The sequence below is a fragment of the Tamandua tetradactyla genome, chromosome 6 (assembly GCF_023851605.1).
Source record: "Tamandua tetradactyla isolate mTamTet1 chromosome 6, mTamTet1.pri, whole genome shotgun sequence".
Taxonomy (NCBI): domain Eukaryota; kingdom Metazoa; phylum Chordata; class Mammalia; order Pilosa; family Myrmecophagidae; genus Tamandua; species Tamandua tetradactyla.
The window spans coordinates 129,769,666-130,010,740 of NC_135332.1; the positions used below are offsets into that span (position 1 = coordinate 129,769,666).

The window sequence follows — 241,075 nt, forward strand, 5'->3', positions numbered from 1 at the left end:
GCTGCTGTGAGGATTAGACATGCTCCATGTAAAACCATGAGCAGAGCGCCTGACCTACTGTAATAGCTTCATACATGTTAGCTGCTATCATAATCAGCAGCAGCAGCGTCACCTTAGGTACTTGGCACAACTTAGATGTAGAACATCTTTTCATAAATAGCTTTTATAAATCAATAAGTTTTTGACCAACAATAGCAGTGTTGTTATACCCCACCCCCACCCCCACTGCCTCTTTCTTCCTGTCAAAATCTTCCTTATCCTTCAAGACTTTGCACACCAAATAGTTTTTCATACCCAAAGGAATAAGGTTAAGACGTCAACGTAACCTGGATGGTGAGCTGACATTTTGGTTAAGAGATCTCAGAGTATTGCTTATGAAGTTGCCTCCTCTGTTGGCCATCTAATTAAGAAGAAATGTTAGTTTGTGAAAGATCCACTAGTGTTTTTCAAATCTGTGTGTACAATTAGAAGCATGACTGTTAACTGACTTTCTTGCCAAGAAGACACCAGTAATGCTCCTTATCCAACTACTGTGAGAACTCTCAGCTGCTTCCCAAATGAGGAACCATTTTGCCATAATCAGACTTGAGAATTCATATTAAGTAGGACCTAGATAAGATGCAACACAACAAACTGGAAAATTAAAACTGAGACAACAATATTTTTGAATGATTTCATAGTCAACTGAGTAGGCAAAGAATTTTGCATCTGTAAAATCATTAACAGTAGCATCTTCTTTTAGGGAGAGGAAAAGTTATAAAAAGGCAATCCTCTCTTATAAAATATAGGTTGCTTAAGGTCCAGAAATCTTAATTTAGTTTCCTTTTCAGTAATAAGGAAATTCAAATCTGCACAGGAGAATTAGTTTATTGAAATGATTACTTGATTTGATGATCAAAATGAATAGACGATGTTATCTTTGTATCTATAACTGGAGAGATGGGAACATTATGGATTGAGAATAACAAGAGTTTCTGGCCCTCCTAGCATGCAATGTGATTCAGCTACAGTAGGATAAAAACCACATTGGTCAAAACTGCACTAAAAACTGAGACAGAGACATCACAAAAAAGGTTATTGAAGAGATATTCAAACCTTGTTAAAGCAATCCAGTAATACAGAAGACCCATTTGGAAAGACTTGCTAGAAATGGAACCTTTTATTGACTCAGAATGGATGCAGCTCTACTGTGAATACCTAAGGATACTGGATTCCACTTTCCATTGAACTTTAATGTAATAGATGGCCCTCTTCTATACACCATAAATCTTTGACTATATCCATTATTGCACTCATCTCTTTGGTAGTCTTTTCTCTCCCCCATCATATTTTGAACATTTTTTGGTTCTATTGTTTTCATGTCTGTAAACTTAGTTCCTGCCTTTGTTTTGACATAGTGGGTAATAAAAAGCATTAATTAAGTAAATGAATACATGATTTTTTCTAAACTTTATTGACCAAGTGGTGGTAATTATGATCATAGGGAAAAAGCACAAAGTGAACTGCTAACTGCAGAGGAAGAAAGACAGAGGGGAGGGAGAAGGAGAGCACGACAGAAAGGAGCATGGTCAGCTGTAAATTAAGCCAGGTACATGAAGACAGCTGATTTAGACAGCACGAATGTGTATGGCGGTTTGTAAGCATGTCAAAATTCAAGATCGAACATATGGATTAGTATATTCTTGTTTTTTATTTACAGGTAAAAAGACATCAGTCTTTGTAATTGCCAACTTTAGAGATCTCTGCAGAAAACTTGCATCAACGATGACAATCATTTTATATTATGTAGTTAGATGCACAGATAGGCTCTAAAGAGTACACATCCTAGTAGTAGAAAACAAGAAGTTATAATTTTTTTTTATCTACAGTAGAGTTAGGGCTTAGCATGCGGTGCTCTGTACTGTGTTCTGAACAACTCCAGCTCCAGCTTTGTTTTGATGGCATCAGCATATTGACCTCTCATGAAATAATAAGAATTTTCAACATGCTGAAATTAAAATGACATCATGTGGTTCAAGTACTTTAATAGCTTCACTGAGTTCATTTTTTAAAAGCCCATGAGTTATTTTTATTCTCTCTTTAATGTCAATGTACAAATGGTCTCATTGTTATCTGAAGTTTCCTTCTGTCTTATTTTATTATTCACGTCCAACAATGATACAGATGCCTGCTGTTCCTGGATGTCCTTACTTCTCCCCGCTGACCGCTGCTAACCACTTTTCTGCAAGGTCATTATCGATAAAGAATTTTGAAACCAAACAAAGAAAACTTTTCTCAAAAGCTATTTTTTTTGCAATGTTTACATAATTGAAAGAAAAAAGAATACTAAACAAAACAATGAAACAGGTGACATCTATTATCATATTCTTAACAAAAGGAAGAGAAAAACAGAAGATTCTGAAGCATTGTTCAGTAACACAGTGTGGTAAGCCTCCTAATCCACCCCTCTATACTGTTAACTCAACAAATTCCTGAGAATTCTCTCCAGTAATCTATTGTATTAGTCTTCTAGGGCTGCTATAACAAGGTAACACCAACTGGATGCCTTAAAACAACAGAAATGTATTGTCTCTCATTTCTAGAGGTTACATATTTGAAATCAAGGGCCATGCTCTGAAAATTATAGGGAAGAATCCTTCCATGCCTCTTCAGGCTTCTGGGGTTGCAGGAAATCATTGCAATTGTTTTATAAGCACCAAAACACAGGGAGTGAACATGTGTCCCCCTTGCCCCCCTAAAAAGATATGTGTTTACTAAACTCATCTAATTTTATTCCTGAGCACATCCTTTCTCTTCATATCCGAACTATAATGGGACCACAAAACTTGAGGTTCAGCCAAAGGAAAGTGGACAGGAGTTTAAAATGCCACTTCCAGACTTAAATGAGATTTCCCATTTTTTCTTCCCTTTCCACAGTAAGCTTGGATGGTGGCACCACACTATAGAAGGCTGTGGTCCTCTTTCCCACGATATTCTCATTGAACTATGACATAAGTGAACTATGATAAACTTTTGCTGTGTTAAATCTCCAAGGTTTGAGAATCTACTAGTTCTGTACCTAATAGATAACCCCAACACAGAACATTAAGAAAACTTCAGATAGGAGTGATAAGCCTAGATACTGTAACAATTACTATATACCACTCTGCCTATCAGGCCCTCATGCTATAGAAAACATCTCTAAATTGCACCACAAATAGGAGAAAATTCCTCTTAGGCATGGTGGGAAGAGAGTCAAGAGCAAAGAAAAGTTCTGCACAATACTTCCCAAGCAAAAGTAACATGAAAGGAAACCGGAAGACAATGTACTATGTGAACAAAACAAGAGCTAAAACAAGACGGTAAGAAAAGGACAGAAGGAGAGGAAATGGGAGATTATAAGACTTCAATTGAGAGCCAAAAATAGCCTCATTGTAGAGAGAGCAAATTAATTAGAAACAATGGACAGAGATGAGAATTGAGTTACTGAGATAGTCTTGAGATCATCACCAGGCAAAGAGATGGAGAAGGGCATGGGTCTTGAAACTACCAAAAGGAATGAATAGATATGGAGCACAGATATCCACAGCTCCACAGAAAATATCCCTAAGCTAGAGAATTTAGCAAATGCAACAAGAAAAGCACACCAAAGAATATAGAATTTGAGGAAGAAAATAATCCTCAAATAAAGAAAGAATGATTACAGCAGACTGAACATACACACAATATTGAAAGAAAATTTCTTACAGAGCAATCAACACCAAGCCATAGCTTAGTAAAATCATTGTATTTTAGGAATAAAACAAGAGAGATAGAAAAGGAGGGAGGGAGAGGAGAAAGAGCTGGGTGGAAGGGGAGAGAGAGTGAGAGAGAGAAGGAGAAGTAAAGAAGGTGAGAATGAGAGAAAGAGAAGGAAGGTATTCTTCAAGTGTCAGAAAAAAAAATCCACCACAAAGGAGAAAAAAATTTACGCTGTCTTTACTTTCTCCTCGACATGATCCAATCCAAAAGAGAATGGAGAGGGTAGGTCTCGGTGGCTCAGTAGGCAGAGTTCTCGCCTGCCATGCCAGAGACCCGGGTTCAATTCCCAGTGCTTGCCCATGCAGAAGGGGGAAAATAAAAACAGAATGGAGAAATATCTGAAAAAAATTATCAAATGAAAATATATATATATGGTCCAAGAACATTATACTCACTCAAGATGCCAGAGCAGCAACAGAAATTCTCATGTGGGAAAGAATTCTAGGAATATAGGACCCAGGGGTTCTTATGGGGGGAAAACAGCAACAATAAATTACTGAACACAGAAATGGAAAATCCATGGTAAAAGGATTGGGGATGGCATGAAATCCACCTACGTATGGAATAAATACTCAACCAGTGAGTAAAGCAATTTTGACAGTACTAAAAAAAAAGTTGAACTGACAAATGGGGACGAAGCACAAACCTAAAAAGGAAGTAGTGGAAGTTAAATTAGGAGCCCAGGGCCTCTGACCCCAGGTTTGAATTTTAGTTTTGCTACTTCCTCAGTGATGCATTCTAGACTAGAATGTACATTTCTATGGTTTAGTTTTTTCATCTAAAAAATGGGAATGATACCTCTATCTCATGTGGTTGTTTTAAGGAGCACTAGATCTGATCTAATATGCTTGAGGAATTTAATACTGCTTGGCACATCATAAGCAGTCGACTGTGTTAACTTTTGTTAAAATGCCTCATTTTCCATAGCAGGGACTTCAATTGATAGTTTAAAGTGGAAATAAATAATTTTTAAGAATGCTTCCAATTTCTTAATGTTTTTTACTATATTTCTTAAGTTTAGAGAAGTCTTTCAGTACATAATATCCCTTCAAAGTTTTTTCTCTTAAACTCAATTAAATTTAAATTTAATATTTTTTATTTCAAATATAATCACACTAAAAATTAATTCCACTAATTTATATATCTATGCTTCTATCTGTATATATGTATAGAAAGAGATCTGGAGTAATGTTATTTCTATATATTTCTATATAGTATTTTTTTTTTTAACTTTTTGCATTGCTTGGCTCCTTTGAATTGATCCTATATTATTAAAATGTATATAATATTACTTGAGAGCTAAAAACTTGTTTCTCATACTCCTTAGATTGTGTATCTTACTGATGAAATATTGATGGATTTTGTACAACCAAACACCATGTCCTTGACAAGATTAGTTGGTTCATAGTTGGTTTATAGGCAGTACATCTTTTGACTCAGCTTCCTCCCTGGTAGAACCTACATAAGCTTTTAATCATATTTGTTTCTGTCTTTTAATTATCTCTTTGAAAGTTCTTTATTAGAAAAGTAATGTAAACTTTTGGAAAATTTCAAAGACAAAAAGGATCAAAAGAAAAATAAATTTCCTTCACCCACAATCCCCAATTCCCACTTTCACTTACATATCTTTATTTCTATACTATGTTTTATAGCACATGTTCTCACTTACTGTTAAGTTATGGGCATTTTATTGTCATTAAATGTTCTTCATGAACATGACATGCATGACATTCCATCACATAGTGATACCCTAATTTACTCAATAATTCCCACTATTGAACATCAGTGTGCGTAGTTCTTTGTGCACCTCTAGTAATTTGCTTAGTACTTAGTGTCTTCTCACTTCTCACTCTCGCTACTCCAGCCACACTTAGCCTTCTTGATGCTTCTCAAAAAAGCAAGGCCCATTCCTTCCTTAGGGACTTTACATTGACTATTCCCTCTGTCTGGAATGCTCCTCCCAGATGCCTCACAGGACTACCTCTCTTGCCCCCTTAAGTCTTATCTCAGATGTCACCTTCTCATTGAAGCCTATCCTACCACTCCCTTTGAAGCTACAAGCTCTATTGTCCTTTCCCCCAACCCCCTTATCCTTTCTCTGTTTTTTTTCTTTTGCATGACACTTAACATCTTTTAACACACTAAATAATTTACTTATTTATATATTTACTATTTGTTGTCTCTCTCTTCCTGCTAAAAAATGTAAGTTCTATGAAAACAAAGATTCTATTTTTTTCACTTATAGATCCCAGTGCCTGGAAAAGAGTCTCGTATATAATAGGCAATCAGTAAATATTAGAAAATGATGACCATCTATAAGTAGAATCAAAGAGTATATGTTAAACTTTCAAGAATTAAATTATGTCCTTTATTTGTCTAAGAGTAGCATTTTATTTTTAAAAAATTTTTTGCTTTTTTACATTACTTTGTATCTTCTTTTGAAGCCCGCATTTTATTTTATTTTTAAAATTTATTTATGAAACATAACCAGATACAAACACAAACATTCTTACCATATGATCATTCCATTCTTGTTATATAATCAATAACTCCAATATCATCACATAGTTGTATATTCATCATCATGATCATTTCTTAGAACATTTGCATCAATTCAGAAAAAGAAATCAGAAAAAAATTCATACATACCATACCCCTTACCCTTCCCTTTCATTGATCACTAGCATTTCAATCTACTAAATTTATTTCAACATTTGTTCCCCCTATTATTTATTTATTTTTAATCCATGTGTTTTACTCGTCTGTTAATAAGGTAGATAAAAGGAGCAAAAGACACAAGGTTTTCACAATCACACAGTCACATTGCAAAAGCTTTATCATTATGCAGTCATCTTCAAGAAACATGGCTACTGGAACACAGCTCTTCATTTTCAGGCAGTTCCCTCCAGCCTCTCCATTACACCTTACCTAAAAAGGTGATATAAGAGTAGCATTTTAAATCAAAGTAAACCAGGTCACAATTTTATCCAGTATACTTTATAGTGTTTCAACATCTGAATAAAACTTATGTACTATGATAATGTTAAAATTATTTAATATTCACAACACACTCATACTTCACCTTGAAAGGTAATTGAGCCTTCTTTGTTCATACAAAAACGTCTTCAAAGATTGTTACCAGAAAAAACATCCTTCTTTTGTAAAGTTAACATGACCCTAGAATAGCTAGATCTTTAAAATCCAACATCTTCTTCCTTTGCATAATTTAAGAACTGAAGTAAAAGCAAAAGTCATTATTAAAGTCTGTGGAATACTGAATTACATACCCTCCCCCCCCACACACACATACACACATAGACATGTTCTTACTTCATATTCCTGTGGGTGTGAAACCATTGGAAATAGGACCTCTTGAAGATGTTATTTTTAGCTAAGGTGTAGCCCAACTGAATGAGTGTGGAACTTATATCACTGGAGGTCTTATAAAGAGAAAAACATGGAAGCCAAGAGTTGGAGAAGGCCACAGGGAAAAGCTAGAAGTCAGTGGGAAAACCAGAAGAGCAGACCCAAGGAGAGAGAGAATGCCATGTGATGGGAGGCAGAGATGCAAACAAGGGACCCCAAGGACTGCAGTAAGCTAGCACCAGAACACTAGTCCTTGCGGGAGAAAGTGTGGTCTTGCCAACACCTTGATTTTGGACTTCTAGCCTCAAAAAACCCTGAGCCAATAAGTGCTTGTTGTTTAAGCTAAACCAATTTGTGGTATTTATGATAGCAGCTCTGGAAAACTGAGATAGAGCCTCACTTCAAACTTTCTCAGACCTCTTAAAATATTCATTAAATAGGTAGTAGCCATGTATTCAAAAGGAATTTGTTTTCAGTGTTCGTTGAAGGCAAGTGAATGAGATTTAGTGTTTTACTTAGGAAATTACTAAATTCCTACTTCTCTTGTTGTTGATCTTTTTCAAATTTCCTCAACTTCCTTTGCAATTTTACTCCTGCCTAACACATATTTTTCTCTTCATAACTTTTGTGTTCCATCTTCATATTTGTCACCTATTTCTGTACTTCCACAAGAACTCTAAAATACTGCTCTAACTGATCATGATTTTCAGGGTTCGTTTTTAAAAATGACTATACAAATAAGTACCCAGAGTAATTTTATGTATTGTTATTTTGTTGATATTTTCAATTAATCTCCAGTATACTTTAAACTTTTAGTCCTTTACTCTTTTAAGAGCAAATACCCTTTATTTCCAATAAAGAACTATGAATTACAAATCCTGTCAAAGTTTTGATAGAAGGTAGCACTATCATATGGTGCTTAGGGAAAGTCTTATGAAAATAGATTAAGAAAAAGGAAATCAGAAGCTTAGTCAAATCTTTTCTATACAGCTTCAATTTTAGTATTTGAAAGGAATTTCCATATCATCAAAGATGTATAATCATATTTAAGGAAAGCTCTGTCCTGCACTGAAAAAGCTTTGGTTCCTCCTTTATGATAGGTAACTATAACTGTATAACCTGTATAAATACAAGGTCCTCTGTATATAGACAATGAGCAACCTTCATTAGTAATTTCAATGGCATTTTATGAATGACAGATAAATTAATTTTCTTTTTAGCTATTTGTAATCAAATATGAACAGAGACCTTCCATTGGCTCAGTAAACGTTAGGTAGAAAATCATAACCAGAAAAAAATTGCCTTCATCAGGGGAACTGTCATTAATTATATACTTTGGAATCATCTTACTGGGATTCCTCAGTTTTTCTTAATAGTAAAAGAAAAAAGAAAAACAATGAGCAAAATAAACATTGCTTATTAGTTATCATTTCAAAAAAAGGAAATGTAAAGGAAATAGACAGTGATGCTATAGACACATTATCACAGATTTTTCATGATACCAAAATTTCATGATATAGAAAAAAGTTTTAAATATTATGTCCTGTTGTCAGGCTCTAGGTTCCAATTTTTGTTTTAAAAATCTTGTCAACATAGACAATGAGAACAGAAAATTCTGGTCTTTACAATTTATTAGCAGGGTAAGCTGGGGGAATTTCATTCTTTTAGCCTCAATTTCTTTAAAGTGAAATGGAAGTGATAATATCTATGATGCAGAATTTGAGTAAAGATTATATATAACATAATAAATGTCCTTGGAAAATAGATGTTTCATTAATTGTTATTGCTATTAATATACTAAAGTACAAGAACCTGGAAGCAAAAAAATAAAAGGGAGTGGCATCCGTTTGGATTACTGCTATTGCTCCTGATAAGTTTATTTTTTACTCATAGGGAAGTGAATTTAGTAAGAAGAAATGAGACTTAGTATTTATGCTGATAAAGGAAGATAAAAAAACACTATCATATACCCTTGGAGCTTGAACCCAAAGGATGATAGAATTAATGTACCTCAATCCAAATTGCCTTTAAATTATTCCTGAACAAGGAACATCTATTTTGAACCCAAAATGCCACCCAGGCCCACACTGAATACTGATATTTTCTCCAACTACAGCTCTCTTTGTCAGATCCATTCCTACTTAAATTACCAGTAGTAGGAAAAGGTACGGAGGATAACTTGCTTGCTAATAAGTTTTCTAAAACTTTCCTTAAGGGGGATAAGTGTTGACTTGCATTCTGCCCCAGCTAGCAGTGAAAATTGGCTCCAATTGCAGCCAGAAAGATGTTCTGTTATTATGGACATTTTCTTCATTCTGCAATCGTCTCAAATTGTTATCCTATCATGCCATTCTTTCATCACAAATATCACACAAAAAACTCCTCTTTCCCACCATTTGTCACTCTAAATCCATGCAATTTGGCTTCCTTCTCCTTCCCTCTCAGAAAATATGAGCAACCTCAAAACAACCCAAAAATGACCTCACTTTTGAACCTCTTCAACTTGTTTTTGGCAAGGGACTCTCTTAACCAGACCTTCCTCCTTGGAAATAAATTAATTATGTCCTATTTGAACATGATTTTCTAGCTCCCTGACTGAATCCTCTCACATGCGCCCTAAGAGGAGGCATTCCCCAGCCTTGTATCATCTTCCTTTCTGTTTCCCACCTCACACACTTCCTTTGATGATCTCAGCCATTTTCATGGCCTTGCATATGCTTTACACAATAGCCACCTTGAACTAAATGCTGATTTCAATGCACGGCCTGTTCTTTCTGTCTCCATAGTATTATTTATAGTGTTTACAGTGCTTAAAATGATCTCTTCAAGATCATTTTTCAAGATTCAGTTCAAATTGCCACCTTCTCCAGGAAGCCTTCTCCAGATAGAAATGAACATTCCTTTTTATAAATGGCCAATGTAATTTATTTGGGTATCCTTGAAGGTATTTCTTAAACACTGTTTCATCTACCTTTTGTTCTAGAGTCTGAGTCTGTGCCATGGGAAACAGAAGTTATGAGAAGCAGAAAATTCATATATTCGAGGCTAAGGAAGCCAATAGTATGGATAGGAGAATGAAACTGGGATGCAGAAAGAAGATCAAGTTGTGTTTATTGCCAGAACTTTCCAGTTCCTCTTTTCCTGCATGTGCATCTTTACAATGGTCCTCACAAACTCATCTTTTTTATGCAAACTTGAGTGGGCTTTGGTCCTGTGCAACAAATGAATCTGAGTAGAAAAATTATGTAAAATACCTAGAGTACCAAGAGGTGTATACTCTTTGCTGGGTTCAGAAACATTAGACTGTGCAAAGGGAAATGAATGAATAAGCAGATAAAGTACATGCTTCCTTTCAAAATAACTTCCATCCCCTACTCAGTATTCCACCTATTTCCCGATCAAAGGTAGAGACACTAGAAGCAAAGGAATGAAGGGCATGGGGATAGGGTAGTGGTTCTCCTGGGGCAGAATTGACTAAACCATTGCCAAAGGTAAATTTGGCATATGTAGCAGTGAGCTCTGATTCCTTCACAAGAGCACCTTATGAAGCGAAGGTGGGGGAAGGGATGGGGCTGGGGAGGGAGTGGCTAACCGCTGGTTAAAGCTAGGCACTGTTCGAGGTGCTTCATCATAGAAGTTAGTCTGAGGACTGGCTCAAAATCCATACAGTGAATTGAACTACAGAGGCAGGTTGTACATATATTTTGGTATATTTCCTATGCCTGTGCTCTTCTTAAACACCCAGGCAAGAATATCAACTGCCACAACTGCTTTGATTAAGAATCAATATCAATCAAACTTTGACCAAGAGTAAAAGCTGAATGAACCACTAACCTTAAAACATAGGAAATAGAAATGACAAATAGCTAGTAAACCTTGAATCTCTCCATAATCTTTGCAAATAATAAAGTGTTCCTGGCAACTTCAATTAATGGCGCACATCGAGCTGTACACCATTGATAAAAGACAGGAATATCTGAGGATGCTGAAGACTGTTTGGGGCTGTTATTTTAAAATAAAATATAGCATGGGAATAAAGGTTTACTTCTACAAGTGATGATTTAAAATTATTGAAATTAAAGCTTTCAATAGCATTTCCCTGGAACATATGGATTAATTTGTGAATTCAGATTTCCTGACTCACTGAAGAGAGATCTTTTTCCACCCACTTCTAATTCCTGTTTAAGATGGATCTCTTCAAACAGTGATGTAATTAAGTCTACCAAGCATTGAGTTTGGATTATCATTAAACATTTTGCCTGATTCTATTTATCAATGTTTTTAAGTTTTTATTTTGAAAAATTATAGATGTATAAATAGTTGCTAAGATAGTAAATATGAGGTTCCATGTACCCTTTCCCTAGTTTCCTGCCGCTGATAGCTTCAGCCGGGCTGCGCGACGGGTACACTGGGTGGGTTTTGGGGGCGAGCTCGCAGGGAATTAACCTGGGTAAGCTGGAGCCGGCGCTTTCCCCAGCCGGCGGTCGCGAGTAAAGTCTTCACTGAGGCCAGATACGGGTTAAAGCTTTATTGATACACACCGGGATGGGCCACCTGGGAACCCGAGGAGTGAGACGTCTGGGGTCCGAAGACCCCGGGGCTCGGACGACCCAGAGCGGGGTAAGCGTGGGGCTTAAGTACTCTCGGGAAGGGGTGGAGTCTTGGGCGCACACGTCAAGAGGAGGCAGCCACTCACACAAGCTTAGCGGCAGTTGCTAGGCAGAAGGGTATGTTTCGGGGATAGGGAAGTATAGAGAATAACAGGAAGGCCTGTTGTTTTGTGGTGGGAATGGAAATGGGCGGTCTACGACAAGAGGGGGAAGGGGGGAACAGTGAGCTAGGTTACAGATATGGGGGGCAGAGAGTGAACCTAGAGAGGGAGAGAAGGATTAAAAAATGCTAAGTATGGCTAGGCTCCAGTCCCTGAGAAATATGCCACAGTTTCCCTCAATGGTTGCATTTTGCATCACTCTAGAATAATAGCACCAGGAATTTGACATTGGTGCAATGTATGTGTGTACTTTTGTCTCACTTTATCATGTATAAATTTGTGTAACCATCACACTCAAGATACAGAATGATTCCAGCACTGCAAAAATTTTTCTCATGCTACCCCTTATAGCTACATATTCACACACCCAGCATCCCTAACCCATGGAAACCACTAATTTGTTTTCCATCTCTATACTTTTGTCATTTAGAGAATGTTATATAAATATATGAATGGAAATATGCAACTTGCAACCTGTTGAGGCAGGCTTTTTTCTCTTAGCATAATGTCCTTGAAATCCATCTAAGTTGTTGTGGCTACAATAGTTCACTTCCGTTTATTGCTGAGTAGTATTCCATGGAATGGATATACCGCAGTTTTTTAAGTGACGAAGGACATTTTGGTGTTTCCAGTTTTTAGCTACAGTGTTGCTGTGCACAATTGTGTATAAGTTTTTGTGTGGACATAAGTTTTCCGTTTTCTGGGATAAATGTCCAGGAGTACAGTTGCTGGATTGTATGATAAATGCATGTTTAGGTTTTAAAGAAACTACTGGATTATTTTTCTGAGTGACTATACCAATTTACATTCCCATCAGTGACATATGAGAGATTTAGCTTCTCTGAATTCTCACCAGAATTTGTTACTGAGACTACTTTTAAAAATCTGTTGAATAGGTGTGGTATGTATTAGTTTGCATTCCCCTAATGGCTAGTAATGTTGAACTTCAGTGAAATATCTCTTTGTGTCTTATAACTATTTTCAAACTGGATTGTTTGTGATTTTACTGTTGACTTCTGAGAGTTCTTTATATATTTTATAAGCCTTTGTTAGGTATGTGATTTGCAAATATTTTCTCCCACTAAACCTCTATCAAGTCTTCCAATCCATAAACATAATATTTCTCTATTTATTTATATCTTTGAATTATTTAATCAATATTTTGTAGTTTGCAGCATACAAATCCTGTATATCCCTTGTTAGATATATACCTAAGCATTTCTCTTTTTTTGAGTATTTGCATACATTGTTGTGTTTTTAATTTTAGTTTCCATGGTTTCATTGCTAGTATATAAAAATAAAAATGCATTGATTTTTGTATATTTACCTTGTGTGGTTGAGCTCACTTACTAGTTTAAGGAGGCATTGTTTGGTTTTTTTAGTAGATTACTTGGGATAATCTATGCAGGCAATCATGTCATCTGCAAAGAAAGACAATTTTATTTCTTTCCCAACATTATGCTTTTTTTTCTGTTATTGTTGCCTCACTACACTGGCTAGAACATCCAGTACTAAATTGAATAGAAACGCTACAAGCAAACATCCTTGCCTTATTCCCAGTCGTAGGGGGAAACCAACCTTTCACTAAGTATGATGTTAGCATTTGGTATTCTTTATCAAATTGAGAAAATTCCTCTCTATTCCTAGTTTTCTGAGAACGAAAAAAATCCATCATGAATGGGTATTGAATCCTGTCAAATGTTTTTTTCTGTATTAAGTAATATGATAATTTTCTCTATAATAAGTAGTCTGTAAATATGGTGAATTACACTGATTTTCTAATATTCAACCTTTGCATACCTAGAATAAACCCCATTTGTATATAATTGTTTTATATATTGCTAAATTGTATTTGTTAATCATTTTAACATATTATAGATACAGATATTATCTATATAAATATAGGTATTAGTCTGTAGGGTTTTTTGTTTCTGTTTTTCTTTGTTTTTCTTCATTGTATTTGGCTGGTTTAGGTATCAGGGCATTAAGAGCTCCATAGAACGAGTTAGAAAGAGTTCCTTCTCTTCTTTTTTTCTGGGAGAGATGATGTGGAATTGTTATTAATTATTCTTTAAATATTTGGTAGAATTCTCCAGTGACACTATCTGGTTATGGAAATTATTTTTGTGGGAGGTATTTAACTGCAACTTCAGTTTCCATAACCATTATCAGGTATTCAAAATTTCTGTTTCTCATTGGATGAGTTGTAATCATTTGTACTTTTTTGAGGAATTGGTCCATTTCATCTAAGCAGTTGAACATATATACAGAGTTGTTTCTTTTTATCCTTTCGGTGTCTGCAGGGTCTATGGGTGATATCCCTGTTTTATTCCTGATGTTGATAATGTGTCTTCTTTTTTGGTCAGTCTTGCTAAAAGTTTTATAATTTTATTGAACTTTTCTAAAAACCAGTTTCTAGTTTTTATTTTTTTCTGTTCTCAATTTCATTTATTTCTGCTTTTATGTTTGTTTTACCCTTTCTTCTGCTTGTTTTTGTTAATTTTGCTCTACTTTTTTTCAAGGTTGTTGAAGTAGGAGCTGAGATTTTTGATTTGAGACTTTTCTTCATTTCTAATGTAAGCGGTTAGTACTACAAATGTCCCTCTCAGCACTGCTCTAGCTGTATCCCACAAATACTGATACGTTGAATTTTTATTTTATTGAGTTCAATGTTTATTTTGTTTCCCTTGAGACTTCCTCTTTGACCCCTGGATTATTTGGAAATATGTTGTTTATTTTGCAAGTGTTTGGAGATCTTCCTGATATCTTTCTGTTATTGAATTTTAATTTGATGCCATGTGGTCAGAGAACATATTCTGTATAATTTCAATTCTTTTAAATGTGTTGACATTTGTCTTATGGCCCAGGATATGATTTATTATATATATATATATATATATCTCACGGGCATTTGGAAAAAATGTGTATTCTGCTATTGATTGGAGGAATTTTCTGTAAACATTGACTATATCCTGTTGCTTGAAGTTGCTGTTGGGTTCTTCAGTATCCTTACAGATTTTCTCCCCAGTTTTTCCGTTCATTTTTTTTTTCTTTGTATACTGTATGGCGGGGGTCACATTTCATGTAAGTATCCCCTTATTGCAGCACCATTTGTTGAATTTTTGTTTTTGTTTGGCTTTTCATTTGTTTTGCTTGTTTGTTTGTTTGTTTGTTTGGGAAATGCATGGGCCAGGAATTGAACTTGGGTCTCTCACATTCTCTTCAGTGGTGAGAATTCTACCACTGAATACCCTCACACCCCCTCCATTAACTCACCTGAGTTGAAGTCTCCAACTGTAATTGTGGCATTGCTTATTACTCCTTTCTCTTCTAACCATTTTGCTTCACATATTCTGTAGCTTTGTTGTTTTGTGCATATACATTTGGGATTGCAAATGTCCCTTTCTGTCCCTGGTTATTACCTCTTTTTCTTTAGTCTGAAGTCTACTCTATCTGATATTAGCATAATCACTCTTACTTTTTTCAGATTAATTGTTGTATGGTATATCTTTTTCTTCTTTTTTTCTGTATGCTGATGGCAGGGGTCACAATTCATTCTTTTTCCATATGAGTATCCCATTATTGCAGTACTATTTCTTGAATTGTTTGTTTGTTTGCTTGCTTTTTGTTTTGGGGAACTGCATGGGCCAGGAATCAAACCTGAGTCTCCCACATGGCAGGCAAGAATTCTACCACTAAACTACCCTTGCACGCCCTCTTCTTTTTCCTTTTGACCTATCTATATCATTATATTTGAAATGAGTTTCTTACAGACAGCAAAGAGTTGGATCATTTTTAAAAATTCACTCTACCAATCTTTCTGTTTTAACTGGTGTATTTAGATCGTGTACACTTTATGCAATTATTGATAGGTTAAGGCTTGAGTCCACCATTTTATTTCTATTTCTTATTTGTTCTTTCTTTGCTTCTGTTTTCTTTTCCCTGTCTTTCTTTGGGTTACTTGAATATTTTTTTAGAATTCCATTTTGATTTGGCTATTATGTTTTTGAGTATATCTCTTTGTACAGATTTTTTGTTACTTGTTCTAGATACTATATTTTATATTCACAAGTTATCTTAGTCTATGGGTATAATCATTTGACCAATTCAAGTGAGTGTATAAACTTTACCTCCTCTTAAATCCCTCAACCCTCTGCAATTTATAATATAATTGTCTGAAATATTTCCTCTATCTACACTGAAACCACATCAGTTAGTTTTATTTTTTTGCTTCAATCATAAAATGGAATTTAGAAATTTCAAGAGGAAAAGAAAAGTCCATTGTAATTACCCACATTTGTGCTCCTTCTATGTCCTTTCTTCCTTTCTGATATTACAGGATACTTTATTTTATCATTGCCTTTTTATGTTGAGAACTTCCTGTAGGTATTATTTTAGGGGAGGTGTACAGGTGTCAAATTCTCCTGATTTTCCTTTCCTTTATTTAAGAATGTCTTGATTTCCTCTTCATTCCTGAAGGCTATTTTCACTGGATATAGAATCCTGAGTTGACATTTATTTTCTTTCAGCACGTGACAAATGTTGTCCTACTTTCTTTTGGCCTTAATGATTCTAATGAGAAATTCTCTGTCATTTGAATTGTATTTTCTCCTGTAGATAATGCATTGTTTCTCTCTAGCTGTTTTTAAGATTTGTTTACTTTTGTTGTCAAAAGTTTAGCTATAGGGCTAGCCACGGTGGCTCAGTGGCAGAGTTCTCGTTTGCCATGCCAGAGACCTGGTTCGATTCCGCGTGCCTGCCCATGTAAAAAAAAAAAGTTTAGCTATGATATATCCTGGTGTGGAATTTTTGGACTTACCCTGTTTGGAGTTTGCTCAGTTTCAATAGGCTTGTGTCCCCATTCCCCACCCACCCCAGTTTCAAGTTTCCATCCATTATTCATTTGAATACTTTTTCAGCTATACCCTCCTTCTGGAATGCTGATGACATAGGATTTAGGTCTTTTATTATATTCCCACACATCTCTGAGGTTCTGCAATTTTTTTCAGTCTACTTTTTTCCTATTATTTGAATTATGTTAGTCTGTTGTTTTAGCTTCCAGTTCAATAATTCTTTCTTCTATTTTCTCCATTTTGCTGTTGAGCCTATCCATTGAGGGTTTTTTTTTAAATTTCAGTTATCATTTTTAGTATTAAAATTTTCATGTGTTTCTCCTTCTGTTTTTCTACTGTGCTATTTCTTTTCTGATATTTTCTCTCTTTTTTTTTCATTTATTTCAAGTGTCTTCATAATTCCCCATTGAAGCTTTTTTTTTTTTTATGGCTGTCTTAAATCCTTTTCATATAATTTTCTAACACCTTTGCTATCTCTTGGTATGATTTTTTAATTGAACCTGGGCACTTTGCATATTACGTTATGAGACTAGGGAGCTAATTTAAATTTTTGTTTTAACAGGCCTCCTTTGACACTGGAGGGAAGTACCTCTTTGTTATTGACAGTGAGAACTGGAAGTCCAGGTTCTCCACCTGATCTCTGTTGTCACTCAGAGGGGAAGGGGCTCCTCAATACTGATGGTGAGGAATCAGGGTTCAGGTTGTCTATTAGGCCTCGGCTGAAACAGCCCTAACTGGGAGGGGACAGATACCCCATTAATACTCCCTATCTGGCCTTATTGCCACTGAGTGATGATTAAATTCCTGACTATCCACTAGGTCTCCTCTGATACCACCTCGTGGGGAAAGGGGATGCCTCATTGGTGCCAGGTAGCAATGAAGCCCAGGCTCAGCATTGTTCTCCATTGACAAAGAGTGATGAGGGGACCTCTTTACCACTTACAGATGATGGAAGTTTTAGCTTTCAAGTAAGGGGAGTGGTGGTGGTTAGGGCACCTTGTTACAACCTAGTAAGGCTGGAAGTCCCATCTCTTCACTCAGCTATTCCTGGAGGAGTGGGTTGGGGCCGCGATTCTTTCACTGGCATTTGGATGGAGTAGAGCAGATACTGTCTAAAAGTGTTGCCTTACTAGGCTGTTCCTTTCCTGATCCTTTGGCTAGACAGCTCAGGCTTTTTTTTTTTTTTTTTTTTGTATGAGACTATTAACATTTCTAGGTTGTCAACTACTCCACTATCCAGTCTGCAATGTATATGCAAAAGGAAAACCCAAAGAACTCACCACTGTGTTGTTCCCTGGATCTTGAAGTCCCTCTCTAGGCTGCTTTTTCTCTCTCCACCTTCAGAGTCACCCTGCTTGTTTTAAATTGAATGTCCTGGGTTTGGGGTTGTAGTTAGTGAGAGGAATAGGGAAAGGTTATTTGGGTTTTCTATTTGGATTTCCTAGAAATGTAAGTCCCCCGTGTTCAGCAATTTAAAGCCATTATGATATAGCAAATAGCAATATTTAGAACTTTTTATTTTACAGAATCTGAAGATTTCCTAGTTATTTGGTATCAATTATTTAATTGCATTAAAGTACAGGGTATTAAAAAAAACAGGGCATTGATTTTATTTAATTACGGGCAAGATTTTCTACATGATAAAAGTGAGTTATTTCATCTTTTCTTACCCCTTCCTTTCAACTTGGTCTAAAAATTCACAGTTGTAACAGCCAGCATATGCTGGCTCTCCAGGAGAGAGAGTCAAAAAAAATTATTTAAAGTTGAAAGTCTGGAAAGTCTTGTGCTATTGAATCTATTTCATGGCCTGCTGACAAGAATTTCTAAATTCATGAGAAAAATACCTGTCTAATGCAAAGACAGATGGTGCCAGAAAAGAAACAATCTGAAACAAAATGACATATGTGGAAATTAGCTACATTACACCATAAAATGCACCAAGAAAAAAAGAGACAAAGTTAGAGAGACAGAAAGATAAAGGAAAAAAGGAAGAAAGAAAAGGAACAAGGAAGTGTGGGGAAGGAAAAAAGAAGAAATGAAGAGAAGTGGAAGATAAAAGAGGAAAAGAGGGGTTGGGAGCAGTGAGAAAAAAAAAGAATATAAAATGATTTTTACTTATTAAAAGCTATTTATTAAAAGTCATGGAGTTCTTCCAGACTGGAAGTGTTTGCATGGGTTGATAAGAATGTTTTGGAGAAAATAGCCAGTGTGCAAAAAAAAAAAAAAAAATTGCTTTCAATATTTATAAAAGAACACATTTGGTTTACCCAATTTATTTGCAGTGGTTCTCACAACAGCAATGCAGAATAGAAAAAAAATGGTGAATGTAGAGGCAGAGGGAAATTTCAGATATGATGACCTTTGAAGAAATTACAATGCGTAGAAAACCAGAGAGAGGTTTTTCCTCTCAACATTTGGTTTGAACAATATTATACTTTTCTGCATTTGTATATATTGTTACCAGAAATTCTTTCAGTTTTTGGCACCGCCTGATAACAACACATGATTCTCTAGAGAATTGTCCTCAATCAAATGGGGGCCACCTTGCCTGGAAGGATACTTAAATAAAGGAGGGATTAATTGTGGCACAAATTCAGCACTAAAGCACCCTTATGAGAGACTGAAGCTAGTCTGCAGTTGAGATCGCAATTTTGCTTAGCTTTTCCCCCTTCCCTAGTCTGTCTCCCTCCCTCCCCTTATTCTGAGTGCACTCCTCCAATAAATCACTCAATAAGAACTCTGATCTCAGGCTCTGCTTTTAAGGCATCTTAGGAAGTGGTCACAGGAAGGGGACTCTCAGGATGGGATTCTGTAGTTGGACCACTCACTCACAGGCTGGATGGCAGTAAGGACATATGACGTAAGTGAGGTATTCGTAGTCAGTACCTTGCTATAGCTGCGTGATTGCCAGGACTTTCACCTCCGACAAACTATAGAAGTGTACAGGTATGCAAAGGTTGGTGTAATGCTTTGAACCCTTGAGAAGTATTAGGGAAATAGCAAATATCAGTACCATGGAATGAGTTCTTAAATCCCACTGATTCTTTGAAAAAATAGCAGCCAGATTTTTTTTTTCAGCCAGATTTATTAATCAACAATTTAAAGCAAAACAGAGACCTTCTTGGTTTTATTAAAAAAGAACTTCATTTCCTGTAGTGGAACTCAAAAGATCAGGTAATGAATTTGATTGTGAAGTAGCAGAACTCCCCCAAAAAGGCAAAATTCTCCAAACTAGGCATGTCTCCTATATATATAAAATAAATTTCAAATCTCAACATGACTGGATTGGGGAAGGGCTGAACCTGCTAAAGGAAGAAAGAGATTAGATAAGCTTAAATTGCTACAGGACCCGACTAATATGTCCCTTTAGCAACTGAAAAAGTGAGTGTATCCAGAGAGTATTGGATAAAGAGAGACAGAAAATAAAACTGAATAAAGGTGAGTTTGTCAATATGGGAAATTCTTCCATGATGCAAGATTTAACACCTTGGCCAGTGACCTGAGTGAGGGTTCTGGGGTAGCTCCTGGAAGCTTGGAAAAAGTGATGGCTCACATTAAACAAAGTAAAGATGGCAAATCTGCCATGACCAATTAGTGGAGATAGGGATCAAAAGGCTCAGAGAAGTAGGCATGACAGAAAGGGTATACTATATGAGACCAGAAAAAACACCAGCTGACCATGTTCAGTGCCAGATAGCTCTGATTTTAAATGAAGAAAATCCAGACTTTAATCTCAGTGCAATATTCTCAGTTTTCTCCCTGATCTCATCTAATCCCCAGTAGTGATGTAAAGTAAGGTATGTGGCAGGAGGTTGGGATGATTTACGAACTTCCTGGTATGGGATGGGGGTGTCCTATCCCCATATCTTCCTTGGGTCTTCAAACACCTCTACTGGAGTGTAGCTCCACTAGCCTAATCTTCAGGCTTTCAGGTTATTGTGTTTGTTATAGACTTTAACACAAATATAGCCACTGTTATCTGAAAAGACTTTGAAAATATTCCTCTGTTTTCCAACTATGTATCTATGAGACAAAATTTTCTTCATATACTTAAACTATAACAGTATACTACAAAAGATTGAATGCAGAAGTGGAATAGAATTGAACTTTATACTCGTAAGCCATACATTAAAGACATTTACAAAATGTAAAACAACGCTGTCCTAGTTTGCTAGCTGCCAGAATGCAATATACCAGAAGCAGAATGGCTTTTAAAAAGGGGAATTTAATGAGTTGCTAGTTTACAGTTCTAAGGCCAAGAAAATGTCCTAATTAAAGCAAGTCTATAGAAGTGTCCCATCAAAGGCATCCAGGAAAAGATACCTTGGTTCAAGAAGGCCAATGAAGTTCAGGGTCTCTCTCTCAAGTGAGAAGGCACATGGCAAACACAGTCAGTTTCTCTCTATCTGGAAAGGCACAACAGTGAACATGGTCAGGGTTCCTCTCTCATCTGGAAGGGCACATGGCAGACACAGCATTATCTGCTAGCTTCTTCTCCTGGTTTCCCATTTCATGAAGCTCCCCAGGAGGCATTTTCCTGATTTATCTCCAAAGGTCACTGGCTGGTGGACTCTGCTTCTCGTGGCTACATTGTTCTGCTCTGCTCTCTCTGAATCGCTCATTCTCCAAAATGTTTCCTCTTTTATAGGACTTCAGAAACTAATCAAGACCCACCCAAATGGGTGGAGACATGCCTCTACCTAATCCAGTTTAACAACCACTCTTGATTAAATCACATCTCCAGGGAGATGATCTAATTACAGTTTCAAACATACAATGCTGAATAGGGATTAGAAGAAACGGCTGCCTTTACAAAATGGGATTAGGATTAAAGCATGGCTTTTCTAAGGGACATACATCCTTTCAAACCAGCACAATGCCATTTTTGACACTAATTATTTTTTTGTTCAGAAAAATATAGTTATTTTTCATGAACATACAGTACCTATGTTAACATGTGATAAGCTTATTATTGTTGTTAAATAAATTAATAATGTTTTTTTAAATGTCTCAGTTTTAATTTATAATAAAGTAAATAAAGATATAACCCATGTTAACAAAAGCTCTTTATGGTCCTCAATAATTTTTAAGATTATACAGGGTTCTTGAGACCAAAAAGCTTGAGATCCACTGATCTAGAGAATAGTAATCAGGATCCTTATTCCTTCCCCAGACCAGCTGGAAAAAAAAACAAATCTTGAGCAGAAGAATATAGATGCTGAAAATGAATAGAACTGCATCTTACTGAGCAGCAGCAGCCTGACAAGACAGTTCCTGCCACAAGCCCATTGATGTGTGGCCTCTTGAGTTTCATCAGTTCTTGCCCATACTTAAGCCCAGATCTCCAGTTCTGCCCCAATCGTTCCAATAAGTTGACTTTGCCTAATTTAGTTGAGGATAGTTCTATGAATGCAATAAATATGCTAATGGGTATAGTGTCTAATAATACTCCTTTACTGGGTCCAAGTCTGCTATTTTCATTTATAGTTCAAACTCAGTTGTGTCTCTGAGAGTTCCTGACTGTGGAGGCAAGCATCTGTGGCACCAAGGGATTCCACAAAAACAAATGTGGAATTTAATTGGAAAACCCAGTTCTTCTCTTCCTGAGCTACTTTAAACCAGTAGTGAACTTCAAGCTCACAAGGCACTACCTCCTTTTTTGATTGCATGTTTACAAACCAGTTATTAAAGATCTACTTAGCCCTTTACCCCAGAGTCAGAGTGTCTGTTGCATTTTATCTTCAAAGAGAGGTGCATACATCAGTGGAATAATCTACGCAACAAGTATGGGTAATGCTGGAAATGTTATTAGCCCCATTTTACTGAGTACAGCAATTAAACCTCTTCCCTTAGGTCCTCAAGGGAATACATGTTAAAAGATCTGACTTCAAACCTCACCCCACTCAACATAATCAAGGCTCCCAGAATAAACATGGATATTCCCTTGCTGTTCAGAAATCATCTGAAGACAACAGATTTACTGAGAAAATTCTCTCTAAAGCCTTATTTTAAAATACAATAGACAATTTATGTTGCAAAGTTATTTTACTTCCCCCAAAGACAATGTTTGTATTTCCCCTTCTGACACTGTTATCTAATTTATTTTTATCTTTTTTCCCGGAACAGTAGGCTCCCTGGGAAGCTTTATTTACAAGCTTTGGTAAATACACTTCTTAGATTCTAGTTTGGGGAAAAGATTTATGAAACCCGTGAACCAATATGTGATCCAAGAGTCAAAACACTTAACATCTAAGTTAAGGGAACTACAGGCCTGCTGTATGTAGCCCTTCTGAGACTATGTCTAGAGAGATTACATTCATTCTTGGGCATGACCTATTTAGAAAGTGTATAAACTGAGGAAAATTGATCAGGTTAAGAAGTCAGATCAAAAACAGGCATTTTAAAAAGAAATTTGGAATGCTTAGCCTAGTGAAATGTGAACTCGGCACAGTGATGGTTGTCTTTGACTATTAAAAATGAAATGAGAATTCTTAGACTTCTCTAAGATAGCACCAGTGTGTGGAAAGTGCAGGCATGCAGTTTATCTGGGGGAAAATACTGTGAATTTACAAGCCAGGAATGCTGGAGACATGATGACATCCTTCTAATTCTGTAAGTTACTGAATCTATAACTCTAGTTTGTTATTTAAATAGCTTCCACATCTCCTAAATCTGAAACTTTGATTTTGAGTTAATGGACGTAACAATGAAACCAAACCCTACTAATTAATTTTGGGCTACAAGCTTGTATCTTATTTGTAATTATATGAAAACATAGTAATGTTTTCTTCACGCATTTGAGAATCCCAGGACATATACAGAAAAAAATTAATTTGGTTTATTAGGTTTAAGATAGCAGGACAAGAAATTTAAAAACCAACAGAGTAAGTGGAGCTTGTCTTTTAACTTGAAATCAAGGCCCAAATAAGGTTTCAGGAACAAGAAAATTTTTATTTTCTTTAACTTGTTTTGTGAGTGTCTATTTTGATTGAGATTTAATAAAGAAGGGTAAGAGGACAGAAAGAATAAATGAAAGGAAGAGGTATTTTATAATTTATCGAGATGTGAAAACTGAAGCTCTTTACCCTAAAAAGGCAACCCCTCTGTGCAGGTACTGCCTCCACTGCCGGCAACGTGGCAAGTAAAGCCAACTAGTTGTACTGCAGCCCCCACTAACCAGCTCATCCTAAAGCAGCAAGCCTGTGACTAAAGGCATTTGATTTTCTTTTTAACAAAAGAAAGTACTTTATAAGTATAAATTCTGTATACTTTTAAAAATATACCTGCAACCAAAAACTAGACAGTTTATTTCCAGGCATGTAGATATATGTGCTCACTTAAAAAAAAAAGAAAGTGTATAAAAACTTCCTACTCAATGGTTTTACCGAAGATTTACTTTGTGTAAAACTTGGAGAATCACTTCCTAGATTCTCCTTAAGGAAAGAAAGCATTTAATGATAATTTAAAATAATACGAATTATTTGAAACTAAGTATAATAAAATTGACAGCATATTGTAGTCATAATAAAAATTTCTTCTAGAAAAAAGGAGAATAACATAGGTTAAAATATGTCTATGGAGATTTGAACATTTGGATCAAAGCTAAGAAGAAATTAAAGCCATCTGGCTAATAAGATAAAAAAACAATTTTTTAAAATTCTATCTGTGAAAATCCAGATAAATTTTTATTAATCTTCCTATAAAGATATAGAAAATAGCATATGACCTAATCAGGAAAAAAAAATGACCTAATATTAAATGATGAGCTAAGACTGATTTTCAAAGAGACATTATATAGGTTTTTTTTTAAAGGATTTTGTTCAAAAAATAACATTTAAAATTAGACTTATTGAGCAATATCTGTTTTTTGGAATGCTTTTACTAAGGCTAAATGTTCTGCTGACCAAAAAGAATGCATTGTTTATAAGGGTTTCCTTGAAGCCAGCATAAGTATCAATATGTTTCATTGGACAAATCTCAAGGCAGAAAAATGCCAGTGATAAAAACACAAGTTTTATCTTCAAGCCCATTGTTATTCACACTTGGAAAATATCAACTCTAAATGATATAATTTCAAGCCAATGAAAGGGTAGGGCATGGAGGGGGGATTTGGAAACTTGGCCAAAATAATTCCCCCTAAAGTATGCCAAGAGAAACATAAATCTGCACTATTACTCCATGCTTTAATTTCACCCACTTTGGGATTTTGCACAAAACTGAGCAGCTTGGGAAGAAAATAAAGCAGGCAGACACTTCTGATGTATAATTTGAGAGAAATAAGCCCTCTCCTCCATCCCAAAATATCTCCACTGCTAGTCTTAGAGTTTTACACCCCATAATTACATGCGCATTTTTTCTTTGTGTTTGGTTGTCTTATGCACCTGGAAAATACCCCTGGGAAAAGTAAATCTATCAATTAACACTTTAGAGGGAATTATGTACTAAATAAGGAAATGAGAGGTCTGAAGCAATAGAAACGAGAAGAAAAGCACTAAGCATTTTCTCAGTTGTCCTTAAGGCTCTATAAATGTATGTGGATAATACAATTAATTAATATATACTTTTAAATCTCACCAATATGTGTAAACAGATACATAAAAATAAGTACTCAAGAGACTGGTAATGATCTTTGCCAAACTACTCTAGGAATTATCTCCTCTCTCCAATAGGAAATATTTAGAAACTGAACTGAAGAGACCTTCTCAACTGACACAAATACACTGGAAAATTAGATCTAGACCACATTATCATTATGTGTTTTACAATTAATTGTCATAAATATTTCTCAATTTTGAAGTTCTTGTAATACCATAGATCTAAAGTTACCTTTTCAAAGAGAAGAAAAATTATAAAACCCACTACACCCTAGAACTCATTCTTCAGTTTTAGTAGTCCCATCACTAATTATGTACTCCAAAGGAGATTCACATAGTGAATATGGTTTATCACAGCAATTAAGCTGATGCCACAAGTCATTACTGATACTGTCATAGCTGGAGAAGAGGGAACTTAAAGTTTTGAAGATAGAAAAGGCAGCTGGTCCTCTTGGCTAATAATCCATATGAATTTGTAAGGCAAATAGATTGGTCAGAAAGGTACTACATTCTAAGCTAGAATCACCAAAAAGAATGACCAATGATGTATACTTTAATCATTTTTTTTTGTTTGTTTGTTTTTTTTGTTTTTTTGTTTTTTATTAATTAAAAAAAGAGTTAACAAAACAATTAGAAATCATTCCAATCTACATGTACAATCAGTAATTCTTAATAACATCACATAGTTGCATATTCATCATTTCTTAGTACATTTGCATCGATTTAGAAAAAGAAATAAAAAGACAACAGAATAAGAATTAAAACAATAATAGAAAGAAAAAAAAACAAAAAAAACAAAAACAAAAAACCTATACCTCACATGCAGCTTCATTCAGTGTTTTAACATAATTGCATTACAATTGGGTAGTATTGTGCTGTCCATTTCTGAGTTTTTATATACAGTCCCGTTGTACAGTCTGTATCCCTTCATCTCCAATTATCCCTTCTCTTTTTTTTTTTTTTTTTAATTAACGGAAAAAAAGAAATTAACCCAACATTTAGAGATCATACCATTCTACACATGCAATCATTAATTCTTAACATCATCACATAGATGCATGATCATCATTTCTTAGTACATTTGCATTGGTTTAGAAGAACTAGCAACATAACCGAAAAAGATATAGAATGTTAATATAGAGAAAAAAATAAAAGTAATAATAGTAAAATCAAAACAAAACAAAACAAAACAAAACAAAAACCTATAGCTCAGATGCAGCTTCATTCAGTGTTTTAACATGATTACTTTACAGTTAGGTATTATTGTGCTGTCCATTTTTGAGTTTTTGTATCTAGTCCTGTTGCACAGTCTGTATCCCTTCAGCTTTAATTACCCATTGTCTTACCCTGTTTCTAACTCCTGCTGAACTCTGTTACTAATGACATATTTCAAGTTTATTCTCGAATGTCCGTTCACATCAGTGGGACCATACAGTATTTGTCCTTTAGTTTTTGGCTGGATTCACTCAGCATAATATTCTCTAGGTCCATCCATGTTATTACATGGTTCATAAGTTTATCTTGTCTTAAAGCTGCATAATATTCCATCGTATGTATATACCACAGTTTGTTTAGCCACTCTTCTGTTGATGGAGATTTTGGCTGTTTCCATCTCTTTGCAATTGTAAATAATGCTGCTATAAACATTGGTGTGCAAATGTCCGTTTGTGTCTTTGCCCTTAAGTCCTTTGAGTAGATACCTAGCAATGGTATTGCTGGGTCGTATGGCAATTCTATATTCAGCTTTTTGAGGAACCGCCAAACTGCCTTCCACAGTGGTTGCACCCTTTGACATTCCCACCAACAGTGGATAAGTGTGCCTCTTTCTCCGCATCCTCTCCAGCACTTGTCATTTTCTGTTTTGTTGATAATGGCCATTCTGGTGGGTGTGAGATGATATCTCATTGTGGTTTTGATTTGCATTTCTCTAATGGCCAGGGACATTGAGCATCTCTTCATGTGCCTCTTGGCCATCCGTATTTCCTCTTCTGAGAGGTGTCTGTTCAAGTCTTTTTCCCATTTTGTAATTGGGTTGGCTGTCTTTTTGTTGTTGAGATGAACAATCTCTTTATAAATTCTGGATACTAGACCTTTATCTGATATATCATTTCCAAATATTGTCTCCCATTGTGAAGGCTGTCTTTCTACTTTCTTGATGAAGTTCTTTGATGCACAAAAGTGTTTAATTTTGAGGAACTCCCATTTATTTATTTCCTTCTTCAGTGCTCTTGCTTTAGGTTTAAGGTCCATAAAACCGCCTCCAGTTGTAAGATCCATAAGATATCTCCCAACATTTTTCTCTAACTGTTTTATGGTCTTAGACCTAATGTTTAGATCTTTGATCCATTTTGAGTTAACTTTTGTATAGGGTGTGAGAGATGGGTCTTCTTTCATTCTTTTGCATATGGATATCCAGTTCTCTAGGCACCATTTATTGAAGAGACTGCTCTGTCCCAGGTGAGTTGGCTTGACTGCCTTATCAAAGATCAAATGTCCATAGATGAGAGGGTCTATATCTGAGCACTCTATTCGATTCCATTGGTCGATATATCTATCTTTATGCCAATACCATGCTGTTTTGACCACTGTGGCTTCATAATATGCCTTAAAGTCAGGCAGCGCGAGACCTCCAGCTTCGTTTTGTTTTCTCAAGATGTTTTTAGCAATTCGGGGCATCCTGCCCTTCCAGATAAATTTGCTTATTGGTTTTTCTATTTCTGAAAAATAAGTTGTTGGGATTTTGATTGGTATTGCATTGAATCTGTAAATCAATTTAGGTAGGATTGACATCTTAACTATATTTAGTCTTCCAATCCATGAACACGGTATGCCCTTCCATCTATTTAGGTCTTCTGTGATTTCTTTTAGCAGTTTTTTGTAGTTTTCTTTATATAGGTTTTTTGTCTCTTTAGTTAAATTTATTCCTAGGTATTTTATTCTTTTAGTTGCAATTGTAAATGGGATTCGTTTCTTGATTTCCCCCTCCGCTTGTTCATTGCTAGTGTATAGAAATGCTACAGATTTTTGAATGTTGATCTTGTAACCTGCTACTTTGCTGTACTCATTTATTAGCTCTAGTAGTTTTGTTGTGGATTTTTCCGGGTTTTCGACATATAGTATCATATCGTCTGCAAACAGTGATAGTTTTACTTCTTCCTTTCCAATTTTGATGCCTTGTATTTCTTTTTCTTGTCTAATTGCTCTGGCTAGAACCTCCAACACAATGTTGAATAATAGTGGTGATAGTGGACATCCTTGTCTTGTTCCTGATCTTAGGGGGAAAGTTTTCAATTTTTCCCCATTGAGGATGATATTAGCTGTGGGTTTTTCATATATTCCCTCTATCATTTTAAGGAAGTTCCCTTGTATTCCTATCTTTTGAAGTGTTTTCAACAGGAAAGGATGTTGAATCTTGTCAAATGCCTTCTCTGCATCAATTGAGATGATCATGTGATTTTTCTGCTTTGATTTGTTGATATGGTGTATTACATTAATTGATTTTCTTATGTTGAACCATCCTTGCATACCTGGGATGAATCCTACTTGGTCATGATGTATAATTCTTTTAATGTGTTGTTGGATACGATTTGCTAGAATTTTATTGAGGATTTTTGCATCTATATTCATTAGAAGATTGGTCTGTAGTTTTCTTTTTTTGTAATATCCTTGCCTGGTTTTGGTATAAGGGTGATGTTGGCTTCATAGAATGAATTAGGTAGTTTTCCCTCCACTTCGATTTTTTTGAAGAGTTTGAAGAGAATTGGTACTAATTCTTTCTGGAACGTTTGGTAGAATTCACATGTGAAGCCATCTGGTCCTGGACTTTTCTTTTTAGGAAGCTTTTGAATGACTAATTCAATTTCTTTACTTGTGATTGGTTTGTTGAGGTCATCTATGTCTTCTTGAGTCAAAGTTGGTTGTTCATGTCTTTCCAGGAACCCGTCCATTTCCTCTAAATTGTTGTATTTATTAGCGTAAAGTTGTTCATAGTATCCTGTTATTACCTCCTTTATTTCTGTGAGGTCAGTAGTTATGTCTCCTCTTCCATTTCTGATCTTATTTATTTGCATCCTCTCTCTTCTTCTTTTTGTCAATCTTGCTAAGGGCCCCTCAATCTTATTGATTTTCTCATAGAACCAACTTCTGGCCTTATTGATTTTCTCTATTGTTTTCATGTTTTCAATTTCATTTATTTCTGCTCTAATCTTTGTTATTTCTTTCCTTTTGCTTGCTTTGGGGTTAGCTTGCTGTTCTTTCTCCAGTTCTTCCAAATGGATAGTTAATTCCTGAATTTTTGCCTTTTCTTCTTTTCTGATATAGGCATTTAGAGCAATAAATTTCCCTCTTAGCACTGCCTTTGCTGCGTCCCATAAGTTTTGATATGTTGTGTTTTCATTTTCATTCGCCTCGAGGTATTTGCTAATTTCTCTTGCAATTTCTTCTTTGACCCAGTCGTTGTTTAGGAGTGTGTTGTTGAGCCTCCACGTATTTGTGAATTTTCTGGCACTCTGCCTATTATTGATTTCCAACATCATTCCTTTATGGTCCGAGAAAGTGTTGTGTAAGATTTCAATCTTTTTAAATTTGTTAAGACTTGCTTTGTGACCCAGCATATGGTCTATCTTTGAGAATGATCCATGAGCACTTGAGAAAAAGGTGTATCCTGCTGTTGTGGGATGTAATGTCCTATAAATGTCTATTAAGTCTAGTTCATTTATAGTAATATTCAGATTCTCTATTTCTTTGTTGATCCTCTGTCTAGATGTTCTGTCCCTTGATGAGAGTGGTGAGTTGAAGTCTCCAACTATTATGGTATATGAGTCTATTTCCCTTTTCAGTGTTTGCAGTATATTCCTCACGTATTTTGGGGCATTCTGATTCGGTGCGTAAATATTTATGATTGTTATGTCTTCTTGTTTAATTGTTCCTTTTATTAGTATATAGTGTCCTTCTTTGTCTCTTTTAACTGTTTTACATTTGAAGTCTAATTTGTTGGATATTAGTATAGCCACTCCTGCTCTTTTCTGGTTGTTATTTGCATGAAATATCTTTTCCCAACCTTTCACTTTCAACCTATGTTTATCTTTGGGTCTAAGATGTGTTTCCTGTAGACAGCATATAGAAGGATCCTGTTTTTTAATCCATTCTGCCAATCTATGTCTTTTGATTGGGGAATTCAGTCCATTGACATTTAGTGTTATTACTGTTTGGATAATATTTTCCTCTAACATTTTGCCTTTTGTATTATATATATCATATCTGATTTTCCTTCTTTCTACACTCTTTTCCATATCTCTCTCTTCTGTCTTTTTGTATCTGACTCTAGTGCTCCCTTTAGTATTTCTTGCAGAGCTGGTCTCTTGGTCACAAATTCTTTCAGTGACTTTTTGTCTGAGAATGTTTTAATTTCTCCCTCATTTTTGAAGGATAATTTTGCTGGATATAGGAGTCTTGGTTGGCAGTTTTTCTCTTTTAGTATTTTAAATATATCATCCCACTGTCTTCTAGCTTCCATGGTTTCTGCTGAGAAATCTACACAAAGTCTTATTGGGTTTCCCTTGTATGTAATGGATTGTTTTTCTCTTGCTGCTTTCAAGATCTTCTCTTTCTCTTTGACCTCTGACATTCTAACTAGTAAGTGTCTTGGAGAACGCCTATTTGGGTCTAATCTCTTTGGGGTGCGCTGCACTTCTTGGATCTGTAATTTTAGGTCTTTCATAAGAGTTGGGAAATTTTCAGTGATAATTTCTTCCATTAGTTTTTCTCCTCCTTTTCCCTTCTCTTCTCCTTCTGGGACACCCACAACACGTATATTTGTGCGGTTCATATTGTCCTTGAGTTCCCTGATACCCTGTTCAAATTTTTCCATTCTTTTCCCTATAGTTTCTGTTTCTTTTTGGAATTCAGATGTTCCATCCTCCAAATCACTAATTCTATCTTCTGTCTCTTTAAATCTATCATTGTAGCTATCCATTATTTTTTCTATGTTTGCTACTTTATCCTTCACTTCCATAAGTTCTGCGATTTGTTTTTTCAGTTTTTCTATTTCTTCTTTATGTTCAGCCCATGTCCTCTTCATGTCCTCCCTCAATTTATCGATTTCATTTTTGAAGAGGTTTTCCATTTCTGTTCGTATATTCAGCATTAGTTGTCTCAGCTCTTGTGTCTCATTTGAGCTATTGGTTTGTTCCTTTGAGCCATATTCTCAATCTTTTGAGCGTGGACAGTTATCTTCTGCTGCTGGCGTCTGGGCATTTATTCAGATTTCTCTTGGTGTTGGACCCAGCAAGGTTGTAATATTTTTCTGTGAAATCTCTGGGTTCTGTTTTTCTTATCCTGCCCAGTAGGTGGCGCTCGTGGCACAGGTTTGTCTGCGGGTCCCACCAGTAAAAGGTGCTGTGGGACCTTAAACTTTGGAAAACTCTCGCCGTCCTGGGGGTTCGCTAGCCGAAGCGGCTTGAGCCGGCCCGGGGTCCGAATGCAGGGAGGGTTGCTGGTCGCCGCAGCCAGGGAAAGAGCCCGTCCGAACTTCCTAGTCGGCTCTGGGCAACAAGCGTGGCGGGAGGGTGCCAGCGGCAGCGGCCCGCCCGAGAGAGTGCACGTTCCCCGGGAGTCACGGGTTTGGAAGGGGCCTCCCCCACCCGTCACCGTTCTCCGCGGCCTGGGGGTTTCCGATCCAATTCTTTCAGTTGGTCCGGGGGCTGCGCGTGGTGTGGGCGCCAGCCGTCTTTGTTTCAGGGGACCGCCTCTCCAATTCTCCCAGCCGGCCCGGGAAGGGGGAAGGGAGTAACTCCGGCCGCTTGCCACCCCGCCCGGTAAGGCCCGCACGCCTCGGCGATCTCACCCGAGCTGCTTCTCTCAGCCAGCCAGCCGTTCCAGGATGGGGTACGCTGTCCTCTTTATCTCTGTTGTGGCTTTGGGCACTTTCTGTATCGTTTCTACTCCCCCAGTAGGTGTCCTGGAGAAGAAACTAAGATCCGCGCGTCTTACTAAGCCGCCATCTTCCAGGAAGTCCTACTTTAATCATTTTTAAATGATAGCAGGAATCAATGGCCATATCCTGAGTTCCATCCTCTCACCTCTCCTCATACAACATGAGCTTCACTACCCACTCCATCACCTTCTCCACCAACTACAGATCCCTGGGCTCCATCCAGTTGTCCAAGTCAGCAGGTCGGGCTGGCCAGCAGCACAGCCAGCATCTATGCAGGAGCTGGCAGCTCGGGCTCCTGGATCTTTGTGTCCTGCTCCTCTACCTCCTGGGGCAGTTGAGGGACCAGGTGCCTGGCTGGCAGGATGGAGGGCATCCAGGGCAAGAAGGAGACCATGCAGGCCCTGAATGACTGCCTGGCCTCCTACCTGCACAGGGTGAGGAGACTGGAGACTGAGAATCAGGCACTGGAGGGGAAAATTCAGGAACATCTGGAGAAGAAAGGACCCCAAGATACCGAGGGCTCAGATCTTTGAAAATTACATGGACTATTCCTGCATCCTTCTGCAGATTGACAATGCCTAAATGGCTATGATGACTTCAGAATCAAGTATGATACTGAGCTGGCTAGGTATCAGTCTGTGAAGAATGACATCCATGAGTTCTGCAAGGTCATGATGACACCAACATCACTCAATTGAACTGGAGAGTGAGGCTCTCAAAGAGGAGATGCTCTTCGTGAAGAAGAGCCTTGAGGAGGAAGTAAAGGGCCTACAAGCTCAGATTGCCAGCTCTAGGCTGACTGCAGAGGTGGATACCCCCAAGTCTCAGGACCTCAGCAAGATTATGGCAGACATCTGGGCCCAGTATGATAAGTTGGCTCAGGAGAACCAAGAGGAGCTGGACAAGTACTGGTCTCAGCAGATTGAAGAGAGCACCACAGTGGTCACCTCTTAGTCTGCTGAGATAGGAGCTGCTGAGATGACACTCATGGAGCGAAGATGTATTGTCCAATCCTTGGAAACTGACCTAGATTCCATGAGAAATCTGAAGGCCAGCTTGGAGAACAACTCATGGGAGGTGGAGACCTGTTACACACTGCAGATGGAGCAGCTCAACAGGGTCCTGCTGCACTTGGAGTCAGAGTGGTATAGACCCAAGCAGAGGGGCAGTGCCAGGCCCAAGAGCATGAGACACTGATGAACATCAAGGTCAAGCTGGAGACTGAGATCGCCACCTACCACTGCCTACTAGAAGACGGGGAAGACTTCAGTCTCAGTGACACCCTGGACAGTAGCAACCCCATGCAAACCATCCACAAGACCACCACTCACAGAATTGTGGATGGCAAAGTGAAATCTGAGATCAGTGACACCAAAGTTCTGAGGCATTAAGGCAGCAAATGCAGGGTGCCCTTTGGGGAACAGACGGCCAATAAAAACTTCTGCATCTTCAAAAAAAAAAAATGATAGCAGGAAATCTCCTGCAATAAAGAATATTGAATTCTATCCTCTACTGTATTTCATTGCATTAAATGCTCCCCCTTTAAAGTTGTATAGTACCTATTTAAGGCACTTATATTCTATCATAAATGTTTTCATCTGTTTCTTCCAGTGGATTGTGAAGCACTTCTTAAAGTAGTGTGGTGGTTTGGAGTGATGTACCCCAGAAAAACATATTATTAGAAAATATCCATCCTTGTGGGTTTGAACCCTTTGTAAGTACAGCCTCTTGATGAAGTTAGTTAATGTTTGGCCTACCTCAATCAGGAGTCCTTATTAATAAGAGAATGAAATTCAGAGGGAGAGAGAGAAAGCCAGAGGAAGCAGCCAGAAGCAAAATACCGAGGGAACTGGAAGAGTTGGGAGAGACCAGGAAATGAGGCCATGTATCTTGACATGACAAACTAAGGACCAAGGATCACCAACATTCAGCCCCAGAATACCACAGTCTTAGGAGAGAAAGCACCACCTTAATAATGCCTTGATTTTTACTTTTTTCAAATCTCAAAACGGTGAGCAAATAAATTGTTTGAACTGCCAATTGCATGGTATTTGCTAGAGCTGTCAAGGAACTAAAACAATAAGAAACACAAAGAAAGGTCCTAATCGGTGGTCCAATAGGATGTGGGTGGTTTAGTTCTGAACATGTTAAGTCTGGAGTACATATGAAGCAACCAAATAGAAATGTTGGGAAGGAGTTGGGATACATGAGTCAGGATCTTAAAGGAAAAAATTGGATGGAAAAAATGAATTGGGGTAGATGGAAACGGTTAAGAGAACATAGGTAGAGGAAAGATAGTGGCCCAGATTGGACTGTGAAGAAATCTGTCATTTAGAGGTAAAGTAGAAAAGAGCCAGCAAAATAACCCAAAGGAATGGCCAGTGATGTAGCAGTAAGACCAAGAGAGTCTGGTGTGTTTCAAGAGTTACAGGAAGTTAAAAAAATTTCAAAAAGGAAAGGGCAGTCAGGAGAGTCAAATATTGTTGAGAGGTCAAGTAAGATTAGAGCACTAGATTTGAGGAAATAGTGACCTTGATAAGAATCATTTCAGCAGGGAAATATGTTAAAACTAAAATGGAAAATGAAAAAGTAGAGGCAGGGTTTACAGATAATTCTTTTGAAAGGTTTTGTTGTGGAAAATAGACAGATGTGATGGTAGATGAAGGAAGACATACGAGATCAATTTGTGTGTATATATGTAGACGCGAGGTACTTAATCATATTTGTATCATGATGGAAATGATGCAGTAGACAATGAGAAATTGATAAAGCAGAGAAAAACGGATGATAGAAGGAGCAAAAGCTTGAGTAGGACAGAACACATGAACTTTGTTAATAAGGGATGGACTTTGTTCATTGGCCTTTCATAGGAGAAACACTATTTTCCATTGTCACAGGAAGAAAGAAAATGAAGATGGATCATAAAATTCATGGGGCAAAAACAAGGTTGTTTTATATAAATAACTTCCATTTTCTCACTGAAGTGTGAGGAAAGTCATTAGCTAGAACAACAGGATGGGGAAGGGAGGTGGAGGGTATAAGGTGAGCAGAATAGGTATGAAATGGTCTTCCAGAAGAGGAGGAAATTAGCACTAGAGAAGTGTGTGTAATAGGATCGCTGGTCCTGAGTGCTCATTTAACATGTGTAATACTGAATTTGAAGTGAAGCTAGTCAATGCAGTTTTCTGATTTTCTTCTGCAGTATTCTGCTATTCAGCTACTGGCACAGAGAAGACAAACAGTTGAGTTCTGCTTGGGCTGGGGTTTTGCTAGGCAATTATGATAGAGTGCAGCAATTGAGAGGTTTAGCTAGGGAGTGATTTTATTGATGGACCCTGCAATCTAAGACCATTCCTGAAAGAATATAGGGGAGGGACATAGGGATAGTAGCAAAGTGGTAGGGTCAATGGTTTGGAACTTCAGGGCATGGGGAGGATTATAACAGGGGGAACACTGTTGCTGTGGACTTGAGTCAATGGTACGTGAACCTCATCTGTTGCTAATTACATCTGCAGTTGGCTAGGAGGCGTGCCTGCTGCAATGAATGACGTTTGACTTAACTAGCTGGTGCTTAAATGAGAGAGCACAACATAGCACAGCCTAAGCAGCTCGGCCCTCCTCATCTCAGCACTTGCAGCTCAGCCCAGGCCTTTGGAGATGCAGAAAGAAGTCACCCTGGGGAAAGTTGTTGGAACCCAGGGGCCTGGAGAGAAGGCCAGTAGAGACCATCCTGTGCCTTCCCACGTTAGAAAGAACCTCAGTGGAAAGTTAGCTGCCTTTCCTCTGAAGAACTAACAAAATAAATCCCCTTTTATTAAAAGCCAATCTGTCTCTGGTGTGTTGCATTCTGGCAGCTAGCAAACTAGAACACTATGCAACATTTTAAAATGCTAAGAAAAATGGATACCTTTAACTTTTAAAAAAAATTAGTTAAGAAACTTACTAAGTTAGGCAGAATTTCTAAAATGGCCTCCAAAAGATGTTCAGCCCTAATTACCAGATCCTGTGAATATTATGATATGTCACTCCTGTGATTATATCTTGTTATATGACATGGTAGATCTTAAAATAGTGAGGTCACATGGATTATCTAAGTGGGCCATTTGTAATAACACAATCCCTTAAGAATAGAGAGCAATAGGAGGACATTGGAGAGGTTCAAAGCTTGGGAAGGATTCTACATGCTGTTGCTGGCTTTAAATATAAGGGGCTACATGAAAAGGAACATGGGTGGCCTTAAAGGGAGGGAGAGAGGAAGTTGGATGACACCCAGGAAGGAAATAGGGACCTCAATCCTACAACCACAAAGAACTGGATTCTGACAACAACCTGAATAAACTTGGAAGTGGATTCTTTCCCAGATTCTCCAGATAAGACCTCAGTCCAGCCTACACCTTGTTTTCAGCCTTGTGATAACCCATGCATAGAACATGCCTGGACTGTCAAGCTTGTCTGGACTTCCGGCCCACAGATGTGAGTTAATAAGCTACTATATTTAGGGTAATTTGTTATGCAGCAATAGAAAACTAATACACTGTGAAGGAGGATATCAGAAAACCATCATCACTTAATGCAGAACATGAAATAAAGTGTTACCACTTCTTGAGAAAAGAAGGTGTATTCATCAGGGATCTCCAGAGAAACAGAACCAAATATTAAGATATTTCTTGTAAGAATGGATTCATATGACTGTGTACATTGGCAAGTCCAAATTCTGTAGGGAACACCACAAGTTGGGAACAACAATGAAGGTTTCAGTGAATTAGCCAGGAGAAGCTGGCTGGCTGAAGAAGAGACAGAAATTCTTCTCTCCAACTGCTGAAATCATCAGGTCTCCTTTTAAGGCCTTCAACTGATTTGATGAGAATTCTCTCATTGCTGAAGGCAATCTCCTTAGTTAATTGTAGATGTAATCAGCCATAGATTAAATCAACTGACTGCTGATTTAAAGTCATGAAATACCCTCATAGTAACAATCAGGCCCTTGCTTGCTTGACTAGACAACTGGACACCATAACCTAGTGAAGTTGACACATGAACTTAATGACGAGGGTAATTATTAATATGCTGCAAGCCTTTCATTGCTGGGATTCAATGTCAACTGAGGACCTGAATACAAGTTATTAGGGAAAACTATGGGACAAGCTTTTCAGATCCATCTGAATCTGGTCTCTTACTAGTAACTGTGATCATGTAAGGGTCTTTGTGGTACCTGGTAAGAAGTTATTTTTGAAGTTTGGTTGGAGCCTACCTCTGAGATGTTATAAGAATTAGGGAGCATGAACAGCTGGATGTAGTGCTATATAATAATAATATAATATAGACATTATTAGAAACTTTCCTACTTTCCTGAAATCTTTTTTGAAGGGTGTATATAATCCTCAGGTTCTCATCATATAAAATTAGGGGATGATAGCATTTCCTACTATGCACAAAAACAGAACAAAACAAAAACTGTTGCAGCAGATGAAGGTTTCCAAAGAAGTCATGCCTTTGGGAAATATACTCTGTGCCCACATGATTCAGGTAGCTGTGGGTATTTTGTATAATAAATGTTGCTATAAAAGCTTTTATACAAAATGAGGGTGAAGAGGAAATGGACTATGAACCAAGAAATTAGTGAGTGGAACATGCTTATTGGTATCAAAAGAATTACCTTAGAAGTTGTGACCAGGAAATCCAAAAGAACTATGAGAAATATCCAAATTTCAACTGCATATCATTTAACATCTGTAAAAATATGCAGTCCTGGGAAATAAATGAAAGAATGTAGGGTTTCTGTTAAGATCAGTAGTCTTGGTTAAGAAGGCAAGAGACATTTATATATTTATACACACACAAAAAGCATAATCTAATGAAGAGATAAATCTGAGCCGAGCTTGCAGACTTTTCTGAGACTGAATATAGTAATGTTAAGAACTTGAATCCAAGAATTTGGACCATACGACCATCTCCTTTGTAGTGTGGAATGGTTGCCATAGCAACTATAAATAGGGTTTTTTTTTCATCCCAGCAGGGTTGCTAACAAGATTCTAGTCAGTGTCCTGGACAACTTGTTTGGTTTTTCAGCAAACATAGACTAGGAAGTAATTGTTTTCCTTTATGGGGAAACATTTTTCATCCTCCAGGAAGATTTGAAATAAAGTGCAGAAATGGGCCAGGGAGCCATAAAACAAAAATTAGAAAGCACCTGCTTTGGAGCCACATTACTGGGTTTAAATTCTAGCTTGGCTACTTGTTAGCCGTGTGACCTTGATCAAGCTGCTCTTCCTTGTGTACAAAATGAGGTTGATAATAATGGTAGCTTACCTCAGAGGCTACTGAAGATTAATGAATCAGTAAAATAAAGTACTCAGAATAATGCCTTATGTAAGTACTTTAGACACATTTATTAAGACAAATTTCTTTCTGTGTTAAGAAAAATGTATCCTTGTTTTTTTTAATTTGTGAAGTTTAAGAAAACTAGGCATAATAAATTAACAGAAAAGTTTTGAACTCAAACTTAAAATGTATAGTTTAATGGTTGATAGACACATAATTTATGTTGAAAATTTACTAAAGTTGTATACTGTTGAAACATTTAAGAGAACTTAAGTTTCACCGTATTTATGAATTTATGAATTCAATTTGTTAGGTTTACAAGAAATATTTGCTATGGGGAAAATTTTCTTTGTTCTCAGAGATTGATGTATTTAAAAAAGGAAATAGAATATATTAAATATGCAAATGGAATTTGAAATATTTGAAGGTGATCAATTAACCACATTTGTTAGTGGGACCAAACATTATCCTAAAACCTATTAAAAATTATTGCTAATCCATTTGCTAAAATAGGATTTGCAAGTCAAATTTAAAAGTTGAAGGGACACCTTAGTTTCAAATTTGTAATTCTTATAAATCAAAGACAAAATTTTAAAGCTAAAATAATCTTCAAAATGGTATTTTTTTTGTTCAAAAAAAGGATCTTCAAAGATACCAAAATACTCTCCAAGATTAGAACCACAAAATGGCTCAGAAATTGGACCTGGTTGGAGAATCCAGTAGCTTTGAAAACATCACAATAGCAGGCTCTCTATCACAGATTTAAGCCCACAGGATGAACTACCCAGTATCTGTCAGCATTTGTTGAACTTCTTCCCAGAAAGGAGAATTACAGGCAACAATTTAACTTGATATGTTAAGAGTCAGGAGTCTAGAACAGTGGATTAAGAGCTGGTATGACAATTCACAAGGTAGAGCTGAAATAAACAAACAAAGGATTGAAGAGTCAATCAGGACACCTACCAAAGAGTGGGGGGAAGAAGTGGAGACCAAAAAGTCTGAATGTCAAGACACAAGTGGCAGATTATAATTTCAAAAAATAATTAAGACTATATTTTTCATGTCCTTGCTCCTCTTACAATGTGACCTTGACATTACTCATGTTGTGAGTTAGTGTCTGTGCTAGTTTGAAGCTGTTATATACCAGAAAAGCCATGTTCTTTTTTCTAATCCAGTCTTGTGGGAGCAGACCTGTTGTCTTGAGGGGAATCTATTTTTTTAACTTCTTTTATTGTAAAGTATAACATATTTACAAAGCATAGAAATAAAAAAGTAATAATTTTCAAAGCACTCTTCAAAGTGTTTACAGGATAGATCCCAGAGTTTGTCATGGGCTACCATATGATCCTCTCATGTTTTTCCTTCTCGCTGCTCCAGAATATAGGAGGCTAAAGGGCTTAAGTACTTTTTTATCATCACAAATTGACTTTTTTTCCCCTTCTTTTTTGTGTGAACAGTAACATATATAAACAAAAAGCTATAAATTTCAAAGCACGGCACCACAATTAGTTGTAGAACATATTTCAGAGTTTGACATGGGTTACAGTTTCACAATTTTAGGTTTTTACTTCTAGCTGCTCTAAAATTTTGGAGACTAAAGAGATATCAATTTAATTATTCAGCATTCATATTCATTTGTTAAGTCCTATCTTCTATGTATAATTCCACCATCACCTTTGATCTTTCCATACCTCTCCTTAGGGTTGTTTGGGCTGTGGCCATTCTAAATGTTTGATATTGGAAGGGTCTGTTACTAATATGGGGTAGAAAGATGGAACTATTTGATGTTCTGGAGAGGCTGACCAGGTTTCAAAACTTACCTGGACCAGGGGCCCATCTGGAGGTTGTAGGTTTCTGGTAAGTTACTCTAGTGCATGGAACCCTGGTGGAAATTTTTAAATTGCCCTAGGTGTTCTTTAGGATTGGCTGGAATGGTCCTGGCTGGGGGTTGGCAGGTTATAATAGGTAGAAAGGTCTACCTGAAGCTTGCATAAGAGCAACCTCCAGAATAGCCTCTTGACTCTATTTGAACTCTCTCTGACACTGATACTTTATTAATTACACTTCTTTTCCCCCATTTGGTCAAGATAGAATTGTTGATCCCACAGTGCTAGGTCTGGATTCATCCCTGGGAGTCCTCTCCCACATTGCCAGGGAGACTTTCACCCTTGGATGTCATGTCCTACATAGGGGGGATGGCAATGATTTCACTTGCAGAGCTGGTCTTAGAGAGACTGAGGCCACATCTGAGCAGCAAGAGAAGCCCTCCAGGGGCCTACCTATAGGTAGGCTAAGCTTCTATGCTACCTACATAAGCTTCACAAGAGTAAACCTCATGATCGAGGGCATGGCCTATTGATTTTGTGTCCCTAAAGTGGGGTGGAATCTTCTTTTTATTAAGTTCTTTCAATGGAGACAATGACCCACCCACCCAATTGCAAGTGGAATCTTTTGATTAGGTGGTTTCCATGGAGCTGTGTCTCTGCCCATATGGGGTGGGCCTTAATTCACTTACTGGAATCCTTTAAGAGGGAACTATTTTGGAAAAAACTCAGAGCCAACAAAGAGACATTTGGAGATGCAGAAAGAAAATACCTCTGGGGAAGTTGTTTGAAACCAGAAGTCAAAGGACCAGCAGATGCCTGCCACATGCCTTCCCAGCTGACAGAGATGTTCTGGATGCCATCAGCCTTTCTTTTTATTTTATTTTTTTTCAAATTTCCTTCATTGTCTCATTTTTTTTAAAAAACACTTTTATTGAGATATCTTCACGTACCGTACAGTCCATCCAAAGTATACACCATGATCATTTTTAGAACATTAACATCACTCCAGAAAAAGAAATAAAAAGAAAAACAGAAAACCACATACATCCCATACCCCTTACCCTTCTTTCTCCTTGACCACTAGTCTTGGACTCTACCCAGTTTTTGTTTACTCTTTATTCCCTATTATCTATTTATTTTCTGGTCCATATTTTTTACTCATCTATCCATACCCTAGATAAAGGGAACATCAGCCACAAGGTTTTCACAATCATGCAGTTACATTGTAAAAGTTATATAATTATGCAATCGCCTTCAGGAATCAAGGCTCCTGGAATACAGTTCAACAGTTTCAGGTATTTCCTTCAAGCTATTCTAATACACTAAAAACTAAAAAGGGGTATCTATATAATGCATAAGAATAACCTCCAGAACAACCTCTTGACTCTATTTGAAATCTCTCAGCCACTGAAACTTTATTTTCTCTCATTTCTCTCTTCCCCTTTTGGCCAAGAAGTCTTTCTCAATCCCATGATGACAGATCCTGACTCATACCTGGGAGTCATGTCTCACATTGCCAGGGAGATTTACACCCCTAGGAGTCATATTCTGTGTAGGGGGAAGGGCAATGAGTTCACCTGTTGAGTTGGCTTAGAGAGAGAGGCCACATCTGAGAAACAAAAAGAAGTTTCTCTGGGGGTGACTCTTAGACATAATTACAAGTGGGCTTAGCTTCTCCTTTGGAGGAATAAGTTTCATAGGGGCGAAACCCAAGATCAAAGGCTTGGCTTGTCCCCACTGCTTGTGAGAATATCAGGAATTCCCCAGGTGGAGTAGTTTGTTATTGCCTCCTTTCTCCCCAGTACCCCAAGGGGACTTTGCGAACAAAGGAACAACAAGGTTAAACACAGATAGCTCAGCATCTCAGAATTTAGAAATAACAGTTATAACTCTGGAATAGATGTGACTACTATAAGATTTTACAATCTAAGAACCTTTACAATAGGCCTTAATGTGATAACCTATGCTGTTGATTTCAATTCTCAGAGTTTGTATATTATAGTTAGACCATGCGAGTGAGGCATGAAAATATTTTTCTTTTTGTTCTGAAATTTCACTCAACATACTGTCCTCACGTTTTATTCACTTAGTTCCATGCTTCACACCTTCATTCCTTCTTGCAGATGCTCATAGCCCATTTTATGTATACACCACAATTCCTCCATCAATTCCTTAGTTGATGTACCCTTAGGTAACCTCCATCCATTGTGAACACTGCCACCATAAACACCAGTGTGCAAATGTCTATTTGTGACCCCACTCAGTTCCTCTAAGTATGCACCTAGCAATGGGTTTGCAGGATCAAATGCATCAACATTTCTTGAGTCAAGTTGTCTTTCTATGGATGCCTTAGTTTGGACATTTTTATGGCCTTAGAACTGTAGACTTGTAACTTAAAAAATACCTTTTATAAAAGCCAACCCATTTCTGGTATATTGCATTGTGGCAGCTTTAGCAAGCTAAAACAGATTTTGGTACCAGGAGTGGGTGCTGCAGTTTGCAAATATCCAATATGTTTGAATGGCTTTTAAATGGATAAAGGGAAGATTTCTGAAGAATTGTGATATGCTTGATAGAGAAGGCCTAGAATGCTTTGAAGAAACCATTGGTAGAAATTTGGATTCTAAAAGTGCTTCTGATGAAGGCTTAGACAGAAATGATGCATATATTATTGCAACCTGGAAGGAAGGTGATCCTTGTTTTAACATGGCAGAGAATTTGGCAAAATTGACTACTGGTGTTGGATGGAAGGCAGAATTTAAAAGCTATGAGCTGGAATACTTCGCTGAAGAGATTCCCAAACTAAATGTGGAAAATGCAGCCTGGCTTCTCCTTGCAGCTTATAGTAAAATGCGACAGGACAGAGATAAACTGAGAACTGAGTTCTTGGGTATAAAGAAGCCAGAAATTGATGGTCTTGAAAACTCTGGGCTTCCAGAAAGGGAAACCCCAGAGAATAGTCCCTCATGTGAAGATTTACCAAACATGGAGCCAGTAAGCCATTAAAGAAAAAGCCAGAATTAGAAATGGAGTTATCCAGAAAGGATTTATGGAAGATCCTATTATCTGATGTGTATGATCCATGTGTGTGGCATGGAAAACCAACAGGTCTGTTTTGTTTTGTTTTGTTTTTATGAGACCTGTATAAATGTAACCACTGCCAGTATGGACTAAAAGGGACCGAAAAGGGATGAATTGAAGGAAAAATTACTTCAAAGGCAGAAAAATGGAAGCTAAGGTCTGAAACCAAGAAATCTTGGGTCAGGAGGTAGACCACCCACCCACATGGAAAGGGTGAGTGTGCTTTGGAGGCAGAAGGTGAGCTGAAGAGTATTGTTGCCTGGGTCCTAGGAGAGTATGGAGCACCTTGCCTGGGGATTGGGGAGAATTGCTGCCAACCCATTGTTCTGAGGGGGTTAAGTGTGGACCCAGAGATGGCAGAGAGCTCAGGTTCTGCTCTAATGCTTAGAGAGGGTGGGGCCAAGAAAAAGGTGGTTCTCCCATGCCCCCCAGTGTTGCAACCCTCACCCCAGCATTTAGATAGTACAGGACTGCTGCATAAGCCTTTGGAAAGGATGGGGTTGTTGCTTTCTAAAGCTGCAAAGTTTAAGTGACTCTCAAACTTTAAAATCTGATGGAGTTTGCCCTAAAGATTTTGAAAATGTTTGAGTCCAGTGACCTCAGTCTCCCCCTATGGCAATGGGATCATTTAGCATATGACTGTTCCACCTTTGTATCTAGGTAGCAGATAACTTGTTCTGAGTTTTCACAGGCCCACAGCTAGAGGAGAATTTTGTCTTAGGTCAGTTCATACCTGTAACTGACTTTGATTTTTGAGATCTTGTCCTGCTCCTGATTTTGCATTGTATTTGTATTGTTCCTGAAATGGTTTAAGGCTTTTATGATATTGAAGATGGAATGACTATATGTAGTTTAGGGAAAAAAATGTCTTTTGGGGGGTCCAGAGGGTGGAATATGCTGGTTTCAAACTGTTATGTACCCCAGAAAAGTTGTGAGTTTTTTCCTTAGTCATCTTATCAGGGCAGAACTGTTGTTTTGGGTGGGATCTTTTTTTAAGTTATTTCCATGAAGATATGACCTACCCAATTGATTATGGAACCTTTTGACTAGGTAGTTTCCATGGAGATGTGTCTCTGCCCATTCAATGTGGGCCTTAATCTGCTTACTGGAATCCTTTAAGGTGGAACCACTTTGTTAAAAGCTCAGAGCCAACACAGATAGAGACATTTGGAGATGCAGAAAGAAAATGCCCCCTGGGAGCCAGAAGCAAAGGACCAGCAGACACCAGCCACATGCCTTCCCAGATGACAGAGGTGTTCTGGACATCATGGACTTTTCTTGAGCCAAGGTTATCTTCTTCTGAATGCCTTAGTTTGGACATTTTATGGCCTCAGAATTGTAAACATATTTTAATAAATCCCCTTTGTAAAAGCCAACCCATTTCTGGTATATTATATTCTGGCCACTTTATCAAACTAAGCAGTGTCTATATCCTCTTCCCTGGAATCTGGTTGGATTTGTAACACTCTTATAACAAGAGAATGGGACAGAAGTGCTGCTGCTTGGATTTTTTCATAATATAATTTTTATGAGATAAATTGTAGTTTACAGAAAAATCATGCTGAAAATAGAATTCCCATATAGCCCCTGTTATTAACATCTTGCATTAATGTGATATCTTTATTACAACTGATGGAAAACTATTATTATAATTATACTATTAATTATAGACCATAATTTACATTAGGGGTCAGTATTTGGGTTGTACGGTCCTTTTAAATAAATTTTTAACATATATACAATCTAAAATTTCATTTTTAAATCATATTCAAATATATAATTCACTGATGTTAATTGTATTCACAATACAGTGATACCATCACAACTTTCCATTACCAAAATTTTTCCATTATCTGAAATAGGAAATAATTAATTAAGCATAATTCCCCATATACTGGCCCCTAGTAAACTGTATTCTATATCTGACTATGAACTTGCTTATTCTAATTATTTCATAATAGTAAGACCATACAATATTTACCCATTTTTGTCTCTCTTATTTCACTTAATATGATGTCTTCAGGGTTTATCCATGTTGTCACAGGTATCGGAACTTCATTCCCATTTTTTTTCACATGGGCAAGCACCAGGAATCAAACCCGGGTCTACAGCGTGGTAGGTGAGAACTCTGCCATTGAGCCACCATTGCCTGCCCAGAACTTCATTCTGTTTTATGGCTGAATGATATTCCAATTTCTGTATATACCATATTTTGTTTATCCATCAATTGATGGATACTTGGGTTACATCCCTCTTTTGGCAGTAGTGACTAATTCAACTATGAACATCAGTATGCAAAGATCTGTTCAAGTCCCTGCTTTCAAGTCTTCTGGGTATATATCTAGAAATGGGATAATTAGGTCATATGGCAATTCTAACTTAACTTTCTGAGAAATCACCAAAATGTTTTCCATAGTAGCTGTGCCATTTTACAGACACCCCACATGCCACCAACTATGAAAAATGCTCCAATTTTTCCACATCCTCTCAAACACTGTTATTTCCCATTTTTAAAATAGTAGCCATTCTGGTGAGTGTGAAATGGTATCCTGTGGTTTTGATTTGCATTTCTCTAATGGCTAATGATGTCAAGCATCTTTTCATGTGCTTATTGATCATTTGTACGTCTTCTTTGAAAACATCTATCCATGTCTTTTGCCCATTTTTTAATTCAGTTTTTTGTCCTTTTGTTGTTGAGTTGTAGGATTTTTCTATATGTTCTAGATATTGAATCCTTACCAATTACGTGTTTACCAAGTATTTTTTATTATTATTCTGTATATTTTCTTTTTACTTTCATTATGAAGTCCTTAGATGCACAATAGTTTTTAGTTTTAATGAGGCCCCATTTATCTATTTTTTTCTTTTGTGCTTGTGCTTTGGGTGTAAAGTCTAAGAAACCATTGCCTAACAAAAGGTCTAAGGATAATTTCCTATGTTTTCTTCTAGGAGTTTTACAGTTTCAGTTCTTATATGTAAGTTTTTGATCCATATTTTTATATCTGGTGTGAGATGGTTCACCCTTCATTCTTTTGCAAATAGATATCCAGTTTTCCCAGCACCATTTGGTAAAGAGACTATTCTTTCCCAAAAGTAGCCTTGGCACTATTGTCAAAAATCAGTTAGCCACAGGAAAACATCAGCACAACCGCAGCAACACCAGGGGTAAATATTGGAGGGGAGGGACAAAAGTTAAGGGAAGGTTTAGACTTCCTGTTTGGTGAGGGTGTGTTTATTGATTATCTTTCTCTTGGGAACAATGAAATTATTTATAATTGAGAGTGTTGATGGACTATGGACTTTGGGTATTATACATGATGCCTAATGAATGCAGGTGGCTGAAGGATGCCCTGACTGAGAAGTATATTGGCAAATGATGGTGTACACATATGACTGAATATTGTGCTGCTACAAAAAGGAACAAAGGTGTGAGGCATGCAACATCGTGAATGAACCTGTGGGACATTTGGTGAGGCAAAATAAGCCAGAAACAAAAGAGCAATTATTGAATGGTCTCATTTAGAAAATGCTTATAAGAAAACAGGGGCCTAGATTGTAAACTCCTACAGCAGTCACATTTTGTTCACACTAGTAATTATTATTTCTGGATTTTGAGAGACTGTTTTATATATGTATAACCTGGTATTCAGAGATAAGAATAAATCACAATCAGGTTGGGATTAAATTAATTCAGAACACAGGGGAAAGGAAGACATCGTCCATATTTTAGAACCTCATCTACTCTTTGAGACCAAAGAAAGAAAGCTTTATTTTATCCAGAATCTACATTTTCTATAGCACATATTCTAACTCAACCAATCTAGATAGCTCACTTAAACAATTGAAACACAGGGAGTCCAGAGTAAAAATTAGGGCCTTTAATCTTGTATAGCTTAATGTAATACCTGGATACATCTCAGAATATATTAGTCAGATAATCAGAAAATATTGGCGAAGTTCCTTGAGGGATGGGAAAAAAATATGGAACTCTTAAACTTTACCCACACGGAAACCCCTGATGCTGTGCCAAACATTATGGACACCTAAATCAATAGGACAAGCCCTTGATCTTGAGGCTTGCTCTTGCAAAGCTTATATACGTAGCAGAAAAGCTTAGCCTACCTATAGGTGTGTTCAAGAGTCACCTCTGGAGGACCTCTTTTGTTGCTCAGATGTGCCTTCATTCGCTCTATACCCAATTCTGCAAGTGAAATCATTGCCTTCCTCTCTACATGATACATGATATCCAGGGGTGAAAACTCTTCCTGGCGGAGAGGGAGATGACTTACAGGGATGAGACTGGCCCTGGCATCGTGAGATCAACAATGCCATCCTGACTAAAAGGGGGAAAAGAAGCATAACAAATAAGGTATCAGTGGCTGAGAGAGTTCAAGTGGAGTCGAGAGGTCACTCTTATGCAAACTTCAGTCAGACATTGATACCTTGCCAAACCCCAACCAAAACCATTCCAGCCGATCCTAAAGAACACCTAGGGCAATATATAAGTTTCTACAAAGGTTCCATGCGCTAGGGTAACTTTCTAGAAACCTACAACTTCTAGATGGCTCCCTGGAACAGATAAATCCTGAAACCTAGAGGACCCAGCCTCTCCAGAACAACAGCTAGTTCCATCTCCCTATCCCTTATTATTGACAGCCCTTCCTACATGAAAAAGTTAGAATGGGCATAGCCCAAATACCCCTAAAGAGTGGGAGAAAGATCAGAAGTACTGGTGGAGGTATACAGAGAAGGAAGTGTGATGGCAGAATCATTATATTGATATTTCTTTTAAGTCTACAGTATCTTAGAGCAGCTAGAAGTAAAAGTCTAAAATTGTGGAATTGTAACCCATACAAACCCTGAAATCTCTTCTATAACTAATTCTTGCCCTGTGCATTGAAAGTTATTACCTTTTTGTATATATGTTATTTTTCACAAAAAAGAAGAAAAAAGTGATGATAAAAAATATATACATTCCTTCTACCTGCCAATGTTCTGGAGCAGCTAGAAGGAAAAATCTGAAAGGATGGTATGGTAGCCCATGACAAATTCTGGAATCTGTCCTGTAACTGCTTGTTGAAGAGTGATTTGAACACTATAGCTTTTTTCTTTCTTTGCTTTGTATACATGTTATATTATACAATTTTAAAAGTGAAAAAAAAAAATCAATTGGCCAGGGCAGTGTGATGGTGGCTCAGTGGCAGAATTCTCACCTGCCATGCCAGTTCAATTTCCTGGAGCCTGCCCATGCAAAAAAAAGAAAAAAAGAAAAAAAAAAAAAATCAGTTGGTCATAGATGTGAGGATCTATTTCTGAACTCACAATTTGGTTCCATTGGTCTATAAGTCTGAGCTGCTTGACTCTTGAGACTAGGTTAGAAAAGACAGTGCAGCTTCCATCTTGCTTGCTGGCACATTCATCTTTGGAGCTCTAAGCCTCCACAAAAGAAATCTAATTATACCAAGGCTGCAAGGTGTGAGGAAGCCCAGGTAGCATGGGGAGGCCATGCACAGGAGCTCTGGTCAACAACTGCAGTTGGGGTCCAAGACAAAAATCATCATCATCTGCCAGACATGTGAGTGAATTTGTGTCCAGGTGATTCCAGGTCCTAGTCATTGGGTCACCCCCTGCATTCAAGCCTCAGCTGAAGCTTCAGATATGGGGAAGCAGATACAAACCTTTCCACTGAGCCCTATTCCTACCTTCGACAAACAGAACCTGGGACCACAATAAAACATTGTTTTAAACTACTGAATGTTGGGTAATTTGTTACACAGTAACTGAAATACCATTGAAAGAAATGACATCTTCAGATAGAAAAGATGTATCTTTCATGGTATGATGATTTTTAAAGGATCTTAATCTGCAAAATTTCCTTTCCAACTCAAACTAATAGTTCTAGATTTTTCCTCAATGTGTCTCAGAGTTTACTAGACATCCCCCACCGTAATGTCCTGTTATTTAATCCCCAAAACCTATCCTGAATCCTATCTGCTCTCTCCCTCTCTGTCTCAAACCTTCAGTGACTTTTTCTGATAAAAGTAAGCTTTACTTTCTATGAATCCTTTAAGTTTTTTTTAAAATAACATGTAACCTGTTTTACTAAATAGATCATCTAAGTCTGAGGCACATTTATATTGTTTCCTTATATCATATTCAATACCCATCTGTAAGCACTGTATATAAATAGATGCTCAATAACTATCTGTTAATTGACTTAACCATTAATGCAAATATTGTTACTGAATTTTAAAGCTGGTTACTTCTTTCTGCAATTTACTAAAATTCACTCTAACTTCTTGCTTCCAGAGAAAGAATTTGTATGTACACTCGTCATATAGAGTAGATATATTCTCTTAATAAGAGTCTACAAAACTACTTGTTTTAATAAAATGCTATTTTCACTTTATGTCATCTAAAGAAATGTGTATTTCAAGCACAGCATTTCTCATGCTAAGGAAGGTCGTCACTACATCTAGAGAAGTGCTGGGCCAGGTTTGTTTTCATTGAAACAATTTTCTTGAAAGAAAAAACAATTTTTCTAAGAATGGAAAAGGAAATGAGGAGAGGAAGGGCGGATGACTCAATTGGAGGCTGTTTGTTAATTAGTAAACAAAAACATACACAGATTGAGCCCTGCGGTGCTTTTCAAAAAAGCAAAGTACATGGAGAAATTTCAGCTGTTTCCTTAAAATATGCTACCTTACACTTCCCTAATAAAGAGGGAGTTCATTACCTATGGGAGCTGAGGAGTCTGTTGAGAAGAAGGAGACAAAACAGGGGTGGGGGGCAGTGAAGGTGGGGAGTTGATAGGGATTTAAAAAGCAGCCTCAGAAGCAGGCTGAAGAAAGAGAAAACATTTGTGACTAAGGGCTGGCTCAGTAGAAGCAAATAGACAAATTCTTCTGACCAGAAAGGCATACTCACAGAAACCATGTTTTTTTTCTTAGAGATTTTGAAAAATCAGAATTGAGGACAGATTTTGTATGTGAATGGGGTGAGGGTTCAGTGACACTTGCTGACAACCATAAAGTTTTCCAGATACATTTCAAACGCAGACGTTCTAATCAAGGACTGTGGGGGTCACCAGAACGTGGACTGTTGTCCACCTTGGCCCATGACCATGTCAAGAGTTCATGAACTTTTGTTTATTTATTCAATAAATATTTATTGAGAACATACTAAGAGCCAGATGTTCAAAGTGCTAAAGATGCAGCAATGGAAAAAAAAACAACAAACAAAAACAGATCTCTGCCCTAAAGTAATTTACATTTTACTAGGGGAAAGGCAGACAATAAGCAAATAAGTAAATAAATAAGGTTTTCAGATAGTAAAAAGTAACATGAAGAAACTAAACCACAGAGTGATGTGACAAAAAGTGACCTTGACATTCAGTAAAAATAAATCCTCTCCAAAGAACCAGGCTGGCTCCATTGAGGTCAGGCCCTCTGTGAGGATCATGAACCAGTCAAAGCCCAAGTCTGTGCAGAAGACAGAATAGCTATCCCTTTTGTACAGCAGTTCTGAAGGTTCCTGAGTGGTTCTGGAGCTACTTTGGATACAGATGGCACTTTATGATCCAGAAACAGGGATGTTGTTCAGTAGCTCTGAGCTGCTTTGAAATCACAGGCCTTTTTCAGCAGATGCTCCTAGCTGAAGTAACTGCTCCTTCTACGCATGCTCGGATGGATGGCCTGCACAACTATTTTTCTGGATTGCTCTGTTGTCGTAGATATCAGATTCCATTTAACCTTGAGCCTTACTTGCTTTCTCTACTGCCACGCCTGGATTAACCTGCTTGCTTTCTGTGACAAATCAAGCTTGCCTAATCCTATCTCAGGCCTATCCCTCCTCAGTTGTTGTGACTTGGGTGAAACATGATCTGACATGCCCTACAATGATGACATCTGGGCAGAACCTGCTTTTGGCTTTCCCTGTGCCAGTTCCAGGACTTTTGCCAACATGCCCATTCTTATAAATGCTCCAACAATACCTTTTAAATTTATACTATCTAAAACACCTTGACAACTGAGGTTAAGACATTATGTTTTGATTATGTAGTAGTAAAGGGTCCTGAATAAGATATATGAGCCCTACGCCTGTTAGTTGGCAAAGAAAAACTTCATCTATCAGTATCAACAATGTCAGCTGTTTGGGAAGTGTACGTATGAGCACAGGTACAGGAAACGCAGGTAGCTATGGGAATACCTGGTTGAAACTGACTAGGTCAGGGTCTGGTCATTCTACAATGCAGTTGGAGGAACCCTGTAATAGCTGTGCAGATTCTAATTTCAAAATAATTTGCCTGAGGAGCTGAGAATGATTTTGTAACAGATCAAATGAAAGGGAGTTCAATTGAAGGATATGTGGGAATTTTATTATCCAATTGCAGATAGTATTACTACATGAAAAAAATCTTCAGACAAGTGACTTCTCTTTCTTTCAGGTAGCAAAATTTCTCTTCTCTGCTCCTCTTCCTACCTCTATTCATTCTCCTTCATGCAGCCAGGCTTCTTTCAAAAGGCTCTTAGTTTCTGCTCCTACTTCAACTTCACATGGGCCTTTGCCCTGCTATGGAGCTGTTTTGGCTTTGATTTGACATTATAGCTCCAGCCAGTACTTGGCATTGTTTATTAGATCAAGTCTTTATCTTTTAGTTCAAATTCTTGGGACAGAGAATCTGATTGGCCCAATTGGGTTTGGATTGGTTTTCTCTGGACTATATGTCCAGTTGGTGTGGAGAGTACCTGGGGTTGAGGATCTTATGACCCTACACTACAAAAAAAGTGTAGCCAGGGTGGTGTGATGGTTCAGTGGCAGAATTCTCGCTTGCCATGCCAGAGACCCGGGTTTGATTCCTGGTGCCTACCTATGCAAAGAAAAAAATAAAAATACACACACACATATATATATATATATTCACTTTTTTTTTCTGTTTTATACTGTTGGATTTTAAAGTTTTAAAGATTGCTTCTGTTCTTTTCCCCCAATTATATCATATTACTCTAGCAGGTTATCTATCTTTAGAAAGTCCTTTCCATCTCTTCTTTCAGTCCAGTGATTTCCAAACGTTTTTGATTACACATCTCAAACAGTAAAAAAATATTTGAACACACATCTCCACTATGGGACATTTGCTTATAAGCTATTTGCTAATATTTTATGTACACTTAAAACCATAAACAAAAAAATAGCATCTAAAAAGGAAAGGTTAAAGATTAAATAAGTATTTTAAAACTAAAATTTTATTTTATTGTGCTTATTAATAACATACAAATTCTTTTGCTTTATGAGAGCATCTTATTTTAATCTTGTTACAAAATTTTGTGATATTGTATTTTGAGCACTTGCTAATACTAATAATGTACTTTGGAGGTTATAATACATAGAGAAGTATAAGTATGTCAACAATAGCACCAAGGAGAGGAAGGGAGAAATGGAAGTAGACAATTGTAAGATTTTTACATTAAGCAAAGTGGTATATTATTTAAAGTTAGATTGTGTAAGTTAAACAAGAGTAGTATAAACCCCAAAACAATCATTAAAGAGCCACACAAAGTGCTATACGTAGGTCAGTAGCTGAGATAAAATTGAATATGAAAATATACTAAATTACTGTAAAGGAAGGTACGAAAAGAGGAAAAATGAAAGAAGAATAAATGGTAAAAAAAAAAAGGAAATAAATTTTACAAAAGTAATTGTAAAACTAGCCAGATCTATAATCACATTAAATATAAATAATCTAAACACTCCAATTAAAAGTCAGAGATTATCCAGGCTAGATAAAAATCACAAGTCCAACTACACACTGTCTACAAGAAAATTACTTTATATATAAAGACAATGATAAGTTTAAGGTAAAGAATGGGAAAAGGTAACAAACACTAATCATAAGAAAGCTGGAGTAGACATATTAATGTTAAAAAAGTAGACTTTTCAACTTACCATAAAATATGGAATATGCCCTATGTAGTGCAATAAGGCAAGAAAGTGAAACAAGAATATGGAATGGAAAGGAAGAAATAATATTCTATTTGCAAAAGCATCACTATGTACATGGAGACTTCTGAGAAATCTACAAAACCACTAGAAGGAATAAGTGCATTGCATGTTCTCTATATACAAGAGCAGTATTAAAAAATCAATTGTATTTATATATAGTAAATCAATTATATTATATATATTTAATTTCATCCTCTAATGAACCATTAGAGGATGAAATTAAAAATATCATTCACAATAGCATCAAAAAGCATGATGTAATTAGGGATAGATTTTATAAAATATGTGTGTATTGATTTGAAGCTGTTATATACCCCAGAAAAGTCCATGTTCTTTTAATCCATTCCTGCAGGGGCAGACCTATTGTGTGTGGTACCTTTTGATTAAGTTGTTTCAACTGAGATGAGACCCACCCAAGTCAAGGTGGGTCTTAATCCTTTACTGGGGTCTTTTATGTGGATAAAAGACAGAAAAAGCCCAGACAGCTCAGAAAGAAAAACACTCAGAGAGACAGCTCACAGAGAGAGAAAGTCTCCAGACATGCTAAGAAAGGACCCAGAGAAGCTCAGAGAAGAGACTACAGGAACTAGAATCTGAAAGCAATAAGACCCAGGAGAAAAGGACCAGCAGATGCTGGCCATGTGCATGCCCATGTGAAAAAGAAGTGTCCCAGATGTCAACAGCCTGTCTTCAAAGTCCAGGTATCATTCTGTTGATGCCTTCATTTGGACATTTTCCTGGCCTTAAAAGCATAAATTTGCAAACCAATAAATCCCTATTGTAATAGCCAACCCACTTCTGGTATATTGCATTCTGGCAGCTTTAACAAACCGAAACAATATGCAAGACCAATACCATAAAAAATATAAAGCACTGATAGGAGAAATTAGAGGAGACTTAAAGAATGAGGAGTTACACATCTTGATGGATTGGAAGACTAAATGTTAAGATGACATTTTCTCCCAAATTGACCTAGCAACACTTCCAGTCAAAACTCTAGAGGTATTTTTTAAAGATCAGGTTGTAGTTCTTAAAACATAAAAATTGACTATAATTCAGGTGGAAATTCAAAGATCCTGTAAGAGTCAAAATCATTTTGTTGATAGGAAGCTTCTGTTCCTCTCTGCCCGGACCTCTCTAAAGGACTGCTTGAGGTCTTTATTAAATGGTGTCTGGCTTTCTCCAGAGCAAGCCATCTAAGAGAGCAAGGTGGAAACTGCAAAGTCTTTTATAATAGCCTCGGAAATCATACACCATCACTTCTCCAATTTCTGCTTGGTCACACAGGTTAGCTGCTGGAGTAAACTATGCAAGAATGTCCATATAAGGAAGTCATGTCATTGGGCTGTATCTTGGAAGATGGCTACCACAACAAGCCACATTCTGGGAGAAAATATTCATGACATATACATTTGGTAAAGAATTGGTACCTAGAATATATAAAGAATGCCTAAACCTCAATAATAAGATCAAAGTAACTTAAAATGGGCAAAATAATTGAAAAGATGCTTCACAAAAGAAAATATCCAAATGGCCCATAAGCAAATGAAATGATATTTATCATTAGTCATCAGAAAAGTGCAATTAGAACCACAAAAAGTTACCATTATATACCCACGATAATGGTTAAAATTAGTATAGATAATGATTAACAATAGCTGCAGAGGATATGAAACAACTGGGAACTCTGATATTTGCTGGTGGGAATGTACAATGGCACCGGTCACTTTGGAAAATAGCTTGCAATGTTTTTTAAAGTTTTTTTTCTAAACAGTTTTACTCATACACCATACATTCCATTTAAAGTGCGTATTCACTGGTTCTCAGTTCAGAGAGTGTTCACCACTGCAATCAATTCGAGAACATTCTCATCAACCCCCAGCAATTTTTTATAAGGTTAAACATATATTTACCATATGACCTAGCAATTCCATTCCCTATGTATTGCAGAGGAAAACACACACTTAGGTTAGTGCAAAGTTTCTCAACTTCAGCATTATTCAACATTATTGTCCTTTTGGACTGGCTAATTCTTTGTTGTAGGGTGGAAGTTTTTAAAAAAACTTAAATTTCTGTGCATTGTAGGATGTTTATTAGCATCCCAGGTCTGGTAGAGAACTTCCCTCCAATTGTGACAATCAAAATATCTTCAGAAATACTAGCAGTCAATGGAGTGAGGGGTAAGGGGTATGGAACGTATGAGGTTTTTTCTTTTTATTCCTTTTTCTGAATTCATGCAAATGTTCTACGAAATTATCATGGTGATGAATATGGAACTATGTGATGACATTGTGAGTTATTGATTATATACCAAGAATGGAATGATCATATGGTAAGAATGTTCATGTTTGTATGTTGTTACGTTTAAAAAAATTTTTTTAATCAAAAAAAAATCTTCAGACATGAGAGGGAAACAAAGCGAGAGGTGGGGGAGAGGGAGAGAGGCAGAGAGAGAGAAAGACAGATAGAAAGAGAGAAAGAAAGAATCAAAATGACTCACCACAGCCAACAAATCTTACCAGAAAGAAAAGTACAGGACCAGACTGAAAATACCTTCCATTTCAGGAAGGAAAATCACCTACGTTAGCAATTGCATGAAATGCAAATTAACATTAAATACTGGAGTAGCAGTTCTTTGGACAAAGATCCACTACAGATTTTAGAAAAGAGACTCAGTAATCCATTCTTCCTTCTTGAGATTTAAGAAACACCAAAAAATAAAAATGAAAGATAACAGAAAGAAAACAACCATAAAAAATATAATAATAATATTCAGACACTGCAAAATGTTCCCTGGGATGCAAATCTTCCCTGGTTCACAGTCACTGTATTAGTGCTACATAAAAAATTATTTCTAATATTCAGCGACTTAACACAATAAACGTATTATCTCGCAATTTCTATGGGTCAGGAATTTGAGAGTGTTAGTTGAGTAGTTCTTGTTCAGAGTATTTGTTGAGTTAGTAGTCAAGATGACAGCTAGGGTTGCAGTCATCTGAAGGTTTGACTGTCGCTGGAGTATTTGTTTCCAAGATGTTCCACTCATACGGAGAGAGGAAGGAGGCCTCAGAGCCTTGCTAGTTGTTGGCAGAATGTCTCAGCTCGTGGGTCTCTTCATAGGCCTGCTTGATGTTTCCTCACAACATGGACATGGCAGCTGTCTTCTCCCAATGCATGTGATCCCACAGGGAAAAGGGAGAAGTGATAACTCTTTTTTAGGACAGTCTTGGAAGTGACACATTGTGTTTCTGCCATATGGTATCCATTAGAAGGAAGTCACTAAGTACAACCACATTCACTTGGAAGTGAAATAGGCTCCACTTTTTGAAGAGAGTAATATCTACCAATTTGTGGACATACACATTTTTAATTTTTGTTGGTTGTTTTAATTTGTCAAATATATATCCTTTCTACCTCTCTGCCCTCCATTCCCTGATAATTGCTAATGCATTTTGAATCTGCAAATTTTCTATTTCTAATTCTTTTGTGCTTTGCTTATTGCGGACATGTTTTTAAACTACCAGAGTTAAAGAAGGACTCTTTTAACAAATGAGCTGGGAAAGATTATGAACTATTTAGAGAAAATGAAAGTTAGGTCATCACTCCAAAATAAACCTTAAAGGATTAAATTATTTAATGGGAAAAGTACAATTATTAAGCAAGTAGAAAAAAATAAAGACGGATAAATTATATCATCCTGGAGTGGGAAGAGACTTGTGAAGCAAAAAATAATGGATGCAAACAAAAAAAGAAAAGACCAATTATTTTAACTAGGAGAAATATTAACAGTATATAAAATTCCTTTTTGTGAATATCCTGGTAGGAAAATGGACAATGGGCTAGCAATAAGATAACTTATTTGTTTATTGCAAATATACCACGATTACTTGGGTGCAGTAATTAAGCACAATCATATACTCTCATACAGTGCTGTGGGAAAATTCAAAATAACAATTATAACATCAGTAATCATGCCTGTTTGAAACTGTTGTATACCCCAGAAAAGCCATGCTCTCTAATCCTGATTCAGAATTGTTGGGTGGGATTTTTTGATTAAGTTATTTTCATGGAGATGTGACCTACCCAATTGTGGGTGGGACCTTTTGATTAGGTGGTTTCCATGGAGATCTGTCTCCACCCATCTAGGTGAGCCACTCACTGCACTCCTTTAAGAGGGAATCACTTTGGAAAAAGCTTGAGGGCTGACACACACACACACACACACACACACACAAAAGACTTTTGGAGATGGAGAAAGAAAATGCCCTGGTGAAGCCTTTTGAAATGAGATTCAGGGAGAGAAAGCTAGCAGACCTTGCCATGTGCCTTCCCAGTTGACAGAAAAACCCAATCATCGGCCCTTTCTTGAGTCAAGGTATCTTTCTTTGGATGTCTTAGTCTGGACATTTTTATGGCCTTAGAACTATAAACTTGTAACTTAATAAATTCTCTTTATAAAAGCCAACCCATTTCTGGTATATTGCATTTCCAGCAGCATTAGCAAGCCAAAACAGCTATTTATGGATTATGTGGTATACTTACAGTCTCATGTTTTTACATGTAGAAAGAAGTTGTAGCAACTTCTTACTACAACCTCACATGATAGCACAATTTTCCAGTTGCAGCACAGATTAAGCAGTTTTGCAAATCTCATAGCTTGTAGGTAACAACAAGGTTGACTTCTCCAAAGGCATAATACTTTTAGTGGCCCATGGAAATATTTTAATTTCTTTTCAAATCAGAAGAAAAAATGAGTGTTTAGGCCAGAAAAAATATTTTAATATACAATATCCATATATTCATCTTTATACCAAAGAAATTGTAAAATACAATTTTAACATTGTTTTATGGAGAAAGAGGCCCCAAAAAGAGCAAAAATGCCTAGGGCTTATGAAAATTAGAATATGGCTCCGGGTGGCAGTGTTGAGATTTTATTCCAGCCAATGAGACTCCTAAACTAAGCTTTTTCTTGAAGGCCAGTATGTTTCAAAAGGGTAAAAACTGCTCATACTCTTGGATCACTTTTAGGAATTTAAACTGAGATAGTAAGTAAGGATGTGAAAAAAGTTTATGAAAATCTATTTATAATGGTATTCATTTGAAACCAAACAAATACTCAATAAAAAAAAACTACTACCTTCTTGACCTAAAGGGAGAAGAAAGAAATTAGACAAAATAAAGTCTCTGGCTGAGAGATTTCAAACAGAGTCAGGAGGTTAGCCTGGGAGGTTATTCTTGTGCATTATATAGATATCCCTTTTTAGTTTATGGAGTGCAGGAGTGGCTAGAGGAAAGTACCTAAAACTGTCAAACTGTTTCAGTAGCCTTGATTCTTGAAGAATTTTGTATAACTATGTAGCTTTTACAGTGTGACTGTGATTGTAAAAACTTTGTGTCTAATACTCCTTTTATCCCATGCCCATGAGTAAAAAAAAAGAAAGGATAAAAAAATAATAGGGAGAGATAAAGGGTTAAAATTTGGGTAGACTGAAATACTGTGTGTCAATCAGAGGACGGGGTAAGGGGTATGGGTTGTATGAGGTTTTTTCTTTTATTTTATTTACTTTTCTGGAGAGATACAAATGTTCTAAAAATGATCACGGTGAAGAATACACAACTATGTGATGATATGTGAGTCACTGATTGTATAATATGGTTGAACTGTACATGTGTGGCTATTTCTCAATAAAAAATTTTTTAAAAATAAAAATAAAAAAAAAAAAGAACTGCTTCAATACTGGGTATCAACTGAGGGGCCTAGGTAAGTACTAAGAGCTTCTACGGAACTAAGCTAAAGAGAAAATCACAGTCAGAGTGGTGAAAGTAACAATATGGTAGAACAGGTAAGTGGAAGGAGGCTTGCATAAATTCGAGAGATGGAGCACAACCCCCTGCTGAGTATTTGTATGGAATTTCTATGGTGAGGAAAAGGTTCGAGGAAGCAGCCTGCATTAAGGCACAGAAATGAACGACTACATTCATAGAACTCTGAGAAGTTTGTTCTAACAGAAGGGACAGAGCATAAAAGAAGCTTCAAGTATCAAATTAAACTGTGCCTGGACAGCCCTGAAGAGCCAATGAAAGTTTGTAATCTGTGGAGTAACATGCTTAGAGATATATTTTAGGAAGATCTTTCTGAATATCTGTGTGCCGAATCTAGGTGAGAAGTCAAAAGGCAGGAACTAATAAAAAGGAGAGGAAAATAATGTGTATTCCTTCAAATATACAAGGAGTGTCAGAGCTCTTCTTGAGACAATTCTCTCAAAAGGCTTAGTTATGAGAGGAGAGAACTGGAAGGTGGGTTTAGTCAACGGAGAACTTGTTTATGACAGGAATCTTAAAATGTGATTATATTAAGGAGTTACAGGTAGTAGACAGGGTGAGGTCAAAGAGGGATCACAGGAAGAAGCACACAGGCGAAGAGGTTCACTTTGGAGAGAAGCGGAGACACCTAGCTTCTGAGACAAAGGGCAAAAAGTATGCGCGGGTATGGATGTAGGTAATTTGTGGGGTTAGGTGAGGCAGTTGGGGAAAAATGGCCCTTATTATCTCTACAAAGCAGAAGATGAGGTCATCTGGTGAGTAACATGGTCACTAGTGGTTGAAAGGTTTAGGTGGCGAAACGGTGAGAAAGAAGGAACACAGACAAGGAAATTTAAAGGGGGGGGGGCGGGGTTATTTCCGTGCTCCAGGGCAGATCCCAGCGGACCCAAGAGGAAAAGAGGTGAGTCAGCGCCTGGGTGATGGCGTGGGCAGTTTTAAGCAAGGGGGTCAGGTGACATCCGGAAGGGGCGGTTCTCCGGAAGTCAGGTGTCCTGAAGGGGCGGTTCCAGAAGCCATGTTGGGAGGGGCGACACAGCCTCAGCAGCTACAGTTGCAGTGCCCTTCCCCGTTTCCCGGACCTAACACTGTTTTCCGTCTGTGGGAGACTGGGGGAAGGGAGTCTTTCCACTTCTCTAAACCAATTGACTCAATTGTTTCATGGAGATAATCTACCCTACTTTATGGTCTATTAATTGCACAGACACATGTACTTGCCAATTAAGTATTAGCTTCATCACTGGGGTAATGTGGGCCGGGCCCGGGTGGGGTGGGGGGGAAATGAACATTTGAATTACTAATAAAAATGGTCTAGAAGACTTCTGGTTTTATTTACTCTTGCAATGTTCTGTGTCAAACACTCGGTGAAGTCAAGGAATATTTAGGAGCACCTACTTTTGCTACATAGCTTTGGGGAAAGAATGCCACTGCCCGGAGGACCTTCCTTGAGGTCACGCCCCCGGCTCAGCCGCGGACCGGAAAGTCAAGTCAGCAACACCCGCCGCCAGCTGGAAACCTCTTCCCAAATCTCGGCAGCGGCCCCGCCCCTTCCACAGGTTCAGGCCCCACCCCCTTCTCCCATTGGCCACTCCTCCATCTCCACTCGACCACTCCGAAGACCCGGAGTAGCGGAGTTTTCTAAAGGCATCAGTGGGGCGCCCTGGCTGCGCATGCTCGAGGAAAGCCGGATTCCGGGTCCAGACTTGGAGTCTCTGGGCGGCCGCGGCGCAGCGCGCGGTGTCGGGGCGGGCCGGCGGGTGGGGAGACGCGCACTCGGGCCGCGGCGCGCTCCCGCGGAAGGAGGTGTGGGTTGGGCTGGAGGTGGCGCGTGGCCGGGGTGGGGGTGGGGGGAGGGTCGGGAGTCGGCGAGGGCGGTGTGCGGGTTCCGAGTGGCTGCGGGCGGCCTGGGCTGCCGGGGCCGACGAGCCTGCTGTGAGATGGCGATCCTGGGCGCGGAAGGGTGAGAGTGACCCCGCAGGAGGAGGCGCCGCTGCCGTGGCCGTCCGGCCGCCGGGAGCAGACGGCTTCGCGCGGGTAAGGACGGTGCGGGGCGGTGGTGAGGGGCGGGTGCGGGCCCTGAGCCTCCGCGGCGGGCCGGGGAAACCCGCGCCGTGCGCACCCCGGCAGGACCCTCCGAGGGGCTGTCGGTGACGGTCAGTGACGGCCCGCGCCTTCCTGGCTGCCTCCCAGCCCTGGGGCTCCGAGTTTTGGGGGGTGGGGTCACGGGTCTTGCCCCGAGTTGGCTCTGGCGGAGGCCTCTGCTGCTGTTACTGGAGCCGGCAGAAGTGTTTCCGTGACTCTGCAGCCGCAGTTCTCAAGCTTCCTTAGTCTTCTTTTCGCCTCCGTTCTATCTCTTTTCATTTCCCTAACACCTCCTCACCAAACACAAATATTTTGGCTTAACTGCCGGTACCCCTGGTTTCACCGCAATTCCACCGTCTCAAACGAAGGACTCCCAGCCTTAGAACGTCTTCTTCTGACATGTTTTTATCACCCCCTGTTTTTCACTGACTGCAGTTCCCTTTAAAACAGCTCCCTCTTCCACCTTTGTGACCTGGTAGGTCCCTGTGACCTTGCAGTTTTTAACCAGTCCTTATCCCATCTATGACTTAGGACTTCTTTCTTTTTTTTATTTTGTAGTTTGCCCGTTGCTTTTACAACCTTTAAACTATCTTACGCACAACCCTTTCTTTACTCCATCGATATGGAGTTGAGCTTCTTTTGCTCCGATGATTATGTGAGACCTTCGTTACTGAAGTAGTTGTTATTTTGACATTTTTACTTCTTCATCCAGTGGCCTGATTTGGCTTTACAGTTTTTATTTGATGTTTCGTCTTTTTGTGTAGGCTCATGTGCAAAAAGATATGACTTTCTGCTTTAAGGTGCTACGGTTATAGTTATGGAAAAATAATGTCCCATTTTTTTTCCCTTTGGTCTTTTTTACCTGAAGTATCTGGTTTATAATTGTCTGCAGGTTTCTGTGAGAGTTTATACTTATGTATAAATCGACTTTCTTGTCTTATTAAGTCTCTGTATTAAACAAGCAAGATGCAGTGTATTGCACCTTTTAAAAAAAAGAAGGTATTCTTTTAATGTGACTTGTTTTGGCCATTCAGTAGTAAATCAATAGTTAATCGTTTTTAAATTAAATACTTGAGTTGACCAAGTGTTGGGTGCTACTCAAATTGAGACACATAAAGCATGTGGAATAGTTCATTTCTTTGGGATGTTGTTTATTAACATTTTCAAATAAATCTTCCTTTACAGTGCAAAACTGCTTATAAGTGCTGTGACACCACGGTTTTGAAAAGCAGTGATTTACAGTTACATTTTTTTTGAAGCTTGGCATGATAGAGGATGTCTGCCTTGGAAGAGATCCTAATCTTAGCTGTTTACCCCGTGCTGGCTGAATTTTTTTACTTCCTTACACAATTATTAAGTGTTTACTGCAAGACTGTGTGAGGTATTTAGGGAATACAAAGATGAGGATAACAGTCTCTGCCTTCAAACCTTCCACAGACTAGGTAGGTAGATAGTACTACACAAATGCCTCATTTGTCTTTTATTATATAGCTTCGCTTCATAAATGATACAGAAGTCCCCTAAGGACTTCAAAGTCAAAGGAGGTCGAGCTTATTTCATTCAGCAAGGTAAGGCTAGGGAGTTAGGATGCTTCTGGCTTCTGAAGTCTTGGTTTTGAAGGATTACTGTGACTTTGATAGACAGTGAAAGGTAATACACGCAGAGTAAAGGGTCTAAGAGCAGAGTTCATACATTCACAGAGAGACCAGTAATTATGTTTGATGGAACATAAAGTATTTGTACAGGAATAAAGGATGATAAAACTTGAAGTAAAAATTTGGCCCAGTTTATGGATTGCTTGTAATGCCAGGTTTATCACCTTGGATTTAGTAGGCAGTGAGGTTCCAGAGAAGATTTTTGAGTTGGGGATGCAACGACTAAAGCTGTATTTTAGGATTAATCCAGTAGTCGCGTGTGGGGAGGCCTCCCCATTGCTCTCTGTCTGGGCTATAGATAGTGACGTAAGTATCAGAACTGAGGTGGTGATAATGGGAATGGAAAGGAGAAAGGGAGTAGAATAGACCAGATTTGATGATGAAAGAAAGAATGAAGAAAATATAAAATATCCAAGATTCTGATCCAGATTGGTTGGGAGAATGGTGGTAACATTTTGAGCAAAATCTTTGGAAGCTTTAATCCCAGTGCATGTATGTTATTTTACAGCTGTAGTTGTAATTTTGAGACAACTAACCATCTGAGACAACTAACCCTTTGTGAAACTAAAGAAATCAGTTGGCTTGAAAAATTCCCATATGCACCTGTGCTTTGTGGATTGAATTATAGGGAAATCCATACACCACCTGAAGCTCAACCGTGGAACCTGTGGACCAGTGGGTTGGGTGGGGAGGCAGATCTCAGAATGATCTGGGAGCTTTATAAAACAATAGAACTTTTAGGTTCCTCTATCCACACTGATGAAGAACCCCTGCTGTAGAGGGTACCTAGAGATGTAATATCTTATGCTTGTGTTGTACTTCATAGTTTATAGGAATTTTGACTAACATATTCTTTCCTATTATATTATGAAACAGACTAACCCAAGAGGTTAAATGATTTGCCCTTAGTAAACAAGTGGGTAAAGTGGAATCAGGAGTTAGTTAACTGACAGTGATGGTTTTCTTTCTTGTATGAAGATAATATGATTTACCATCAGTTGGGTATAGTTAGTGCCTCTAAGTGACTTCATCAGGGAGGATGATATGAGTCCAGAAGGTTCCTTCCACATCTTAACATTTTGTGATTCTTCTGTTTAGGTTTTCAATGGAATCTTTGTATCTTTCTTGGTTTCCTGTGTGCATGAGAGCTGATACAATAAACTGTATGGCTAAAAAGCAGATAGCAATATCAGACCGTTTTTAGTACTACTGCCTTTGTAACGTTTAACTTGGATGGGGGGAGGCAGGAGGCAAGTGAATTAAGTGAAATAAGATGAACTTTAAGACGTGTATCTTCATTCAAGTTTGTCTTATTGAAAAGTATTCCTTCAGAATGGAATGATTTCTAAATGTTGTGTTAATTTCTTTTTTTTTCTTTAATTAATAAAAAAAAATAAGCTAAAGAGACAGGGCAACAGTTTCAGTGTATGAGCTAGGAATTTCTCTTGCTATAAAGGCAAGAGAAAATTGGCACAATCAGAGAAGTATCTGTAAATTAGATAACAGCATTGTCTTAATGTTCATTTTCTGATTTTTATTAAACTTCTATGTGATTATAAAAAAAAGTATTCCTTCATTTAGGAAGACTTCATCAAGTGACAGCTGAACATTTATAAAATAAATAAAGTGAGGACTTACTAAATGAATTTTTTTATTCACAGAATTAACTAACTCTCCCTAGTATGGTTCAGGTATAATTTGATTAATAAACAGTTGATTTTTCTCCTAAAAGTGTATCTTCCTGATAGTAGAGACCAGATCAAGTTATTACTTAGTATATTCTATGACTTTAGAAAGTGATTCCACAATTACTAGAAAAGACTGGAGTCTTTTTTCCTCTTTCTGTAGAAATATGACATAATTATAATGAACAGTGGTGTACAGGGAACCATTTACTAATGTTTTATGAAGGAAAAATGTCTAGGACAAAGCTCATATGTAGATGAATTGTACTGTTTTTCGTTTTTGATTTTAAGAAAGGTGTCTTATATTTTACGTAGTATAGCATTTTGTGTTTTTTCATTATGGTTATATTTTAGCATTTGATTTGCATGATGGCTAAGCACAAAACAGGTCAGGAAGCAATCATTTAGGTGAATACTCTGAGGCTCATAGAAGTTAAAAGAAATTAAATTTCCAGAGTACGTGGCTAGTAAGTGGCAGAACTAGAGTTAAAGCCTAAGTATTTTATTGTTAAATCAGTATTCTTTTTCCACTAACCTAATGACTCTTCATCTACAAAGGAAATTTAGTTGAAGAATATGTGAAGAAGTTTAAATTTTCCCATTTGGAATCTGTATTAAACTTTTGTACTGTGTAGATCTGAACTTGAACTATTTCCTCTTTTGTATTAAAATGGTAAGCTTATTACAGCAGAGGTTAATAGGTAATTTTGAAACTTCTAGGTATTTTATCACGGAATAGTTACCCTCCTGCCAAGGAAAATATAAAAGTTGATTTCTTGTTTGGGAAAGCTCATTGGTGACGTGTATATTTCCTTTTGAAATTTAGAAAATTTTCTTCTTTTATAGATTCAATTTGTTACTCTTTTGTGAAAACTGAGTGTATGGAAAGTTTGTATTTACAAAACATAAATCAAACTTTGATTTTCAAAAGTAATGTACTAAGAAACAATGATCATGCATCTATGTGATGATGTTAAGAATTACTGAGTGCATATGTAGAATGGTATGATTTCTAAATGTTGTGTTAATTTCTTTTTTTTTCTTTCCGTTAATAAAAAAATAAAAAAAAAAAAAGTACGTATTATAGTATTTCATGATTCTTACCAATATACAAAAAAGATATGCCAGTTAGAAAACTAGATTTATCACTGAAAAGTTCTTTTATATACTTCAAATTCATGTGTTTAAATAACTTTTGGGGGAATATCTTATGTAAAACCAATTCCTAAGTTATAAGGAAGACTGCCATTTGTTGATTTAGTTTGACATTTCTTAAACCTGCTAGTCGTTCACAGCAGATATTGATATACCGACTATGTGCCATGCATTGAACTAGGTCCTGGGACTACGATGCCAAACACGATTGAAGTCTGTCCTTTTGGAACTTGGAGTTTAGTAAAGTCACTATCATAAAGAAGGGCAGAGAAGTTTGGAAGTGCAATTCATTACATTCCTCCTTTTCTCTTTTGTGCAAAAATACCAGGAACCAGATTAGCATTGTTTTTGTTATCTATTGCTCTCAAACAACAACCATAAAACTAAATGGCTTAAAACAACAGTCATTTTGTTTGCTCACGTTTTAATATTCTGGGCCAGGCACAGTTGGGCATTTCTGCTGGCTTTGCTGGTGGTACTTTAGTGGCTGTTGTCAGCTGGAGGCTGGATGTCTTTCTCCATTTCGTCCTCTTCCCTTTCTCCTTCCCATCCACCCCTTTCCTCTTCCTTCCTCTCTTCCCCCTCCTACTTCTTCCCTCCCTCTGTTTTCTTCTTTCTGTTCCCCCTTCCCTCCCCACCTCACTTTCTCTCTTCCTCTTCTTGTGGTCTCAAGCCCTCTTCCTCTCTCTGGGGTACCTAGCAGGGTTGCAGGCTTTGTAGTGGTTGCTTAGGGCTTACAGGAGTGCAGTAGCAGAAACAACTAGGTCATGGCATAGGCTTGCAATTGGCACAGCATCATTTCTACCGCATTCTGTTGGTTAATGCAAGTCACAGGTCCAGCCCACATTCGAGGGGAGAAGACTGCCCAGGGGTATGATTAAGCATTCATGAAGCCCAACTGTGGGAAGTGAAGTTTGTTTGGGGCTGCCTGTGTAACAGCTACCACAAATAATCAAGTGCAGCATCAGCTGCATTACACTGAAATTTAGGGCTTCTTGAAAACCGATATGGAAGTTGAGGCTTAAACTGCTTACTACTTTTCTTAAATTTAGACTTTGAATCTAGGCCTGCCATATGGATAGGTGAGTCTTAAGTGCAAATGATAAAATACTTGGTTTACTGTACAGATGGAAATAGTTAGCACAATCTTGGAATAGAAAAGAAGAGAAAATTTGGGGCCTTGGGCTTTGCCCAAGTATGCTACCATAAGGAAACAGGATTGACTTTATATACTTGAAAGCACTGAGGTCTAAGAATGTATAGGACCCATGAGCCCAGGCTGCTCAGAAGCCATGATTTGCCCAGTGTCTTGAATTGAATGAGGTAGAACATCCCTGTCAGCACACCATGTAGATGGTGGTTCACGGGTGGGCTAAGATGAAGCCCTTGAGCCCATGGAATGATTAGTTGAGATCTAGGATAGCAGAGCTCCCTGGCCAGTCATTCTGTCCTTGATTAGCCTTGAGCAGCCTGTGTCTCACAAATAGTATTTTCTGTTTGCAATATATTGAAAATGGTTTTGGTAGGTCACTTTTACATCTTGGCGAGGAATCATTGTAGAGGAGAGAATATTCTTTCTGTCCATAAGGAAGTCTTCTCCTCATGGAAATGTAAGAAATAAGGCAATGCTCCTCCTTCCCAAGGACAGGAAGATTCATTGATTGCTAGGTAGATTTTTCTGTTTTGTTTTAATCCCAGTGATCTGTTTTTAAAGTTCAGAATGCCATGTCTAACTGTGGGAATGAAGACAAAATGAAAACAAGTGTGTTGTTTTTTATTACATTAGCTTCTGAGTGAAATAATGAATTAATTTCTTTCATTTAAATAATTTAGATCATTAATACATAGCTGCAGGACATTTTTGTAGCATTTTCACATATACTCAGAAATAGGCATCTGTACCTAATGCAAAACTTTTCTCTTTGGAAATTTTTGAAAACAGAATAGTCAGCCATTGTGGGGAAAGAGTTGGTGATTCAGTGCAGCAAGTAGCCTAATTTATAGAAATACAGAAGGCTAGGGTGCAAGGAAGGGGACAAGAAAGCATAATATTAAAATATTTCTCAATTGCTCTATTTCCTGGGTAAATTATTTGGGCTGTTTAAAGATGTACTAGCATTAACAGAATTGTTGGTCTGGTAGCTTTTTCTTTTGTTTAAATAGGAAAACAAGTTCTTTTGATAGTTCTGTAGTATACCCATAATTATGATTAAACAGGATGGGTGGATGCAAACTGTTGAGTCCTGACTTGAAATAAGATACTGTGGCCACATATTGGCTTCAGCTTGCCAAGATGTACTATTTGTGTGTGTTTAGTTGAGGTGGAAATGAGAATTAGTTACTCAGACTTGCTGTATGTAAATTGTGGCGTATTTTACCTTGAAGTGGGCAAAACTAGATAAGGGCATTCTGGCGCATTGGGTTAATAAACTTAACTGTAAGTTAGACAGAGCTGACTTCTGTCGGTGCTGCCTAATAGCATTGTTGCCTCAGTTTCTTCTGTAAAAAGTAAAAATATCATGGGTTTTTGTAAGGTTAATTGACGTAATACTTGAAAAAGCAAAGCATGGTGCTCTGAATGTAAGCCTTTATATTATTTTTAAAATAAGCTTGACTTTTCAGAAAAGTTTTAAGATTTACAGAAAAAGTTGCATAGATAGTACAGAGAGCTCCATTACACCCCGCTTTTAGTTTGCCCTATTATTAACATCTTATGATACATCTTGATGCATTATTAAGTGAAGTCTACACTTTACTCGTATTTCCTTAATTTTTACCTAATGTCTTTTTTCTGTTTCAGGATGCCATTCAGGATAAATTGAGTCATTAGGTCTCTTTAGCCTCCTCTTGACTGACAGTTTCTCAGACTTGACTTTTCTTTTTTTTTTTCTTTAAATCATTTTATTGCTTTAAATTCATTATTAAGTTGAGAATTCAAACAAGTCCACTTTGCTGTGGGCCACTCATTTTTCAAGGACAGTGTAGCTTAGTTTTGTCATGTGTATAGCTGCCCTTGAAATCTCACTTCTTAATTAAAAACAATAAGTTGCTAAAAGATTAAGGATGAATCTGAGAAAGATACATGACTGCCGCTGGTGCTGGTTTGGCTGTGCAACCTGGGAACAAGAAATTAACACCAGCATTAGATAAAATATGGTATAGATCAGTGTTTTCAAATTGTAGTCCCTGCATCTTAGTTTTTTGGGATATTTGTCAATCATGTAGATACTTGAGTATCCTTCCAGTGGTACTGAAATCTTTTGGAAGTAAAGCTCAGGAATCTTCATTTTTAACAAATATCGTAGATGATTTTAGGCACATTAGTTTGAGAAGTCTTAGAAACTTAATGTGTAATATAGGGATCTAGTGTGCTCTACCTGAGGCCATTTTTTTTTCTTTTTTTAGCCACAGTGTTCATTAAGTTACCTAATACAAAGAGAGCTTAACATCTGAACTTTTTAGATGTCTTAAAGTAGCTTAAGTTAATTGCCAAGGACTTGCTGCAAACAAACTATAAAAACCTGATACAAGATGATTATAGTACAGAGGAAGTAAGAGAATTACCCTGAAAGAGTACTTTGAAAACTACCTATTCTACTAGTACAGAAGAAATTCTTTCGAATGAAGATATCTCTTTTTAAAAAAATGCCCACTGAAAGAATTAAGCTTGGTATTATGATTATCAGATAAACTGATTGCTTTTCACTTAGCTGAAATAAGCTACCCAGAGATAGGGATTCTGATCATTGGATGTCTAATTTGGGGGAACCTTGGTTTTTTGGATGAAAAGTTGGTTGGTATGACCTATCTTTTATGGGGAGAAGTCATTGCTTAGCATAAGGACACTAATAGATAGAAAGCATGAGAAAGGATTTAAATTAAAAAAAAAAATCTCAACTTCCAGCTCATTTTCTTTAATTTACTTAAGATAGTGGATGATGATGTCAACTTGTGTTTAAGATACTAAAAGCTTCCTTAGTCCTACGACCAGAGTGACCCCAGAATCTGATCATATTTGTCATTGGAACTGTAAATCTTTAAATTGTGGCTGCTTTTGAAAAAAATCCAAAAATTATGGTTGATGTAAGCATAGGTTACTGAATTATTATATTTTATGGTAAAAACAAACATGTCAAACCCACTGTTCTAAGTTTGAGTAGAAAGGATTTGTTGACATTTTTGTTTGAGAAGCCTGTTTTCTTGGTCTTTGTGAGCCCATTTTTTGGGGGGAATCAGCAAACTCATATCTTTTTGTCCTGTGGACTGTGAAATATGGTGTTGATGTTTAGATGTGAACACCCAGAATGGAAAGTATACAGTATACTCAGGAGTTTCATTTTGTGGGTTATAAGTTGTGGTAATTATAATTTGTTTTAAACTTTTTTTGTGATTTAATTTTCTTGTAACATGTTGGTTGTTACAAGCTTAGGCCTTGGAGTAAGACAACCTTTGATTTGAGTTCTGGAACTCACTTAATGGCTAAATGATGTTCATACAATTAACCTTATTTTAAGCCCTAGTTTCATCATATATAAAATGGAAATAATAATACCTAGTTTATAGATTTATTGTGTGGATTAATTTGGCACTTATTCAATCAGTATTCACTGTGATGGGTTCATAATCCCTTGTCATTAATGTCAAATATGTTTCAGAATCAAATTTTAGTTTTAGAGGTTGATCCACTGCATGTATACATGCATACCTATGCATATACATACACTATGTTACAGAAAACCACAGTGAAATATTAGGCAGTAGCCTGTAATTTCTTTGGCAAAATGTTTAAGTATTAATAATAACAATAAAGAACCACACATCAGGTCAGATTTTGCTGCCAAATGAGCAAATGATTTCAGGTCATTTCAGTTTTTGCTACCAAATAAGCTATGAAGGAACATTGTTTTCATAGCTTTTTGGATTTGTGGATAAAGAATTGTGCCCCTCTGTTTTTATCGTATTTTAAGCTTGAAAAGGATTGCATTATCCTAGGAGAAGAGTTTTAGCTGTCTGTTGATTCTTTCATTTTGGAAAGCATTTCTGTGTATTTTGGATTCGAATATTTTCCTTTAGGAGTGAGGAAATATGCTTTAAAGTCTTAGGAAGAGATTTATAAATAGTAAATCAACATTTGTGTATCTTGAATAGCTTTAAAATAATAGTTTGAAATTGTGTACACACAAAAAATTAAAAGTACTATATTCATTTCAAATACTTAAGTGTAAGTTTGATCATATGCCTGCTGCAGGTGTGGGTGGGTTCGCTGACTGTCATTTTATGACAAGGTTATGCAACTGAAATGCGTTTCTGTGTCTCAGTAGTAGAGAGTATGGCTGGAACGTGGGAGGTGAGAAATTAACACTTCTTGGACACCTTCTGTGTCTCTTATACCCCCCTCACGAAACATCATTAGTTTGCTGTTGATAGCTTCATTTTATGAATAAGAAATATAAAGTAAGAAATTTTGACAGAGGTTAAAAATACACAAATAGAGTTGAAGCTTGGGCCTAGGTCTCTTGGACTCTAAAAGCTGTTCTCTATTGTATACTACCCCATTATGTTCTTCTCAGTCTATAAGTAAGCACTTTGTAATTAAGAGCTAACAAATCATCATCACTCCTTAAATGCTGATCAATTAGAATCCTTACTGTATTTAGAAACAATCGGGAAATGGTTGGGGGTGACCATAACTTTGGGTCATGGTATTCTACTGACCAGTGCAGTATAGAAGAGTACTAACCTTCTCAGCAGGCCTGGGTTTGGCCTGACTTTAAGAAGTTCTTTGACACTGAGTAAGTATTTTAATCTCCTCACTGCTTCACTGCAGCTCCAGCCTCCCATTAATTCTGTGCTTTGTGCTGTTTCATGAGATGTAGCAAATACTGTGTATTTGAAGATTACCAGTTTGTATAAAAATTTTGAGTTTGGAGAAAAAAAGGTAGATTAAAGAAATGTACTATTCACATTCCTCACTTTGAATCAAGTGAACAATTATTTATGGAAATATTGTGTCTTTTTGAAATACAAGACTATAAGTAATATAATTACATGAAGTTTGATCTTCAGAAAGTAAAAATGTTTGTTACTCTTGGATGTTTTTCCCAGAATAGGTGGAAATGATTTATTATATGTGGTTCACAACAGCTTCCCTCCTTCATTGTTAATATGCTTATGCTTTTACATGTTTATTTTTTTAAAGATTTATTGTTCTTTCTCACTTAATCTAAGGAAAAGCATTTCAGTCAGTAGCTTAAAAAGTGCTTAAAACTGCCTGTGAATTTGCTTAAGCTGTCTTTTTTTTTTAATTGTGAAAAATAGCATGTATGCAAAAACCCAGTAAATTTCAAATCATACCACAACAATTAGTTATAGAACAGATTTCAGAATTTGTTATGGGTTAGAATTCCACAATGTTAGGTTTTTACTTTTTGCTGCTCCAAGACCCTGGAAACTAAAAGAATCATGTTATATCCTATCTTCTCTGTTATAACTTCACCTTCTCCTTTGATCTTTTTCCCAGTCTTTAGGGGCATTTGGCCTATGCCCTTTCTAACTTTTTCGTGTTGTAAAGTGCTGTCAATAATACAGGATAGGAGACTGGAACTAGTTTATGTTCTGGCCCCTCCGAGTTTCAGGACTTATTTGGCCTAAAAACCCTTCTGAAGGTTGTAGGTTTCTGGAAAGTAATCGTAGTGTGTGGAACCTTTGTTACGCTGGCTTTTCAAGGTGATAAAATAAGACTACAGTAATGTCAGATTGATATTGCAAACCACTTAATTTAAGGCATGGGTTCAGCTCAGCATTTCTCATTCCCATGATGCTGGGTTCCAGCTCATCCCCCGGAGTCATGTCCCACATTGCCAGAGAGATTTACACCCTTGGGAGCCATGCCCCACATGGGGGGAGGGCAGTGAGTTTACCTTCCAAGTTGGCTTAGAGAGAGATGCCACCTGAGCAACAAAAGAGTTTCTCTGGGGATGACTCTTAGGCATAATTATAAGTAGGCTTAGCTTCTCCTTTGCAGATATAAGTTTCATAGGGGCAAACCCCAAGATTGAGGGCTCATTGAATTGGTTGTCCCCACTGCTTGTGAAGTTATCAGGAATTCCCCAGGTGGGGAAGTTGAGTATTTCTTCCTTTTTCACCAGTCCCACAAGGGAACTTTGCAATTACTTTTTAATTTTCTGCTCAGATTACTCAAGGATATATTGGTGCATCACACTACCCTGTACAAACGAACATTTCATGCCCTATTCAAGATTCCATTTAATTATGGTGCTCAAGTAAACTGACCTTACAAGTTAAATTATATAATGTGCTTCCAAGATGTAAGTTTTGCACCAAATAAAAATCTCTTTCTTTGGTCTCACACAAAGGTTGAAGTTTGAAAATATGGGCCATATCATCCTTTACCCAGTATTCTCATTTACCTTAGTCCTTCCAGATCAGCTTTGTTCATATTTCTGATGAATTCTGATCACTTTTTCAGCTTTTTTTAACAGTTGCTGAATGGGGCAATGCTGACTTTCATAGCTTCAGTGCTGTAGCTCTGAATCTGAGGATTCACATAAATAACTAAATTTCAGGGATCGACCAGTTATATACAAATAGCTCAGTATCTCAGAATTTAGAAATATCAGTTACAACTTCTAGATATATGTGACTGCTATATAGCTCTTTTTATATATTAAGTTGATTCTGTGAGTTTGGAACCCTAGTTTTAAGATGCATAGTGTTTTTTGAATTATGTATTTTAAGTGATATTATGTAGTATAGGAGTGGAAAACTTCTTTTCTGTTGTGGTTAAATAAGGCATGGGGGGAAAATTAGGAAATTTGTGACTTTTTCATTTAAGAAGTCTTGGGGGTGCACAGATGGTTCAGTGGTAGAATGCTCACCTGTGCAAGAGACCTGGTTCGATTCCTATACCACACCCCCTCCCCCCGCAAAAAAAAGTTTTGGTTTTCTCCCATTGTAAACATAATAGAGAAATTATAGAAAGTTAGAAAAGAATATCTCATTCTCAGTACTGATGACATTTTGGTTTAATCCTCCTTTGTTGATTTAAGATTTAAGTATCAGTTCTTTTAAAACAGAGAAATAAGAATCATCTTTTTAAACTAAGAACAAGAAAGTTGATGCATGATAACTAAAAATATATTTCAATTTTATTATAAGTAAATATATTATACTAAGAATATATTTCAATCTGGATGGTATAGAGCAGGGAGAGAAGAAAAAGAGTGATAAAAAGGCCAAGCAATGGAGCCGAAGTCCTGTGCTTTTGTTTGTTTTGTTTTTAAAAATAATGTCTATTTAGTGTAAACATTAGAAAATTTGCTGCTAAATTTGGTGGATGTATTTTCCTCTCTCACTAGTGTTTTCTGGTAAAGTATAAACGTTTTTGATATGTTGTCCTTGCCTGCAGTGGAGGAAAACTTATAATTTCATATTTTGGGAAGTAGGTAGAATGCATTTAATTGTAGAAAGGAAAAGTTCATTTTATGGAGCAACATCGCCATCTTGTGGCCTTCTAGAATACTGTTGCCAAAGTTATTTTTTCACAACTCTAAACATAAATTAAGTTGTTCTCTGATATTGGCTAGGGTCTCCATGAGGTTTGCAAATTGTCATTTCTTACTGTAAATTGGGGATGAGGTAGGGGGAGGTAGAAGTTAGAGTACAAAATTATTTGTACACTAAGATTGCAACTAGGTAAAAAAAAAACTGTTTAAGGAAAGTAAAACATAAAAATGAAATTAGTTGTGAGTAGGTTGGTATGATATGGGTTATTTGCTACTAGTTCCTGTTTTCATGAAATATGCAGCCTTTTTAGTGAAGTAATGCTAAGCTAAATAATCTTAATATAGCCTGTGCTCCGTCTCTCATTTAATAAGAAAGTGAAGGCCCAGACACATTTTGATGCACGATCTTATTCAGCCATTTAGTGGAACTGTTCATTGTTTAAAACAGTGTCTTCTAAACTGATGATTCTCAGAGGAGTATCTTCTATGTGAATTTTTATGCTTTTTTCATTTTGATGATAAATAATTTTAAAGAAAAATATCAATATAAGAATATGGATGTTCATTTAGAAGAGCAGCTAAAAACTAATTAGGCCATGTGATTTTAGTGCCTTTGTTTTTTCACTGCTTTTAAAGATTCAGTTGGTATTAAATATCCTTCATTAATATATATATTAATATTTACTATTAATATATATTAATATAAATATGTAAAAATACCTTTTGTATACAGCTTTGAATTAGGCTTGGTGTATACAATGGTGAGTATTTGTCGTGGCATTCTTGGGATTTACAGTCTAGTGTTCAGTGAGAAAACGAAGCTGTGTTGAGGAACACAAAAGCTTGAAATCAGGGCGCCTGTATGTGAGACACTATGCAGTGCTTTCAGTAAGTGCTGTTTCTCTGTCTCAACATTCGACTTACTTTGAAATTATGTTTTGATTTGCAGAAGCATTGTATATTCACATAAGTAATTGTTGTGGAAGCCCTGAAATATCCCTATGGAACAATAGATTTCCTTGTACCCTGGAGGTAATTCGGCTGTATCATGGGTCCAGTAGGCTTTTGTGATTTGGTCCAGTGTCTTAACACCACTTACAACATTGTTTCCATGGGAAAATTTGTACTGTTCTAAGGAGTCGTCTTTTCCTTATACTTTTGGAATCCAGTTGATGTATAATTTGAGAATAAGATACTGCCCTAATTTTAAAGATTTGATTAGGGCTGGAGGGTGTCCAAGTTTTGTGCGCTTTTTTCTTAATATATATGTACATTTGCCCGTTGGGGTAGTTGATAAGTCTGATTAGCATTTTAGTGGCGAATCTTTTATTTTTGTTTTAAAGCACTTATTTTGGGGGTGTAGAGATGAACTCACATTGGTTAAGTGGACATGAACTCTTGAGTACAGACACTTTCTCTTGGAACTCAGAATTAGCAGTGCAAAGAGGGGAGAGAGTGCCTTATAGTTGCACCTGTATAGGATTTTCTTTATAATATTTTAAAGTTTCAAAACCTAATTACCCTACCTGTTCTGCAGAATTAATGTTTTACTAATTTCGAATCTTCATTTAACATACATTAACTGAGTATTTAGGAAGGGCCCAGCACTGGTTAGGGGCTGAAGTTACAGAAGTGAGTAGTAATAAAGAAATAAACCATATACTGGGGGAGATAGAGGAATGAACATGATTAAAGTGTTGTGAAGACATAGCAACTAGTCAAAAATTAGGAGAAATGACACTTGAGCTGACTCTTCAAGGATAATTGGAACTAGTTTGATGAGAGGTGGGAACAGCACGTTGGAAGCCATTGGTCTGTGAATCTGTGTGTGAGAATCACCCAGGGTCCCCAGCTAGCTCCTGTTCCATGGTGATTCAGATATATGCAACCAGGCTGGGGAAAATTGGTAATGGATTAGAAGTATGTGTTAACAGTGAGGTCTGAAAAAGAGCTTTTCCGGAGAATGCCAATCCTTTTAATTTTCACTAACTGAATTCCAATGAGTGGAGGTGAGAGAGTGTGTGTGCATATACTCGATGGATTTGATGGAGGTGGAAATAGTTTGATAGTATCTGGGGTGTGCCCTTTTCTCTTCTGGAACCTGTGCCTTAAACTGCTCTAACCATTTATGTCATTGATTCTAAATATGACCTAGAAAAATGGGGGAAAATTGCACTCATATCTGGGTATTGATGGCACTGCACAGCTGGCCCCATGTCTCTGCTCTGTCTCATATTCCTTACCTAATCATATCCATGTTAAAAGGGAATTTTGTCTATTTTTTAGTGACCGTCATGTTTCCAGTGTCTCAAGAGTACCTCTGGTTTACTGAGAAAATTGGAGCTGTTAAGTAAAATCTCCTTAACTCCCATTCCAGAAACTTTGAGAGACATCTGCATTTATACCCATCATTTCTCTCACTATCACAACAGAAGAGCTGTTTCTGTCCATAACTCTATTTCTGTTAGCTGTAAACCAATCCTGGTTTCTGAGGAAACTTGCTTTAGTAATCATTTTTTCTTCTATGACTTCACCTTCTGCCTGCTTGTAAACATGTTGAAGTCTCTTCCATCTTCAGAAATAAACCTATATACATTTCCCTTAAGCCTGTGTGTCTTTTCCTTTATAGTTAAATGAATGAAATAGTTTCTGGCCGTTCATTCTCACATCACTTGTTTCTGATCCTACCATTAAAATTGCCCTTGCCCTAAGCCTCTGATATCTTCTATATTGTCCAGTGGAAAATTTTAATTTTCTCTTCTTTTACTGGTCTTACTGGGGCATTTGCTGGGGTTGGCCACTATTTCCTCCTTCTTGAAATTCTTTCTTGAAGTTTTCTTCTGTGTTTTTTCTCTTCCTTATGCATAGTCCTTTTCTGTTGTTCAGCCCCTCAGTATTGGTATGCCCCAGGGTCCTGTTGTATACAGTAGGTCTGCAGCAGAGTTAGTTTGCAGTTTACTCCTGTACTCCACTTATGAGGTGTCATGCATATCTTGAGCAAACTCCAGCATGTATCTGTTTATTGTGCTCTGTCCAGTCAGTTAGTAATTACTGGGAGTCTTGCCCTGGCCAGGCCCACTTTGGATTCTGGGAATTGATGATGAATTAGAGTTCCTGCCCTCAAGGAACTTACCTTGACAAGGGGGGTGGGGATGGAATTTAAAGAACAAAATATATAAGCATCAATAATTGAGACTTGCTAGGAAAGTAAAATAGGGCGAGGTGGTAGTGATGGAGAAGCAAGGGTTTTGCTTTGCCTAGGGTGTCTGAGGAATTATTTCTGACGAGATTAAATTTGAGGTGAGCCCTGAGAAAGCGGCTCTAAAAACTTTCAGCTGGAGCAGAGAATGCCAGTGTCCTGAGGCAGCACAAGGTTATCTGACTGAAGGATGGCAAGAATGCCAGTGAGGCTGAAACACTGTTAAGGAGGAAAGGGGAAGGATAGAAATTAGAGAGGTGGAGGTGACAGTCACAAAAGGTCATGTAGGAGTTTGGATTTATTCCGGTTAAACTAATAGAATATTGGAGAGAGAAACAGAATTGTTATGATATTCTTTGTTATGGAAAGATCACTCGTACTCTAGCTGGAGGATGGATAGATGAGGTGGGAGTGAAGAGGGGAAGCAGGGAGACTTGCTTATAACTGAGGTTCGTAGTGGTGGAGATGCTAAGGAGTAACTGATTAAGGGATTCCAAGCAGCTGGTTGACAGCTTACCGATAGCATCACTTGTGTGTGTCTCACAGGCATCAAACAGCATATCCAGAAGGAAATTATCACTTTTTCCCCAGACTGTACTTTTTTGATACTATTTTGATACTGGTACCATTATACTTAGAGTTGGCTCTGCCAAATCTAGGAGCAACCCAAAACTTTTCCCTTTTATCCTTGCTTCTCACCTGGTCTCCACCAATTATTGTGGATTCTGCTCTTTAACATCTTTGGTCCTTATTGTGTTCCCCCCCTATTTCAGGCCATTTCCTGCCTAGCCTGCTTTCAGGCTTCCTCCGCAACACTGCCAAAGCAGTTTTTCTAAAATGTATGTTCATTCATCATGCTATAAATTCAGTGGCTCTCTATTGCTTTCTTAATATGTCTTTCAGCCTTGATAGTTTCATCTTTTTCTTTTTTCTCCTTACACCCTTGTTTCATCTCTTTCATTTCTCTCCTTACACCCTCGCCTGCCTATATTGGTCATCTTGCTCTTCTTAAGCATAACATATCTTAGAAATAGTTGTTTCCTTTCATCTATGCACCTTCTAAATGAGTCCTCCACAGCTCCACACAGCTTTCACCAGCTCTCAGAATTCCTTCCTGATGTCTCATCACATCACCAAACCACTGAAGATGCTCCTCCTTTGTGCTTCTGTAGTACTCTCTGTATATCCCTGCCAGTGAGTTAAAACTGATAATTTACTTGTCTGTTTCCACTACTAAATTATAAAGTCACTAATGGCCAAGAGCATATATTATATGATTTTGTATTCCTGGTGCTTAACACATTATCTGAAAGCATGCCTGGTATATTTACTGAATGAATTAATTTAGAAAACTTGCTAAAAGAAGTTCCTTATATCTAGTTTGTTTGGTTATTGATTAGTTGTTCCTGCCACATGGTAGATTGATTCTCTTTTACTGGAAAGATTCAGTTAGAGGCTTGGGACTGGATTTCATAAGGATAACTTGGAGGCCCAGTAAATGTTTATTGAGTGATGGAACTATGGTACAGAGAGGCCCAGGAGAAAAGGGCTACGAGGTAACTACTATTTTCCGTGGTGGTGGGAGATGTTTCAGTAGAGGGCAGCAACCAATCACAACAATAGAGGAGTGAGTGGGAGGTGAGAAAGAGGGTTGGCTAATTCTTTTAAGAAGCTAATTGGCCAAAGTATTTTTTTTTCTCTTTTTCTTTGTTAGTTTAGTTTTGCTTTGTTTTTTTTAGAATGGGCCTCAAGTGTTTTAGGTGACCAAAGAAGGCAGGTATAAATTGGAGGGGGCAGGAGGGCTTACCTTAGGAGGTAAAAGGGATGTAGGTGTTTGATCATTTTGGAAAGTCGGTGGGGTCATTTTCAGAGACTTAAAACTAGGACGGGATGGTGTGCAGTATAGTTGGTAGAAATTTCTGTCAGGACTTATTTAAAATGAAAGATGGAAAATTTGTTAAATCTTGAAAGGATAACCTCAGTATTGAGAATTAACTGATAAAATAGCATGAATGTAGCAGGACTAGTATATTTTTCTACCAGTGCTCTATTTTATTTTTATTTGTTGCCCTTCATATTTAATACTGTTTTTTTCATGTTATATTCCTAATAATGTAGCATTTGCATACCACTTTATAACTCACAAAGTGCTTTATATAATATTAATCCTACCTCAAAGCCATCTGCAACTTAGGTTGTCACTTGCCCAAACTACTTGTTAATTTTAAGCACTTGCTATGTGCCAGGCAGTTTCTCAGTGTTTTGCAAATATTCATTCATTTAATATGCATAATAACCAAATATGGTAGGTACTATTATCACCCCTAATTTATAGATGTAGTAACTGAGCATGAGACGGTAAAGGAGCTTGCCAGATGTCAACAGTCAGGTGGTGATTGGGATTTGAATCCAGGAAGTCTGGCTGTAGAATTTGCTTTTAGTGTTTATGCTGCCTCTTAGTGAGTATAGGAGCAGAAATTCAAAGCCAAATTTAAATTAGACTGGGCAAATGATAGTTTCCTATTTTCAGCGGTTTTTTAATTCTGTTCCCTCATCCCATACTTGAAACCATCAAGCAATTTTTGAAAGTCTTTTATAAGGGGAAGTTTAATTGTTGAACAGAATTTTGGCTTGGGTTTCTTTTAGCTTTTAATACTACTAGATGTTTAGAGCTTAACATTAACTTTGTCCTGAGTGGAATTTCTTTTAAAAAATTGCTGACCTCACAGTTGGAAAAGAACAAAACCAGCACTTCTGTCAATTTAGAGTGGAAGTATCCTTGATATTTGATCTTCTGAACTGGCCTGCGCTTTGGTGTGTCATGGTTCCTGCTAGCTTAGCTTCTAAGTCTTTTGTTCAAAGTCTGTTTTTATGTATTACTTTTTCTTGAAGGAATCTGCATTCTGTATAGAACAGAAGGCCATTTAAGTTTTGTTGGCTCAGAGTTATATGAAACACATTTTATTAGAAAGGGTAGGGGTTAATTTTGCTTTAGGCAGTTTTTAATTGTAACTATTTCTGATTAATTGGGACAAATATACTGATACAAAGAGCAAGTTAAGTTGATTATTGTGTTAGGATTTTCCAGGAAAACAGAGCCCGCAGGCAATACATAATGTATATTATGCAAACATTATGAGATTTATTATAGGAATTGACTCAGGCAACTCTGGGCATCACTATCTTTATTTGTCATTTTGTATGGTGGATGTTCGAGTGCTCTGAAGTTAGTTTAGGAAGTGTTCTTTTTCGCCCAGTGACAGAGTTACAAATTAACAGGAGGGTGGTATTCCTGTGTTTTGCATGTAAGAGGATGGGTTGGTGATATTTATAGGGAAGGGTCTGTGTGAACAGGAAAACTTCATAAGGAATCAGCTAGTTTCTTTCACAAATAGTTGAAAAGTGTACATTAGACCTCAGCACAAAATTTATTTGAAGGTAGAGGAAAAGGTACAGCGGTTGAAGAGAGATGAGAAAAAATCCTGGGGAGAAAAACCATGTGGAAGAGAGAATAGAAATTTAAAATAATGTTAATATTGTATTGTTAAAATTGGAAACAGTTTTACTTAGCGTAGTTCCCTGAAATAAGGTATATGAAAGTTTGAAAATTCTGAAGTATTGCTAATGTAAAGGAGTGGTGGTATTACCGCAGGCTAGTACTAGGTGGAAAGAAGGCTGAAGTGCTGTGGATCCAGTTGATGCAGGCTTAGGAACACAAGCTCAGGCACAACAAAGATTTTGAGTAAATGACTGATTTATTACATAGTACAAAGGATCCAAAAGAGCAAGGGTAGAGATCCCGTAATGACTGGTCCCCTGGTCAACGAAGTTCTCAGGTCAAGGTAGGTGGATGTCAGCTCTGCACACCCTCTTGGAGAAGTGGATAAACAAAATATGGTGTGTATATATACATATAAACATCCCAAACAGAATATTATCCAGCTATAGAAAGGAATTCAGTTCTGACATATGGGTTCAACATGAAGTTCAGTATGGACCTTGAAGATATGTTGAGTGAAATAAGCCAAGCACAAAAGGAAAAATATTTTATAATCTCATTGATATGAAATAATTGGAATAAGCAAATTCACAGAGTCAAAAACTAGAATTCAATTTACCAGGGGCTGGAGTGGGGGTTAGGAATGGGGATTTCATAGTTAAATTGGTGCAGAGTTTCTGTTTGGGATGATGGAAATGTTTCAGTGATGGATGGTGGTGATGGTAGCACAACATTGTGAATGTCATTAACACCAGTGAATTATATATTGGAGTGTATTATAAGGGGAAATTTTAGGTTGTGTAGAAGAAGAAAAATTTTTAAATAGAATATAGTAAAATATTTTTTCACCCTCACTAGTAATCCAGTAAACAAAAACTGAAACAATGAAAAAAAAAAAGTAAATTTATTAAGTTGCAAGTTTATGGCTCTAAGGCTGTGAAAGTGTCCAAATTAATGTACCAATAAGAGGCTGCCTTCACTCAAGAAAGGCTTATGTCATCTGGAACACCTCTGTCAGCTGGGAAGGCATGTGGCTGGTGTCTGCTAGGGTCTTTGGCTTCTGGATACCTTTTAAGCTGGGAGGTAACATGATGACATCTGCCAGCTTTCTCTCCTGGCTTCTCATTTCATAAGGATTCCCCAGGGTTATTTTCCTACTGCATCTGTCTCTGACTGTGTGGGTTCTGAAGCTTTTTCCAAAATGATTCTTTCAACAGATTCCAGTAAGCAACTCTTACCATGAATGGGTGGGGATACATCTCCATGGCAACTACCTAATCAAAAAGTCCCACCCACAATTGGGTGGGTGACAGTGCCATAGAAACAACTTAATCAAATGATCCCCCCAGCAATAATGAATCAGAGTTAAAGAACATGGCTTTTCTGTGGTATACAACAGATTCAAACCAGCACGCTAAGGTAACCAGATAATCCCAGTATGCCCAGAACTGAGGGGTTTCTCAGAATGCAGAACTAATACCTGAATAGTCCTGGGCAAACCTGGGCAAGTTCGTCACCTTGTTGCTTACTGTCCTATTTTATAAATTAAATTAAAATGATCAAAAATATTATCTTGAAAATGAACTTTAAATATAGAAGTAATATTTCTAGATTATTTAAAATTAAATCTCATGTTTTATAATTTATATTTTTATGAAATACTTATTTTCTGCTTTAGAGTTGCTGAATTTTGGATAATTTAGGGGGAGGGAGACTTAGTTAATTCATTTTTCATTATCTTTGCCACATTCTTAAGTTTTGTGTTGTTGATACAATTGCTTTACCTAAATGCAGGCTTTCTAACCTTCCAGGTTCCATATATTCATTAAATATTTTTTATTAAACTTCTCTAACATCTAATATGTACCATCCTGTCTTGTTACTGAGCTGTTTCTGTATATTGATCCAGGCAGATATGCGACAAATTTCTCTGGCCTTTCAAAGCCTTAACACTATGCTTAGTATGCAAAATGAATCAGATATCCTTTTTTTAAAATTGCTTCTGACTTAAGAATAACTTCTTGAAGTAAGGCAATACTTACTTGAAGAAAGATAGTTTATTATCTACATTTAATACTCTCCTCTTTTCTTTGCAATTGAATAATAATGAAACTTTATACAACCCTGTGGCATTTTAAAGGACATAAACTGGACTTAATTGATTTAGGTATAACTGGCCATATCCTCTGGGCATAGATTATGACCTTGATCACTTGGATGGATAACCAGTTTTCATGAAAGTTTAATATTCAGACTTTACTTTTTTCTTTTGACACATTGACTTTGTAAATTCCTGAACCAGAAATAATTGTACAGTTCTCACCTGTTCTTACACCCTGGGAACGAGACAGCTGGAGAAAAGTTATACCATCATGCAGATTGTTGTCACTGAGGATTTGTGCTAAGCACCCACATCTGTATTAGTACTGCTCAGCAGAAGTTGGAAGTAGTTAGAAACGGTATCTGATTTTTATTTAGCATTTATTCCAGAATGTTTCCTTCATGAAACAAACCCATCCTCTCCCACGGATTTAATACCATCTGTATAAACTGTGACTTTAATATTTCTTCTCCATATACCTTCTGAGCTATATACTTCTATATCTGTCAATTAAATGTCTCCACCTGGATGTTAACAGGTTTTTATGAACAGCATGTTCATATGAAACTGCTTTTATTATTAACCTTTCTCTCACAGTAAGAGCAATAACTAGCTTTTACTTAGTGATTACTTTCTACCATATAATTAAAATGCTAAGCATTTTACATGTATTATCTCATTTAATCCTCATTATGACCTGAGGTAGATGCCTTTGTTATTCCTATTCTGATACAGAAAATGAGCCATGGAGAAGTTAACTTGGTCACACAGATCTTAAGTAGAATTGGAAATGAAATCCAACTAGTCTGACTGTAGAGTCAGCTCTTGAAAACTTTGTGCAGTATTGTCTCCTCAAATTTGCTTTTCCTCATCTGCTCTCTATCCTGGCTATGACAGCACTGTCATCTACCCAAGTAGTAAAGCAGGAAATTTTAGTTGTTCAGATTCCTTCCTCCTTCTAACCCTGAATTATCCCATAATCATCTGGTCAACGATCTGATATACATATCCTGACTTTCTTCTTTTCCACTACCAATGCCCAGTTCAGAGAGACTCCTTGTTTTAAGTCTAACTTCTCTTCTGCCAAAGTTATGTTTCCAAAATGCGAGTCTCATTACTGAAACCCTTCACTGTCTTTTCAGTTACTTCAGGATAAACTTTAATGTATATATAACACCACATAAACTACTCTGTAAAGTCCTGTACAATTTAGACTCTGCCTTGTTTGCCTGTTAAAGCCTCACTTTAACGCTATCCTTACATTCCATTATCCAGCCATACCAGCAGTTCTCTGCATGCTCCATCCTTTTTCTCTGTGGGTGATGATTGAAGAATTACACTTCAACATGTTTAATTTACTCAAAGGTTTACTCAGAGGTTAACTTCTCTGTAAACTCTTTCCTAATCTCTGCCCTTTGAGTTATCTACTTTCTCTTGTGTCCAAACATAGTACTTTACATTTTGCATCTGTTTTAGTAACATCAGGCTGAAAGCTGTTTATTTGTTTACAGGTTTGTCTCCTCAGTAGACTATGAGCTCCTTGAAAGAAGAAACGTCTTACTCATCTTTCTATCTCCAGTGTCTAGTACAGTTCCTGGTACATTGTAAGTGATTATTAATTTTTTTAACTAATACTATCTTTTTTTTTCACACGGGCAGGCACCAGAAAACAAACCCAGGTCTCCAGCATGGCAGGCAAGAAGTCTGCTTGCTGAGCCACCGTGGCCCACGCACTAATACTATCTTTTAACAGACTCCATACATGTTAATAGTAAATTATATATACCTATGCAGACTTCATAATATGTTGCCATGAAAAATATAACTGCTGCCTTTTTACACTTCTGAGGCTCAATTTCCTCATCTATAGGATGAGAATAGTACCTCTCTATTTCATACAATGTTACTTTAAGTCTCAGTTAAAGAATTTATATAGCAGTACATTCTATTTTAAGTGCTGTACTCTATACATTATTAAAAGTGTGCATACTGATTGTATGTTGAAATTCATAATTTTTTGTGTTTGTCTTCCTTTTTAAGGCAAGATGGTGTCAATTTTGAACCATCTATGTCACTTTTTGCAGTTCAAATTAGCAGTTTTTGGTTACTGGAGGCATGCATTCTTGAGTCTCAGGATTATTATTTGATAACATCTTTATGCCTTCCAAGTTTCCCAAAGAGAGTTTTGCTGATTGTATTAGTTTGAATTGTATCAGCCCCTTGTAGATACTTGTTTTACCTTCTTCTATGCTTGCATTGTTTTATTTTTTTGTGCTTGCATTGTTGTTACTGAGGATTCTGCCTTCATTTTCCTCTCTTCCTTTGTAGGTAATCTCTTTTCTCTCTGGCTGCTATTAAGATGGGTCTCTTTGTTTTAGAGTTTCATTGCTTTGTGTCTTAAGTGAATTTCTATATACTTATTCTGCTTCTTTATATGTATTCTATTTCTTATCATTGTGAATATGTATCTTTCATTGGTTCTAGAAAATTAAATCATTTTTCTTCTCCCAAGATGACTGCTCCTGGGCGGGCCACGGTGGCTCAGCAGGCAAGAATGCTCGCCTGCCATGCCAGAGGACCTGGGTTCAATTTCCGGTGCCTGCCCATGTTAAAAAGAAAAAAAAAAAGAAAAGGCTGTTCCTCTTTCTCTGTTTTCTTAGACTATTTGAGAAATACATGTCAGATTTTCTCACTTGTACTCATGTGTCTTAACCTGTCTTTGGTATTTTCTATCTGTTATTTCAGCACTACTTCTAAATTATTATTTTTTTAGATTTATATTCAAGTTTACTGGTTCTTATGTTTTATTTAAATTAATTTTAAATCTTCTAGTTATACAGTTTCATCTTAAAAGTTCTGTCTGGTGAAATAAAATATATATAGGTACTCTGCCCTCAAGGGAGTGGAGCGTATCTCCCCAAAGAGACAGTACGGAAGCAGGAGAAAGTACCATTATGGTGGCAAAATCTGACGACTGCTACCTCAGCCAGGAAGTTATCATCATCAAGAGTGATAAGTCAAGCTGGTAGTATGTGTTGAGACTAGCACTTCATCTTGGTAATCTTTCTCCCCAAAACCCATAAATCAGTCTAATGGAATAACATCAAACAAATTACAGTTGAGGATCATTTTTAAAAATATGTGACCAGTTCTTGTCAGAGCTGTTAAGAGCATCAAAAACTGGAAAGTCAGAAACAGCCAAGAGAAACATAAGGATACATGACAGCTAAATATACTGTGGAATCCTGAAACAGAACAAGGACATTAGGTAAAAACTAAGGAAATCTGAATCAAGTTTGGGCTTTAGTTGATAATGATGTATATGTATACATAAATTAATTTCATTACTGTGAAAAAAGTACACATGTAATAATAGGTAGAACTGAGTGTGGGGTATATGGGAACTCTCCTTCAGAATTTTTTCTGTAAATCTGTAACTTCTACAATTAAAGGTCTATTTTAAAAAATTCTGTTTGGGGCGGGCCACGGTGGCTCAGCAGGCAAGAATACTTGCCTACCATACCAGAGGACCTGGGTTCGATTCCCGATGCCTGCCCATGTAAAAAAAAAAAATTCTGTTTAGTTCTTTTTCAAACAGACAAGACTATTTTCATAGTCTCTTTCTGCTTGACCATTTTAATTTCATTTTTCATAGCTAGAACTAATTTGTAAAAGTTTGTATTTGATAATTCTAGTATTTGAGGTACTTAGAGGATGGAAACTATTGCTTTTTGTTTTTCCTGACTCATTTGTGGTGGCTTATTTTCTTGTTAATTTTATTTATTTATGTGTTCATATTCAGTTGCTCTTAATCTTGAATAATCCCAATGGCTTAAATTGGAGTTCCTGAGAACATATGTATATGCTTCTACTGCATGTAATAAGTTACTGCTGACCTGGGCCCTGGCTTAATACTCCCTCACCTATTGTTATGTGGTAGGAGCAGGCTTAATAATTTCTCATACTTCCTGAGGACACAGTAGTATCTGAAAAATACGTTTGTTTAATTTATTCAGAATCTGCTTGCATTAAAGCAGGAGGGCCTTTCAAAATATCTAGTACACCAGTTATTACAACTGTTAGAAACTGAAAATTTTCTGTTTGCATTGATTTTCTTCAGTGTCCATTGGTTATCTAAGGGTTCCATTTTCATTGGTTTTCTCATATGGACAAGACAGCTGATATACCGTCAGGTAGATGTAATCCTTGAGCCTGTTTCTCATCTGTAGAATGAGTGCAATGAATATATACTAACTCAAATTAATCAGATAGTAAGGTTACGGCATTCTGGCTCCCGTGCTTATCACTCTACTAAAACTAAAAGTTATTAGCTACCTTCCTAATGGGAAATCCAATAGTCTTTTTTATCATTCTTCATCCTATTTGATCCCCTCAGCAACCTTGAACCTTTTTGAGCACCCTCTTCTTAATAAATCCTCTCCCCTTGGTTTCTGCAGTATACCTCTTCCACGTTTCTCTTTCTTCTTTGAATCCTTTTTTTTTAATTTCTCATTTTGACTTTTTTAAAAAATATTTTTATTGACAAAACAACATACAAACAAAAATTCTTAACTTGCAAACATTCCATACGTGTTGTACAATCAGTGGCCCAGAATATCATCACATAGTAGTATATTCATCACCATGATCATTTTTTAGAACATTTGCCTCATTCCCGAAAAAGAAATAAAAAGAAAACAGAAAAGACTCATACATACCGTACCCCTTACTCCTCCCTCTCTTTGACCACTAGTACTTCCATCTACCCAAAATATTTTAACCTTTGTTCCCCCTATTATTTTATTTTTTTATTCATATTTATTACTCATCTGTCCATACCCTAAAGGGAAGATCAGACACAAGGTTTTCACAGTCACACAGTCTCATTGTAAATGTTACATCTTTATACAGACATCTTTGAGAAGCAAGGCTATTGTAGAACAGATCTACAGTTTCAGGTACTTCCCTTTAGCCACTCAAATACACCATAAACTGAAAAGGGTATATCTATATAATGCATAAGAAGAACCTCCAGGGTAAACTCTTGACTCCGTTTGAAATCTCTCGGCGACTGAACACTATTTTGTCTCATTTCTCTCTTCCTCTTTTCGGTCGAGAAGGTTTTCTCAATCCCTTGATGCTGAGTTCCAACTCATTCTGAGATTTCTGTCCCACATTGCCAAGGAAGTTTACACCCCTGGGAGTCATGTCCCATGTAGAGAGGGGGAAGGCAGTGAGTTTGCTTGTCATGTTGGCTGAGAGAGAAATAGGCCACATCTGAGCAGCAAAAGAGGTTCCTTTGAGTACTTTTAAAAAATGATTCCATTCTTGGCTACTCTCCTGTCCACCAGTTACACGGTTGGGTATCTAAGAGTTTTGGCATTCTCTCTTGAAGCTGTTTCTTGCCTTTCCTGATCACATTCCTTTTAACATCTTCAACCACACCTAGATATGATTGAAAATGTTCTATCTGGCTGTAAGTGAATGGAAAGGAGATCTGGTTTTCACTTCTGTTTTTCTCATATAAACATCATAGCTGATACTGATAATCCTGGGTCTTTTTTCTCATCTACAGTCAAAGTATTGGTCTAAATAAGGTCTTAGCACCTGTGAATATACATTAACCAGAATCAGTGTTAATCAAATAGTGAACAACTGTTTATCTTGTCTGTCTTTGTATCTATCTATACAACTACAGACAAGTAGATTATATAATGATTATATAATGATTTTTAGGGTATTAGGTCCCTGAATTTGGGGAGAGCTCTAAATGGAGCATAGAAAAGACTGTAAACAGGGAAGAACAAGATAAACATTAATATTTTTCAGTCTTGCCCAGAATATTCTGGTTTACCTTTAGTGAGTTAAGGGTTATTAGAATTTGATACTTGCAATATTTTTGATGTGAAAGAAAGGTGAAATAATTTTGCTTTGTTAAAAAAAAAAATCAAAATTTGGGGCTCAATATGTAAACCTGGAATGAATACTATATTTTAAAAATTACGATGAAGGACATTATTGGGATAGTTATGAAATTAGAAAGTGAACTGTAGTAATAGCAAAGTACTAATTAAATTTTTGAATTTGATAACTATACTATAGCTATTTAAGGTAATAGTTTTGTTCTTAGAATATTCATTAAAGTATTAAGGTGTAAGGCAGTAACCTACTCACAGGTGGTTCAAATAAATACATATATAGATACATGAGGAGAAAAAAATAAATGTGGCAGAATGCTAAAGTGGTGAAACTAGGTATAGGTTATAAAATATTTTTGTCCTGTTTTTGTAAATATACTTGAAATTAATTCAAAATAATAAACTTTTTTTTTGGCATGGGCAGCCTCCGGGAATTGAACCCGGGTCTCCAGCATGGCAGGTGAGAATTCTGCCACTGAGCCACCATTGCATCACCCAAAATACTAAACTTTTAAAAAAGATTTAAAGCATTTACATTCTGCCCACCTCCCCACCTCCAAAATAAAGAAAATTTTGACTAGGAAAATGAGGGAGTCCTACACCAACCTCAGATTATCGTTATAAAGCTACAGTAATGAAAGTTGTTTAGTACCAAAAAGGAAACTAGATAGGTGGAATAGAAATTGGAACCATATACATATAAAATTTGTATTAATTGGGTGGGCAGCAGTGGCTCAGTGGCAGAATTCTTGTCTGGTGTGCCAGAAATCGGGTTCAATTTCTGGAACCTGCCCATGCAAAAAAAAAAAAAAAAAAAAATTTGTATTAATGATAAAGTTGACTGTTGAAGTCAGATTTAATGAGTGCTTGTTCACTGAATTGTGTTAGAATAAATTGGAAATAAAAAAACTGGATCTTTACTTTGTACCAGAATATATTCAATATGATCAAAGATTTCAGCCTTAAACAACAGTAATTCTAGAAGATATGTGGTCATTTATTTTTGAGTTGAGATGGTTTTTCTAAGCAAATTGAGAATGCCAAAGCTGTGAAAGGTAGGTTTAATCAATTTTACTGCATAAATTTCTTTTTTACTATATATGGGAAAAAAACTACCATAAACAAAGTCAAAAGACATAGGTCAAGGGCTTATTTCATGCTCTATAAATCAGCGGAAAAACATCAACACCCCAAAAGAGAAAAGGACAAAGTGTAAGAATTGTTAGTCTATAGGAAAGTAAATATATATAACCAAACGATTTGTTAAAGATGCTAATTCTCGTTCATAATTTAAAAAAAATACAAATCAAGGCAGTCATCTGTCACTTTATTTTATGTCTGAGTGGCAAAAGTGTTCTCAAGGATGCAAAATGGGAACTCTTATACACTGTCAATTGTGATTAATTGTAAAAAGTTGGGGTGGCCTTTCTGAGGTGCAGTTTGGCACTAATCAAAATTACAAGCACATTTACCTGTTGATGAATGGCACCACCGATAGGAATATATCTGATGGAAATACAAAAGTTTGCTAAAATACATATTTAAGGATGTTCATTGCAGCATTGTAGTTATTGGGGAACTGTAACCTAAACCCAGAGTTTACCTTCCAGAGAATAATGTGACAGGGTGAAAATGGGAAAAGGCTTTTATCTTTTATTTTGAATTATCTATACCATTTGAATTATTTACATTTATTAGTTTTACTTTTGATGTGTGGAAGAGTTATCTGAAGATGAGGCTATGGCAAATTTAATGTTTCCTTATTATTTTATATACATGTATACATACAATTATACATATATTTAATGGAAAAGAGAGTCAGTCTCAAGTGATTTCTTATTCAGACTGATGGATACATTTTTATGTTCCTTAAACAATTATCTTTGACCTTAAAGAGAACTAGAAACAATTTAAATATTAATTTTCCCATATTTTGCTCCCTCTATATATTTTGCTCATTGCTACAAATTCTCTGCAAGCATGCATCTCTCATCATTTCATTCCATTTTTATCATTAAGGAAAAGATGACAAATTTTCTCATTTGTATTCCTTCTTTTCTTCTAGATAAACATTATATTTTCAAGCAGGGATTAGTCAGTTTTACATATGCTGTTTCATGAATGTCCAAGTTTGGAATTTTTCTGGGCTAAAGTCTTGCCATTCTTCTTTTTTTAGCTTTTCATTTTGAAGTAATTTCAGATTTAACAAAAAAGTTGTAAAACTAATGCAAAAATTCCCATATACCCTCCATTCAAATTTTCCAAATATTAACATTTTATACAATACTAGTACAATGATCAGAATGAGGGCATGGCACTTAATCTATAGATTTTATGCAGAATTTGCAGTTTGTCCCACTAATGTACTTTCTTTGGTCCGGGATCCAAACCAGGATCACAAAACCGATTGATACCCTTCAAAATAATGGTCAGTACTCTTCTGATGTGTCAAGGTCATGAAAGGCAAAGACTGAGGATTTGCTCCAGATTAAAGGAGACTCAGGAGACCTGACAAGTTAATCAACATGTGACCCTGGACTCTTACTGTCACCTTTTATTTTGTTGCTCAGATTGTCTCAGATCTGGTTAGATAGCCATATTCTTTTAATGAAGATATATAATGCTTATAAGTACTAAGTCGTAAAAGTAGTTTCTTAGTTGATTCAGTTTAAATAATATTGAAAATTACAGTATTTTGTTTAATACATAAATAAATCAACTTTTTGTAGGTTTAAGCTGAATTTTGGGACATGGCTACTGCTTCACCAAGGTCTGAAACTAGTAATAACCACAGTGGAAGGTTGCAGTTACAGGTAACTGGTAAGTTGTTATTTTCATAATAATTTAAAATAGTGATTCTCTGGTAGCACTTCCTTTGTTATACCTGTTTCAGCAGACTTATTCCATAAGTATTTTTTCTTTTAGTAGTGTATTTGTTGCAACAAACCCCAGAGGTAGACATCCTCTACAAGTATTTTATTAATTCAGTCAGTATTTATTGAGCCCATGATGGGTACAGAGAAGATAGATCCTCTTTGGAGGTGGAAGGATTTGGGGATTTGACTATGTATCATTGTATTGGTCTTTAAATGATTAGTTGGATGGAGAAGGATGTTGAAGGCCTTCTTTCATTCACTTATCCATTCAGTCATTGGCCAGATATTTATTAAGTGAGATTACATTTATGAAAACACAGGATCCTAGTTCTCCAGGAATTTAGTGTGTAGTGGTGAAACAGACTTGCTTTGTATGTACAGTTTACTGCAGTGTTATAATTAACTTGGTGCTGTGAGAACTTGAAGGTAATCTAGGTCTGCTTGAAATTGAGTGAGGCCTGTGGACACAGGAGAATTGAGTAAGAGAAGAACTAATAAAGGGGATAGTACTTTTAACAGGAGGAAACACTTTTGCAGGAAGAGTTGGAGTTCATCTTGCATAGAGGTAATCTGCAAAAGCATAAGAGCTTAGTGGGTTTATGGAAATTCAGATAATTAATTTTACCTAGTTGTAATACATGATTCAAGGAGTAGTCCTTGAACCAACAATTTTTCTTCTGGAATTTATCTTGTATAAGACTGGCAGTGGAGTACTAGACATAGTGAACATTTGAATGAGGCAGATCTATGTGTACTGATAGGCTCTAAGCTCTAAGATAAATTAAGTGAAAAAGTAAAGTGTGGAATAGTGTGAGTAAGCTCCCATATGGATGTGGAAAAAAGGAGGGCTGTGTGTATGTGGCTCTGTGCTTAGAATGCTAGAAATACTGTTTGTCTTTGGAAGGGACAGAACTGTGGGTTAGGGGTAAGAAAGAAACTTAGCATAATTTCCATGTTACTCAGTAATTATTGTGAGTTCCTTTGTTTCTAGACGTTTTCAGTGAACAGAGCTAGGGAATGTTTATTGTTTTAGAATGAAAAAAGACATGGAGTTCATGCCGATATTTCTAATTCAAAATAATAACTGTAGTTTCTAAATAATTTTCCACTATAAGGGAAAAAAGATATTTTAACTTAATTTGATTTTATATTATTTTATTTTTTCTTTTACCTGCAAAATCTTGATTCTAGATGGCATTAAACATAATTTTATTTGTTTTATCATACTGTGCACACACATGTATAGAATAATTTCAAAAGAACATTGAAATTACAAAAAACAGCAGGTCCTCTCAATGCAGCTTGAGACTTCTTTGTACATTTTCCCCATTTAGGATGTGTTGTTAGAATACCATTTTTCAAAATAACTTAGAATAATTCTTCATATAGTTATACCACCAACTTTATAATCAGATTCATTGATTTACTAGTTACTTTAAATTTAATTTTGTTTTGTAACTATGTAAAATATTTATATGGTTCCAGTATCTAAACTGTAATTCAGGGTACGTTTGGAGAGGTCTGGCTGCCCTGTCCCATCCCTCCTCCTCTGTCCCCTTGCCCTGTAGGTAAACATTTTTGTTAGCTTTGGTTTATCCTTCTGTTTTTTCTTTTTGAAAATATAAGCAGGTATATACAGTGTATATAGTCATCTTTCTCCCTGTATCCTCCCAGTTGTTACGTATTTTTCTGCAACTTGTTCTTTTTCACTGAACAGTAATTCTCTGGAGTTTGCTCCATAGCAGGATATTCTGATTACCTTTTTATTGCTGCAACGGTACTCTATTGAATAGATGAACCAAAGTTAGTTCTACCGGTTTCCTGTTGATGGACAGTCTGAAGTTCCTCTTTCGCTAGTGCAAATAGTACTGCAATAAATCACTTCTTGCAAATGTCATTTCTTTTTTTTGTTTAGGTATCATTAGGATGAATCCTATAATGAGATTATTGAGTCATAGTAGACATATATATAATTTTGCTAAGGATTGCCAGATTCCTTTCTATGGGGTTTGTATCATTTTGTATTAACACCATCTGTATATGAGAGTGCCTATTTCCACACAGCCTTACCAAATATATTAGCAAGCTTTGGATTTTTGACAGGGGTAGTGATATCTTTGGTATCATTTTAACTAGCATTTCTTGTGAGTCAAGTTGAGCCAGGTTTAAGGTACATTTGTGTTTCTTTCTGTGAATCATAGGTATGTATATTTTTGAGCAACTCCCCCAAATAATTCTGATGTGTACTCATTTTAAGAACCACTAGGATTAAGTTCCTAGTGCTTTGATTTTTTGCTCTACATAGGAAGTTTAGAGCTACATTTTTGACTTAGAGTTACTTCTACAGGAATTGGGACCAACAGATCTGAGCTGTAACTTTCCTCCTGGTCTTGACCTGTGTCAAGGGTCAAGAATTTTTAGTTAAAGTAATAACAACATGATCTAGTTGATTGGAGCTGAAGAGGAACTTATCGAAAAGCTGTCAGGTAACTCTTAGAATCGTCAGAAGTCTAGAGAACCAGTTTGAAAATAGACGTGGACCAAAGGAATCTTAAGTAGCCAAGATAATGCCACCATGATGTTGATCATTTTGAATATCAGTTACTATTCTTTGAAATAGAGTGATGCTCTTGGAAATAGTAAACTTCCACCTGTGCTTAATGGCACCAGATTTTAGTGCTCTTCCTCTGTTCTTTGCCTTTGCTGATTTTTCTTTTTATTGATCTGATTTTAAAAAATACAAAGAACCTTAAAATCACCATTTTATTGATTCCGCAACACCTTGTGGAGTAAATATCACTACTCCTCTTTAACCAATGAGGAAATAGACTCAGGGATAAAGAGCCATCTGTTAGTAATAGGTTACCAACCAAGGATTCACTCCAAGTTGTTGCTTCTTTTATTAGATAAGTAACCTGTATATTGATTTTTCTTTTGTTATTTAAATAATCAAATAGTACCATGCTCAATGCCTTTCCACTATTCTAGTTTAGTAGTTTACAGTCTTTAAACTGAGGCACTCTGTTCTAAGCCAAATTAGGAAAAATACTAATTTACTTATTAGCTTATTTTTATTTTTCTTAACACATAGCTTGTTAGCAACAACAAATAAGAATAAGAATATTGTCCAAGAAAGGCAGAAAAAACAAACAGAAAACTATTTGTTGTAATATGATACTCCTGTAGCATAGCATGTATGTAAGCATAGTAGTATATATAAGTGTATACTCTTTAATATTTAGGTACTAGTCTTTCTGCAGGAAAGGGTAAGAAATGTAAAATGTGCAAGATGTATATAAAGGATAACATTTAAGATTGAAAGACTAACCTAATGGGTCATTTATTATATACATATGTATAATTTCTTCTAATATCTTATAGTTTCACTTTTTTAATTAAAATTTTTAAAGTTATATGAATGTTATGTATTAGTGGTGTGACTTATGGATTTAACTTTATTCTTTTTAAATGTTTCAACATCATTTATGTAACAATCCATTGTTTCTCAATGATTTGAACTTCTACCATTATAACATAATAACATCTTACTTGTTCTTACATCATGGTCAGACTGATTTGATTGTTATAATTATTTTCATTTTATAGTTCTTTTAGAACACATTAGGGCAAATTTTATCACTTTGCATTTTGCATCAGTTTGCATATGCCTTTATTATTCTCTGATTTTCTTTACCTTTCATGTGAATTTTATCTCTCTCCCTTTATCTCTTCCCCCTCAGAAACTCTTAAATCACTTTGTATTTTTATTTGCAATATTTAAAAATATTGTATAAAATTGGAGATAATTGAAATTTTTGTGTTAAAGCTACCAAATCCCAAAATACATTGTCATTTTCTTCAAGTCTTCTTTTCTTCTTTTAATGCTTACCAGTAAAGTACAGTTATCTTCACGTGGTCCCTGTACATTTTTTAAGTTTATTACTAGAAAGTTTTCTGGAGGATGTTGGTATGTATCTCTGTCTTTCTCTACATACACACACGACTCTTTGTTTCTAATAGTTTTTTGATATTTATTATTTTACAGTAGAGAACATTCTTTGCATTATACCAAAAGGACACTCATTAAATGGGAAAAGAAAATTAATCCTATACATTCAAATGGTAGAACTCTTATTTGAGTTAATAATAGTTGTCTTTTGGTTATTTATATGCACATTCTTTCCAGCATATTATAAATTTCTTGTGAGATTCACTTTATCTTTCTAAAATCTCCTTCCTTACCTTGCCAGCATCTAGAATGATTGAGCACTTTGCCCATTAAAAGTATACATTGGATCTATTTTGAATAGATCAGCAGTTAACACACATGAATTAATACTCCCCAACCAGTAATAATAATAGAGCAGTAGCCACCATTGTTGGGTGCCAGGCTTCCATTGATGATAGTGCTTTGCATAGCTTCACTCATCAGTCCTATGAATTAGGTACTAATGTTCCCTTACTTTTCAGATTAGAAATCAGAAGTTAATTGATTTACTTAAGTTCAGATATCTAGTAAGTAGCAGAGTTAAAATAGGTCTGTTCACAGTTGTGCTTTTAAAGCCTTATCAGTTGAGTGGTGCAGGACTTGAGCAACTTGGAACAGAGAAGAATGGAAATGAATTTTGCTCATACCCTGATAGTAGCACTTCAGTTGTTGTTACTGTAATTAATACTTCTACCCTGAAAGTATGCAGTCCTCTATTTTGAACCAGTGCTTGCAAGTTATTTAAAAGCAAATGTTTAACTTAGATGATTAATTCCTTTAAGTCTTGAGTAAGTTAGAGTTAAAATTTACTTTTTTTTAAAGATTTATGGTTAACTTTTACAACATTAAATTGTGTTAACATAGTTAACAAAATTTGCTTTTATCCATTTTTAAGTGTACAATTCACTGCCGTTAATTAAATTTACCGCATTGTGCTACTGTCAACACCATTCATTACCAAAACTTTTCATTACTCCAAACAGAAACTCTTTACCCATTAAGCAGTATCTCTCCATTCCCTTTTTTCCTGAGCCTCTGAGAACCTCTAATTTGCTTTCTGCCTCTATGAACTTGCTTATTCTGGATATTTCATTAACAAATCCTACAGTATTTGACTCTTTATATCAGACTTATTTTATTCACTGTACTATTTTCAAGGTGCATCCATGTTGTAGGTTGTATTAGAACTTGATTCTTTGTTGTGGCTCAGTAATATTCCATTGTACATATTTACAATTTGTTTATCCGTTTATTTGATGATGGACATATAGGTTGCTTCTACCTTTTGGCATATTGTGAATGATGCTGCTATATAAATATTGGTGTCTAAGTATCTGTTTGAGTCCTTACTTTCAGTTCTTTTGCATACATACCTAGTTAGAAGGATTGCTAGATCATATGGCAATTGTATTCTTAGCTTTCTGAGGAACCACCAAACTGTCTTCCATGTGGCTGCACCATTTTACATCCCCCTAGCAATGAGTGAGTGTTCCTGTTGTTCCACATCATCTCCAATACTTGTAATTATCGTGTTTTGTTTTTTAAAAGTAGCTATTCATGTAGGTGTGAAATGATACCTCGTTGTGGTTTTGATTTTCGTTTCCTTAATAGCTAGTGATGTTGAGCATCTTTTCAACCATTTGTATATCCTCTTTGGAGAAACTTCTATTGCCCATTTTTAAATTGGGTTGTCTTTTTGATCAGTTGTAGGATTGTTTTATTTATTCTGGTTTATTTATTGTTTTATTTATTATTGGATGTGTGGGTTTCCAAATATTTTCTCCCATTCTGTAAATTGTCTTTTCACTTTCTTAATAATGTCCTTTGATGTACAAAGGTTTTAATTATGAAGTCCATTTTATCTGTTATCTTTTGTTGCTTGTGATTTTGGTGACATCTGAGAAACCATTACCTAATACCTAATCCTGAATATAACCCCCCACACTTTCTTTTAAGAGTTTATAATTTTAGGTCTTGTATTTAGTTAATCCATTTTGAGTTAATTTTCATATATAGTGAACATAATGACATTTTGATTTCAAAGTTTTTGTTTGACAAGGCAAATACGTTTTCCAAAAAAAAAATTTTCCAGAAAAAGCATTTTTTAAAAAGTACCAAAGTTATATAATTTCAGAAATGTGAGTTTCCAGTACTGCATGTCAGAGATGTTAAAAGGCATGTGAAATCTGAAAACATGTTTTTCTTGACATTTGATGAGCTGAGTATTAAAATGAAATGGTGGCAAGGGGTAGAAAAATCAGAACCCTTGTAGACTGCTGGTGGGAGTGTAAAATGGTACTGTCGCTTTGGAAGATAGTCTGGTAGTTTCTCAATAGCAAGTTACCATATGACTCAACAGTTCCACTCCCTAGTTATATCCCCAAAGGAAATAAACACATACGTCCATGCAAATACTTGTACATGAATGTTCATAGTGTGTTATTCACAGTATTCAAAAAGTAAAAACAACCCACATGTCTGTCATCTGATGAATGGATAAAATGTTGTATAGCCACATAATGGAGTATTACTTGACAATAAAAAGGAGTGAAGTACTGATTCATGCTATATTGTATGTGAACCTTGAAAACATTATGCTAAGTGAAAGTCAGTCACAAAAGACCACAAATTGTATGATTCCGTAAAATGTCCAGAATAGGCAAATCTATAGAATTAGAAAGTAGATTAGTGGTTGTCTAGGGCTGGGGGTAGATTTTAAGGGGGTAAATTTGGTGTGACTGCTAAATGTATGGGGTTTCTTGAGGTGATAAGATGTTTTGAAATTATGGTAATGGTTGCAAACCTCTGTGAATATTGGTCAGGTTAAATGGATATATTTCATGGTATATGGATTATATCTCAATAAAGCTGTTACAAAAAAATTCAGGTAGTTTTTAGCCATTCTTTAACCCCTTTACATTTCTTAATTGCTAGCCCCATTATATTTCTATATTGCTAATGAAAATAATTCTGGTTGCCCAAGAAGCACAGTTCTATTCTTACTAATTTATTAATGTGTAATATTTTTTGGCTACATGCATTCTCTAGTGATGATCATGTTTCTGTTAGTTTCTAGTGCCAAACTAAAAAGAAAAAAGAACTGGTTTGGAACAGCAATATATACAGAAGTAGTTGTAGATCGAGAAATTAAGAAAACAGCAAAATCCAGTAGTTCTTCTAATCCAAAATGGGATGAACAACTAACTGTGTAAGTACCTTATATAATGAATGCAAAATCTTCAAAAGGGAGGGTGCTTCTTGGAATATTTGGGGAGGTTGGGTAGAATGATTTTCAAAGCAATGAGTGTGTTTTTCCCAGTGTGAGTAGATAGTTTAGCATATGAAAAAAATATTGATTCATTTCATTTTCTTGTGAGGAAAAATAGTAATTCTTGCTTTTGCTATATAAACTAAAATTATTTCTATATAGCTATATTTTCTTTTACTGTCTTGGTGTAGAAATAAATATGGCAGAAAAGCAATCATCCTTAATTTTGGCATTTCTGAAATAGGGTATGAAGTTGTATATAATAAAAGTATTGTAAATAATGCATCAATTGTCTTAAATCAGTAGGTTCAAATATAGAGAGTGTTATTATGAGATCATGCTAAGACTCTTGATGTATTGCTGATGTTTTGATTCACAAATCCCAACATACTTGAAAGTAAATATTGTTTTGTTTTTAATTCAGATAGTTTATTGTTTCTTAACAGTATTTTTTCTCAAGTAACTGAATTCATGGCTTTTTTTAAATTATGAAAGCAAATTATTTAGGAGGAATTATCAATTAGAGTAATGGTGTATACTCCTGTTTTTCTGTTATAATTTTACCCTTACAGAAATGTGACTCCACAGACAACATTGGAATTTCGAGTTTGGAGTCATCACACTTTAAAAGCAGATGCTTTATTAGGAAGAGCAGCAATAGATTTGAAACAAGCTCTGTTAATACATAATAGAAAATGTAAGTTTTCTCTTCTAAATGTCTTTGTTTTCTTTAAAAGTTGGTTTTAGACACTTTGAAATTATCCTGAAGTACAAATGCAAAAGCAATGGCTTTACATTCATAAAGAATAGCTTCATTTTTTTGCCTGTGATGGTTTAAAGCTTGTGTTACGTGAAAAAAAAAATTTATCCTGACCGTTCTCCATCCTACAAATTTACAAAACATATCCTCTTCTCATGGTTATTAGTGATTTTATTTACTTACTATTACTATATACTGATATAGTATTAGAATATATTAATATATCTGAGCCTACCCTGTTTCTTGGCTGATGATAATTTTTATTTGTATAAAATAAATAAATTCTAACCTTTAAATTTTCTTTTCCATTATACTAGATTATTGTAGAAAAGTATGTAGAGTATAGAAAATCAAAAAAGAAAAATAAAAATCATCTGTAATTTTACTATCCAATGGTAACCACTCTTTATAATGTGGTTTCTGTCTTTGTCTTTTTTTTGTGCATAGACACAGACAAGTGTTCTTTTTCTTTTTGTCATTTAATAATATAATATGAACATCAAATTTCCATGTTATTAAATTCTTCTAGCCAGGAGATTCCTAAGATAGGATAGGCTTTGATTATTGGCAAACCTACTGTCAATTTTTGTGTGCAAAGATTTCGGTTATATACATATGGTTTAATTCTGGGGAGAGGGTACATATTTCATAGTTTTATTAAGTTTCAAAATGTGTGTTCCAAAGAAGGTTAGAAATCATGGTTGTAGTCTGTGATTTTTAATGGCCACAGAATGTTTTTTCATGCCATAATTAATTTACCTAATCTGTTCGATATTTAGGCAGTTTCTAATAGTTCACCCAAACAAATGTTGCAGTAAACATCCTTGCTGACAGCGTAAATCTTTGTGAGCACATTATTATTTCCCTAAATATTTTTTCACTAATTTGCAAAAGAGGTTTGCTGGTTTAAAGGTAAAAACGCTTATGCTTAAAATAATAGATTTAAAAAATCTGTTTATAAGCAGATTATAAAACTTTTTTTTTTAAGTTTTTTCCATTTTTATGTCTCAACTTAAAGAAAAGGAAAATAGATTATCTTTTTAGTAGATATGTTTTTTGGACATACAAGGGTTAAGAATCAAGAAAGTATAAAAGCCATACTAATTTTATGTGTTCTGATTTTAAAAAATATATATTCTCTTGAACCACTAAAAATGTTTATTCTCTGCTGTGTCAGTGTATTTTAGATTTTTGTCACTCAATTTGTCTTGGTTGCAGGAACAAGTAATAGGCGTTGTAAGCATACCATGTCTTGCCTGGTTCAATAGGGTGGTGGCTAGATTTACAATTTTTTGTTTTTGGTGTCAGTATGACATTGTTGATGTAAATATGTAATATGTCAGCTAATCCATATTATTTTGGATTGAGTATTTGATTTTACCTACTAATATGGTATTTCTGCATTGAATTAAGCATTTGCATGGGACCTGTTTTTTAGTACACGTAATTATTTCTTGTTATTTCCTAATGAGGCAAAACTCCTGTTTGGTGAGTTTTGTCTGTGTGTGTGTGTGTGTGTGTGTGTATGTATGTGTATCACAATTGGGGCATGTTCAGTTTTGTATTTTGACTTGTTCTCTTAAAATTGTATCACATGCATTTCCGTGTATAATTCAGTGATATTCTTTGAAAGCTGATTTTAGTAGTTTCATAATGTTTTATCACATACTTTAACTTATTTAAACATATTCCTGTTGTTGGACATTTAGGTTGTTTCCAGTTCTGTTATATTAGATTATACTGGACCTCCATATAAAGATTATATTTTTTTCTGCTAAAATAGTTTTTTTGTATTATTGTAACGCCAATACTGTTTGTAATAGAATCCTCATAAATTTTGTAAAGCTAAAATTATCTCCTATGGTTTAATTAAGCAGAATATACTTAGAGGAAAGAAAAAACTTAATAAACATATGTAGTATATAGATGACTTCAGAAATCGTAGTTTTTACATGCTGGGCACTCAGTAAATATTTTTGAGTAGCTGAAAGGTAAATAAATTAATTGAAAAATTAAACTTTCTAATAGAAATCATTGTATTTTAAAGTTGGAAGAGATCTTTGGGGATTATCTAGTCCAGGCCCACTCATTTACTTATAAAGTAACTTAATCTGAGTGGCCTGCTCAAGAGTACATAAGTAATTGCAGAATTGTGTTCTGTTTTTGATTCTTGGCCACTTAATTTTAATTTGGAGCAGTAGACTAATATGTTCTGCACAACTTCAAAGCAGTTTAATTGACAACTTGCTTTATAATTGATGATAAAATTCTTGGTTGTCTTTGATTGAACTTCCTGTGCTTAAGAATTCTTACTCTTGGTTTTAGTTAGTTATCAGTTGAATGAACTTTAATTGCATTTTGGGAGTCTTTTGGTGTTTCCTTTTAAAATGAAACAACAAAAAAATCCTTTAGCAACAAAACAAGTAACCCAACAAAACATGACCATGCAGTATTGAATAGGGATATTCATTACTAAAAATATTCCCCATCTCATCCCTACCCTTAAATTACAGATAACTCTCTTAAAAGGGAAGGAACAGTATTGATACAAAGGTATTGTTTCTGAGGTGCTGTATCCAGAAAATGTCTGATATTTACCTTAAGCAAATAGAATCTGTACACTTGCATAGAAGGCTACATACAATAGAGGGGCTTTCTAGAATGAGTTTATCTCTGTTCTTTGCTTATTTGCAGACATTAAATTTTCAAAGGATGCAGTGGGAAAGGAATTTCCTGAAAGGAAAGAAAGAGTCTTTAGGTCACATGCCAAAGATATCAGAGAATAGCATTGAAAGCTGGCCAGACTTTTAAGGAGGAGCCCTTGATCTAGCATTTTTGAGAAGTTCAGTATGAATTTCTGGCAAAGCCCTTAAAAATAAAAAGTTTGTGTTGTGAATGGTAGAAGGAATAAAATCCTCAAAGGCAGATTACAATATGGAGGAAGTAACTGGAACCTGATAGAAATATTTGTGGAGGCCATGATATTCTAGGGTAATTTTAAGGGATGAAAGCACATCATGTGATCATAGTGGGAAAGTTACTATAGGAATTTGAGATGGCATTTCTAAAAACTCTAAACCCCAACAAAATGGAATTGATGATCAGCTTGAAAATAAGAGACTTTTATTTAAATGTGTTGTTTCAGTGGCTCCCATTGCCATAGCCAGAGATGAAAAAAAAAATTTTAGCAGAGGAACTTTATTATTCAAATGAATTCTTCTATGGAAGCCCAGTACATAAAACCTGTGGAGATATTGAGCCCCCAAGAGGGACATGCACATGCCCTCATATTTCTGAATTACCATCTTTGGAATTCTGTTCCTTGGTTCAGTTTGAAAACCCACTTGTCTAGAAGAACAAGCCCAACTTCTGGTTTTTGGCACCTCCCAAAGGCTTAGTTCAATTTCTCTTCTTGTCTACAAATCTTAGTACCCCAGTTGTCCCTCCTAGGCTTATCTTCTTCTGCGTATTCTTGGCTTGTTCTCCTTTCCTGAAGGCAGTATCGCTGTTACTAATCACTGGTTTGTTGTTTTCAATAATTATACATCTCTTTAGTGTGCTTTTATATTTCTAAACATGTATGGAATTATGGAGAGTGGGGCAAAAAGTATATCCAAGTCAATTTTCTTCATTTGCTACCAGTTTTTAAAATGGTGTTTATTTTTCTTATCACATGTATGAATTTGGCCCACTAAGATGTAAGTTACACTTAGGTCTAACAGGCCCTCCTCCTTTCTCCCACCCTTATTATTACTTTTTGTCAATGATACAGGCTTTATAGTGGATTCATTATTTTTGTCTAGGTGCTATGGGAATGTAATCTTTTCTAGACTATTCTTATCTTTCAACATACTGATTTAAATTTGCCTTGAGTCCTTTTTCAAATAGTATGAAGTTATAATAAAGAATTACTTAAATAAAGGCTAATTGTAATGTGGTGGTGAAATTTTTCCCTGTTAATTATAGTCGACTTTTCACCTATCCTAAACTATTTTTTTTTCTTTTTCTCTCTTGGGTGTGGACAACTATTTTTTAATATAATTTTAATAATTAAATGACTCTTCTTTTTTTAATCTTAGCTAGTTCTCCTTTTTTTTTTTTTTTACATTTTTTATTGTAAAAATTTAACATAAAAACATATATTCTTGACATAAAAACATTCCATATATGGTGTACAATCAGCGGCTCACAATATCATCATACAGTTGTATATTCATCACCATGATCATTTTTGAACATTTGCATCGCTCCAGCAAAAGAAATAAAAAGAAAAAGGAAAAAACTCACACATACCATACCCCTCACTCCTCACCCCTACATCTCATTGATCACTAGTGTTTACATCTACCCAAATTTATTTATTTTTCACATGGGCAGGCACTGGAAATCAAACCTGGATCTCCGGCATGGCAGGCAAGATCTCTGCCAGCTGAGCCACTGTCGCCTGCTCTACCCAATTTATTTTACCCTTTGTCCCCCCTAGTATTTATTTATTTTTATCCATATTTTTTACTTATCTATCCATACCCTGGACATAAGGAGCATCATACACAAGGTTCTCACAATCACACACTCACTTTGTAAACATTATATCTTTATACACTTGTCTTCAAGAATCTAGGGTACTGGAACACAGCTCAACAGTTTCAGGTACTTCCCTCTAGCCATTCCAATACACCGTAAACTAAAAAGGAATATTTATATAGTGCATGATAGTAACCTCCAGGATAATCTCTCAACACGGTTTGAAATCTCTCAGCCACTGATACTTTATTTTGTCTCATTTCTCTCTTCTCCCTTTTGGTTAAGAAGGCTTTCTTGATCTCTTGATGCTAGGTTCTGGCTTATTCCAGGCCTTCTGTCCCATGTTGGCAGGAAGATTTACACCACTGGGAGTCATGCCCCACATAAGGGGGAGAAGGCAGTGAGTTCACATGCTGATTTGGTTAGAGAGAGAGGCCACATCTGAGCAACAAAAGAGGTTCTCTAGGCATGACTCTTAGGCCTTATTTTTATTAGGCTTAGCCTGTCCTTTGCAGGAATAGGTTTCATAGGGGCAAACCCCAAGATTGAGGGCTCGGCCCACTGCTTATGAGAATATCAGGAATTCTCCAAATGGGGAAGTTGAATTTTTCCCTTTTCTCCCCATTTCTCCAAGGGGACTTTGCAAATACTTCTTTATTCACTGTTCAAAATTTATTTTGAGATTTATCGGGGCATGACAGTAACCCGAACAAACCTACAAAATCTCATGCACTATTCAAGGTTCCATGTACTTATAGTGTTCAATTAAAATGTCCATATATGTTAAATTAGGAAATGCACTAGTCAAAATATGAATTTTGTACCAAATAAACATTTCTTGCTTTGGTCTCATACAGAAGTTGAAGTTTTAAAATATTAATGATCATCTATTTTCAGCACCTTTCACTGTTGACATTCTTTTGTTCTTCCTCATGCAAAAAACATTTTTTAATGTGTATGTTTAGTTACTGTGGTGGTTAGGTTCAAGTGTCAACTTGGTCAGGTAAAGGTGCCTAGTTCTATTGCTGTGGACATGAGCCAATGGCATGTGAACCTCATCTGTTGCTGATTATATCTGCACTTGGCTAGGAGGCATGCTTGCTGCAGTGAATGATGTTTGATTTAATTGACTGGATGCTTAAATGAGAGAACTCAACATAGCACAGCCCAAGCAGCTCAGCATACCTCATCTCAGCACTTGCAGCTCATCCCAGGCCTTTGGAGATGGGGAAAGGAATCACCCTGGGGAAAGTTGTTGGAACCCAGAGGCCTGGAGAGAAGGCCAGCAGAGATCACCCTGTGCCTTCCCATGTAAGAAAGAACCTCAGTTGAAAGTTATCTGTCTTTCCTCAGAAGAACTACATGTTTTTAATTGAATGTATCCCCTTTTATTAAAAGCCAATCCATCTCTGGTGTTGCATTCTGGCAGCTTTGGTAGACTAGAACAGTTACTATTGTCATACACTCTAGGCATTCCTAGGTTATACCATATCAGACTTTGTCGTCTGTCTTTCCTTCTGGTTTCATATGTGCCTCCAGCCCTCCTTCCCTCTGTCATTCTCACATTCAGCTTCATTCAGTGTACTTACACTAATGTGCTATAATCAGGTAGTATTGTGCTATCCATTTCTGAACTTTTACAGTCAATCCTGTTGCACAATCTGTATCCCTTCAACTACAATTGCCCAATCTCTACCCTATTGCTATCTCCTGATAACATGTGTACTTAATGAAATTCTCCAAGTTCACTCATTAATGTTCATATCAGCGAGACCATATAGTATTTGTCCTTTTGTTTCTGGCTAATCTCACTCAGCATAACGTCCTCAAGGTCCATCCACATTGTTACATGCTTCATGACTTTATTCGGTCTTACAGCTGTGTAATATTCCATCATATGTATATACCACAGCTTGTTTAGTCACTCACCTGTGGACATTTGGGCTGTTTCCATCTCTTGGCTATTGTAAATAATGCTGCTATAAACATTGGTATGCAAATGTCCATTTGTGTCTTTGCCCTCATGTCCTCTGAATAGATACTCAGCAATGGGATTGCTGGATCATATGGCAATTCTATGCTTAGCTTCCTGAGGAACCGCCGAACTGCCTTCCACAGCGGTTGTACCATTTTACATTGCCACCAACAGTAGATAAGTATGCCTCATTCTCCAAATCTCTCCAGCACTTGTCTTTTTCTGTTTTATTGATAATGGCCGTTCTGGGGGGTATGAAATGATATCTCACTGGGGTTTTGATTTGCATTTCCCTAATAGCCAGTGAGGTTGATCATCTTTTCAGGTGCTTTTTAGCCATTTGTATTTCCTCTTCTGAGAAGTGTCTGTACATGTCTTTTGCCCATTTTGTTATTGGGTTTACAATCTCTTTATATATTTTGGATATTAGACCCTTATCTGATATGTCATTTCCAAATATTGTCTCCCATTGTGTAGGCTGTCTTTTTACTTTCTTGACAAAGTTCTTTGATGCATAAAAGTGTTTAATTTTGAGGAGTTCCCATTTATTTCTTTCTTCAGTGCTCGTGTAAGATCTAGGAAACTGCTTCCTATTGAAAATTTTATAAGATATTTCGCTGTGTTTTCTTCTAAAAGTTTTATGGTCTTAGCTCTAATGTTTAGGTCTTTGATCCATTTTGAGTTAATTTTTGTATAGGGTGTGAGATATGGATCCTTTCATTCTTTTGCATGTGGATATCCAGTTATCCACGCACCATTTATTGAAGAGACTGTTTCTGTCCCAGGTGAGTTGGCTTGACTGTCTTATGAAAGACCAATTGTCTGTAGATGGGAGGGTCTATATCTGACACTCTATTTGATTCCGTTGGCTAGTATATCTGTCTTTATGCCAGTACCATGCTGTTTTGACCACTGTAGCTTTGTAATATGCCTTAAAGTCAGGTAGTGTGAGAATATTTTTAACTGTTCAGGTCACCCTGCCCTTCCAGATAAATTTGGTTATTGGTTTTTCTATTTCTGCAAAGTAAGTTTTTGGGATTTTAATTGGTATTGCTTTGAATCTATAAATCAATTTGGGTAGAATTGACATCTTGACTGTGTTTAGTCTTCCAGTCTATGAACACGGAGTACCCTTCCAGTTATTTAGGTTATCTGTGATTTCTTTTAGCAATTTCTTGTAGTTTTATTGTATAGCTCTTTTGTATCCTAAGTTAAATGTATTCCTAAATATTTTACTCTTTTAGTTGCCATTGTAAATAGAATATTTTTCTTGATTTCCCCCTCAGATTATTCATTACTAGTGTATAGAAACACTACAGATTTTTGAGTGTTGATCTTTTGTAACCTGCCACTTTGCTTTACTCATTTATTAGCTCTAGCAGTTTTGCTGTGGATTTTTAAGGGTTTTTGACATGGTGTCATGTCATCTGCAAACAGTGAGAGTTTTTCTTCTTCCATTCCAATTTGATGCCTTGTATTTCTTTTTCTTGTCTAATTGCTCTGGCTAGAGCTTCCAATGCAATGTTGAATAACAATGGTGACAGTGGACATCCTTGTCTTGTTCCTGATCTTAGGGGGAAACCTTTCAGTTTTTCCCTGTTGAAGATGATGTTAGCTGTGGGTTTTTCATATATTTCCCTCATGATTTTTTCTTTATTAATTAAAAAAATTAACAGAACATTTAGAAATCATTCCATTCTACATATACAATCAGTAATTCTTAATATCATCACATAGATGCATATTCATCATTTCTTAGTACATTTGCATCGATTTAGAAAAAGAAATAGAAAGACAACAGAAAAAGAAATAAAACGATAATAGAAAAAAATTTACAAATGAATTTAAAAAATAATAAAAAAAAACTATACTGCAGATGCAGCTTCATTCAGTGTTTTAACATAATTACATTACAGTTAGGTAGTATTGTGCTGTCCATTTCTGAGTTTTTGTATCCAGTCTTGTTGCACAGTCTGTATCCTTTCAGCTCCAATTACCCATTATCTTACCCTATTTCTATCTCCTGATGGTCTCTGTTACCAATGACATATTCCAAGTTAATTCTCTAATATCGGTTCACATCAGTGGGACCATACAGTATTTGTCCTTTAGTTTTTGGCTAGACTCACTCAGCGTAATGTTCTCTAGGTCCATCCATGTTATTACATGCTTCATAAGTTTATTCTGTCTTAAAGCTGCATGATATTCCATCGTATGTATATACCACAGTTTGTTTAGCCACTCGTCTGTTGATGGACGTTTTGGCTGTTTCCATCTCTTTGCAATTGTAAATAATGCTGCTATAAACATTGGTGTGCAAATGTCCGTTTGTGTCTTTACCCTTAAGTCCTCTGAGTAGATACCTAGCAATGGTATTGCTGGGTCGTATGGCAATTGTATATTCAGCTTTTTGAGGAACCGCCAAACTGCCTTCCACAGTAGTTGCACCATTTGACATTCCCACCAACAGTGGATAAGTGTGCCTCTTTCTCCGCATCCTCTCCAGCACTTGTCATTTTCTGTTTTGTTGATAATGGCCATTCTGGTGGGTGTGAGATGATATCTCGTTGTGGTTTTGATTTGCATTTCTCTAATGGCCAGGGACATTGAGCATCTCTTCATGTGCCTTTTGGGCATTTGTATTTCCTCTTCTGAGAGGCGTCTGTTCAAGTCTTTTTCCCATTTCATAATTGGGTTGGCTGTCTTTTTGTTGTTGAGTTGGACAATCTCTTTATAAATTCTGGATACTAGACCTTTATCTGATATGTCATTTCCAAATATTGTCTCCCATTGTGTAGGCTGTCTTTCTACTTTCTTGATGAAGTTCTTTGATGCACAAAAGTGTTTGATTTTGAGGAGCTCCCATTTATTTATTTCTTTCTTCAGTGCTCTTGCTTTAGGTTTAAGGTCCATAAAACCGCCTCCAATTGTAAGATTCATAAGATATCTCCCTACATTTTCCTCTAACTGTTTTATGGTCCTAGACCTAATGTTTAGATCTTTGATCCATTTTGAGTTAACTTTTGTATAGGGTGTGAGATACGGGTCCTCTTTCATTCTTTTGCATATGGATATCCAGTTCTCTAGGCACCATTTATTGAAGAGACTGTTCTGTCCCAGGTGAGTTGGCTTGACTGCCTTATCAAAGATCAAATGTCCATAGATGAGAGGGTCTGTATCTGAGCACTCTATTCGATTCCATTGGTCGATATATCTATCTTTATGCCAATACCATGCTGTTTTGACCACTGTGGCTTCATAATATGCCTTAAAGTCAGGCAGCGTGAGACCTCCAGCTTTGTTTTTTTTTCCTCAAGATGTTTTTAGCAATTCAGGGCACCCTGCCCTTCCAGATAAATTTGCTTATTGGTTTTTCTATTTCTGAAAAATAAGTTGTTGGGATTTTGATTGGTATTGCGTTGAATCTGTAAATCAATTTAGGTAGGATTGACATCTTTTTTTTTTTTTTTTTTTTTTTTTTTTTTTTTTTTTTTTTATTAACGGAAAGAAAAAAAAGAAATTAACACAACATTTAGAAATCATACCATTCTACATATGCACTCAGTAATTCTTAACATCATCACATAGATGCATGATCATTGTTTCTTAGTACATTTGCATCAGTTTAGAGGAACTAGCAACACAACAGAAAAAGATATAAAATGTCAATATAAAGAAAAGAAATAAAAGTAGTAGTAATAGTAAAAAACAACAACAACAAACAAACCAACAAGCAAACAAAAACAAAAAAAAACCCTATAGCTCAGATGCAGCTTCATTCAGTATTTTAACATGATTACTTTACAATTAGGTATTATCGTGCTGTCCATTTTTGAGTTTTTGTATCTAGTCCTGTTGCACAATCTGTATCCCTTCAGCTTCAATTACCCATTGTCTTACCCTGTTTCTAACTCCTGCTGAACTCTGTTACCAATGACATATTTCAAGTTTATTCTCGAATGTCCGTTCACAACAGTGGGACCATACAGTATTTGTCCTTTAGTTTTTGGCTGGATTCACTCAGCATAATATTCTCTAGGTCCATCCATGTTATTACATGGTTCACAAGTTTATCTTGTCTTAAAGCTGCATAATATTCCATCGTATGTATATACCACAGTTTGTTTAGCCACTCTTCTGTTGATGGAGATTTTGGCTGTTTCCATCTCTTTGCAATTGTAAATAACGCTGCTATAAACATTGGTGTGCAAATGTCCGTTTGTGTCTTTGCCCTTAAGTCCTTTGAGTAGATACCTAGCAATGGTATTGCTGGGTCGTATGGCAATTCTATATTCAGCTTTTTGAGGAACCGCCAAACTGCCTTCCACAGTGGTTGCACCCTTTGACATTCCCACCAACAGTGAATAAGTGTGCCTCTTTCTCCGCATCCTCTCCAGCACTTGTCATTTTCTGTTTTGTTGATAATGGCCATTCTGGTGGGTGTGAGATGATATCTCATTGTGGTTTTGATTTGCATTTCTCTAATGGCCAGGGACATTGAGCATCTCTTCATGTGCCTCTTGGCCATCCGTATTTCTTCTTCTGGTAGGTGTCTGTTTAAGTCTTTTTCCCATTTTGTAATTGGGTTGGCTGTCTTTTTGTTGTTGAGTTGAATAATCTCTTTATAAATTCTGGATACTAGACCCTTATCTGATATGTCATTTCCAAATATTGTCTCCCATTGTGTAGGCTGTCTTTCTACTTTCTTGATGAAGTTCTCTGATGCACAAAAGTGTTTAATTTTGAGAAGCTCCCATTTATTTATTTCCTTCTTCAGTGTTCTTGCTTTAGGTTTAAGGTCCATAAAACCACCTCCAGTTGTAAGATCCATAAGATATCTCCCAACATTTTCCTCTAACTGTTTTATGGTCTTAGACCTAATGTTTAGATCTTTGATCCATTTTGAGTTAACTTTTGTATAGGGTGTGAGAGATGGGTCTTCTTTCATTCTTTTGCATATGGATATCCAGTTCTCTAGGCACCATTTATTGAAGAGACTGTTCTGTCCCAGGTGAGTTGGCTTGACTGCCTTATCAAAGATCAAATGTCCATAGATGAGAGGGTCTATATCTGAGCACTCTATTCGATTCCATTGGTCGATATATCTATCTTTATGCCAATACCATGCTGTTTTGACCACTGTGGCTTCATAATATGCCTTAAAGTCAGGCATCGCGAGACCTCCAGCTTCGTTTTTTTTCCTCAAGATGTTTTTAGCAATTCGGGGTACCCTGCCCTTCCAGATAAATTTGCTTATTGGTTTTTCTATTTCTGAAAAATATGTTGTTGGGATTTTGATTGGTATTGCATTGAATCTGTAAATCAATTTAGGTAGGATTGACATCTTAACTATATTTAGTCTTCCAATCCATGAACACGGTACGCCCTTCCATCTATTTAGGTCTTCTGTGATTTCTTTTAACAGTTTTTTGTAGTTTTCTTTATATAGGTTTTTTGTCTCTTTGGTTAAATTTATTCCTAGGTATTTTATTCTTTTAGTTGCGATTGTAAATGGGATTCGTTTCTTGATTTCCCCCTCAGCTTGTTCATTACTAGTGTATAGAAAAGCTACAGATTTTTGAATGTTGATCTTGTAGCCTGCTACTTTGCTGTACTCATTTATTAGCTCTAGTAATTTTGTTGTGGATTTTTCTGGGTTTTCTACATATAGTATCATATCGTCTGCAAACAGTGATAGTTTTACTTCTTCCTTTCCAATTTTGATGCCTTGTATTTCTTTTTCTTGCCTAATTGCTCTGGCTAGAACTTCCAACACAATGTTGAATAATAGTGGTGATAGTGGACATCCTTGTCTTGTTCCTGATCTTAGGGGGAAAGTTTTCAATTTTTCCCCGTTGAGGATGATATTAGCTGTGGGTTTTTCATATATTCCCTCTATCATTTTAAGGAAGTTCCCTTGTATTCCTATCTTTTGAAGTGTTTTCAGCAGGAAAGGATGTTGAATCTTGTCAAATGCCTTCTCTGCATCAATTGAGATGATCATGTGATTTTTCTGCTTTGATTTGTTGATATGGTGTATTACATTAATTGATTTTCTTATGTTGAACCATCCTTGCATACCTGGGATGAATCCTACTTGGTCATGATGTATAATTCTTTTAATGTGTTGCTGGATACGATTTGCTAGAATTTTATTGAGGATTTTTGCATCTGTATTCATTAGAGAGATTGGTCTGTAGTTTTCTTTTTTTGTAATATCTTTGCCTGGTTTTGGTATGAGGGTGATGTTGGCTTCATAGAATGAATTAGGTAGTTTTCCCTCTGCTTCGATTTTTTTGAAGAGTTTGAGGAGAGTAGGTACTAATTCTTTCTGGAATGTTTGATAGAATTCACATGTGAAGCCGTCTGGTCCTGGACTTTTCTTTTTAGGGAGGTTTTGAATAACTAATTCAATCTCTTTACTTGTGATTGGTTTGTTTAGGTCGTCTATTTCTTCTTGAGTCAAAGTTGGTTGTTCATGTCTTTCCAGGAACCTGTCCATTTCTTCTAAATTGTTGTATTTATTAGCGTAAAGTTGTTCATAGTATCCTGTTATTACCTCCTTTATTTCTGTGAGGTCAGTAGTTATGTCTCCTCTTTTATTTCTAATCTTATTTATTTGCATCCTCTCTCTTCTTCTTTTTGTCAATCTTGCTAAGGGCCCATCAATCTTGTTGATTTTCTCATAGAACCAACTTCTGGCCTTATTGATTTTCTCTATTGTTTTCATGTTTTCAATTTCATTTATTTCTGCTCTAATCTTTGTTATTTCTTTCCTTTTGCTTGCTTTGGGATTAGTTTGCTGTTCTTTCTCCAGTTCTTCCAAGTGGACAGTTAATTCCTGCATTTTTGCCTTTTCTTCTTTTCTGATAAAGGCATTTAGGGCAATAAATTTCCCTCTTAGCACTGCCTTTGCTGCATCCCATAAGTTTTGATATGTTGTGTCTTCATTTTCATTTGCCTCTAGGTATTTACTAATTTCTCTTGCAATTTCTTCTTTGACCCACTTGTTGTTTAAGAGTGTGTTGTTGAGCCTCCATGTATTTATGAATTTTCTGGCACTCCGCCTATTATTGATTTCCAACTTCATTCCTTTATGATCCGAGAAAGTGTTGTGTATGATTTCAATCTTTTTAAATTTGTTAAGACTTGCTTTGTGACCCAGCATATGGTCTATCTTTGAGAATGATCCATGAGCACTTGAAAAAAAGGTGTATCCTGCTGTTGTGGGATGTAATGTCCTATAAATGTCTGTTAAGTCAAGTTCATTTATAGTAATATTCAGGTTCTCTATTTCTTTATTGATCCTCTGTGTAGATGTTCTGTCCATTGATGAGAGTGGTGAATTGAAGTCTCCAACTATTATGGTATATGTGTCTATTTCCCTTTTCAGTGTTTGTAGTGTATTCCTCACGTATTTTGGGGCATTCTGGTTCGGTGCGTAAATATTTATGATTGTTATGTCTTCTTGTTTAATTGTTCCTTTTATTAGTATATAGTGTCCTTCTTTGTCTCTTTTAACTGTTTTACATTTGAAGTCTAATTTGTTGGATATTAGTATAGCCACTCCTGCTCTTTTCTGGTTGTTGTTTGCATGAAATATCTTTTCCCAACCTTTCACTTTCAACCTATATTTATCTTTGGGTCTAAGATGTGTTTCCTGTAGACAGCATATAGAAGGATCCTGTTTTTTAATCCATTCTGCCAGTCTATGTCTTTTAATTGGGGAATTCAGTCCATTGACATTTAGAGTTATTACTGTTTGGATAATATTTTCCTCTACCATTTTGCCTTTTGTATTATATATATCATATCTGTCTTTCCTTCTTTCTACACTTTTCTCCATGTCTCTCTCTTCTGTCTTTTTGTATCTGACTCTAGTGCTTCCTTTAGTATTTCTTGCAAAGCTGGTCTCTTGGTCACAAATTCTCTTAGTGACTTTTTGTCTGAGAATGTTTTAAATTCTCCCTCATTTTTGAAGGACAATTTTGCTGGATATAGGAGTCTTGGCTGGCAGTTTTTCTCTTTTAGTAACTTAAATATATCATCCCACTGTCTTCTAGCTTCCATGGTTTCTGCTGAGAAATCTACACATAGTCTTATTGGGTTTCCCTTGTATGTGACGGATTGTTTTTCTCTCGCTGCCTTCAAGATCCTCTCTTTCTCTTTGACCTCTGACATTCTAACTAGTAAGTGTCTTGGGGAACGCCTATTTGTGTCTAATCTCTTTGGGGTGCGCTGCACTTCTTGGATCTGTAATTTTAGGTCTTTCATAAGAGTTGGGAAATTTTCAGTGATAATTTCTTCCATTAGTTTTTCTCCTCCTTTTCCCTTCTCTTCTCCTTCTGGGATACCCACTACACGTATATTTGTACGGTTCACATTGTCCTTGAGTTCCCTGATACCTTGTTCAAATTTTTCCATTCTTTTCCGGATAGTTTCTGTTTCTTTTTGGAGTTCAGATGTTTCATCCTCCAAATCACTAATTCTATCTTCTGTTTCTTTAAATCTGTCATTGTAGGTATCCATTGTTTTTTCCATCTTTTCTACTTTATCTTTCACTTCCATAAGTTCTGTGATTTGTTTTTTCAGTTTTTCTATTTCTTCTTTATGTTCAGCCCATGTCTTCTTCATGTCCTCCCTCAATTTATCGATTTCGTTTTTGAAGAGGTTTTCCATTTCTGTTCGTATATTCAGCATTAGTTGTTTCAGCTCCTGTATCTCATTTGAACTATTGGTTTCTTCGTTTGACTGGGCCATATGTTCAATTTTCTGAGCGTGATCCGTTATCTTCTGCTGGCGTCTGGGCATTTAGTCAGATTTCCCCGGGTGTTCGACCCTACAGGTTGAAAGATTTTTCTGCGCAGTTTCTGGGATCTGTTCTTCCTATCCTGCCCAGTAGGTGGCACACGTGGCACACGCCTGTCTGTGGGTTCCACCAGCGAAAGTTGCTGTGGGTCCCTCAACTCTGGAAAACTCTCGCCGTAGGGGAGGCCCAGCAACCGAAGCGTCCCGGAAGAATGCCAGCCGGCCCGGGGTTCCAAACGCGGGGAGGGTCGCCGGCTGTCGCAGCACAGGAGAGCGTCCGGCCAAACTAGCTAGTCGGCCCGGGGCACCAAGCGTGGCGGGAGGGCGCCAGCTGTCGCAGCCCGGGAGAGTGCACTGCTCCCAGCCGACGGGGGAGTCACGTGTTTGGAAGGGATCCCCCGGTCACTGTTCTCTGCAGTCTGGGGATTTCCGACCCAACTATCTCAGTTGTTCCGGGGGGCCTCGTGTGGTGGGGGCACCAGCCGCCGCAGCCTAAGGGGACCGCCTGTCCAATTCTACCAGCTGGCCTGGGAAGGTGGAAGGGAGGGACTCCGGTCGCTTGCTGTCCCACCCAGGAAAGCCCGTGCCCCTTGGTGATCTCACCGGAGCTGGTTCTCCCAGATAGTCAGCCGTTCCAGGATGGGGTACGCTGTCCCTTTGATTTCCCTCGTGGCTCCGGGAGCTGCTCTGTATTATCTCCACTCCCCCAGTAGTTGTTCTGGAGGAGGAAAGGTGAGGGCGGCAAGGCTGTCGAGGCTGGTGGCGGAGGAGCACGGTGAAGGCGGGGGAAGAGGGCACCGTGTTGGTTGGAGAGCAGCCGGAGCAGGAGGGGGGAGGAGGGGGGGGAGGAGGGGGGTAAGGAGGTCGGGCGGCTCGGCTGCTGCGGGGCGCGTGCGCCGCGCGGCGGTCCGGCGGAGAGAGAGAGGGGGTAGGGAGGTCGGGCGGCTCGGCTGCTGCGGGGCGCGTGCGCCGCGCGGCGGTCCGGCGGAGAGAGAGAGGGGGTAGGGAGGTCGGGCGGCTCGGCTGCAGCGGGGCGCGTGCGCCGCGCGGCGGTCCGGCGGAGAGAGAGAGGGGGTAGGGAGGTCGGGCGGCTCGGCTGCTGCGGGGCGCGTGCGCCGCGCGGCGGTCCGGCGGAGAGAGAGAGGGGGTAGGGAGGTCGGGCGGCTCGGCTGCTGCGGGGCGCGTGCGCCGCGCGGCGGTCCGGCGGAGAGAGAGAGGGGGTAGGGAGGTCGGGCGGCTCGGCTGCTGCGGGGCGCGTGCGCCGCGCGGCGGTCCGGCGGAGAGAGAGAGGGGGTAGGGAGGTCGGGCGGCTCGGCTGCTGCGGGGCGCGTGCGCCGCGCGGCGGTCCGGCGGAGAGAGAGAGGGGGTCAGGATTGACATCTTAACTCTATTTAGTCTTCCAATCCATGAACACGGTATGCCCTTCCATCTATTTAGGTCTTCTGTGATTTCTTTTAACAGTTTTTTGTAGTTTTCTTTATATAGGTTTTTTGTCTCTTTAGTTAAATTTATTCCTAGGTATTTTATTCTTTTAGTTGCAATTGTAAATGGGATTCGTTTCTTGATTTCACCCTCAGCTTGTTCATTACTAGTGTATAGAAACGCTACAGATTTTTTAATGTTGATCTTGTAACCTGCTACTTTGCTGTACTCATTTATTAGCTCTAGTAGTTTTGTTGTGGATTTTTCCGGGTTTTCAACGTATAGTATCATATCATCTGCAAACAGTGATAGTTTTACTTCTTCCTTTCCAATTTTGATGCCTTGTATTTCTTTTTCTTGTCTAATTGCTCTGGCTAGAACCCCCAACACGATGTTGAATAACAGTGGTGATAATGGACATCCTTGTCTTGTTCCTGATCTTAGGGGAAAAGTTATCAATTTTTCCCCGTTGAGGATGATATTAGCTGTGGGTTTTTCATATATTCCCTCTCATTTTAAGGAAGTTCCCTTGTATTCCTATCCTTTGAAGTGTTTTCAACAGGAAAGGATGTTGAATCTTGTCAAGTGCCTTCTCTGCATCAATTGAGATGATCATGTGATTTTTCTGCTTTGATTTGTTGATATGGTGTATTACATTAATTGATTTTTCTTATGTTGAACCATCCTTGCATACCTGGGATGAATCCTACTTGGTCATGATGTATAATTCTTTTAATGTGTTGCTGGATTCGATTTGCCAGAATTTTGTTGAAGATTTTTGCATCTATATTCATTAGAAGATTGGTCTGTAGTTTTCTTTTTTTGTAATATCTTTGCCTGGTTTTGGTATGAAGGTGATGTTGGCTTCATAGAATGAATTAGGTAGCTTTCCCTCCACTTCAGTTTTTTTGAAGAGTTTGAGCAGGGTTGGTACTAATTCTTTCTGGAATGTTTGGTAGAATTCACATGTGAAGCCGTCTGGTCCTGGACTTTTCTTTTTGGGAAGCTTTTGAATGACTGATTCAATTTCTTTACTTGTGATTGGTTTGTTAAGGTCATATATTTCTTCTTGAGTCAAAGTTGGTTGTTCATGCCTTTCTAGGAACTTGTCCATTTCATCTACATTGTTGTATTTATTAGCATCAAGTTGTTCACAGTATCCTGTTATTACCTCCTTTATTTCTGTGAGGTCAGTGGTTACGTCTCCTCTTCCATTTCTGATCCTATTTATTTGCATCCTCTCTCTTCTTCTTTTTGTCAGTCTTGCTAAGGGCCCATCAATCTTGTTGATTTTCTCATAGAACCAACTTCTGGTCTTATTGATTTTCTCTATTGTTTTCATGTTTTCAATTTCATTTATTTCTGCTCTAATCTTTGTTATTTCTTTCCTTTTGCTTGCTTTTGGGTTAGTTCCCTCATGATTTTGAGAAAGTTCATTTCTATTCCTATCCTTTGAAGTGTTTTCAACAAGAAAGAATGTTGGATTTTGTCAAATGCCTTTTCTGTATCAATTGAGATGATCATGTGTTATTTCTGCTTTGATTTGTTGATACGGTGTATTACATTAATTGATTTTCTTATGTTGAGCCATCCTTGCATACCTGGGATAAATCCAAGTTGGTCATGGTGTATAATTCTTTTAATGTGCTCGTGGATTTAATTTGCAAGAATTTTGTTGAGCATTTTTACATCTATATTCTTTAAAGAGATTTGTCTGTAATTTTCTTTTCTTGTAGTATCTTTTTCTGGCTTTGATGTAAGGGTGATGTTAACTTCATAGAATGAATTAGATAGCCTTCCCTCCTCTTCAATTTTTTTGAGGAGTTTGAGCAGGATTGGTACTAATTCTTTCTTGATTGTTTGGTAGAGTTCACATGTGACGCCATCTGGTCTTGGATTTTTCTTTTGGGGGGGAGCCTCTTAATGACTGATTCAGTTTCTTGTGATTGGTTTGTTGAGCTCGTTTCCTTCTTCTTGAGTGAATGTTGGTTGTTCATGCCTTTCTGGGAAGTAATCCATTTCATCTGGGTTGTCTGGTTTATTAGCATAAAGTTGTTCGTTGTAACCACTCATTACTTCCTTTGTTTCTGCGGGGTCGGTAGTTATGTCTCCTTTTTCATTTCTGCTTATATTTATTTGCATTCTCTCTCTTTTTCTTTTTGTCAACCTTGCTAAGAGTCCATTGATTTTATTGATTTTCTCATAGAACCATCTTCTGGTTTTGTTGATTTTCTTGATTGTTTTAATGTTCTCAGTTTCATTAGTTTCTGCTCTGATCTTTGTTCTTTCTTTCTTTTTGCTTGCTTTGGGGTTAGTTTGCTGTTCTTTCTCTAGTTCTTCCAAGTGAACAGTTAATTTCTCAATTTTTGCTCTTTCTTCTTTTTTTGATATAGGCATTTAAGGCAATAAATTTTCCTCTTAGCACTGCCTTTGCTGCATCCCATAAATTTTGATATGTTCAGTTTTCATTTTCATTTGCCTCGAGATATTTACTGATTTCTCTTGTAATTTCTTCCTTGACCCACTGGTTTTCTAAGAGCGTGTTGTTGAGCCTCCATATATTTGTGATTTTTCTGGCCCTCTGCCTATTATTGATGTCCACCTTCATTCCTTTATGTTCTGAGAGTGTTTTCTATGATTTCAGTCTTTTTAAATTTATTGAGACTAGTTTTGTGACCCAGCGTATGGTCTATTCTTGAGAATTATCCATGGGCACTTGAGAAGATGGCGTATGCTGCTGTTTTGGGGTGTAATGTTCTATAAATATCTGTTAAGTCTAGTTCGTTTATTGTATTATTCAAATTCTCTGTTTCTTTATTGATCCTCTGTCTGCATGTTCTGTCTGTTGATGAGAGTGGGGAATTGAAGTCTCCAGCTGTTATTTCTCTTTTCAATGTTTCATATATTTTGGTACACTGTAGCTCAATGCATAAATATTTATGATTGTTATATCTTTTTGTTGAATTGTTCCTTTTATTAATACGTAGTGCCCTTCTTTGTCTGTTTTAATTGTTTTATATTTGAAGTCTAATTTGTTGGATATTAGTATAGTTACTCCTGCTCTTTTCTGATTGTTGTTTGCATGAAAAATCTTCTTCCAACCTTTAACTTTCAACCTGTTTGCCCTTGGATCTAAAATGCATTTCCTGTAGACAACACATAGATGGGTCCTGTTTCTTAATCCATTCTTCCAGTCTATGTTTTTTAATTGGGGAGCTTAATCCATTAACATTTAGTGTTACTGCTGTAAGGGCAGCACTTTCTTCTACCATTTTTCCTTTTGGATTTTATGTATCGTATCTAATTTTTCTTCTTTTTACTTTTACTGATAGTCTGCATTTCTACACTCTTCTCCACACCTCTCACTCCTGTCTTTTCCTATCTGTCTGTAGTGCTCCGTTTAGTATTTCTGGCAGAGCTGGTCTCTTGGTCACAAATTCTCTCAGTGATTTTTGTCTGAATGTTTTAATTTCCCCCTCATTTTTGAAGGCCAATTTTGCTGGATATAGAATTCTTGGTTGGCATTTTTTCTCTTTTAGAATCTTAAATATATCATACTACCATCTTCACACCTCCATGGTTTCTGCTGAAAAATCTGCACCTTGTCTTATTGGGCTTTCTTTTTATGTGATAGATTGCTTTTCCCTTGCTGCTTTCAAAATTCTGTCTTTCGTGCTCGCTTCAGCAACACGTATACTAAAATTGGAATGATACAGAGAAGATTATCATGGCCCCTGCACAAGGATGACATGCAAATTCGTGAAGTGTTCCAATTTAAAAAAAAATTCCCTCTTTTGACATTTAACATTCTTATTAGTAACTGTCTTGGAGTATGCCTATTTGGATCTGTTCTGTTTGGGTTATGCTACACTTCTTGGATCTGTAATTTTAAGTCTTTTGGAAGAGTTGGGAAATTTTCAGTGATAATTTTCTCTATTAGTCTTTCTCCTCCCTTTTCCCTTCCCTTCTTCTGGGATACCCACAACACGTATATTCATGTGCTTCATGTTGTCATTCAGTTCCCTGAGTCCTTGCTCATATTTTTCCATTCTTTTCCCTATATTTTCTTTTGATTGTTGGATTCCAGATGTCCCATTCTCCAGTTCACTAATTCTTTCTTCTGCCTCTTGAAATCTAACATTGTAGGTTTCTATTGTTTTTTTCATCTCTTCTACTGTACCTTTCATTCCAAGTTCTGTGATTTGTTTTTTCAGACTTTCAGTTTCTTTTTCTTTGCTCATTGCCTTCTTTATATCCTCCCTCAACTTGTTGATTTGATTTTTGATGAGATTTTCCATGTCAGTTTGAACGTCCTGAGTCAGTTGTTTCAACTCCTGTATCTCATTTGAATTGTTGGTTTGTTCCTTTGACTGGGCCATATCTTCAATTGTCCTGTGACTCATTATTACTGGCATCTAGGCATTTAATTTCCTTAGTTAGTTTATTCTGGAGAAGTTTTCACTCTTTTGCCTAGGATTTTCTTGCTGGATGCCTTTGTTTTCTATCTGTTCTTTGCCATTCAGTTCAGCTTATTATAGACCGCTAGCATAGATTTTGTTTAACAGATCAAAATTCTTCAGTTCTTTTTTTCTTGTTTCTTGCCCTGCCTTTATGAAGCCTTTTTTTTTTTTTTTTTTTCTTTTTTCCTTAGGAGGGTCTACTTAGATATTATAGAACTCAGTCAGATATTCCCAGACCAGACTGGCCTTCTCTAAGGAGGAAAGAGTTACCTGCATCAGTTTTCCCTGAGAGTGAGACCCAGCATGTTGACAGATACTCCTTTGAAGTCTCTAGACTGTGTGCTCTTCCTGTAATGTACAGTATTTGGTGCTTGTCTGCCTGCAGTTTCCTACCAGTATAGCAATGATGTGGTGCCTTTAACTTCAGCAGACTCTCCCTAAGTTCTGGGTGGTTGCAGCTGGTCCAGCTTGACCAAACTGATGTACATTGTATGTCCGGTCACTGATGTGGCCCCAGCAGTTCTTCTGTCCTAATCCTGGCTATTTACTAGCTGCTGTGGAGGATGAACTAAATTCCACACTTCACTGAGCTGCCATCTTGGAACCCTCCCAGTAACAATGAATTTTGGTGTGTTCTTTTGGTGTTTTAGATTTTTATATGATTTTCTTCCTCAGAATGAAAAGTTAGTTTTATTGGTACAGTTCCTCTCATGGCTGCCGTTCAAAGGAACATTATGGAATGTTAGAAATGTTTTATACCTGTGCTGTCTATGTGCTAACTATATATGGCAGTTTAGCATTTGAAATGTGGCTGGTATGATTGAGGGCCTTTATTTTAAATCTTATTAAATTTTGATTAAATTTGAATAGCCATACTGGCAACCATATTGGATAGTACAGCCCTAGACTTTTCTTTTTTAATATTTGAGTTACAAAATCAGAATTTATTCTTATTCAGAAAATTAGCTTTCCTTTTGCCTCCTTTTTTGTCATTTCTCTATGTGGAGTTTTAATTTTTTACCAGTAGGTGTCCACTTGTTATATTGTGAGAGTCACTTTTGGAAGCTCCTTAATGTTTTTTTTGTCATTGCTAGCCTGAAGCCTACATTCTCTTGTAGAAAATTTTTCTTTAGTCTTCCTCTCCCTCATTATGGTTCTCTGCCGTTTATTTATCTTTTGTGTTCATTTTTGTACCCTTATTAATAGAACCATAGTACCTGCTGTTCTAACACTGGGAACTAAACTGAGTTTTCATGGTGCTCATAGAAATAAAACATTAGCTTTTGTTAGGGAAAGCATTTTTAAACCAATTAAGTTCATTTCAAGTCTTGTTATGTCCAAAGCAACTCAGAATGAACAAATATCTTTTTACATTAAGTGGTCAGGAAAAACAGTGGAGAAATTTATCATTTATGAAAGAGGACAGAACATAGTAAAATTTAATTTTATTTGAAATTTACTTTAGTCTGATGTACTTAGCAAATATTGGTTCCTTATTTTATTAAATCTAAGTTCTGTTTTATGTGTTTATTAACAGCACAGACTAAGATATTTTAAAACCAAGCTTTTGAAGAAACAGTAGTTTTACAGCCAGTGATAAAAGTACATTTCTGTTACTGGTTTAGAAAGATATCTGGGATTGAAATGATTAGGTAGGTCAAAGGGAATGAGTTTTAAGCCTCTAAATTGCCTTACTAAAAGTTTAATGTTTATATGTAGTGTAGCATATGAAAGTCCCTGTTTGGAAATATTTGCCCCATTAGTAGATGAAAAAATTGAAAAATTTTCATCTTGAAGCATTTGATTATTAATAATGTCAGTCATTTATTGGTCATTCCTATGTTATCATTTGCAGTTGTCTTATGTTCCTTGTCCATTTTTCTGTTGGCTTATTTTTTTTCTCACCGATTTATATGTGCTCTTACTTTTTTTCTCCCATTAATTATTTGCTTCTCTACTTTTTGCTGAGTTTTAATTTAAAGAAGTTTTAGTAATTGTGTTTTTGAAGTTAATTTTGAAGTTAATCTTCCATTGTTTTTATGCCTAGTGAATCCTTGCCAATCCCTAGAGTTGATAGTTATCCCTATTCTTCTTGTGCATGTATCACTTTATTTTTACTTTAATTTCTTTTAAAAATTATGAAATTTATTTTGTTACATGTTAAAAATAAATGAGAGTTTAACTTTGTGAATTACTGCACATGTTATAATAGAAAGACTAAGGATTTAAGAATTGAAAAACCTGGTTATTCTTGGACCTGTCATTTAAAGTCTGTGTAACTATATTGCACTCATTTCATTTCTAAAATTGTATTCTCGTATTTATGTGTATGATAGCCAGCCTTCAAAATGGCCCCCAACAATTCCTACCTTCTGGTGTTTCCTGCGTTTTTGTAGCCGCTCCCACATTGTCCTGCGTTGAATCAGGGATGGTCTGTGCAGTCAGTAGAATACAGCAGGAGTGATGGTGTACAACTTCCAAGACTAGATTATAAAAAACATTTTTGTGTTCTCTTGGATTACCTACTTTGTAGGAAACAAGGCACCACAGTGAAGACATTCAAGAAGCCCAGTAGGAGAGGTCCAAATGGAGAGGAATTGAGGCCTCCCTCCTCTCATCCAGCACCAATTTGTCAGCTATATGTTTAAGCCATCTTGATTCTCCAACCCCTCCCAAATTTCCAGTCCAAAGAAAATGGGAGTTAACACGTTGTTATTGTTACTCTAAGCTACTACATTTTAATATTATTTTATTTGACAATAAGTAATGCAGTGTGCCAGCATTTTTAAAAAACAGCTTCAGGATGTGAACCTGTAAATCTGTGAGACACTTTAAAAATCCATGATATACAATAAATTATCAAGTTATATGCCTAGCTCCTCAGAGACTCCTCTTTTTCATTGTCAGATTGCTTTCTTGTCCTATTAAAGCTAAGGAACCATCTCCTGATGGTAGGAAAAATTGGCTTTTGCCCTACTAGAATGAGTTCCCTGAGGAAAGAATAATTTATTTTCAAGTGTTTATTAAGCATATACCACTGTCACATACTGAGGCTACATGACCGAATTAGATAGACAAGATTTCTGCCTTTTTGGAGACTTCAGTTTAGTTGGGGTGGTAGACAATGGTAAGACAATGGTAAATTCACCAAAGGTGATAAGTGGAGTAATGGCAGGAAAGTCTGCTTGAGGCTGCTCAGGGTTTATCCTATTTCCTCATGGGTCAGTACTTGGCATATAACACCAGCCACTCAAATATTAAGTAATGGGTATATCTGAGTTGGTTTGTTAGTATTGTGATAAAATGTCACCCTTAGTGCTCCCTCCTCACATAAATGAGAGTTATTTATGTATAATAAATAATCTTAATTTTGTATAATGTTATACCTCAAATTTCCACATTCAGAATTGGGGAAGACTAGATTCTGTGAACAACCTCCTGCTGCAGAACAACTTGATCCTGGCTAGATAAAGTCTTTGTGCCACTGATGATTTTGCAAAGAGGTAGAGGTGGTCTCCCTCACTCCTGTCTTCCCTCCGGTTCAAAAGACAAAAAGGTCAAAGAAAACTTGGTGATCTGGAATTAGAATAGTAGGTGATGTTGGTAGCAGCTTTTAGACCCTGAACCTTTGGCTGACAGTCAAATAAGGGTGCTCAGTTTGGACTCCTGTTCAGAGTCTAGATTCTTGGGGGTGTTCTCAAACCTCTGGCAGAAGTAGATGCAAACCTGACAGTTTTAAAGCTGAGATTGTTCTTCAGTTGATATTAAGCAGTGAATTCACCATTAAAGATTAGAAATTAGAAAACATAAGGAGAGATCCAAGATGGCGTCTTAGTAAGGTACATGCGTCTTAGTTCCTCCAACTCCAAATCAACTAATAGGTGAACAGAAACAGTACAAAACAACTCCCGGGGCTACAGCAGGGAATGGACACACAGCGTAACCAAGTCTGGGCTGGCTAGTCTGACTGCGAAACTCAGCTGCGGTGAGTGAGATCCCCGAGCGGCGGGCGATTTCCCGAGCAGCCGCAGCTGCGGCGGTCCGAGCTAATCCCTCCCTCCTTCCGGGGCTGACTGAGAGACTCGGAGAGACAAGCTTCCCAGCCAAGGCGGCCGGCGCCACACTTTTGCGGGCGGCTTCGAGTCCGCGACTACAAGTCTCGGATCAGAGGGCTATCCAAAGTCTGGGCTGGCAAGTCTGATTCCGAGTCTTGGCTGCGGCGAGACCCCCGAGCGGCCGCAGCTGCGGCGGTCCGAGCTAATCCCTCCCTCCTTCCCGGGCCGGCTGAGAGTATCGGAGAAGTAAATTCCCCAAGCCGAGGCAGGCGGCGCCCTTCTTTTGCGGGCGGCTTCGAGTCTCGGCTTTAAGTCCGCGGCTACGAGTCCCGGATCAGAGGGCTATCCAAAGTCTGGGCTGGCTAGACTGACTGCGAGACTAGAGACTCGGCTGCAGTGAGACCCCCGAGCGGCGTGCGATCTCCCGATCAGCGGCAGCTGCGGTGGTCCGAGCTACTCCCTCCCCCCTTTCCGGGCCAGCTGAGAGTATTGGAGAAGCAAGTTTCCCAAGCCGAGGCAGGTGGCACCCCTCTTTTGCGGGCGGCTTCGAGTCTCTGCTTCGAGTCCGTGGATACGAGTCTCAGATAGGAGGGCTATCCAAGCCACGGAAGCCCCCCCCCACGGGAGGCTTCCTGGCCCGGTGGGGAATCCCCCAGGCCCGCTGCGGCCCGCAACCAGCCACAGGGTCCCCTCAAGCCACGGCAGCTGACGCCCCCACCACGCGCGGCCCCTGAACCAACGGAGAGATTTGGATCCGAAAGCCCCAGGCCACGGAGATCGGTGACTGGGGGAGACCCATTCCAAACACTTGAGACAAACGTGTGCCACGTGCGCCACATACTGGGCAAGATAAGAAAAACAGATCCCAGAGATTTCACAGAAAAATCTTACAACCTTGCTGGGTCCAACACCCAGAGAAATCTGAATAAATGCCCAGACGCCAGCAGCAGAAGATAACTGTCCACGCTCAAAAGATTGAGAATATGGCCCAGTCAAAGGAACAAACCAATAGCTCAAATGAGACACAAGAGCTGAGACAACTAATCCTGAATATACGAACAGAAATGGAAAACCTCTTCAAAAATGAAATCGATAAATTGAGGGAGGACATGAAGAGGACATGGGCTGAACATAAAGAAGAAATAGAAAAACTGAAAAAACAAATCGCAGAACTTATGGAAGTGAAGGATAAAGTAGCAAACATAGAAAAAATAATGGATAGTTACAATGATAGATTTAAAGAGACAGAAGATAGAATTAGTGATTTGGAGGATGGAACCTCTGAATTCTAAAAAGAAACAGAAACTATAGGGAAAAGAATGGAGAAATTTGAACAGGGTATCAGGGAACTCAAGGACAATATGAACCGCACAAATATACGTGTTGTGGGTGTCCCAGAAGGAGAAGAGAAGGGAAAAGGAGGAGAAAAACTAATGGAAGAAATTTTCACTGAAAATTTCCCAACTCTTATGAAAGACCTAAAATTACAGATCTAAGAAGTGCAGCGCACCCCAAAGAGATTAGACCCAAATAGGCGTTCTCCAAGACACTTACTAGTTAGAATGTCAGAGGTCAATGAGAAAGAGAGGATCTTGAAAGCAGCAAGAGAAAAACAATCCATCACATACAAGGGAAACCCAATAAGACTATGTGTAGATTTCTCAGCAGAAACCATGGAAGCTAGAAGACAGTGGGATGATATATTTAAATTACTAAAAGAGAAAAACTGCCAACCAAGACTCCTATATCCAGCAAAATTATCCTTCAAAAATGAGGGAGAAATTAAAACATTCTCAGACAAAAAGTCACTGAAAGAATTCGTGACCAAGAGACCAGCTCTGCAAGAAATACTAAAGGGAGCATTAGAGTCAGATACAGAAAGACAGAAGAGAGAGATATGGAAAAGAGTGTAGAAAGAAGGAAAATCAGATATGATACATATAATACAAAAGGCAAAATGTTAGAGGAAAATATTATCCAAACAGTAATAACACTAAATGTCAATGGACTGAATTCCCCAATCAAAAGACATAGATTGGCAGAATGGATTAAAAAACAGGATCCTTCTATATGCTGTCTACAGGAAACACATCTTAGACCCAAAGATAAACATAGGTTGAAAGTGAAAGGTTGGGAAAACATATTTCATGCAAATAACAACCAGAAAATAGCAGGAGTGGCTATACTAATATCCAACAAATTAGACTTCAAATGTAAAGCAGTTAAAAGAGACAAAGAAGGACACTATATACTAATAAAAGGAACAATTAAACAAGAAGACATAACAATCATAAATATTTACGCACCGAACCAGAATGCCCCAAAATACGTGAGGAATACACTGCAAACACTGAAAAGGGAAATAGACTCATATACTATAATAGTTGGAGACTTCAACTCACCACTCTCATCAAGGGACAGAACATCTAGACAGAAGATCAACAAAGAAATAGAGAATCTGAATATTACTATAAATGAACTAGACTTAATAGACATTTATAGGACGTTACATCCCACAACAGCAGGATACACCTTTTTCTCAAGTGCTCATGGATCATTCTCAAAGATAGACCATATGCTGGGTCACAAAGCAAGTCTTAACAAATTTAAAAAGATTGAAATCTTACACAACACTTTCTCGGACCATAAAGGAATGATGTTGGAAATCAATAATAGGCAGAGTGCCAGAAAATTCACAAATACGTGGAGGCTCAACAACACACTCCTAAACAACGAGTGGGTCAAAGAAGAAATTGCTAGAGAAATTAGCAAATACCTCGAGGCGAATGAAAATGAAAACACAACATATCAAAACTTATGGGACGCAGCAAAGGCAGTGCTAAGAGGGAAATTTATTGCTCTAAATGCCTATATCAGAAAAGAAGAAAAGGCAAAAATTCAGGAATTAACTATCCATTTGGAAGAACTGGAGAAAGAACAGCAAGCTAACCCCAAAGCAAGCAAAAGGAAAGAAATAACAAAGATTAGAGCACAAATAAATGAAATTGAAAACATGAAAACAATAGAGAAAATCAATAAGGCCAGAAGTTGGTTCTATGAGAAAATCAATAAGATTGATGGGCCCTTAGCAAGATTGACAAAAAGAAGAAGAGAGAGGATGCAAATAAATAAGATCAGAAATGGAAGAGGAGACATAACTGCTGACCTCACAGAAATAAAGGAGGTAATAACAGGATACTATGAACAACTTTACGCTAATAAATACAACAATTTAGAGGAAATGGACGGGTTCCTGGAAAGACATGAACAACCAACTTTGACTCAAGAAGACATAGATGACCTCAACAAACCAATCACAAGTAAAGAAATCGAAGCAGTCATTCAAAAGCTTCCTAAAAAGAAAAGTCCAGGACCAGACGGCTTCACATGTGAATTCTATCAAACATTCCAGAAAGAATTAGTACCAACTCTCCTCAAACTCTTCAAAAAAATCGAAGTGGAGGGAAAACTACCTAACTCATTCTATGAAGCCAACATTACCCTCATACCAAAACCAGGCAAAGATATTACAAGAAAAGAAAACTACAGGCCGATCTCTCTAATGAATATTGATGCAAAAATCCTCAATAAAATTCTATCAAATCGTATCCAACAACACATTAAAAGAATTATACATCATGACCAAGTAGGATTCATCCCAGGTATGCAAGGATGGTTCAACATAAGAAAATCAATTAATGTAATACACCATATCAACAAATTAAAGCAGAAAAATCACATGATCATCTCAATTGATGCAGAGAAGGCATTTGACAAGATTCAACATCCTTTCCTGTTGAAAACACTTCAAAGGATAGGAATACAAGGGAACTTCCTTAAAATGATAGAGGGAATATATGAAAAACCCACAGCTAATATCATCCTTAATGGGGAAAAATTGAAAACGTTCCCCCTAAGATCAGGAACAAGACAAGGATGTCCACTATCACCACTATTATTCAACATTGTGTTGGAGGTTCTAGCCAGAGCAATTAGACAAGAAAAAGAAATACAAGGCATCAAAATTGGAAAGGAAGAAGTAAAACTATCACTGTTTGCAGACGATATGATACTATACGTCGAAAACCCGGAAAAATCCACAACAAAACTACTAGAGCTAATAAATGAGTACAGCAAAGTAGCAGGTTACAAGATCAACATTCAAAAATCTGTAGCATTTCTATACACTAGCAATGAACAAGCGGAGGGGGAAATCAAGAAACGAATCCCATTTACAATTGCAACTAAAAGAATAAAATACCTAGGAATAAATTTAACTAAAGAGACAAAAGACCTATACAAAGAAAACTACAAAAAACTGCTAAAAGAAATCACAGAAGACCTAAACAGATGGAAGGGCATACCGTGTTCATGGATTGGAAGACTAAATATAGTTAAGATGTCAATCCTACCTAAATTGATTTACAGATTCAATGCAATACCAATCAAAATCCCAACAACTTATTTTTCAGAAATAGAAAAACCAATAAGCAAATTTATCTGGAAGGGCAGGGTTCCCCGAATTGCTAAAAACATCTTGAGGGAAAAAAACGAAGCTGGAGGTCTTGCGCTGCCAGACTTTAAGGCATATTATGAAGCCACAGTGCTCAAAACAGCATGGTATTGGCATAAAGATAGATATATCGACCAATGGAATCGAATAGAGTGCTCAGATATAGACCCTCTCATCTATGGTCATTTGATCTTTGATAAGGGAGTCAAGCCAACTCACCTGGGACAGAACAGTCTCTTCAATAAATGGTGCCTAGAGAACTGGATATCCATATGCAAAAGAATGAAAGAAGACCCGTATCTCACACCCTATACAAAAGTTAACTCAAAATGGATCAAAGATCTAAACATTAGGTCTAAGACCATAGAACAGTTAGCGGAAAATGTAGGGAGATATCTTATGAATCTTACAATTGGAGGCGGTTTTATGGACCTTACACCTAAAGCAAGAGCACTGAAGAAGGAAATAAATAAATGGGAACTCCTCAAAATTAAACACTTTTGTGCATCAAAGAACTTCATCAAGAAAGTAGAAAGACAGCCTACACAATGGGAATCAATATTTGGAAACGACATATCAGATAAAGGTCTAGTATCCAGAATTTATAATGAGATTGTTCAACTCAACAACAAAAAGATAGCCAACCCAATTACAAAATGGGAAAAAGACTTGAATAGACACCTCTCAGAGGAGGAAATACAAATGGCCAAAAGACACATGAAGAGATGCTCAATGTCCCTGGCCATTAGAGAAATGCAAATCAAAACCACAATGAGATATCATCTCACACCCACCAGAATGGCCATTATCAACAAAACAGAAAATGACAAGTGCTGGAGAGGATGCGGAGAAAGAGGCACACTTATCCACTGTTGGTGGGAATGTCAAATGGTGCAACCACTGTGGAAAGCAGTTTGGCGGTTCCTCAAAAAGCTGAATATAGAATTGCCATACGATCCAGCAATACCATTGCTGGGAATCTACTCAAAGGAATTAAGGGCAAAAACTCAAACAGACATTTGCACACCAATGTTTATAGCAGCGTTATTTACAATTGCAAAGAGATGGAAACAGCCAAAATGTCCATCAACAGACGAGTGGCTAAACAAACTGTGGTATATACGTACGATGGAATATTATGCAGCGTTAAGACAGGATAAACTTATGAAGCATGTAATAACATGGATGGACCTAGAAAACATTATCCTGAGTGAGTCTAGCCAAAAGCTAAAAGACAAATACTGTATGGTCCCACTGATGTGAATCGACACTCGAAAATAAACTTGGAATATGTCATTGGTAACAGAGTTCAGCAGGAGTTAGAAACAGGGTAAGATAATGGGTAATCGGAGCTGATGGAATACAGACGGTGCAATAGGACTAGATACAAAAACTCAAAAATGGACAGTACAATAATACCTAATTGTAAAGTAATCATGTTAAAATACTGAACGAAGCTGCATCCGAGCTATAGGTTTTTGTTTTGTTTTGTTTTGTTTGTTTTGTTCTTATTATTATTACTTTTATTTTTTTCTCTATATTAACATTCTATATCTTTTTCTGTTATAATGCTAGTTCTTCTAAACCGATGCAAATGTACTAAGAAACGATGATCATGCATCTATGTGATGATGTTAAGAATTACTGATTGCATATGTAGAATGGTATGACGTCTAAAAAAAAAAAAATGGTCAGCACAATACTGCCTAATTGTAATGTAATTATCTTGGAACGCTGAATGAAGCTGCATCTGATCTATAGTTTTTTTTGTTTGTTTGTTTTGTTTTTTTTTCTCTTATATATTTTTGTACTTTTTATTTTTATTTGTGTTTTCTCTCTGTGTTATCACTTTATTTCTTTTTCTGTTGTAGTGCTATTTCTTTCTCTAAATCGATGCATATGTACTGAGAAACGATGACCATACACCTATGTGATGATATTAAGAATTACTGATTGCATATGTAGAATGGATTGATTTCTATTGTTGTGTTAGTTAATTTTTTTAATTAATAAAAAAAATAAAAAAATAAAAAATAAAAAAATAAAAAAAAAAAGAAAACATAAGGAAACAGATACCATAAGCAGTGATTGGCAAACTTTTTCTATAAACAGCTAGATAGTAAATATATAGGTTTTGCAGTCCATATGGTCTATTGCAGCTATTCAGCTCTGCCATCGTAGCATGAAAGCAGCCACAGAAAATACATAAACAAATGACATGGCTGTATTCCAGTAAAACATTTCTTACAAAAGCAGGCAATGGGCCAAATTTGACTTGTGAACCCTAATTTGTGGACGCCTGGAATAGGTGAAACAGAGGAGATGTTTTAAAAGTTAATGGCTGCATATTTTAAACACTTACAGAAACTTTAAACCACACACCCATCATACCCCAAGCAAGATAAAGAAAAAGTTATGCCTAGACACATAGTAATGAAATGTATAACACCAAAGGCAAATGGATTTTTAAAATAGCTATCTAATTTCCTAGGGTTGTCCTAACAAAGTACCACAAACAGGTGGGTTAAATAGCAAATATTTATTGTCTCACAGTTCTGGAGGCTGGAAGCCAAAATCAAGGTTTCCTCTGAAATCTGTGGGGTAGAATCTGTTCCATGTCTAAAAATAATTTTAATGTTTTAATATATCATCTGAGGGATAGAAGTTGAAGCAAAATGTGCTTAAGTTTAAGAACTAGATAGCCCAATATTTGGTCTTATGTGTATTTAAAAAAATGAAAGAATAAATTATTGTCACAGCACTTATTGTCACACCTTTATTGTGGGTCAGATGTGGTACTGAATGCTTTCTGTATGGTTTCACCTTTGGCCCTAACACAGTCCTTTTAGTTTGATGCCATTTTTAACCCCGTTTTATAAAGAGGAAACTTTGAGGTTTAAAGAAGTTTAAATAACTTACTCAAGGTACAGCTAGTAAGTAGCAGTGCTGGCATTTATAAACACCCTGACTCCCATGTAGAAAATTTACCTCAACTACAAGAGTCTTATGTCATAGTATCTTGAGTTGAAGATCAAAAGTTTAGGCAATTCACTGGAGGTCCCAGGGAGGAGGTAGCCCCCTGGAGCTGCCCCACTGGTGGCCCTCAGACCCAGCTGCGGAGGGGCCGAAGCATTCTCTCCATTTGTTCCGAGGGCAGAATCTGCCTGGGACCCGCTGTTCTCAGTGGGGCCTGGGGGAAGGGTTGCTCCAGTCAGTGGGGCAAGACCTGGAGGGTGCAAGGGAGGTCAGAGATCTGACTGAGGTATGGGCACAGCTGTTGGGGAGGAGCGAAGGGATGGGTATTTGGCAGGAAGGCGGCAAGGGGCCTGAGACCCTTCCTGGGGCATCCTTTCCCTGGGGCTATCACTGGTGCTCACTGAGGCTAGCTACTCCAGGGGTCCCAGGCCAGGGCTACCTTCCTGCATTCCCTGCTGGCCACTGTTGCCCAGGGAGGGAGAAGGGAAGATGTTGGGTTTCGGGTACTGGTTCTACCGTAGACAAGCAGAGGGACACCCTGGGCTTGACTCCCTGGCGCCTGGTCACTGTGAGAAGCTTTCTCCTGGTCCTTCTGGTTCCTGGGGCAGTGTTGAGGCATCTGACCTGCTGCAGGCCCGGCTGGTGTGGGGGCACGTTGGACTCCGACAGGGCAGAGGCCGCCTGTTAAAAAAAAAAAATGAAAAAAGCCATTGCTAAGTGGTGGATACATAATCCATATTGGATGTCAATAAGGACCGTGAGAGAGATTTAAATAAAGAGAGAGAGAGAAATATATATAACGGTCAATAAGGACCGTGAGAGAGATTTAAATAAAGAGAGAGAGAGAAATATATATAACTATAGGCACATTTTATCGTACAGATTTTTCATAACATTTTTTTTCAAGTTTGATACTGCCTTTTTTAGAGCAGACTGGGCAGCTGGGCGTCCTTGCCCCCCACCCCCATGATCTCTACCCTGGGTACATAGCCAAGTGGGCACACTTGAGCTGGATTTCAGGGTGCAGGGAGCTGGGACACTGCAGGGGGTAGAAGACAGGAGCATCCTCTAATGCTTGTCCTTTCAAGGCATTGATGTTTCCTTGTCACAATTTTAATACATGGGTTTTATTTTTGATTGAAGAACAAAGGCACTAACAGGACTGTTGGTAAAAATTTGTAAATGGATAGCACAACACTACCTAATTATAATGCAATAATGTTAGTACACCGAATGAAGCTGAACATGAGAATAACACAGGGAGGAGGGCTGGGGACACAAATGAAATCAGAAGGAAAGATAGATGATAAAGACTGAGATGGTATAATCTAGGAATGCCTGGAGTACAATGATAGTGACTAAATGTACAAATTAAAAAATGTTTTTGCATGAGGAAGAACAAAGGAATGTCAATATTGTAGGGTGTTGAAAATAGATGATAATTCAGGTTTTAAAACTTTAACTTATGTGTGAGACTAAAGCAAAAAATGTGTTTTTGGTACAAAATTTGTATTTTAACTAGTACAACTCTTAATATAACTTATATAGACAGTTTAATTGAATACCATAAGTACATGGAACCTTGAGTAGGCCAAGAGATTTTGTAGGTTTGACCAGAGTGATGCCTCAGTAAATCCCAGAGTGATTTGAACAGTGCATAAAAAAAGTATTTGCAAAGTCCTCTTGGGGAAATGGTGAGAAAGAAGGAAAATTCAGCTTCCCCATTTGGAGAACGCCTGATGTTCTTGCAAGCTGTGAAGACAACAAAATCAATAGGCCGAACCCTCAGTCTTGGGGTTTGTTCATATGAAACTTATCCCTGCAAAGGATAGGCTAAGACTATTTAAAATTAGACCTACGAGTCACCCCCAGACAACCTCTTTTGTTGCTCAAATGCAGTCTATCTCTGTCAACCAACACGGCAAGCAAACTCGCCACACTTCCCCTCTCTATGTGGGACATGACTCCCAGGGATGTAAACCTCCTTGGCAACGTGGGACAGAGCAGAAATCCTAGAATGAGCTGGTACTCAGCATCAAGGAATTGGAAAACCTCAACTGAAAGGGGGAAGAGAGAAATGATATAAAGTCTCAGTGCTGAGAGATTTCAAACAGAATTGAGAGGTTATCGTGGAGGTTATCTTTACTCATTATACAGATATCCCCTTTTTAGTTTAAGGTGTATTAGAGAGGCTAGAGGGAAGCGCCTGAAACTGTAGAGCTGTGTTCCAGTAGCCGTGTTTCTTGAAGATGAATGTATAATGATATAGTTTTGTAAAGTGACTGTGATTATGAAAACCTTGTTCTGATGCTCCTTTTATCTACAGTATGGACAGATGAGTAAAAAATATGGATTAAAAAAATAAATAAATAATAAGAGGAACAAATGTTAAAATGAATTGGGTAGAGGAAAATACTAGTGGTCATAGTGGTCAATGAAAGGGAGGGGTAAGGGGTATGGTATATATGAGTTTTTTCTTTTATTTCTTTTTCTGGAGTGATGTAGATGTTCTGAGAAATGATCATGGTGAGGAATATACAACTATGTGATGAGATTGTGAGCTATTGATTGCACACCAAGTATGGAGTGTTGATACATTAAGAATGTTCATGTTTGTATATTGATTGGTTTTATTAAAAATTTTTAAATAAAAGAACAAAGGCACTGAACTCCCTTTTTGCAGCATGGGTTGCTCTCCTTAGTCTGTGCTTGAGCCTCCAAATCCTTTCCAATGAAGGCAGGTCCTTGGCTTTTTAAAAAACGTTAGGCCTCCCCCATTTGTGGGTTTTTAGTACCAGTTTATGCCAGCTTCTGCGATTATTCATTAATTTCATTTCAATACTTATTTTTATGCTGCTTCTGTTTTGATAAAAATTATTGTAGATGGATCCTCTTGGACCCACAGCCCCTCCTCCCAGCACCATTACCTAATTTTTTGCTGGGCCTTCCACTGCTGTGTCTACTTCACTCCCCCCACCCCCATTTTTTGTGTATTTATGTATTTTAAACTTTTTTATTGTATAGTATAACATGTATACAAAGCTAAGAAATAAAAAAGCAATAGTTTTCAAAGCACTCTTCAACAAGTAGTTACAGGACAGGTCCTAGAGTTTGTCATGGGCTACCATATGATACTCTCAGATTCTTACTTCTAGCTGCTCCAAAATATAGGAGGCTAGACGGCTTAAATATTTTCTTATCACCACAGTCGACTTTTTTTTTCTTTTCTGTGTGTGAAAAAATAATATACATACAAAAAAGCAATGTAAATTTCAGAACACAGCACCACAATTAGTTGTAGAGTATATTTCAGAGTTTGACATAGGTTACAATTCCACAATTTTAGGTGTTTGCTTCTAGTGGCTCTAAGATACTGGAAACTAAAAGAGATATCAGTTTAATAATTTGGCAGTCATATTCACTTGTTAAATCCTATCTTCTCTGTATAACACCATCGTCTTTGGTCTTTCTGTCCCTCTCTTTAGGGGTGTTTAGGCCATGGCCATTCTAACTTTTTCATGTTGGAAGGGTCTGTCAATAACATGGGGTAGGGAGATGGAACTATCTGATGTTCTGGAGAGGCTGGGCCCTCTAGGTTTCAGGACTTATCTGATCCAGGGACCTATCTGGAGGTTGTAGGTTTCTGGAAAGTTACACCAATGCATGGATTCCTTGTGGAATCTTATATATTGACCTAGGTGTACTTTAGGATTGGCTGGAATGGTCCTGGTTGGGGTTTGGCAGGTTGTGATAGGTAGCATAAGAGCAACCTCCAGAGTAGCCTCTCAACTCTATTTGAAATCTCTCTGCCACTGATACGTTATTAGTTACAGTTCTTTTCCTCCTTTTGGTCAGAATGGAATTGTTGATGCCTCGGTGCCAGGGCCAGATTCATCCCTGGGAGTCATCTACCATGCTGCTAGGGAAACTTTCACTCCTGGGTATCATGTTCCACATAGTGGGGAGGGCAGTGGTTTCACTTGCAAAGTTGCGTTTAGAGAGACTGAGGCCACATCTGAGCAACAAAAGAGGTCCTCCGAAAGTAACTCTTAGGCACACTTATAGCTAGGTTAAGCTTCTCTACTGCCTTCATAAGCTTCACAATAGTAAGCCTCAAGATTAAGGGCATGGCCTGTTGATTTGTGTGTCCCTAAAGTTTGACACAATATGAGGGAATTCCCTGATGGTAAAGTTTAATAGTTCCATATTTTTTCTCCCATCCCTCAAAGGACTTTGCCAATAGTTTTTGATTATCTCCTTAATACTCTCTAGGTTGTATCCAGTGTACCTGCTTTTGTACTTTTCAGTAAAGAGCCTTTGGTTTCAAAAAAAAAAAGTTTAGGTAATTGCTGCACTTACTATCTAGATATATTCATATGTTTTGTGAGATTTCTAATAAAAGAGTAATGAGGAGGGGTTACTAAATATAAAAGGGAATGATCCTTGTGTTGTCTAGAAGGGTGTACAAATAAAAATGCAAATAATTCCTTCTAAATGTAACCATCAAGTAATGAAATACAGTAATTCTTGAAATGTAATTTTGATTTCTAAAATATATTTTGGCAAAATCTTTTAAATTAATCTATTCTTTTTTCTAGTGGAAAGCGTGAAAGAACAATTAAAACTTTCCTTGGAAAACAAAAATGGCACAGTGCAAACTGGGGAATTAACAGTTGTGCTTGATGGATTGGTGGTTGAGCAAGAAAATCTAACAAACAGCAGATCATCTCCAACCAGTAGGCTAACTTTATGTGTTTTTAAAATTTAAAGGGAAAAAAGTCATTGGAAAGTATATAAAAATCTAGTTTCTTTCTGTCTTGTTATTCAGTAGAAATACAGCAAAATGGTGATGCCTTACATGAAAATGGAGATTCTTCAGCAAGGACAACTACCAGGTAGAATATTTTACTTTAGTATTTATGGCAACTTGATGTAACATTTCCCATATTTGAACTTTTCATTTTATTCTTAGTTTAGAATTTGCCACAGAATTTACAAGCTTGTATCTAAATTTGACCAAATGCTTGTGAAAATGGCTTTTAAAAAATAACAGCTCTATTGAAATGATACATATAATTATAAAACTCACCCTTTTAAAATACATTTTAGTGATTTTTAGTATATTCTTAGAGTTGTGCAGCCATCATCACTGTCTAATTTTAGAACATCCTCATCATCCCAAACAAAATTCCATACTTATGTGTAGACATTCCTCATTCTTCCCTCCTCCCAGCTACTGGAAACAACTAACTCATGTTCTGTGTCTATTCTGACCATTTTCATATAAATGAAATTGTAAAATAAGGGCCCTTTTGTGACTGGCTTCTTTTACTTCAAATAATATTTTCAATGTTGTTTTATTAATCAATGCTTCCTTTTTTTCTTGGAAATGATTTCTTAAAATTTATATTTACTTGTGTTTTGTCAGTGAATACTAAAGAGAGTCAGATACTGTGGACAAATGGGTATCTTATTGCTGTCTGATTTGACAGCTTCTTGTAGATCACTAGAAGATAGAATCTTCACAGATTGTGTGATCTTCTCTTAAAAATCATCCTGCCATTTCAAACATTCCCTGGCATTCATATTTCATGATTATTAATGAGTTCTCTGTTTGAAAAAATTTTAATCGAAATAAAAGCATATAATCAAATATAATGGGAAATTATAAAAATGTATTACTGTAAAGTCTGTCACATATGAGAAAGCAGTCTTGTAAATGATAAATAATAACCTTTGTTAATCTAGAAGGTTACTAATACAACTCCTCAGTTTTCCTTAAATGATTCTCATCAGAGCATTTAACAGATAGGTATATCTTCTGTATATGTGTTTGGTTTAAATAAAAGATATTTAGTATCTATATTATAATTCACACTATAAAATATTGAAAGGTTACAACAGTTAGGTTGATCAAAATATATTTGTGTATGTGTATGTAATTGTCTGTTTTTATAATTTTTAAAATTATTTTTAATTTTAAATTTTTAAAATGCAATTTTATTGACATATATTCACATACCATATAATCCATCCAAAGTATATAATCAGTGGCTTGGAGTATTATCATATAGTTGTGCATTCATTACTACAATCAATTTTAGAACATTTTTATTACTCCAAGAATAAAAATAAAAAAGAACACCCAAATATCCCATAACCCTTATCCCTCCACTGTTTATTCATTTGTTTGTTTGTTTATATATGTATATATGTGATTATACCAGGAGCCATTGATTATTTTTATAAATTTATGAAATACAATTGTGGATGGTTAACGGAACTTGAATCACCACCAATATGAAATGCAAATGTTGTTTATTATGTAGTAACACATCTTGAATCAAAGGTTAGTTCTTTTGCACCCAAAGAACTTCAGATGGTTCTTTTAACCATCTTGACTTGTGTTGGGTGGCTGGGGATGGGTATACCAATCAGAGTCACCTGGGGAGGTTTTGTTTGTTTTTTTAAAGCAGTTTTATGGGGATGTATTCACACACCATACAATCCATTCAAAGTGTATAGTCAGTGGCTTTCAGCATATTCACAGAGTGTGTATTCATTGCCACAATCAATTTTACATTTTCATTACTCCAAGAAGAAAAACCCCATACCCTTTGACAGTCACCTCTCAGTTTCTCTATCTTTCTCTAGGTCTACATAACCACTAATCTATTTCTGTCAGATCAAACACTTTTTTTAAAAAATTTATTTATGTTTACATTTTATATAAATGAAGTCAAACCACAAAGTCAATACTTTGCATCTGATATCTTTCACTTAGCGTAATGCTATTTTGTGTTTTTTATTTCAATAATGGAAAAATATTCCTATATTACAATTGACAATGGTTTGCTTTAGGTGTATTTTTACTCCATACCCTTCTGTTATTAAGGTATCATAATAGTTTTTATATATTTGTTCTAATTCATGGAAGAACATTCTTTGTACTATTAACCACATTTACATTCCATAAGAGATTTCACAATGTTGTGCAGTCCCATGTTTCATCTACTCTCTTTCCTTCTAACGACAACCCTAAACTTAGCCTTTTAACCACAACCACTCCCACATGTCATCGCTATTGATTACACTCGCTATAGTGTGCTTCTATCACCTCTACCCATTTCCAAACATTTACACTCGCCCTTATTACAAATTCTGCAGAAAGTAAGCATCAGTTCTGGGGAGCACCTGCCCACATTCCCGTACCCATTTCATTCCAGAGATATAAGAGATAAGGAACGGCAGCTTGGCAGTCATTCGTTCATTTGCTTATTTAACACTTACGTGTCTGTTTGCTGCCAGTCCAAGCACTGGTAATAACAGCCCTGTTCCCATGAAATTTAATTCTGGTGGAATGAAGGTAGATAGTAAAAAAATGAAGAAATACAGTGATCAGAGGTATTGATAAGAACTATAAAGTCATTGAAATGGGACAAGGTGACGGGTATGGGAAAGGAGTCAGTTTTAAAGACAGATGTCAGGGATTCCTTTCTGAGGAAGTGCTATTCAAGCTAAAAAGCTAAGAACTACTTTTTCACAGAGTTCTGAGGGAAGCGTCTTCCAGGCAAAGGAAATAGCAAGTGCATAGACAATGAAAATTTTTTTGCAGTTATACACTGTAATACATTCTTACTTGAGCATAATATTTAACCTTTTCTAGTCATCTCATGGTCATTACAATTTTTATTGACTATTGTAATAAACATTTGAAGACTTTTCAACATGTTTTTCGAATTAATAACATTGAGACAGTATATTTGTTGTAAGGGGAGCAAGGAGGAATTTGGATAGAAATAGATCAGAAAGATAGATGGGGTTGGGGAGGGACTGGTTTTTGAAAGGGTTTGTTGACCACAGTAAAAAAATCCAGATCTTATTCTACATGCATTAGATTTTAACCAAGAAACAGACATGATTTGTTTTTATTATTCATAGTAGCATTCAGATTCCTCTGTAGGACAATAGATAAAGGGTGTCAGAAGAGGAAACGTATCAGTTAGGAAACTACTGTAAGTTTGTGTATTTTTGTTATTTTGTTAAAACCGTCCTGGTGACTTCGGGAGTATCACCCGACTCCCCATCCATTGCCAGTAAGACTTAAATTTTTTATTTTTGTGGTTGTAGTTTGTATTTGTTTATTTACAGTTAATTTATAAACTGTAAATTCTAAATATGGAGTATAGTTAGCTTTTTTGGTCATAATGTTCTCATAATTTTAGTGGCTAGCATATAATAATTTATAATAAATATTAGATATTTTCAGCTTATTTTTTGGTATTTGATAAAATTACAATAGTTATATTTAGATTTGGTTATCATAAATTTCATACAGTTTCATGAGCATTGCTTTTGAAAGTACTTTCAGAGCATTTAAAACAAAGATTCATATTCTTAAACCTAAGTATTTAAAATCCACACTTTGAACATTACTTTGGGGCACTGAATTGATTTTGACTTGGTATATTTATATGTCTTGGTATTTTTTGTTTTTTATTTGCTAGTTTGGATGCATTTATAACTGAAAGTAGCTTAAACTTTAATATGATAAAAGCACCTTTGTTCATTCCTCTCTGTTCTTAACATTTTGCTTGAATATTAAGAACTCAGTAAGTATTTCTTAAATTAAGTGGTTCTTTTGTTTAATGATACTTAATTCATTCAAGTAAGACATGTTTTTTTTGTTTTTTTTTTTTAAAGGTTGACTGTTGAAGGTACTAACGGGGTAGATAATCACGTACCTACAAACACTCTAGTCCAAAACTCATGCTGTTCATATGTAGTTAATGGAGACAACATACCTTCATCTCCGTCTCAGGTTGCTGCCAGACCCAAAAATACACCAGCTCCAAAACCACTCACATCTGAGCCTGCCAGTGACACTGGTGAGCATGACTATTTATGACATGTTGCTTAAATGAAAACTGTATTAAGTTTTATGTATTTATGCATACACTTCTCTTATTGTGTCATCTTTCATAATGTTCTCTTTTTTGTGATAATATAAAATTTATATTTTTTGTGATAATATAAAAATTATAATCCATTGAATTACTAGTAGTTTGAATTTCTCTATAATGCTTCAGAAAATATTTTTTTAAAATGTTAGTTCAGAAATCACTATACATTCCCTAAGCAAGTGCTTGTATGCTAGCTCGATTCTTAGGCTTTTTGTTTTATTTGTTCTCTATTCCATTTATCTCCACTCTAATCATTCTTATTTCCTTCCTTCCGGTGGCTTTGGATTTAGTTGCTCTTCTTTTTCTAAATCTCCCAGTTTTGAGGTTAGGTCTCTGATTTGAGCTATAAATTTCATTCTCAGCACTATCTTTGCTGCATCTCATAAGTTTTGATATGCTGAATTTTCATTTTCCTGTGCCTCAAGATATTTCCTAATTTTTCTTGTGTTTTGTTCTTTGACCTATTGGTTGTTTAAGGATATATTGTTTAATTTCCACTTATTTGTGAATTTTCCATTTCCCCCTTTTACTGATTTTTAGTTTCATTTCATTGTGTTCAGAAAAAATACATAGTATGACTTCAGTATTTTTTTAATTTATTGAGACTTGTTTTATGATCTAATATATAGTCTATCCTGGAGAATGATCCATATGCACTAGAGAAAATAAGTTTTTTCTGCTGCTATTGGATGAAGTATTTTATATATGCCTGTTAAATTTAGTTGGTTTAGAATATTGTTGAAGTCTTCTGTTTGTCTGTAGATCTTCTGTTTAGATGTTCTCTCCATTTTTGAAAGTGTTAAGTTCTCCTACTATTAATGTAGAACTGTATCCCTCCCTTCAAATCTGTCATTATTTACTTGATATATTTTAGGGCTCTGCTGTTAGGTGTATATATATTTATAATTATGTCTTCTTGTTGAATTGATCCCTTTATCATTATATAATGATTTTGCTTATTCCTAAAAGTTTTTGACTTAAGTCTGTATTGTTCTAGCCACGCTGGCTCTTTTAATTACTACTTGCATGGATGTATTTTTTCCATCCTTTCACTTTCAGCCCACTTATGTCATTGAATTTAAGGTGAGTTTCTTGTAAACTAGGGTATGTTTGGGTCATGCTTTTTTATCCATTCTGTCAATCTCTACCTTTTGACTGACGGTCAAATCCATTTACATTTCTAGTAACTACTGATAATACAGTACTTTCTTCTGCCATATTATTATTTTGTTCTAAATCTTATGCCTTTTTTGACCCTTCATTAATTTCTATGTCCATATTTGTCTTGCACCGTTTTGAGTTTCTTCTGTTTTCTTTGTGAGTAAATTTTTTATTATTTTTCTTGTGCTTACCATGGGTTTAAAATTTAATGTCTTACATTATGCTATGTGAAGTAAGTCAGACACATAAGGACAAATATTGTATCTCACTGATATCTCACAAATATGTAAACTTATAGACATAAAATATAGAATATAGGTTACCAAGTGTTCCAGTTGGCTAGGTGGGAAGACTCAGGGTAATCTCTGCTGGCCTTCTCTCCAGGCCTCTGGGTTCCAACAGTTTTCCCCGGAGTGATTCCTTTTTGCATCTCCAAAGGCCTGGGCTGAGCTGCCAGTGCTGAGATGAGCTACACTGAGCTGCTTGGGCTGTGTTACGTTTTCTTGTTTAAGCATCAGCCAATTAGGTCAACATCATTCATTGCAGCAGGCACGCCTCCTAGCCGACTGCAGATGTAATCAGCAACAGATGAGGTTCATGTACCATTGGCTCATGTCTGCAGCAACAAAACTAGGTGCCTTCACCTGGCCAAGTTGACAACTGAATCTAACTACCACACCAAGATATAGAACGAGGCTAAAGAATGGGGAGTGATTGCTTAATATGTACAGAATAGTTAAGTAGGTTGAACTTGATGATTTCAAAATGAACAGAGGTGATGGTAGCACATTATTGTGAGAATAATTAACAGTGCTGAATAGTGTGTGAATGTAGTGGATAGGGAAAGTTTAGAGTCATGTATGTCACCAGAAGGAAAGTTTGAGGTTAAAACAGGAAATGTATAACACAGTGACTCTTGTGGTGGACAAAATCCATGATTAACTGTATAAATATAAAAAAGTTTTTTCATGAACTAAAACAAATGTATGATACTATTACAAGGAGTTAAAAATAGACGGGTATATGGGAAAAAATGTAGCTACTTGCAAACTATCAACTGTAGTTAACAGTAATATTTTAATACTCTTTTATCCGTAGTAACGAATGTACTACACCAATGCTGTGGGTCAATTGTAATGGGAGAAATAAAGGGGTATGGGAGGATTTGGTTTTTATTATTTATTTTTATTTCTTTTCTGGAGTCATGAAAATGTCCTGAAATTAATCATCGTTTTTTATGCACAACTGTGTGATGATTCTCTGAGCCATTGATTGTAAACTTCATATGGTTTGTATGGGTGTGAATATATCTCAATAAAACTGCATTAAAATTTTTTAATGTCCTATAATAGTCATTTGATTTGATGCCAACTTTCTTCAATAGCATACGTATGCATTCTCCATTTAAAATGTCTGAAATTTGGAAGTATAGCTCTTATGTTTAGAATATTTAGTTGTTTGAGTACACTGGTGAAAACATTCTTTGGCCATTAGTTCTATGTTTTAGAGTTTTTATGTAATAAAAGGGAGACAAACTCACTGACATTGTAGAATTTCTTTATATCCTATAGCTTGTCAAGTACTTAATAGGACTCATACATTGAGAATAAATTCACTTCCCATTTTCCTCTTACATATTCTTGCTGGAAATTTCAAGGTGAAATTATAACACACATGAGAAACTAGAAATGAAGGCTACACCATAATTGTTTACCATAGCTTTCAAATTAACTGCAAGGAAACTTGAGTAGTAATAATAACTAACATTTGTTCTGTACGTGTTCAAAAGTCTATGTATGCATTAAATGATTTAATTTGTAGAATAACCTCTGAAATATGTACTGGTTTTCTGATGAGGTATCAGAGAGGTCACACCTAGGAAGTCCAAGAGGCTTAATTGGCTTTCAGGTTTATGGCTCTCGGCTGTGTAGTTTTCTTTCCTATTCTCTTTGATGTTTTTGTTTTTGTTTTTAAAATAGTGTTTCAAAGCTCTATTGCTCATCATTTATACTATGATAGGCTTGAAATAATATTTCCTTAACCAATATAATGATAGTTCTTTCATTTCCTCTGATTCTTGGTGATCTCTGACAAAACATTCCAACTGTCAGCATTCCATTGGTTGGCTTACAAAGGCTGCTGGAACTATTCTATGGGTAGCAACCACATGACCGATGTCTTTTTTAATGATCTCTCATCCCTTATTAAGAGGATAAATTCAGGTACCTTTTCAAAGAATGGGGTTGATCCCTGTCTTCTTTAAGATATTAATGATATTCTTTTTGCCAATTAAGGACTTTAAAGATAAGTTTTTTATTGTTAAAGTTAGAGTTGCAGTATGGGTGCGGACGTGCATATTCTGTGTATAAGACATTACATGTTTTTAATTATATATGAGTTTTAGAAATCCTAAAATCTCTGAAACCAAGTGTGTTTTTACTGTACTTGGTTGGTGGCAAAGTGGCTTAGAACTAATTGATATGAGGCTTTTTATAGTTTTCATTTGTCATACTTTGTGTGCGTATCCCTACATTTAGCTGCAAAAATATTAATATATTTAATGTGTGGTCCCAGACTCTGCTTATTTAATATACAATTTATTTATATAAATAAATAATACATATTTTATCACCTTTTTAAATTCCAAAAAATTATGAATTCTGCAACACACCTTACCCAAGGATTTCAGATAAGGTATTGTGAATCTTTTAAAGATTAATAACAAATGATTATCTTCTTACAAGAGACGGTATTGCATGTAGGAAGTTTTTCCCCCTTCTTTTCTTGTTAGTTTTTGTTAAAGTGACTCATTTGGTATGTTTAGTTGCTGAATAATGAAAGTTGTCTTAACCTAAAATGGGAGGCAGGCATAATGTCATGAAAAGGTTGCGGTTTGCTTCTGCCAGGTCTAGGTTCACAATCCCAGTTTTATCACTTAACTCATTGGAAGTATAACTTTGGACGAATTTAACATGGTCGAATTTTAGCTCCCGGATTTGTAATATAAGTATACCTACTCAATTAGCTACCTTATAGGATTGTTTTGAAGGTTAAATTAGACACTGTATCTAAAATTTCCAGCATATTTCTTGGACAGTGATACGTAATTAAGGAAAATATATTTTCTTCTCCACTTCTTCCTACCTCTCATTTCTAAAATGGAATGTCTTTTTAAAATATAATTATTTTATTAGTAAAATAGTTCAGTGCTCATCATGGTAAATTTGATATGTTTCAGGGAGAACTAGCTGATTTCACAAATTTTTTAGATGGTTTTGTAACTTTAAAATTTTGAAATAATTATAAATTCACAGAAAGTTGCAAAGAAATATACAAGGAGGCCCCATGCATCCTTCATCACCCTCTTCCAATGTTAACATCTTATTTAAATGCAGTATAATATAAAAATTTGGAAATTGACATTGATAATTTCACCAGTTATGCATTCACTCTTGTATGTGTAAACCTCTGTGTGGTTTTATCACATATCACTTTATGTAACTAACACTGCAATTAAGATATAAAATTGAACCATCACTTTAAAATCACCTCTTTCCGAAGTGTGAATTGAGCTTTAAAGAAACTTAGTGTATTTTTCTTGTTATATTTTTAAAAGGGGATAAAGATAGTATTTAAACACTTCAGTATTTCTATTTAATTTGAATGAGCTATTAGAATGAGGACAAATGCATAGTGTTATAAGATGTATGAATTAAAAAGTCCACGGAAAATTTACTTTTCAGGGATTAAATATGAATCTTTCTTGTAACCAGATATGATGATGGTTGAAAGTAAGAATTTGGGCTATATTAATTAAAAAAGCAAATCAGTGAGTATGGCCGTATTGATTGTGGACAAGGAAATGCTTTTATATATACTTCGATCATACCTGTTATAGTTTCCATGAAGTGGGTTGACTTAAACAATAGGAATTTATTCACTCAGAGTTTTTTAGGCTAAAAGAAAGTCCAATTCAAGACTTCATCAAGGTGATGCTTTATCCTCTAAGACTAATTCTGAGACCGGCTGCTCAGTTTTTTTGTCCTTAGCTTGTCATGTCGCAGTACGCTTGGCAGCCTTTCCTGGTGTCTCCATTCTCTTCCAGATTTTTTTTTTATTTCAGCTTCTTATTTCCTATGGCTTTCTCTCTCTCTCTCTCTCTCTCTCTCTCTCTCTCTCTCTCTCTCTGAGTTTCATTCTGCTTATAAAGGACCCTGGTAATAGGATTAAGACCCATCATGATAGGACTGGGGGCCACAACTTTTTTTTTTCTTAATGTGCATATATATATTTTTTAACTCTTTTATTGTATAGCATAACATATATACAAAGCAAAGATATAAAAAAGCAATAGTTATCAAAGCACTCTTCAACAAGTAGTTACAGGAGTGTTCAAAGTTTGTCATAAATACCATGCAATCCTCTCAGTTGTTTTCCTTCTAACTGCTTCATCATATAGGAGGCTAGATGGCTTAAATATTCTTTTTATCATCACAATCAGCTTTGTGTGTGTGTATTTGAAAAATAATGTATATACAAAAAAGCAATAAATTTCAAAAACAGCACCACAATTAGTTGTAGAATGTATTTCAGACTTTGGCATGGGTTACAATTTCACATTTTTAGATTTTTACTTCTAGCTACTTTAAAATCTGGAGACTAAAAGAGATATCAATTTAATGATTCAGCATTCATATTCATGTGTTAAATCCTGTCTTCACTGTATAACTCCACCATAACCTTTTATCTTTCTATCCCTCTCTTTAGGGGTGTTTGGGCTATGGCCATTCTAACTTTTTCATGTTGGAAGGGTTTGTCAACTAATATGGGATAGGGAGATGGACCTATCTGATGTTCTGGAGAGACTGAGCCCTCTAGGTTTCAGGACTTATCTGGTCCAGGGACCCATCAGGAGGTTGTAGGTTTCTGTAAAGTTACTCTAGTGCATGGAACCCTTGTGAAATCTTTTTTTTTTTAATTTTTATTAATAAAACTGATCAACGCACAAACATGAACATTCTTAATGTATGAACATTCCATACTTGGTGTGCAATCAGTGGCTCACAATCTCATCACATAGTGGTATATTCCTCACCATGATCATTTCTCAGAACATCTATATCCCTCCAGAAAAAGAAATAAAAAGAAAAAACTCATACATACCATACTCCTTTCTCTTCCCACTCATTGACCACTAATATTTCCCTCTACCCAATTTATTTTAGTATTTGTTTCCCCTATTATTTATTTATTTTTTATCATATTTTTTACTCCTCTGTCCATACCATAGATAAAAGGACCATCAGAACAAGGTTTTCACAATCACTTTGCAAAAGCTATATCATTATACATTCATCTTCAAGATGGCTTCAACATGGCTACTGGAACACAGCTATACAGTTCCAGGTGCTTTCCTCTAGCCTCTCTAATATACCTTAAACTAAAAAGGGGATATATATTTAATGTGTAAGAGTAACCTCCAGGATAACCTCTCAGCTCTATTTGAAATGTCTCAGCCACTGACTCTTTATTATGTCTCATTTCTGTCTTCCCCTTTTCAGTCGAGAAGGTTTTCTCAATCACTGATGCTGAGTCCCAGCTCATTCTAGGATTTCTGTCCCATGTTGCCAAGGGAGGTTTACACCCCTGGGAGTCATGTCCCATGTAGAAAGAGGGAGGGCAGTGAGTTTGCCTGCCGTGTTGGTTGAGAGAGAGGTAGGCCACATCTGAGCAACAAAAGAGGTTCTCTGGGGGTGACTCTTAGGCCTAATTTTGAGTAGGCTTAGCCTATCCTTTGCAGGGATAAGTTTCATATGAACAAACCCCAAGATTGAGGGTTTGGCCTATTAATTTTGTTGTTCTCACTGCTTGCAAGAATATCAGGCCTTATCCAAATGGGGAAGTTAAATTTCCCCCCTTTCTCACCATTCCCCCAAGGGAACTTTGCAAATCCTGTTTTATTTGTTGTTCAAATCACCCTGGGATTTATCGGGGCATCACTCTAGTCAAACCTACAAAATCTCATGGCCTACTCAAGGTCCCATATACTTATGGTGTTCAATTAAACTGCCCACATAAGTTATATTAAGAGATGCACTAGTTAAAATATAAATTTTGTACCAAATAAACATTTTTTGCTTTAGTCTCACTGTTCTTGTTTGCTAGCTGCCAGAATGCAATATACCAGAAACAGAATGGCTTTTAAAATGAGATTTTAATAAGTTGCTAGTTTACAATTCTAAGGCTGAGAAAATATCCCAATCAAAACAAGTCAATACAAATGTCCAGTCTAAGGCCAACAGGCAAAGATACTTTGATTCAAGAAGGCTGATGAAGTTCAGACTTTCTCAAGTGAGAAGGCACATGGTGAACACGGTCAGGGTTTTTCTCTTGGCTGGAAAAGAGACGCAGGGATAAGTTTCATATGAACAAACCGCAAGATTGAGGGTTTGGCCTATTGATTTTGTTGTTCTCACTGCTTGCGAAAATATCAGGCCTTCTCCAAATGGGGAAGTTAAATTTTCCCCCTTTCTCACCGTTCCCCCAAGGGAACTTTGCAAATCCTATTTTATTTGCTGTTCAAATCACTCTGGGATTTATTGGGGCATCACTCTAGTCAAACCTACAAAATCTCATGGCCTACTCAAGGTCCCTACTCAAGGTCCCATGAACACGATGTCATCTGCTGGCTTTCTCTCCTAGCTTCCTGTTTCATGAAGCTCCCTAGGAGGTGTTTTCTTTATCTCCAAAGGTTGCTGACTGGTGGACTCTCTGCTTCTCTGACATGGTGGCTATGTCATTCTTATCTGCTCTCTCTGAATCTCCTTCATTCTCCAAAATGTCTCCTCTTTTTTAGAATTCCGGTAAACTAATCAAGACCCACCTGAATGAGTGGAGGCTTGTCCTCACCTAATCCAGGTTAACAACCACTCTTGACTGAGTCACATCTCCAGGGAGATGATCTAATTACAGTATCAAACATACAGTACTGAATAGGAATTAGAAGAAATGGCTGCCTTTACAAAATGGGATTAGGATTAAAACATGGCTTTTCTAGGGTATATACATCCTTTCAAATTGGCATACTCACACATAAGTTAAATTTTAAAGTGTGAATTAGCATCTATTTGCAACACTCTGCAATATTGGTATTCCTTTGTTCTTCCTCATGCAAAAACTTTTTTAATTTGTACATTTAGTCACTATCATTGTACGCTCTAGGCATTCCTAGATTATACCATTGCAGTCTTTATTGTTAGCTTTCCTTCTGATTTCATTTGTATCCCCAGCCTTCTTCCCTCTATCATTGTCACATTCAGCTTCATTCTGTATACTACATTATTTTACTACAGTTAGATAGTATTGTGCTATCGATTTCTGAATTTTTACAATCAGTCCTGTTGCACAATCGGTATCCCTTCAGCTCCAATTATCCAATATCTACCCTATTTCTATCTCCTGATGGTCTCTGTTCTTAAATGAAATTCTCCAAGTTCATTCATTAGTGTTCATATCAGTAAGACCATACAGTATTTGTCCTTCTGTTTCTGGCGAATCTCACTCAGCATTATATCCTCAAGGTCCACCCATGTTGTTACATCCTTTATAACTTTATTCTGTTTTACAACTGCTTAATGTTCCATCATGCATATACCACAGCTTGTTTAGCCACTCGACTGTTGATGGACATTTGGACTGTTTCCATTTCTTGGCAATTGTAGATAATGCTGCTATAAACATTGGTGTGCAAATGTCTGTTGTGTCCTTGCCCTCATGTCCTCTGAGTAGAGAGCTAGCAATGGTATTGTCGGATCATATGGCAGTTCTATACTTAGCTTCCTGAGGAACTGCCAAACGGACTCCCACAGCAGTTGTACCATTTGACATTCCCATCAACAGTGAATAAGTGTGCCTCTTCCTCCACATCCTCTCCAGTACTTGTCGTTTTCTGTTTTAGTAATAATGCCATTGTGATGGGTTTGAGATGATATCTCATTGTGGTTTTGATTTACATTTCTCTAATAGCCAGGGACGTTAAGGATCTTTTCATGTGCATTTTAGCCATTTGTATTTCTCCTCTGAGAAGTGTCTGTTCATGTCTTTTGCCCATTTTGTAATTGGGTTATTTGTCTTTTTGTTGTTGCGTTGAACAATCTCTTTATGTATTCTGGATACTAAACCCTTATCTGATACATCGTTTCCAAATATTGTCTCCCATTGTGTAGTCTGTCCTTTTACTTTCTTGACAAATTTCTTTGACCCACAAAAGTGTTTAATCTTGAGGAGTTCCCATTTATCTATTTTGTTCTTCAGTGCTTGTGCTTTGGGTGTAAGGTCTAGAAAATAGCCTCCTATTGTAAGATTTATAAGATATTTCCCTACATTTTCTTCTAAAAGTTTTGTGGTCTTATATCTAATGTTTACCTCTCTGATCCATTTTGAGTTAATTTTTGTATAGGGTGTGAGATATGGATCCTCTTTCATTCTTTTGCATGTGTCTATTCAGTTTTCTAGGCACCATTTATTGAAGAGATTGTTCTGTCCCAGGTGAGTTGGTTTGACTGTCTTATCAAAGATCAATTGTCCATGGATGAGAGGGTCTATATCTGAACACTGTATTCAATTTCATTGGTCAGTATATCTATCTTTATGCCAGTACCATGCTGTTTTGACCACTGTAGCTTCATAATACACCTTAAAGTCAGGTAGTGTGAGACCTCCGACTTCATTTTTCTTTCTCAGGATAGTTTTAGCTATTTGGGGCACCCTGCCCTTCTAGATAAATTTGGTGATTGGTTTTTCTATTTCTGCAAAGTAACTTTTTGCATTACTTTTTTGTATAAGTTTTTGCATAAGTTTGCATTGGATATAAATCAATTTGGGCAGAATTGCCATCTTACCTATATTTAGTCTTCCAATCCATGAACACGGAATGCCCTTCCATTTATTTAGGTTTTCTCTGATTTCTTTTATCAATTTCTTGTAGTTTTTTTTGTATAGCTCTTTTGTATCCTTAGTTAAATGTACTCCTAAATATTTTACTCTTTTGGTTGCAATTGTAAATGGAATATTTTTCTTGATTTCCCCCTCAGATTGTTCATTACTAGTGTATAGAAACACTAGAACTTTTTGCATGTTGATCTTGTACTGCTACTTTGCTGTACTGGTTTATTAGCTCTAGTAGTTTTGCTGTGGATTTTTGGAGGGTTTCGACATGCAATATCATATCATCTGCAAATAGAGTTTTACTTCTTCCTTTCCAATTTTGAGGCCTTGTATTTCTTTATCTTGTCTAATTGCTCTGGCCAGAACTTCCAACACAATGCTGAATAACAATAGTGATAGTGGACATCCTTGTCTTGTTCCTCATCTTAGAGGGAAAGTTTTCAGCATTTCCCCATTGAGAATGATGTTAGCTGTGGGTTTTTCATTTTTCCTTTATCATGTTGAAGAAATTCCCTTCTATTCTTATCCTTTGAAGTGTTTTCAACAAGAAAGGATGTTGAATTTTGTCAGATGCCTTTTCTGCTTCAACAAAATGACCATGTGGTTTTTCTGCTTTGATTTGTTGATATGGTGTATTACATTAATTAATTTTCTTATGTTGAACCATCCTTGCATACCTGGGATGAATCCTACTTGGTCATGGTGTATAATTCTTTTAATGTGCTGCTGGATTCGATTTGCAAGAATTTTGTTGAGGATTTTTGCATCTATATTCATTTGAGAGATTGGTCTGTAATTTTCTTTTCTTGTAATATTTTTGTCTGGCTTTGGTATGAGGGTGATGTTGGCTTCATAGAATGAGTTAAGTAGCCTTCCCTCCTCTAAAATTTTTTTGAAGAATTTGAGCAGGATTGATACTAATTCTTTCTTGAATGTTTGGTTGAATTCACATGTGAAGCCATCTGGTCCTGGACTTTTCTTTTATGGGAGCTTCTTAATGACTAATTCAGTTTCTTTACTTTTCAGTTAAGAAAATACTTTATTAAAATTACTTTTACTAGTTCAGTTTTCAGTTACTTTCCTTATGATTGGTTTGTTGAGGTCTTCTATTTCTTCTCAAGTCAGTGTTGGTTGTCCATGCCTTTCTAGAAAGTTGTCCATTTCATTACGTTATCTGGTTTATTAGCAGAACGTTGTTCATAGTATCCTCTCATTACCTCCTTTTTTTTCTGCGGGGTCAGTAGTTATGTCTCCTCTTGCATTTCTGATTTATTTATTTGTATCCTCTCTCTTCTTCTTTTTGTCAACTTTGCTAAGGGTCCATCAATCTTATTGATTTTCTCATAGAGTCAACTTTTGGTTTCGTTGATTTTCTCGTTTGTTTTAATGTTCTCGGTTTCCTTTGTTTCTGCTCTAATCTTCATTAATTCTTTCCTTTTCCTTGCTTCAGGGTCAGTTTGCTGTTTTTTTCTCTAGTTCTTCCAAGTGAACAGTTAATTCCTCGATTTTTGCTCTTCTTTTTTGATATAGCTATTTAGGGCAATAAATTTCCCTCTTAGCTCTGCCTTTGCTGAGTCCCATTGCTTTTCATATGTTGTGTTTTCATTTTCATCTGCTTCGAGATATTTACTGATTTCTCTTGTAACTTCTTCCTTGACCCACTGGTTTTGTAAGAGTGTATTGTTGAACCTGCATATATTTGTGATTTTTCTGGCCCTCTGCCTATTATTGATTTCTAACTTCATTCCTTTATGATCTGAGAAGGTGTTTTGTATGATTTCAATCTTTTTAAATTTACTGAGACTTGCTTTGTGGCCCAGCGTATGGTCTATCCTTGAGAATGATCCATGAGCACTTGAGAAAAAGGTGTATCCTGCTGTTATGTGGTGTAATGTTCTATAAATGTCTGTTAAGTGTAGTTTGTTTATTGTATTATTCAAATCCTCTGTTTCTTTATTGCATCATGTCTAGATATTCTGTGCTTTGATGAGAACAGGGAATTGAAGTCTCCAGTATTATGGTGGATGTGTCTATTTCTGTTTTCAGTATTTGCCTCATGTATTTTGGAGCACTCTGGCTCAGTGCATAAATGTTTAGATTGTTATGTCTTCTTGTTGAATTGTTCCTTTTATTAATACATAGTGTCCTTCTTTTCTCTTTTAATTGTTTTACATTTGAAGTCTAATTTGTTGAATATCATTATAATTACTCCTCCTTTTGATTGTAGTTCATGAAATATCTTCTTCCATCCTTTGACTTTCAGCCTTTTTGATCTTGCATCTAAAATGTGTCTCCTGTTGACAGCATATAGGGTCCTGTTTTTAATCCATTCTGCCAGTCTATGACTTTTGATTGGGAGTTTAATCCATTAGCATTTAGTGTTATTACTGTATGGGCAGTACTTTCTTCTACCATTTTGCCTTTTGAATTTTATATATCCTATCTAATTTTTCTTCTTTTTACTTTTACTGGTAGTCTTCATTTCTACACTCTTCTCCACAACTCTCCTCTGTGTTTTCCTGTCTGTCTGTAGTGCTCCTTTAGTATTTCTTGCAGAGCCAGTCTCTTGGTCACAAATGCTCTCAGTGATTTTTTTGGTCTGAAAATGTTTTAATTTCCCCCTCATTTTTTTTTTTTTTTTTTTTTTTTTTTTTTTTTTTTTTTTAGAGAGAGAGAAGGAAGGAAGGATAGAAGGAAGGAAGGAAGGAAGAAAGGGAAACATCTTTAAACATTTTCTTGTTTTATTGTATTTTGTTTTTCCGTTTTTTGTTACATGGGCTGGGGCCGGGAATCGAACCGAGGTCCTCCGGCATAGCAGGCAAGCACTTTGCCCGCTGAGCCACCGCGGCCCGCCCCCCCTCATTTTTGAAGGATAATTTTACTGGATATAGAATTCTTGACTGGCAGTTTTCCTCCTTTAGAATCATATATCATGCCGCTGTCTTTTCACCTCCATGGTTTCTGCTGAGACATCTGTACCTAGTCTTATTGGGCTTTCCTTGTATGTGATGGATTGCTTTTCTCTTGCTGCTTTCAAAATTCTCTCTTTCTCTTTGACATCTGACATTCTGATTAGCATTCTGGAATACATCTATTTCAATCTATTCTGTTTGGGGTACGCTGCACTTCTTGGAACTGTAATTTTAAGTCTTTAATAAGAATTGGGAAATGTTCGGCGATGATTTCCTCCATTAATTTTTCACCTCCTTTTCCGTTCTCTTCTCCTTCTGGGATACCTACAACAAGTATGTTCTTGCGCTTCATGTTGTCATCAGTTTCCTGAGTCCCTGCTCATATTTTTCCATTCTTTTCCCTATATTTTCTTTTGTTTGTCAGATTTCAATTGTCACATCCTCCAGTTCACTAATCCTTCTTTCAGCTTCTTAAAATTTAACATTGTAGGTTTTCATTGTTTTTTTCATGGCTTCTGCTGTGTCTTTCATTCCCATAAATTCTGTGATGTTTTTTCAGACTTTTAGTATCTTCTTTTTGTTCATCCCTGGCCTTGTTTATATCCTCCCTCAATTCATTGATTTGATTTTTGACAAGATTTTCCATTTCTGTTTGAATATCCTGAATTGTTTCAACTCCTGTATCTCATTTGAATTGTTGGTTTGTTCCTTTGACTGGGCCATGTCTTCAGTGTTCCTAGTATGAGTTGTTATTTTTTGCTCGTGTCTGGACATTTAATTTCCTTAATTAATTTATTCTGGAGATTGTTTTCACTTTTTTTACCTAGGATTTTCTTGCTAGGTAAAATGACTTTTGCTATCTGTTCTTTGACATTTACTTCAGCTTATTCTAGATCTCTTGCTTAGGTTTTTTTAACAGCTCAGAAGTTTTCAGTTTTTTGTTTCTTTTTTTTTTAACATGGGCAGGCACCAGGAATCGAACCCAGGTCCTCTGGCATCGCAGGCAAGCATTCCTGCCTGCTGAACCACCATGACCCACCCTGGTTTTTGTTTCTTGCACTGCCTGTATAATACCTTTTTTTCCCCCCGTTCTAGTTTGCTAGCTGCTGGAATGCAATATACCAGAAACAGAATGGCTTTTAACACGGGGAATTTAATGAGTTGCTTTTACAGTTCTAAGGCCGAGAAAATGTCCCAATTAAAACAAGTCTATAGAAGTGTCCAATCAAAGGCAACCAGGGAAAGATACCTTGGTTCAAGAAGGCCGATGAAGTTCACGGTCTCTCTCTCTCTCATCTGAGAAGGCACATGGTGAACACAGTCATGGTTTCTCTCTCAGCTGGAAGGGCACATGGCAAGCAAGGCATCATCTGCTAGCTTCTTCTCCTGGCTTCCTGTTTCATGAAGCTCCCCGGGAAACATTTTCCTTCTTCATCTCCATAGGTCGCTGGCTGGTGGACTCTGCTTCGTGGTGCTGCAGCATTCTCTGCTCTCTCTGAATCTCTCATTCTCCAAAATATTTCCTCTTTTATAGGACTCCAATAAACCAATCAAGACCCACCCAAATGGGTGGAGACATGTCGTCCCTTAATCCAGTTTAACAACCACTCTTGACTAAATCACATCATCCAGGGAGATGATCTGATTACAGTTTCAAACATACAGTATTGAATAGAGATTATTTATGAAATGATATTTTGATTAAAACATGGCTTTTCTAGGGGGCATACTTCCTTTCAAACCAGCATATACCCCCTTAGGAGGGTTCACTTAGGTATTATAGACCCCAGTCAGATTTTCCCAGACTAAACTGGCCTTCTCTCAAGAGGAGAGAGTCACCTGCATCAGTTTTCCCTAAGGGTGAGACCCAGTAGGATGAAAGACTTTCCTATGAAGCCTCTAGAGTGTGTTTTTCCTGTCCTAGACAGCATGTGGCACTTGTCTGCCTGTGGGTCCCACCTGCATACAGTGATGCAGTACCTTTAACTTTAGCAGGCTCTCCCTCCTGGAGGTGTGGTTGAGACAGAGGAGAGGTTGTAGGCTAGGTTTAATCACTTCAGTTTTCCAGATCCTGGGGTCTGAATTCCTTGAGGGAGGAATTTCACCTGAGTTGGGCCCCACCTCTCTCCTGGGGAAGGCGCAGTCTCCAGACAAGCTTAATTCCACCCTTGCCTGGGGCAGTTGGAGTCTGAGAAGACTTGCAGTTGTATCCAAAGAGCAGTCAAGCTATAGAAACTCATCCACAAAGAAGAAAAGAAATAAAATCCTTTTCAAAGCAGAACACTCATTCCCCGGTTTGCCAATCAAGAGCTTAAGTTGGTACATTGCGCTTTGTATCTCCAGGTCCTATGTGCCACCTCCTTTCTGTCACGTCCCAGACCCTTTAGAGTATTTTGTGCTGTCCAATCCGAAAAACCCTCTGTTTTTGTTTTGTTTTTTTCTTTTTCCTTCAGCCCTGCCCTCTCTGCACCAGGGCAAAAACCAGCAACCTCAGCTTTTATGTGTGGTTCAGCTGAGCTGGGGGTCTATTTTTAGTAGTCAGAATTTGTTGATTAATTCCACAATTGGTGCTTGGTTGAGCTCAGCCCTTGCTGCTAGTAAAGTATCTTTCATTTCCCCTCTGGGAACCAGCCTGTGGGGGAGGAACGCCAGCTTCCATGGCTTGGGGGACTCAGGGTTCTGGGTGGGCTCGCAGCTGGTCCAGCTTGTCCAGACTGGTGTACGCTGTGTGACCAGTCACTAATGTGTCCCCAGCAGTTGTTCTGTAATGCTCCTAGCTATTTATTAGCTGCTCTGGAGGACAAACTAAATCCCACACCTCGCTAAGCCACCATATTGGACCTGTTTTCTCCGTTCCATTTTTTTAAATGTCCTTTAGGAATACTTTTTAATTTCCTTCATGTGTCTTGAGTAAAATTTTGATGTTGAACTTATATCTGATCAGTTTTCTGAAATGGTCTTGCTCTAATTAATTGGTTCTCTTGTTTTTTCTTAGTTGACTCTTGTTTTCTGAATAAATTATTCTGTGCAAATAGTTTTACTATTTTCTTTCTATTTTTACTTTTAAAACTGTAACCTTATCTGAGCCTGATTCCTTTTAAGGGGATGATATTTGATCTGTCATCACCTTTTCCATTTTTTCTCTGATTGGTCTTTTAAGTTTTTCTATCTCTTGAGTTAATTTAGCTAATATATATCAGATTTATTGATACACAGTTGGGCATGTTATTCCTAATGTTTTTCATATTGACTTGTAAAAAAATAAAACTTAGAAATGTATATTTCATGGTTTCACCAACTTTCATGGTAAGAAATTCACTTTCCTGAAGCATTTGTTAAAAACATGGATTTCCAGACCCTTCCCTAGAGATTTCTCCTAGAAATTCAGTTAGTGTGGAATAGGAGCTGAGATCATATCATTTCACCAAAATCATCCCATTTGATTCTTTGAAGGCAAATTGGCAAACTCTTGTCTGTTTTATTGGTCTTTCAATAAATCATTTCTTGGTTTTACCTATTAAATTTCATTGCTAAGCTTATTTATTGTCATTATTTAAAAAAAATTTTTATTGTGAAATATAAAATATATACAAAAAAAATGAAGAAGCAATAATTTTCAGAGTACACTCCAACAATCAGGTACAGAACAGATTTCTTAGTTTGGTATGGGTTACCATTCCACAGTTTCAGGCTTTTCTTTCTAGCTCTTCCGAAACACTGGAGGCTAAAAGAAATATCGGTATAGTGATGCAGCACTCATGCTCATTTGTTAAGTTCTGTCTTCTCTGTTATGGCTACTCCTTCTTTGATCCTTCTCCCACTTTATAATGGTCTTTGAGCTTTGCCGTTTCTAACTTTTTTATGCTGCAAAGGGATGTTGATAATATAAGATAGGGGGTTTCCAGTGCCTGCCCATGCAAAAATAATAATAAAAATAATAATAAGATAGGGGATGGAATTAGTTGATATCCTGGGTTTCAGGTCTTATCTAGCCTAGTAACCCTCTGGAGGTAATGAGTCTCAGGAAAGTAACCTTAGTGCATGAAACTTTTATTGAGTCTCACAGTCTATTCTTTAGGGTTCATAGGCATGATATTGGTTAGGGTTTGACAAACCATAGTAGTTAGCATCTAGCTGAAGCTTGCATAAGAGTAGCTCAAGAATAGCCTCTCGACTCTATTTGAACTCTCTTAGCCACTGATATCTTGTTTTGTTACCTTTTTGCCGCCTCTTTTGGTCTGGAAGGCTTTATTGGTCCCATGGCGCCACAGCCAGGCTTCATCTCTGGGAGTCAATTCCCATGTTGTCAGGGAGACTTTCATCCCTGAATGACATGCTCCACATAAGGGGAAAGGTAATGATTTTCCTTGCAGAGTTGGGCTTGGAGAGAGGGAATTCTTATCTGAGCAACAAAAGAGGTCCTCTGGAAGTAACTCATGGCATTATTAGAGTAGGCTTAGTTTCTCCATTATATATAAATAAATTTCCTGAGGACAAGCCTCAAGATCAAGGGCTTGGCTTATTATATTAACTCTGGGGTCCCTAATGTCTGAGAGAGTATCAGGGTTTTCCTAGGTGGGAAAATTTAATAGTTTCCATATTTTTTTCTCCAGTCCCTCAAGGGATTCTACCAATACTTTTTAATTATCAGTGCACCGTAGTCTGAGATGTCTCTGCATATTACAGTAAGCTATACCAAATAATGAGGCCTCATTGCCATTCTGGGCTCTGTGTGTTTGGGTTGTTTAAATGACCTACCAGAGAGGTTGATTTAGATTGTGTGTTACAGAAAAAATAGGTTCTAGACACAGTAAACCTCTGCCTTCGGTCTCATAAAATAGGTGAAGCTCTTGAGTACATACACTGTCATCTTTTGCCCTGTATTCTGATTTACCTTTGTCCTGACAAGATCAGCTTCATTTTTATCTCTAATTGAAGCCTGAGGACTTCCGGAGAAGATGGCGGCTTAGTAAGATGCGCGGATCTTAGTTCCTCCTCCAGAACAGCTACTAGGGGAGTAGAAACGATACAGAACAGCTCCCAGAGCCACGACAGAGATCAAAAAGACAGCGTACCCCATCCTGGAACGGCTGACTGGCTGAGAGAACCCGCTCCGGTGAGATCACCGAGGGGCGCAGGCTTCACCGGGCGGGGCGGCAAGCGGCCGGAGTCACTCCCTTCCCCCTTCCCGGGCCGGCTGGGAGAATTGGACAGGCGGTCCCCTCAAGCCGCGGCGGCTGGCACCCACACCACGCGCGGCCCCCCGGACCAACTGAGAGAATTGGATCGGAAATCCCCAGGCTGCGGAGAACGGTGACGTGGGGGGCCCCTTTCAAACACGTGACTCCCCGGGAAGGGTGCACTCTCCCGGGCGGGATGCAGCGGCTGGTGCCCTCCCGCCACGCTTGGCACCCCGGGCCGACTAGGAAATTCGGACGGGCGCTCTCCCGGGCTGCGGCGGCCGGCGACCCTCCCCGCGTTCGGACCCTGGGCCGGCTGGCACTCTTCCAAGCCGCTTCGGCTGGCGATCCTCCCCGACAGTGAGAGTTTTCCAAAGTTAAAGGACCCCCAGCACCTTTTACTGGTGGGACCCGCAGACAAACGTGTGCCACGAGCGCCACCTACTGGGCAGGATAAAAAAAACAGATCCCAGAGATTTCACAGAAAAATCTTCCAAATTGTGGGGTCCAGCACCCGGGGAAATCTGACTAAATGCCCAGACGCCAGCAGAAGATAACGGATCACGCTCAAAAAATTGAAAATATGGCCCAGTCAAAGGAACAAACCAGTAGTTCAAATGAGATACAGGAGCTGAGACAATTAATGCTGAATATACGAACAGAAATGGAAAACCTCTTCAAAAATAAATCGATAAATTGAGGGAGGACATGAAGAAGACATGGGCTGAACAAAAAGAAGAAATAGAAAAACTGAAAAAACAAATCACAGAACTTATGGAAGTGAAGGACAAAGTAGAAAAGATGGAAAAAACAATGGATACCTACAATGATAGATTTAAAGAGACAGAAGATAGAATTAGTGATTTGGAGGATGGAACATCTGAATTCCAAAAAGAAACAGAAACTATCGGGAAAAGAATGGAAAAATGTGAACAGGGTATCAGGGAACTCAAGGACAATATGAAGCGCACAAATATACGTGTTGTGGGTGTCCCAGAAGGAGAAGAGAAGGGAAAAGGAGGAGAAAAACTAATGGAAGAAATTATCACTGAAAATTTCCCAACTCTTTTGAAAGACCTAAAATTACAGATCCAAGAAGTGCAGCGCATCCCAAAGAGATTAGACCCAAATAGGCGTTCTCCAAGACACTTACTAGTTAGAATGTCAGAGATCAAAGAGAAAGAGAGGATCTTGAAAGCAGCAAGAGAAAAACAATCCATCACATACAAGGGAAACCCAATATGACTATGTGTAGATTTCTCAGCAGGAACCATGGAGGCTAGAAGACAGTGGGATGATATATTTAAATTACTAAAAGAGAAAAACTGCCAACCAAGACTCCTATATCCAGCAAAATTGTCCTTCAAAAATGAGGGAGAAATTAATTGAAGCCTGACCTCTTTTTTTGGTTACTTTAACTGTTATTGTATATAGCTCCAGAATTCCAGCTCTGAATCTTCAGTGTCACAGAAGTACTCAAAGTTCGAGAGAAATACTGGCTTACGTACATCTAGCTCAGTGTCTCAGAATCTAGAAATACACTTAAAACTTCAGACTAAGTATGGCTGCTATATGAGCTTACAATCTAGGCCAGTTTTCTTAAAGTGTTTCCTGGAAAAGACTATAGCATATTTGTTCTTTTGTTTCTGGCTTATTTTGTAGCAGCACATTGTCCCCAAGGTTCATTCAGTTTGTTGCATACCTCATACGCCGTTACTTTTTGTAGCTGCACAGTAGTCTATCATATATATAAATCACAGTTCACCTTTCAGCTTCTCAGTCATTGTACACTCTGGACCCCTCCATCCACTGAGCACCATGGATAATGTCCAAAATAAACAAACCATGTCTTACAATTTACCCACTTAGTTGTACAATCAGCAGCACAATTTTCATTAGTCCAAAGAGGCAAAGAACTGATAAACACAGCCTTACCCAATATCAAATCAAAATCTCCCCTAATCTCTTGTCCCTCCCCCCTAATTATTTACCCTTGATATTGCTGTGGTATTGCTATCATCCTGGTAACTATAGGCCATAGCATGCAATATTAATTTTCCCCCATACCCCTCTATTATTGACTCTTCATACAAGATCAAACCTTTGAAGGAGTTCTTGCAAGACCTTATTTTTAATTTAGAGTTAATTGTGGAATACATGGCACTATACATACCCTTTCAATCACTTTCGCTTCAGGCAGTGTTACTTGTAACGCCACTAATCAGCTGCCATCACTTCTGTCTGTTCCCTTACATTTAAGTTCAACCTCACTGGACAATCTTTCTGCCATTTCTAGCTTCTGTGTACTTCTAGGTACCCCCATATTCTACAATATAAACCTTTGAGATTACCTTTACCAGAGTCATAATAGCAAAATCATATGGTATCTGTCCTTTTGTGTCTGACTTACTTTATTCAACATTACATCCTCAAAGTTTATCCATGTTGTCATATGCTTCAGGACCACATTTCTGCATAATATTCCATCATATATATACACCACATTTTGTTTTTCCACTCATCTTTTGATGGGCATTTGGATTGTTTCCATCTTTTGGCAATTGTGAAAAGTGCTACTATGAACACTGGTTGTAGGGCAACTTGATATTTAGTTTTCTGAATAACCGTCAAACTTGTCTTTCACAATGGCTGTACCATTATACATTCCTACTTGTAGTGAATAAATGTTCCAGTTTCTCCACATCCTCTCCAGTATTTGTAGTTTTCTTTTTGTTTAATAGCAGCCATTCTTGTAGGTGTGTGATAAATATCTCGTAGTTTGATTTGTATTTCCTTTTCAGCTAATGAAGATGGGCATGTCTTCTTGTGCTTTTTTTTAGCTGTTGTATTTGTTCTTCATAAAAATGTCTATTCATATCTTTTGCCCATTTTATAATTGGGTTGTTTGTTCTTTTGTTGTTTAGTTGTATAATTTAGTTATGTACACAGAATATCAAGCCTTTATCCAATATGTGGTTACCAAGTATTTTCTTCCATTGAGTTGGCTGTCTCACTGTTTACAAAGTCCTTTGAGGCCCAGAAGCTTTTGATTTTAAGTAGTTCCTTCATTTTTTTTCTTTTGTTGCTTTTGCTTTGGGTGTAAAGTTTAGAAAACTACCTCCTATTACTAAGTCATGAACATGTTTCCGTGTAATTTTTTCTAGGTGTTTTACAATATTGGCTCTTATGTTTAGGTTTTTGATCCACCTGGAGTTAATTTTTGTATAGGGTCTGTGCTGGTTTGAAAGGACGTATGTATCCTAGAAAAGCCATGTTTTAATGAAAATCCCATTTCGTAAAGGCAGAATAATCTCTATTTAATACTGTATGTTTAAATCTGTAATTAGATCATCTCCCTGGAAATGTAACCCAAACAAGAGTGGTTGTTAAGCTGGATTAGGGGAGATGTGTCTCCACCCATTTGGGTGGGTCTTGATTGGTTTACTAGAGTCCTATAAAAGAGGAAACATTTTGGAGGATGAGAGATCTCTGAGAGAGAAGAGAATGACATAGCCATGAGAAGCAGAGTCTACTAGCCAGCGAACTTTGGAAAGAAGGAAAATGTCTCCTGGGGATCTTCATGAAACAGGAAGCCAGGAGAGAAAGCTAGCAGATGATGCCATGTTCACCATGTGCCCTTCTAGCTGAGAGAGAAACCCTGAGTATGTTTGCCATGTGCCTTCTCACTTGAGAGAGAAACCCTGAACGTCATCGGCCTTCTTGAACCAAGTTATCTTTCTCTGGATGTCTTTGATTGGACATTTCTATAGACTTGCTTTAATTGGTACATTTTCTTGGCCTTAGAACTGTAAACTGACAACTTTTAAATTCCCCCTTTAAAAAGTCATTCCATTCCTGGTATATTACACTCCAGCACCTAGCAAACTAGAACAGGGTCCTACCTTTTTTTTTTTATATACATGGGCAGGCACCGGGAATTGAACCCGGGTCCTCTGGCATTCCAGGCAAGCGTTCTTGCCTGCTGAGCCAACGTGGCCTGCCCAGGGTCCTATCTTTTTAAGTGTTTTTATCAGAAAAGGATGCTGAATTTTGTTGAAAGCTTTTTCAGCATCCATTGATATGATCATGTGATCTTTTTCCTTTTTCCTTTCCTTTAATGTGCTGTATTGTGTTGATTGATTTTGTTATTTTGAACCACCCTTGCATTCCTGGTATAAACCCCATTTGATTGTGATGTATGCTTCTTTTAATGTGTGGTTGGACTTGATTTGTTTGTTGAGAATTTTTTGCATCTGTGTTCATTAGGGAGATTGATTTGTAGTTTTCCTTTCTTGTAGAGTCTTTATCCAGTTTTGGTATTAGAGTGGCTTTAGCTTCATAAAATGAGTTAGATAGCATTCCTTCTTCCTCAATTTTTTGGAAGAGTTTGAGCAGGATTGGTGTTAGTTATTTTTGGTATGTTTGATAAAACTCCCCTGTGAAGCCATCTGATCCTGGGCTTTTCTTTGTAGGAAGATTTTTGATGACTGATTGAATCTCTTTAGTTGTAATTAGTTTGTTTAGATCTTCTATTTCTTCCCGAGTCAGTGTAGGTAGTTCATGTGTTTCTAAGAATTTGTCCATTTCATCTAAGTTGTCTAGTTTGTTACTGTATTTTATATTACAGTTTACATTATCATTTTTATATATTTTCTTATGATTTTTAAAAATTTCTTCAGGATCCATGGTAACAACCCACATCTTGTTTCTGATTTTGTCTTATTTGTGTCCTCTCTCTTTTTTTTACTTGTCAGCTTAGCTTGGGGCCCATTGATTTTACTAATTTTCTTAAAAGAACCAACTTTTAATTTTATTGTTTCTATTGGTTTTTTTTGTTTTGTTTTGTTCTCCAGTTTGTTTATTTCTGCTTTAATCTGTTATTTTTTTTTCATTGATTTGCTTTGGGGTTATTTGCAGTTCCTTCTCTAATTTCTCCAGGTAAGTGGTTAAGTCCTCTTTTTTTTGCTTGTTCTTGTTTTTTTAATATAGGCATTTACAGCAATATATTTTTCACTTGCAGTATTGCCTTTGCTGCATCCCACAAGTTGATATGTTGTATTCTCATTTTCATTCATTTCCAGATAATTTATTGATTTCTCTAGCAATTTCTTCTTTGACCCACTGTATATTTAAGAGTGTGTTGGTTAATTTCCATATATATGTGCAAGTTCTGTTTAGTGATTATTAATTTCCACCTTCATTCTGTTATGGTCAGAGAAAGTGCTTTGGATAATTTCAATCTTAATAAATTGATAAATACCTGTTTTGTGACCCAGCATATGATCTATCCTGGAAAACATTTCATGAGCACTAGAGACGAATGAATATCTTGGTGTTTTGAGGTGTAATGGTCTCTCTGTATATATATATGTCTATTAGGTCTAATTCATTTATTGCATTGTTTAAGTTCTCTATTTCTGTGCTGATCCTCTATCTAGTTGTTCTATCTATAGGGGGAAATTCATATTTTGAAGTGTCCCACTATTATAGTTGAAACATCTATAGCTCCCTTCAGTTCTGCCATTGTTTGCCTCATGTACTTTGGACCTCCTTGACAGGAACAGGAACATTTACGATTTATCTTCTTGGTGAATTGTCTCTTTTATTAATATGTAGTGTCCTTCTTAGTCTCTTATGACGTCATTTAAGTCTATTTCATCTGATGTTAGTATAGCCACTCCTACTTCCTTTTGGTCACAGCTTCCACAGCTTTCCATCCTTTCATCCATTGGTGTCTTTGGTCTAAGATGCACCTCTTGTAAACAGCTATAGATGGATTGTTTTTATTTATCATCCTATCTGTATCTTTTAATTGATGAGTTTAGTAGATTAACATTCATAGTTATTACTGTAAAAACAGTTTTTGAACTTACCATCTCTTCCCTAAGTTTTCGTCAGATCTATATATTCTTTTCCCTCTTTCTTTTTATCCTTTAATATACACTTACTAGTGTTCTTCAATTCTGTGTCTTCTTTCAGACCTCCCTTTTCTGTCTTTTTGATTCAGCTCACAGAACTCCCTATAGTATTTCTTATAAGGAAGGTGTCTTGTTGACTAGTTCTCTCAGTCTTTATTTGTCTTTGAAGACTTTAATCTCTCTCTCAATTTTGAAAGACAGTTGACTGAATACAGAATTTCTGGCTGGAAGCCTTTCTTGTTCAGGATCTTAAATATATCATACCCACTGCCTTCTCGCTTCCATGGCCTGTGAGTAGTCCAAACTCAGTCTTACGTGGTTGCCCTTGTATCTAGTATATCTCCAATGACATTTGGTATGAATGTTTTCATTACCATTAGCTATCATTAATTTCCCTAAAATTTGTAGTTTCATTCTGATTTCCTCTTCAGTTTAAGAATTGTTTTATTGTTGTTTTAACTTTAACCAAATTGATTGTGAGTTGAGGGAGAACTGTCATTTCTCTGCATACATACGCGTCAGTTTTCTTACCAGTAAAGCTGGCATCTATCTCATAGCATTGTTTTCTGAGGATTAAATAAGATAATCCTTAAAAAGCTTTGCATATGTATTGCTGGACTTCTAGCATATTTTTCAGTAGTTGAGTTTTGTTTTATTTCTAGTCTTATTGAATTACAATCAGAATGTGGCATCCTGATTATAAACCAGATATTTTCTTTGTGTCTTTACACATGTCAGTTTCTCAAAAAATTCTGAGAGCATTTAGATTGAATATAATGTGCAAATATCTCTCTGTAATTCTGTAACTTAGATCCAGGTATATTGTTTGTTATTAAATCTTTCATATCCATAATTAACTTTTCTACACTTGTGTTATCTATTATCTATATAGTTTTGAGAGAGGTGTGTTCTGTTCTTTCTCTGTGATTTCCCTTTAATTTATTACTTCAACAGATATTTATTGGATATTTTCATATGCCAGGCTTATTCTAGCTGTTAGGAATAAAAAAATGAACAAGTTTGACAAAGCTCTTGTATTTTAAACCTAATCAGGACACGAGAAATAAATAAAACAGGATAATATATTAAAACTCACTGGAATGAGTGTGGGATGTGTGTAACATTAAGTAGGGTTCTTAAGGACTGAAGATGTGGTTGAGCATGAACTAAACAAGGAGTAACCACCAGTTGAGAAATATCCTGAAATTGTGACAATAGCAAGTGCATATCTCTGAAGTAGGAAGGAGATTATTATCTTCAAGTAGAATAGGCAAGAATCAATGAACTTGGTATCATAGTGAAGATGAAGAGAAGAGCTGAATGCAATTGCTGTGGAGTTACAAGTTACATGTGGGATTGAAGTTTTTGTCTTAAACAATTAAATAGTGCCATGTAGTGTTTGATTTTTTTTCTCTGTTTCTAACAATTTATTTCCTGTATTTTAGTGTGCGCAAATGTACATGACTGTTCTTGGACTAGATTTTATGTTTATTCAAATACTCCTTTTTTCACACTCAATGCTGTTTTGCTTTAAAAGACAACTGTTAATCCTTTCTTTTGTGGGAATTTCCACACTATTGAAGAGTAAAAATTAAATGAAATTGCTTGTAAGTGAACATCATAGGATGTACCAGAATATAGTATCTTTATGCACACTTTGATTCTCTCCCCCGCCTTTTTTTAAAATGCTGGGTGGTACGGTTCACATTTCATTCTTTTTCCGATTCCATGATTTTTGATGGTGTCAGGAACAGGGTAACTTTAAATATTTTATTTTTTATATTTAATCGTTCTTTTTTCCCCCTCTAAGCCAATTTCCCACCATGTTCAATACAGAACTTGACTGATATTTGTCATTGTTCTTTTGTACATGCCATTTGATTTCTTTTTTAATGTCCTTTTTTCCCCCTTTTACTATATGTCTTTTTCTTTCTTTAAAATGTAACCTGGCGGGCCGCGGTGGCTCAGCGGGCAAGAGTGCTTGCCTGCCGTGCCGGAGGACCCCGGTTCGATTCCCGGCCCCAGCCCATGTAAAAAACAAACAAACAAACAAAAATATAATAAAACAAGAAAATGTCTAAAAATGTTTCCCTTTCTTCCTCCCTTCCTTCCTTCCATCCTTCCTTCCTTCTCTGTCTTTCCTTCCTTAAAAAAAAAAAAAAAAAAAAAAAAAAAAAAAAAAAAAATGTAACCTAAGATTCTATTACTTTAAGTAAACCGCCATCTGGGGAGTTCCTGATCTTCTCGCAAGCAGTGGGGACAACCAGTTCTATAGTCTGAGTCCTCCATCTTACGGTTTGACTATGAAACTTGCCTGCAAAGCTAAGCCTACTGATAATTATGCCTAAGAATCACCCCCAAGGAACCTCTTTTGTTGCTCAGATGTGGCCTCTCCCTCTAAGCCAACTTGGCAGGTGAACTCACTGCCTTCCCCATTACATGGGACATGAGTCCCAGGGATGTAAATCTCCCTGGCGGTGTGGAACAGAACTCCCCAGATGAGCTGAGACCTGGCATCAAGGGATTAAGAAAGCCTTCTTGATGAAAAGGTGGAAGACAGAGATGAGACAAAATAAAGTTTCAGTGGCTGGAGATTTCAAACATAGTCAAGAGGTTATGCTGGAGGTTATTCTTATGCATTATATAGATAACACTTTTTAGTTAGTGAAATTGTTGAACTGTATTCCAGTACTCTCAATTCTTAAAGGCAATTGTATAACTATATAGCTTTTTATAATGTGACTGTAATTGTGAAAACCTTGTGCCTGATGCTTCTTTTATCCAGGATATGGACAGATGAGTAAAAAAAAAAATAAGGAAAAATAAATAAATAATGAGAAGGGGTAAGGGGTAAAAAAAATAAAATGGGTAGATTGAAATACTAGTGGTTAATGAGAGAGGGGTGAACAGTACGGAATGTATGAGTTTTTTTCTTTTTCTGGAGCAATACAAACGTTTTAAAAATTATTGTGGTGACAAAATCACAACTGTGTGATGATATTGTGAGCCACTGATTGTATACTGTAGATGGACTGAATGTGTGTGAAGATTTCTCAATAAAAATATTAAATACAGAAGATTCCATTACTCTAATTATGTCTCCCTTTCCCATTTCAGTTAGAACTTTGAATTGTAATCTTCTGGTAGATGTTGTTCAATAATCTATTACCCTCACAATTTTAATATGACTCACTTTTATAGCAGTACATACTTGAAATGGATCAATTACACTTAAATGGAAACTAAGAAAATTATGTCACTGGTTCCAATACTTAGTTATTTCTCCAGAAAGTATAAAATAGATTCTTGGATGTTTTTCTGACATCCCCTGTGGTACTATTTTAAGAATTAATGCCACCATATATTTCCCTCCCTATTAGCAGAAATTTATATTCTTCTCTACCTGGTACATTGCTCAGTGTGAATTAGGTTCTGAATAAGTATGATTGATTGATTATTATTGGTTGCTTTGTCATTACTTGATAGCTCATCTTACTGCTTTTCCCTTCGCAGTTAATGGCGAGTCATCCTCATCTGCACCAACAGATAATACATTGGCCACGGGGACTGCAGTAATTTCTGAAGAAACCGCCTTGTCTTCAAATTGCACTAGTACTACTGTTGAAGACCCTCCGGTTCAAGAAATACTGACTTCCTCAGAAAACAATGAGTGTGTTCCTTCTACGAGTGCAGCGATGGTGTCTGAAGCTAGAAGTGTGTTAAATCCTGTTGTCTCTCATTCTGGAAATAGTTCTGTCTTTGAAGCAGCCAAATTAAGACAACCAGATGGGTGTGGAGAATCTGCACAGCAACAGTCTGGAAATGCCAACACAGAAACTTTGCCATCAGGGTATGCTGACTTTTTTTTCTTTTTTCTAATATTTGATTTAGACTTAAGGATAATATCCAACCATTGAATGGCATATAAAATTTTTCCATAGTTCAGTCATTTGAAATCTAAGTTAAAATCTGATTCATACTATTTGTTTCTTTGCCATATATTAAGCCTTTTGGGGGAACTAAGAACTAAGTTGGTGGAGTATTAGAAGAATAGAAAAAGTGGAGGAGTCAGGGTTCTTCTGGCTCAGGCAGTATGAGGCTTGTGTAATCCTTTCAAATAGGTAGTTTTCAACTCTGCAGTGCCTTCCTCTTCCCTCAAAACCCTTTCTTTGTTCTATTCTCTAATCTTTGGTAACTTACTTTGTTAGTTATCTAACTATACAGTGGATTTATGGGTGCCCAAGTCTCAATGATTAAAATGTGCAGCCCACTTGTTTCAAGTGCTTTTTTTAAATACTTCTTTACTTTCCAGTTTTAATTTTGATTCACTTCATACAGCGATATGTAAGAGAAATGAAAAATTCTGTGTATCAAAATCCAATTTAAAATGCAAATCAGTGAAAAGTTAGGTTTGTGTATTACTTCTGGGTTTATTCTTCAGAAAGAGTAAAAGTAGGTCCCTAGGTTTCTCCCCACCCCACCCTAGATATTGTTTAGGCAGCTGGATGGTGGTATATTTGATTGATATATTGATTATAAGAAGAATGTTGGACTCAGAGTGAGTAGGAAGGTCAAGAGTTTGAGTTCTGTAATTGAAGGGTATCCAGTTGGCAGTTTCATAGAGGTAGTTACACATATAAACCAGGAGTGAAGAAGAATATTCTGAAGAAGAGCCTTCTGGGCTAGAGATAGAATTTGAATGTTTACCAACATGATCTCAACCTAATGACCTTTGTATTTCTTTTATCAAACTTGCAATATTCTTCCCCATATATTTGTATAAATCACATTCAGCTCTATAATCAAGAGTTATCTCATTTCCCATATACCCTGTCCAAATTGGCTCCACCCTCATCTGCTTATTGTACCTTATTATTATTATTATTTGCATGCTCAGGCACCAGGAATTGAACCCAGGTCTCTGGCACGGCAGTCAAGAACTCTGCAACTAAACCACCGTTGCTTGCCCCCTGCCTTATTTTTCCCAAACATATTTATTCTGAATATTTACAAACAAAAAGAAAAATTTAAAGAATTTTGTAGCAAACTCTCATATACATACTACTTTTGACAGTTTATTAAATCTACTAGCTTTATCTCATGTCTCTTTACCCCTCTGTATTCCTTTAATTTTTAAATGCATTTCAGTAAGTTGCAAACAATACACTTTACCTCTCAATGCTTCAGCTTGTGTATCATTAACTAGAATTCAGTATTTGTTAAATTTTACATAAAGTTTGTATAGAAAATGATCACGTATTAAGTGTTCCATTTTGATGATTTTTGACAAACACATATAGTTAAGTAACTCAAACTCTTATTAAGATATGGCGTCACCCCACATGTTCTCTCAAATCTTCTTTTCCTTCAATCCCTGTCCATTAAAGAGACAATCACTATTCTGATATTTTTCTACTCTAGATTAGTTTTGCCTATTTTAGAATTTATGGAGTCAGTGAATTCTTTTGAGTAGGTTTCTTTTAGTCAGATGTTGTAATCTATTTTTATCTACAATACTTAAATCACTCTGGGACATATATTTTGAGTTTATTTTCAGCCCTGCTAGATGGAAAAGGGGAGTTTATTTTGTCCATTTGTATTCCTACTGTTTAAAACTGTACCTGACATTTGAACTCAGTAAATATTTGTAAAATAAATGAATGAGTGCTTGATTAAATGATTTAGAATGAGAGAGCAGTTGAGCAAAAGCCCTGGCTTTTAAATGCCTCTGAAGAAAATGATGGACAAGGTCAAAAGCTATTGAAAAATTTAAGTAAGATAGGACCTGAAAGTGTGCATTGAATTTGAAAACGAAGAAGTTATTGTTGACCTTTGACAGGTGGTTTCAGGGAAATAGTGAAAGCTACATTCAGATTACTGTGAGTTGGGAGTGAATGAGAGGGAAAGAAGTATCACAGAAGACTCTTATGAAGAGTGAGAACTAACAGAGAACACTTTGTGAAGACACAGGGAAAGAGAGAAATTTTAGATGGGAGTGGCAAGAAAAGATGCAGAACTGAAAGGCAGGATTTTGTTTTGTTGTGTTTTGCTTTTTAAAAAGGATGGTTAGCTGCTGATGGGAGGGAGTCTGAATTGTAGGTTATGGGAAGGCAGCAGTCTTACTGTATATCCCAGTTTGAGTGAAACCAGTAGGTATTCAATCAGTAATTGAATCATGTTATTTTTATTGTAATACATTTCATATAATTCTTCTACATTTCTTTTTTTAACAAGGCCTTTGTTTAATAGTAAGTTTTGAAAATTTGCACGCAATTTAGTGAGACAAGTAGACCATACATAAATTCTAGAAAGGAGAGTGTTAATTGGTTGAAGGGCAAGTGTGGCAGTTATAAATTAGGGCTCTTTTGCAGTAAATTAAGGAATGCTAGAGAATTCTCATCAATCAGTCAGGACATTTGCACATATTTTGGGGGGGGGGTGCTCCTAAATTTTCATTACTGGGATAAGCTACTCATGGGTCAAATGCAGCTCACCACCATTTCTGTATGGCCCACAGGCACAGCTCTAGCTGACTAGAGTACTGTGAGCCAGTCCAAGTCTGTTTTGCCCTTAAACTGTATTCCTCCCTTGACTTAGCACCTTCTCTCTCACTGCTGCCCAGGGCTAGTCTGATGGTCCCCACCTACGTACTGGGGACTCACTCTCCGCAGTTTCTAGAACCAAGTGTTGGAATCACCCTAGGTGGCTTCGTGAGTTGCCTCCCCTCGGACCAGGTGCTAGAGGAGGAGGGAAGGGCTCAGTGGGATCTAGGAGTCACCGAGGCAGATGGTAAAATTCACCAGGCCCCTCTGGGCCAGCAGTTCTTTGCCCCAAGAATGTTGTCAGCAGAGGGCAGCTGGGCACAAAGCATGCACACAACCCAGGATGCCCCACAAATGGGAGTGGGGCAGGGCAGGGTTTTTCTCTCTTATCTGTTCCTTTACAGAAAAAGTTTGCCCCCCACCCTGTTCCATTGACTAGAATGTAGAAAATTATAAAGATACACAAAAGTAGTTCTGAATATGATGTTCTGTGTAGCAAGTAGTTTAGTTTGAGAAAGATGAATTCTGTTTAGATCAAAAACACTGAAATCTAGAGGTGATCCTGTTTTAGAAAATTAAGGACCAGGGGCTAGCTTGAAATATAAGAGCTCACTAAATATTTTTCAATGTAAATTAGAAATATTTGCAATTAACTAAGGATAAAAGCTAGGAAGGGCTTCATAGCCAATTATGTGGATGGAGGGCGTGTTTGCTTTTTTCCCTAATCTTAAAATTTGTTTGATTACAAAACTAAGGCATTCTTAAGTAAAATACTTAAATTATACGGAGATATTTGTTGAAGTGCCCCTTGAGCTCACTATCCAGAAAATGGTGTTTATATATTATTCCAGAAGCAGATATTTGAGAGCCTTCTCTGGGGCAGACATTATTCTGGGCATTGGATATACAGAGGCACTTGAGGGCCCAAGGCTTTGCTGCTGTGGAGCTTGGGTTTCAGTAGAAAGACAGGCAGGAGCTTTACAGAGGGTGATAAATCTATGAAGAAAGATAAAAGTAGGTAAAAGAGTATGGTGAATGCTTATATAAATTATTCTTTTGCATAAACTTGTAGAATTATTTTATGAAATGGGCTCATACTCTACTTACTATTTTTCAGTTGCTTTTAAAAAACTTGGTCGTATTTCCAGGTTATTTATAAGTAGAGTCACACATTCACCACGTACTTTATTGAAGCTCCTTTGCTGTGCAGGGACTGTGCTAGGTACCTGAACACTGATGAACAAGATAGACAAAGGCTCTACCTTTGTGAAGCTTAGAGTCTAAATATGTAGGCCTTAATTCTTTTGTATTATTTCCTTGTGTATTATCTATTATTCTGTAGCAAATTTCCTTTAAATGTAACCATTTAAAACAACAAATATTTACTATTCACAATTTTGGGGTCTAAGAATCAGGAAACGACTTAGCTGGGTGCTTCTGCTTAGGGTCCTTCGTGAGGCCACAGTCTAGCTGTTGGCCGGGGCTGCAGTCATCTGAAGGGTGGTTAAGCATAGCTGTCTTAGCAAACCCAATAGAGTTGATCCTGGCCTGTCAGTGGAAGAAGCCCATGTATGCATGGGGACTCCCGAAAGACTTAGGAATTGGCAGCATCAGATATCTTTGGAAGTGTGGTGAAGATAGTACTACCAATAACAAGACTGATGGAAAGTCAGAATGAGAAATGAATCCCTAATTCCCCTCCTTCTCCCCACAGCCAGGACTACTACTCTGTCTCGGGGTTGCTTCTTTGGAGGTTCCCTGTACTTAGGAATATCATGCCTATTTGACGGCAAAGGTGTACTATTATCAAGAGACATAAGTGAAATTTTTATGAGCTGAACTTGTAAACCCCCATCATTCTTTCCCACTTATCTCAGAATACTGACAAATAGGATTTGACCTTTCCAGCCAGGAGATTAGAAGAGTCTTCTCTCAAAGCCCAGAGAAAAGACTGAACGTACTGATAATTGCTTGCTCTTCAACAATTAGCCTCATTGTATCGACCTCAAATTCCACAATCCACAACCCCACTCAGGCTCCCAGAGCTCCCAGTGAGATTTTTGGTACTCTGCTTCTTAGACATCTTTGGGAAGCCTCTTCCCAAATAAAAAGATAAAAGATAGAGATCAAAGCAAACAAGCTGAAAAATGCTGCTTGAAGAAAACAGGCTATTTTAATATTCTCTGAGGGATAACAGTAGACATGGCGTATATAAAACAAGAACAAGATGCTGTAAGAAGGAATGCTCAGAGAACCCAAGTTCATGGCAATTCAATTCATTGGAAGAACTGTCTAAAGGTAAAGAAAAAGTAGAGCAAAAGGTAAACTCAAAATAGAAGAAACAAAAGAGGAAAATTAGAGGAGCAGTCCAGAAAGTAGTAAGAGATGTTCTAGAAAAAGAAATCGTCAACAAAATAACCAAAAATAACCTTACACAATTGTGAAGGACATGAATTTCTTTAGTGAAAGGGTTCACTAGAACAAAGCATAATACATGAAAATAACTACATTTAGACACTTCATTCCAAAAATTTTAGAACACTGGAGCAAAGAAAAATTTCTACACATTTCCAAGGATTTAAAAAAACAAAATAGCAGGTTTCATTCTATCAGAATGACTCATTAGACTTCTCAGAATCAGCACTACAAGCTCTACAATATAGTGGGCCAGATGCCATAATTAAATACTGAAGGAAATATTATCCAATCTAGAGTTTTGTTTCCAACCACATGGTTAAATGTGCATGTAGAATAAATGCATTTTCAGACATTCTAGGTTTCCAGAAGTTTCCTTTCCATATATTCTTTGTTAGGAAGCTGCTAAACTTAAACTAAAGTTATAAGATCCAGAGAAGAGAGCATCTACTAGAAGAGAAGTGAAAAAGCATTACCAAGACATGATAGTGAAAGAACAGCCCAAGGTGACAGACGTGCAGCAGGCTTAGTTACTCAACCAGTCTAGATTTTTAAAACAGTTGAAAATGCTATTACCTTTGGGGAATGGGGAACGGAATGAAGGGGTGTCTTAATCTCCCCAACTGCTATGACAAATACCACACAATAGATTGTCCTGAAGCACAGGAATTTTTGACTCATGATTTTGAAGCTCGGCTTATAATTTCTTCTGGGGTCGGTAGCATTCTGGCTGGCTGGTAATCCTTAGGTCCTTGCTTTCCTATCACATGGCGATGTCTTCACCTTTCTCTTGCCTGTTCCCTTGATAGTTCGATTTCGGCTTCTCCCGGTTGCTTTCTCTATGTCTGAATTTCTTCTGCCTATAAAAGACTCCAATACTCAGACTAATGTTCACTCTCATTCAGTTGAGCCACACTCTAACTAAACACCTTCCAGAGATCCCATTTACAACGGCTGTACCTACAGGAACGCAGATTAAGATCAAGAACTTGTTTGGGGGGGGTGTCCATAATTCAACCTACCACAAGGGGCAGTAGTTGTTGTTTTCCGTAATGAATGTCGCAGACGATACAACTTTAAACTGTGTGACAGTAAGTATAATTTTCATAAAAATCAAAGCTGAATTTAAAATAGTAATGGAAAATAGCAAAGGAACCACAATGAGATACCTACTTCACACCCACTTGAATGAGTATTATTTACAAAATGGAAAGTAAGTGTTGATGAGGGTTCGGAGAAATAGGAATCCTTGTAAATTGATGGCAGGGACATAAAATGGTACAGCTGCTATGGAAAACAGTTTAACAAGTCCTCAAAAAATTAAACATTGAATTACCATGTGACCCAGCATTCTACTCCTAAGCATATACCCAGTGAAATTGAAAGCAGGGACTCAGATACTTATATACCAATGTTCATAGCCGTATTACAGTAGCCTGAAGGTGGAAACAACCCATACATCCATCAACAGATGAAGGGATAAGTAAAAAATGGTATATATAACAATGAAATATTATTCAGCCATAATTAGGAATGACATGCTAATATATGTTTCACCATAGATGCTAAGTAAAGTCATGATGTTAAGTGAAATAATAAGCCAGACACAAATGGACAAAAATTATGTGATCTCACATATGTTAAATATATAGAATAAACAAATTCATAGAAACAAAATAGATTACAGGTTTCTAGGGACTGGGGGCAGGAGCAATGGGGAGATATCCTGTAATGGATATAGAGTTTCTGTTATGGATGATGAAAAGTTTTGTTAACAGATAGTGGTGATGGTAGCATAACATTGTAAATGTAATTAGTACCACCAGATTGTGCACTTAAAAGTGGTTAAAGTGGCAAACATTATGGTCTGTATGTGTTGTGTGTGTGTGTGTGTGTGTGTGTGTGTGTGTGTATGTGCTACACTATAAGAACAAAACAAATTTTTGTAAAAAAAAAAAAAAAAATGTCCATTCCCTCTGCCCCAAAATAGTAGAAGACATTTGGGAAGAAAGGATAAAACTGGAAAATCTTGCTATATAATAGCGATAGAAATTCAAGGACTGATTTTAGGTATTAATACCTAAAAGTGTGAAGCGTCATTACTAGGGACTTCTTGAAACTTGATAAATTTGGGGTATTTAATTTGTTTTTGTCAGTTAAGCTTTTATACATATAAGTAGCCCCTTGGTATATGTGATAGGTATTCCTAAAATGTCTTTAAAATGAAATTCCATATTTAAACCCCATCTTCCCATTAACTTTTATATTACATAGAACAAAGGAGATAAATCTAAAATTTCAGGTTATTCATTTTTAGTGAAATGCTTTGTAAGGAATATCTAAATTTTTATACCATCACCATGAATGTTCTGGTGTAGAATTTATGTCAGTGATTTTTAATAGATGAACTTAACAGTTTCTTTGAAAAGGAGTCAGTTGTGAGCTTGGAAATCTTTATTCTTGAAGCACTTTTTTGCTTAATATTTGTTAGATAAGACTTGAACAAATTATTAAATTATTTTTTGCATTTATTTTAAGTATGTATCTATGTATACGTGTACCTTACGGAGTAACTTTAATATGTAGTGGTCATTGTGTAGGAAAATTGTTTAAGGCCTCTCTAGTAAAAAATAAGTCAAATTTAATTGGGGCTTCTCTGTTTAAGAGAGAGGAAAATATTTTATGTCATTCTACTTTAAAACAAGACCCTGAAACTCAAAATTCCAAGTTGTATTTACATTTAAATTTTTTCTTCTTCTTTACCATGTTAAGGAAAGAATGGAGAGGAAGAAATGGATGGAGGTCACAGAGGAGAAAATAGAATGGAGAATATGAGAAATTGAGAGTCTTAAAAATAGAGCAGAAAAAGATAAAATCTTGATGCCTATAAACCTGAATGCTTACCAAAAGAAAGAGAGGGAGAGGTGTGCCCAGAAAGAAGAGATCAAATACATATAGAGGAAAGAATTTTCATGGAGCACTATAGCCACATATTCGTTTAGGCTGTTTCTACTAAAATCTTTCAGATGTATATTTGTGAAATTATAGGCACAGATCATTGTTATTTTATGCCTTGGATTTGAAATTAGGCTGAAAGTTCCTACACCCTTAATTAAATTCATTTTTTTATCATTTGGAATTCTGTAAATTAGTAACATTTAACATTTTAGGTATTCTGTCCCTTCTCTGGTAACTATTTAATATTTGAGTTTCCAGTATTGTTATTAAAAAGGGAGTAATTAAGAACTTAAGCACTAATTGAGACAAGAAGCAACAACTTTATTACATATATAGCCTTTTAAAGTAAAGCTTACCTGTTATTAAGAAGGAATTATTTTTCAGATTATGTTACTTTGTTACTTTTTACTTTTCTCCTTGTATTTTTATTAAAGGTGGGAACAGAGAAAAGATCCTCATGGTAGAACCTATTATGTAGATCATAACACCCGAACAACCACCTGGGAGAGACCACAGCCTTTACCTCCAGGGTAATAAGCATTTTTGTGCATCTTCAGTTGTACTTTATTACAAGTGTGATTTTTAAATTTATCTGGTACAGTATAAAGTATTCATTCTGCATAGTAAGTTTCCATAACCAAATTGGTCTGCTTATGTGAAAAATGAATGTTGGATGAAGGAAAATTGTTGCATTTTATCTGCTTTACAATTAGATGATCTGAAGGACTTCCTTAAGAGATTGTCTAACATTGGCATGAGTTACTAAGAGCAGTTACAGAATTTTAGTCCAAATTCAGTCACTGTTATGTTTTAAGAAATGGAAGGCATCTTTTAGGGCAATTTAGGTATATGGTTCTCCACAGTTTTCTAAACTATGTAATTTCATAAGATTTACTGATAAAATGACATAAGAGATATTAGACTATATCAGATAGTGACCTACAAAGATTGCAACAAGCAAAATTTTATTTCATTGTATCTAAAATCATTAAAGAAGGTTTAAATGAATAAAAATATTCCTATTATATATAATTAAAGCTTTTGCTATTAGGCTGTCATTCAGGGCCCTTCACAAACTGATTTTCCTTCATCTCTCTGTATTCTTATCTTTCATAGCTCTTTACACATACTGTACTGAGAGCACATTAGCAATATCTTTTGAATCCCCCACACTGTGCTTATTCCTGGAATTTCTCCCTTTTATCTTTGCCACTCACTATATGGCCTTTCACACTCAAACTTAAATTCCACCTTTAAAGTTGTAAACACTTTTAGAGTTTAGAATTAAATTCAAGGCAGGGAATATATTATTTTTGTGAGATACTTCCCTTTTATAGAGTAAAGCACTGTATTAAAAGGTTCTTTAGATAAATAAGTGTGGCAGGAATAAGTGACACCAGCGATGTATGGAAGAGGAGTTTATTAGTGCCCACAGTTGTAGAACAGAGAGGAGGCTGGCCTCACGGGGTCCTGAAACGTGTCAGGAGTGTAGGCTCAACCAAGCAGGCAGGGGCAGCAAGAGAACCTGGGGACTCTGCCTTTATAGTGTTAAATATATTGGTGGCGCTGTAGCTATTTGTCAAGCAAGAGAGGGATTGAGGGGTTAGTGTTTGATTTTTACAGAGGTGTGAACCTAGGTAGGGTGTGGGGAAGAGAGCGAGAAGCGGTTCATCTTGTATAAGCTGGTCGTTGAGGGACCTCACAGTAGGTACTAAGGTGGTCAGGCATCATGACAATGCAAAGCCCCTTATATTACCACCAACCTTAAGAGATGCTGAGGAGTCATGATGATGAGAAAAAGCCCCTATATTATTTTAGTTCACTGCAAGCACCCTGGCCTTCGGCCCTATGGTGTTAATGAGAACTTACCACTGGAAAATATGGACCCAGATTTCAATGTAGCAAAGCACAAAGTTCATTTTAACTGTAGCAGGATCATCAAGTTATAGTCATTTCAGTTAACCCATTCACTGAGTGCCCTACAGTGGGATTCCTTTCATTGAAGCTATTGTCAAAAAGTTAAGCAGGAACTCTCTTTAATTTTATCTCTAGAGCCTTATTTCCACCCTTGAACTTACATTACCTTATGCATTTTATGACCTCATTGTATTTTCAGTAATAAGTTAGAAGTGGTTGCTGAAAGGATTCTGAGATTGATATATAAAATACCATCTAAATTAGTTTGATAGCCATAACTGTATTTGTGAAAGAGGTGGGAGTTGAATGAACTCTGGAAGATAGGTAAAATTTTCTTGGTAGAGAAATAGGGAAGAGCATTGTGTTGTGAGGGACTATTAAAACAAAGGCATGACAGGATGAAACATATGACACCTTTGGTACCAACAAGTAGTTGGTTTGGCTTTCACATGGGACCCCTGGATCTTATTGGAGATGAACTTGGAAAAGGAGATTGGTTCATTTTTATACAATGCCATAGAGCTATGATAGGTAGAATGATCTGATTCGATCTGTACTCAGAAAGATAACTGATAGCAATATAATGGCAGGGAGAATGGTCAAAAAGCTAGTTTTAAAAATTCAGTTAAAATCCTGAACTTTGGAAGTGGCTATCACGGCAGATTGCTAGGTATACTGTAAGCACTCAGAAAATGCTTATTGATAAAAGAGGGAAAAACTGATCATAGATCAGTACAGAGGCTGCTCAATCTATGATTTCTCTTTTAGATAGCCCTTAGAAATCATGTAGCAACAGAGTGATAAAGTAATTGGTGAAGTTAAATAGCAAGTTACATGTTTGTAGTTTTCCTGAAAAGTATCAGTGTTTACATTCTTTAAAAGTTTATCTGTCTTGAACTTGATTTTTAAATAATTTGTGTGAATTATTAACAGAATACTTTTTACTTGCCTATATTGATATACTATTGTTTCTTCATTTTGTTGTTTATTTTATTTTTGGAAGTTGGGAAAGAAGAGTTGATGATCGTGGAAGAGTTTATTATGTGGACCATAACACCAGAACAACAACATGGCAACGGCCTACCATGGAATCTGTCCGAAACTTTGAACAATGGCAGTCTCAGCGGAACCAGTTGCAGGGAGCCATGCAGCAATTCAACCAGCGATACCTCTATTCGGTAATTAGCTAATCATAAGATGTTAATACAACATTTTTTCTCAGGTATTTGCCCTTTCCTGTTTTGGTGACTTTTTTTAATGTCAAAGGCTGTATTACAAGGTATTTTTTAGTTAATCTTTAATAAATACTTAGCTGTTTCTGACATATAAAAAGCTTGAAATTTTTAAAAAATATTCAGGTGTACTATATAACTATACTAGTTTTATTTCCTTATTTAAAGGTAATTTCATATGTGCAGTTTCTTAAGAAAAGAATATGTCTTTACCAATTCTTTATCCTCTGCCTTTAATTATAACTATTTTGTTTGCTTTAAAAGAAACCATTATCTCATGATTTGACAGTCTTGCCACATTCTAGCTATTCTGATTCCCATCCCAGATTCTAAAAAACAATGCTTTTGTCTGTTTTGCCTACCAAAAATAAAGATAATTCCTAGGCAGGCCACGGTGGCTTATAAGGTAGTTGCTTGCCTGTCATGCCAGAGACCCAGCTTTGATTCCTGGTGCCTGCCCATGCCAAAAGAAAAAAAAGATAATTCCTCGAATTGGAGATAATTTTGTCCATAAAATCTCATGCTGTCTAGAAATTCAACCAGTTGATTATTTATTGCTATAAGCAAATCCACAAGAGGAAAGGGGTAAAAAGAAAAAACGAAGCTGTGTGATATAGGTTGGATTGCAAGAGGTAGAAAAGATAAATTTTAAGTACCAGGCATCTCTAGATAGTGTTTGGGGGCAACTCAAAGAAACCCAAAATGTAGAAGTTAGCAGATAGAAAGGAAGTAGGAAAGAGATATAGAAAGAAAACTTAAATGACACTTCAAAATCCCTCCTCAGGCTGGCTCTTTCAGTTTCTTTAGAGCTTTAAATAATAAGTTCTCATTTCCAAGTTGCCTCTACTGTTCTAGTTATCTGGCCTCTGTACCCGGCAGGGAGGCAGTGGAGCAACCCAAATTCCCTAGCATTCCTTGTTGCCACCAATTTCTGGTTCATTGGTGACCTATATAAAAATCTATGATAAGGCTCCATAGTTTAGCTGTATATACTAAACAGGAAATTATGTAGTACATTTGTTTTTTTAAGTTTTTGTTATTTATTCGTATGTTTCTTTTGTTTAGAATAATTTGTATACATGAAAACCTTGGGAAACAGGGCAGAATAAGGTAATAGGTGTGTTGTTCTGCAAGTAGCAGAATATCAAGGTCTAAATGGCTTGAGATTTAGTTATCTCATACAACACCAAGTGTGTGGGGTAAGGGTCTAGCGTAAATTTTCTGCATTGCCATCAGGTACCCACATCCTTCCTACTCTTTTGTCCCCTCATCCTTATCATGCCTCATTCTTGCATCTCACCCATATGGAGCTACTGCCCTCTGGGCCTTATTTCCACAGTCCAGACAAGAAGAAAGGAACAGAAGAAGAGAAAAGGAAGAAGGCTTTTTGAACAAGCCTTTTTCTTTTGTATTAGGAAAGGGATGCCCTTAGCAGGGACTTTCTGGCTGTATTGCATTGGTTAGAATCGGTCACTCTACTGACTCAGCTGCAAGGGAGGTTTGGGAGTGCAGCATTCTTAGTTGGGCTGCTTGCTACTATTTCAAACAAAATAGAGGTTAGGTTAATCAAGAAAGGGGTGGAAATGGATATTGAGTATGCAATTTGTCTGTCTGCTATAAGAGTATAAAATACTCATCCAAGACACATACTTTATGGTTAAGAAATGATTTAAGTAATGGCTTTTATATTTGTCATTCTTTTAAAATTGATGGTAGAATGTTTACATTTTCTTCAGAATCCACAGTTGTAAGCTTTAATGTGTAAGCATAAATATTTTTTATATGTGTATGAATGTTTAAAGAATACTAATACTAAGATTTTTATAAGTTCATTTGTATAAAGATGATACTTAAACTTAATATTGATTTAAACAAAAGGCATTTTCTTTAATTGTTCTATTTTCTATACAAATAATATTGTTATTCTATATTTTCTATAATATAGAGAGTATATTATAGAAAATTTTATTGTTACTCATTTTCTATATGCTCTTCTCCCATCTCATCTTGCTACTATAAATTATTATGGGAGGATTAGGAAATTAAAATACTGTCAGTGTGTCAATATATTATTTCTATATCCTTTTAGAAAAATTTTAGAATAAATTTATCAATTAATTGGTTGCTCTTACTTCATGGCATTTTTAGGACTGTGTGTCTTGAGATTACTATATACTCATGTCCCTTATATTTTTTATGAATTTATAATAAAATGTGGATCTGTCAAATACTTAGTTTACATATCTGCTTTTATATTAAAATACTGTTATTTTATTTCTTCCCCTGACTCCTGCTCCAATCAGGCTTCAATGTTAGCTGCAGAAAACGACCCATATGGGCCTTTGCCACCAGGCTGGGGTAAGCTAATATGTGGTTAGTAAAAATACCTGTAAGTTATGTATAGCAAAGTTATTAAATGCTAGGCTCTCTTTCTCTTTTAGAAAAAAGAGTGGATTCCACAGACAGGGTTTACTTTGTGAATCATAACACAAAAACAACCCAATGGGAAGATCCAAGAACTCAAGGGTATGTATATATTACAACCTTACTTAAGTCATCTTGCATGTATCTATAGATGGAATCTTGCATGTATCTTTAGATAGAATCCTTGATTTGTGAACCTTGATCTGAATGTTTTGAATACCTGGAAGATGTTCACCTTGTGATTGCAACTTTTATCTTTTAGCCTACAGAATGAAGAACCCCTGCCAGAAGGCTGGGAAATTAGGTACACTCGAGAAGGTGTTAGGTACTTTGTTGATCATAACACAAGAACAACAACATTCAAAGATCCTCGCAATGGGAAGTCATCTGTGTAAGTGGAAATCTGAAGCTCTCCTTAAATTGCTTTTTTTTTTTTTTCACATGGGCAGGCATTGGGAATCGAACCCAGGTCTCAGGCATGGCAGGCAAGACCTCTGCCTGCTGAGCCATCATGGCCCACCCTAAATTACTTTTTAATCAGAACATAGGTTTAACCTCTAATTTTGCCTCACATTTGGCAAAAATTTTACTTTTTGGTTCAAGAAAACCTAATTTTTGTGATATACCTATCTTTGCTCTACCTTATTACAGGATGGGTTTTGTAGTACACAGTTCTTTTATAATATCTAGCAAATATTTATGTAGTGAATACTGTGTGCCAAGGATTGTTGTAAGCATTACATATATTAGCTCATTTTATCTTCCAACAACCCCTTGAAGTAGGTGCTCTTATCTTGAAGTAGGGCTATTATTTTCCAAGCGAGGAAACTCAATAAGAGCATGCCTAAGTAATTTGTGCAAAGTCACATGGCTAGTAACAGAACTGGATTTCATACTGCTGCAATAGTACGGGGTGAGATGTTCACAGAAATTTAATTTTCTAGATAAACGTTTCTTAATTAAGCAGTAGGCAGATCTTTCCCTCATCCTCACTCTTAGGTGTGATGTTTTTGCTTCCTTGAGAAAATAGAAGTTATCATAAAAATTCCCATGCTGTTTTAGTTAGTCAGCTGCCAGAATGAAATATATGAGAAATGGAAAATCTTTTTAAAAGGTGTGGAATTTATTAAGTTGCAAGTCTACAATTCTAAGGCCATGAAAATGTCCAAATTAAAGCAAGGCTATAAAAATGTCCAATCTAAGGCATCCAGGAAAAAATACTTTGGTTCAAGGGAGCTGATGCATTCAGGGTTTCTCTCTCAGCTGGAAAGGCATATGGAGCTTTCTTTCAAGGCTTCTTCAATGGCTTGCCTGGGGCTCTGTCCATTCTGGTGGCTCTGTTAGTTCTGGTGGTCTCATGGCTCTTTCCAAAATAGTTCTCTTTTAAAGGTCTCCACTAAGGAAGCCCACTTTGAATGGATGGAGACACATCTCCATGGAAACCATGTAATCAAAAGTTATACCCCATAACTGGGTGGATCACATTTCCATGGAAACAATCAAAAAGATACCCCCTAGCAGTCTTGAATGAGGATTAAAGGACATGGCTTTTCTGGGATACACAATAGATTCAAACCAACACATTCCATCCTTTGGACCCCCAAAAGACACAGTCTTTCCAAATGCAAAATACATTCATTCCATCCCAATACGAGGAAGCGTTAAAACAATTTCAGTAACAATACAAATACAATTCAGAGTCAGAAACAGTACAAGATCTCATCAAAATCAACTGTAGCCATAATCTCCTCTGGCTCTGGATCTGTAAAACTCAGAACAGGTTATCTGCTGCCAACATACAAAGGAGGGGCAGTCATAGGGTACATATTCCCATTTCTATAGGGAGAAATTGGAAGGAACACAGGGGTCACCTGACCAAAGCAGTTTCAAAAGCCTGCAGAGCAAACGCCATTAAATTTCATAGTCTGAGAGTCATTTATCCTCAGATCTCTAGAAAGCGGCAGTCCCACACTTTCCAACGGCCTATGAAGCGGCCTACCCTCTCTCTGAATGCAACCTTGGGGAACACTGGAAAAACTGCCTTTTTCTCGGCTCCACCCTCTCCAAGGATTGGGGCCACATCCGCACACTCTCCTATCTCTGGGGCACACATTCAACCCCTCCAGAACTATGTGGTGGCAGCCCCGCTCTCCCCAATCCCTAAGGAATGTGCTCCACTCTCTCCGAGGTCTGGGGCACAGCTGTTCCTGAACAGAGAAGTGGAAGGCTTACCCTCTGCCTTTAGGGGCAAACTCACCCTCTCCAAGTGCATGGGTATGTCTGCTTTCCTGGCCTGAGGTTTCCTGGCTTCAAGACCTTAGCTACTATGGTTCTGCCTTTGAAGTTATTTTTCCACCAGTTTGCCCCGTTTCTGTCCCTTTTAGTCCAGACTGGCAGTAGTTCTGTTCATACAGCTCTCACAACACTCTTGTTGGTTTTCTATGCAGTACGCTTGTATCATGCCCATCAGACAAAAGGACTTTCCACACATCCTTCCTGGATAACTCCATCTCCAATCTTGGCTTTTTCTGAAACAGCTGGCTTGTTCCATGTTTGGTAAAATCCTTACATGGGGCGCTAGTCTCTGGGGTCTCCCTTTCTGGAAGCCCAGAATTTTCCAGACCATCAATTTCTGATTTGTTTATACATAAGAGTTCAGTTCTCAGCTCCCGACACATTTCACTGTAAGCTGCAAGGAGAAACCAGTCTGCACTTCCCATATGTAATTTGGAAATCTCCTCAGCTAAGTACCCAAGTTCATGACTTTTAAAATCTGTCTTCCATCAAAAGCGAGTTAATTTTGCCAGAGAGTTTTGTGATTCTAGTTCTTACATTTAGATTTTTGATTCATTTTCAGTTAATTTTTGTGTATGGTGTGAGATAGGGGCTTTTCATTCTTTTGCATATGGATATCCAATTTTCCCACCATCATTTGTTAAAGAAACTCTTCTTTCCCCATAGAGTGCACTTTGCCACCCTAGTCAAAAATATATTGGCCATAGATATGAGGATCTGTTTGCTAAACTCTCAATTCCATTGGTCTGTATATCAGTCCTTGTGCCAAATCATGCTGTTTTGACTACTGTCGCTGTGTCATCACTTTTAAAATTGGAAGGTGTAAGTCCTATGGCTTCATTCTTCTTTTTTATGACGGTTTTGGCTATTTGGGGCCCCTTACCCTTTCATATAAATTTGATGATTGGCTTTTCCATTTCTGCAAAGAAGGCTATTGGAATTTTCACTGGGGTTGATTGAATCTGTAAATCACTTAAGGTATAATTGACATCTCGACAATATTTAGTATCCAATCTGTAAGCATGGAATATCCTTCCATTTAGGTCTTCTTTGATATCTTTTAGCAGTTTTTTGTAGTTTTCTACATCCTTTACATTCTTGGTTAAATTAAATTTATTCCTGGATATTTTATTCTTTTAGTTATTGTAAATTAAATCAATTTAAAAAGAAATTCCCCTTCAAATTGTCATTATTAGTGTTTAGAAAGACAACTAATCTTTGGGTATCACACTTATAGCCACCACTTTGCTGAAATCATTTATTAGTATAAGTAGCTCTGTTGTAAGAATTTGGGGGACTTTGTATGTAAGGATCCTGTCATCTGCAAATAGAGAAAATTGTAATTCTTCCTTTTCAATTTGGATAGCTTTTATTTTTCTTACATAATTGTTCTGGCTAGAACTTCCACTACTGTGTTGAATAACAGTGGTGACAGTGGTCATCCTTGTCTTGTTCCAGATGTTAGAGGGAAAGCGTTCAGTTTTTCACCATTATCACGTTAGCTGTAGGTTTTTTCATATATATCCTTTATCATGTTGAAGTTTCCTTCTATTTCTAGTTTTCTAAGTGTTTCTATCAAGAAAGGGTAATGGATTTTGCCAAATGCCTTTTCTGCATGGATTGAGATGATCCTGTGTCCCCCTCCCCTTCATTGTGTTAATGTGGTATATTACATTAATTGATTTTATGTTGAACCACCCTTGCATCCTTGGGATAAATCCCTCTTGATCACGGTATATAATGCTTTTAATGTGCTGCTGAATGTAGTATTTTGTTGAAAATATTTTATCTGTTTTCATATGGGACATTGGTCTGTAATTTTCTTCTCTTGTAGTATCTTTATCTGGCTTTAGTATGAGGGTGATGTTGACCTCATAGAATTAGTTAGGGAGTGTTCCCTCCTCTTCAGCTTTTTTGGAAGTAGGATTGATGTTAATTGTTTGTGGTATGTTTGGTAGAATTCACCTGTGACACCATCTGGTCCTGGGCTTTTCTTTGTTGGGAGAGTTTTGAAAACTGATTCAGTCTTTTTACATGTAATTTGTCTGTTGAGATCTGTTTCTTCTAGAGTCAGTGGATGTAGTTTATGTGTTTTTAGGAACTTGTACATTTCATTTAGGTTGCCTAGTTTGTTGGCATACGGTAGTTCTTAGTATTCTCTTGTAATCCTTTTTATTTCTGTGGGGTTTGTTGTAATGTTCCGTCTTTCATTTCTGATTTTAATTATTTGTGTTCTCTCTGTTTTCTTTGTCAGTCTGGCTGAAGGTTTATCAATATTATTGATCTTTTCAAAGAACCAGCTTTTCCTATTGTTAATTCTATTGCTCTGTGTTCTCTATTTCATTTATTTCTGTTTAAATTTTTGTTATTTCTTTCTCCTCACTTTGGGTTTAGTTTGTTGTTCTTTTCCTAATTTCCACAGGTGTGCTGTTAGGGCTCTGATTGGAGCTTTCTTCTTTTTTAGTAGAGCTTTTTCTTCTTTCTTAGTGTAAGCATTTAGGGCTATAGATTTCCCTCAGAACCCTGCCTTAATTATGTCCCATATGTTGTGTTCTCATTTTCATTCATCTGAAGATATTTCTTGCTTTCCCTGTGATTTCTTATTTGACCCATTGAGTGCTTATAACTGTGGTTTATTTTCCATATGTTTGTGGATTTTCCAGTTCTCCATCTGTTATTAGTTTCCAGCTTCATTCCATTTGGCCAGAGAATATGCTTTGTATAATTTCAGTCTTCGTAAATTTATATAGACTTCTTTTGTAATTTTCCTGGAGTATAATGCATGTATATGTGAGAAGAATGCATATCCTGCATTTTGGGGGGTATTATATGTATGTCTTTGAGCTCTAGTACAGTTATCATATTGTTCAAGTTCCCTGCTTCTTTATTGATCTTCTGTCTAGATGTGCTATCCATTGATGAAAATGGTGTATTTAAATCTCCAGCTGTTATCATAGAGGTGTCTATTTCTCCCTTCAGTTTTACCATTGTTTGCTTCACTCATTTGTCATTTTGTCCTTTGTGTTTTATTTGTCGTATTTTTTGCATGTCTCTCTTCCTTTGTTGCAGCCTACTTTGTGTATAGTTGATCATGAGTTCCGTGATTGAGCCCTTTCTCATTTCTATTTTTGTATATTTTTAAAATACTTTCTCTGTAGCTACCCTGGGGATTATATTGAGCAACCTACGTGTAGCCTCCTAGTTTGAAAAGATACCAACTTAACTTTAGTAGCATATATGCTCTTTGCAACCATAGCCCTCTTTTTCCCCCTTTGTTATTTTTGTCACATATTACCTTATTATATTTTGCTTTTGTTTTAAAAGAAAATATTAATTTTTATCCAATTGTATTCTAACTCTTATAGGAAATTAAGAGTAGAGTTATATAGTGTATATATCTGTATATCCTGTATAGATACAATATATTAGGTTTTCCATTTTTCCATTTAGCTAGCTTTACCAAAGATCTTCACTTCTTCACACTTCTCCATACCACTTTCTTGTGTCTTTTTTTTCAACCTGAAGAGCTCTCTTTAGCAATTCTTCGAATAGCTCTTTTGGTGACAGACTCTGTTTTTTGTTTTTCTCTGAAAGTCTTCAACTCTTTCTCATTTTTAAAGGACTTCTTTGCCAGATAGAGAATTTCTGGTTGGCAGGTTTTCCTCTCTCAGTACCTTAATTGTATTGTACCACTACCTTCTCACCCCCATGGTTTCTGATGAAAAATCAGCACTTAGCCTAATTGAAGATCCCTTGTAAGTGATGAATTGCTTTTCTCTTGCTGCTTTCAAAAGTTTCCCTTTACCTTGGCATTTTATCTTGAAATATGTCTGTTAGGGTTTATTCTGTTTTGAGTATGTTGTACTTCTTAGACATGTATATTTATGTTTTATTGTATGAGTTGGTAAATTTTGGCCTTTATTTTGTCAAATATTCCTTCTGCCTCTTTTCCCATCTCTTTTCTTTCCAAGACTCACGTTAGTGCTCTTCACAATGTCACATAGGTTCTTTAGACTTTGCTCAAATTTTTCTGTTCTTTTCTGGTTTTCTGACTGTTTGATTTTGATTATTCTGTCTTCTAGTTTACTGATTTTTTCCTTCTTCTGTCCAGATCTGCTCTCATATGCATCATGTATTTTCATCTTCATTATTGTGTTTTCATCCCCATAATTTCTGTATTTTTAAACACTCTATTTTTGTTCACACAAGGCCTTCTTAATAACCTTTAGCATATATATATTTAGTTTATTTCTATCCATATTTTCCTTCAGTTGATTTAGGAAATTTATTTAAACTTCTTTGGTTAGTTCTAAAGTCTGTGTCTCCTTTGAAGTTTTATTTAATTCATTTCCTTGACAGAGCCATATATCCATGTTTCTTAATATGGCTTGAGTTTTTTGCTGATGTCTGGATAATTATTTTGATGTGTTGACTCTCAAAGTCAGTTTCTCCCTTTTGCTTAGGGTTTTCTTATAGATTGACTGTGTGTTAAGACTCTTCTTCAACATTTGGTCCAGCTTATACTGAACCTTTAGAGGAGCCTATTTTTAACTGTTCAGATTTTTTGAGGTCTTCTGCCCTGGATATGCAGTATGACTTTTGAGATTGCCCCCTTTTTTTCCCCAAAATGAAAGGGCAATTTTAATTTCATCTCCAATACACCAACATTATGTATCAAGGAATTAATTACTGCGTTCTATCAAAGAGGTGAAATCTCATCCTTAAGCATTATGTTGAATGATCATTTTTAAAATGCTAATTTATGTTTAACTGAGTGTTTGGCAATGGTGGGATGAAGGCATGAGAATGATGAGCATATCTGCCTTGATAAAAGGATCCTAGACATGTATAAAACTGTGTAAAAATCTTTATAATCCTTAATGGTTAAGGGCAACTTCATGCAACCAAATAAATTAGTGAAATTAAATCAGTAATCTTTAAAAAGGCTAAAATGTTTTTTTCATGGAAACACAACAGGGAAATGTAAATAATATACATACAAACTGGAGTTCTGTCAATAACAAAAATAACCATGTATTTGTTTCATTTGAAGTCCAAGAATATTAGACCATCTAATATTTAACCTTCTTGTGGTTTCTCTTAATATGCAGATTCATTGTGTTAGGACCCTTTACTATAGTTTTCTGCGCATCTTAAAGCTGTGTTTCTTGTATTATTACTGGCACCTCCATCCCCAGAGCTGGTTTTTTCTTCTTTTCAATCCATGTCCTCTTTATCTCTTGGAGATTTCCGCAACTGTTTAGAGGATTTCTTGTAGGTGTATAATTTTTTTCCATTTTGAGCCTTTTTCATTCTTTCTTTTGCCTTTTCTATCTTCTATTCTACCACCTTCTTCCTTACGGTTTGCATCTGAAGTATTTTCACCTTCTCCTTCAGTTTCTGCAGAGCTCTGTTGCTGAATTACCTGGTATCCAGTAAATTTATTCCTGGGCTGTTTTCTATTTCCTACAATCCTTAATTAAGTCCATTCCGTTGGACTTTCCAAACTTGTTTTTGTACTCATATGGCAAAAGGTATTTGGGACCTGTCTATGCGGTTTCATGGTGCCAAAAAAAAAGATAGAGGCTTCACGGCTCCTGCTGGGAGTTCATTTGTCAGATTGGGCAGTGCAGGTAGCCTTTCATCTTAATGAAGATCAGGTTGTCGGCCTTGTATTCATGGGGCCCCCTCTTCCCGGTCGTCCTTGGTCACCAGAGAAGATGCCGGGAGGCCGCCACCCCCGCCCCCCTGCGACAGAAAGACTGCGCAGCAGTGAGCCTCCAGCCTGGCGAGCACACGAAATGTCACTCCGGCTAGGCAGAGTGGCGAGGAGGTGACCGAGGTGAAAGGTGGGTGTAGCAGGTCAGCAGATCACCACTCCCCACCTCTCCCCTCCTTCGCCAGCCGTTTAATTCCTGGATACACCACAGGTTTTCGTGGAGGAACTAGGTGGGCCAGCCAGGTGCTCCGTGGGCCGACGGGTAGGCCGAGATTGCCATTTTCTATGCAGTTCTCTCCCCTCTAGAAGAAGATTTCCATTTGTCTGTCACTTCTCTGGGTGTCCTGAACTGTTTTGTTTGTTTTTGTACAGCAGCTGTGATTTGCTCAGTTGTTCTCCTGTGCTCGCTCATTGCCCCCTTTCGTTACAATTTTCAGTCCTCTGGTGGAGTATCCCCCACCCCAGGGAGCCAGATGGAGTCAGTGTTCACGATGCCCATTTTATAATTTAGGTGTTCCGGCAATTAGAAAACAAGTTGGGTGTGTGTAGTGCTGGTCAGCAGTTCCCTCACAGATCTCTTTTGTTTCCTGGGAGCGCTTTTGTGTGTATACTGTAGTTGCCAGCAGCTTGGGCTCTGCCCTGGTCTGTGCGGCCTGAAGGTGCCTGGTTAGGGTGCTGCTGCTGTGGGGCTTAGCCCTGTGGGGCCGAGCGACGGGCAGATGTCTGAATTGGCAGGTCAGAGTTTACAGATCTCTTCATTTCTTTTTTGGTAGGTCTTTTTTTTTTAACCCCCCTTTGAATCTTTCTCTAGTTTCTAACATCCTCCAGAGTTCCAAGTAAGTAGGATTTGCACTTTTTTGTTTGTTTTCTGAGGGGAAACTTTTCCAGGGATATCCTACATTGCTATCTTGAGGAATCACTCCTAATAATATGATTTTTTTTCCCTTTAGAACAAAAGGTGGCCCACAAATTGCTTATGAACGCAGCTTTAGGTGGAAACTTGCTCACTTCCGTTATTTGTGCCAGGTACTACAGTGGTAAATAAATCTTATTTTCATTATCATTTAGTCTTACCATAACACAGCGTACATACTATAGCTTACATGAATTATGTTATTATTTTTGTTTCTAGTCTAATGCACTGCCCAGTCATGTGAAGATCAACGTGTCCAGGCAGACATTGTTTGAGGATTCCTTCCAACAGGTAAGGAATATTTTACCATACTAAAACTACTACTTATCTCATTGTATTCTATTTTAAGGGAGTTAGAGTTTTAGAAATATATGTCATATAGAAAACATCTATAATAATGGCTATCATGTACTGAGTTCCAACTATAATAATAATCATAATAAATCCTTCTGTGTACTGTGTGATTGTCGTGTAGTTGTGGTTGGTATTGGCATCTTATAGTCTTACAGTTATCATTTCATTGAATTCATCCTCAAAACATCCCTTTGAGATAACTCCTGTCATTATCTCTATTTTATAAGTAAAGGTGCTGGGCTGAGAGACAAAATAATTCTATCATTTATATGAGTACTTACCTAAAATAAAGCTTAAATAGAGCGTGGAACAAGTTGATCTATTTTTCTTTGCTAAGAATTTTTTAAAAATCGAAAAAAGTTTTGATAATAGCTACCAAATTAAAATTAAATTGATAATAGTGCATTTCATTTAATGTTCATTTAATAACCCTAATGTTAATTCCTCCCTCTTTTAGATTTCTGCATAAATGTCATGATTTCAAAGATACTTGTATGAACACACTATTCAAAATAGCAGTCCATGTTCACCTCCCTCACTGTCACGTCTTATCCATTTCTGGTACTTTATTCTTCTTTGTAATATTTATCCCCACCCTATATTTTATGTATATGTATTTTTTTTTATCTCCCTTTATTAAAATGAAAATTCAATGAGAGCCAGAACTATTTTGTTTACTGTTATTCCCAGTGTCTGGAATAGTGTCTGGCACAGAGCAGGCATTCAATAAATATTTTGTGAATGAATAAATTAATTCAGCACATCTGCCTTTCCTGAACCATCTGTAGAATATCTGAAGATAAAAAATCTGATTATTGTCAGCTCTGTTTTCCTAATAAAGTAGAGAATTTTTCATGTCCTTCACACAAATACTTCTCCAAAGTATTACCTGTGTATACAAGTAACAAGGACTTTTATTTATACTTTGTAAAGGCTCAAATGAAATAGCACCCTGAAATCAGAGAGACATTCAGATCCTAGATCAGTTTTACTAGCCATTGGGCTTTGGCCAATGTACTTAATGTAACTGTTATAAAAATTGTTTGTTTGAGTTGATGCTTTCTTAGCATAATAAATGTGTCAAAATGGGTCAACTTTTCCAAGCTCTGTTTGAGCTTTATTTTAGTTAAGTATACATCTAAATTCATGGTAGACTTTGTTTTGCTTTTTACTGTAGTTTGAGGAGAGTCAAGGTCTATTTGGACTTACAGGACTGAGCCCATCAAGGTGGAGGTCTGCTGGGGAGCTGTGTCCTCACCCAGACATACTGGTCTTGGCTTTGGTTCTGATGCATGTGTGGTGGAGTTAATTCATTTTTATCCAAAACTAAAGCCTACTTACTAGTAACCTTGCTGTAAGCTATTAAGGATTACTAATATTTGGTATAGCTATTATTTTAAGATACAATATGTGTATAAATTCATTCATTTTCTGTTGGGAAGTGGGAATGCATGGTATTAGCCAGACAGAGAACAAGGCCTTTTCTTTTCCTTTCATAATGTCACTAGTCAGAAGAATTTACATGACGTTTTTAAAAAGATTTTGCTACTATTTGTAAGGAGAGGTGTGAGAGGAATTATTTTAGCCTTGAAAAAGCTCTCTGTGCCAAATTCTTCTTCTCTTGCCACCAACTCAAAGTAGAGCTACTTTTGATGCTTGAAGAAGGGAAAGAGAAAGTGAATCAGAGAACACTTAATAAGTAAGTCTTTATTTAGTGTGTGGAACGAATCATTTGATCCCTTGATGAGAAAGGCATTGTTGTGTGAGATAAGGAAATATGTAATTTTGAAAATACAGATGAAGTTTTAACTGAATTGTTTTGGAAGAAACTTTTCATGTTTTTGTTTTTAATTAGATTATGGCATTAAAACCATATGACTTGAGGAGGCGATTATATGTAATATTTAGAGGAGAAGAAGGACTTGATTATGGTGGTCTAGCAAGGTAAAGGAAAAATAACCCACAAATCTGCTTTGAAATAAGTGTCTCACTGTATTTTATGGATGTATCCTTGAAAAGCTATATGATTATACAAGATTATATATTTCCAATAGCAATCCAGAACTATTTTTAAAAAGAAAAATTATTACTTGTCTTGGTTATCCTTCCATACATTTTTATGTACATTTATATATATGTGAAGTTGTGAATATATGTGATCCAGTACAGATTTGCTGTGTTTTTTAAAAATGCAGAATTAATATTATAACATGCAAGATAAAGTAGTATTTGTCATATTGTAACTCTTGGACATCTTTCCATGTCAGTATATATAGGGTTAATATATTTTTTTAAATGATTACATAGTATTCCATTCTGTGTAGATAGATACCATAATTAGTGCATCATCATATATAAGGTTATTTGTTATTTTTTGCTGTTATAAATTATAAGTTGGTTTTCTGTTTGTTTTTAATCCAGTCCGAGTCTTTTTCTTTGGAGAGTAAAATTTTTTCCATTCACTAAATATATTGTTAATAAACGTGTGTGAAGCATTATGAGTGGAAAATCCTTTAAATTTTAATTTTACTCCTTAATTGCCTCACCCAAACCTAATTTGATCATTTACAAAATTAAATAATCATAATTTTAAAAACAATTGGCAAAAAGAGATGTGGGACTGAGCACAGTTGGTAGGGACAAATATATGTGGAGCTGTCAGTTTTACTTATATTATCATATTTCCTCATCCAAAACATTATTGACTAAGAAGCTTTTCCAGAAAAGAAACACTATTTACCATAATAAATATTCATATCACATCTACTGTGCTTTTTCTCAATTTCAGAAATGTTAATTCATTAAAAGAAGGGTGCACCTTAGAAGTAAAATATGTTTAGTTTTATAATGCCTGACCTTATAATATTTACATTCTTGTCAGAACCCATATTTGCTTTAGCTGTTTGGGTTTAGTTCTTTATTGTGATGACTTTAATGTATATATCCAATTCCTTAATGCCATGGTTTTCTTATTCCTAAATTTTTATTTTGATTCACATGCTGGTTGGTTAGATTCATCATCAGATGGTCTATTCAAGGGTTCACAACGATGATGTATTCCTGGAGCTTTTGCATATTTTGAGAATGTGTTTTCTGTTGCTTTTTACACAAATGACTCCACTAGGTATAAATTTTTCATGCAACGGTAGTCTCTCCAGAACTCTCTAGATGTTGCTTCGTTGTCTTCTGGTACTAGGAAGTGAGAGTCCAGCCCCTTATATGAAACTTGTTTTTTTCCTCTGGTTGCTCATTCACTTCTTTTCCTTGATGTTCATTACTTTCATTGTTGTTGGTTTTAAATCTTTTTTTTTTTTAGAAGCGTATTAAGATTTTCCTTAATTTCAAGGAACTTCTATTATGTATTGAATGTTTTTTCTGTTCCATTTGTTCCATCTTTCTTCGGGAACATCAGTCATGGGTATGTGAAATCTCCTTTGTCAAGTGTTACATGTCTGTCATCATTAATCTGAATAGTTTTATCTTTGTGCTTTTCCATTTTGTTTTGATTTTTCTCAACCCTATTCTCATGTGACTATTTGCAATACTGCCCTATATTTTACTGCTTCAAATGTGATTTTGCTTCTTTAATGGTTTTATTGTTTTCATTTACTTTTCTAGACTCAGCTAGCCTCATGTATTTTCTCATAATTTTTTCAACCTCTTATATCTCTTTAGTTTTTATAAGAATATAAAGAAGGATTTCTCTAAATTTAATTCTTTTGCCTCTTCCTAGTTAAGAATTTTTCCTTCTTTTCTGCTAGTATCTGGGTATTGGTTAGACCCATGTGATAGCAATTCTTCTTTTAGAATAGATTCCATTTTCTCCAGGCTGCTATTTGCTAAAAGTAATCTGAGGCAACTGGAAATTAAATTTCTAGTTTTGTTTGTATAAACTCATTATCACTAGCTCTGCTCAGCCTTCTTCCCTGGGGACATGTCTAGCCTTAGCCTCTTTACAGAGGAAAGGTGACTTGATTCAACTACTGTCAGGTCTAGTGATTGGGACTGGATTTAGTTTTATTCATTGATGCTTATCATTTCTCTGTCAATATTGTTTAGGAACTGGTTGTCTCTCTGTCTCTTCTCTGTTCTTCAGGCAGCTTCCTGGATTGGGTTTTAATTATTTGACAACAGTCAAAAACCAAGAAATTATGCTTAGTCAAGATTTCTGGCTCCTCTTTAACAGCACAAGATCCATGTTTCTACCTTCTCACTTGGCATCCGTTGGTTGAAGCAGAGTAGCTTCTTCCCTTTTGGAGGAGCATGCACTATATTTTACTACAGTGTGCAGTGCTGCCCAGTGGTCTAAGGACTATGAAAATATGCCTAGAAATACTTCTTAAAACCAGTAATAACTTTTATCTGGGCTGCAGTGAAGAATGGGGGTATGTTGTAGTTAGTAAGCTGTGGGAATGCAATATACCAGATATGGAACGGCTTTTAAAAAGGGGAATTTATTAAGTAGCTAGTTTACAGTTCTAAGGCTTTGAAAATGTCCAAATGAAAGCAAGTTTATAAAAACGTCCAATCTAAGGCATCCAAGGAATGATACCTTTTTTCAAGAAGGCGGATGACATTCATGGTTTCTCTCTCAGCTGGAAAGTCACATGGTGAGATCTGCTAGCTTTCTCTTCAATGTCTTCCCCAGGGCACTGCCCTCATGGCTCTAAAGCTTTTTCCAAAATGGTTGCCTCTTAAAGGGCTTCAGTAAGCAATGCTACCTTGAATGGATAGAGTTACATCTCCATGGAAACATCTGATGAAAAGTTACCATCCACAGTTGGATGGGTCCTATCTCCATGGAAACAATCAAAAAGCTCCAACCCAGCAATATGGAATGAGGATTAAAGAACTTGACTTTTCTAGGGTATACAATAGATTCAAACTGGCACAGGGTAGTTGTGACTAAGTACAGAATATGAACCCCGTCTGGAGAAGGAAGTCCCTTTTCCTCATTTATTAACTGCTATGGGCATTTGAGTTTAGAACCCTACTTAAGAAGAAATTGCTATTGAAAAGATTTTTTTTTGAAAATTAGTTATTTTCTAATATAGTTTATTAATCCTTAAGTTGGATTTTATATATTGGACTTTTTAAAAATGAGAGCAAAAGATGTGAAAAGTTAGGAAATATTTACCACATTTAAAGATTTCATCTTATTAATTTTAATTTTTAATGCAATGATGATAAAATTAAAACTCAGTGGTGCTTTGTACCCCAGTATCACCAACAAGTATTTGTTAAAACTTATTGGTGTATGAATTCTAAAATGCCTCTAAGAACTAAGAATGCAAAAAATATATAAAGGCATGTTTTTTGCCTTTGAGGAGCTTAAAGTCTGGTGGATGGGGCAGGTTATGTGCATAAAAATGAATATTGGGATGTTAACACAAACTGTTCAATGACAGATACGTGTATAAGCTATATAGGAATTGAGAGAATTGTTAAAGTAGAGTTGAGCTGGACTTGAAAAGGAGGATCTGCATGAGCTAGGTGGAAGTTGAGACATACTCATACAAAAGCATGACAGTAGAAATAAGCATACTGTGTGTGAAGAACACTGAGTTCGTAGTTTGGTTATCTCACAGGAACTAGTAGGTAACTGAAAAGGGCCAATTTATAGAGGTACCTAAATAAAGAGCTAAGGGATTGGGCAACAGACTTGTTAAGTGCTATTGAGCAGAGGTATGGTATCTGTATGAGTGTATGTAAAGTCTGTTTTAAAATTCATGTATATGCAGTTTAAAAAAAAACACCTTAATTTATTTTCTTGTAGAGAATGGTTTTTCTTACTTTCACATGAAGTTTTGAACCCAATGTATTGCTTATTTGAGTACGCTGGAAAGAACAACTACTGCCTACAGATAAACCCGGCATCAACCATTAATCCAGATCATCTTTCATACTTTTGCTTTATTGGTCGCTTTATTGCTATGGTGAGTTCTTCACTTTAAGTTTCTTAATTAATTTGCTTTATTTAAACTTTGCAAGTTTCCAAAGTATTTTACATTGGACTTTTTAAAGTGATAAGCATTATCTTTATTTTTGGCTATTCACAACTTTTATTACCAAGGAAATTTGCCTAGAGACTATCAAAATATATTTTTTGAGTATCTGCATGAAATCAAGGTTATGAATGTGAGGATTACTTAAAACCAGCTACTTAGTCTTTAAAAGTCTCTTCATTTTAAAAACTAAAACGTAATTATAGTGTGACTGCATTTCTATAAAAAGAGAATCTGAGTCATGTATTGATTACACGCAATTGATGTTTTTGGAATTTTTAAAAATTTGCTGAAGCGCTGTGTGACTGTTGTCCTTTGGGAAGTGTTTTTATTGTTTGCACTTATTTATTAATTCATTAGGCAAGTATTTATTGAGCTCCTGCCATGATGCCAACCACTGTTCTAGGCACTGGAGTTGAAGACATGTAAAATAGACATAGCTCCTGCTCTCGGGGATCTTAAATTCTGTGGAGGGAGACCAATAATAAACACATGCAGAGGGAAATAGGAGTGCTGCTCTTTTGTGTAGAATGGTTAGAGGAGGCCTCTCTAATGGGTTACACATGAACAGAAACATGAAGAAAGCAAGGGGCTAAATCTTACAGATATCTTGGAATGGCATAGGGAATGGCAAGACAAAGGCCCTGAAGTGGAAGTGCATTTTTGATTGAGAAATAGCAAAGGCAGGTATGGTTGGGACAGAATATGAGAGAGAATGTGGTAGAAGATGAGGTTGAGAGGTGCTATGTGGAACCTATAGGAAATTCACTTAAGTGTTTTGAGCAGGGGAGTGATATGATCTAAGTAAACATGATCTGACTTTTTGGAAGGGTGGAAACGGAGACCATAGGCAACAATACAGGTGAGAGGCGATAGTGATTTGGGCTTAAGTAGCAGGGGAAATAATTTAGATTCTGTTTATGTTTGGAAGTTAGAGCTAACAGGGTTTTCTGATAGAAAATGCGGCTGCAAGGTGTGAGAAAGAGTCAAGTATGACATCCATTTATTGCCTGTGCGTCTGTTGCTGTTACTGTTTCCTGAAAGGGGCAGAGTTGTGGAAAGAACAAGTTTTAGGGGTGGGGAGGAACAAGAATTTGGATATGAATATGCTAGGTTCCAGATGCTTGGAGACATCAAAGTAGAATAAAAAGTTGGATATACAGTTCTGGCTGTGGAGGATATCTAGGCAAGACAGAGGCATTTGAGAGTTCTCAGTATATAGAGAGTATTAAAAGCTATGTAATTGTTTAAAGAAGTATGGACAGAGAACACATTCAAGGACTTGAGTCAGGGAGATGAGCAAAAACCAGCAAAAGAGCTGAGGAGAAGGGTGGGAAATCGAATGAGAGTGGTTCCCAGAAACCAAGAAAAGAAGAAAATGTGTTTCTAAAATGGAAAAGGTGCTCCAGCTTGTCTGATGTTGCTGATGGGCTCAGATGAGGTCTGAGAATTGGCCATTCAAATTGGCCAGGTGGAAGGTATTTATGAGTGATAGTGAGGAAAGATGGATGGGAATAAACTCTGGAGAGAAGAAAGGAGAAGTGGAGACAGCAGATATAGACAAATCTTTTCAAGAAATTTGCTGTAAAGGATCATAGAGAAAGTAGGTAGTAACTAGGAGCAGATACTGTTTACAGAATGGTAGGAGAATAAAGCAGCTGTATACTCATAGCAGTGATCAAGTAAGAGGAGAGAGAAATTGATGAGACCAGTGAGGTAAGGAATATGAGGAAAATAACCTTGACTAGAGGTATTTAATGTACAAAGAAATAACAAAAAGCTTTCAGCTAAGAGTGTATGATACAGATGCTACGAGTTAGCAGTTATTGTAGAATGCATAAAAGTTCCCTTCTAATTGCTCCTGTTTGCTCAGTGAAATAGAAAGTGAGATCCGTACAGAGTGAGGAGTGAAGAGGAGGTATTGAATAAAGAAGAGAAGGAATGAAATAGTCATCTAGGAGAATGGGAGAGTGAATGCAGTTGAGAAATAGACTAAGCTCCTGCTTGAGGAATTTAGGCATGAGCCATTCAGCATGGTTTTGTGCGCATTTCTAGCATGTCCAGTTGTGAGCATGTAACAGATTGAGAGTTGGATTTTACCCAGCTTGGAATTTTGCTAGAAGGTCTTGAGGGTGGGGATACAAGGTTTGATGATTTACACAGAAGATACTTCTCTTATGATTATTGATAGGATACAATATAGAAAGTGTTTGAACTCAATGAACTAGATTTTGTTTTTCATACTTAGCATTTTGTTTATTTTAGGTTTCATAATTTAGTATGTTCGTTTATTAAGTACTTTTTTGTCTGTAAAGGTTCATGGCGTCTCTATTATTGTTGTGCTCTGAATAAGAAAATTACTGTTTTGTAAATTTTCAAGTAAAATTTTTTTTATTTTTGGCAGGCACTTTTTCATGGGAAGTTTATTGATACTGGTTTCTCTTTACCATTCTACAAGCGTATGCTAAGTAAAAAACTCACTATTAAGGATTTGGAATCCATTGATACTGAATTTTATAACTCCCTTATCTGGATAAGGTTTGAAGATTTATTTTTTTTTTCAATAAGCATTTTCTTGAAACCATTTATACATTTTGTTAATTAACGGCTATATTTTGTTTCATCCAGAGACAATAACATTGAAGAGTGTGGTTTAGAAATGTACTTTTCTGTTGACATGGAGATTTTGGGAAAAGTTACTTCACATGATCTGAAATCAGGAGGTTCCAATATCCTGGTGACTGAAGAGAACAAAGATGAATATATTGGGTAAGGTGATATGCTTTAATGACCTTAATTTCTAGAACTACCGCATTAGAACTAATTCCTTTATATCTCTAATTTCATCCCTTCCTCCCTCCTCTGGGACAATGCTGTATTCCCTCTTTCTTTTATCCTTTTCAGTTATTCACTCTCTATTCAGTCTTTCTCTCCATTCATAAACATGCTTAAATAGTACTCAGATGTAGTAAAAGATCCTTCCCTTGTTTCTGACATAAATTTAAGATCTCCTTCCCAACAGTACCAGTGTTCTTTACAGTGACCTGTACTTTGCCACTGCCACTCGCTTGTTACTGTCTGTAGTCTGCCTTCTGCCTTCACTGCTTTACTATAATTGCTCTCTTAGAGGCACCATTAAATTTTTAATTTTAAGATTGAAAATCATAAAACATTGCAGCTAACAGGATCTTTTGGAAAGACTAGACCAGCTCCTTCATTCCTGGAAGAGTAGACTGAGGCCCTGTTAGGGAGTGGCAAATCCAAGTCTGGAATCCAAACATTGATGACCAGTCCATTGCTCATATGCTGTTCCATGATACCTTCTACTCTTTATCTCTTTTTTTTAATTGATATACATTATATATTCACATAGCATGTAATCACCCAAAGTGTATAATCAGTGTTTCACAATATCATCATATAGCTGTGCATTTATCATCACAATCAAATTTTTTGTGTGTGTGTGTGAAAAATAACATATATACAAAAAAGCAGTAAATTTCAAAGCACATCGCAACAGTTAATTGTAGAACAGATTTCAGAGTCTGGTATGGGTTACAATTCCACCATTTTAGGTTTTTACTTCTAAGTACTCTAAAATGCTGGAGACTAAAGGAAATATCAATATAGTAATTCAGCCATCATACTCATTTGTTAAACCTTACCTTCTTTGTATAACTCCACCATCACCTTTGATCTTTCTCCCACTCTTTAGGGGTATTTGGGCTATGCCCATTCTAACTTTTTCATGTTGGAAGGGGCTGTCTATAATAGGGAATAGGGAAATGGGTCTAGCTGATGTCCTGGAGAGATAGGCCCCTCTAGGTTTCAGGACTTATCTTGTCCAGGGACCCATCTGGAGGTTGTAGGTTTCTGGAAAGTTACCCTAGTGCATAGAGTTGCCCTGGAAGTTCTTTAGGATTAGCTGAAATGGTTTTGGTTGAGGTTTGGCAAGTTATGATAGGTAACAATGTATAACTGAAGCTTGTTTAAGAGTGACCTTCAGAATAGCTTCTCTACTCTCTCAGCCACTGATACCTTATTTGTTACATTTCTTTCGGTCAGGATGACATTGTTGATCCCACGGTGCCAGGGCCAGGCTCATCCCTGGAAGTCATCTCCCACACTGCCAGGGAGATTTTCACCCCTGGATGTCATGTCCCATATAATGGGGAAGGCAGTGATTTCACTTGCAGAGTTGGGCATAAAAAGCAACAGAAGAGGTCCTCTGGAAGTAACTCTTAGGTATACCTATAGGTAGGCTAAGCCTCTACACTATATATATACAGCTTACTCTGTTAATAGTACTCAACACAACCTCAGTTTTAAAACTCTGTGTTCTCTTGACTTCCCTGAATCCCACACCTCCCTGTTTGTCTTCACGATTGTTCCCTTAATCTCCATTTCCTAAAGGTATTTTCCCAAGGTTTTGTGTTCAACTTTCTTCTCTAAATATTCTGCTCTCATGACTTCAAATTTCAATTAAACTAATGTCTGAACTTTAGAATATAATTTCCATTTGCCAGCCAGGTAAATCCAAACTGTTTCAGTTAAGGGCCTCATAATAAATATTTTAGGCTTGTGGGCCATATACAGTCTCTGTTGCAACTATTCAGTTCTGCTGTTATAGTCAGCAGATGTAGCCATAGGCAATTTGTAAACAGATAAACTTGGTTCTGTCCCATTGAAACTTATTTATGGACACTGAAATTTGATTTTCATGTAATTTTCACATCACGAAATAGTATTCTTTCTCTGCAACCATTTTTGAAAATGTAGAGCTTATTCTTAGTTTCACGTGCTATACAGAAACAGATTTGGTCCATGGCCGTTAGTTTGCCAACCCTTGAACTGCTTACTAGAAGACCCACATGTAATGTGCCCCAAATAAAATTTCTCATATTTTTTTTAACTATGGCTTCTTGACCAATTTCTATTAATGGTACTACCATTTTCACCCTCTTATATACTAGGATTCTCAGTGTTACTTTGTCTCTTTCTTCAGAAAAAAAAAATATATATATATATAAAATTATTGGGGGTCATTTTTTTTAAATCTTTCAGTAACAGGATTATATCACATATATGCATTTTACTCATCTTGATCTATCAATAGAGATAGAACTAACTCATTTCCTAATAGCTAAGTAAATTATGGTATATCTAGTGTATATTATTCAGCCATTTCTGCTACTAGGGGTCATTCGGGTTGTGTCTAGTTTGGACTACTACAAATAAGGCAGCAAAGTGTGAATCCTTGAATCCTGCTACTTTTGCCTCTGTAGGATAGATTTCAAAAAAAGCGAAATAGTGTTGCAGCTCTTTTAGAATTTGTCTAGCAGGTTTTCTGGCTTTAGCTGGAAAACCCATAATTAAAAAAAAAAAGTGAAGTGCTAGGTCAAAGGGTATTTACACATACTGTGCTGTGAGAAGGCTGTAAGATGGTGAAAAATAGTAGTTAGATAGCAGGCTAGAATGGTAACCAGATTGTGCCATTATCTGTGGAGATACACACAGAGAGAGAGAGAGAGAGAGAGAGAGAAAGACAGGAAATGTATTATTCTTAAAAACCTGGATTTTTGCTCTAAATTATAAGGAGTCATCACAAACAAGTTGAAACCGTAACAGGATCAGAATTGTTTTGGTAGAGATAGTTCTGGCCATGTGTGTGGAGGATGAATTGAGGGTGACAGATGGGAAGGTTGGTGATTGGAGACTGGGAGACCAGCTGAGAGTTGTTTTTCTTTGCTTTTGTTTTGTTTTCACTTACCCAGTAGTGAGATATTATAGACCTGACTCAGGGTAGAGGCAGTAGAGATAAAAAGAAGGAAAATATTTTTGAGGATATTGCACAGATAGAATAGACCGATTTAGTTAATTTCATGTAGCAGGAAAAAGAATAATAGATGAAATATATGATGATTGAAGTAGACTGTTGGAAGTGTTAGGATATCCAGAGTAGGTGACCTACGAATATCTTAATCTTAGGAGAGAAGCAGGATTTGGGAATTTAAGAATTGCTAGCTTTTATATGATAGTTGAAACTTTGGTAGTTGATAATACATCTTTGAGAATAAATAGCTAGAGGTGAAAATAAGACAGAGATCTAAGTGACACAGACATTGATGGAATAGTGAAACCATTGAAGGAAACACAAGGCAGGCAAAGCCGAATCAATAGGAAATGGTATTGCTGGACCCAGGAAGAGTGGGCTGAGAAAAGGGGTTGCTAGTGTCAGATGTTATAGGAAGTTCATGTAACATAAACAGTGAAAAGAGGGCATTGGGCTTGGCTTTCCTGTCACTTGCTAGTATGTGTGACTTCTCATGAAGTAGTGTGTTCTGTTCCTCCTGACCTCCTTTTGGAAACTCCTCATAGAGATTTTGTGTCGTTGGCATTTTTCATTTATCATACTTCTCTACTCAATACTTGCTTCCTCTGTCTCCTCAGAAAGTTTTGTTGCAGCTTAAGTTATTTCTTTTATTGTGGTTAGGAGCTCTTCGTGTTCTCCAACTAACCAGCCAGTAAAGAACCTTATCTCCTGCTGTAAGTCTTCTCAAATAGAGGGATCATAAATCTGTACAAGCGCATAGCCCTTAAAAACTGTTGTTGCATGTTATTGAGACAGTACCTTGTTTCCCTGATGTGAAGTCTTTGAGTCAGAGTCCTCAATTCTCCCTTAGCAAACTGCTTTGGTAGAGGGAGAGCCTGACGGTAGGCATTCCCCCTTCCTTTTATGTACAGTATTTGGAGTTAATTGTGTCAGTGTACAATATTTGGAGTTAATTGTCTAGATAAGAACAGGCAATTAATAGTGCCAGGATTTGGCAGTGTTTCCAGTAAATAAAGATCTCCCTATTTATTTTGGAAAACATCCCTTTTTTTTTTGTAGCTACTAATGTGCTAAAACTGATTTCCTTGTGTAAAAGCATGCATTAACTCTAAAGTTACATGCATACATACAGACATACTTTGTGTATGTTTATGCCATATTTTTTAAAAAAAGGAATTGGAAGTTGATGTTTCTAAACTTTTTACTTCACATGCAAATAACCTATATTTTAAATACTTTCTTTATTTTCAGTTTGATGACAGAATGGCGTTTTTCTCGAGGAGTACAAGAACAGACCAAAGCTTTCCTTGATGGTTTTAATGAAGTTGTTCCCCTTCAGTGGCTGCAGTACTTTGATGAAAAAGAATTGGAGGTTAGGTGCTTTTATTGTGGTACTATAGGATATGGTTTTGCTTTGCAGAAATATACACACATTTTAAAATCATGAGTTACAATCTTGAATCATCTCATTCATCCAGATTTTTAGGGGGGTATTAAAAGCCTATTAAGGTATAATTTTGGAAACTTTCTGAAATCTCAGGTTATTAGTCAGTTGTCCCCAAAATCACATTTTTAAGTCATGAGTTCTTAGTGGTCTTAACTGTATTTAAACTTTTTAGGAGTACATCAGGAATCCTTAGAGTGTTCTTTTCCCATATAAATTAGAACAGGGCATTAGGCTAATCCTTGACATTTCCTCTCATCTCCCTTTGGGTGCAGTATTTTGCCTTTAGCCATGCTGGGTCCTCTAATAAGGAATTTGGTTCCTTCATTAAATGTGCATATGAAAAATTAACATTTTACATTTTATACAGAAATATTCCTGTTTAGAAATTAGCGTGGCTAATGTAATGCTTCTACACAAGGAAATCAGTTTTAGCACGTTAATTTCTAAACTTGTAACTGACTTGGGAAGAATATGAAAGGGACTCTGTGTCTGACACATGTAAACTGTCTCTAAACCTGATTAACATGTCTTTCTTAACAGCTTGCTTATTATGTACATTGGCAGAAACACGTTAGAAGGAAGATTTTTTTTTAGAGTAGTATTTAATTTTTTTTAATAATAAACTCCATTAAGAATCTGATGGAAGGTAAACAATCTTGGCATCTTCAAAAGTGCAGACACCTAAAATGTTTCATAGCCCTGATTAATTAAGAAGTACCATCTTAGAGGTGTATCCAGTAAAAGAGGGAGTAATGTTATAAGCGTGACATTAGAGCAGAGATCAAGCAAAAACAATGTATCAAGAAAAATATCAGTGAGAACATATTTTTCAGAGCCCTTGGTTATATTAATGTTCTCACATATATCCGATCTGTGATGAAGTAGATAGGCTATATTTATTTAACCTAAAAGGAGACTGGAAGCTGTTATTAGTTACTGATTTGCCCATAGCTCATGGTGCAAAATCGGAAGAAAATATGTTTTTTTGTTCTTGATTTCTCTCTCCTAATTTATTGTTCTTTATTGTACTCCCATCATTGTCTCTCTTTACCATGAATAATACCACGTTAATGATTATTTATGCCATTATTCACAATAAAGGTTATTCATAATGTAGCCCCATTTTATAGGTTAAAATGTTTAAACTTTCAGAAGATACCACAATCATTCTTTATAAAAACTCTCACAACCCTAGGAATAGAAGGGAGCTTTCTCAGCCTGATAACAAACCTTACCTCTGACATCATTCTAAGTAGCGATATTTTGAATACTTTTCACTTGAAATTAAGAACAAGGCAAATGTTGTATTTCCCTTACAAGACTGTAAACCCCTTAAGGGCAAAGACATCTTTGCATTTCTAGCACTACTATAGTTTTAGGTACTTAATTATGAATTAGATAAATAAATGGTGATGACAGTGAAAAAAAAGAACAAGGCAAAGATGTCCATCCACCCTTATTACTTTTATTCAACATTGTACCAGAAGCCCTGCCTAATGTAATAAGGCAGAATAAATAAATAAAAGGCATTCATATTGAAAATACAGCTGTCTTTATTCACAGATGACAACATGATAGTCAAATGAGAAATATCCTAAGGAATCTACAGAAAAACTATTAGAAATAATAGTCAATTTAATATGGCTACAGGGTACAAGGTCAATAATTTATTTAACTGTATTTCTGTATATTAGTAACAAACACTTGGAAATGGAAATTTTTTAATTTCATTTATTAAAGCATTAAAAAAACACCAAGAAATTTAACGAAGACATGCAAGATTAAAAAAAAAACCAGTAGTGAGAAAAATTAAAAGGCCTAAATAAATGAAGAGATATATCATATTATGAACAAACTCCATATTATTAAAATGTCATTTCTCTCCAAATTGATATAAATGTTTAATACAACCCTTGTCACCATCCCAGCATAATTTTTTGTAGAAATTGATGTACTGATCCTAAAATTACAAAGAAATGCACAGGATCTGGAACAGCAACAATGATTTTGAAAAAGGACAAGAATTTACGCTACCTGATTTCAGGACTTCTTATAAAACCATGATAATTAAAATAGTTATTGATGAAAAGCTAGACAAATAGATCAGTGGAACAAAATAGAGAGTCCAGAAGTTGAGCCATACATGTATTATCAATTGGTTTTCAACCAAAGAGCAATATTTCAGTGGGAAAAAGGGGAAATATTTTCAACAAATAGTGCTGATCAACTGCACATCCGCACAGAGGAAACTGAACTTTCACCCCTACCTCATACCATAAAGATGTATTTGAAATGAATTGTAGACTTAAATGAGAAAGCTGAAAAGAAAAAATAGGAGAAGATCTTGGTGTAGGCAAAAGTTTCTAGGGAGAACACAAAAGCAATAATCACAAAAGAAAAAAAAATGGATAAATTTTGACTTCATCAAAACCAAAGAAACTTTAAGTAAATGAAAAGGCAGCTTTCACACTGGGAGAAACTATTGAGACAAGTACATCCAGAATGTATTAACAATTCTTATAACTCATTAAGGAAAGAAGAAAAAAATTGTAATGGACAAGGACTTTACTTGAATAGACGCTTGATAAAAGATGATACCCAGATGGCATGCGAGGACATGAATCAGTGCCCAATAGCTTTAGTCCTTGAGGAAAATACAAATTAAAACTAAACGAGATACCACTCTGGGATAGTGCTGATAGTTTCTTATAATGTTAAGCATATATATGCCTTATGACCTAGCACTTCTATTTACCCAGTAGAAATGAAAACATATGCTCTCACAACGACTTGTACATAACTGTGCATAACAGTTTTCTTCATAAAAGCCAAAAATTGGAAGTAACCTAAATATCCATCAAGTGAATGGATAAACAAATTATCATATATTCATATAATGGAATATTACTTACCAGTATGAAAGAACAGACTGCTGGTACAAACAGCAACATGAATGAATCGGCAAAAACATGCTGAGCACAAAAAAAGACAGAAAAGAGTGTGTGTCTAGGTAGGCAGGCAGGCAAATGGTAGATGCACATAATATGTACTGTATATGACATATATATGAATGTATGTCACTCCCAAAAAGACAAAATCCATAATCTATAGTGAAAGAAAGCAAATTGTTGATGCTTAGGGCCTGATATGGGATGGTGGTTGACAGCAAAGGGGCATGATGGAAATATTCAAAATCTAAAACTTTATTGTGATGGTGATTATAAAAGTATATATCTGCAAAAGCATCTAATATATACTTAAAATAAGAGGATTATGTCTATAATTTCATGACTGTATGTCATATATGACATGTCATATTGTCATTTATGCCATATATGACTATACATAAGTTAGTTTTTATTCTGTATGTGATAAGCAAGGGTTATTTGAAAATTTCACGTGTATAGAATATATAATTCCCAATAGTCTGGATAAAAATAATAGGAGGCTATTTCATTTTTAAGTATATAGGACAATATATATAGATTTTTTTAAAAAACACATGTTTGAAACTAATCAGCAGTCAGGATACCCAATTTGGAATGAATATATTTATAGTAAAGGGGTTTTCATAACAGCTAAAAAAGTAATTACTCTAAATGTTGTTTTCAGTTTGAGATTAATAAAAGGAGATAACATAAAGTATCAAAGAGTCTTTTATGCTAAATTGCCACAGATTTTGTTGGCTTTGCTTACTATGTTCATTACTTGTCATGCACTTAGCTATTCATGCAGTTATGCCAAACCTTTATTGTGGCCTAATATTGTGTCTTTTCCCAGGTTATGTTGTGTGGCATGCAGGAGGTTGACTTGGCAGATTGGCAGAGAAATACTGTTTATCGGCATTATACAAGAAACAGCAAGCAAATAATTTGGTTTTGGCAGGTATTTGCTCTTATTTTTTTGAAACAGATTTCTCTAATGAAGCAGTGGTTTTAAAAATAACTTATTCCTTAAACTGAGACTGCTTTTGGACATAACTTTTTGTCTTCTAATTCTAAATCAGAAGTGATGAGTGTGAGCACTTGTAAAAGCATTTTCCATTGCTCATTTGACTATATTCCTAAATGAAGGAACGAATGGTACACTCTTCTTTAAGCTATACCTTTTTTTTCTAGTGGTAGTATCACAGTATTCTATAAACAACTCCAGTTAATTTTAGATGTAAATTTGGGGAAGTATGTTTTTAATAAGAAAGTAAATGCAGATACTTTCACTGAAGGTGATGATATATTAGAGAATAAGAATAATCAAGGGATAATCCCTAAGAATCTATCTATTTTTATGGTTTGTGTTTTGGCTTAAATTGTAGTAGGATAGTCTCTGGGCATCCATGTGCTTAATATTAATCTTGAAGCATATTGTATTTTAATAGATTTGTTTGGGGTTTTTTTTTTTTTTTTTTTTTGGAGAATTTTAAATCTCTAGGCCAAGGATATACTTCGCTTAAATATTCTACTGATTGAGACTCATTTGAGCAACTTAGTGAACGGTTTCCTTCTGTTTAACTGCTTCACTTTCAGGTGAATGGGGAGCCTGGTACTTTTTATTATTACAGAAAGATTTTTATGAAAGGTGCATCTTTTTATCAAGATATGAGTGCTGTGTTTATTGCTTAATACTTTAAAGAAGCATGATATGTTTAGAAATTTATCCTATAGATGATAATCAACATTTGCAAAATGGCACATACCAGGTATCTAATGCAGCATTTTTTAAATATACTGACAGACTTGAAATGACCTAAATCCATTAGTGGGTTACTGGTAAATAAATTATAGAATATCCATTTATATAACTTGCAGTCATTCTTTTTCTTTTCTTCTTTTTTAAAAATGCAACTTAACAAAAATACTGGGGAAAATATATTTTAATACATTAAGGGAGGAAAAAGGTGCTGAACAGTGGGTACATATGCCATTTTGTTTAAAACTTATATCCTTATAGTAAAAGTGTATGCAAGTATATGAATATAGCAGGTCTCAAAAGATAGACAAAAACACTAGTAACAGCTTCAGGGTGGAGTTGAGTAGTTGGAGGCAAAGATGAAAAAGCTGCTTTTCACTCTGTATCCTTCTATTAACTTTTGAGTTCTATGCTATACACATCTTATATCTATTAAAGAAAAACAAACAAAAAGGTAGAGTAAGTCCATTTCCAAGCCCAAAATATCTGAATTATGTTACACACAGTTTTTTGTAGTTTCTAATCTCTCCGCTTAGGCTCTTTACTAGCTCCATTACTCATTTGTGTTCCCTGACTATTTGGACATTTGTATCTATATACATAAAGAGCTTAGGTTTAGGGTCAGATTAATCCAAATGAATGGTTTTATTTTCTGAATTGGGTTTGTTTTAGAGAAAGTGTTGAGGATTATGCCAGACTTGGTAGTAAGTTTTGTTTTTTGTGTCCTGGTGATACACATGCCCTAGTACAATTCTACACTGAATATTTCTGACCATGTTTTGTTCTTACCCGTAGGTAAAATTTATTCCGTTTTTAAGATTCACTTTTACTCTCAGATTGCTCCCTAAGTTCCTTACATTCTGCTATAAGATATTCGAACCTGTCTCCCAATTTAGATGTTAATTATTCACACCAGCATTTTACTGCATTATCTATCCATTTATATCCCTTTTTGAAAAGAACTAGTCAATGAACTAGATATTTTGAGAGAAATGTGTACTTTGGCTTTTCACATAACAGGACAAACACAAAGAATAGGGAAAATGGTGTTTAGTGGAAGAAAATACCAGAAACTCAGAGGGGCAATATGGAGGTGATTACTTTCAGTAGCTTAAAGAGAGGATTGGTAGTTGGCTTAGTGGAGGCTAACAGTGATTTAGAGCTCAGACAGTTCATTGTTCAAATCTTAGTTCTGCCACTTATTAGCAGTTGGGGAAGGAAAAATTATTTAACCTCCCTGAGCTTCTGTTCTCTTATATGTACTGTGTGGGAATTGACAATGATAGTGCCTCTCTCATGGAATTGTAAGGATTAAATATTTGTAAAGCATATGGCACAGTGCTTGGCAGGAACCTTCAATAGATGATAGCTGTTTTAATTCACTATCATCCATCCTAGCTGCACCTTTTAGCAATGTGACCTTAGGCAAGTGACTTAACGTTTCTTAGTTTTTACATCTCATCTCTTTAAGCTGAATATAATAATAATAGTGGCCATTCTATAGTGCTGTTAAGGATTAGTAGAAGTAAGATTCATAGTGTATAGACTTAATAAATGATAAATGCTAAAACCACTTTATCATCTCTTTTGGACCAATTTCAGTGCTGAATATTACTTTTCTTAATTTTCTTCAAATGTCTGTTTTTCATTATTGAAGGTATTTAGCATTTAATATTAAAGTAAACATGATTTTGTTATGCAGTTTGTGAAAGAGACAGATAATGAAGTAAGAATGCGACTACTACAGTTTGTCACTGGAACCTGCCGTTTACCTCTAGGAGGATTTGCTGAGCTCATGGGTAAATGCAATTTCATTGCAGTTTTTCCTGTAGATAATTTTCTAATAATAGTGACTTTTATAGTGGTATATAACAGACTTGAACTTAATGATTAATTTTCTGTATTCTAGGGCAACTATCAGAAAACAAGGGCAAATGAAATGCCAAATGCATTTGTAAAACAAAATGAAAAGTCTCCTCACAGAGCTTGTTTAGGAATTGCTTTATGCCCTGGAGTGATTGGGCAGGAAGCAAAAATGTGTAGATCTTCCTACTGATATAATTCTTATTGTGGGATCCCTACAGCAGTCATGACAGAAGCAACTTATAATATGAATCTCTTCTTTATTTCAGTTTACCCATATCATTAATGTAGTATGTTGTTGCTTAAACCAAAAAGTGTAAATATAAATTTTGTCTTATACTTTTGTTTTAGGAAGTAATGGGCCTCAAAAATTTTGCATAGAAAAAGTTGGCAAAGAAACCTGGTTACCAAGAAGCCACACGTGGTAAGTACAAGAATCCTAAAGAGGAAGATGAAAGCCAGAAAGAATCAGTTTAAATATATAAAATCTAGTATTAACTGCTTATTCATTAAACAGTCATAATTTTACTTTTGAGGATAGATTGATTAATACAGTGTTCTATAACTAAATACTTACTTTAGAATGATTTCTAGTTTGCTAATAGAAGTATTTGAGAAATATAGCCATTGATTCAATAAATAGTATGATGTATGAAATAAAGAGATGTGTCCCCTGCCTTCTACAAAGCTGGTATCCCAAGGTGGGGACACAAATGATAAAACAGGTAAATAAACATAACCAGCTACAATTTCCATGAAGTCCCTTGGAAGGAGATAAAAAGGATATAGAGAACAAGTGGAGGGAACCCCTCCTCTAATTAGGTGTCAGGAAGATTCTTGAAAGGAATGTTGTTTAAGTTGAGTTTGATAATATCATGTTGAGGAAAGAAGCAGAGAAAGAGCATTCTTTGTACACATGGTTATTTACGAAGACTCTGAAGTGGGAAATAGTTTTTCAAGGAAATGAAAGATAACTTCATAATTGGAACTTGGTGAATCAGGGGAGAAGACCATGAAAAGAAGTTGGGAATGCAGGCAAGGGTTAAATGATATGTAGTATCTTACAGATTATTATATGGAATTTTTATTTCATCGTAAGGGCAGTTTGAAGAGTTTTAAATAGCAAGTAATGGGATTCAAGAAAAATCATTACTGGCAACAATGGAGATAAGGAATTAGATGCTAGGGTAAATGAAGGGAGATTAGTTACAGAGCTATTATAATAATCCAGGCAATAGATGATTATTGCCTAGAGATCAGCAGTTCTTTCTGGAGGTCAAAACTATTTTCATATTAAGTTGCACTTAGATGGTGCAAAAGCAGTGCTTGGGTATAACTTGGTTGAGGCCTTAGCATAAATCAAGGCAGTGGTACCAAACTGTCATCTCTTTATTCTTCCCCATCACATGCTTATAGTGTAAAACAAAAGAAGCCAGTTTCATTAAAGATTGTTTTTATGAAGCAGTAAATGTCGTTAGTCGCATTAAATTTTAATGTTTGGTCAGATGTGTTTTTAATATTCTGCCTGACAGAATGAGAATTATGGGTAAAGCACTTCTGCATACTAGAGAATACAGAAGTTGTCTTGAGGGAAAGCCCTTGGGCATTTATTTGCATTGGAAGCTGAATCAGCTTGCTTTTTTTTTTTTTTATGGAATACCATTTTCCTTGAAAGAGTGGCTGACAGGCACACTATGTTTATTAGGACTTGGATATTTCACAGACATTTTCTTGAAATTTAATGAAGCAAGCCTATTACTTCAAGTAAAACGACATCATTTGTTGGCAATGATAAAGGTTGAGCTTTCAAGCAAAATACAGAATTTTGGAAAACTTACATGTGCTACTATGAACAGCTTCCCAAGGCTTTTCTGTTGAGATTGATGGTATTTACAATGAGTGTGATTATTTTTCTGTATATAAATTAAATGTTAACATTTGGGAAATGTTTATAACTCATTGAACCAATCTTTCTAAATGACCAATGCATGATGTTATAAAATCATACCTGGGTAGAAGATTGATTCAGAGTTCAGGATAAGCCAATGAATTTTGATGTAGCAGAGTATAAAAAGTTCTCTGATTGATTTCAGGCTCCATATTGTAAAGTAACCTTGTCGAATTTAGTATGGTATCAAAGAATAACATCCCCAATTAATTTTAAAGGTGATTAGAATTCTTCCCCATTTTCAAAAACATGTATGTGTGGCGGTCAGATTTTTGTATACTGAAACCAAAATAATATAGTGCAACAGACTGACTGCAGATGTAGCTAGAAGAACCTAGATGTCTTCTACTAAGCCAAATGTTAGAGATTTACAGAAATATCGAAGGCCTCTCTTTTCACATTTTCATTTTTTGGAAAAATATTCATATTTTTCATTAGGTTATGTTTTCATTTCAGAATGAATGATTGTTTTAATTTCTAATATGGTAAATATCAGCCAGTATAACCCATATAAACAAACGCTCTTTGGGGTTCTCAGTTTTTAAGAGTGAAGATGGGGGGCCCAAGATTAAAACATTTAAGAACCTATGGCATACATTAAAGTGGTGGTTCCAGTGGAAAAAGGGAGATTGTCGAGGCAAGGAAGAGTTAAAAACTGAAGAGGGATATTCTTTAAGATGAAAAGAATAGGACTTCTGAGTGCAAATTAAGGAAGTGGCCTTTGATAGCAATAGAAATACTTCCTTTGTTGTAAAAGAAGAGAAGTCATTGAGTGTAAACTAAAGATAGGTTATAGATGTTGTCAAGGGAAAATAAGTTATCTGTTGGTTTCTATTTTCTCTTTTGAGGAGAAAGAATGGGAAAGGCAAGTTTTTACTAGAGAAACTTCGCTAAGAATGCTGGGCAATATTGGATCTAGTAGTTCATTTAAAGTGCTATCAGTCTACCTTAATGCATGGTTCCTGTGACCCCCTGAAATTTTCAGTTGTTAAGTGACAAAGAATGAGAAGACAGGAGGTTGAATTCATTCAGGGATTGAGTTTTCCCTGGTAAGTTCAAAAGAGGAAGAAGAGGATCTGTGATATTTAAAAGTATTTGCAAAGTAACAATTATAATGGACTGTGAATAAAGAAAGAAATGAGGACAGGAACAGGCTGAGGACAAGACAGGATGGTGAAAAAGTTGTGGGTTAATAAGTTCGCATTTTAACTGAAATTAACTTGGACAGAGAGGGTCAGATAATTGGACTTTTTAAAAATGGAAATTTCCTTTCCTGGTGATGGCAAGGGGTCAGTAGCTGAAGAAAAGTAGAGAAATAACTTACTGAGCCAAGAAGGGCAAGGAACTGGGAGACTGTATATGGCACTGCAGGCCATCCATGTGAATGAGAATATGAACCAGATGCCAAAGCTTTCAGTTAATGAAAGGAGTATGATGTTGACAGATGGTAGCATTATATTCACAGAGAAGGTTAAATTGTTGGATGGCATGTGCCTAAGAGGAAGAATTTTGTTATTTGGCAGAAGGCCAAATGGATGTTTCAGATTAGCCACATTAAAGTTAAGGCAAAAAAAGGAGTTGTTAAGACTAGTAAATTGTGAATTATATAACAACTTCAAAAGAACAGATTGGAAAGATCTGAGATGGATTTAATGCAGATCAGGGGAAATACAGATAATATTGGGATGAGTGTTTGGGTGATAATGGATGATCCAGAAAAGTTTGCAATTTTAGCAGTGACTAAGGTATGCAGTGATGTAATCTATGATGGAATTAGTCTTGATTCTCAGAGGAAGAGAAGTTTGCAATTTTAGCAGTGACTAAGGTATGCAGTGATGTAATCTATGATGGAATTAGTCTTGATTCTCAGAGGAAGAGAGGGCAGTGAGTCCTGTTGTCACCTTAGTACTTTGCTTAGAGATGTGGTAGATTTTAGATTCCTCAGGCTCTATACAGTGATATAGCAAGTCAACAGAGTACTGTTTCCTCAAGCTATATCAGAAATATTAGTCTCTTCCTATTTTATAGACAAAGTTGAAGTAACAAATTTGATTCAAGCACACATATCATTCTGAAAGAGCTACAACAAAAAATTAGTATCTATCGATTCCTAGTGCCTGCCCATGCAAAAAAAAAAATTAATATCTAAAGTGATACTAAAAAGATGAATGGATTTTAGTACATCCATGTACTCTTGCAGACCAGCACAGAACATGATTAATGTCTTAAACCTGCTTTGGATGTTTTCAAGTAATCCACTTTCCTATTCGGTTCAGCTCAACATTTACTAAGTATCTATCTCTTACAAAACAAGAGATATCATTGTTAGGAAAATACAGAGATGACTCTGCCTTATAGATTTTAAAATTTAGTGGTAGAAACCAGTCATAATACAGAGAAGATTAAAATAAATGCTATAACAGAAATCAAAAAGAACTTATGGATGGGACATTAAGTCTGTAGAAGATATTCAGGGAAATCTTGGAGAAGGTAAGTAGCATTTGGACTAATCCTTGAGGAATAAATGAGATTTTCATAGGCAGAAAAGGATATTCCAGACCATGGGATCCATAAGAGCATGATCAAAGAAACAGAACAGTCTGTCATATACTTGAAGAACAATACATAAATTGATGGAGACTAGACTACAATTGGAAGCCAGCAAAGATCTTTGAAGTGTGGCATAAATTGGCTTATCTTTATAAAAGGGTACCTCTGGCAGTGATATAAACTAGATAGGTTGTGGAGAGGTTTAAAAAAAAAAAAGTTGGTGATTTGACAGGCTAGATGTGAAAGGTATAGTGAGAACTAGAAAGTGACTAGTTGTATTATATGGGAGTGTATTGAAAACTGAATTTTTTTTCCTAACGAAGGCTAAGTATCAGATTCTATCTTCAAGTATGAGTTTAAAATAAAAAGGAAAGAGTAATATATGGACTGTTTAATTACTATCACTGATATATTTAACTTCTTTTAAAATAGGAGAATTAAATGATCTGTGAAGAACACTGAATTAGCTGTCTTATTTCAAAAGAATCTTAATTTTCAGTTTTTCTTTTAAGATTAGAACTTGTAGACTCTTACATGGGATTGGGGACAGGGGCAGAAGGAAAATGGTGGGAGTGGTAGAAGGGAACCTGGATAATTCCAAAAGAGAAAATGAAAATAAAAAAGGCTCTGACTTGCTCGGAGGCTTTACTAGCCTACAAATCCATGTTGGCAGCCAAAATCCCAGTCACTCGAATCCTAATGCAACCAGTTATATGTCTGACATTTAATGACAAGATTAAATGTCATTCCACTTTTGTAAACTGAAAAACAATACATTGATATTTTAAGTATTGTAAAATATTTTTCTGTTTTCATCAGTTAATCTCAGAGGGGAATTGAATTTGGCAGGATTGAAAAAATACCATTTTAGAAGAGATTATACATATGGTGAGGAAATTGTTTGAAAAGAAAAAGTATATAATTGTTTTTCTTGACTGTCTCCATCCCAGAACGTAAATTCCATGAGGACAGAGACTTTATAGTTTTTAGTCACTAATTACCAGCTCCTGGAATAATTCCTGGTATGTAATAGGTACATAACTGAATGAAATGGACTCTCCTTTAACCTAAGGGACTTATGGCACAATGTGTAAGCTATAGTAAGAAATAGTATACAAAAGATAAGATTATTTTTTTTTGTTCTCCCTCGTGCAGAAACTTTATTTGTATATTAATTACTATCATTGTCCACTCTAAGCATTCCTAAGTTAATGATTTTCAACCCTTATCTACATTGCTTTAATTATTGTTTTTAATTCCAGTTTTAACTGGAATGTTTTTAAAACATTTTTATGTGTAAGTTTTAAATTTGAATAAATTGCTTATCAGGAAATTTTGATGTTACTATTATAACATATTTTAGTAGAAAATTGTCAGGTTACTTTTGGCAGAAATTTCACATATATAGTATACTTCCTCTATCCAGGTTTTGAAATGTGCTTTAAAAAATATTGCATTAGAAATATTTTCAGAGTTTTATTGAAAACACATCTGATTTTGTTTTTGTTTAGTTTTAATCGCCTGGATCTACCACCGTATAAGAGTTATGAACAACTGAAGGAAAAGCTTCTTTTTGCAATAGAAGAAACAGAGGGATTTGGACAAGAATGAATATGGCTTCTTGTCTAGGAGAAGCTCTAACATTTAAATACCCCAGCCAAGAAAAATTGCACAGATAGTGTATATAAGCTGTTCATTTGTACAGTGAATTTTCTGAATCTCTCAAAGTATGTTTTCCCATTCTTCCACAAAAATATGCAAAACAATTCATCCTTTTCTACTTTATTTATTGTTCCCTTGAAGTGACTGATCAGAAAAACTTCATCTTTAAATTTTGAAACAAGCAAGAGACTTTATTAAAAATAATTATATATCTATATAAGCATATCTGATAGTGGCTCTAGTTTTATAGAGCTCCAATTGTATTAAACATGACAGCTGTTCATTCAAAAATATTTGAATTTGCTTTATCTTGTTTCTATTATCCAGGGGAAAAAGTGCAAATTATTCCATGTTCTACTCCCTTATGCAACATCTGAGGGTGTTTAGTTGCATGGCTGTTCAGGAAGGTATTAAGGGCTTAGGCCAAATCTTACTTTGAGTATGTTGAGAAATGCTGCTGGCTTTTTTTGAAGACAGGTGCTTAAACCTGTCAGTTTGTTTTAAATAAACACAGTAGTTGAAAATCTTCCCTCTTTGCTACATCAGTAATACAAAGTAATGAATGAAGTCTAATATGCATAAAAGTCATATACTAGAACTGATGCCTATTTGGTGTATTATAAAAATTGGAAACAATTCATCAAGCAGCATAGAGGTTTGTTTACATGTTACTTTGGAATGCTGGCATTTGTGGAATTAAGAATTAGGCAGTTCTGTACTCTTGTTTCTAAATCTGTAATGTTCTTTAAATTTAATTCATAATAAATTGATGTAATTTGATACTTAGGAACACAAAGTAATATTAACTTTGCTGCTTTTGTTTGTGCTCAACATTTTGGTTTTATGAAACCAGATGGACTGAAGATTTACGTAACCATTTGAACACTCAAATATGAGACTAATGATTTTCTATTAGTATTTATATATTTCCACCCTTTTTAAATTCATGAAAACTTTATGTATCTCAATTAAATGAACATATAAAAAATCTTTTGGCAGGCGGGCCATGGTGGCTTAGCAGGCAGAGATCCCGCCTGCCACGCTGGAGACCTGGGTTCGATTCCTAGTGCCCGACTGTGTAAAAAACAAAAAATCTTTCGGCCTCCCATTCCGCCCCTTTTACATAAACCAAGTTATTTTTTTCCGAAATAAAAAACACATTTTCTTCTTCATTATTAAGGGCATTTGCTGAATTACAAAGATGTATAACAAAATCTAATGTGAATGATATTAATGCTACTTTTAGCAAACTGGGCTTCCTTACTAATACAGAAATTTAAATTTCCATTTGTATCATGCTTTCAATATGCACTGTAAATTTCATTAAATTAACTTAAATTTTTTAAAACCATGAAACTGACTTCTTAGAATGTAATACCTGTAACATACTTCACTGCTGATACTTAAGGAAAATACTAGTGTACAATTTAATTTCCCTAAACAATAGTTTTTGTTTTGCCAAAATTTTATTTTTCTACATATTAACTTAGATTGTGTTCTGCATTTTTATTCAGAATTCATAGTAAAGGTTAAATAAAAGCAGTGATCCACTTGGTTGAATAGATTCCTTTTCCAAATTCTAATTACTGACACTCTTTGGTTACTTTGAAACCCAAAGAACTTTTTAATGCATGTGATGGGTTATATAATAGATGATGACAAATCTTCAAAGAAAAGGACTGCTTGAATAGAACTTTATCAAACACAAAGATGGTACCATTGCTGTATGAATTTTGATATGACAGAGGAATTACTGCTCATCATTCAATGGAGGTATATATGACAATATCATTTAGTACGTTTATTTGAAGCCAGCTAGGAAATGGCTCTTAGGTAGAGTTCAAGAGACCAGTTCTCTCCCTCTCCCCTCCACCTCAGTGTAGGAAATTACCATATATCCAAGTGAGGATAGACCCCAGCTTTCTGGAGAAGGCTAGTTTGGAGAATTTATCATACCCAGTTACCTGCAGGCAGAGTTGTGTTACCTATGCAGTAGCAGTCAGAGAATCTAGATAAATGTGGCCCAACTCTCACCTTTTCTTCTCCCTTCCTATCCCTGTTGAGCTAGCCACAAAGAAATTAGACATTCAGGAGGAAACAGGCAGCCTTTGCGTTCTCTCTCCCTCTCCCAACATGGCAGCCTCAGCAAAAAAGAAGAATAAGAAGGGGAAAACTATCTCCCTAACAGATTTCCTGGCTGAGGATGGCAGAACTGGTGGAGGGAAGCACCTGTGTTCCCAAACCCAGTCAGCTGGGCTGATGAAACAGACAACCTGGAAGGAGATGTTTCAACCACGTGTTACAGTAACGAGGACGATGTACAAAGGGCACCTCCAATTAACCGTTCCATCCTTCCCACTACTCCTTGGGCTGCTTGTAAACCCAATATTGACTGGAGCCATCTTCCCAAATCGCCATCCTACACTGCTTTTCTAGGAAACCTGTCCAATGATGTGACAGAAGACTCCATTAAGGAACACTTAAGAGGATTAAATATCAGTGCAGTGCGTTTACCACGTGATCCCAGCAATCTAGAGGTTAAAAGGTTTTTATTATGCTGAGTTTGAGGACCTGGATTCCCTGTTCAGTGCCCTGAGCCTCAAGGAAGAGTTTCTAGATAACAGAATTTAAGTAGACATTGCTGATCAAGCACCGGATAATGACAGAGATGATCGTTGTTTGCTAGGATAGAAATCGGGGTTCTGACAAAACACAGACTGGAAATCCTGTCCTGCCACAGATGGCTTTGATGACTAGCTGCCTAGAAGAGGTGACGATAGCTTTGGGGAAAGTAACATGATCGTTATGATTCGGACCGGAATCATGATGGATATAGTAATGGTTATTGTGATGGCCCACATCAGGATCACTCTGATGATCGAGGCAGCAGACACTATGATAGAGGCTGTGACTCCAGGACAGGCAGCGACAGAAAAGCATTTGTTAGTGGGTATGGCAGGGATGATGACTACAGAGGAGGCAGGGACTGCTATGAAGACCGATGTGAAAGATGGGATAATCGGTGGCGGAGCTCCAGAGACAATTACTCTAGAGATGATTATAGGTGTGATGACAGAGATCCCCCCCACAAAAAACCAAACTGAATCTAAAGCTTTGGAGTATTCCTAAGGAAGATGATTCCTCTGCTAGCCTTCCCAGTCCAGCAGAGCAGCTTCCATCTTTGGAGGGGCAAAGCCTGCTGACGCTGCTGCTAGAGAACGGGATGTAGAAGAACAGCTATAGAAGGAACAGGAAAAATTGCAGCATTAGCTGGATGAGCCAAAACTAAAATGATGGCCTCAGGAAAGACACCCAAGTTGGCGAAGTGAAGAGACCCAGAAACAGTCAAGAACAGGAAGTGAGTCATCGCAGACTGGCACTTCTGCCACATCTAGCAGAAGTAAGATCAGGATGCACGAAGGACAGAAAGCAAGAAATCTCTGGAAAATGAAACAGTAAGGAAGAAGATTGTCACTCTCCAACTTCTAAGCCTCCCAAACCTAATCAGCCTTTAAAGGTAATGCCAGCCCTTCCGCCAAGGGAGAATGCTCGATCTCAGAATTCAGACACAGAGCAGCAATCCCCTACAAGTAGTGGTGGAAAAATACCTTCAGCTCAACCATCTGAGGAAGGACCAGCAAGATGAAAACAAAGTAGATGGGGTGAGCATCCCAAAAGGCCAAACGAGAACTCTATCTATGGTCCAGAAGATGGAGGGAGCAAAGACCACTGGAAGAATTCTGATAGGAAAGATGGCAAAAAATGATCAAGACTACAGATCTGCACCTGAGCCAAAGAAAATCCAGCCTCTAAGTTCAGCTCTGCAAGCAAGCATGCTGCTCTATCAGTCAATGGTGAAGATGAAACTAGCGGGAGGGTTAGACCGAATAAATCTCTACATCCTAGTCTCACTCCATCCTGGAACATTTGAGAACAAATCAAACCTCTATCTAGACAAGACAAAATAACACACACCATCTCCTGGAGACCTGTTCTAATTTGCTAGCTGCCGGAATGCAACACACCAGAAACAGACTGGCTTTTAATAAAAGGGGATTTACTTCATTAGTTCTTCAGAGGAAAGGCAGCTAACTTTCAATTGAGGTTCTTTTTTACATGGGAAGGCACACGGTGATCCCTGCTGGCCTTCTCTCCAGGCCTCTGGGTTCCAACAGCTTTCCCCGGGGTGATTCCTTTATGCCTCTCCAAAGGCCTGGGCCGAGCTGCAAGTGCCGAGATGAGGTATGCTGAGCTGCTTGGTCTGTGCTATGTTGCACTCTCTCATTTAAGCACCAACCAATTAAGTCAAACATTCACTGCAGCAGGCATGCCTCCTAGCCGATTGCAGATGTAATCAACAACAGATGAGGTTCACATGCCGTTGGCTCATGTCCACAGCAATAAAACTAAGCACCTTCACCTAGCCACCTAGGTGAAGACAGACACCTAATCTAACTACCACAAGACCTTACTTAACTTTTTTTTTAATGAAATGAAATTCTTTTGCATGCTTTTACCGCCTGTAGAGTATTCAACTAACTGGGGTATTGCCAGCATAGCCAGAGAGAAAGAGATGCACAGCTTTTAAAGGAAATTGTGCATTTTTATGACAACATGCCTGTGTGATTAGTCTCTGAGATTTAGTCTCCAGGAGGCTGCCAGCCCCTCTTAATTTAATCCAGAGCTTTTGGGGCCAGCCTAGGGGAATTACTTTATTTTTACCCGCCAGAGGGGTAGTTGGGAATGAGTCCACAGGCCATGAAAGAATAGGACTGCTCTGTGACCAAAATAAATGTGAAAGACATGGTTTGAAAAGCAGCTTTGGGAGGTGGTGAAATATTTTATACCAGATAATGGGGCAATGGTGTGCCCTCCAATAAACACATTTATGGTTACTTCTTGGAGCAGGAAGAACTTAAGGGTCATGGGAATTCCCAGGTCTTTTATGTGTCCTGATTTTGCCCTTTCTAAACACTATCCTATATATTCACATTCTTTTGAAACCTTGAAGCTTTAAAAATTGAGTCTCAATATCATTATCCTGTGTTCCTCATACTACCTTTTACTGTCTCCTTCCACAAAACTGCTTCTATTTAAGTCACATACCAAATCTCTTAGATATTTTATATCTCAGCCACTGGGGGCTGTCAACTGAGGAAATCACTGCTTTTCTCAGGCAAATTGGCTCCTTGAAGTCTTGACTGTCCTTCCCTCCATCTGCTTCTTTGACCCATTTTACATGTCAGAAAACTCCCGAATTAGTGGTCTCAGATGGTGGATAAGGGCGGACAAATAGGGACAGTTAAATTGAGGGACATTTCTTCAAACCTTAATTGGTTTATTTTTACTTCATTTTTTACTAGTTTCCTCCCCTTTCTACTGAAATTCCACAGTTTGGGTTTATAATGGCCTAGAACCAAAGTGCGTGTGCATGTGTGGTGCATGTGCGTGTGCGTGAAGCTTCTCTTGAAAGAATCAGTGATGGAGAAAAATATTTAACAAGGTTGTGGTTTCTCATGCAACAAAACTGCATAACATCCCTGCATTTGTGTGAACCTTTATAGGGGTCAGCTTGTTAGATGGTGTCCTTCCTACCATGGATAGTGTATTGGTACTTGCAGAGAAATGACACCTTAGTCTCTTGTTTGCAGTCCTTTCTCATGCCAATCCTAGGTTAGACCCTGCCTAGCAATGTAGGACGTTGGTTTGCATGTGCTACAACAGTGGACATAACGAATCATTTACCCAATGGACATAAAAGGTATTCCAAGTGAATTTTAAATTATTGGCATGGATTGGCTAGCAGCTAGAAAGTGGGCTTTTAGAGAAAGATTCCCAAGGGTGAAAGGTTTGTTTGTTTGTTTTAACTATTTGCTGTAGATGATGAAAAGGCAGGGTTTGCCCTCCATATCTACTCTTCTTCCAAATAGTTGTATCCAAAACTGTTCTTTCCGATACCCCTACCTTCCTCCCCCTTGTTAAATCAACCCATTTGTGTATTATGTCCAGCTCCTGAATACATGTAAAATTTGTACAAAAATATCTTCTATGCAAATGATTTGTAATCTGTAGACTTAATACCTCAGAGATGTCTTGAGATGTAAAATCCCCATTCTTTTGAGTTGTGGGGTTTTTTGTTTTCTCCAAATAAATCTGGATTAATACTACTATTTTATTTCAGTGACACTTCTGCCACTTGCAGTTAACTGGCCTAGTGGATGGCTTGGAGCCACAAGATAATTTCATCCACCATATCAGTTGTTGAGTCTCTCGGGAAGAAGCTACAAGTTTTTTCTTCAGTACCTTCCCCTCCTAAACAGAGTGAAAGGCTAACAAAAATCTTTTTCCCTTTCAATTAACCATCTACCTCTTTTCACTCTGAAAACTTGATAAGATGGTATGTGTCAACTGTGTTGCCAGGCAACTTTGCTTCTGTTAAGGATCATTTGACTGGTAAGTTGCATCTGGACTGGGAAAACTCCAGAGACTTGATTAAAGCCACAGCTTTTTGAGTATGTAAACTCTTGTAACTATATTTCCTTTATGAAGACCCTGGGCTATCATCTGGGGAGTTGACAGTTCTTGGAGAGCTGTTACTGCAAGTCTTCTACTGAGAAGAGGCCTGAAACTACACTGCTGGCAAACTATGGTTCCTGTCCTCTATCCTTCTGAGTTGGTAGAAAATGTGGTCTCTTCAGTCTTGTTGAGTCTGGATGTTTAGTTGAACCCTTTCTCCTGGTGGAAGCAGAAGTAAAACAGAAATCTTATGGAAGTACATGGTTTCTCCTATAACACTCCCTAGCTTTTCTTAATCTGTTAAGCTTAATAAACCAAACGTGAGTTTAAGTGAGGGGTTTTGTTCTCCCCTTGGGGCAAAAGCCCAGTTCATACTAGAGGAGTCCTCTACCTTTATGGGGCTCCTTTGATACTTTAAAGGGTATCATCTTTAGTCACAAGACAGATACAGTTTACTGCTCTCAGCAGGCAATGAAATGACTCTGAACCAAACATTCATTAATTTAAATCCAAGGCCATTCCCTTGCATCCTAGGCCAAAAAATAAAAAAGCTACCCCTTGACAATCAACTCACATGCTTGAAACACCAGGAATCTCTTTCAACACGGCCCAGAAAAACTCCACAAAAAAGATCATCATACATATTAAAGGCACAGTTGTACCACATTCATGGTGGGTCAGTTGAGAATCCTCATAGACACTTTCAACCAAAAACCTTACTCGGGTTATGCTACCAAAGAAAAACTTGCTTTAGAAATTAACACCAGACCATGGTGGCTCAGCAGGCAGAGGTCTCACCTGCCATGCCGGAGACCTGGGTTCACTTCCCGGTGCCTGCCCATGCAAAAATTAGCTTCAGAATTGAACAGCTAGACCCTCATTCCAAAGAACAGAACCTGAGCAGGCCTTAGAATCAAGCCAAGCCCACAGGCAAGACCCCTGCAGAGATTCAAGTTACAGAAGCCAGACAGATAGTGCTGTTTGGCCTATACATCTTCTCAATTATGCATTTACGTAAAGGCAATCAAGAAAAACCCTTACCCTGGGATTGATTCTGGAGAATGACTTGCTAAAGAAATTGGGGGTTTGGAGTCAAAAGCCCAAATTTGGTGTCACAACTTAAGATCTACATTCTATGTCCAAAGAAAAAGAGAACCTGGTGAGATCCTAGAACAAATACAAGACAAGGCACAAGATCTCTGAGAAGAAAAAGTTCAAGGTATAGAACCTACACAAAATATCAACCTCACTAGCAACTGTTTTATTTCTCTGGAGCCAGAATGAAGGGGCATAGAAACAAGTTCAGTGTATCAGATGTCATCGTACCGAGATCCAAATCTTTCTCACTCTTCCTAGGAATGCATTCTTCTCTGAGACTGCAAGTTAAGCATTCTGGTAATGGTTTGCAAGTCTTCAGGAGGCAGAGACAGGTCTAAGAGGCACGCAACAGCGCTACTCACCCAGCTTGGATCTAGAGTTCAACAGAGTTTGAGGACAGTGAAAATAAAACTAAATCCATATTTTTAATCATCACAGTAATAACCGGTTCAGACAAAACTCATCAATGGGTGTAAAACTCTCAAAATGAATGTTTTATGAAGAACAGGATATGTATTGTCTCAAAGAATCTACCCATGGATTCCTTATTAATTACAAAAGGAAAATTGGTAGATTTGTTTTGGAGAAACCTAACAGATTCTACCTTACACAAGTGCTCGAAATTTGCTTTATCAACAATAATCAGACTGAGGTGAGGTGCCTCCTGATATGAAGCGTCTAAGAAAGACACAACATCCTTTCTGCGGTATTAATGCAGAAAGTACACATGCTTAATTTAATCATGAAGAAACACCAGACAAGCAAAACTGAGTGACATTCTACAAAGTAACAGCCCTGTACTTTTTGACAATGGATTGAATAATTGCAATAAAGATGGAGAGATAGTATACTAACTCAGAAAGTCTCCTGAAGAGTTATCTTCTATATGTAAAATGGACATAAATTCAGACACCTGTTTATGCCTACAATTCCTCTCCAAAGATGTTCAAGAAACTGGTAACATTAGGTATCTCTTTTTTTATAAATGTAATTTTATTGAGATATATTCACACACCATACAGTCCATTCAAAGCACACAATCAGTGGTTCACATAGTTGTACATTCATCACCTGATCATTTTTAGAACATTAGCATTACTCCAGAAAAATAAAATGAGAAAAGAAAACCTCAAACATCCCATACCCCTTAACTCTCCCTCTTACTGACCACTAGTGCTGCACTGTACCCAATTTTAAGACTTGCAATAGAGTTAACTATGACCGTGTTAGTTAACAGAACAAAACATCCAAAAGTAGATCCATACAAACACAGGCAACTGACTTTTTTTTGTCCCCAAATAGTTAATCATTATCAAAGATCAGGGCTACTGGATTACGGTTCAACAACTATTTCCATCTGGTTATTCTAATACTAGACACTAAAAAATATGTAGTCAGTTATATGTTATAGCCTATTTTCTTTGTTATACCTCCTCCATCTCATCAACTATTATACTAGTTACCTCCTAGGAAGAGAGGTGGAAAATTGAAGATAGAACTGTTTTTTTACTTTAATCTTTTTTGGGGGGGGTAGGGGCAGGCACCAGGAATCAAACACAGGCGAGAAATCTGCCTTTTGAGCTACTGTGGCCCACCCACTTAAACCTTTTTTTATACTGTTTGTTGTAGTACCAAATATAGGTGTTTTGCTTTTTCTGTTTTAATGATGCTTATTTTATCAATAAGAAAATGAGGCTCTAGAAGTTTTTACAAAAGTCCACAGCCAGTCTAAAACCTATAATTAGAAACTCATTTGGGAAAATTTTGCTATCAAGGTAATGAGAGGTGTGAGGTTCTTGATAATGTCCATTGTTCTTCTCATATCCTCATAATCAGGAAGGAAATATATTCACAAAATGAAATATATCCACAAAATGAGGTTATAAAATCATTCATAGTCCACTCATAGTGTCTGTGGAGAAGACAGAACACTACAGACTTCTGCTTACCTGTATGTGGTGAACTGAACATCTCAAACTAGCAGTCAGCTCTGGAATTTGCACAGGAAGAAAAATGTGAGAGGACCTCAGGTTTTGCTCTCAATAGTAGCAGGTCTCACCACCCTGAGAGGGAAGATGCCAAGAACCAATGTGAAACCTGGCCAATCCAACTCCTGAGAAGTCAGCAAAGGAAGGCTTGGTGGTAAGGGGAAAAAAAGCGAAGGCAGAAACTCTAAAAGGGAACCAGCAGTCATAGTCCTGGTTATGTACCCCAGAGAAATGAAAACTTATAAGGTCTACATAAAAACCTGTACGTCGTGTTCATAGCGCTTTTATCTGTAACAGCTAAAAAGTAGTAACAGTCAAAATGTCCTTCAATGAATGAGTGATAAAACTGGTACATCCATAAAATGGAAAATGAATATTAGAAGAAATGAAGTATTGGACAGGTCTCAAAGGAATCTGCTGAGTGAAAATAGCCAAACTCAGAAGGTCTCATACTATATGATTCTATTTATATAAAATTCTCAAAATTACACAATTAGAAATGGTGACTGGGGGAGTGGAAGGCAAAGGGGAATGACCATCACAGAGTAGAAGAGAACTTTTCGATGATGGAACAGTTACATACTTTGATTGCAATGGCACAAAAATTCACACATGATAAAACTGCATATAATTACATGCATACCCAACTGAGTACATATAAAAGTAAAATTTAAGAGTTCTACAGACTGCATTAATATCTATTTCCTAGTTTCAGTATTATATATATATATGGTAAGGTAAGACCAGTGGGAGAAACTGGGAAGGGCACACAGGATAAAAAATTAATAAATTGTTTTAATAAATTGTTAAAATAATTGTTTTTTAGAAAACTTGACTAAATATAACAAGATAGACATACTGCATAACAAAAGCTTTATTATTGAAAGATACCTCTTCACAAAAACATCTTAGAAGCTGCTCTTGAACTAATACCCTTTAACTCCTCCTATTTGATGACCTCCTATTGCTGACAACCCAACATATAAAAAAATCCTGTTCTCCAAAAAGAAGAATCAAAGTCTCTCTAGGGAGAAAACAAAATAAAATTCAAATGGAAATACTCAAAGAAGACATAAAACAGTAAAAATCTTTAACACAAAATACTAACATGACCTAAATATAAATAACTGCAGATAAGAAAAAAAATAAATTTAAAACCTCAACTGACAAAATACATGAAGATGTGACATGTCTGCTGACTAAATTCAAGAAAGAAACTGAAAACTGATGAAAGACAACATCTCAGAAAGCAAAACTAGTGTCTAAGGAACAATACATACCAAACGTATGGTGAGAGTCCAGAAAGACAGAAGTGAAAAGAGCTTAAAATAAGTGATGAATATAAAAGCCAGATAAAGATCCAGTATCCCCAAACTAACAAAAGAATTTGACACATCAAAGAAACCCTATGAGCTCCAAACTGCAGGACATCATAATCAAAACATCAAAAACAGAATGAAGCAAGAAACACCTCATCACATTCATGAGATCCTCAATAAGATTCAGTGCCACTGATGTGAACTAACATTAATGGATGAACCTGAAGAATTTCAGTTAAGAACAGAGGTCATCAGGAAATAGAAATAGGGTAGATATTGGGTAATTGGAGCTGAAGGGATACAGATTGTACAACAGGACTGACTGTAAAAATTCAGAAATGGATAGCACAGTACTACCTGATTGTAACACACTGAATGAAGCTGAATGTGAGAAGCATAGAGGGAGGAGGGCAGGGCAACATATGAAACAAGAAGGAAAGATAGGTGATAAAGACAGATGGTATAATATGAAACAAGAAGGAAAGATAGGTGATAAAGACAGATGGTATAATCTAGGAATGCCTAGAGTGTACAATGATAGTGACTAAATGTACAAATTAAGAAATGTTTTTGCATGAGGAAGAACAAAGTAATGTCAGTATTGCAGGGTGTTAAAAATAGATGGTCATTCATATTTTAAAACTTCAATTGCTGTGTGAGACTAAAGCAAAAAATGTTTATTTGGTACAAAATTTATATTTTCACTAGTGCATTTCCTAATATAACTTATTTGGACAGATTAACTGAACTCCACAAATTCATGGAACCTTGCATAGGGCAATGATATTTTGTTTTGTCCAGTGTGATGCCCCAAGAAATCCCAGAGTGATTTGAACAGTGGAAAAAGAAGTATTTGCAAAACCCCTTTAGGGGAATGGTGAGAAAGGGGGGAAATTCAACTTCTCCATTTGGAGAATTCCTGATATTCTCGTAAGCAGTGGGGACAACCAAATTAATAGGCTGAGCCCTCAATCTTGGGGTTTGTTCATATGAAACATATCCCTGCAAAGGACAGGCTAAGACTACTTAAAATTAGGCCTAAGAGTTACCCCCAGAGAACCTCTTTTGTTGCTCAAATGCAGTCTATCTCTGTCAACCAACACAACAAGCAGATTCACCACGCTTCCCCTCTCTATGTGGGACGTGACTCCCAGGGATGTAAACCCCCTGGCAATGTGGGACAGAGCAGAAATCCTAGAATGAGCTGGTACTCAGCATCAAGGGATTGGAAAAACCTTCTCAACTGAAAGGGGGAAGAGAGAAATGATATAAAGTGTCAGTGGCTGAGAGATTTCAAACAATTGAGAGGTTTTCCTGGAGGTTATCTTTACTCATTATACAGATATCCCTTTTAGTTTAAGGTGTATTAGAGAGGCTAGAGGGAGGCACCTGAAACTGTAGAGCTGTGTTCCAATAGCCATGTTTCTTGAAGATGAATGTATAATGATATAGCTTTTGCAGTGTGACTGTGTGATTGTGAAAAACTTGTGTATGATGCACCTTTTATCTAGGGTATGGACAGATGAGTAAAAAATATGGATTATGGGCGGGCAGTGGTGGCTCAGTGGCAGAGTTCTCACCTGCTATGCCAGAAACCCAGGTTTGTTTCCCAGTGCCTGCCCGTGTTATTAAAAAAAAAAAAAAGGATTAAAAATAAATAAATAATAGAGAAACAAATGTTAAAATAAATTGAATAGATCGAAATACAAGTGATCAATGAAAGGGAGTGGTAAAGGGTATAGAAAAAAAATAGGGGAAACAAAAGTTAAAATATATTGGGTAGATGGAAATACTAGTGGTCAATGAGAAGGAGGGGTAAGGGGTACAGTATATGAGTTTTTTTCTTTTATTTCTTTTTCTGGAGTGATGCAAACGTTATAAAAAATGATCACAGTGGTGAATATACTACTATGTGATGATATTGTGAGCCATTGATTGTATATCATGTATGGAATGTTTGTTAAGAATGTTCATGTTTGTATGTTGCTTTGGTTTGTCAATACAAAAAAAGAGACAAAAAAAAAAAGATTAAGTGCCAATTTTTCATCAGAAACCATGGAGGTGAAAAGCCAGTGGTTGGACATGTTTAAAGTGCTAAAAAGAAAAAGTGCCACACAAGAACTCTTCATCCAAAAAATATGTATTTCTGTACTGGTTTGAAAGGATGTATGTCTCCTAGAAAAGCCATGTTTTAATCTAAATCCCATTTTGTAAAGGCAGAATAATCCCTATTCGATACTGTATGTTTGAAACTGTAATCAGATCATCTCCCTGGAGATGTGATTAAATCAAGAGTGGTTGTTAAGCTGAATTAGGTGACGACATGTCTCCACCCAGTTGGGTGGGTCTTGATACATTTCTGGAGTCCTTTAAAAGAGGAAACATTTTGGAGTAAGGAGATTCAGAGAGAGCAGAGAATGCTGCAGCACCATGAAGCAGAGAGTCCACCAGCCAGAGCTTTGGAGATGAAGAAGGGAAATGCCTCCCGGGGAGCTTCATGAAACAGGAAGCCAGGAAAGAAAGCTAGTAGATGACACTGTGCTCGCCACGTGCCTTTCAAGCTGGGAGAGAAACTATGACTGTGTTCACCATGTACCTTCCCATTTAAGAGAGAAACCCTGAACTTCATCAGCCTTCTTGAACCGAGGTATCTTTCCCTGGATGCCTTTGATTAGACATATCTATAGACTTATTTTAACGGGGACATATTCTCGGCCTTAGAACTGTAAATTAGAAACTTACTAAATTCCCCTTTTTAAAAGCCATTCTGTTTCTGGTATATTGCATTCCGGCAGCTAGCAAAGTAGAACAATTTCTTACAAGATTTAGAATACAACTGAATAGGAATCCTATTTCTATGTTATGGGCATGCAAAAAAGAGGTAATGTGTGACAAAAGTACATAAAGAGAGGAACAGAGGGGTAGGAACTAACACTGTATAGTATTGAGCTTAAGTTTATATCATTTCAGCCTAGTTTGTTACTGATGTAGTATGTTAAATACAAACCCCATGAAAACCAGAAAGAAAGTATTTAAAATACATGCAGAAATGGAAGGGAGAAGGGGATCCATGTGTTTTCATTATGAATGGTCAACTATATATAAAAGGCCACAATGAAGGAAGTGAAGAACAAAACAAGTGTATGTATAGGAAACAAAGGACACAACAGCTTATCAGTAATTCTTCTGAATGTAGTAAATGAATTAAACTCTCCATCCAGAAGACACAGATTGGAAGATGGATAAAAAAGTATGACTCAACTACATGCTGAAACACACAAAGAGGACCAAAGAATGAATAAGGATATTCCACAGAGTAAACCAAAAGAGGGCAGGGGTGGCTATACTAATTTAAACTGGGCATAATAAACTTAATTAAAAGCTGTTAGAAGAGAGAAAAAATTACACTAAATATTAGTAAAAGGGTCACTCCACTAAGAAAATATAAAAATTATAAACATATGTATTTAACCATGGACTCCTAAGGTAAAGAAAAATAGAATCAATGAGACCAAAAGTTGGTTCTTTAAAAAGATCAATAAAATTGACAAACCTCTAGCTAGACTGAAAAAGGAAAAGTTAAATGAGGCCCACCATGAAAGGGGGTACACTCACTATTGATATAGCAGAAATCAAAAGGATTATAACAGAATACTATGAATAACTTTACGCTAACAAATTACTCTACAGAAAACAGATAAATTACTAGAAACAAGAAACTTACCTAAACTTACTCAAGTTCCCATCTACTGACTCAAGAAAACAAGATCTCAACAGACCCATAAGAAGTCGAGTCCGAATCAGTAATCATAAACATCCTAGCAAAGAAAGTCCATGGCAAGACAGCTTAACTGTTTCAAAGAATTAATGCCAATCCTTCACAATTTTTTCTGAAGAACTGAAACATAAGAAACTCTTCTATCTCATTCTGTAGGGCCATATTATCCTAATACCAAAGGCAAATGAAGGTATTGTATTACAAGAAAAGAAAATTACAAAACAATTACCCTTATGAATATGGATACAAAATCCTCAATAAAACTGGAAAATTGAATACAACAGAATATTTTAAAAATTATATACCATGAGCAAGTTGGATTTATCCCAGAAATGCTAAGGAGGTTCAACATAAGAAAATCAATGTCTAAGTTGATTTTTCAGGAACCTAAAACCTCCAGATGGTTCCTAGGCCAGATAAGTTCTGAAACCCAGAGTTATCAGTCTCTCCAAGAGCATAAACCAGTTGGACCCCCCTTCCTCATAATGTTGATACCCCTTTTCAACATAAGAAGTTACAATGGTCATTGCACAAATATCCCTAAAGACTGGGAGAAGGAACAAAGGAGAAAGATGAGTTGAAAAAAAGAATTGTATTTAACAAATGAGTATGATTCCTGCATTGTTATATTGATATTCCTTTTTAGTCTCTAGTGTCTTGGGGCAGCTAGAAGGAAATATCTGAAGTTGTGGAACTGTAATCCACACCATACTTTGAAATTTGTTTTATAACTACTAGTTAAAATGTACTTTGAAATTTAACACTTTTTAAAAAACGGTATTTCACAATTTAAAAATGTTTTTAAAAAATCAATGTAATACACTGCATTAACAGAATAAAAGAAAAAATTAACACAATCATCTAAATTAATTCAGAAAAGGCATCTGACAAAAATCAACACCACATCATGACAAATGAAATACAGAATTAGAAGGTAATTTCCTCAGCATGATAAAGGGCATATATGAAAAACCTACAGCTAACATCATACTCAGTGATAAAAGACTGATCCTCCTCAGGTCAGGAACATGACAAGGATGTTTGCTTTCACCCCTGCTATTCAACATTGTACTGGAAGTTCTTGCCAGAACAATTAGAAAAGAAAAGTAAATAAAGGTTATACAGTCCAAGTTTTATCCTATGTCTTTCCTTTTGGTGTCATGCATGCCCTGCGGCCTTCCTCTTTTGACCACTTGGCTTTGTTCATTACACTTACAGTATTATGCTATCCCCATTTCTGAGTTTTGTTAAACAGTCTATTATCCCTCAGCATCACATGTCCAGTCTCTATTCTCTTACCTCCTGATAGCCTGTGTTTTCAATTTTAACTATCAGAGTTTGTTCATTATAGTTAGTTGATGTTGGTGAGATCATACAGTATTTGTCTCTTTGTTTCTGGCTTATTTGGCTCAACATAACAGCATCAAGCTACATCTACCTTGTTGCATGCTTCATGACTTTATTCCATCTTACAGCTGTGTAATATATTCCATCATATGTACATACCACCATTTGTTTATCCATTTGTCAGCTGATGAATATTTGGGCTATTTCTTTCTATTGGCAATCTCTAAGCCAACTCTGCAAATAAACTCACCCACTACCCTCCTCCCTACATGGGATGTGACTCCCAGGAGTGTAAGACTCCCTGGCATCATGGGATGGAGAATGCCTTCTTGACCAAAAGGGGAAAAAGAAACGAAAGTTTTAGTGGCTAAGAGATTTCAAATAGAGTCAAGAGGTCATTCCAGAAGTTACTCTTATGCAAGCTTCAGCCAAATAATGCACATTGCCACAGTCTGCCAAGCCTCAACCAACAGTATTCCTGAAAACCCTAAAAAATACCCTGGGCTCTACTTAAGACTATAAATGTTTTACTTAATAAGTAGACTTTGTCAGACTTAAGGCCTACAAATTGTTCCTACGCCAGATAAACCCTGAAAGCCAGAGGTACCAGGCTCTCCAAGAACATCAACCCGCTTCATTCCTCTACCCCAGAAGATCAGATCAACACCCCTTTCTAGCACAAAGAAGTGAGAACTGTCATTGCCCAGATATCCCTGAAGATTGAGAAAATGATTAAATGAGGAAAAGATGTAACTGAGAAACAAGGATTTAAACAAATGATGACTACTGACACATTATATATTTTCAGTTTCAGAGTATCAGAATAGTCAGAAATATCTGAGATTGTTAAATTGTAATCCAGAAGCCTTGATCTTTGATAATAATTGGATAACTGTTATGATTGTAAAAGCCATGTGACTGACACTCCCTTTATCCAGTGTAAGCTTAGATATGTTATAAAATAAGGACATGCATATCCTGGAACCTGCCCATGCCAAAAATAAAATAATAATGACATGCATAAAAAAAGAAGTAAGTTGGGAATATGAGGAAAAAATAATCCTATGTAAACTATGGATAATAGTTATAGTACTACTTTAATGAATTGTTCATCAATTGTAACAAATGTAACTACTGTTAAAAAGTAGAATTACAAAAAAAGTGTTCTCAAATCTAACAAATTTTCCACAACGATGCAAGTGTTGGTGGTGGGATGGGGTCTGGGAATCCTGTATTTTATGCTTGATTGTTTTGTGAACCCACAACTTCTCTAGTAAAAAATTTAAAAAAATAAATAAAAGGCATCCAAATTAGAAAGGAAGAAGTAAAACTATTTCCAGATGACATGATCTTTCATACAGAAAATCCTAAAGAATCAATAAGAAAACTACCTGAACAAAAAAATGAATTCAGCAGTGCTGCAAGCTACCAGAGTACATGCAATAATCATTTGAGTTTCTATAAACCGCCAAAGAATATTATGAAAATTTAAAAACCAATTTTATTCACAATGGCTCATCAAATTAAATTCCCAGAAATAAACTTAACCATGACGTATGAGACCTCTAAAGTGAAAACTATTAAACATTGCAGAAGAAATTAAAGACCTAAATAAATGAAAAGACATCCTGTGTTCATGGATTGTGAGACTTAAGATGTCAATACTGAACAAAGCAGGGCGAGCCACGGTGGCTCAGCAGGCAGAGTTCTCGCCTGCCATGCCAGAGACCTGGGTTCGATTCCTGATGCCTGCCCAGGAATCAAAAAAAAAAAAAAAAAAGTTAAACAAAGCAATCTACAGATTCAACACAATACCTATTGACATCCCAGCAGCCTTTTTTTGCAGAAATAGAAAAGCCAATCCTGAAACATGAAACGGTCTTAGTTTTCTGGATGCTAGGACAAAGACAAATATTTGAAAGGAATTTACTGGTTCACTGTTTCAGAGGCTAGAAGGCTTGCTTCCTCCTGGGGTTGGTGGCATTCTCCCTCACCAGCAACCCTTGGAGTCCTTGACTTTCCCATTCCATCGCAGTGTCCTCTCCTTGCTCTTCTGGGTTCCTGTGACTTCCAGCTTCTTGCTCCTCCATGGCTTTCTCTTCATAAAGCCTCTATTAATAGGATTAAGGCCCAATCTCATTTAGTTGACCACACCTTTCTAAAAACATCTTCAAAAGTTCCTATTTATAATGGGTTCACACACAGAGGAATGGATTAAAATTACCAACATGTATTTTTCTGGGGTACGTACCTCGATCTACTGCAGACTCCTATAGCCAAGTTGATATTGCAAAAGAAGAACAAAGGTGATCTCACCCTTCCCTATCTCAGCTTACTACAAATCTACAGAAATCAACAGTATGGTGGTACTGGCATAAAGATAGACATGCAGATGAAGAGAACAGAACTGAGAGTTCAGAAATAAATTGACACATCCATGGGCAGTTGATTTTTTAACAAGGATGGCAAGTATGTTAATTTGGGGAAAGTCTCTTCAACAAATGGGGCTCAGAAAACTGGGTATCCACTTGCAAAAAAATGAAACTGGACCCCTTTCTCACACCATATACAGAAATTAAACGTATGAAGAACCTAAGCATAAGAACTAAACCCATAAAACTCCTAGAAGAAAACGGGGGAAACCTTTATAAACTTAGATTTGGTAGTGGTTTTTTAGATATGACAGCAAAAACATGAACAATAAAAGAAAAAATAGATAAAATGGATTTTATCTAAATTTAAAACTTTTATATGTATGTCAAAGGAAACTCATAAAAATGAAAAGCCAACATACAGAATGGGAAAAAAATAATGGTTAATTATGTATCTTGTCAAGAATTGCTACAACTCAACAATGAAAAGTTCAAGTAATCTAATTAAAAACTGGGCAAAGGACTTGAATAGATACTCTTCCAAAGAAGATATAAAAATGGCCAATAACCACATGAAAAATGCACAGTATCACTGGTCATCAGGGAACTGCAAATCAAAACCACAAGATACTACTTCACAGATACTAGAATGGCTAGAACAACAAAAATGGTAAATAAGTATTGATGGATGTGAAGAAACAGTAACACTTATATATTGCCAGTGGCACTGTGAAATGATACCGCCACTGTGGAAATCAACTCCATGTTTCCTCAGAAAGTTGAAAATAGAAAGTTGAAATACTTCTTGGTATATACACAAAGGACTGAAAGCATGGACTGAGATACTGTACACCAACTTTTATAGCAGTATTAATCACAATAGGTAAAAAGTGGAAGCAACCCAAGTGTCTATCAACAGATGGGTAAACAAAACATGGTATGTACATACAGTGGAATATGATCCAGCAATAAAAAAGAAAAGTTCTGAGGCAGGCTTCAACACAGATGAACTTTGAGGCCATCAGGTTGAGTGAAATAAGCCAGACACAAAAGGACAAGTATCATATGATCTCACTTATAGGAAATACCTAGAAGAAAATCTCAGAGACAAAAAGATTACAGTGGCTAGGGGCTGAGAGAAGCTGTTGTTTAATAGGTACCAGAGTATCTGTTTGAGATGATGAAAAAGTTGTGGTAATGGATATTGGTGATAGCACAATACTATAAACACATTATTGAACTGTAGACTTCAAAGTATTTGCAATGAGAAATTTTTTAGTTGTATACATGTTGCTACAATAAAGTTTTTTTAAATAAAAATAGGAAGACCCTTTATTAATAGAAAATTAAAAGTATAAAGGGTAGAAAGGTAGAGTTCAGTGTTCATAATATGCTAGTATTTGTGCTCTTATAAAAAAATATATATATATTTCATTAAGATTAATTAAAAGCTGCTGTTAGTCCCCAGAAAGAGAAACTGAAAGCCTGGAGGACAAGGGTTAAAGAGAAAATCTTTACTACAGGGTTTTTTGATCTTTTACATTTCAAGTGTATATATTTTATCTTAAAAAATAAATGAACAGGGCGGGCCACGGTGGCTCAGCAGGCAGAGTTCTCGCCTGCCATTCCAGAGACCCAGGTTCGATTCCCAGTGCCTGCCTATGCAAAAATAAATAAATAAATAAATAAATGAACAAAAGGTAACAAATAAGGTATTGAGTGGTTGAGAGACTTCAAACAGAGTCGAGAGCCTACTCTGGAGGTCACTTTTATGCAAACTTCCATTAAACACTGCTACTTACCATAAATTGCCAAGCCCCAGCCTAAACTATTCAAGCCAATCCTGAGGAACACCTATGGTGTTTTATAAGATTCTATAAAGGTTCGAGCACTAGCGTAACCTTCCAGAAACCTACAACCTCCAGATGAGTCCCTAGACCAAATAAGTCCTGAAATGCAGAGGGGCCAGCCTCTCCAGTACATCAACTAGTTCCATCCCCCTATCCCACATTATCAACAGCTCCTTCAAACATGAAAAAGTTAGAATGGGCATGGCCCAAATACCCTTAATGAGTGGGAGAAAGATCAAAGATGATGGTGGAGTTATACAAAGAAGGTAGGGTTTAACAAATGAGTATGACTGTGGAATCATTATACTGATACTTCTTTTAGTCTCCAGTATCTTAGAGCAGCTAGAAGTAAAAATCTAAAATTGTGGAATTGAAACCCATACCAAACTCTGAAATCTGTTCTACAATTAATTGTTACAATGTGCTTTGAAATTTATTGTTTTTATATATATTATTTTTCACACACAAAAATATTTCTTCTAGCTTTCAGTTTTTGGAGCAGCTAGAAAGAAAAATCTGAAATAATGGAAGGGTAACCCGTAACAATCTTGAAGTCTGTTCTGTATCTACTTGTTGAAGTGTACTTTGAAAATCATTGCTTTTTGTTTCTTTTCTTTGTATATATATATTTAACAACAAAAAAAGTTTAAAACAGTGACAGACATAAGATGAGCACATGCTATTGGCAAAATGGTGCCAATAGACTTCCTTTATACAAGTTTGTCACAGACTTACAATCTGTAAAAATGCAGTCTCTTTGAAGTGCAAAAACATGAAGAACAAAACAAGATAAAATTAGATAAACATAAAATAAAATAGGATCATAATGGTAGTAATTCTCTGAGAGGTACCTGAAGTACACTTTGCTCTTTATAACAAATCCAAATTCTCCCTTCTCGTTTCTGGGGTTCCTGTGGTTTCTCCCCAATAGAATCTTCTTAGACCACTCCAATTACATTTCATTACGTTATTTTTCTGTCCATTTTATTTAAGGATTTACTATGTGCAAGGTGCTGTTTGGCACTTTGTAAAATTATAAAGATGAATTAAACATAAATTTGTCTATCAAAAAAAGAATAAGGAAAAAAAATAAGAGAATAAGAGCCAATACATAACTTGCAATCCTGCAGATAAAATAAGATGGAAACAAGTAATATTTAAAAGTACATTTTGGGCGTATGGGTGGTTCTGTGGTAGAAGGCTTGCCTTCCATACAGGAGACCTGGGTTCAATTTCCAAACCATGCACACACATCTTCCACCACCCTCAAAAGAAAAAGTACATTTTAGTGGTTCTCAAAGTGTGGTCAGTTATGCAAATTTGGAATGAGGGATACTACAAGCCAATTGGCCTTCACTCTTCAAAAATGTCAGTACCATTATATAAAAAATCTACAGCTAATATACTAAGTGATGAAAGACTGAAATCTCTCCGAGATTTGGATCAAGATAAGGATGTCCACTGCCACCACTATTACTCAGCATTATACTAGAAGTCTAGCCAGAGCGATTAGGCAAGAAAAAACTTAAAGGCATCCAAATTGGAAAGGAAGAAGTAAAATCTTCTCTATTTGCAAATGAATGATCCTATTAAAAAGTGCTGAAAAACCTGCAACAAAATTGCTAGAGCTAATAAACGAATTCAGCAAAGTGGCAGGGTACAAAATCAACACACAAAAATTAGTAGTGTTTTTATACACTAGTAATGAGCAATCTAAGCAGGGAATCAGAAAAAAGATTCCATTTATAATAGCAACTAAAAGAATGAAAATTCTAGGAATAAATTTAACCAATGATGTAAAGGAATGTACACAGAAAACTACAAACCATTGTTAAAAGAAATCAAATAAGACTTACTAAATAAATGGAAGGACAATCCATATTCATGGTTTGGAAGACTATCATTTAGATGTCAATTCAACCCAAAATGATTCTGAGTCAATACAATCCCAATGAAAATTCCAACAAAGGAAATCAAATTCCTTTCCTTTTCAGAAAAGGAAAAGCCATTATCAAATTTACTTGGAAGGGTAAGGGGCCCCAGATAGCCAAAAACATCTTGAATAGACATTTCTCCAAAGAAGATATACAAGTGGCTAAAAGCATATAAAAAGATACTCAACATCACTAGCTATTAGGGAATTGCAATTCAAAAACATGAGCTATCATTTCA

The 241,075-nt window shown here is 36.5% G+C and overlaps 1 protein-coding gene, 2 non-coding genes and 3 pseudogenes across 6 annotated transcripts; 5 read left to right on the top strand and 1 right to left on the bottom strand.

Annotated features, from left to right (window-relative positions):
- The first annotated feature begins 32,458 nt into the window (after window positions 1-32,458).
- On the top strand, window positions 32,459-33,495 carry LOC143686834 (keratin, type I cytoskeletal 18 pseudogene; annotated as a pseudogene).
- Window positions 33,496-61,195: 27,700 nt separating this feature from the next.
- Window positions 61,196-219,431, top strand: WWP1 (WW domain containing E3 ubiquitin protein ligase 1). Of its 4 annotated transcripts, none has more exons than XM_077167131.1 (25): window positions 61,196-61,382; window positions 84,761-84,853; window positions 91,897-91,987; window positions 99,101-99,239; window positions 99,872-99,996; window positions 137,391-137,528; window positions 137,621-137,687; window positions 141,496-141,680; window positions 169,386-169,722; window positions 178,222-178,317; window positions 180,708-180,882; window positions 183,240-183,294; window positions 183,378-183,462; window positions 183,623-183,751; window positions 192,325-192,400; window positions 192,507-192,578; window positions 194,497-194,585; window positions 198,418-198,577; window positions 201,051-201,184; window positions 201,275-201,415; window positions 205,731-205,851; window positions 209,707-209,811; window positions 212,315-212,411; window positions 212,827-212,899; window positions 218,485-219,431. In XM_077167131.1, exons 3-25 carry the CDS (start codon window positions 91,918-91,920, stop codon window positions 218,582-218,584), a joined length of 2,769 nt encoding a protein of 922 aa, XP_077023246.1. In that variant the 5' UTR covers window positions 61,196-61,382; window positions 84,761-84,853; window positions 91,897-91,917; the 3' UTR covers window positions 218,585-219,431. The 4 variants fall into 4 exon arrangements, with proteins under 4 accessions (XP_077023246.1, XP_077023248.1, XP_077023247.1 ...); XM_077167133.1 differs by having other exon boundaries at window positions 137,624-137,687; XM_077167132.1 differs by lacking the exon at window positions 84,761-84,853.
- On the top strand, window positions 120,461-120,567 carry LOC143689176 (U6 spliceosomal RNA). The gene has a single exon (XR_013178639.1). It is a non-coding gene; the product is annotated as a U6 spliceosomal RNA (small nuclear RNA).
- On the bottom strand, window positions 190,777-191,786 carry LOC143685723 (hepatoma-derived growth factor-related protein 3 pseudogene; annotated as a pseudogene).
- Window positions 203,955-204,016, top strand: LOC143689257 (U7 small nuclear RNA). Its single transcript, XR_013178706.1, has one exon. It is a non-coding gene; the product is annotated as a U7 small nuclear RNA (small nuclear RNA).
- A 123-nt stretch (window positions 219,432-219,554) lies between the features above and the next one.
- On the top strand, window positions 219,555-224,675 carry LOC143688810 (eukaryotic translation initiation factor 4B pseudogene; annotated as a pseudogene).
- The last annotated feature ends 16,400 nt before the right edge of the window (window positions 224,676-241,075 follow it).

What these genes read in the sequence shown, in the direction of transcription:
- WWP1 (XM_077167131.1), top strand. Translation starts at nt 91,918, where the DNA reads ATGGCTACTGCTTCACCAAGGTCTGAAACTAGTAATAACCACAGTGGA. An exon ending in GTTAATACATAATAGAAAAT is followed by an intron (nt 99,997 to 137,390) that starts GTAAGTTTTCTC and finishes TCTTTTTTCTAG; the next exon opens with TGGAAAGCGTGAAAGAACAA. An exon ending in AGGATTTGCTGAGCTCATGG is followed by an intron (nt 212,412 to 212,826) that starts GTAAATGCAATT and finishes CTTTTGTTTTAG; the next exon opens with GAAGTAATGGGCCTCAAAAA.